The sequence below is a fragment of the Scardinius erythrophthalmus genome, assembly GCF_964197995.2.
Source record: "Scardinius erythrophthalmus genome assembly, chromosome: 7".
NCBI classification, from domain to species: Eukaryota; Metazoa; Chordata; class Actinopteri; order Cypriniformes; family Leuciscidae; genus Scardinius; species Scardinius erythrophthalmus.
In genome coordinates this window covers 10,955,064-11,243,421 of record NC_138227.1, presented here as the reverse complement: position 1 = coordinate 11,243,421, position 288,358 = coordinate 10,955,064, and the positions used below count along the sequence as shown (strand labels likewise).

The window sequence follows — 288,358 nt, the reverse complement described above, 5'->3', positions numbered from 1 at the left end:
ACACTTTGCCGGTAACAGATATATAAACATAGATTCTCTTTTATTCCCGGTTTCTATGTGCCTCTATCAATGTAAAAAAATAATACAATTCTGCCTTAAATTTTTAAGCACAATCAACTTGGATGTTTAAGTCATTTCAACTTAAATTACATTAAACGGATTTAAACAAATGAGCTTGTATAACTTGCTCAACTTATTTTGATGAGCTAAAGCAATGTAAAAACATATGTTGTCCTAACTGATTGACCAAATCATTTTTTACAATGATAAACGTAAGTTATCTGTCATATTGGAAGAGTCAAAGCCTGTCCATGAACACCCGAGAGCGAGTTGACTGCGTCTGCAACCGTAGTTGGATCAATATCTGCAACAGACTTGGTGATTTTCATAGGATTTAGTTTATCAGTAACACAATGCAACAAGATGAAGATGTTAGCCAACACAACATTAAAATGTTAGCATAATTTAAAAACCTGTAGTATTGAGTAAATACATAGAAAAACACAAGCCAACACATTCTCACTTGTGCAAGGGGATCCCATTTGTTAAATCTTGGCGTTTTTTTTAAAAAAAAACAGGCTGTGCAATGTTGTGGCATCTTGGAAAACTCAAAACTTGACGACAGTATCTGACTGAAATGTTGACTGTTCCAAGATGTGTCTGAAGCGGTCGAATGTGGCATCTATGTGTACGGTTACCGTGATTTTGCCAAGCAAGACATGTTCTTGGATCAACATCTTTTGTTGATCCTGGAACAACATTCTTGCCCGAAAATTTAGTCCTAACTCTATCCCTACCCCTACCTATAACGTATCCCCAAAATCATAGGGAAATGATAGGTGAGTAACACTGGTGTAGAAGCACCTCACCCTGGTTTTAAGCCTAAACTTAACATAAAATATAAACTTGTCCCTCAAATCCGATTGGTTGATTGGAATGTTGTTCCAGGACCAACAAAAATGTTTATCCAGAAACATGTTTTTCCTGGATTGGTGGAACAAATTCCACCAATCAGAGAACCTTAAATTGTGCCAAAAGAACACTTCAGTGTTTCCCATATAAAATACTCAATATATTGCTTTTTTATGAAATTTACCCACATTCAATTGAAAAATGAAAAAGAATGCACGATGAAAATTTTGTGAAAATTATAAAAACATGCTGCCGCTGGCTGGCCTTTTTTTTAAAAAGAACGCTGGCAGGGAAGGAGTTAAAGTTTAAAACCAATTTTCTGCAATTTTGTCTGTAATGTTTCGAATGTTACGGAGAAAATGAATGGGAAAAATACTTCCAGAAAGCAAGGTCTCTGAAAAAGTGGGCGGGCACTAATACGCTCTATTGATTTCAGCAGAGACTGATGTTTGCTTGTAGCTAAGCTAACAGCACAATAGTCAAAAAATACATAGCAAACAAGTTTTGCACAGACTTCAAAGACTTCTACATGAAAATGCAAAAACGTAGTTTAATGTAAAAGAGTTTTTGTATTGTTTTTGTTTTTGTAGAATACATCAAAACATAGTTAAGTACAGACATGCCTATTGCAAATCCTAGACGGTCAGACGTTCGGAACAAAGACAACAACACACAGAAATAAAGCCTGTGGACTTCTTTATGCCGAAGTATTATTTTGCTGTAATGAAGTTAAATATGAACCAGATCTTTGTTTAACATCTTTTCATTGGATGAACACAAGCATTCATTATTTGCTCTACGGTAAATTAATCATTAAGCAAACATGGGCTTGGCCTTCACAGATACAAGTGCTCTTTGTGAGACAATGTCAACATCAGTTGAGCCCTCAAAAGAAGTTTCTTTGTTGAAGATGTGAGCCTTTGTGCACTTCGTTTGAAGGCATAATCAAAACTATAGGTGCAGAGCTCATCATTTAGTCTATAGTGACAATGTCGAGCAATATTTAGCATTGTTGTTATGAGGCCGCTAAGGTGTTACTGGGTGGCTGCTAGATTTGCTAAGCGGTTATTTTCCGATTCCACCAAGTCTCTATGACTGAGTTTGAATGGTGAACGTGATTTTACCAAGTACAGCATGTTTCTGGATCAACATCTTAGAACAACATTCCAATCAACCAATCGGATTTGAGGGACAAGTTTCCAGTTTATGTCAAGTTTAGGCTTACAACCAGGATGAGGTGCTTCTACATCAGCCTATTATTCGCCTATCATTTCCCTCTGATTTTAAGGAGAAGTTATCGTTTCGAACTCCTGAAACAAACTCCTGATTTCAAAATGGCGTCATACCATCGTAATTTTTTTAGGCGTTTGCATCAAAACGGAGGAATACTTTGGGCTCTATGGAATATTTTTAACGATTTTATCGAAAAAAAAAAATCTCCTCAACAATCCACACGATTTGAGGAATGATTACAGGATGATTAACATGCTGAAGTTTAATACTTAGGGTTCTTGGTTTTTGAAAGCCATGATGGTTAGCACAAGTTGTGCTTTGGTGCTCATATAGGTTATGCAGGTTCAAGTCCAATCTGCATCATGTCCTGATCCCGTTTCCCAAATCCAAAAAAATTGCATGTGTACAGAAAGAGAAAAAGGAGACAGATATGTGAATGAGCAGAACCCCATAAAGAACCAGCATGAACTTCAGAGTTTGCTCAGAGTTGTACTTCTATCTACACTGTCATGTCTCAGTGCCAGCAAATCTGGCCCAGCTGTGTGTTGTCCTCCTTCCCTTCACCTCCCCCCAAAACCAAAGCGTTTCCCCTCTTATCAGCGGCCCACAGCTGCAGCAAACACAGACAAAGGGCGGCCCTTGAAAAGATCTCACCTGCTGATACTATCACACACTGCGCTCTATGAGCCAATAGACTGCTCTCTTTGATATGTGCGGCTGTTGACTTTAGAGAATGCCACACTGAAACACATGGCCTTGAGTCCGACACAACTGTGGGGCAAGTAGCATAGAGGACTGTGTTGATCTAGATCCCGAAATTCCAAGCAGGTTTCTTATTAAACGCTCCATGAAAGAGAGACCTTTTTTCACTTCATTAGTTGCCAAGCTTGGGGCTTTTAAGCTGGAAGGGTCAAATTTAGCTCTGTTCTGAAACCTAGAGAGTGACCCTGCTGTCTACAACACAGCCAGCATCACAACCAAAATGGAACAACATAAGTGAAAAAAAAAAAAAAAAATTAATGTGAAATGCACAGGACACTCGATTCACAAGTGATTTAAGTAGAGGTTGAGCGGCACAATAATCCAAAAATAGCACACACACTTTTTGTGTAAAATTGTCAAATTGTAAAAAACAATTATTAATAATAATTATTCTTAATAATGAATCATTATCCACTCTTTTGTTATAATAATATTAATAATTATTAATATTTAATAATGTATTATACACTATATATATACAATTTATTACTATTATTATTTATGTTCTATACAATTTTGAACAATTTAACAATACTTTCAATAACAATAATAATACAGTATTTTATACTACTTGTGTATATTTATTATTATTAATGTTATATTATATCTAATTTATAAATGTATATATATATATATATAGAGAGAGAGAGAGAGAGAGAGAGAGAGAGAGAGAGAGAGAGAGAGAGTATCATATAATAGTCCAGTCCAGTATCATATAATATTGTGTAATATACTATAATATACTTATTTATTATTATTGTTATCATTAATGATGATATTAATAATTTGCAATGAATATTTTATTTTAACTATTTAAAAATTACTATTATAACAACTATTATTACAATTATTACTATATAATTACTATTATTACAACTATTATAACTATATATATACTGTATATATATATATATATATACACACACATACATATATAAATATATACATATATATATATATATATATATATATATATATATATATATATATATATACACAGTATTATATACTGTATAATGTACTTGTGTATATTTAAAATTTGTATTATATTGTATTTTATTGAATACTTATTATTAATGATAATAATAATAATTTGCAATTAATATTTTATTTTTACCATTTGAAAGTATTAGTATTATATAGTATTACATGTTGTATAATATATTTGTGTATATTTAATATTTTTATTAAGTATATTATATTATATTGAATACTTGTGTATATTTGTATTATTGTTGTTGTTATTACTACTACTACTTTTACTATAATTTTTTACAAATACTTGAATGCAGCTCACTAGTTTTTCACCTATTCTCATACTGTTATATGAAGTTATTATCTGTTTTTAATCACAGGATTGTCTTTTATGTAGTGCTTCATCAGACTAATCAAATGAGTCCATCAGTGACCCTCAACAAGACACGAGACTCCAAGATGAAAGCCATCGCTAATTATGATCTATGGCCTGAGCCAATGTGAAGTAATCCCCTTCAGGTCAAAATACCAAACCACTCGTTTTCTTTCACACTCTTGCAGCTCAAGCTTTCTTCAATATGTTCAGTGCTTTTCAAGAGGCTCTAAATTCAGTAGCTTTGTGATTGAATCCTAGTAAGAGTTAAATCAGAGGTGTTTCGCAAAAGCAAAAATGCCAGCTTATATTACTCTCACCCATTACCGGCCCAGCAGCCGCCCGGCTCTCATGTGACCCCTTGGTAAATTGGCTTCACATCAGTTCAGATGCTTAGATGGGACAGCTGTGAGGGGCTTTGCCAAATATTTAGAGCTATCCCATGACAAGAAAAGACAGCAGCAGATGAAACACATTAAAGCAGTTAGAGGAACCCATAAAATGCTGTTTTCTTCCTTTCGCTCTCAGGATGGGCCAAGGAGACCAGAGTGTTTCTGGATTTATGGTCTTCTCTAAAGACAGATTTCCTCGTGCAGCTGCGTGTTTGCCCCGGGCCGACGTGGGGGCTATTAAAACCATCAGGCCTTTGAGTTTTCACCACCCTCTGTCAGATAATGCCAGAGGACAGGAACGCTCTGGAGTCTTTTCAGACGTTTGCACGCACAATGGGTCAGAGCAGCTTTGAGTTCCTGCATCAGATTCAGTTCTGGTCCTGAAGTCGAGCTACAGACGTGCAAAGAAACTGCTGATCTTAGCGCATCATAAACAAAGGATAATGTACAGTAACTAAACACCTTCTTCCAAAGTCCAAAAGGAGCATTTAAAAACATTTGTTTTGATATCTGCAGATTTTCAACACGACAACCTACAATTACGTGTTAACTATTTGGCATTCAGACACTTGCTGGGGGGAGGGGGGGATTTATATTTTTATCCAGAGATTTATATTTTTGTTTTTGATAGTTAATTAAACAATTCTCAAAAACCAAAACATATTTTTATTTTCTCTATGAAGCCATTTTTACAATTATTTTTAAATTGTATATTTTATTTTATGTTAAAATTTATGAATGTTTTTAAAAGAAATTCTTACAAATAATTTTCAAAAACAAAGAAATCTTTATTTTTTATTTTTTGTAGAATGCCAATGCTCATTGTTTCATTTTAAATTCCTTTTTTTTAAAGAAAATGTTATTTTATATTTTATTTTATAATTTATGATAGTTATTAAAATAATTCTCAATCGTTTTATTTTCTCTATGATTTTATCTCTATTTTATTCAATTTAATTTAATTTTTTTTATTATTATTTCATTTAATTTAACTTAATTTTATTTTATTTTATTTTATTTTATTTAGTTTTGTTTTTTATTTTTATTTATTTTTATTTATTTTTTATTTAACTTTTTTTTTTTTTTTTTTTTTTTTTTTAACCAAGAAATCATTATCATTTTCTGTATGGAGACAAAACCACAAGTAATTTCTTTCATACTTTTCTATTATGGAAAAACAGTCCTGAAAAAAATGCATTATGATTACATAATAAACCAGAGTTTATCCAGAGAGGAGATTCTTCAGGGTGGAGCCGACCTGTATGCCTATAGGACAGTATCTGGTGAAGGAGTGTTAGTCCTGGCTCAAACTCTGCCCTACAAACCTCCACATGCAGCAGCTGCAAAAATCTCAAACCTCTGGAAGTCACACTTCATTTTATAAGGTAGAAGTTCTCTCCCTGTGTGACTGCCAAAGACACAAGCTTCCGTACAATGGCCCTCACCGGTGGGTAAAACGAGCCCAATTAGAGCCACAGACTGCAGGAGAACAATACACTGCTTTGTGAAACGCTGCGTGTTTAACATACCCATGTGTGTATTTGCGGAAGAGAGCCATGCAGTTTCCAACAGTTACACAGAGACTTGTGTTTATTACCTACGCCTATATGTTCTGACTTGTAAAAAAGGCATTTATTTGATTGTAAAATACTGCTGGATGAATCACCGAGACTGAGTGGATCATCATCTCACAGATTATTATTAATGCAACTGTTAGTATGATGGACCCTTTTAAAGGATTACCCTAAAAAAATCTGTCATCGTGTACTCACCCGGATTATGTTTTTGATTGTTTTTGATTTCATTCTAAGTGAATTTGATTCACCGATAATCTTGCCCTTCACATTAGCTCTCATTTGCATGTTTTCAAACTATGTTATGGGATATGGAATATAAAGCACAAGTCATGTGGAACATTTGTGGTGCTTTCTTGTCCTTTTATGAGGCTCAATGGTCACTTTAATGGTATGGAAAAGAGCAGCTAGGACATTCTGTAAGATATATTATTTCATGTTCCATGGGTTTAGAATGACATGAGAGCAGGATTATTATAGTTAACTAAAACTATAACCATAAAAAATGTTAATTGTTAAAATGTAATAACAGATTAATAATAACTGAAATCAAAATATAACATTTGTAACTTAATTGTAAACTTAAGGCCTGTTCACACCGGGACGAATTTCGCACGTGATATTCGCCAACGTTTAACGCCTAGTAACTAAACAAAGGGCGCCAATGTGAGTGTGCACACCGACGTGGAAAACGCCACGCGTAAAAGCGTAATTTTTTAAAAAACGCCTCGGGTTCGTTTTTTTGGTTTGACGCACCGCGTCAAAAACTATCCGACCAATGAGATTGCCGCTTTTGTTCACGTGTCTGGAGCTTCTGAAGTTACAGTAAAACACAACTGGGGGGCGCTCAAACACAAAACGGTCTTGCCGAGCACACATACGTAACGGTGAAGAAGATATACACCAAGTAGCGTCTACACTGCCGGGAAGAAATAAGGCGAGGAAGATGCAAGGCAAGATGAATGTAGAGCTTCTGGTCTCGTTGGTGTCGGAACATAAAGAACTATATGACAAACGCGACAGCGACTACAAAAATCTTGATAAAAGAGAACTGTTATGGAGTGGTATTAAGCGCCATCTAATGTCAGGGAATGAATTTGCATGTTCACTCGGCTCATCGTCAGCAAGAATCGCTTGGGTGTGAACACAAAAAACGCGTTGAAAAACGCTGGCGAATAACGCGCGCCGATATTCGTCCTGGTGTGTAGGGCCCTTTAAACTTAATCTCATTTTTATTTAGTTTAATTTGATGTGAAAAAAAATTTACTGAGAATAATTGATGACATAATTTTCACTTTTGGATGAAGAAACCTTTTGAAGACATTATCATTGACATTTAAATCAAACTGTGATCTGATGCTGATGTTTTTTTCCTGAGTAAATTAATGCACCGGACATTTTCATCAAGCACTGAAATACCTTCAAAAAAGTTTGTATTTATCATTAATTAATAAATGTGCTTACAGTGCGGTTCATATGGTGGCGGCGGGTCTCCACATGGGATGCACTCCATATCCTGAAATCCACTTAACTTCGTCTTTCTGTAAAATCTGTAAGAATAAAATGCATATTAATTTAGATTAAATAAAAAAATAATGCATTTTATTTATTATTTTTATTATATTATTATATTGCATTAATAATTTTGGAGTTGTAAATCAACTCGTTCCGAGTCATTTTGTTAATTCACTTTTATTTAGCAAAAATACACTATGTTGATTAAAAAAAATAATGCCAGTAAAGCCATTTTTAATGTTACAAAAAGATTTCTATTTCAAATAACTATGGTTTGATCACAGGAATACTGTTTACAAACAGTTATTTTAAACTGTAATAATATTATAAAATATTACTTTTACTGTATTTTTGATTAAATAAATGCAGCCTTTTTGAGCATAAGAGACTTCTTTCAAAAACATAAAACAAAAATCTTACTGATCCGGAATCTATATCAATATTTGCTGAGAAAATCCACCAACTGCATTTAATTCAAAGACATCACATTCATTATTGTTGCAGATTATTAAACAAGTGGATAGACAAAATGTGGCTTTAGAAGTCAAATACAATTTAAAGCAATCCAACTTACAATCGATCTAGGCTTACAGGTCGTTTAGCTTACACAGTTCACACACTCTTGTCTGAGATATTTTTTAGTTGTTGGATTATGTACACATGCTTATGTCTTGCTGTTTTTTAATTGAATGTCTCTGGAAAATCCTTTATTAGAAAACTGGATTAGGGGGCAATAATTACTTGACAGCCCTAATTAATTAATCAACTTTAGAGGAAATCTATCCATTACAATGTCAGAAATATTCCACCATTACAGTAACAGCCCTAAGAATGATGGATGAAGGTAATGTGAAGAGTTGCCTGTAGCATGTCTTACTGTGCCAAAGCACTTAATTATGGGTAATCAAAAGTTATTAAAAACTTATCTGGTGAGAGCAGGATGCTGCTGTGTGGGGAAACTAGTAACTCTTGCAGCGATAGCGAAACGCAGGTCTTCATAAACCTGACATGTTTCAGCTTCTAGGGCATGTCTGGGCACAACCAAAGGCCTTGAGTTGATTTCCCTGACCTGGACTTTAAACTGAGCTTCACTTACTGGGGCTGGAGGGCTAAAGTGTGTGTAACTCATGTCAGTCGAGTTCAAAAAGCTGAGCTCTTTACTCTTTACATACATTACTGCATGTAAATACAGTTTGGGTTTCAGAATGACTGTGTGCTCTCAAAAATAAAGGTTCCTCATAGAGTGTGTTAGTGACCGCCCACTTTTTCAGCAGTGTTGGTTCCGGAAGTATTTGTTCCATTTATTTTTCCCATAGGGATTTTAAAAAAAGTCTTTGCTAAAGCATTATAAGCCGTGAACCAAACCAACCAGCTACAAGGTGAATCACAACATTACAAACTTTTATTTAAAGCAAACATTTTTTTTTGAAAATCTGACAAAAAAAAAAACTGTACTTAAAGGCTATAAGGAAAATAACTACAATCCCATAAAGCACTGCAAATGACATAATGGATTAAAAATTATGGAGAAATATAAAACTATTCATTCAAAGATGATTATATCTTTAGGAACAATATATTTAAAGTTTAGTGAAAAATATGCATAAACAGTATGTATACAAAATCTTTAAGTATTTTGAGAGCGAAGGGTATGGAAGCTTGTTTCCGCCACAGAATAAAACATTTTAAAAGATAATTGCGACTTTTTATCTCACAATTGCGAGTTTACATCTCGCAATTCTGACTATATTTCTCAGATTTGCGAGATATAAAGTCAGAATTCCGTGAAATAAAGTCGCAATTGCGTCTAATAAAGTCAGAATTCTGACTTTTTATCTCGCAATTGCGACTTTATATCACGCAATTCTAACTTTATAATACGCAACTGGGAGATATAAAGTCAGAATTGCATGATATAAAATCGCAATTGTGTGTTATAAAGTCAGAATTGTGAGATATAAACTATTTTGAGGTAAAAAAATAAAAAAAATTCCTTAGAATTGGACTTTATATCTCACAGTTCTGAGAAAAGATGTCAGAATAAAGTCAGAATTGCGTGAAATAAAGTCGCAATTGCGTGTTATAAAGTCAGAATTGCGTGATTTAAAGTCGCAATTGCGAGAAAAAAAGTCAGAATTCTGACTTTATATCACGCAATTCTGACTTTATATCTTGCAATTCTGACTTTATAACACGCAATTGCGACTTTATTTCACGCAATTCTGACTTTATATCTCGCAATTCTGAGAAATGTAAACTCGCAATTGTGAGATAGAAAGTCGCAATTATCTTTTAAAATGTTTTATTCAGTGGCGGAAACAAGCTTCCATAGAAGGGAGACTGACTTTATTACATAATTTGCGGTGCTTCATGGGAGTGAAGAGCCTTGCAGAAATCTTTTGGCACAATTTGCTCCCACAGACTCTGATTGGTGGGGTTTTCCCTACAGCATCATGGGTAATGTAGTTTTTAACAATGGATTCTGCTGTTATACACAATTTTTTTTATAATAAATGGAAAAAATGCAAACAGATGGATTCAACAAAAGCTTACACCATTGATGAACAACATTGGACATCACAGTAAGTCTGTCTTTAAATGTTTATAAGTTATTGTTAAAAAAATTAATTACCTTGAATTGAATTATCGAAACACGACTGTTGCATTTATGGTTTCATGAAGAACCTTTCTGTCCCTCCATTGACAGCTACGCAACTACCACTGTGATGCTTCAAAAAGTTCATAAAGAGATTGTAAAACTAATCCAAATGAATGGAGAGGTTTATTCCAAATTTTCTGAAGAGACAATCGCTTTATATGATGAATAGATTGAATTTAGGCTTTTATTCACATAAACATTGATCAACTCACACGTCAGATATGGTAAACAGAAGCTCAAGCATGTTTGCTTGATGTGAAAGAACAAATGAGGTTCATTCTTGTGTGTTCGAAAGTCTTACAGTTTTAATGACATTAATGACAGAATTAATTTCCTTTATAGTAAAATTTTTCTAATGTTCTTCGCACTAAGGAAATGTATTTACTTGGGGAACCAAAAATGATTCTTCTTTGGCATCATTGCGAAAACCCCTCTGTTGGAACCTTTATTTTTAAGAGTGTATTATAGACCGACTTGGTGTTGGAAAACGCCCATCATTATTTATTCTATATAATTGCGCTCCTATGACTGACTCACCCGGGCAGGCAGTCTCCGCAGACGGCGTTGTTCGTGGTGGAGCAGTTCCCCTTCTGGAAGCGGTTGAGTAGAGAACAATCCAGGCAGGGCTTGCATTTCTGCAGGCTGCGGTCCTCTTTGAAGCGACTGGCTCTGCAGGGCACACACTGGGCATCCTCCCCATAGCCAAAGCCACATTCCTGTGAGGATTAACGGAAGATATCTCACTGCCGAGGAAGGGAAGGGCGAGGGAGAGCCGCGCTAAAGAAAAGCGCCAATGTGGACTAACAAGAAGCCGAGATGAAATAATGATCACAGTGTGTGTGTGTGTGTGTGTGTGTGTGTGTGTGTGTGTGATCCCCCAGCTGAACAAAGGCCAAGCTTCTTTTGAGAGAGTCTATCTTACACAGGCAATAATCTCCCTGACTCTCACGGGATCAATGGACAGCCTTCTGCTCCGGGCCCCCGAAGGGCTCCGCATTTGAATCAGAAAGGCCCACGGGGACGCCCATTGTTGGTTTATTGGGAGTTTATTGCAGAGGTTTTGTCAGGCCTGTCTTCGGCTAAAGTGTGTCTGAGAAATATTGATATTGAGAGGTTTTGGTATGTGGAACGCAGAAAAAGAAAGCCCTTTAAAATAAAAGATTTACAAAGCACAAAGATTTTAATAATACAAACACATGCACAATAAAGTGTTTCTAACCACAGAATCCAATTTTTTTGGGGGGGATTTTTTTTTATGTATTATAAATACATTTTATATATATATATATATATATATATATATATATATATATAAAGAACATAAATGAATGGTATATATGTATATATACCATTCATTTATGTTCTTTAAGCACATTATAATTGCATATTATTTTCTTTTGATTTTGGAGTGAAATATAACCCAGACATGTTCTTGACTGGTTTGATGATATTCACCCAGAAAAGCGATCTGTTTTACGCAAATCCAAACCGCAAAGGAAACTTGAGGAGAGGTCTCAATGTCAAGTTGTGTGGTCGTGGAGAATTCTCAGCGCTCTTGAATTATACGAGACAACACCCTTTGCATTGTTCCCTAAATACAGGCCTATTTAATTTCAATAAAAGATCTAAAACTGTGCAGTTTGTGTAATAATATAAGGCCGATTTCACTGTACTCATGCCGGCCTAAGAAAACATAACAAAGAGACCACAGAGAAAGTGTCTACATGAACAAAATGAGCAAGCTTGCCATTTTAGCCGAATGAATGAGCAATATAACAAAGGAACAAAATACAGTTGCCTTTAGCTTAGCAACTAGTAGCTAGTAACTAAACACCAGAATTTTGCACACAAAAGAGAGAAAATTTAGTTGGGAAGACGTTCTAATGGGTTGGGAACGGTCTTTCCTTGAACGGTGACGAACTACATTTGTTCGGCATGTTTCTGTACAACATGTCGGACTTTGACGGTTTGCCACATTGAGTTTGACATTAAGAAGTGAAATGTAAGCAAACTTTTTTTCCAGGCTCCAGGATCTAAACTGAAATCTTAAGCGCCGCTTAATTAGCATTACTCAGAAGAGTCTTTCCCCCCTCCAGGTCCACCCACTTCAATAAACAATGCCAGAGTCTTTTCAAAACTCTACTGACAGTAATCAATCTGGAATACGCTTGTTTGTTTTTAATCCTTTCCACATTGGTATAATTCTAGGGAATCTTGCAGGGATAGCTTTTACTGAGCCTGATTTCTCAAACCATAATTGAAGCAGAGCTGCATGGAATTCAAATTATGCCTTATGCAGCGATCCAACCCAACAGAAATCATCAATCAAGCCATTTATCAATGGAACCAAGCAGCAATATGACACTAATTTAAAACACACAGTCTTCCTTTGCGCGTTAAGTAGTTCTGACTACAAATCTTATGTCCTTTTTTGATACATGTCAGCTACATGAACAATAGATGACCCAAAAACTAAAATTTTGTCATCGTCAACTCGCCATTTTGCATATTCAAACTTGAAGCATTGCGATTCATTATGAGAAGTACAAGAACCAAAGCAGCATATCTGGAATGAATAGACACAAGATTTTTGGAGAATGACTTAAACTAGAGTTTGTTTTTCATACATAGCAATTCTATGGCATCAGAAGACTTGGAGAAGTCATCTTAACCACTCTTAAGGTACTTTTTATGATCTTATATTTCACAATTTGGTTCAATGTAAATTTTTCAAAACATCTCATTTTGTGTTTCCAAAGAATAAATATAACAGAACATTTACTTTGGGAGGAACTATTGTTGTGGTGTAGATGCCAACTAAAATGACTGGAATATTAATTTCATGTATGTGTTCAACATATTTCTCAAAAGTGCTATTTACTTCTTCATGTGTAAAACGTTTAATTAACAAAAAAAAATGAATAAGTATACCTTTAAAGGGTTAGTTCACCCAAAAATGAAAATGATCCCATAATTTACTCAGCCTCAAGCCAGCCAAACACAATCAGAGTTATATTAAAAAATATCCTGGCTCTTCCTATGCTTTATAATGGGAGTGAATAGTACCCTAGATTTTAAAGCTAAAAAAATCTCATCCATCCAACAAAAAAGTTACCAGAAGCCCATGATTATAGGTTATAAAGTTATCAATATGGATATTTTTCTTGCAAAAATGCATCGCTTTGGTTTGCTTCAGAATTGTGTTTGGCTGAAAGAAAGTCATATACCCCTAGGATGGCTTGAGGGTGAGTAAATAATGGGATAATTTCCATTTTTGGGTGAACTAATCTTTTAAGACTTTTTAAATCAGCACAACTACTTTACAACAAACACACCACCTCTGACAATCACGTTCCTTCCAGTCGCATTCCAGCAGAGGAGCGTAATGCATAGAAAAGTGAGAGGACCTTTGTGGTTTGATATCACCCTGCACCATTGTTTTTTTCCCAGCTGCCCCTTCCCTAGTCAGGTCGCTGTTATTCCACCACACTGAGCTGGATTAGAGAAGAGGCTCATATATCATTAACGTGGAGATCGGCTTCAAACAGGGGCCTTCTTTCTACACCACGATCCAGTTTCCCAGCTCCGGCACACATGGATTACTGGCCTGCGTGAGAGAGCCAATGACAAGAGCTCTCCACAAAGCCTGGCCCCGGTTTCAGCCAATGTTGGAGAAGACTGATTTGGCTCTCTCAACACAGGCCCTCCAAAGTCTGCATATAGGGTGCCTGAACAGAATGACAGCTGTTGTTGCCTGTCCGCAGCCCATATAAGACCTTTCTCTCCAGCAGGGCATGAAGGATTGGGGGGGGACGGTGAATAAAAGAGGTATGGTCACTCCGTTTGAAGGCATGATGCCATTCCTGGAGAGATAATCAACAGCAGAGCAAAGGGGGAACGGGAAATCTAAGGAGCTCTGGAACCCCCTGTGGTTTTTCTGTTGGAGTTTGCTGCTGGAATCCTCCAGCATTTAGAAGCCCAAACAGAAATAAGAACATCATATAAAAGCCAATGAGGCTCCCGAATATGGCTCAGAGCTGTGGCTTAGTAGATATCACTTTGAGCTGTGGTCCTCGTATGGGTTACATGAGTTCGAATCTTGCTAGCAACATTTCCTAATTCTAGCTGGATGCCAGATGGATGTAAATGAGGATTCAGACTCCCAGATATGGCTCAGACTGTGTCTGCATGTCAAAGCCCTGGCTTAGTAGTCATCATATGAGCTGTGGTCCTCATTTTGGCAACAGGAGTTTGAATCTTACTAGCAACATTTCTGAATCTCAGCTGGACACCAGATGAATACAAATAAGGATTCAGGCTCAAAGATATGGCGCAGAATGTGTCTATGTGTCAGAGGTGTGGCTTAGTAGCTATTAATATAGGCTGTGGTGCTCATATGAGCAACAGGAGTTCAAATCTTGCTAGCAACATTTACTAATCCTAAAGGATGCAAGATGGTTACAAATGAGGATTCCCATATATGGCTCAAATTGTGTCTACATGTCAGTCGCTATTACCATGGGCTGTGATCCTCATATGGGCAAGAGGAGTTCGAATCTTGCTAGCAACATTTCCTAATCCTAGCTGGATTCCAGATGAGGATTCAGGCTCCCGGATATGGCTCAGAAAGTGTCTACATGTCAGAGCCATTGCTTAGTTGTTATTACCCTAGGCTGTGGTGTTTATATAGGAGTTGGAATCTTGCTTGCAACATTTCCTAATCTTAGCTGGACACCAGATAAAAGCCTATGAAGATTCAGAATTTGTCTACACTACTGGTCAAAAGTTTGGAATAATTACGTTTTTTTTTTTTTGTTTTTTTTTTTAAAGAAGTCTCTTATGATCACCAAAATAAAATAAAAGTAATGTAGTGAAATATTTTTACAATATAAAATAACTGTTTACTGTTTTAATATATTTTAAAATGCAATGTATTCCCGTCATGTCAAAACTGCCATTACTCCAGTCTTCAGTATCACATGAATCTTCGGAAATCATTGTAATATGTGTCAGATCTTTGGTTTAGCAGTTATCACTGTGTACTGTGGTGGTGCTCAAAAGGGCAATTGGAGTTTGAATCTGGCTCACAACATTTACAAATACAGTTTCCTCCTTCATTTCCTGTTCTCCCTTGTTATCGAAGTCAAATGGTCAAAAGGTGGCAATACACACTTTAAGGCCTTGACAGACATGTTTACAATGATACAGTGATCATTGAGCAGTCATGCTTTTTACATGTTGGGGAACCTCAACGACAGACATGTCAGATAATTACTATAAAATGAGGAGCCATTGATGCAGCAAATCAGCCAACTCTATTCTTTACAAAAGCCTGTTTTCACAGTCCAGAATCATCCAGTAACATTTTGCCTAAAATAACTCACCAAACCAGTACCTGCAAGTACCATTTTTCCACAATCTCCAGATCAAATTTGAGTGAGAATGCCAAGCAAAACAGCAGGATGGATGTGAAAGAGAAGAAAGCTGGATGAATGCGTGTTCAGACACACAAGTGTTTTGAAGTCATCTAATTCAAAAAAACGAAAAACACTAATCAGCTAAATTACCCTGAACTGCTCATTAATACTTCCTATCAAAGCAAACCTTGAACTTCTCACTTAACACAAAAGGTAAGCTTTAAGGGTGAATCTTACGAAACCTGTCAAGAACATGTCTCAGTGATATATTACCCAAAAACCAAAAGAAAGAAATAATTAGAGTTCAGTTATGACAACTTGCCGAGTGGATTATTTCAACCCGCATTTATTGGCATGGGGCATGGAATACACATAGCTTGATTTTGGCGGATGATGATCAAGTCGTATGGGATCATCATACAGGTTTTGAACGACCTGAGGGTGAGCAACTGATGACAGAACTTTCATATTTGGGTGAACTATCCCTTTAACAATTACAAAATGCCTATCAACAAAGCTGTTATCGGCCTTTTCAGGTGAAAGACAGTGTGTAGGTGGGGATTTTACTTGCTGTTTGACTAGTCATGCTTTGAAAAACAGTAAAAGGGCGTCATGTGAACTGTTCTACTCTTACAAAAACAAACCGTCTGGAAGAGCTTCTGAGGTGTTAAACATTAAAACAACAAAAATGTTAAGCTGTTGGTAATGTTATTACAGCTATTCTAAGTTTAAGTGTAATTTCTATAGAAAAAAAAAGAATTTTTTAAAAAACATATTTCCCAAACACACCTACCATCTACCATTGGTCACAACAAACGGAAAGCTACGCCATTGGTCGAGCCATTGTTGCTGTTGTCGGGCAGGTCAGGATGCTCAAACAAACAAAGCAATGTTTTGATAGCGCCACAGAGATAAAGTGTTTATGCTTTTTGGGAGATAAACCTACTAATACTATAGTATCTGCATATTAAACTGGGATAAAAGAAAACATTTTATCATTGAAACTAAGCTAAAGTAACTTAAACACTGTTTTTTTCCACATGATATTGTCCTTGCTCCAAAGAATAGGGTAAACCACGAGTGCTTGAATGGAAAAAGCAGGCAATCATTCACTACCTCCTCAGGCCCCCAAAGCATTAATTGGCCAAAAACATCTGATGCACTGAGGCGTATAACTAATAAGTGTGTGTTCATGTGTACTAACATGAAAGTCATGCGGTTAAATAAAGCTTCTGCACTACATTTGTTTGCATCCAACAGCCTAATGTACATGCATTTCCCCGAGCATGAACTGTGTAATGATTTCCACACTTCAGAAATATCCCAGACCACTGTTTAGATTAGGTGGATTGTACAAAACCACTTAATTTCTTCACACCATGTTTACAAGGCCTTGAAATTCTCAGAGGTGGCAATGACATTAAAAGGCTTGAAAAAAAAAAAAAAAAAAGATTGTGAGCAGGAGAGGATAAGAAGTGTGGGTGTAACTGATTAAAGCGTGGCCAGCGCTCTACAAAGGAGAACAGCAGTTCACCCATTCTCTTCATAAAAAGAAGGAAGCAATAAATAATTGGTCAGGACAAGCTATTCAAAACATTGGCATCCTCTCTCTATTGGTGAACTCTTTGCTTTTGGCCTGTTTGGTCTAGAGGTCTTTCATGAACTCTGTGAAACTGATGGGAACGCGTCTCTCCATCACAGATTTGATCGCATGCATGGATGTAATGGATCTTTTTTATTTTCACAAAACAGCTTGAAGTAGAAGCTAAATATATGTGCACATTAATCTGACTGTGGTAGGTCAACTGAAAGGAAAGAATTCCAGAATAAAGCTCAATGGGAACCAATTCAAAGGAACAGAGTGCTTCGGGTATTATTTCTTGATTTAAGATGTAATCTTTTTAGGAAATTAAAAATACTAGTATATGTGCGCCAATGTTTCCAATTAGGCTGAAAGAAAAAATTAATAATCTATTGCAGAACTGGCAAACCTTAGACAGCTCTTGTCCAGCATCGCACTGCCGACAGGGAATACAGCTCCCAAACTTATCCTTGTATTCCTGTTCCCTGCAATCTCTTCTCTCCTCTGCCATAACTGCAAGCTGTGAGGGACATGAAACCAGCATGGTTAATATTCCATAATGTCATTTGACGTTGTCCAAAGTGGAGTGCACCAAAATGTGGAGATAAATAATGATGATTACACTTGTGTTCTCAAGAACAAACAAATACACTGATGTTCAAAAGTTTGGGGTTAGTGATTTTTAATTTAATTTTTTTTAAAGAAATGAATACTTTTTGTTCAGTAATGATGCATTAAATTGATCAAAAGTGATAGTAAAGACATAATGTTACAAAATATTTCTATTCCAAATAAATGCTGTTCTTTTGAACTTTTTATTCATCAAAAAATCCTGAAAAAATGTTCCACAAAAATATTAGGCAGCACAACTGTTTTCAACATTGATAATAATAAGAAATGTTTTTTTTTTTTTTTTTGAGCAGCAAATCAGCATATGGACCCTTTTCACATTTCAGAAGTGGTTTAGTTAGGTAAACTTCTAAAGCGGTGAATGAGAGACTAGACTACAGCAAACTTAATTTTTGCATTCCCATTTTCTCCGATATCAAAAGATAAAATCCATGATGGTGTTTCCACGACTTTCCAAAAGAGAGGAAAAAATTAGGGAGAATAATTACATCAGTTAGAATGAGTAAGATGTGAAATTTGCCGTCCCTCCCTCAGTGGTTGATTTTGAAACACCCTCAAAGCAACGTTAATTTGCTTTTTGACATTTACTGCCAAGGTAATATATCACACAGTATAGTGTTATGAAAATGAAAATATTAAAAACTTGACTAGATTTGCGATGTTGATAACTGTGGAAACGTCATCAGTCTGTGAAAAGGGTTCATTACAATGATTTCTGAAGGATCATGTGACACTGAAGACTGGAGTAATGATGATGAAAATTCAGCTTTTCCATTACAGGAAATTACAATGCAAATATATTGATATATATACAGTATATATATATATATATATATATCTCAATACAAAAACAGTTCTTTTAAATTGTAATAATATTTCACAATATTATTGTTTTTACTGTATTTTTGATCAAATAAATGCAGCCTTGGTGAGCAAAAGAGACTTTCAAAAAACGAAAAAATCTTACCGACCCCAAACTTCAGTAAGTTATGACAACATATATTTTTACATTGCTTTAACTCATCAAAATAATTAAACTTTTTTTAAATCAGTTTAATGTAATTTAAGTTGAAATGACTTAAACACCCAAGTTGATTGTACTTAAAAAGTTTAGGCAGCAACTTTTTTTACTGAGAGCACATCTCAAGGTAAAAAACAAGCAAGTCAAGTATTCATTTATTACTTCTTAAAGTTTAAGAGTAAGCAAAAGGCTTGATATGAACCAAACGTACCATAACACACAGTGGAAGGACGAGTATCCTGTGAAGAGTGAACGCGGGGAGGATCGGTGCCCGAGGCATTCTGAAAGGTCTTTCCCACATACACTGTGAAAGCAGAAATCCTTTGATGAATGATTAATGGAAGACACTATTTGCCATTATCTCTCAAAACTGTGTGAACGCTAAGCAAACAATGATTATTATAAATCCATACCCTTTTTTATATAAATCTCCAGTCTAGAATACTGTGTGGTAAAATGTTAAAAAAGAATAAAGTCCCACTATCATTACATTAGCTTGTGTATCATTCAAATCAAATAATTAACAACATACAGATACTTATAAATCATACTAAGAGATGTTTTTTTTTTTTTTTTTTACATTGTAAAAATGCATAAAGTTTTCTATGATGGGTGGGTTTAGAGGTATGGAATAGAATATACAGTTTGTACAGTATAAAAATCAATGTCTATGGAAAGTCCCCATAAAACATGAAAACACAATGTGTGTGTGTGTGTGTGTGTGTGTGTGTGTGTGTGTGTGTGTGTGTGTGTGTGTGTGTATGTGTATGTGTGTGTGTGTGTGTGTGTGTGTGTGTGTGTGTGTGTGTGGTTACATGCTGATTAATAACTTTATTTTTAATGGTTGAATCATAAAAAAGTAACACTAAAAGCTCTTAAAAACACTAATATTGCCCAATAATGATTCATTTATATGCTGGTTAGCCTTATAATATAGGTTATTAGGCAATTCCATAGGTAAATCCATATATGAAGATTTCTGTTACTTTTTGTCCTGGCATAGAACAAGATTGTATGCTATACTGAATGAATTAAAAATATGCCTCTTATATAGATAGGCACTATGTGTGTGTTCTGTAGACTAGTTAGTTTTCTGAGGATATTGAATTATGGATTCATATGCGGTCAAAGCAGCTCGGCAAATGTGTGCACAAAAAAAAAAAAAAAAAAAAAGGCTTTCTTACCGATAACGAGTCGCTCGTGAGATCCCGGTGTCCTACGGAAAGCTGTTCAGGATGCGGTCTGAGCTCTGAGCTCGTGAACCCGTCCCAGCACTGGAGTTAAAGTTCAGATCAAACACTGCTGTCTGATGATGCCTGCAATCTGATCTCCCATCAGCATGTACATCAAAGCTTCACACACACGTCCTGGACAAGAAGCGCTTTAATCGAGCCTGTTCACTCACTCACACCCCTCCATAATCCGAATACCTGCAAAAAAGCACAGACTATCTGCATGATCCCGAGGCAGACGTGCAGTGAAAGCGGTCAGCAACAGCGAGTGTGTGATCTGATCTCTCTCTTCTTCAGTCTGCGAGTGTTTGATGCAGAATTCCCTTTCATCTCCGTGACGTCACCTGCCGCGCAGCGATTGGCTGCATTCTCTGCTGAGGAAACTTTTCACACATCGAGTTTGAGTTCTTGAAATCGAATCTTTTGCACTCTTGTGGTTACAAAAAACGTATTTGAAGACTTATGTCACACTTAAATAGGAATGTTATTAAGTTAACAGAATATCAAACCAAGTGTCATTTGTTTAAGAAAAAAGATGAACATTTCACAAAAATAAGTTTGTGTGAAAACGCGGTTACCTTTTGTTTGGATCCGCTGTTCAATTAAACGCTATTGTAATATTTAATGTTCGAAGATGTACAAGTACTGGATGCCTTCTGCTGGTCATTTCAGAGAATTACACTCTCGAATTGTATGCCACTTGTGGCATATGCATGCTCCCTGTTCTCTTAAAGCAACACTAAGGAACATTTTTTACCTTAAAATAATGTTTCCAAAATCGTATCAGTGGTTCATCAAGTCGTAACAGGGTGAAACGCACTTCTGGATTTGCTTTGCAGCCCTATATCTGCTATAACCACACCATGCAAGTTAGCCAAACCGGGTCACGTTTCTGTAGTTCGAATGAGACATAAGAAAACTACAAATTTGACTTGCTTTACGTCAAGCGTTACAATAGTCATTATTTAGTTTTCCTTCGTTTCTGATGTCGCAATACATCATACTTTCATGAAATCATGCAACATACTCTACCTTGTTAGTGGACATCGTTCATTCCAAAGCCGGCGCGTGCGACAGTTGCGGGCGGGGAAATTATTTACGACAGCGGTAATGGACAATTCCGCTTCCAACCTGTGGGGCGACCAAAGAGGAAAAGTTCCTTAGTGTTGCTTTAAATCAAGGGTTTGTAATCTTTTAGATGCAAAGATCCCCCCATGTTTCCTGCAATGTTTTGCAGTATTTTCATTTGGTCACATAAACTGTGTTTTAACAGTCTGTGGAAGGAACATAGTCTATTGACACAAGGAAAGCCTTTGTGCAGCATGTTCATGACAACTAGGCACCACTGGACATTGCTTAAATTGCTTAGTTTTCAAGGTCGCCATGTCTTCATCTGTGCAATGACTCATTGTCTCAGATAGAGGGGCCAGATTAAATTCACAGATCCATGACCAGAACTGTGAATCTGAGAGGCGATTTAACTGCTGTTTAAAAACATGAGAGAGTAAAAATATTGAAATCAAAGGCCATACATTGAGTCATGCACATACCATATGAAAATATGGCTCTTTACTGTCCTCTTTTTCTTGCTGTAGATTCTAATTGTTAAAGGTCTGCACAGCACAACATAATGTGTTCACTTGTAAACACAAAGCTAATGTGGTGCACCAGACCATAATCTCACAAACAAAGTAAATCCTTGGGGTGAACTAGCAGCGCTACCCGAAATGCTCCATGGGACAAAGATTCCCATGGCAGACCTGCCCATGCACTACATCTGAGCTATGAACAGATCTAATGAAAAATCGAATGAAAAGCATTAGCAACCGGGAGTTAATTAGGGAACAGCAGTGATTTGGTTCCTTGGGGCTCAAACCCTCTGATTACTGGCTCTGAGCACAAGACATGCACTCTCATAACATTTCTGTTAATCATTTTAATGTCATTATCATTATTCAACCTCTTCTGAACATCTATTCACATATACACACACAAACATTCTCCAACAGCAAGAAGTTCAGAGCAGAGGCATGCAGTGCAGGATGAGTCCTGCTGTACTTAAGGCACAGTCTGATTTTTTTGTGTGTGTGTCATTAAAATTGCATGATATTTATGTGCATAAAAAATAACTTAAAGTGCTCTGTTTTTTAAAGTGAGTAGCTCACAGTGGAATGCAGTCTGCATGTTTGTCTATTATAGACCTCCTTGGTGTCGTTAATTAATACTGCCCTCTTGTGGATATTAGATGCCAAGGACCCCAAATATGGTCATCCTAGTGCAAGGGACCCCATCCTAAAATTGAAATAGTTTCTTGTATAAAGACCCTGTTTATACTGAATAAAATAATATTATTGAAATATCTTAAATATTATTTGGAAAATATTTAGTTTCTATTAAGTTACATTATTGTGTCTTTTTTGTAATGTACTAATACTGTACTGTTAGATGTATTAATTATTACATTTTATTTTACTAATTTATTTGTTTGTTTTAACTATTTCATACTATTGGACTACAGTGGACAGCTATTCAAAAAGCCATTTCTTTCATATGCATGTGATTGCACAGTTGCACATGTGGACACTAGTGCATCAGACTGCCACCTATTGGCAAGCCCTTGTATGTGAAATGTTATTTTTTCACCAAACCAAGATTGCCGATGGCCAGTCAGAAGTTGCTCTGGAATATCCATCCATTCCTACAATCCCAGGACACTCTTGCAGGTAGAATAAAATGTTGTAACATCAAGTAACATCTAAGGAGTCATATCATTGTTAAATTTTACAAGTATGGATTTTAGATTGGGAGGAAATTCTGATTCATCATCTTTCAAATAAATATCATTCAAAATTCATACTATTACTAATACTGTGACTGTTGTTCTTGAGAATACATAATCTGCAGTAACCTTTTTTGGTAGTAAATAAATATATTTGTGTTATTAGAATGTAATTTACAGTTACGTCAAAAAGTAATCTGACTCCGTAATGCACGTTACTTGAAATTCGTTACTTTACTCGTTGCATCAAAAAAGTAATCTGATTACATAATGCATGTTACTTGTAATGCATTGCTTTGCTTGTCACATCAAAAAAGTAATCTGATTACATAATGCATGTTACTTGTAATGCATTGCTTTACTCGTTATATCAAAAAGTAATCTGATTACACAATACATGTTACTTGTAATGTGTTAATTTACTCATTACATCAAAAGAGTAAGCTGATTATGTAATGCATGTTACTTGTAATGCATTGCTTTACTCGTTACATCAAAAAGTAATCTGATTACATATGTTACTTGTAATGGTTTAATTTAGCCCACCCGTTACATCAAAAAAGTAATCTGATTACATAATGCATGTTACTTGTAATGCATTGCTTTGCTTGTCACATCAAAAAAGTAATCTGATTACATAATGCATGTTACTTGTAATGCATTGCTTTACTCGTTATATCAAAAAGTAATCTGATTACACAATACATGTTACTTGTAATGTGTTAATTTACTCATTACATCAAAAAAAGTAAGCTGATTATGTAATGCATGTTACTTGTAATGCATTGCTTTACTCGTTACATCAAAAAGTAATCTGATTACATATGTTACTTGTAATGGTTTAATCTAGCCCACCCGTTACATCAAAAAAGTAATCTGATTACATAATGCATGTTACTTGTAATGCATTGCTTTACTTGTCACATCAAAAAAGTAATCTGATTACACAATGCATGTTACTAACTTGTAATGCGTTACTTTACTTGTTACATCAAAAAGTAATCTGATTACATAATGCATGTTATTAACTTATACTAACATATACTCTGGACTAGAGGGAGCGTCAGCGTTTTCCACAGAGTTGTATCTTCACCAGATCTTTGTTGGAATCACATCCTCATGTTCTGATAAGAGCAATTAAAAACACATAGGGAAAAAATCCCGACTGAGGTTGTCATAATTCATGCATGAAAGTGTTAATGTCATTTTTACCTTTTTAATCTTATTTTTATTATTTATATAATTTTAATATTTTTGTTTTTCTCTAAACTTATATACATATATTGCATTTCAAACATTTCAAACTAGAAATTTGTTCACAAGCAGTTTAATGTGCTTAAAGACTAATGTAAATAACTAAAAATATTAATAAGGTGTATTAAAACTATATTCCAACTTAACAGTTGAGTGAAAATGTAGACGTGCATCCGGTACTCTTCAGCGTCCAGCTGCTAGACAGCCATGACCTTGGCATTGGTTTTGTTATCCTGCTATAAAAACAGCATGAAGATAAGTGTATGTGACAGAAAGCAGGCAAACAAACCATACAATATTCATGATATGAATGTCCTTCGTATCTGTTTGCTTCACCATGACCACGTCTTTTATTAGCATGAACAAACTTGAAAACAGATATTTTGCCCAATAGACCAAATCATAACCAATAAAAGCATTTAGACCATTATCCATGAAAAAGTAGCTAACTTAAAGTTGACTACTTAAAATGTCTGAAAATGCCCATATGTTGTTTGTTTAGAAATGTATGATATTTTAGCTACTGTTAGTTAAGTGCACATCTCTTTCATCTGTTGTGTACATGGATTTTAATCATTTGTTTTTATTGCTTCCAGGCTGTTTATTCTGTTTTACTGTTTACCAATATGACCAAACATAACAAAATTTGATAAAAGGGATTGTTCTTGGAGTTTTCATGTTTCAGACACTCTAGATCGAGAGAGTGATGAAGATCTGCATTGTATTGCCGGGAATGTCAGTGACTCTACTAGATTACTGTAAGGCCTATTGATGGATAGAGAAGAATGAGTCATCTAGTTACTTGGGTATGTGGAGAGAGAGAGAGAGAGAGAGAGAGAGAGAGAGAGAGAGAGAGAGAGAGAGAGAGAGAGAGAGAGAGAGAGAGAGAGAGAGAGAGAGAGAGAGAGAGAGAGAGAGAGAGAGAGAGAGAGAGAGAGAGAGAGAGTGTGTGTGTGTGTGTGTGTGTGTGTGTGTGTGTGTGTGTGTGTGTGTGTGTGTGTGTGTGTGTGTGTGTGTGTGTGTGTGTGTGTGTGTGTGTGTGCGTGCATTTGCTGAGGGCTTGTGTGGGAGTTGTTTTAGTAATGCCACAAATAACTGCTTTTCAGACTGGGTGAACTTGGTGAGCTTCTGCAGTTGAGTACAAAATAAAATAATTTACATAATTAAATATCTCCATTTTTATTTTATATTCTTAGTTTTCATACTTCAAGACTGAAAGTCTGGAGACATAAAAGTCATTAAAAGTAAGAACAATAAATGATGAGTGCATGATAAAAGTTTCCACAAAAAAAAAAAGAAAGAATGTTAATGGGACCTTAGCCTCAGACGTCATGCCCACAAACCGTTGGCTGAACGTCTGATGCATTTGGCAGTATAAAGACACATTACAATGAATAATAGCTATGAATGGGGGAAAGTGTGCAATGTGCAATATGGCGGAATAAGTCCCACCTTCTAAATAAAAGAGCCAATCACCAATAGGTAAAGTCACTGCGTCATTGCTGCTACTGTTCGAAGCTCCGGTTGCTACACATGTACATTGGATGGTCCAGCCTGAAAAATGCTAGGGGGTTTTGTCATGATTTGAGCGTATAGAAAGTAAATGTCTTAAACAGTTGTCAGTATTAATTGGTGATTTCAAATATGAAATTTAATCATAAGCTTGGTGAACACCTTTGGAGAATTTGATGTTTCCCCATTCAAAGAGATAGGAGCTGTATTGCGTGACTGAAACAGCAGCCCGAGAGGTGTTTCAAAGATGGCCGCCGAGTGAAATGACTTGCCTTAAAGAGACTTTAATATGGCACACAAAATTGGAAACACTTCGGGAGTTTTGAAGTTGTCATCTGACACGTGTGTTGCATTCTTTTATGACACCAAAACCCTTCATGGAAAGCCATTGTGTTTACAACTGTGACAATGAATGAGTGCTTATCATGATTAACTAAACGCTGGATTTGTATGTGAAGCTCACGACTCTTTAAAATACGTCAAAGAGTTTTACAAGTTAGGGACATCGACTTAACATTTTCACGCCCTAAAAGAGATTTAAAATAAATAAATAAATAAAAGTGGGACATATTGTCCGAAGAAATGCCCATAAAGTAGGCTAATGGTCCATGATAATAATTCAAACAGAAACTGTTATAATTTATCCTCTATAGAAATAATAATTTCATACTTATATTTCGGCTATTATGTCTTTATATTGACTGACACTCTTGTGAGCCACTGTTGTTATTGTGGAGCTCAGGGTCACGTGATGCGAATGTGCGCACGTGTAATTGACAGAGCGGCTCATGGAGAGAGAGAAGGCGAGGGAGGGGCGCGCTATCACACCCGGAAACGAGTTTACTAATCCTACTATGGCGAAAACTGGGCTCATGAATATTAATTAGACTGCCTGATTGGGTGCTTTAAGAGCATCGTAAATTAATATTAATGAGTTCGGTTTCGGCCATAGTAGATTGAGTAATTTCGCTACCCGCACAGTGTTAAATCAGATACGAAGCCTACTTACTCTTTGTTCAGCAAGGATTGTATGGGCAGAAATTACAGTGTTGTCTGTGAAAACATTGTTTTAATTATTTGTTTCATCTGAAATGAGCTTGTGTTGGATATGGACGAGAGAACACCGGAAATCCAGTACAATCGCGGCTGGTCTATAGTGACTTTATCATATAGAGGTAAGTACCCTACACTTGTCTAAAATAGCCTACGCCTATTTTTCGTTTCAGTCTTTGTATTTAAGGTTTTGATTTAACTTTATGAACAGACGGCATATATTTAACAGCTTATCATTGATGGTATAGACTACAAGCTTACATTTAAGTATTAAACCAATGAATTGGATGCCAGATCCTTTCACTGGTTTAATTTTCTTTTCACTTACAGCTGAAAAATAGTTTTTTATTACTTATAATTTTGGTTAAAACTATATTGTAGAGCGTTAATTATATTAAGCTTTTGGCGTTTAAACTTTGTCCCCATTTGTCCGTTTATTCAGTAGCCTGTGGATACTCAAAATTAAAGATTTACAGGCTATATGAGCCATATTTTAAAGAACACTAGAGTAGATTTTATCCTGTTTTTCATCTAGGCTACATTTATTTCATCAGGCTACATAGCCTACATTTTATTAAACCAATTTAATCATATCTTGTTTAGCCTATAATTATTTTAATGTAGTAGGCCATTATATACACGTTATTATTTAATTGATCGTTTTTATTGTAGGTAAGTTTATGAAGAATGCCTGGACTTTGTTCTGAAATGGATTTCTGTCAGCTTCGACCGAATTAATTTTATTCATTGTTTCATTACACTACGTTTAATTTTTCCATAATACATGTGGTTGACATATCAGCCATTAAAATTATAGAGTGTGACGGCAGATTTACGATAGGCTACGTGTCCTTTTTAACGTGTCTATGAATGTTTAAGTGAATTGTTACTCTCTGTCTTCAGACGCTCATAACCCCGTGCTCTGGGAATAAACAGCCATGGAAAATAGTTAATGGTCAATTCTGTATTAAACAACTAAGGAAAGCACCGTATTCGTGTTGAACAGTGGAAGTTTAAAACAGCGCCGCTAGGCAGGCATGAGCAGAGCCGATTCTGCAGAAAATGAGGATTGGACGTGAGCTACGTGAGCATCCAGGAGTAGACGTCATGACATGGAGAGACTGGAAAACACGGACCTTTTAAATGCACACGGGCGCGAGAGTATCTGTTCACCGCAAGAGAGAGTCGCCAATGGCTGTTGTGAGTCTCGCGCTGTAAATATAATGGGTCTGAACGCGACCACTGCGGAGGAACTGCTGGCTGGACGTGCGTCTAGATCTGGATCCGGGGTCACGCTTTTGAAGGAGTTAAAGAGTGGGTTGCCTTTATATAATGGTGGAGGAGCGGTGTCCCCTTCACCTACAGCTGAAGGAAGTTATCAAGATGTCCCTGAGCAGAAGCAAAGCGGGTGTTCGCATCCGAATGGACTTGTAGAGACCCCCCATGGGGGCCTCGCTTCTCACGGGGACAGGACTTCAAAAAGACCTTGTTGTGGAGATGTGCGATTCAGACAACTCCAGCACCAGAGGAGAAAAGATGAGGAAAACAGAGACTTCGGGGCCCATAGTGGTTGTCCTGGAACGGGGTCCTCGGAAACGCCCAATGGACCGGACTCTCCTTCACTTGAATGCAAAAGGAGGAGGTTAGAAATTGGCCTTAGAATGGACTCAAGTAAAAGCACACAGGCTGTTGCTCCCCTTGCAGCCAATCATCAGCACAACAACAGCTCCCTGTCATCCCCCAGTTGGGTCCATCACAACGGGCACAAAGCTGTAACGAACCATGCGGCCCCGGGGCAGGCCGCGTTTCGATTGGCGGCACCTGTGGTGGCCACCAGTGCAGGCTGGTCCCCAGAGCACATGGCTCAGCAGTACATAGTTCCCTGCATGAAGTACTACGGCATTTGCGTCAAAGATGCCTTCCTGGGCGATCGACTGGGCGGTAGGGTTCTGGAGGAAGTGGATACACTAAATCACAGCGGAAAGTTCAGAGGCGGCCAGTTAGTCAGCCAAAAGAGCATCCCCTCTAAGAACATCCGTGGAGACCAGATCGCCTGGGTCGAAGGCAACGAGCCGGGCTGCGAGAACATCGGAGTCCTCATGGCTCACATCGATGAGGCCATCATGCGCAGTGCCGCCAGTGGGCAGCTGGGGGATTATGTCATCAATGGCCGCACAAAGGTGAGTGCCCGCACACTTAAAAATGAAAATTCTGTTTGCATCTACTCACCCTCATGTCGTTTCCAAAACTGAATGACTTTATTTCTTCACTCTGTAAAATAGAGGTGCATTATTGGAATGGTTCCATGAATAACTTATAATACATTGAACCTTTCCATCGTACAAAAGATTCTTTGCAGTGGAAAAGTGTTTTTCAGATTATTGAATTATTCTTCACACTTTTTGAGCAATGTTGCTGGGCAATCTTGCCGAGTTATTGTTGCTTGGGCACTTTCCCATTGAAAATGGGGAATACATTTCAATCTGGATCATTTAGACCGGTCGTGGTTGCCCGTTGATGGCAACATTGCCCAAAAAGTTGCCCCGTGTATCATCACCTTAAGAAAACATGGTTCTTTTAAGAACTGTTAATAGAAACGTTATTTGGGGAACTCAAAATGTCTTCAAAAAAGTCTTGGCTGGAAAAAGCCATTTAACTTTGCAATCATTATTATTGCACATGAAAATAAGATACAGTTTATTTACAAAATATTGGGGGTAAGTTGTCACATTTGAACTTGCCATACAGCAAGCTTTTCAGCCACAGCGTGTGACAACTTGCCCCGACCTTACATACTGCTTTGCAAAGACCTCAAAACATCCTTGTTAACATCTAAAAAAATGTCTTGAACAGTGTTGTTTTTATTGTGCTCACAGGTTTACCCAACATCTTCTGTACCAAATTTAAGATGATTGTATAACTGCTTGGATCATCGCAAAATGTAAACTATATTTTTGGCCTTCTCTCAACTATAAGGCATAAAACTAGTGCTGTCAAATCGATAAATTGTGATTAATATACCGTAAAAAATGATATGATCAATAAGTCGACAACATGTGTTTTTACCTTGCTTTAACTCTCCAAAATATGTTAGGTATGTTTATAAGTTATGCAAGATTCAACTAATTTTTAAAGTCAGTTTAATGTAATTTAATTTGAAATGACTTAAACATCCAAGTTGATTGTACTTATTGTATATATTGTATTGTATATATATATATATATATATATATATGTTTGTGTGTGTGTATGTATATATATATATATACATTATATATTTACAAACTTTTATGTTAGATGCGAATCATGCGATTAATTGATTTGTCAGCACTAAAAACATTAACACTATGGTTTTCTGTAAAACTGCTTTGAAACAATGTGTATTGTGAAAAGTGATATTTAAATAAATTTGATTTCAGTTCATTCAAAACCTTAAGGTTCATTCATGAAAAAAAAAAACAGTCATTTCAATAGTCGATACGATCTGCAATTTCGTGCAAGTTCCCCACACAGATTTTTCACGCTAATTTGTCGCGTTGACCAACAGAAAGCTGTTTGATATGAAAGCGACTTCTGTGTGAACGGTTCTTCGTGCACCACTACACTATTGACAAGCTTTTTTTGCTGGATGAAATTTCATTGAAATTCCGCTATGCCTTCATAGTTACTGAAATCTATCAACATCTACGTGTGACAACTTACCCCAGTCTCGCCTTTAATTTTCAATATATACCAGTGTCATTAGATGCTATAGCTTCAAGGTCAAAACTGGCAAGCACTGTCATCCGCAATGCAAACCTGCATTCAGGAAGTTGTGGTCGGGTGTATCAGACAAGATACTCTCTCTCTGTCTGTCTGTTGTGTTTCTCACTGTGTCACTGTTCTCAACTAGCAGCCTGAGAAATGCAGTTTTATCAGATCCCAGATCAGTGTTTCTCTGGCTTTGAAGACTCCTCTGTCAGTCTCTATCTCCAGCCCATATACAAACAACATATTCTTACCGCCACTATTAAGGTGCAGTGCTTGTGTGCGTGCTTGTATACACAGTGTGTTCATTGTGTGCGTGAGACAGTATCTGAGGTTATCAGATGCATTTACATATTTACAGACCCTGGATCTGAAAACGAGGATTTCTTTTATTGTCAAGTTAATCGGAGAGTTTCTGATTGTAAGGAAAATTTGCATTGCTCAGGTCGTGTGTGATTGAACATTGACCCGTATATCTGAGCAGGGTGCCGCATCAGTCCTGTCAGCGCGTCAGAGCTAAACTGCCCATATGACGCAGGTTCGGTTATTTGAGCTTGCCAGGTCAAACCACAGTCCAATGGTATGAGATCTTCCTGCTGTGGCAAGAAAACATGTACACTCCCGTTTTAGAAGCAAGTCTCTTGTCAAAAAGACTGCTTTTATTGGATCAAAAATACAGTACAAACAGTAATATTGTGAAATATGAAAATGTAATTTATTCCTGTGATGTCAAAGCTGAATTTTCACCAACATTACTCCAGTCTTCAGTGTCACATGATCCTTCAGAAATCGTTCTAATATGCTGATTTTCTGCTCAAGAGACATTTTCTAATCATCATCCATGTTGCTTCATAATATTTCTATGGAAAATGTGATACACTACCGTTCAAAAGTTTGGGGTACAGTATAAGATTTACCTTTTTAAATAAATAAGATCAAAAGTTCCAGTGAATAATGATACAAAAGAGAAAACAGAAATGCGGTTCTTTTGAGCTTTCTATTCAATTTAAAATCTGAATAGAAATTCAATTCCATGCAAATCAAATCCTGAAAAAGTCGCAGATTCCACATAATTAAACAGCAAAAACCTTGTTTCCAACACTGATGATAATAATAATAAGAAACATTATTAATAATTGATCTCCATTAATAAATGATAGCAATTAACCAGCAAATCATCATATTAGAATGATTTCTGAAAGATCATGTGACACTGAAGACTGATGCAGGTATAAATTACATTTTAAAATATAATAAAATAGAAAACAGTTACAGTAGTCAACATTTGTGGAAGTGGATCAAGAACTGGTATTGTTCAAAATTCATGCATAACTTTGATGAACGGTTTCAAATGTTGACAACTGTATTTTAAATTGTAATCATTTTTCACGATATTACTGTTTGTACTGTATTTTAATCAAATAAATGCAGCATTGGTGAGACTTCTTTCAAAAAATATTTCAAAATTGTAATTGCTCCAAACTTTTGACCGGTAGTGTACAGGTATATTCTCCATTCTAGCTGAACTTTTTCAAATCATTTAGCTTATTATTAACAATTAAGTCTCGTATGTAGCTTTTTGAACGCACAGTAGTTTTCTTGCTGCTGTAGTGTCATGAATGTAAAGCCAGACTACAGCTCAGAACCATGTGGACATTATTATTGTAATCACAGCCTGTCCATTGCTGTTGTGGTTAGAAACCTGATCTGGATGACCTTTTAGTGAATCTCAGGACAGGACGGTGTACTGCAGTGTGATTGAGTGAGGACAGGCTTCTGTTCGGTGGGTCAGATCGGTTAGACTGCAGTCAATGTCCTCTCGCCATCCTTAATCTGCAGGGAATATTTTTTAATCGGCGGCGATGGGAACACTGGATTAGTCTTGAGCGTTTGCCTCTCATTGCGGCTTTTAAGACTACGTACAATATGTCATATAGGAAACGCCAGTGAAAGGTTGCCGTTTGAGAAGCCAATGTTGACGTGCGACTTTGCACATGTGCACATGTTTACGTCTGAAGGATAAATCTCGTTGCTCAACCCGTGGAATGGGAACGCGAGCACTGCGGCGTTCACATACTTTTGCAAGTGGGTCATGAAAACATCTTGCAGGAACGTTTGAGGCTTGAGATTTAGCGGTGCTGCAACTTCTGATAATCGGTTGATCTTTTGTTTGTTTGTTTGTTTGTTTGTTTGTTCATCTTGTTCAATGCTATCCTTCAAACAATGTTTCAATGTGCAATGACATTTACAGAAATCTTAGCAATGTTTGAGGTCTGTTTGAGGTCCATCTGTTCGATTAGATAAAATAAAGTGGTGGGGGGGAAAAGATTTGTAATGTTTTTGAAAGAAGTCACTTATGCTCACCAAGGCTGCATTTATTTGATAAAAAGTAGTGTAGAAACAGTAACAGTTCTGTGAAATATTACAATTTCTTTTCTATTGTAATATATTTTAAAATGCAATTCATTTCTGTGATGGCAAAGCTGAATTTTCAGCATCATTACTCCAGTCTTCAGTGTCACATGATCCTTCAGAAATCATTCTAATATGATGATTTTCTGCTCAAGAAACATTTATTATGATTATAAATGCAGAAAACAGTTGTGCTGCTTAATATTTTTGTGGTAATCGTGATGCTTATTTATAAATGTTTTTACTGTCATATTAATGTGTCCTTGCTAAATAAAAATATGTTAATTTCTTGGGAAAAAAAAAAAATCTTACTAACACCAAACCTTTGAACGGTGGTGGAAATAAACTAACTTCCATCATTTATCAAAATCATGTTATTCCACAAAGATTTTGTGTACATTTTGTGAAAGTAATGTTTAATATATAAACATTACAATATAAACCCCAAGTACACATACCTGACTAATCAATTAACTGATCTAAAAACTCATTTAGTTACATTATGCTTTGTTATTATAAGATCCATGCTTGGTTATTGTCTCGTATGTTTTATGATTACTGTCTGTCTGCCTGTTTATCTTGTATCCTGATCTCTCAACATAATGTATGGTGTCATTGGGTTCTTGAAAGGTTAATGAATTAATATTAATGAACGTGTTTGCAGTCTTACAGCGTTTATACACAATAACACCATAATGTTTAAGGTCATGAAAATGCCTTAAACAGTGTTTTTTAATCGTGTAAAGCTCACACATACAGTAGCTTTTAGGCCAAAACCATGAATAAAGTCTTAATTCTAGCGGCTAATTCAGTGTGTACATGTATGTTTAGGTTTTGACATCAAAACCGGATATAATATGCATATAAACACAGATTACTTGTATTATGGTGTGTTTATTATGAGCTGATGGTTATCAGCGTGTTGCTGCATATTTGAATGCACTCACAATATGTACATTATCATTATTGATTAGTTGTTGCAGCCCTAATATTTAGGGAATTTTAGAGTGAGAGCACTATTAGGATTTTATTAGAAATCCGTCGAACCAGCTACAGCAAGGTTATGTAAATTTAAAGTGATAAAGCCAGTTGCAGCATTTTCCATTGCATTAGAATAACTCTTATCTCACGTCTCTATTCCTCAGTGGACACACAACTCCCTCCTCTTCTCTCCAGTGCTCTGATTGTCCTTAATCAACCCTCCCATTAGTTATTTTTCCTCTCCGTCTCCTCTCCCGAGCCTTATTAGACTCTTTACCTTTAGTTGGCCAAAATATTTCTCTCGCTGTTGCCCTGGAAACAAGACACGTAGCATGTTAATACTGCAAGAGAGTGAGTGTGGGTGTCCAAGCCCAGCTTTCTTTCTTTCTCTAAACCAGTGCTTTCAGGGAACGACCTTGGTTTAATTCTCGTACGCATAGAAACCATTCGATCTCGGGACAACGTGGCAGAGGATAAAGTGGAGGGAACAGCGTGTTCCAGCCACATGGCATCTCTCATGCCCCTCCCGGAGAGAGTAACGTGTGCTCGTACCAGACAAACACGATATCGCCAGCACAGAGTATTGCCTCTTTTGCATTCATCCACTTTATAGGGTCAGACATTATGGGGAGCTTGAGGCAAAGATGCCACAGCAAGTGAAAGATAGATAGATAGATAGATAGATAGATAGATAGATAGATAGATAGATAGATAGATAGATAGATAGATAGATAGATAGATAGATAGATAGATAGATAGATAGATAGATAGATAGATAGATAGATAGAACGAGCCATAACTTGCATTCATTCATGCTTAACTAATGCACAGTTAATGTATGACTCATGAATAACTAAACCATTCATTAATGATGATTACCTCAACAGCAACTAATAAAGCGTCTGTCAGATTAATAGATTAAGGAATCGCTATTAATTAAATGTGTCATCATGTATTAATTCCTTAACAGTGTTAACTAATAGTGTTAATTAACTCTTTCCCCTCCAGCATTTTTTTTAAAAGTTTCCAGCCAGCGCCAGTATTTTTGATCATTTTCACAAAAATGTAATGGCCCCCAGAGTATTTTGTTGTATGAATATCTGAACATGCAATATATCACAAAAAAAACTTTTTATTCTAGCTTCATGCATTCTTTCATTATCAAAATGAATTGAATGTGAGTAAGTTTCATAAAAAAGGCAACGCTTTGAAGAAAAATCAGTATGTCAACTATAACCATTACCGTAATGACTTACCTATCGATGAGTTATTAGTCATGTGCCTCAACAAGTATGGAGATATTCTTGTGCCAATAAAAATGAACGTAGCTTTTCAAGAAACTAATGAAAATATAAATTGAAACCAGAGGTGGAAAGAGTACTGAAAATTTGTACTCAAGTACAAGTACCGTTACATTGCTGAAATAATACTCAATTACAAGTAAAAGTACTGGTGTCAAAAAAGTACTTAAGTAAAAGTACAAATTACTCTTCTCAAAAACTACTCAGAGTACTAGTTACTTTTTAGCTGGCGATCAAATCACCAAATCATAGATTTATGTAGAAAATAGCTACTTTTAACACGTTTTTACCTTATTGTTGAAGGACATTAATTAGTGGTCATGATACTGGAATTTCTAACATCAATATGACACCTTGAAATATGTCAATATTCAGTAGGCCTAGCCTATAATTTTTAATACCATCAGGAAAACTACCACATACTAAATATTTTAATATCTACATTTTGTCCACCCATTTTGTCAAGGCAATCATTATTTTCAAGCATCGAAAAGCACAACACTAATTGTAACAGTAATCTATTCAATGGAAAAGTTTAATTCAAGTCTTCTGAAGAGACACGTCCACTTTATATGGTGAGATTTTAATTTAGGCTTTTGATTACATATTTAAACATTGGTCTATAACCATTACAATAATCTAACTTAAATATTTACTCACTCAGTGTATTTGTCTTTACAATAGGGTAACGTTAACTGTTGCAATAGCTCACACACAGCACAAGGAAGCTTGATTTCAAACTGATTTTAATTTGCAAAAAAGACTAGATTTTTCATAACTTTTGACAACGTTTAATTCAAGAGCATGGAGAGATTGGAGCTGGACGTCATTTGAGTCTGCAGTGAGAACCACTTGGAGAGATTCGCGATTGCACATGATATGACCAGTGGCGTAACTTTGTTGTGAAAAGTGGGTGGGACGTTTTTTTTTTTTTTTTAAACGGGGGGGGGGGGGGGTTTATGAATGCTAAATCATAAATCGATGTATGTACATAACATTACGATGTCCAGCAATCGATTGAAATAGTGCATGGGTTTAATTTGTCGTTTAATGAGGTTTGATATATGTTGGTGTGGGTAAATTCATTGTAAAATTGTGTATTGAAATGGTCCAGTGGTAGAACTTTGCCAAGCGTGTCAGAGGTTGTGGGTTCTAATCCGCACTCGTATAGGTTTTTTTTTTTTTCTCATTAAAACCGATTATGTTGTGGTTGTATATCAGGCAAGCATACGTTTGTATGTATTTTGTTTTGTAATTTCACCGGAACGAATAGAGTCTCCACAACAGATTGAAGCACGAGTCCGAGTGAAGACACAGTATCCGCGCCTGTGTCTGTATCTGATCGCAGCGGCAACGAGCACTTTGATCACTTGATTTCAAAAACAACACATTTCAGTGCTAGATCGCCTCTTACAAACGAAATAAATGAATGCTCTGCTAGTTAACTGGAGATGTTTTATTTATTTGTATTGGTACATTCGTGCCGCGAGATGTTTCAAAAGTGGTGGGGACAATATCGACCTTAGCAAAAAGTGGTGGGGACATGTCCCACCCGTCCCACCCGCAAATTACGCCTATGGATATGACGCAGTCCTCCTAGAGCGCACACTCAATATCCGAGTCCAGTTCATTCGCATATTTGAGAGCTCGCGTCCAGTTTTCTGCGATTACATGAATGTGCCATCGCGTTATAATATTCTACTCGTGACATTTGACATTAAAATATGCCATAGAAACTTGCAGGTATTAATACAATTATGCGTAATAGGCCTACCTGCAATCCCGCGCTGAGAGGAGGCGGGTGTGTCAAACTCGCTGTCGTTGAGATGAGAGAATGAGAACGCGCAGCTGGTAACGTATCAGTGTATAGGCCTATACTGCAGAAAATGAGTATTGACAGATATTTCGGTATTGATATGTATCAAAATACAGTATAGATATTTTGACAATACTACTATGTAGTTTGCTGTTTCTCCAAACTTTCAGTCCAGCAAGCACTCTGAGCTCCTCGCCTCCTTCACTTATGATCAGCTCTTCAAAACCTGCTGCGACTGCGGCGGCTTTAATTCAGTCCAAATATCAGGGGTTTTATTGGTCCGTTTACGATCGAATATTTTTATTGGCTACCGAAATGCCGGTCAAAGATTTGAATATCAATTCAAATTGTACTCAGTAACGAAATGTGATTTTACAAGTAGCGAAGTAGATTACTTAGCTTAATATGTACTTGAGTACAAGTAAAATTACAGACTTAAAAATATACTCAAAAAAGTACAAGTACCCCAAAAAACGACTTAATTACAGTAACGTGAGTAGTTGTAATTCGTTACTTCCACCTCTGATTGAAACTAAATAAATTATCTCTAAAACTGAAAAAGAATAAATCGCAGGCAAATTTTTTGACTTCGTTTTTAATACACTGCATGTTTTGCTAACTATTTCTCATATTTCAATCGCTGATCTGAACTTACAAATGCGCTTCCAGAGTTTTCATTTACATATCTGAAGTTTTCGTTTACGCTCCCTGAGTTTTCGTTCGCCGTTCTGACACATTTCTCTCGTGGGGGCGGGGCTAGTAGCAGTGTGTTCTCATTGGCTACTGAGCTTTTAAATGATAGCTTCGTGACCTGGAAGTGGAGACGTCAGTGGTGTGTTTATGTGTGGATGTGAGCGTCTGTAATCGCAGCTTTCTATTTCATTTTAGTGTAAGTTATGTTTGTTTTTTAATTTTATCTGTATTTACCTGCTGCTACTACTTAGTTACTACTACTCACAAGAGATCTATTCAGTCTATTCAGGTGTAATTGCACATTAAAGTACTGTCTGTATATAATACTTAAAATATTGTACTGTCCAATGTTTTCGGAGAATATTTGTTTATTCCTGATGATTATTTTGCATGTTAGGCTCTGATTAGGTTCAGCTGTTACAATTTAAAGAGAATATTAGCAAACGTGTGTGATATATTCAGCCGTCAAGAAAGTCAAACTTCAACCAGGTAATCAAGGTTGGAAACCATGGCCATCACCACTACTCATTGTTAGCATGATATACATTTACACCATCAAAATTAATGATCACTTAAATAAGAGGAATTTAAACAATATGAAAATTACAGTCGTGACCTGCTGTCAGATACAGACCTCAAAGGGCATTTCATTACATATGTCACACAAAGAATGTTCTTATTGCCATCTTTTTTAAATTGATAATTATATTTAGTTATTTCATTTAATTAACATTTTCATTTAATTTAAATATATTTTAACAATCATCAACCGTTTCAATCGTGACTTATACAACCAGTTAAATACATGTAATTGAAAATATGAATTCAAATAAATGTACATTCTTTATTGTCACTAAAGCATATACACAAGTATCAGAGTGAAGGTCTTGGATGCAATTATGTTGTGACAGGAAAGACCAGAATCCACAAAACATTAACTGCATAATATACATGTAATACACAGTATTCTCATGATATACATTACTATACAAAATGCACAATTACAAATACAGAATACATTTTAAAAATTCATATACATTTTAAATGTTGCAATGATTCTTTGAGCAGTTCCTGTTGCAGTACAAGTAACAAAGCAGTGACTGGACACAAGCAGTACAAGGATAGTCCACCCAAAACATGAGCATTCTCTCATCATGTACTCACCTTTATACCATCCCAGATATATATGACTTTCTTCTTCACATAAACATAGACAAAGAGTTTTAAGGAAATAATCCATCTCTGTGAGTCCATATAATACAAGTGGATTGTAACCCATGTACGTAAGATTTTTAATAGTTAAAACAGTTTACATTATTAGTATTTCTTTTATCTAGCCTATTGTTTGACTTCAGAAGGCATTGATTCATCCACTGAGGTCGCATGGATTACCGTCACGCTCACTGTGTGTGGTTTTTAAAGCGTCTTTAGGATTCGCAGAGATGGATTACTTTCCTTACAATCTTAATTCGTGTTTATCTGTAGAAAGAAAGTAAAATGCATCTGGGACAGCATGAGGGTGAGTAAAATAAGTGAGAATTGTATTTTGGGTGAACTATCCCCTCAACATTCATATGCTATTGGTATGCTAATCCAAGATTAGCATAGTTTAATAAGAATAAAGTGAAACCTCTTGTGTACTTGTGAACTGTGTTTGTTTTAATCTAGAGGAAATTGAAATATTTTTATATTAAAATAAATCAGGTGTCTGAAGATCAAGATCCCAGTCATTCAAAGGTGATGTGTCTGAACAAAGTAAGATTATTGTCTGAAAGGGACAGTGGATCTCTGGTACTATCACTCCATCCTCTGTGTCAGCATCAGAATTTTGTTTATGGAAAAGTTGCTCCACTCCCTGGAAAATGAGTGAAGTAATGTATTATAATCTAACAATACAAACTGCTTTGAACTCCCCATACAGTAACAATTTGCAGACTTAAAATATTTATTATATATTTAAGGGATTTTACAGTACTAAATATTTACCTCTGAGTCAAGCAGCATTTATCATCTGTAATACTGTTGTGTAACCAGTAGATGGCTGTATAGCCCTATAAACATATGGATGTGTATTCCCTAGTTGCTGAATGTTTTCAGTCATAATTACTTGCATGTTCTAAGTTTTTAATGTGGACATAGGCCTATATTTATTATTAAAGACTATTAAAGATTTAACATTTGTCAAAGAAATGTTCATTTGAAGTGCACTTTTTTTCATTATTATTAGTCAAATATGGACACAGAAAAAGCAATTTGTTACTCATACTAGATACATATAATAGCTTTATCAGTCATCTTTATCACACAAAAGGTAATCAGAATAAATACTGCAACCAGGGCGACACTTCAAAATAATTGAGTGTTTACATATTACGAACAGAGACGTGGTCTGTGGTCAACTCGTGTCTCTCCTCTTTCAAAAACTCTGCATCGCAAATTAATCAGCAATTGAGAAATTCAGGTTTAAATAGCTTTATTGGCATGGTAAAAAAGGCTTTACATTGCCAAAGTTGAATCAGGCAGTGATTGACAGCGCTCTGATCCTATGGCATCGGTCATTGACTGATACAATACAGATAGGCTACTGTACAGTACTCTAGCTCAATGTTGTTTGGGGTGGCTGGGGGCAAATATGATCTAATCGAAGCAAATATGATCTAATCGAAGACTGTAACCGAATGTAGATAAACAAGTCATGTAATGATTGGGCTAACAGTTAAATCAAGACAACACAGCTCAGCTGTATAATGTTATGGGCTCTCACTGAGCTCTAAAATGCCTCTCCACCTGAAAAAAGCCAGTACTGTATTATAAATAGTATTAGTATAGTATAAAAAAAATAAAAAATCAGACTTACCACGAGTAGGCTAACGTTATCCAGTATCCTCCTGATATAGCGACGATGACTAATGATAAATATCATTCGTCTGTACTATTCCTTCTATAAGAGATCATCTCAACAATATAGTGTAGCAGCAAATAAATACAGATATAAACTTAATATCATTAAAATGAAATAGAAAGCTGCGATTACAGACGCTCACATCCACACATAAACACACCACTGACGTCTTCACTTCCAGGTCACGAAGCTATCAATCAAAAGCTCAGTAACCAATGAGAACACACTGCTACTAGCCCCGCCCCCACGAGAGAAATGTGTCAGAACGGCGAACGAAAACTCTGGGAGCGCAAACGAAAACTTCAGAAGTGTAAATGAAAACTCTGGAAGCGCATTTGTAAGTTCAGATCAGCGATTGAAATATGAGAAATAGATAGCAAAACATGCAGTGTATTAAAAACGAAGTCAAAAAATGTGCCTGCGATTTATTCTTTTTCAGTTTTAGAGATAATTTATTTAGTTTCAATTTATATTTTCATTAGTTTCTTGAAAAGCTACGTTCATTTTTATTGGCACAAGAATAGCTCCATAAACAAGTACATTTATAGTATAATGATATATTTGCAAATCGTTTGCTAATGATTAATTAAATCAGACAACTGAAAGTTGAAATGCATATCTTCTACCCATTGTGGTAATTAACACATTCATTTACACTATTAGTTAATAATCTATGTTGTTAATGAATTAATGTTGTAAGCGATTCCATAATTTATTAATCTGATAGACTTTATTAGTTGCTGATGTGGTAATCATCATTAATGCATGGTTTAGTTCTTCATGAGTCATACATTAACTCGTGTTTATCTGTGCATTAATATAATAATAGATCATTCTCGATTCTCTAAGCCAGTCATTATTGCTAAATAAACTGAACACCCACCGAGTAACCATATAGCAATAAGATGAAAACTACTGTGCCTTAACAACCACATAGCAGTGCCCTAGCAACCATCCACAACACTAGAATTGCGGTTGCAAGTCTTGCATGAGCAAACAAACACCAAACAATTTCACCCAAAATGTAAATTCTTTCATTTACTCACCCATCTTACTTCTTTATTCTGTGGAACACAAAAGATTTGATTAACCCTCAGAGAGTCTTCGTTTAGCAGTCACACTCAGTGCCTTCCCGGTCAGAAGTGACCGGACACCTAAAAATGAAACTTCCTCCATCCCAGTAAAAACCAATGCAATTTATTTTTGTTCTATAATATTTATTCTTTTTAAATTAGTATTTTGAGACAATTTGATTGAACTTATTAATATTTATGCAATATTTATAGTCCATTTTTTGCCATTGAAAATAATGTTTTTTTTTTTAATTATTATTATTTTTTATTTTTATTTTTCTATGCGGTATTTTCGGTTAAAATAGAGACTAGGCTTTCAGAAAAAAAAAAATAAAAAAAATAAATCAATTTATTAAACATAAAATTAAATAAATCATGTTATTGCATGGGTTTACCACTAGATGCCTGTAATAGCTCTAAATGGAGATGCTTGTGAATTCTAGTTGTTTTTGGACCAAATTACTTACTTTTAAGATGTGGATTGATTGTATTTTTTTAGAAATTCTCAAATAATACTTTTTGCCAAGGTTTATAACATTTTATTAATTATTATTTTAATAATTTTAATAATTATTATATTAATTATATATATATATATATATATATATATATATTAATTATAATTATTAATTATGTTATATTTTTCACTCTTGATGTTTTAGAGTTTCACCCCTTCATTGCTGAGCACTTTTTTTCTGCATCGTGGCCGATTTGTAGCGAATTTTTGTGTTTTTGTCAATTTCCCATTCATTTACTATGGGGGTCATTTTTGACCGAAGACCATGAGTGTGACTATTTTTTTTACGACCACTTAGCATGCTCGGATCATGACCTCAATTTTTTTCTGTGTTCACATACCTAATGCCAGAAAAGTTTCGTAACATTCCAATGAAGCTGTGATTTTTAAAAATTCAAAACAGATTTTTTGTAATCTGAATTTATTGGTGTGTATGTGTATAAAAGTGTGTTTCTATGTTTGTGTGTGTGTGGGTGGGTGTGAATTTTTTGCACTCTTGATGTTGTAGAGTGTCACCCCTTTACTGCGGTGTACTTTTTTTTAGAATCGTGGCCGATTTGTAGATTGTACAGACAAAAATTCAGAGAATTTTTGTGTTTTTGTAAATTTCCCATTCATTTCCTATGGGTCGGTCATTTTTGACCGAAGGCACTGAGTGTGACTATTTTTTTTACGACCACTTAGCATGCTCGGATCATGACCTCAATTTTTTTTTGCATACACATACCTAATGCCATAAAAGTCACCAAGTATCATAAACTTCCGATGAAGCTGTGATTTTTTAAAATTCAAAACAGAAGATTTTTCGGTCAGAAGTGACCGAAGACTCTCTGAGGGTTAATAGCCAAATGTTTAGTGACATCTGACTTTCATTGTAGGGGCAAAAAAATCTTCTTTTGTTTTCCACTGAAGAAAGAATGTCATGTTTTGAGTACATGATGGCAAGTTTTGGTTGAAATATCGATTTCGATATCGATCACGTTACTGTTTGTATATAATGTATTCATTTCAGTGATTTGATTTAGTTGACCTGTTTGACATAAGTGGACAATACACTTTGCATTTAGATGTTAGAAAAGAAAAACAAAATGTCTGTATGAGGTAAGATTTCCAAACTCTTGTCTAGACTCAAATATGAAATGTTTGCTATTGAGCAATGGACTTATTTCTCATGTTTGTTAAGATACTAATTAGTCTTTGGCTGGGACGATTGCAGTAGAGTAATAGAATATGCAGCGATACAGTGGAGTTCCAATATTTCCTTCCACGCAACACTGGCATAAACTGAAGATGGAAATATTTTGGAAATTTTAGGTACAGATGACACCAATACTCTGGTGATAAATGCATGTATTAGTCAGAATTTGGTAATATTTAGATTATGTAAGTATCATATAAATGCATTAACCCGAATGACACAGCTAGACTAATTCAATATTCTGGTTTCTATAACTGGCATATGACTGCATTCATCAGAATTTTGAACATTAAGTTCATGTAAACATCACAATATCACTAGAACTGCCCTTGCCAAAAAAAAAAAAAAAAAAAGTAATATACTTTTAAAATGTGTACTTTACTGAAATAATATAATTTAAAAGGATATACTTAAGTGTGAATGAATGTGAATTGGAATTAAATGTATTTTTTTTATTTAAATTTATATTAAATGCATAGCTGAACTTTAGAGTGCTTTTAGTCCACACTGAAAAAAATGATTCATTGAATTTAATAAAAAAAATTTATGGTAAGTGGTTGCACACAATTGATTTAAGCTACATTTAAACAAATGCATTAAGTTGAACTTATTCAATTTTAGTTCAACTTAATGCATTTGTTTAAATGTAGCTTAAATCAATTGTGTGCAACCACTTACCATAATTTTTTTTATTAAATTCAATGAATCATTTTTTTTCAGTGCATATTAAATTATGAATGCAATTTTATAATTCCATTGTCCATGAAATACGGTTAAAGTGTACTACTGAATATACTGACAGACATTTATAGTAAAATAGCGTATATTTTAATGTAATTTCTACTGAAACATTTACAATATATTCACTTTAAATGCAATATTTAATAACACACTAAAGTTAAAATTTTAATCAAGTACTTTACATGTGCTTTAGTATTTTAGTCTTAACATCCAAAAAGTGTACTTCTTTAAAGCATGTCAAAAGACTAATAAAACATAATGATTTAAACTGCATTTTAAAGGAAAATTTTTAATTTGTCATCATTAATTAATGTACTTTTAAAAAGTGTACTTAAGTTTGTTGAGAAACAGTCATGAAAGTGCAGTTTGTTTATTTTTTTAAATCTACTTACTCTAAATACACTAAACGTGCACATTCAATACAATCAACTGCTCTTCTTTTACACAAGGGCGAATATTCATTTATACCTGCGCATGCACAGACTGAGAAGGAGATTATATTGAGGATAAGAGTTTTTATAAACATTGGGTTCTAGCAGAATGAATTATGAAAATCATTCATAAATCTTTTTTTTTTTTTGTATACGCGAGCTGATTTTAGTGTCTCGTGACCTACATTGTGCTATTCATCACACTCTTATGTGTTATTGATAAAGATATAAATGATATGAGTTACAAAACAATTAATGTATGGCATAAAATGGCAAGAGAATTGCAGAAAATGCTGAAGGCGAGTTAAGGCTGCTCTGTGCCTGCTCAAAATTCTGTGTAAAGACATAATGCTGCATAAACGACAGACCAAATTAGGCCTGATCTGACCCACCTCAGCCTCTAGTATCAAAGTATACAGTAGAAATGTGTGTGTAAATGCATTTATTCCACCTCTGAGCAGCATTAGACAGTCTGTGTAAAGACACCTATATGCCAGCTCAGAAGCGCTTCTGACACTGCGTCACATTTTCAGTCTAAATTTGGCTCTAGTTTATTGAGAATATGCCAATTACATGGATTACACACAAACATTTCAATCGCTTTTCTTTTATTATTTAGAATATGAACCTGAATTGGATAATGATGTGCATGTAAAACATGGTCAATTAGTTAAAATCCATTTTAATTTCTTCTAGCTTGTATTGTGAATTTGTTGTTGTAGTCCTGATGTCCTAGTGTGTGTGGGGGTTCTGGAGTGTGTGTGTCCTTATCTAACCCCCATGTCCTACTTATCCTCCACCCTCTCATCATCAGGTTTACACTCTTTTATCTCAGCACACTCTGTGCTCAGTATCTACCTGACTATCAAGGCAGGAAAGAACCTTACATGATCAAAACAATATTGTTTTAAAGGAACCGTTGCCTGTTTATCATTAAACAACCAAATAGCTCATAAAATACGACATCATTTAATTTGAAATGTTTCGTTTTAAATCGTCTTGCCTTTAAACTTGACCCTAAGTCTCTTGTGGGAATTGCACATCTTGTTACCTAGAACTTGCGTAACACTGAATGTTTTTTTTTGCATTGCATTGGCATTGACTTATGTGAGTCAGTGAATTGTGAAACAATTTATTTCCATGAACCATCAGAATCAATCATTTGACTCGAATGAATCAGACTTTGTAATGCTAAATAAGCTGAGAGACAGACACTTTAATTGCGTGTGTTTGAATGTTGGCAGTAAAGCTGCTTGCACAATGCACTGCGACACTGATGAGAGTGCTCTAGTGTTTTGGGGCATTTAGCTGTTCCTCTTAATTGGATAATTTGTTTATTTCTCTGCTCTGCACAGTATCTGTTCAATTTGGGTGTCATAGTTGGCTTCCTGTCAACCCTTCGGTCTGCCAGTGGCGGTCGTGTCCTCTACTCTGACTAGATTTTAACTTGGCTTCTCTCATAACAAAGCAGCTCTAGACGGCTATCTGTGGTCATCAAATTTACAAACCATGTGTAACCTGATGATAAGCCTTCTAATCAACATGGCAAGAGTATGATTTTTTTAAACTTCTGTGCTGTTTTAGGCCAAATGTTGCACATTCTTGAAAAGATTCCACACATACACCTTTTTGTCTAATGTATTATGAATGTATCTCTGGAACATAAAATATACTAAAAACTTATTTTTTTAAGTGGGGCCAGTGGAATTTTTTTTTATCAGTGCAAATAAAAATCTAAATTACTGGCCAAAATAGGAAAAAATACTTAAAGCGGTACTTCACCGATTAGCATTAAGCTTTGTATCAGTAGAAATCCGGTAGTATTTTCGACTGACCGTGCTTCCCTCCCTCATGTCCCCCTGAGATGAGAGATTTCTGTATTGTGTGTCTGGAAAAAAACCTCTCATGACACAAAAATCATCATCTGAAACTTTTTTGTCCAGAGGCGAGAGACTCCAGCCAGTAGGATTGTTGTCCGCTTGTTTTCAACTCGCCCATAGGGGGATCTCACGATAAAACGACGTCTTTTCAGTTTCGAGTCGAATATTAGCCTAGTTGTATCATTTCTTCCGATCCTGCCCTCTGTAACCGGTAGGCATGGCTTGCGAGTGGCCTTGTAGGGCAGTGAAGCAAGTGCATTCTGGGAGTTGTTGTCTTTCATCCACATGAGCCAAAAATACATTTTCTGGCTTTTCTCAGTCTAAGGCACCAACTTCTAAAATAATTTCACATTTCTACTACATAAATGACCCAACTTAAATACACATTCATCTTTCCAGCGGAAATGCAATATTTTAAAATATTCTTGGAGCCTATGGGGCAGATGTACTAAACAGGACAAATTAGCGTGAGAGTACAATTCCAAAACAGCGCTGATGGGAGTGTAAAGTTCTGCACGTGATCTACTGACGACGCACAAATTAAAGAACACAGACACAGCGGATCATTTCCATAATGACCAACACAATCTACCAGGTAGCGTCTGGTTTAAGACATGCTTTTTTGGTTGGTAAATAATAGCACAAATACCAGTAAATTGACTAGCGCAAACCCTAGTAAATCACCTTGCCTGATTCATTTAAAAACTCTCCTCACATACATTTTGCATCTGAAATTGAAACTCCTACAAATGCAAATGCAATAAGGTCATCCACAAAAATAACTGTGCCCACGCCTTTTCAGTGCTAATTTTTCACTGTGTCTTTAGTAAATCCTGACAGTAGTTTTTTAATGCCAAAAGAGGGTTTGCGCTGGCACAAGCTGTTAGTAAATCTGGCCCTATATGTTATTGCAAATTTCCACTGCCAATTTAATATTAATTTAGTGTAATCACCAAAAACATTAATAGAAATGAAGTTATTTTTTTTAAGTAAAGGCTAGTTTAAAAATTGCATTGTCATTTATGCCCAAAAAGTCATCATTTACTCACGTCGTTCCCTAACTGTTTGACTTTTCTGTGTAACATAAAATCTTTTTTTTTTCTCAGTCTCAGTACAATGGTCTCCAAAACCAACTTTGGTTACCAACATTCTTCATACTATCTTATTTTGTATTCTGCAGAAGAAAGAAAGTCATACAGGTTTGGAACGACATTAGGGTGAGTAAACACTGACAGAATGATCATTTTGGGTGAACTATCCTTTTCAGAAAAGTGCTCAATCACTATTGTGGATCGTCAAACAAACCTGTTGCCGGAGTGCATACCCCTGAACAAGCCCCTTCTGCCGCCCGTCCACGCGCTCCTGTTTAACCCACGTGACACACATCGTGTTTACAGCTACACTGTGATGCAGTGATAAGGGTCAGGGGGAGGTTTCTCTCTGGGGCTTGATAAAGTGCTGACCATATCAGAGAGCCGGCAGCTAACAGTGCACCCTGATGACTCGCACGCTGAAACCGAGCCGTTACCATCTCCCCCATCATCATCCAGGCCCAGGAATGCCTCGGATCATCCACAGCAGCAGTTGTGCCAAAACTGAGCTCTACAGAAGGCAAACCAGATGCTGTCGGTGGTTTGTTGTCCCTTTTATCAGGCATTAGAGTCAAAAGAGGATGGGAAGTGATTGGGGGTGGGGATCAGGAAATGGTAGAGCCAAATTTCGAACTGCCGTCGTGAAACATTTATTATTATTAATGTTGAAAACAGTTGTGTTGCTCAATTAGGGGCTGAGCCTATTGTGTCTGTTTGTATAATACAAAACCTGTTGGCAAACCCATGCCAGCCCATAGAACTGCTTGTGGGAAAATTGTGAATTTTGGCAAGCAAATAGAGCACAATCTCATCATTAACCACGGCAGTTTTGGAGTCTACAATTCAATCCCACTAGCGCAGCCAACTGTCTAAAGTTACACTACGTTTATGCTAATAACTTTTGAACCGTAAAGACTAGAAACAAAATTAATTTCCCTCTGATTCCTTTGCTCAATTGCATGATTGAGCCTGAAACTTTGACTTTTCCAAAAAACTACTTTCTCAAACTAGAGTGTTCATCAGATTTCACCAAAATCGGCTCAGATCCTCTTCAGACTGTGATGGCAAAAAGCTTTTTCATAAACTCAACTAATCCCGATTAACGCACAGACAGATTTGACGAAGAGCACACCCAAATTGATTCTAGGTTAAATCTCTGCAACACTTTAGCGTATTGAGATGAATCTTGGTACATGTCATCACAAGCACGACCTGAGGCAACATGCAGCGTTTCGGCACAGCTCCAATATTCATTTTTGTGTTTTTACATTCGTTTGTTTTAATGATTGTTTATAATAATTTTTTTAAAGTAATAGGTCTAGACACCAAAAAAGGAGCGTTACATTATTGACCCTAATATAAATATTTATTTTAAGCTGTGTCAACTGTCTGTTATGAAAGAAGCTTATGTATCTTATTTCACCTTACCATAAGTGGTTGGCATGTCATTCATCACCCTGAATTGTGGTCATAAACCCTTATAACCAGCAGTGATAATGGCAGGCTGTGGACGGTGGGTTGCTCTGTGTAGATGTATACCATACTGTGCGTGCTATTTATAAGCATATGTGTGTGTTTGACCTTTGGCAGGTGCCTCAGAACAGCTTCATCATTCCAACACCAAGAACAGTTGTTATTGAGATTACTGGATAAGAGAAATAATTATCACATTTTAGAGATCCTCCGAAACAACTAAGATAATTAATACAAATATATCTATCCAATTGTCTGACCATCTATCTATCTATCTATCTATCTATCTATCTATCTATCTATCTATCTATCTATCTATCTGTCTGTCTGTCTGTCTGTCTGTCTGTCTGTCTGTCTGTCTGTCTGTCTGTCTGTCTGTCTGTCTGTCTGTCTGTCTGTCTGTCTGTCTGTCTGTCTGTCTGTCTGTCTACCTACCTACCTACCTACCTACCTATCTATCTATCTATCTATCTATCTATCTATCTATCTATCTATCTACCTACCTACCTACCTATCTACCTATCTATCTATCTATCTATCTATCTATCTATCTATCTATCTATCTATCTATCTATCTATCTATCTATCTATCTATCTATCTATCTATCTATCTATCTATCTATCTATCTACCTATCTATCTATCTATCTATCTGATATGTGTGCTGTGGTGTGTGCTAAGGTGCTATGGTGAATAACAGCTTGCTTGTCATAGTCAAATTGTATTTTGTATGAAACCTACAGAAGTCAACATTACAGTTAAAATGTTAAAAACAAATGTTATTTATGTGCCTTTTTTATTATTATGTGGTATGTGAGTAGGCGGTCCTTTGCTGTTTTTGCATCAGGACACATTAGCATAGCTTGTCATCATCAAAACCTGAAATGAGTCAAAGTTACAGTTAAAAATAGTTAATATTCATATAGGTATTCATACATTTATATAGGTGTTTATCAGTTACTTGTTCCATTTGCCTAGATAGATTACATGTAATGTGAGTAGGCGGTCCTTTTAGCATTTACACCATGTGGCCATATCCCTTCTGAATGTGTTAAGGGTTAGGGTTAGGGTTATCACAGCACTTTTTCAAAACGCACTGATTTTAGTGTTGTCTGCTTGTGATTGGAGTACCCACAGTGGATTTTAATACCTGGGCCCATGAATAATGCCTCGAAATGTCCTCATTTAACTGTTTGTCACCCCTAAATCTAATGTTTCCTAAATCCCTTCTTCTGTACGACCAGGCCATGGTGGCGTGTTACCCTGGCAACGGAACAGGATATGTTCGACATGTGGACAATCCCAACGGTGACGGACGCTGCATAACCTGCATCTACTATCTGAACAAGGACTGGGATGTGAAGGTATGCTGTGTTTATTCTTACTGTGACTTGATCAGTCAGGAGGAGAGTCTTCTCTTACCCATTTGTTTTCCCAGGTTCATGGAGGTGTATTGCAGATCTACCCCGAGGGTCGTAATGTTGTTGCCAACATCGAGCCTCTCTTTGACCGTCTGCTCATTTTCTGGTCAGATCGCCGGAATCCACATGAGGTGAAACCAGCTTTTGCCACCCGGTGAGTAAACACTGTTTACAGTTAAAACACACACACACAGAGACACTCACTCACACTGATAACACTGGTACAATGACTTGAATACACCTCTTCTGTGATGGTCATATTTTCAGTCTATTAATTAAAAGTATTTTGGGGAATTGAGTCAAAAATGTCAGGGTGGTACAACTGTCGTTATCATAATGTTAATTATGATAAAATAATGAAAATCGAATAATCCTCCGTAGGCTAGACTGTCCCATTAAACAACGTTCGGTCCGACCTTCGTGGCCTTTGAAGGATGCAGCCTCCGGGACACAGCTAAAGTCTACACTTGTTTTATTGCTGGATGAATCAGCATTTTTAACGAATATCTTGAATGACTCACTCATAAAGACTTCACTCGTTTCATTACTGGATAAATCAGCGTTTTTGAACGAATCTCATAAATAAATGATTAATTGACAAATAAACAAGTAATAAAAACTCAGTGAGTGTTTTAGCGCAATTTTCTGACGTCATGGGATCACAACACTAACGCCGCCTTCACACTAGCAGTTGAAATCAGCTCTGATAAGGCAGCGTAACGACCGGAAGTCATTCATTTCCTATGGAGATTCGCAGACCGCATGCGAATGGGTCCGAACCAGGTGCGAACGAGTGCGGTGCGAAAAAAATCGTGTCCGTTGGCCATCCGGATGCGTTAAAAAAATTGAACTCTTGCGAAAGGCTACGGACGGTTTCTATCCGAAAATCCCAACGGAAGTTAGCGTTGCTATGGTACTGATAAACAAACCTGGATTCTTAACTTTTAGTAAAATAAATAATGATTTTATAACGATTAGTTGTCATGTCATTTTTTTATTTTCATGATGTTTTAACGTTATTAGGGCAGTTAATACAATTAAATAATTCAATATTTAAATATACTCGCTTCCGAGGCTTCCGACCACTGATCTATATAATGATATATATATATATATAATGTCATTCTATATAGATCAGTGCTTCCGACGCTTTTCACCGTTGTGTACGACGTCCGCTGGGGGCGTATTGCGTATTACGGAGCTGATTTCAACTGCCAGTGTGAAGGCGGCGTAAGAGATAGTAAATCTTTTCCTGGATTTTTTTTGTGCGTTCCCGAGATTAGACCTTCCTTAACATAATGGCGAAAACCCGAAGTCTCTAGGTGGTCTGGTTGAGGAGTAGATAGAAGTACAAGTTTGGTGCGCACAGACAGAACAGAAATCATGAGTTAACAATCGCAATTTTGTCCGGTGGAAAATTGCGCTAAAAAATGTAACAGTCATTTGTTGCCAGCTACTGGTGTAACAATGTAAGTGATACATACAATCTTTATTTGAAGCGTTGTTACTTTCAAAATGTGATTTGGTCTATTTTGATCACTGTGGTAGACATCGGTGTTTATATATGAAATATAAACTTTTATCCCAGTACTTCTGTGATCATTTTAAATATTGTAAGACAGAAATAATGATACTGTGCTGTTCGAAAGACTGTTTGTGAAGCTGTTTCACACCTAAACATGACAACTGCTCTCTCTGGGACAGCGGCAGTGCCAATGCAGATCTGAATGTTAGCTGAAATCGTACTCGTCAAAGGTTTTATAGACATATAGATAAATCGTTGTCATTTACGAATAAGATCGCATGGGTGTTTGAATCAAGATCGTGATCTTTTCACAATTAATCATGCGGCGCTGGTTCAGGTTGTAAAACGTCATGTGGCAACAACCACAGTCCTAGTTCTTATAACCTCTCATCTATTATACTGTGATCTTTCTCAAAACACGTGCATGCTAGTGCATTCAATTGACCCCGTCCCCTAGTCTTCCACCACCATTGTTCTCCCACCACTACAAACACTACGGTTTGATTTGATCCTGCTCTATAAACACCACACCTGAAACACCACTTCCTCAGGAAGAGGGTTTGTCTTGAAATGAGTTTGATGTAACAAATTAAACGGCATATATTTTTGTGTAGTAAAACAATTGCCCGTTACGTTTTACATTATTCTAGATTTCGGATGTGGGTAGGTGTGTATCGAGCACCATCGCAGCTGGGGGCCGAGGTGGGGCACAGGAAGTACGTGCTTCCTGAGTGTAAGCGGCCGTCGTTTCAGTTTGTGCGCTCGTGCCGGTAGAACAGAGCCAGGAATAAACAAACCAGCCGCTCTACTAGTGTTGACTGAACCCTTTCTGTGCTTTGACCTCAGTTATCCACATGACTCTGCACATATCAAACTCCATATCAGTTTCTAAACAGTCTTGAGTTCATCAGATCAATACACACTAGTCAGACCGTCTGACCCCTCTCAATTGTGGCTGTAATGATCCCTCTCTTCCCACAGCTATGCCATCACCGTCTGGTACTTCGATGCAAAAGAGCGGACTGAAGCTAAGGAGAAGTACAGACTGGGTGAGGTTCATACTTCTCAAAAGAAACTTGTGGCTTAGGCTGTTTTCTCATTACATGTTTTCAGTAGGTTTAGAGTTCAGTAGGTTTGGTTGGTGGGAACACATTTTCTCACGGTGATACTAATGTTAAAGAGAGGAAGCGTACCACGTATCATGAGAAATGAGTACAATGTGAAAGTGACCTGTGAGGGCAGGGAGAGAAATTAATACTTTTATTCAGCAAGAGAATTCTTTTCAATGATATATCAATTTAAAAGGTAAAACCAAATTAGGTAAAGGACTTTCAGCACAGCACAAGGGTTAGAGTATTGCTTTAGTTCTCTGTTATTTGAATTCACCTTCTGTCCATCATTAAATGTCGTCTCTCTTTCTCTTTCTGTCCTTCACAGCTACAGGACAGAAAGGAGTTAAAGTGCCCGTCACACAGAGCAGCAAGACCTGAATTTCAGCCGGTCGAGTGAACACTCAAGTGTGTCCTGTTCATGTGTGCGGCGGCCCGTGCTTCTGCGCGATTTGGACGTTTTCAAGAGGAGACGCAAGAAGCCCAACAATCACGGCTCTTTCTGTGGCCTCAAACATCCGAGAAGTTTGATTTGATTGGATGAACACGGGACTGTTTTTAAATGAACACCGCGGTGTCTAAAACTTGATGGTCACGGCACTGAAGGGCTGGCAGGAATGGCCGGTTTTCCCTCATCCCGTGGAAAGTTAACAACAGAAACATCACGAATGGACTTCAGCTACTAGTATTATGAGTAATTATTGTATTAAATAAGATTTTCAATCTCTAAAACTCAACCCTTGCTTTTCACGACATAACACCCCTGCGTGAAGTGAGATTTTCCAGTGGCCTTTGTCAGTGAATGTGTATCCAGCTTAACACTGATATCTGACTTACTCCAGTGCTCAGCTAGATCATGAAAACTGACATAAAATACCCAACAATCATATTATACATGAATGCTTCAGTTGACAGAATCCCTTAAGATTGAGCCTGAGCCCTAGGAAACATTCAGGGTGAATTCACTCAGAATGAACAGCGCCCTCTGAAGGTGTCAATTTTCACGGCTGGCTTTGCTGCAAGAATTATGCAAATCTGGCAGCAACCAAACATACTGTACTGTGCGGAAAGCAAATTTGAATGCTGTAGTTCCTGAGTTTTCAGGAGACTTTAGGGCCGTTCACATAGGATGTATTCTTGCGGTTTGTCCGCATTGTTTTTTTTAATTGTCTTTGCTGTTGCATCGCGTCTCTGAGACTTTTTTTTTGAATTTCAATCCACAAGAGCCACGTTTTTAAGATGCTGCATCAAGTTAAATGTAATTCAACTTTGATAAACGCATCCAGAACGTGCTCTGTGTGAACAGCCCCAATGTTAATTTCTAATGCTTTTCTGGGACTGTATTGTACTTTGGGATGCACCGATATTAAAAATTCTGGCCGATAATGATAAGCGACAATTAATGTCTAAATATTATTTTATGTTATGTTATAGGCGATTACTGATAAATTGACAATATCAAAATGTGATATTTTGTAATAATACATTTAAAATAAAATACTACATGAAGCGAATTTAAATGCTACATGTTAATTTAGGCACCACATCATAATGTACAGTATGAAAAATAATTACATTTAACAGTGTTATACAATTTTTTGTGTTTTTAAAGTGTTGCAACAGATATAATTAAATGTAAAAGTACAGAAAATGAGCTGCACAAATAAACATTTAATGCCGATACCCGATATGACACCGATGTAGTGTACATTCCAAACTGTGACAATTGAAGAAAACAAATTGCATTAAAAATCCCATCTATTTTGGATTAGTTTTAACGTAAACTAATAAACTTAATGTGATGCATATTTGTGAAACCGGTAAGAAACGGGTAAGATTTCTGTAATCGCACTAATAAACTGAAGGGCTTTAAATACACAATAACCAGGTTTATATATTTATCATTAATGAATCCAACTGATTTCAATCTCATACATTTTAACTAACTGAATGCTGCTTCTTCCACAGCTAGCCATATTTTAACCATGCTTTTTAACTGAATACATTTTATTTTCACAATGAACATTCTAAGATTCTAAGCATTTTGAGAATAGTATTCTTTAAATAAAATCCAATAATAATATATAATATTATAAAATAAATATTATTATAATAAACTATGCCATGATTTTTTATTTTTTGAGTCTTGAAATCTTACCTGCTTTTTAATATGCATAAATGTAAGTTTATTAGTTTGTTTTAAACGGATTGACATTTGATATGCAATTCAAATACATAAATCTTCAATTTAGGCCTAAATATTTTGCAGCATCGCTTCACTACTGAAATCCATTCATCTGAATCAGCTCTTTAAAAAGCTAAACATGCTTGTCTCTGACTGCTATCTCTGGATATTAATGCTCCTCATCAACATTTGATGAAATACTGCCTTTCAAATGTTTTTTTTTTTTTATTAAATTCAGTTCACCTGCTTTCCATAGATGGCAATATAGTGCCATGTGCGTGGCCACATGGTTCATGTATGAAAATGGCAAATTCTACAGCCTCATTGGCATAGAAAGACTGAATGTTTGCCTAGAAAATAATGACAAGGACGTCGTTTTAATGTGCATGGCACAATGGCATACCAGCACATGTACAACATGAATAAATTGGCCTATATGCGCAGCTAGCCGTGTGCTAAAGTAGCCTAAAGTGACGTTTTCAGCTTATAATACACAACCAATTAGAACCAACTCAATTAGCAAAAATGCAGAATGTATGTTCTGTAACAAAAGGTCAAACAGGGTGCTGCTTGCTACCTTTTTTAATATATGTGAGCATTAGGCTAATACTGCTGCATGCTATCTTGTCTTTCTCTAGAGATGCACTTAACCTGAGATCTGACAATCTCCTTCCTGCCTCAGAGAGGCGCTGTACAACACAACAGATCAATATGAGGCTCTCCACAAATGATGGCACCTTATTCTTAACGTAAGAGCGGGCCGTTGTAACTTAAATGCATCCGAGCGGATGTATTCCAGTTATTTTACCTGTACAAAAACTGTCTGTTATGCTTGATAGTGCAAACGGTTACTTGTTATCATATGATTTTAATGTAGTATGGTAATCATGAACACACTGGTTTGTAGCGCTAATTATTTGACCATTTACAGCATTTTGTTATTCTTCCAGTTTCTAACCTATAGCGGCGAATTAATCAGAAGTCTCCGCATGTTCATAGAAAATAGCTTACATGCGCGGCGTTGACATGTAAGGTGGATATGTGACCTGGAAAACACAACAGCCTCATTCTATCAGGTGTCCACTGGTGCACTTCTCCTGCCTTGTGCCTACATTTCCCAGAGGGCATTGCAAATTCATCAGATGCTTATAAGAGGCTAAGTTCAGAATGAAACACTTGTACACTGTAGACTGCTTACTATTTATAAAACAGTATGCAAAGGCAACAGAGGGCTAAATGTTTTCAACAGTAGTATGTTAAACTAATTAGCTCATTATCATGCCAACAAGATAATATATATAAATAAGGAAATATAATAAAAAAATGCATTTTTAATTCAGGTTGTGAAACAATGTCAAGTAAAATGCATTTTAAATATGAATAAATATATATTTTGACATTTGTAAATGTATTAAAATGCACCTGATATAACTTCCTGTTCATTAGGTCAAGTCAAGCACAAAGCATTGTGGGAGCAGTGGTCCATCCAGTGTGCTTTGGTTATATACTACACTACTCATTTTGGCAAATGTTGCATGTCATCCATTTATTCCATGTAAACATTTGCATAGTATGCACAGTATACATGCTATAGAAACAGTACCGTAGTGTGCTATTCTGAACATAGTCTCGGTCAGCACAGAGCAGCAGTTTTCCCAGCATATACTCTGATAGAGGGATTGTAGTTTTGTTCTGCGTTTGAGTGCCAGATAAGTAAAACGGTAAAGCACTTTATCATATGTGTGATGTTTGAATGAGAAGCTACAGAAAGAAAACGCTTTGTGCCGTGTAACAGCATGAAACTTAAATGATCTGAGAACAAAAAGATGTTTGCTTAACCTTTCTGAGTTTGGCAGTATTTTAATTAAAATGTCAGATTTTGTACAGATGACCACTGTGTTCTTTTTTCTCTTTAAAATTGCTTTGGTAAAATACGTACACAATTGTCTATGCAAATAACTGAAATAAAATAAAACTTAAAAATAAAGCTAGATGGAAATATAGCAAAATAACAAGAATCACAAAAGCACATTACAAAATGACTAAAACCTAAACTAAAATAATACTGACTAAAGTACTATAAACTGACGATAGCTAAAGTGATACTGCATTTAAATGATATTAAAATTACATATTTAATTATGAGTACTCTAATCTATTAGGGTCTAATAATCCTTAATAAATTATTATTAATAAAAGTCTTCTTTTTTTACATTTATAGATATACAAATGTATTATAATGTTTATTTTCTATTTCTAAATTATAATGGTGATGTATGAGGACATTAAAAGTGGCTGATATTCTGATTTAAAAAAGTTTTTGCATTACACTGAAAAGTTAAGTTTTTATTTTATTTTTATTTTTTTACAAACTTACATCACTGGGACACAAATGGGACTGTTAACCGAGAAGGATAATTTATTTTTGTCTCTATGTAAATACGAAAAAAAATCAATACATCACGTCTTTGGATACACGTGTGACCTACTAACATTACTATTACTTGAACTTTTAACTAGTAAACAGGCTTGATAACGCTGAGAAGTTGATAAGTATCTGTGTTTTTAAAGAGGAACTGGCCCCAGATCAGTGTCATCTCAGCTGCAGGACAGATATTAGTCCTGGAATGTGTCGACAAACAGGAAGTGTTTTTCCTTATCCGGCCCGGGCTCTGATTGAGTGGAAACCTCCAGTCCTGCTCATTCAACTCTATCATCTGACCCGTGTGTGAGTGTGTGTTCATCAATGCGGCCTTTGCTCTCGGATCTATCTGGGTTAACACGTCTGGAGAGATAACAGGAATTCAACGGAAAAAAAAAGATTAAACAAACACAGGGACACAATGAGGACATATGCCTCCAGACAAGAATAACTGAACATCTACAATTTTTAGAATCATTTTATAATTATAATTAGGTTACACTTTATTTCCAGGTGACGTAGTACTTAGTACTGAGTAATATTAATTAACTACTTACAGTTAGGGTTTGGTTTAGGGCTAGTTACTTGTAATTATGCATAATTTATTGTTATTTGTTATTTATTGTTATTTATGTAAGTAGTACATCATCTTAAAATAAAGTGTTACCTATAATTATTTTACATACGATTTTTTTGTTAATATGTTTTTTTGTAAAAATGTTTGTTTTTTGCTGGCTGTTTGCTTATATATTTTCACACGTCTAGTCATCATTATAACCTAATTGAGTTCAATACAATTAAATATATACATATTATAAACAATGTAATTTAATATAATAATATAAATACCAAAAAGGGCACTTTTTAATGCATAATGGCACAAGTAATACAGCAGATTGAAATCTAGCGTCCATTCACATGTTCATTTGAACAGTTACGGCACATAGACTAAACGTTTTGGGGTCGATATGATTTTTGAAACAAGTAGCCTATTATACAGTAATATTGTGAATTAAATATTATTACAATTTTAAAATAACTTTTTCCTTCATGAATATGCTATGAAATGCAAAAAGAAATGATCATTCCTCCAGTCTTCAGTGTCACATGATCCTTCAGAAATCGTTCTTATATGATGATTTGCTGCTCAAGAAACATGCTGAAAACAGCTGTGCTGCTTCATATTTTTGTGGATTTTTCTTTTTCCAGGATTCTTTGATGAATAGAAAGATCAAAACGAAAATCACTTTTAAAATAGAACATATAATACATGTCTTTTCTGCCACTTTTGATCAATTTAATGTGCCCTTGCTGAAAAAAAGAGTGAAAAAAAGTGTGATGATCCAAACAATTATGTTACTGATGTTACATTTATTAAGCATTTAAAGGTAATTCACCCAAAAATCATCATTTACTCACCCTCAAGTTGTTCCAAACTTGTAAAAAAAAAAAAAATTCTACTGAACACAAAGGAAGATATTTTAAAGAATGTTTGTGTTCAGCAGAACGAGGTTTGGAACATTTTTGGGTGAACTATCCCTTTAATGACTGTACAACAACAACCGTAAAAGTGAGAAAAGCCCTCAAATGAAGAAAATGCAAAGTATAGGCTACGTTATTGAGGAAGATGAAGCATTGAATGCCTTTAGAAGTCAATCAAGTTTTAGCACTAAGGCCATCGATTAGGTAAATGTCAGTCCGTGTGCACATGCACACTTAATGAACATATTAAATTGCCAGCCATAATAAAACATGCCTTGACAAGAAAACGTCTGCAGTCTTCATGAGGAACAGCATCATAGCGTGACAACCTGAGCTTAGTTACTGTTTATATCAAAGGCGGCCCTTTCCTTAAGCCATTCTTCACACACGTACATACAAATACACACACCGTCCCGTCTTTCCTCTGACCCCCCTCCTTCCTCTCTGCGCTCCTCACGCTATATGACCATCAGGTTGTTGAGGCGTGGCGAGCGACGCACGATCCCAGAGGATCACATCAAGACAAAAGGCCTCTGCGCTGGGAGAGAGGAGGCCGGAAGAGGCCACTCAAACACAAGCATACATATGCTATAAACAACAGCAGCACACACTTTAAATGACTTTTCTGATGCTACACTTGTCATCAAATCAGGACAATGCAGTGGCCTTGCTTGGAAAGTATTTTGAATTTTAAAAAGTGTTTTGCCACAACTAAACTTACGCAGCTTATACCATGTTAAAACAGATATTTGAAACATGGTGAGTGGTTAACTAGAGCTAATAAAACACCAATAGGAAAAGACCAACAGGAAAGTTGCAAAATATATCACTGTAAAACAAAAATTGCTGACTTAAATATTTAAGTGCAATTAGCTTGGATGTTTAAGTCATGTCAACTTAAATTACATTAAAAATTGTTGAATCTTGTATAGCCTAACTTATACAAAGTTGATGAGTTAAAGCACTGTAAAAACATATGTCGTCATAACTTATTGATCATCATTTTTTACATTATACAACCTGGATTCTCCAATTTTATACATATTTTAAGTGTGACTTATGTAAGCATCCGAATATTATCATATTAACAGAAATCATTACATTGACAAAACATTTTACAAGACTTTGTTTGCAAAAAAAAAAATCTCTTTAAGTTTCCACCAAAATATAGAGCTGCTGGGTAGTAACTGATTATATGTAATCTAATCATTTGTTATGTAATCTGATTATATGTAATCTAATCAGACGTTAAGAATGTAATCTACATTACTTAATGTAGGCTAGATGTAATATTAAATTATAGATGTAATCTAATCGATAATTTAATATTACATTTACATTAAAAGATGTAATATTAAATTATATTACATCTTTTAAATACTCATAATCAGACCACATGATTACATGATTACTTAATATTAACAATGTGACAGTAAATTAGTCAGAATTTCTTGATTCACTAATTCTTCTTTATTATCTTTTAAATGGTCATTTCTAAAACAGCCTATTGCTTTTTTATGGTCAGAGAGTCTTCCAGTTTTGTGTAAGTACACAAGTTAAAGGCTACACAGCATACAAAATAAAACTTGTTTGTGCTTTGATTGTTTTTATTTTCAGATTTTACATATGATTTAATTAATTATTACACTTTCATCAATTCACGAACCTCCTGCCGTTCCTTCACAAACTCCAGTTAGGGAAACTGGCGATGTATTGTTTAATGCATGCACTTAATTTTGTTGATGACAAATGTTTAACATATTTTTTTTCTCTCTTTGTTTTATCCCATTTCAATCCGGCCTATGTGATAAACAAGTTAAGGCTAAACGTAATCAGATTATATTACCTAAAATGTGTACATTACTAACTACAGTTTTCATCATGTAATTTGTACTTATTTGGCATTTTGGACAACAACTTTACTAGAGTTTGTTACTGGTCCAAATATCATGGAAGCCCATTTCCGCCACATAAGAAAAAGAAAGAAAAAGAAAATCAGAAAGAAAAAAGAAATTCATGCTTTGGTAAATCGTAATTATGAGATAAAAAGGCTAAATTATGATAAAAAAAAAACAAAAAAAAAGTCATAATTATGACATGATATGTCAATGACAGCACAAGATTTGTTGTGTTTTGGCGCCATCTTGTGGACACAACGTCGACTTAATCTTCCTACGATTTTACCTTTAAAAAAACCCTTAAAATTATACATTTTTAAATATAGTACTGCGTAACAAAGAAATGTAACTAAACGCATCAGGGACATTAAATACGGACTCATTATAACACATAAATAACATAATATGTCGAGGAAGTAATGATAGATGGCGCCACTGAATTCCACGCGCACTCCTGCGAGCACGAGGCTTGAGTCTTTACACACACTCACCGGCAGTGTCAGAGTTCAGAGGTTGGGTAAAGGTCGTGTTTTGGGTTTTCACAGTCCATTGTAAACGATGGCTTCCATAAGTTGGTTAACGTGCAGGCGGTTGTCCCGTCTTGTGTGCCCGTTCTCGCAGGTCGCGCGGCGGCCGCTGCTTCAGTACGCGTGGACTCCGGCGCGCGCGCTTCACCGGGGGAGCGCGCGCCGTGCGCTGGAGAAACCCCCGCTGAACAGAACCCGAGCAGTGGAGCAACAGCAACAGTACATCCTCACTGAACTAGATAAAGCCGACGCGCTGGTAAACACTAACACTCACTCCTCCTGATGCTCTCACTCGTTTCATTGATAGTATTACTAATGTATTACTAAAATGTACTGGTGGTACTCTGGTACACTAGTAGTATACAATGATGTTACTATATTAATGCACCATTTTATTCGCATGCTATCCAAAGAATATGGTACTACAATGGCACTCGTATAAAATCGTGTTATTTAACATGATGTCCTGTCCAAAAACCATGGCATTACCTTGGTTTAATGTTACATAATAATACCATATTTTATAAAATGTCTTATCTTTATTGATATAAATACCGAATGATCTGTGTGTAAACTCTTATTTTACTTTATGTTCTAGATGCTGAGGAAGTCTCATGAAACAGGTGAGATCATCTGTTCTGACATGTAGAAAATAATGCCATCATTTACTCACCCTCATGTTTTTTAGTAAATATGACTGTTCTCTTCTGTGGAATTTTTTTGTAGAATATTTTGGCTACTTTTAATGTAGTTGAACTATACTATTAGTGTACTCGGGACTGCTAAGCTCCAAAATAACAGAAAAGTGTGGATAAAGTCTGTATTATACTTAATCTACTGAAGTTGCCTGATAACTTGTTGTGAAGGACAAGTTCCTTTCAATGTCATTTTATGTCCTATTTGTTTTTTTCCTCACACAAAGCTCTAGCTCAATTTATTCCAAGTCTTCTGAAGGCATTTCGACTATTATTACTTGTATGGTATTTTTTGCATCCTTTTTTGAAGCTTGAGATTTTCAATTCATTGTAATTTCATGGAAAAGAGCGACAAGCACATTATTTATATTTTGCATTTTGCATTGAATGGAAGACACAGACAGACATAAGGTTTTGGAATGACATGAGGGTGAGTAAATGATGCAAGAACATTCAGTTTTTGGGTAAACTATTCCTTTACCAACCAAAATTTGTGCTGTTGTTATAAAGTGCAACAGTGACTGACCACTTTTCAGAGACCTTGGTTCTGGAAGTGTTTTTCCCATAGGGATTTTTTAAAAAAAGTCTTCCTTACTTTCTAGTAGCAAGTTAGCAACATTGCAAACATTTATTTGAAGCAATGAAGCAATTCATTCCACAGCATATATGAGTTTTTACTTCTGGAACCTGACTGTTGCTCTCTATTCTCTAATTAAACACAGTTATTTAAAAATAAGTTGAAATAAAGCAATAGAGCTGCACGATTAATCATTAAAAGATTGCAACACCCATGCGATCTGACAATGAATGTTCCTGTGTCAAAACCACACCGGATCATTCAGATCTGCACTGAGCCAGAGAGCAGTTATCATGTTTAGGTGCGAAAAAGTCTTTTCAACAACACAGTATCATTATTATGACAGAAGTACCAGGATAAAAGTTTATAGTTCAGATATAAGTAGAGCTAGTCCCCTTTTGAAAGTAACTTGATGCTTCAAATATGGATTGTATTGATTTTGCCAGTAAGTAGTGACAGACTGTTAAAAAAATGTATTTTTCAGTGAATCAGTCATTAAGAGATTCATTCAAAAACACCAATTCATCCAGTAATGAATCAAGTGTCTTTATGAGTGAGTCATTGGAACATTGATTCAAACTAATTTTTTTAAGTAAATTAAACATTTTTAAATAGACAGCAGCAATTAATATTATGTCAAAAAAAATTGTGATGCTCATTTTGTCCAGAATCGTGCAGCTCTATAATGTGGGTGGATGGTTTCGACAAAAGCAAATACCATTGAAAAAGAACAACCTCATAACTCACAGTAGATCTGTGACCGTCTTTAAAATTTAGGGAGTTTATCTTTAAAAATCTGTTGTTCTGTTGAAAAAAAAAAATGAATGGGAGATTTTTACTTCTAGAACTTGAATGTTTTCACACATTGAATGAATGTTTTAGATATTTAGGAATCATTCACTTTAATATTGATTTATTTTTTGCAGGATTTTTGTCCTGGTTCCGGAATGGTCTCCTGGCAACAGGGATCGGCGTTATTGCGTTTGTGCAGAGCGATGTGGGCCGAGAGGCCGGATATGGTACTACATCTCTTTCTTCTCTGTTTTGTTTTGTTTTTATGCATGCTCTCAGTCTTTTCCCTCTCTGCTCTGTCATGTTTGTGTGTGAGTGTGAGGAAACATCTGACTCAGACCTTTCCTGTTCTGAAAGCTTTGTTCCTTTTGTCCCGCAGCGTTCTTCATCCTGGGCGGAGTGTGTGTGTCGTTCGGTGGAGCGTCATACGTGGTCAGTCTTCTGACTCTGAGGAGGATCATGCTCCTCTCTCTGCCCGCTGTGCTGCTCCAAACGGCTGTGGTGTCCAGCGCTGCCCTCTTCTGGCTGTGCGCCGTATCGCTCTACATCGGCCGCCTGGAGGTGGAGATCATTCACGACGAGGACGAGGATGAGGAAGAGCACGGGGGAGATGAGGGCGGGGAGTGCTCCGAGTGCAGAGCCCGGAGCAAGAGACGAGGTCCTGAAGAAAAAGGCCAAGACAAGTGAGAGAAGAGGAGACTCTGAGTTGAAATGCCTTTTACACTGACCCGGAGCCAGAGTTCTGTATTCATAAACTGCTTTAAGACACAAGGCAACACTGGGTTCAGGTCGGTGTGGAGTTGTGGCTTCGACCAACATTATTGTGCAGTACTCTATTGGGTTGAGTGAGTTTGCTTGAGTTGAGTGAGCTTTTGAACATGAGCCACTGCTTACAACGGGACATAAATTCACATTTTTCCTCTGTAATATTTTTGTTGGTTGTGGGATATGAGTGGTGGAACATTAAAATAAAAGTTCATTGCTTAACTAGCGCTTACCAGACAACTAGTTCAGCATCTTGGTTGTTCAACTGTAATAAACGGGCATGTTCACTATTTTATATAGTGACGTCATTTAGAAATAAAAGTTCTGATATTTGTTTGGTAATACTTTACAACAAGGTTTGACTTTCTATCATTAGTTAATGCATTAAGTAACTGATAATAACAATAAAGCATTCATTATTAAATATACTATTGTTCTTTTAGATGATACATTAGTTCATGCTAATTTATAATGTATAACAATTAGAATTTCTTATAGTTTATATTTTTACATCTATAATTTATATATATATATGTATGTATGTATATCATACATTTTTAAGGCATAATTATATATATATATATATATATAGAGCATATATATATATACACACATTTTTTAAGTCATAATTATATATAAAGAGCATATATATATATATAATTATGACTTAAATGTATTTGTATCTGTATATATATATATATATATAGGTAGATAGATCGTTTACATCTATAATTTAAATATATATATATATATATGTATATTCTCTCTCTCTATATATATATATATATAATTATGACTTAAAAACTGTATTTGTATCTGTAGAAATGAACATTAATCAAGGTTAATAAATGCTGTGACAATATTGTTCAATTTTTGCATTAAATAATGCTATCAAACTGAACCTTACTGTAAAGTCTTCCAGCTTTTATAATATAAGTGCTGTTTTTTTTTTCATGGTACATATCGGTTTTCATCATGCTGCATTTTTCCATTGTATTGAACTTATTCTTTGAGATTTATGTGAAAATGATTACCTCACGTCTCTCACAATTCCCTTCAGATTTCCTGCTCTAGTCTTACTCAATAAAATCACTCCTTGTAGATTTGACAAGAACTTGTAGACTTCATCTTCCAACTCATGGCTTTCTCTCAACAGAGATGATGAAAGCACGACTTTTCTTTTATTATGCATGAATCCAAAGTATAGATATTGTTATTAGCAGTTCCTGTCTTTGGTGGGTCGATAATCCGATGAGGCGAGATGTGTTGTCAAGTGTGTGTGTGTGTGTGTGTGTGTGTGTGTGTGTGTGTGTGTGTGTGTGTGTGGACACTACTGGAGTGGATGTTTATTGTACATTTAATCGGCGCACACTTAGAATCAGTCAACTCTAACTGTTTTTTCCATGTTAAAAGCAAATGTACACATCTTACCTTCAAGGAATAATTCAACAATGTCATCCAAAATGTCCTATTGCAGATTAAATTGTTGTCAATTGCTAATTTTTCTTGTCTGTTATTTTGGATAAACTATTAGTGGTGCTAAAGGAGTGATTCAGGTCAAAACTAGTTAAATTAAAAGTACTGTAAATTGCACTTCTACAGTAATGCATTTACAATAGAAATCTATGGGGCAGTGTTATTTTAGTATTGTTTATAAACTATTATAGTATTTATCATATTTTGAATTAGCTTTTTCATACATACACACACACACACATATATATATATCTTATAAATATATATTTTTTTAGTTTTTTTTAGTAGTTCCATTATGTGGTTTTGTAATTTTTAAATAGTTTGTTTTTAAATCTTTATATTTAACTTAACCTTTCCATTTTCTAGTAGACTTTGCTACTTAAAGGTGAACTAAGTAACTTTTTTACCTTAACTGAACAGCTTCAGAGTCATTGGAATGGTTATATTACTTATTTCGGGTTGAATGGTGGTTGTTTCGCACCCCCCTGGTGCCCGTGAGCGGAAAATTCGCACTTGCAACTTTGAGCCGGCGGGCCGCCGGCAGCCGCGGCAGGAAGTATCGCGTGATATCAGGTCTCGCGATGTAAACAATTGCTTTACGGCCAAAAGAAATCTGCTCAAATACTGTCATTATTGCACTCCCTCACGCTGTCCGAACCCGAAGGAAGAAGACGTTTTAAAGAATGTCCCATCTGCTTTGATGTCGTTGATCTGCTAGCCTCTGGTGTGGTGTCTGAGAATCATCAACGAGTTTTTACAACAGTGTTGTCAAATATCTATTCCGAAGCTGTGGGGGGAGCTCTAGAGAGAAACCTGCGAGCAAAAAGCGAGAATACAGCGAAGAAATCCCGAAGCTACTGAGTGCTGCTTTAAACTTATTTCAGTTAGTTGCCGGAACAGCCTTTGTCTATTTTTTTATTAGTTTTAGAGGCTATTTACACGACACTGTTTTCGACTAAAAACGGGAAACGTTTTTATGTTTTTTGGCCATTCATTTACGCGACAATGGTGTTTTAGGAACCTGAAAACGGAAGCTTTTTAAAACGATAGTCGTCTCTGTGTAAACTACAGAATTTGTGTAAATGATGGTGTCATGCACATGCTCAAATTATAGGCACATAGTGACATCATGCGCATGCGTAATACGTGTTCAGTCTAGCGGCTCGCAGTGTTTCTTTACAAGGTGATATCGCCAACTACTGGCCTGGCAGCAGAATACAGCGTTTATTATAGTGAACGGGATCGTTTTGACAACGTTGTTGTCTGTACATAAAAAAAAAATAATAATAATAATAAAAAAAACCTTTTAATTTTTTGTACATTGTTGTCATGTAAACATACCCTTAATCTCAAAATTTACTAATACATTTTTTAAAAACAAAGATTGTATCTCTTAACATTAATGTATTGTGAACTAACATGAACAGTAATGTAATATTAACCAAAGGTTAATAAATACTGCAAAAATGTATTGCTCATTGTTTGTTCATGTTAGTTAATGCTTAATGTTAACAAATGATACCTTATTGTATAAGTGTTTCCAATATTTATATTTTATTTTATTTCAGCTTTATTTCAATTACCAAAAAAAAAAAAAAAGACTATTAATAGTTGAAGACAACATTAGCAGCTCTAGTGAGGTAAGACACTTCACTGATATATAAACACTAAAATACACAATTGTGACACTGGATCACAAAACCAGTCTTATGTTGCACGGGTATATTTGTGGCAATAGCCAACAAAACATTGTATGGGTCAAAAAGATAGATTTTTCTTTTATGCCAAAAATCCTTAGGATATTAAGTAAAGATCATGTTCCATGAAGATATTTTGTAAATTTCCCACCTTAAATATATAAAACGTTTATTTTTGTGAATGGATGCAGCACTATTGCCAATAGAAATGGACAACTTTAAAGGCGATTTTCTCAATATTTCGGGTTTTTCTGCACCCTCAGATTCCAGATTTGCAATAGTTGTATCTCTGCCAATTATTGTCCTATCCTAACAAACCATACATCAATGGAAAGCTTATTTATTCAGCTTTCAGATGATGTATATCTCAATTTTAAAAAAATTACACATAAGACTGGTTTTGTGGTCCAGGCTCACAATTTTGAAATACAATCGCATAAAACGTAAATATTAATTTTCTAAACAGAATTGTATATTGAATATTAAAGGTCCCATGACATGAAATTTTCACTTTCTGAGGTTTTTTAACATTAATATGAGTTCCCCTAGCCTGTATATGGTCCCCAAGTTTCTAGAAATTTCAATCGGTGTAAATCGAGCTTTTGCTATCTTTCTCTGCCTTTGAGAAAATGGGCGCTCAATCGCGCTGATCTTGAATCTCCTCCTTGTGACGTTATAAGGAGGAATGTTACCTCCCCTGTCTCTGCTTTGCCCGCCCAGAGAATATTTCTCGCCCATGAGAAAATGAGCTAGGAAGGAAGTAGGAACGCGCGCGCGCGATTTTAGTTTGTCCACGAGAGATATCATGGCTTTTGAGCGAGCGAAGCATAACAATTGCTCAATAATTGGATGTACAAATGAACACCGAAGGGTTAATACAGAGCTGGGCTTGCTGAACGTCTGAAACTAAAGTCTGGATCACTCTCTTTGGCTCAGCTACACACCTCGGAACAGTAAGTCAACTAATGATATGTAAGTGTGTTGCTTTACTGTTTATGTTTGCCTTGACTGTTACACGTAGAATGTGGCTGTCACATTAGCTATGCAGTTTATGTGTGTGAATACACAAACTGTAACGCGAGTGTTGTACACTTCTTTGTTATTTGGATAACCGTTTTCTGGTTATATGGCGCGCGCGATATCCGCATTTCAAGATCGCAGAGCTTGATGATGTAATTGTAATAAGATAAATTACAGATGTTACAGATCTCCCGTGAAAAGGCAACAGTAGGTTAGCGTTAGCTACATGATAATAACTGTAAACCATCCGAATAAAGTACCGTATCCAGACATAATATTTTAAACTAACCATTCGGAAACGTCCTGCTGGAGCTGCTGAGTTGCAACTTCTTCATCCGTTGCTTCTCCATCTGGATCAGATTCTGGGTCAAACTGAAATGCTTGAACGACTGCGTGTCTCCGTGCCATTGCAATATATCCAATGTAAACATGCATGGTCTACCGTTGCCGCAGATGGTCAAGGCCACACCCACCCTCCACCTTGCGCCGCCTTTCTCCTCCTCATTAACATTTAAAGCTACAGACTCCGAAACGGCCTGTCTGAAGGAAGCTCATTCTGGGACTGGCTTATAGTGGCTATAATTCTGCACTGAGACTGAATTTTTGAAAAGAGATTTCAGATACAGTACTAGGGACCACTAAGGCCTATATTAAAGCCTACAAAAAATAGCATGTCATGGGACCTTTAAATATTCCATATTGCACAGATAATGAATTTGATATACAGTGTAATGTTTAAGTTTTGTGGTTATTCTTTTCAAACAGTAGCTAACTGTAAAAAAAAAAAAAAAAAATCATGACAACATTACATTAACTAAAATAAGTTAAGTAATTTTCTATTTTTTGAGTCAGTTAGATGTAATTTAAGTTTGAAATGACTTATACATACAATTTGATTGTAGCCTACTTAAAAATGTAAGGCATGGACCTTTTTTTTTTGTAGGCTATGTGTTTAGCCTAATTGTATTGAGCGGTTTGCCCATGGTTTTGCCCCATAGACTTCCATCACGTTAGGGGTTAATTATTACAGCTGTGAAATTGTAATGACAAAAAGTTGTTAAACGGTAAAAAGTTAAAAACAAAACGTGAGTGGAGGCTGTGTGAGATATCAAGGGCAGGTGGCGTCTCAGGAGGAAGGGATTCACGGTAAACAGACAGACGTGTTGATCTGTACGCGTGTGCGGTTTGTTAATGGCGCCGGGGACTCGGAAACATGTGCGCTGTTTCTTTCATTAGTCGTTCCGCTTCTGTTTGTACATCTTCAAAGGAATACGCATTTATTTGATTATATATTTTAATTACTGTCATCCAAAAAGTTTTTTTGTTGTTGTTGATTTCTTGTCACAGTGGCTGCTGTTGTTGTTATCAAAGAAAGACCTTGTATGGGTCCTCAGAGAGATTATGGCACTTATCTGTCGGCATATAAATGCATATAGCCAAAGTATTGTTGCTGCATGCTCGTGTTTTGTAATTTTTGAACACATTTAGGTTTTCGTTTTGTTGAGTTTTTAGTATCAGGCAGATGATTGTCTTTGCTATGTGGCTTTTGAACCTGAAGCCTGATTGGCTGATGTTCATAATTCCACCTCTGTCGAGCTTTTCTGCTGTTTTTTAAATGTATATTTATGTTAATGTGAAATGCAGAACATTCTATAAATGTACACCTTAAAAACCAATGACACTCATTGTATGTTGATTGGGAGTGTTTATCACTGGTTACAGACTATTTGTTTATGCATGACCTTCAGTGCTATTTACAGTACATAATTAGTCTATGAATATGTACATAAACGGGGACTATGCAAGCACATTTGTCTCCTGCAATTTCTGAGAAGGACAGGTTTGATGCTTAAGGTGGCGTGAATTCAGCGCTGCACAAGGTGGAAATGTCATGTTAGTGGCCTTTAGAGGTTAACAAGCTGACAGTGTTGCAGAAGCTTTAGCTTTCCAATCGACACAAGTAGTTTACAGTCCAGCGAAATGAAAACATAAATTTCAGTAAATGTAATTAGTTACACTACTTAAGTATCTTTTTGACTACCTTGTAGTTTTACTGAGTATCCAAGATATTATGAACTTTTACTCTCTACTTGACTACATTTTTAGGATGTCATTAAAGTTCATGTGCATGTAAAGGCATGTCCCGAAACTTTTGGCTAGATAGATAGATGATGATGTGTTTACTGGCGAGAGGGTGGGGCAAACTGTCACTCACATGAGATTGACCAATAGCAAACCACAACCATCTAATCAGTTCCCCATGGACAAAATCAAGTCCCGCCCTACATTTATCTAATTTAAGAAGCCATTTTAATCACATATACGTCACAATAGAGAAGAAAACAATATAAAAACTTCAGTTTCATGCTTGCTTTAATCAAAAAACTGTTTAGAAAACTGCTGAGCTACTAAAAGACTATTAATAAATGCAGTGACACTTGTTGGGTCACTGCATTTAGTGATTTACTCCCCAACATTGAGGACTCAAGAACAAATGAAATATGTCTGATGTTGTCCTTGCATTCCTTGCCTATTCTCCAACTCGTCCTCGTTCTCTGGTGTTTTGGTGCAGTTCGTTAGTTACTGATTCCGTGCGTGTTTCAGTGCAGTTGGCCCGCGGTCTGTCTGTCTCTCCCTCAGCGCACACAGCTCTGCTTCACATTCAGGGCATCTACAGGGGCCGCCACACGGCTAAAGGGCACAGCGCCCAAACACATCCCCACAAGCTAGACTTCACACACCTGCGCTACACGAACTGAGTTCATAATCGCACAGAGCTGCATCTCCATCATGTGGAACCGGTGCGTTAAACCCAACTTCATTTGTTATTGTCTTAATATGTCCATTTGCAACACAAGATCACTGAAAACCGCAACGTTCCCCCATTTATTGCCAAAATGACCCATAAAAGAGAACTAATTCCTGTTTATATGTCGGCCTGCTCTTAAGAGATGGCCGTGGAGGATATTTTAGAGGAGAAACTTGGAGTCACAGTCGAGTTATCGTATGCGCACGCACACGGCCCGGCCATTCGCCTTTTCTTCCCAACAACTCAGCTTCTTTAGTATGCAATTCCTTTAGTCGTCAAGAGGGAATGATCCTCACACTAATGAACTGAGGCCTGCCACTTGAATGTAAAACAGGTTTTAACCCGTCTTCAATGTCAGAGCCCCTCCCTGGGGTTTCTTGAAACAACACAACACCATCGCTAACACCAGCACGCTCCACGTTTCAATCACAGCGTCTGCCTTTGTCTCGACCCTCCGGCCTATTACTCTGACAGCGGGCCGCTCACCGACTCCGCTTCAAAGACACGGAGCCAGAGTTATGAATCTGTACACGGATTATGATGAACGCCAATCAAAATGCTTTATTGTGAGCGGAGCGGAAGAGTTGACAGAGTTGGGTAGCTTACATGTGCTCCCAGAGGGAGCTGTTGTTAAAGCAGCTTATCACATCAATCCGATCCATGTTCTTTCATCTTTCCTTTCTTTTCCTCTTCTTTTGAACTTGTTAACACGGACCGGTGTGGATTACAAAATTTACACAAGATAATAGCCGATTGTTAATCCCTTTTGAATGTTCACTTTTCAAATCCAAAAGCAACCCCCTTCACGTCATTCAAGACAGAGACTTCAAATATTTGAACGTTTCCAAGCATGCAACGGGTGTACTTTTTTGCCATTGTATTTTTCATGCTATTCTTAGGGTGTGTTCACACTGCGTCTAACGCATACAGACTGTGGTCTTTAGTGTCCTTGATAATGCGCCCGCCTCCCATGCCGGAGACACCGGTTCCAGTCCTGCTCGGAGTGGGGCGAGTAGATCCAGAGGGGTTATATTGGTGCCGTGACCCGGATGGGAGTGAGGTTTAGGGGGATGAGTGTAACTAGTGCTGGGCGGTTTGACCAAAAATCAACATCACGGTTTTTTTCTAAATTATACCGGTTTCACGGTTTTTACTGTTTTTTTTTTTTTTTCAAGCATGATGGGTGTTAACCACATTTTCTACTGAGTGAGAGAGGAAATACTGCAGTAGATTTACTTATAATGCCCTATTTTATTGTCATGAGTGAATATTATAGAAAAAATCCACACTAATATTAATAATACAGGTTTGCAAGGCTGTTTACAAAGAGGTGTCAGCAGGACGCGCTTTAGGAGCGGCAGAAACAGTGGTTTCCCCGGTAACGGCTGTACACAAAGCAGCAACGCTCATAAACACTGCTTTATCAGGAAAGATAAAGAAAGATTCAATCGTAATACCAAAGAAACTTTTCTAAAGACCGTCAGTTCACTTCAGATACGTTAATACAGTATAAAAACACGCGCGCCGCGAGAAAAAAGACTCTCACCCCCACACGTCTCGTGCCCATTCTAGTCAATGCTTGTGTTTCAGATCGAAGCTTCCCAGAAGCGGCTCTCCGCGCCGCTTCGCTAAATATAGGCGCCTAGTCTATTTTGATGCACCGCGTGGAGGACGGAATAAAACCTTGTCGCAGCCGTAATGCGCCGCAGACGTGTGTTGTAAATGAGGGGTGAGACTGTGTCGCGCAGCGCCGCGTTCCGATTAAAGCGACATACACCGGTATTGCGGTTTATTAAAAATTCATATCGTAACAAAAATAAACACCGGTATTCGGTATGAACCGGTAAACCGCCCAGCACTAAGTGTAACGTTGGCCACCGAAAGAGCTGTGGAGGTAAACCTCACTCCCCTGATCTCAACAGGTGCGTTAGCAACTGATGCTAGAGACTGTGGTCTTTGGCGTCCTTGTTAGTGGGCCTGCCTCCCATGCCGTAAACGTCAGTTCGAATCCCGCTCGGAGCAGTGCGAGAAGAACCGAAGGGGTTGTATTGATAGGGATGGGAGAAACGATGAAGCTTTTCAAAGCTTTGAGTCAATAAAATCAATTGCTTTTCAAAATGATTCACTGTTTCGAAGCGTTCCAAACACCACAATGCTGGTGACGCCTGCTGGTCAAAACAGTGTAAATGCAACAAAAATTCTGACCAAATATGCATAAAAACAGCTTTTACCAACTAATTGCAAATGTTTTAATAAAAATATAATTTATCAAATGCAATTAACTAATCATCTTATATCATTAAATATAAGCGTCTTTATAATATGTGTTCTTCTTATATAAATTTTCAGGGTTTGTTTTGTTTGTTCCATGGATTGCTTAGCTAAATTGGTCAGTAAAAGACTATTAACTACTATTCTTCCTTTTAATTATCCAAATATCTCATTAAAATGAACAAATGTAAAACTGATCAGAGATCATGTAAAAACCATAGAGTGTTTCAATGGTTCACCACTGGGGGGGCGATCTCAGTGAATCTGCATGATTCATTCGAAATTTCGAAACGTTTCAAACCAGTTATGACAACAAAGCCTTGTTTACTGAAATCTCATGACTCAGGCAGTTTGATACGTTTCGAAACTTCATGGTGTTTCAAAAGCGCCCATCATTACACATTGGTGCCGTGACCCGGATGGGAGTGAGGTTTAGGGGGGTGAGTGTACTGGAGGCCAGTTAGTAAGAGCTGTGCGGGTAAACCTCACTCCGCTGGCCTCGAGAGGCGCCCTTGTCTTTAGTCTTTAGCGTCCTTGTTGATGCGCCCGCTTCCCATGCCGAAAACTCCAGTTCGAATCCCTCTCTGGTGTGCGTTTCCCAAAAGCAACTATGGTCGCAAGTTCCGTCGTTACTAACGGAGATCAATGGAACTTTCGACCATAGTTGGCTAAGAATGCTTTTGGGAAACGCACCGAGTAGAACTGGAGAGGTTACATTTAGTCTGTTGTATTCATATTTCAGTTCAACCGCAGCAGAGTTCATTTGGAATTGGACCAAGGCTCAGATTTCAGCGTTCACGCTTATTCAAATGAACGGCACAGAGTAATCACACCAGAGTTTGTTTTAATTGAACCAAACATGCAACGTGGGAACACGCCCTTAAAAAAGGATATCTCTCTTAGAAAAGAATTCTGGCATCATTTTATGTCGTTCTAAACCTTTCTTTTTTTGAAACACAAAAGCTTACATTTTGAACAGTAAGCTAGTGGAACTTTTTCATTTATTTACAGTGAATAAGGACTTTCAAAGCTTCAAAAAGAATGTAAAAGTACCATGAAAGTGGTCCATGACTAAAGTACTATATTCCCAGTCTTCTGAAGTTATATGGTTGCTTTGTGTGAGAATCAGAGTGAAATTTAAGTTGTGGTTGTTCTCTAAAACTCTTAAAATGCTCCTCCTTGGTGCAAAAATAGTGATTTATGAGTTGTGAATCTGAGTCATATATTTTTTTAATTAATTATTTGATCTGGTTCACAAAACTGGTCTACTGTATGGAACACTTAATGACCTTTGTGGTGCTTTTTTGAAGCTTGGATGTCTTAGTCCCCATTCATTGTAAAAAGAGTGACCAGAATATGGGAATTCATCCATATTTTCCAAACTATGTGCAACCAGTACAAATTTGTCAAAAATGATCCTTTTGTGTAACGAAAACTGAGGTTTGGAACATCAGTAAATAATAACATAATTTTACTTTTTGTTTCAACTGTCATAGTTTATTCACCCTCATGTCGTCCCAAACCCCTTTTCATTTCTTTATTCATGAACCACTGGCATTTGGTGACATTGACATCAAACTTGATGCATCTTGGCGGGTCGAGTTCGAATATGCAGAGAACAAAATGACATGGCACAAAGAAATGCTCCATTATTGGAATAGAGTTTATTATTGTGGATTGGATTATCATAATAATCATTTTTTACAGTGTATCATTTTCATTCAAAGCTCATGGCGCTGTATTTTCACAAACATCTGATCATAAAGAAGTTAAGAGTCACAGTGATGGCAAAGGTTAAAGAAACACCAACTCATGTGCTGATGTTTCACGACTGATTCTCGCTCTCAACTATTTACACATTCATACACAATCACAAATACAAATAAAAACCATCTCATATCATTTAATGCTACTGAAAACCATCATATCTGGAAATACTGCATGGGCAGAGAAACCCGCATACACAAGAAATTGAAAAACCAAGAAAAATGTTCACATGGTGAAGCTTGTATCTGCCCTCTTGTAATTAGTTACGGCTTAAACCACATCCAGTTATCTTCGGTGTGGTTTCATGAGTTACCAGAACTTGATATTGTTTTTGTGGTCCACTTACAACATCCATATTTTTCTTCATAAAACTATTTTAGTGACTGCACTCTGAAAGGAACTGAAATTTATGTCATCTGTCCATCCTTGTGAAAGGTACATATATCTAAGAAAGCTAGCTCTGGATCTTTAGTCACATTTTTGTAGAATTAAACACAGGCATATTATGGGCTTATAAAGTACTAAATTGGTTTAATTCCAGTTTTGTTTTTGTTTTTTATTAGAATATTATAATAATTATGCCTGTAAAGTACATAGACCTTGTTGTTTAGCACCCTGACTCGGTTCCATAATCTAGTGAACTGCCACACCATTGATTCCAGTAATTTGATGTTTGCATGTTGCTAACAGTACTTTAATGGGTACAAAGGATCCACACAGAATATACTGTATGCACAAATATTGCTGCAATGTATTCTGGGATCCACAATGAAATGAGATGCTATCTTAGAATCTGGTCAAAATAAGGTATCTCAGTTTTACTGTCTATGGAACAGCCTCACATCAGGAGCCCGTAAGATGTATTGCAATGCTAGGCACCTCACTAGATTTGGGAACAGAGCTCCTGTGCCTCAGCTTTACATAGAGGGGAAAATCCTACAATGTCCAGGTCACATTTAATCCCAAACTCAAAAGACAAAAAATTAAATTATATTTTGCATGTAGAAAATTAGCATATTTCATTAGGTTTTATTACAAAGCCTATTTTTAGGAACATGTTCCTTGCAGTATTATCCTCTCCATGCATTCTGTGACAAATACTTCCCTCGCGGGTCAAAATGACCCGAAGCCCTAAAATTATACTTTTTTTTTTTTTTTTTTCAGAAAGCTTATTTTATTTGATATTTCTTTCTACTTTTTAATGCATTTTTTGGGGGAGATTTTTTATTTTATCTACCTTAGGCTTTATCAATAAATAATACATTTAAGCACATTCTTCGCATTCTTTCAACTTAAAAAAAACTTCAACCTAAAAAAAACATGCATAAACTCAGATCAGCTCAAAATATCTCACGTTGGGTCAATTTTGGTGTCTTTGCTGACCTCTTGTGGAAAAAAAATATATATAACATGATATTTCATGACTCTTGCCACTAGATGGCCTTATAGCACTATATGGAGCAAATGAGCTATTCCGCTGGGTCCTAAAGTCAGTTTTTGAATTTATCTCTTCAGAATGCTTTCAAATACACATATAGACATTATTACATCATTTTTTGGAACAGTTTTAGCATTTGAAGTATTTTGAGCATTTTTTAGGTTTTTCTATGTATACTGGACCATTCCTCGCATTCTATTCATTCCTAAGGGCTTCGAATTGTCCTGCGAGGGAAGGATTTGTTACTCTTTTTTTATTACAACCACAAACTCCTCGAATCAAGTTAAAAAAAATTGTGTGCATTTGTGGTTCAAGTGTGACAAAGGTTCTAAGGTCTTGGATCCCTCCAATGAACACTCAATTTAAAAAAATAAATAAAATTAAAATGAGTTTGGAGTCAAAATGACCCGAGGGAATGAAAACTGGGTCAAATTTTCAATGTGTAATTCAAATTGGAATTTTAATAGAATTTTTTTATAATTCCCATTATTCTCATTGGTGATTTTCATTAAATTATCATTACTGTAATACTAATTTTAACTGTATTACAGTAAAAAAAGTATACTTTTTTTGCACTACAGTAATGAGAATTTGGAGAGAATATGCTTAATTCACATTAAAATAATGTCACAAAATCATAAGTCAAGCAAAATATAATTTCTTACTTTGGATTTTCGAGTGAAATGTGACTTGGTATTAATAGGGTTCATGATATTCTTCCAATGAGCATTTTATTTTTTCATTACACCTTTATATAACAGGCAATGTTCTACACACTTCGGTTCCCAGAATCTTCCCCACATTTCTGCCACAAAAGCTGTAAACGTAATTCCTGTGGTTTTAGAACTAGAATGTCTGGCCATGGATGAAGTGCTACGTGTATGCAACAATATACTATAAGTGCTTGGACATGATACATGACAAATAGACACACTTAACCACACCCACCCCACCCACAACCCCCCAAAAGCCCCCAAATTTATTATAGGAAGATTAGGCCATGATATTTTCTCATGACTTGTGGGAAAAGAAAAAAAAATCTTTTGGGGCCTTTGCACGTAGGAAGTCTTTCAACTCGGTGTTGTCTATATATGGCTATGACCTTGAATTTATCATTTTTCAAGTGATTCTTTTTTTTTTCAGATGTTTAAAGACAATTCTTTTTTTTACAAAAATGAAAATTCTACACTGTTCAAAAGTTCTAATCTTTATTTTCACTGCGATCCCTCTGTCAGTCAAGGACCTGTGGACTGTGCTTTCTTATGTATTGTTTCCTTAGGAATGTCTTATTTGGGAATTGCCGCCATGCTACTTTTGTCCATACTTGCATATTCCTGTGTGGTTTCTTAAAATCATTGGGACTTGGAAAAAAATATATAGGTGGGCCCATGTCCTGGGGGCCAAGAAGGTTAGTAGTACGCGCAACGCGCTCCTCATCAAAGAGCCTCCTACCCAATGACGGTCCTGTATATTCCCAATGGTTCGGGCCTCAACGACGGCCCCTGTGTAAGTTGCATGATGTCCTTCATATGTTCAGTATGGCTTTGACTGCTTGTCCAGAGAGAGGAAGACACACTAACAAAATAACAGGAAAGTTCGGAGAGGATTCTGGGAAGACTGTTTGACAAACCTCAAGTTCTTCTGTAGTTCCTCTCTCAATGTTGTGCTGTCCTTTACAATCACTTCCGCCTCTCCTTTAGATATTTGTTTCTGTCTTACTCCCTCAATCCTCGTCTGTCCCTGCCGCCCCCCTCAGTCCGTTCATACAGAAGGGCAGAGTTGGAGGAAAGGTGGGTTCGGCTGGAGAAAAGCCGCTAAAAGGAGGCAGAGATGCGATCCTTTGCAGGTGGGGAAAGAAAGCGGGGGTTTTGACCACATGGTCCGAGTGGTGCCCGTCAGCGTGAGCTGTAGGCATCTCAGGTGGGGCGTAGCGGATGGTGCTGGGAGCGTAGAGACTCTGAGGCCCCTGTGGGCCAAGCGCCAGGGGGTGAAAGAGCACACGTCCCGCAGCCCCACTCGCAGTCAGTCTCTGCAGGAGCTCGAAGTCTGGAGCGCGCCCTCCGTGGATGGACCGTTCATCTCTTGGCAGGGACGAGGCTAAGATGGGTGGAGACAGAGTCGGGGACGGGGGGTTGAACAGACCCTTGGATGGAGCTTCTGTTGGGGTGGGGTTTGGAGGTTGGGAAGGTGGACTGCTGCCATTGGTTCCTACACTGCTGTGCTGAGGTTGGCTCCAGCGCCTCCCAGAACCTGCACCTAGAGTTGTGCCTATCACTTCTTGTTCAGTCTTAATATTCGACCCAGAACTGGTCACCACGCTCTTAAGGTGCTGGATCACAGCGCGGCCGTTGTGGATCTTACCTGCTCCGTTGGCCCCATTGCCTTGTTTCAGTGCCCCCTCTTCGCTCTTCACCCGTTTGCTGGTGGGGTTGTGGTCCCACTCGCTCACTCTCTCATCGTCCTCTTCCACCTCGCTGTCGCTGGCTTGGTCCGAGGAGGTACATGGGCTGTCTTCTCTCTGACGAAACACTTCAATCCGCCTCCTCGCCTCGGGAGGACCACTTTCAGGGTCAGACTGGTGCGATCTCTTCCTGGTGCTCTCTGATTGGCTGGCAGCAGTGTGCGAAAAGGGTTCCTTCCCTTTGTGGTCTGTCTCGGACCTGCCTTTCAATGGCTGTGTCGCCGTGGAGCCTGGAGAAAAGATAAGTGTGCTGATTCGGGCTGTTGAGTAGCTTATTACCAGTGTTTATATAGATAATTGTGTGTGGGGCTAAGAGCATACCTTGTGCCTTTGGAGAGGTGTCATGTGGGGAGGAGCTTGCTTGAAGCCGCTCTGCCCTCAGGCTTTCTGGGAGTTGTGATAAGTCCAGAGGCATGTCTGCCAGCTCTGTTCGACTGAAAATACAGATAAAAGAGTGCAAGCAGTTTACCTTAGGGAGCTTTACACATTCGACAGTCTAAATGCTAAACCCTGTGCCACAGGTTAACAGTGATTCTCCAATTATTTAGTCTGGCTGAATCACACAACAGGAGGTTGCACTATATGAGGTACTGATACCTCATCTAGTGCCTGTTCCAAAATTTAGGTTAGCTGCCTACCTAGGCAGCGCTTTAAGGCATCATATAGACACTCGCAACAGCATTAAAGTAGGCATGAAATTATCTTATTGGCAATGATTCACCCATGCACATACATTTAATTTTTTTTTTCCAACTTTAAAATTACTTGTTTGTCAAAAAGACAGAATCTCAAGCATCAACCTCTTACACAGTGTGTTTATATGTTGTTGTTTTTCCTCATCTTAGTGTAGTTTGTTACTGTAGGTCCAGCATTTGTCTTCCTTTTTTGAAATCATCATACAGCACAATTGGTCAACTGTTGTTTTTAATTGTGCTCTATATATAAGGCAGTGATATTGAGAAGAATCCGAAAATGTTTTGCAACAAAATCAGTGAAAAAAAATATCCAAGAAGGCAAACAGATAAATATAAAATAGATGTATTTGACCCAAAATATGTGTTTTATGTATTTTATACTTAAATCATTGTTGGCTTAGCAACATATGCTTATGGAAAAATCTATTGGGATAAATTATAAACATAACCGAGTCTCGTGCTGTGCATGAGAACTTGGTTTTGTGCCAATAAATGACCTTTGCTCACTATGTAGAAAGTTCCAAATCAGTCACAGGTTTCATGACAGTTAGGAAGATTTTTGAACATAGCTATAATAGAGTTTCCTCCTCACAGAGAATAACAGCGTGGAATGAGAGGTACTCACTTGTGATAACGCTTCCAACACACACACACACACACACACACACACACACACACACACACACACACACACACACACACACACACACACACACACACACACACACACACACACACACACACACACACCAGAAAAACCCTTCTGAACATGACTCCAGCAGGGTGCTATAGAAGTTAATTAGCTATCGTAATTACAAAGCTAATTAACTAAAACACCATTCAGCCAGAAAATTTTGACATCCATTTGGTGTAATTATATATCACCAGTCCAATTATCACTGAAATTCAGCCAATTTTTTTCTTGTTTTTGTCTGACTTCTTTGAACGTGTGTGCACTTGTGTGATGAAGATTACTGCAGACAGATGGAGAGGAAGAGCGTTTACAAGTGCCACTGTGGAAACTCTCATCACATTAACATATTTTTTATACTGTAGCGCAACACTCAAAAACACAAACACATAAGGTCACTAGGAAGCTGACCTGAGCACATAGTTGACCCAGATGACGTTACGCTCATGGGGCGCTTTGTGGTTAATGGACACGGTGGCACAGGACTGAATCCACAGATACCCTCCTCTCTTCTGCAGCCACCGATAATACCTAGTCACAACCTGCCCTTTCCGCAGCACTAAGAGAGAAGGAAAATAATTACTGAAGGAGTCAGATTAAATATTAGGTTTGAATATCTGAAAACCGCAATACATTTCTTAAACCTGGAAGTGGAGAAGAGTTACACAATTTGTTTATTTGGCTAGGGGGCGATGTTGTCAAAATGTAATTAGCAGCTTCAGGCTCTTAAAACTGCCCAAACATATACAACTCTTCTTTAAATGTTGACCTGTTCAAACTAACATTATTTTCTTTTTCCATTCATTTTATGCTGCCACCATCACAAAAGATCTTCATATTTCCTTATCTTTCCTACAGTACATTACAGGTAAAGGATAACAGTTTGTTGGTCATTATGACAAGATAAAACCCAAAAGCGTGATCAAGTTCATGACATTAAATGCATACTTACAAATTATAATAAAATAAATATTAAAGAAAATGATGAAAAGAAAAGAAATTTGAGAGGATTTGAGAGAAACCCAGGATTGCAAATATAAATATTTGCTTGATTGGGAGGTGAAAAAAAGCCAGCACAAATCCTGACAGGCTTACAGTCTTCATGGCTCTGCCTGATGGTGTCCAGGTCTTCCGCATGGATAAAGTTGTAGCAGGTTTGGCCAACCACCTCAGCTGGGCTCAGGTCCATATACTCTGAAATCCTACAAAACCCACACAAGGACACATATAAAGGCCAATTCACACTTCACCGACAGACAATACCTCAGTATGTCACTTCTCAGACATTCCACGACCCGACAAGTGACGATTCAACATGTCCAATCAGCGAAAACAAGCTCGGACAGACACCAACAGTTGCTGTCAATGTGAACTGGCCTTAAGAGTGACTCTCTACAACACTTACTTCCATTTATTATGGCAGATTTATTAAATGTTTATTTGGTTGCACCTTATTTTACAGCACGTGTACTTACTCCAAAGTAAGGGTAACTACATGGGTTCAGGTTAGGTTCAGGGTTAGTACCTAGTTATTGCAATTACTATAATAAGTACATAGTATGTACATGGGGAACAGGACTGTAAAATAAAGTGCTATCATTTACTTTAGTAAATGTCAGTTTGCTTCACAGACACTGAAAAAGTTGAATTTTGAGTGCACATAAATTTGAATTTTCAAACGTACTTTCGGCCATGTAGTGCAATTCTATTCCACAGGCTTGGGACACAGTGTTTATGCAATCAAATATGGTACACATTATTATTTACAATAATTAAGGGCAAACACTCTGGCAAAGGTAGCTACTAGCTAGAGATAATGTAATTGAGACTGAAAGGCATGCTGGGAGGTTACCTGTTCTCGCAGTAGCTGATCTGCAGGTCCATGTTGACCCGGAAGACAAACATGTTACTTTCCATGCGCACCTCATTGAGCGTGGAGGGCGGAAGCGTGTGCGCCAGAGCAACCAATCCCATTGGTCGATGCAAGGGGCGGGGGGAGCCTGGCACCAGGGCTGGCCGACACCGAATCCGACCTGTCACATGAATCACCTGAATTCACCGGAATTAAATGAGCAGTTCAGTTTATGAAATCATTCAAACACACATTAAAATTATTAAATGCTAATATTCTAGTCAAACAGTGTTAGTTTTAATCTCTCCTCACATTCAGTTTCGCTTTAAATTTGTTTAGGCTGGGTGTTTATAATACATATTGTTTATAATGAATGCCACTATAATTTTTATTTTATACTTAATATTTTATATTTAATGGTATACAGAACAAGAATAAAAAATATATTCATGGGGTAAGGGGAACTTCAATTTTATAATGTTTGTAAACACAATTTTATTTACCAGTATTTTACATGGATGTAATAATAAAATGTGACTTAAAACACCATTGTGACTTATCTGTACTTTTTTTCTTTTAACAATATGCAATTTTGACCCGGTGCGACTTTATTTATGGAAAATATGGTACAAAAGTAAAGAGACTAAGTCAAAGGCTGTGTCCGAAATTGCCCTCTATAAACTTAAATAGGGCACTATTTGAAGGGACAGCCATTTCTTGTGGTGTTCGAAACCATAGTGGACGTTATCGAGTGCACTCATTTAATCCAACAATGCACCGCAATAACGAGTGTACAACCAATGTACACTCAACAGCTAGAAAATACCCATAATGCACTGTGAGAGTCGTGCGGCGAATGAATTCCCGCATCTGACCAAAAGATGGCGCCGCAGCTGAATCATCCATGCATCCAATTCCTTATTTATTGATTATTAAATTGTTTAATTAAGCTTTATACATAGTTATCATGACAGAGTTTATGATAAATCTTTTCATTACTACTGGAGCTGCCAGTTTGCTAAATTTCAAATGATTAGTCAACAGCAAGCTCAAACTATGCAAAAGCGGTAGCCCTTCCGGCATTCAGTGTCCGAATTCACTCACTCGTTTTCATTCACTCCATCAAGTAGTCTATATTAGTGGAGAAATGTAGGAAATAGTGAATGAGGGTATAAGGGGTGATTTCAGACAGCCATAGTTTTATGCATCAGCAGCAGCTCTGGGCATGTGACCAAAAGCGCAAATCTTATTGGTTGTCCAGTTTTTCCAGTTTCAAAGTGCGATGGAAAAGATATTAGAACGCCTCTTTGTAAAAAAATCCTCTCGCTTTGATGGGATGCGAATGTTCACACCATTCTATTAAAATTAAGATTACACAAAACATTAGTCTTGGAGTGAACAGAAAATCCTTACTTTTGTTGTACATTTTACAATCCTCACACATGTAACAAGTTCCACATGAAGGACTCACTTTATAGCCTGAGGATTTAACATGGAGGCCACGCTTGGTGAGGGTGGATTTCATCCGGATGAAGAAGCCCCTTTCTGAAAACTCTCTGACTGGAGAACAGGGGCTGGATGGAGCTACAGGGGAAAACAAACAACACAAAGATGAACCTTTGAACAATACTTCACAGTCCACAGATCTGATGACAACAAAAGTTAACAGCTGGACAGCCAGCACATTCTCATGGCAAATCCAAACTAGTTTAATTTAGTTTTTTTTTCACATACAAACATTGATCAGCAAACATAAAGAGAAGCTCAACCGAACATGCTTGACGCAAGAGAATGAACCTCATTGGTTCTTGCTGAAGCTCAAACGTGCTGCGTAACACGAGAATGAACCTCATTGGTTCTCGCTGAAGCTCAAACGTGCTGCATAACACCAGAATGAACTTCATTGGTTCTTGCTGAAGCTCAAACGTGCTGCGTAACACGAGAATGAACCTCATTGGTTCTCGCACGTCAAGCAAACATGTTTCCGTTTACTACAACTGATGTGTGAGTTGATGAATATTTATGTGAATAAAAGCCTAAATTAAATCTGTTCATCATATAAAGCAATCAATCCTCTTCAGAAAGAGACTAAACCACTCGATTCATTTGTTAGTTTTACGATCTCTTTAAGAACTTTTTGAAGCGTCAAAGAGGTAGTTGCGTAGCTGTCAATGGAGGGACAGAAATCTCTCAGATTTCATCAAAAAGATCTTCATTTGTGTTCTGAAGATGAACGAAAGTCTAACAGGTTTGGAACAACATGAGGATGAGTAATTAATTACATAATTTTTGGGTGAACTAGGATAACCCTTTAATGTTAGGGATGGACCTTCATGATTTTTTTTTTTTCTTCTATTTAAAAAAATATATATATTTAGTTTTCAAATTCGTCAATTCGTACAAATTTCTATGAATTTGCCAAAACATAAATAGTTATGTTTTTAATGAGTTCGGGTTGGTGAAGCTCAGAACAACCAATGTTGAGAAATATGCAGGAAAGAACTATAATTATTTTTTTTCCTGTGGTCCACTTATAATATTTGTCAAGGTTTTTAGCACCCAAAGCAGTGATATTTTTGTTTTTCACAGTCCTTTTCCACCCTCTCTCTGACCCTTAGAATTAAACAAGTGTTTTTTTGCTGCTGTGCTTTAAGCCTTCTATGCAAATACCCTCTTGACAATGAGAAACAGCACTTTGCTGCAGAACAGCTGGTCTTCTACCCAGGATCAGCACAAGATCTGATGGGTTTTGGTGTGCCAACAGTGAATAGTGTATGTGGGTGATCACGTGTTAAAATGTATGTACTGTCTTATTAACAACAAAAAAGTTACTGCTGCGCATTTTCATTAAAATGATTTGAGTTTTAAAAGTTACAAAATACTTTTAGAGTCTCCATAAGTACCAAGGAAAAATATAAGTTAAATAAAGCTACCTGGTTCTGGAGTGCCAGCCAGTGAGGATGCGGAGGCGGAGCTTGAAGCACTCTCATGGGACGTTTGACAGCCTGCCTCGGCTCGGAGGTGTGGCCTAATGCCAAGACGCTCTGCCATCTCGACATGATCCGCAGGGTGGATGTAATCGAACACGCTACTGCCAGTCAACTCCACCTGAGCAGGCAGATACACACATACATACACATGCACACAGATCAATATAGAGTAACATTCATTTAAGAAACATGACATAGATCACAACATATTGGCTAACAACCAATGAGAGACCTTGAAAAAATAAATAAACAAGATCGTCTATAGCTATTCCTACATATGTAATGCGCAAGTATACACAAGCACACACATATTCCTAAACCCTTACACTGGGGAAGCAAACATCAGAGAGAGATAAAAGCAACGCTACACATAAAACATTAATTATAGTGTACCATGACCTCGAATTAATAGTTTACCTGCTGCATTTTACAAAACGTATAAGAAACTCAAAACAGGCTGGCTTCATAAAACTTAAATCACCAACCATGAATAGACTCAAAAATGTTATAAAAATGAACAAAAGAAAAACCTACAAGTTACTCTTAAAGGAATGGCTGTCATCATTTATTCACCCTCATGTCATTCAAATCAGTTTTCCTCCTCCCGTGGAACACAAAAGCATGTCCAAGCTGCTCTTTACCATACGTTTGTATACCATACCATATGTATAAAAATGATGTTATTTAAGCCAGCGCAAATACCTGTGTTTACATCCTGTTTTCGGTTGTCCAAAGTCCAAAGTAATCGATTGCCGAGTTCACGCGCGTGATCATTGGTAACTAAACCTATGCGCGTGAACTCGGCAATCGACTACTTTGGACTTCAACCGAAAACAGGATGTAAATACAGGTATTTGCGCTGGCTATAATAACATTTTTTTTATACATATCTTTCACATCTACTGCAGTCAGATTCACCCGTGTTCACTCAGAAGGAATCACTCACATTTTCTGTGCACTTGTAATGACACATCAAGCATGTTAAGAGGCTAAAAGCAGGTTTAGTACTTGCCCCATTGAAGTCAACAGGGTGCAAATTTTAAAAATAGAATAACTCGGTGTAGGCAACACCGATTTTTGTCGTTGTTCTCTGTATTGACAGCACTCCAAATGTACAAAAAAATGAGCTCAATGTTAAAATTGACCGGAGTTCTCCTTTAAGGAGATTTGACAGCAAAAAAAAAAGAAAGAAAAATTCTTTAAAATGCATTTTGTATTTTCATATTATTTTGCACATTTATTTTATATTTATGGCTTTAGAAGACTACAGGAATGATCATATGGACTTCTATATTACTTTTAAGGGGAGGGAATGACCTTTCTTTGTTTGAAAAAAGAGCAGCCTGGACATTCTGCAAAACAGATCCTTTTGTGTTGCACAAAAGAAAAAGGCATACAAGACTGGATCCAGAAGATGAGTACATGATAACAGGTTTTTTTTTTTTGGTTTTTTTTTACAATATTCCCATAACACCTTGCTTAACTAGTAAGGGTTAAAAATGGTCTAATTTGCATTTCTGCCACTCCTGGATCTATAAAAAAAAGTAATCTGTGTGGGTCAGATTTCATTCTACAGTATCCTGATAAAAGGCCGGTTTCTCCCTCACACCCTTGTCTGTGGGACACAGCCATTTATTATGGGATTAGATCCATTTACGGAGGGATTTTAAAGGATTTTCCACTGGCCGTCAAGGACACTAATGTGTGTGTGCAAGGCAGGTTGCATGCAAACAGAGGGAAGAGCAGAAAGGAGGCGGTGGATGAAAAGCAGGGCTGTGTAATTGGGGATCAGTTGAGGGATGAATTGAGAAGAGTCTGGGGTTTTAAGCCTGTGTCGGCTAATTGAGAGGTAAAGGTGGAGGTAAATCCAGCAGACAGGTGGTCTGGCTTGGAGAACTTAATCTGATCCACAGTGCCTTGGAGAGGGATGTTAAGCTTGTTGGAGTGGCGCTGATGGGATCTCAGATTTTTGGAAGCAAGTAGACACCAAAGGTGCATGAAGGAGCTTTTGGGAAATCTCAATTAAAAGGATCCACTGGAGGACACTGGGTCTGTAAGAATGAATGTAACTGTGGAAAAAGCATGCACTATAGTATAGATTATAGGGGGACTAGAATAGCATTGGCAAGTCTTATTTACTGCAATGAATCTATTCATTTGGACAATTAGTTTCAACGAGCCAGTTTCAAAAACACTGATTCATTTGAGTCAACACTGTAATAATTTGTCCTGAAATTCTCTTTAATTTAACCTGCAATTTTCCTTTATATATATTTCATTTTATATATAAAAAATATTGTCCATCTAACTGAAATTTGTTTATTTCAAAATGTATCTTTTAATTTTCATTTATTTAAAATGGCCCATGGTCTCCATTTCATTGCATTTTAAGAGGTTATGTCATGTCAAAACAGTGAAACTTTAAAAAGTAAATCTCAAGACACCTGCATTATATTCCATTTTGTTGCTCTCCATCTTGCTGTTTTTGAAAACAAAAACACGTCCTGTGTGAACGGCTCCTTGCTTATTCTGTGCTGTTGCCTGTGTGGTGGCCTGTAGTAGCGTGTCAGGGGCCGTTCACTGGACACGCTCTTGCATTCAAAATCAGCTAGATGCAGTGAAATGGACAAGAATGCATGTGACTTTTAAGCTTAACTGTGTTTATCTTGACACAGTTGTGCTCATGGTTCAACACAGAGATATATAGATATATACATATATATGAAGAGCTCAGATGTAAAAGCCTCTAAGTGCCATCTAAGTGCCACCATTTTTATCAAGCTTGTATATTTAAGTTCAGTAATTTCACTTAAATGACAATTAATAGGTAATTTTCATTGTCAGTTAAGTGAAATTACTGAACTTAAATATATGAGCTTGATAAAAATGATCATTCTAGACAATTTCAGATGGCACTTAGAGGCTTTTGCATCTGATCTCTTTATATACATATACTGTATATACATACATACATACATACATACACATACACTATATATATATATATATATATATACACACACACACACACACACACACATATATATATATATATATATATATATATATATATATATATATATATAACGTCATAGATCTGAAGGGATTGAAGACTGATGCAGAGATGGCTTTTTCTGGTGAACAGGTAAGACATTTCAGTGGCTCAATAGGTAGCTAGATAACTTGCGATGTGTGATCTGATCTGACAGAGCAATTGTTAGATCTAAACATCAGTAAAGTGCTTTATTTTAAAAACGTTTACGTTTTTATTTTTGGCTAGAACAAATGCATGAATTATTTTTTCGGATATATGCCAAGTAGGACACTCTTCTTATGTCATGTCGATGTACTGTACAATGACTAGGGTTGCCAGTCTGCGCAACAAAACTAGCCACAATGGCCAATCAAAAATAGCCCAAAAATCAACCAGCGGCAAGAGTTTAAAAGGAAGCCCAAGAGAAAACTGCAGACTTGGCAACACTGACATATATTGATGCATATAATTCTAATTATTAACTTTTCCCCCACCATTGATGGAAATTTCCATCATTTATGAGACAACGCTTCATACCATTGACAGAATTTTTTGGGTGTTATTAAAAAGAAGAGGCTCTGTATTATATATTGCATATTTTGATATTCATACAACAAAATATTCTGGGGGCCATGAAACTAGTGAAAATTATAAAAAATGCTGGCGCTGACTATAGCAACTTTTTTCAAAAATGCTGGCGGGGGAAAGAGTTAATATAAATATATATATATATAATAATATATATGTGTGTGTGTGTATTTTTTTTTATATAGATCCTTATATTTTATCATTTCATAATTACCTATACAGTATAAAATTAACATCCTAACAACCATAACAAGAACCCAAAAGAACAATTTGTTTGAAAATCAGACATCAGTAGAAAGGCTCTTCAAAGAACCAGAGAGATGTTGAAAGAGGAGTGAGAAATAGAAGAAGTGAGAAAAGGTTGTTGGTAAGTGTTAAGAAGAGAGGGAGAGAGAGAGAGAGAGAGAGCGGGAGAGAGCAAGAGCAAGAGAAAGACATGATATAAATAATAGCTGGGATTTAATATGTATGAGGCGTCCGGGCAGTTGTCCACAACACTCTCCCAGTCTGCTTCTGACTGATGGGAGAGGAGCAAGAGAAGAGGACGAGGAGGAGGAAGAGATGGGGAGGAGGCAAGGTGATGGGTCTGCATACTAATCAGCCAAGGATCAATTTCCCACCCCATACGCCCCTCCATATTTCCCAGATGCTGTGGCTCTGGCCGTGGAGAGGAGACGAGGGGCTAAGCTCCTAGACCTCCATCTAGGCCTGAAGCTTTGGCTTCTGTAGGGCAAGCAGTCTGGAAGCAGGCGTATCATCCCGCTTTCAAGGTTCCTGACCCTGAGTAATCCGCCTAAGGAACCCTACTGTCTTTTCGAGAGGTCACAAGGATTAACCAGAAGGGATGGCTCTATCTACGATGGCGTGTCATGACCTCTGACACAAGGTAACAAGTGGGGTCTTGTGCTTACAGTTAATGTATTTCCTCCCGTGTTGACCTTTAGAGACCCAGACAGAGGCCGGACTGAAGGACCGTGGCCGTGTAAACTCGACCAGACAACAATAGAGAGCTGCAGTGATGGCATATTTTTGTAGACCAACCTGGAAGTTAGCATCACACTGGTTCCCTCGACAGAAACCCAATAGGATTTTTCTATTGGCTTTTGGATTGTCGCAAAAAATAAGCTGTGTGATCAGCAAAAGTTTGATACGTTCTGTCAGTTAAGATAATTTTCGCAAATTAATTCAAAATAATATGTGCACATACAAAAACTTTAGGCAGGTGCATGATCAGATAAAGCACTACGCTAATTAATAAACAAAAATCAGCACTTTGCCACTGCCGTTCCCAAAAATCTATTTAATAAAATATATCCAAATTAAGCCTAAATACAATTGCCAGAAATAAGCCTTAGACTATAAACAAACTACACCACGGTTGCTTGACTTCAACATCACCACCACTAAGCTTCCGACAACTCTTTAAGTCTTTATTTATGTTAAAGCTGCAGTCGGCAAGTCTGACGGATTGAGAAGACTTAGCCAAAATTTTGAATGTTTACAATTCTCGTGTCCCTCCCCCATTACCACCGAGCACCCTCCCATCGAGTTTGTGCTCGTCAGTGCGAATGACGCGCCCATCTCTTCAGCATCGGTCTTTTCTAACTTACATGTGTTTTCTTTTTCTTGGTTGTTTTGGACCTCCTAGCGCTGGTTGTTAACCGAGGAGTTGGAAGCTTGTTAGTAGATTTTCTCTCCGCCATCACGCTTTACAATCCAACACACTGCGAACTTCAGGCATGTGCATGTGATGACGTAGCCTGAGTTTACCCATGATTTTATTCACGCTGCTAGGCAGCCTGGACACCATGGACCAGATTTCCCCCTCAAAAAGGGAACCAATCACAGAACGGGGAGGGAGCAGCAAGACGATGACAACGTCTATGCGACACACCGAAGCAGTTTGTTTATATCTATGGATCCAACATGGCATCAGACGCGAAGTTACCTTTCAATGCAGCCTTAGATAGTGTTCTAAGTAGTTTAGAACGCAAGTTTATTTCGTCTTCTTCCTCGTCGAATTTCTATCGCTCTACATACATCATCTGGTATAACTGAAACGATTGGCTATGAGCTACGTACAGGCGCATTTGATAGACATTCGTAGCGCCCAACTAACGGCTCTGGGCATTCGTAAACCACGCCTCAAATACGAGAAAATGAACATGTGGTTCCCAGACCACGTCTCAATGAGAAAGAGGTCTGACGTTAGCCAGGCTAGTGATGACGTGCATGGGGGGGGGGACATGTGATTGACAGGCAGATTTCACATAGCCCTGCGCTGATTGGACCAGAAGAACCGGGAGCGGTGGATTTTTGCCAAACAAATAACAGGCTCTAGGTGGAGGTAGAAGTGCAGGTTTTTTTCTAAAACTATTTGATATATGTTGTTCTGTCGGAGCATAGTTTCTGTTTCAGTTAATATGATAAAAAAAATCTTGTCGACTCCAGCTTTAAAAAAAAACAAAAACAAAAAAACACATTTTCACTAAAAGTTCGAGATGTAATAGTTTGCAAGAGTGCAGCCTAGTGAGTAGAAGAGTTTACCTGTTCGGCTGATGATGTTTAATGTCTCAAATAACCCCTTTAGTCCCATTAAGCCACTTGTTAGCAACCGCCTTTTTCAAGACATGTAAAAGCACACTTGATGTTTCTTGTGATTCTAAACACCTTTTGACATTAGGCTTATTTTTATTTATTTTTTGAATAAGTTTGAAAACAGCCGTTGCCTTTTACCGTGCAGAATTGGTCAATCTATCAATTAGAGTAACAAATCAACAATTCCTTATCTTATTTTTAGTGCTTAATACACTAAAAGGAGGCTATACTGTACCAACTACCTCAGGGGGGACTAGATGCTGCTAGGTGGAACAAACTGTAATTTGCACTACTGTCTGGTCAAAATAAATGAAAAGAACCCTAGCATTGGATTTGATGCTTTTTCCTGTTTTCCAGAACTCGTATCGAACCGTGACCACAAAAACCGAGGTACGTACCGAAACGTGACTTCTGTGTTCCGTTACACACTTACTATATACATTACTTTTGTCTGCTATGTATTTTTTATGTCTTTTACATCAATAGCAACATGCTAACGTCAAAGAGTTGCATGTCTTGTGCGCTTCACGTAAGTAGCACATTGTAGTATTTTGTGTGGCATGTTTTTTTCCTGTGAACTGTTCCAAAATAAGTCATGTATGAATTCATTTTTTTCAAATGGACGCTACCTAAAGGTGTGAGGCTGAATGTTTTCCCCACGCATATTTCGCAGAAGTTGGTCAGATGAATTCGCTGTGTTAAAAGTGACCTCTGTGTGAGCTGTTGCTTCATACATCGCTACACTATTGACATTAGACAATGGACCTATTTTTGCCTGTGAAATTTCACAAAAAAAATATGCTAATGTGATGCACCTTTAGAAGGTAGTTCCCTGTAAGCAGTGAGCATTGAAAACTTCTTCTGAATATGCCTCCTGCTTGTGCAGGTATTCAGGAATCAGAATTTGTCAATAATGAAACCGCAAGACGCCCATAAAAGGGTTGGCCACTCACAATTCCACTTGTTTTCCTCAACCAACCCAACTCATTCACATCTATTTTCCCTCCTAAACTCACTATCTGTCTTCCCATCCCCCCTCAAACCCATCCGAGAGTGTGTTTGTGTGTGTGTGTATTCTTTTTTGCCACACAATCAATGTGGCTTTTAAGATGTCTATCGATTTGTTCCCGAGACAGACCCCGGCTCGCTGGAGCGATGCTTTGATTGCTGTGCGAGTAATTACTGTTATTATTTATGCATCTGGGTGAAATGGCAGGACTTAACATTCCCTGTACAAGAGGCCACAGGCAATCAACAGAGAGAAAGCACCTGGAGAGGCGAGAGGCTCAAGATGGGAAGAGAGCTGGAGAAATGAGCACAGGGACGCAGGGAAATTCACAATACGCAAAAAACACAACCATAGATGAACACAGATGAAAGTATATCGCTGGGGTTTTATAGCACAAACTAGGACTGTCAATCGATTTCCGATTTCAATAAAATTAGTTACACAATAGTTATAACAATAACTGCATATTTCAATATTTGTCCAAGTTAGATGCATATTGATCTTTCACACAAAAAGCGCTTCATCTATTTTTACCAAAAAACAATACAAAAATGTATTATGTACATGAATTGTACATGAAAGTCTTCCTGCAGTCAATAATTCTATAACTAATCTCCGATAATTAAAATGACATATCTAAACATTCTTTCCTGAGATAATAATTTCTTCATGCCTTAAAATAGCTTGAATGTAATAGTGCATGGATCCATGAATATGCATATTGGTCCCCGCCTCCACTCAAAGCAGCTCAGACTACCTGATCCACTCGGTCTGTTGTACCGACACACAGTGCCAAGTGGAAATATTGGTTTAATTCAGCCGTATACGTTTGAACCAGAAACTGATTCAGAAGAAGAAATGGAAGAGTGAATTATACAGACTCGTCTATAAGTCGATGTATCAGAATGTTAATGTGTTTTATGTATTGCTCTATACGTCAGACACATAACGGTAATTGATATGATTAGCCTTTGGCTTGACTACATTATCAAACAGCTAATAGTGTGTTGCTAATGTAAGTTACCTTCTAAAACTCAGCATCCTTAGAAACACTTTGAACAACTGAATGTCAGTGGAGAAAGGCATACAGTTCATGTTTTGAAAGACGATGTCCTGTAGCTTACTAATGTAAATAAAAAAAAATGTATACAAAAATGTGATGATGTCCGACTCGTTTTATGAAGAAGAAAGCCTTAAGGGACCGTTCGGTATTTATGGAAGGGGCCACCGGAGGAAAATAGGGGAGGGTCATGTCTTTTTATTCTTTGTTGAGGGGAGGGTCATCCAACTTTTTTTAGTCTAGGGGGAGGGTCACCCAACTTTTATATTCATTAAAACAGCAACATTTCAAAGTGGCTTGTTTGGTGCTATTTTTTTCCATTTAGCTCCATGTTGATCTCGTGTTATCAGCCCCCCTTCGATATCAGATGGGTCTGACCCAACAAAAATCCAGTTTGGCGCTGTTTGGCAGTGTGCGCTTCAGTTCGCGCTTAGAAAAAGTGCATCATGTCAGAACAGAATGCCAAAGAAATGTTTACCCGGCAAAGCTTTAAAGCACGAGCAAATAATGAACTTTTGTTTTTAAGTGCACAGTGTCCTGTGAGTGTAACTCTACCGCTGCATTAACATGTGATGTGAACGTACGTCGAGTTTTACAGTATTGGGACTGAGGCGCCAGAACTGCTGATAGAATGTGCGCTGTAGGGCGATACTGCATATTTTAGTTTCCATTCTTATTTTGTTTCCACGATGTGTAAGATGTAGGGCTACCACCAGCCGCGGCGCTACCATTGGGCCCGGGTGGGCATTTAGGTCCGGGTCTACCCATTTTCTATAGCCTATGGTTTTGTACGTTTCTTCATTCGGATCTATTTGCGATGATCGATCCAAATTCTAAACAAAATGTTTACATGCTTCGTCCGATTCATTATTTATTAAGATAATAATTAATAAATGCACGCATAATTATCAGTGAACATGATAAATGTTGCAGATATGTTTTACATGCATGCACAAACAAATGCCTTTCAACTTGTGTGTGCAAAATTCAGAATAAAATGAATGTGCAGCAATTTGCACAAATACAGAGTCTAGGCCTACTGTGTTGTTACCATTAAATAAGCTCATTTAGTTTCATTTTTGTTAAAATATAATAATGTTATTTTTTCATCTATGTTGATTATGAAAAGTGAACCGCACACACGAGTATACGCAATATCGAGAGACATGGAGCGGGTCAGACATGATTTTGACCACTTAATTAAGTTTTGTTTTGCAGAAAACTATTTTTTTAAGTGAATTTCGTTTTGTATAAATTGTATCTTAATTTTCATTTTTTTTTTATCAACAAATTGCCAAATACCAAATATAGCAGACAACACAATCATAGAGGCGCCCGCGTGGTCACTTGCACTGCTCGTAAACAGGAGCGCATCTCATCCTAACTTAACGAAACTCAACATATGCCTCACATACATGAAATATATCTTAAGAAAGCTTGAAATGTCTTTTTAACAATTTAAAACGAAAAGAAATAGGCTACTCTCTGGTTATGTAATGATGTGCATTTCTCTCAATAGGCGTGTTCACTAGCCTACTACGGAGATGGCGATCGTCAACTTCATCTTTACAGCTGTTGTTGCTGTTAATAAACTAAAAATAATAGGCTTATAATTTTATTAAACAACAAATTAAATGAAATTTTTATTGTATTAAAAAAGCAACAAAAAAAATCCTGTTTATCAATATTGTGTGTGTGTGTGTGTGTGTGTGTGTGTGTGTGTGTGTGTATGTGTGTCGAAATAATTTGTCCGCTGCTGCTCAAAAAAAAAAACCGGTCAAAAACCCCACTGTCAGTGTTTTGTAAGGAACAGGTAAATATGTTCAATATAGCAGGAGACATTTTAATTGTTTACTAATGAAACAGTTATTTTTTATGTCAGTGTCGGCTAGACGAAGTTGACGACTCGCGATCTTCGCAGCGCTACCACATCTTTAAATCACTATTAGTAGGCTATTATTTAAGTTAACATAAAATACATAGACCTACACCACAAAAACTAGTTTAGGATAAATTCGTTCAAATTGGGCGATTCCAGTGAATGGACGTGACATTTGCAGTCAAAACTTAAAATAAAAATTCTCAGAAAATGCATTTATTTGAAACGTCTGAAAGGAGTCAAGACATTAGAAAAATATCAGTCTACACATGCGTTTTATATTTAATATGAGGGAAATACACATGTGACGTGACACAAAAAAATCTTTAACTTTTAGGTGGCAAAATATTTTTTAGTAATTCTTTAAATTACACTGTGCAAACCAAAATATACCCACCGGATGAATAAAGATCGGCCTCCACAGAAAATTAAATTTTATATTATTTTTATTTTATTTTTCGTGTTTGCATTTATGTGAAAAAAAAAAAAAAAAGTTACGGGCGTGACAGTTCTCCATTACGCACGGACATGACTGCTCTGAAGCGACTTTAAAAATTGCACAGAGACCTCAAACAGAAAGCACAAAGCCTTTCTTTAAAGTGAATTTCGTTTTTTTATTAATGTTATCTTAATTTTAATCAATGTTTCATCTGGATTTAATAAATAAGAAGTAGTCTAAATATAGTAGAAAATAGATAATCATGACACAGAGGCGCGGGCGAGTGAACTGGACTCTTGTCTCATAAATGAACCGAAACTCAGCGTAAGGTATGCTACTTGCCTCATAGACCTGAGAAATATATAGAAAGCTTGAAATGTCTACTTTTAAACATGCAGAACAATTCAAAACGAAGGAAAACAGACTGCTTTCTCCTTATGAAATGTGCATTTCTCTCTGGCGCGTTCTGAGACGATCGCGACGCATCGTCAACTTCATATTTGCAGTCGACACAGAAAACACTTGTTTATTAAAAACAATTAAAATGTCTAGCTATATTTGACATATTAATAATCATTACTTTTGCCGGTTCTTTGTGACAGCTTAGATGCTTTATTCGCAACGCCACCCACATGTTGAACGCGTCACACCGCATCAGCACCGAAAACATGTTTTTTTTTTTCAAATCTAAAATAAAAAATTGTGATACGAACCGAATCATAGGTTTGGTCTATCGTTACAGCCAGATGAGAAAGCAAGAGTTTATGGTTTAAAAAACAAACAAACAATGGCTATCTGAACATCTTTGCCAAGCCAAACTAGTACAGAATTAGGCTAATCAATAAATTATCGGGGAGGGTCGTGCCTTTTTTCACAATCATTTTGGAGGGTCATAGAAAAAAATATTGCTGGCGAAGGGAGGGTCATGTCTTTTTTGACAACAGATCTCAAAACTCCTCCGGTGGCCCCTTAAATAAATAACGAACAGTCCCTAAGTTTTCAAAAAGCATTAGACTATGACCCACTATTCTGCTTCATAAGTACCATGTGGACAATACGACATGACGTGGTTTAATGTACCTAAACAATGATTACCAAATTTCTCTCTCACATTGCTCTTCATAACCACTGAAAACGGTCCAAAAATCGAACCAAAAGTCAAATTATGGACGTAATCTGACATTAAGCGTTTCTGCTTCAAATTTTCAGCAGAGCAGCGGAGCGGCTGTGGGTTGACTCCACACGGTTCTCATGGGCTTTATATACAAGTCCTAATGTGAAAAAGCTTTACGTGGTTTAATGTACCTAAACAACGATCACCAAATTTCTCTCTCATACTGCTCCTCATAACCACTGAAAACTGTCAAAAAATCTAACCCAAAGTCCAATTATTATGGACGTTAAGTTAAAAGTGGTGGGTAAAAAATGTCTCATGATGAAATCCCCACCGAAATCGACGCCTATGGTTCATCATGACATCGTAATATACATCATATACATAATTCACCCACTATGTTGCTAACTGTACACTATTTTTCCTGTCCCTTCTTAAAGATGTTCTTGTGCTCACTGTGGAAAAGCCCCACTCCGCATGTTGACGAGATTAGTTACATGTTTTTGACAGTAGGAAACAATATTTTTGACACTGTCTTTGGTTCACTTCAGTTTTAAGGAGAAAATACTCAGCAATGGTGTTGACTTATGAATTTGCACATGGTTTGTCTTAAAAGCATTTTTGTTAAAAACATATAAACGACACTGAAGAGTTACCAAAATAGTTAGTTGCACTAAGTTAACACATTTAATTAACACCCTAAGCATAAAGTATGCTACAATGTGTAAGCATTTCCGTCTCACCTGTGAAAGGCCAAGGTAGATGGACACAGTCTCTGAGATATACAGAAATCTGCCTTCTTGACTGACCACGAACACGAATCCATCCAGAGACTGCAAAGAGAAAAACACATCTGTAGCTGAAACTTTACATGTACTTTAGTATGTTACTTAACACATCAAAAGAAGTGTACTTCTTTAAAGCATGACAAAAGATTATTGAAACATTTAAAATGTACTATCAAACTTAATTTGACATTATTGCACTGTGCACTTTTGTGCACTCAAGTGTGTTAAGTCATGAAAATGTACTCTAAGTACACTTAAGTGAACTTATTTCATTAATATTGTATTATCTGCATGTATAGATTTTCCAAAAACAACAACAAATGCTTTTAAGATTTGAAGTCCATGCAATACAATTAAGCATAGTACTTTTTCACAAGGATTGACTGTCCTACCTAAAAGTAAGTTTTGCACAACACTACACAATCACAGCCAGTCAGAATATATCTGATGTTTAATGTCAATATGAAATCAATCGATTGAAATTACTTTCTTCTTCAGCTGATTTCATCAGACCCACCTATTTTCAATTTATTTTATTATTTTTTTCATATAGACACCACTTTTCATGATGTAATGCCTAAAGGATAAAATAATTTTTTTTTCCCTCATTAATTATCATCTTTCACTTAGAAAAGTCACCTTACGGATGTAAAATTGGTTGTGAATGCTGTTTTATACAGCGTCACAGAAATATGAGCGATGCCATTTAACATTTTAGTGGTGAAACACTTCAAACTTAAACTAAAACTAACCAACAAATAAAGCCTGAACCAACAAAATCAATACTGCTGAACAAATCTCAAGATTTTTATGGAATCAAGTCTATGGCTGTAGACATAAGCATCGACTTCAAAGCGAAAACAACATGAGGGAAGAATCAAATTGATTTAGACAGAAACCACAACATCTTCCCCTCACTTTAAAATACACTGGTACACCAGAACAGCGCTTGGCAGATAAAAAGCGTACAGTCACCCAATTACAGGACTCATTTAAAGAATAATATTAATTGTAATAACACACAGGCACGAGTGAAGCAGAGTGGGCACTTTAGTTGAGAACGACTGATGTTGTTGAGGCGGTAATTTATGCAAGTGACGAGTTCACTATGCAAATGAGAGTGGACCGGAATGACAGGAATCTTGGAAATAAAGCGCAATTATGTAGTTATTACTGACAGAAGACGAGACAAAGAATCATAAGGATTTTCAGAAGTTTTAATTTGATTTCTATCAGCGCCGTCCCTCTTTGAATATTTTACTTTTTTTTTCAAGGTAACCCTTCTAATAATAATAAAAAAATTATCTTACAAATTACTCTCCCTTTTTTTTTCCTTTTCTTTTTTTTTTTAAGTCAGACAGCCAAATTCCAGTACTTATGGCATATTACTCATAATTTTAAACAACAAGACATATTTGCAAAAGCGACTTCAAAACAGTTCTGACACAAGACTTTTATTGCATGCATGAATGGAGTTGCATTAGGAAATGCAGCATTAGACTGCATTTATTTGATACTGTAAAAACTGTAATATTGTGAAATTACTGTTTTCTTTTTTAATATGTTTTCAAAGCTGAATTTTCAGCATCATTACTCCAGTCTTCAGTGTCACATGATCCTTCAGAAATCATTCTAATATGCTGATTTGCTGCTCAAGAAACATTTCTTATTATTATTATTATTATCATCAAATGTTACTTTTTTAAAATAAAAAATGTCAGCATTTATTTGAATAGTGTTGTAAACAGTTTCCACAAAAATATTGAGCAGCAAATAATAATTTAATTGTAACAGTCACATACAATAAAAAGATACACATCACATGACTAACATTGATATCTGTAAACGCACATAAATGAAACTCATATTTACATATTTATTTTATTTAAATGAGTCATATTTACCTGCAGTAGATGAGCTCCCATGTGCTGCTCAAATATGTCAGTGACCAACGAATGACTTGTTCTTCGTACTGCATAAAAAAAAAGAAATAAAAAAATGCAATCACATTTCAGAAGCTGTTTAAAGCCAGTCATTTTACTATTTAAATTAAAAGTTGTATTACTGTGATGATACTCTCAAACATATTCATAATAATAATAATTAGAGTTCCAAGCTCTTTAACAAAACAAAGCAGAACAACTGTAATATTCTCAAACATTGACACATCTTGACAGTCACACTCTTTGGTTACTACAGGAGGAAACAGCTGATAATAGCGTTAAGCAGCTGTTAATACACCCTCCCAGTTCTTTACTGGTATTTCAGAGAGACTATCAAAGACAGCGAACGTCAGAGCCGCTGAGGTTTATTGGGCTGATAACACAGACAGAGACATGCTAATTCATCCTCAGCACACAACTGCATCCTGGGCCGCCTGTCATCACAAAACAAACAAATTTACAAATCACACAAATGACATTCGAGGTGCATTTCAAACATGCCTCGCTCTGATCTTCCGCTGTGGAAGCCCAGTTGAAATTCCCTGCACTCACAGCAGGACGTGCGCGCGTGTGCGTGTGTGTGTGGCTGGGATGCTTGTGGCAATCAATAAGTGTTTTGAGAGGATGACAGCGTTTGTCTGAGTTGCTACTAAACGGAAGACGGACTGTGAGCTCACTTCTATAAACCTTTTTCCCGTGGTACTCCTGCCACAATTCAAGTGTTCGCCTGACAAAATACACACCTTCAGAAAAGCGACGTGAACAGACACAGAAATGAAAGGTCTAGTTCTAGCACACCTACAAATGCCATTTATTCACATTCTTGTCAACCCTTGTGAAAAACAAGTACACTTTAACACACTCAGAGAATTAGCCTCTAAGAAAGAGTATTACTACTGAAATGAAATACTATGAAATAATATGAATTATACCATGGTCTGTCTGAATACTCGATTCCGATTGGCAGGAAGGTGTGCAATAAAACAGTTTATACCATGGTCTGGGTGAATACTCAATTCTGATTGGCTGCAGGGTGTCCATTAAAAAGTGATAGAGGACACCTAGTAAATAAACCGTCAGGCGTAACCAGGGAAACCAAGTTATTGTTTGTAAAAACTTTAGATTTCGATTGTAAAACTAATTAAAATATAAACTAATGTTTTAAAAATGTGTTATTTGGCAAGTGACCATGGTATAAGCGGGTTAATGCCATTTGAGGTGTCCATTGTCAGGTATTAATGGACTTCGGCGGAGGCAACCCCGCCATTAATACCTGACAATGGACACCTTGTCGGGCATTAACCCTTACTTAATGCACAGGTAGTTCCAAGTCAGTTTAACTTTCAGTAATAAAAATAGCTTCGCTACATTATATTTCTTAGCAACGAGGGGGTTATATCACTTTGTTTTCTAGCCTAATAGAGAGAGAGATGCTGAACAGATGGATGTATGAATCTCTCTCTCTCTCTTTCTCAATAATTAATTCAAATAAATGTAATCTTACGCACTACTTTATCTCTGTGTCTGATTTAAAGCAGACAGAATGTAACTGTAGAAATCTAACTGTAGCCGTAACTGATGAAAATAACCGTCAATTTTACCCTTCTGGGCAAATATTGAGCTGAAAACATCAATAACAGCTTTAAGTTGTCAATGCTGGCAAATGAACATGGTATAAGTGGGATAATCCACGGCTAGCCGTGCATTAAATGATTTTAATGTACTTCGCGCCATTTGGTTCTATGCCTCCACGTCTTGCATTAAAATCGTTTAGCTAGCCATAGATTATCCCTTACATAATTTATACTGTATATATACAAGGATATACTAAAGTGCGATTAATTTCAGACAATTAACTGCATGTTAAGTGCAATTAAATGACAATGTATTATAGTTTAAATTTATATTAAATGCAGTTAGCTTAACTTTAAAGTGCTTTTTTACTCGCTTAAGTAGGACTTAAGTACATCTTTATATATCATTTAATAATTACTTCTATAATCGTTGAAATGTGTCTACTGTCAAATGCACTGATAAGCATTTATGGTCAACTAAAATAAACTTTAATGTTCTATGCACTTGTAAGTTAATTATTTAAAAATATTTGTAATTACACATTTATAGACCTTATGTGCCAGAGAAACAAACACGCAAAATCCTTAGAATGTTGTGTTTTGATCTTCTGTTTTTTGCAGAAGCTTTGTATGGCATCGCTGTCGAAGAGTAATTAGCTGGTGGATTTACTTATTGTCGAGTTAACAAAGTATTGTTTGATATGTTTGAAGCAGACGTCAAAATAAAATTTAGTAGACCGGGAAGTTTTTAAAACGAGTGGTTCATTCATAAATCCGTAAGATCTTACCTTCATGCTGTGGAAATGCAAACTGCACAGTGCTGAGAAAGGGCGGGGCTAATGTTGCAATTCAGTACATTTACAATAAATTAATTTTGAATTAAATAACACACTATAGATCAAATTAAAATCAAATACTTGTGCTTTACTATGTTAGTCAACACATCAAAATAAGTGGACTTCTGTAAAGCACGACAAAATATTAAAACAATTATTTAAAACGTACTTTAAAGTAAAACTTTGCATTTGACTTTTTAAAACGTAAGTGTGAAGAAACAGTCATGAAAGTGTACTCTCTTAAAGTGGCCTTTAATTTTACAGTTTTTTTTAAATGTACTATTTGAAGTACACTACAAGTGCACATTCAATAAAATTAAGCACACTTCTCTTTCACAAGGGAATCCAAATCTGTATGACTGTCATTATTACTCATTTGATAATCTTCCTCTCTTTTGTAAGTCCTTAATACGCAAAAAACGCAATTTAATATAATTTAATATAGTTGTATGGAGCACTTTTATGATACTTATTATGGTGCTTTTCTGACATTTTTGGAACAGCCCTTGTCCCCTTTTATTTTCATGTGGAAAGGAGCAGCCAGAACATTTCACAAAATAGCTCCTTTTGACTTCCACTGAAGAAAAATTAAATAAAAAAAAACAATTTTTTACAAACATTATCACATTTAAACATTAGAACACACTGAAAATAACACACATAGATGAGTCCCAGCACCCAAACTACACACCCCAAAACTCAGTGGCACTTTAAGAATGGGGTCCCCTCACAGGAATATCAATGAGTCAATCCCATTCAGAGGCCTGAAAAGGGGGTCTGGCGCAGAAAGCGGGATCACCACTCAGTACTTGTGGGTACACAGAGCACTGCTTGTTCGTCTTTGGGGGTCACATGCTTGTTGACGATTGAATAGTCATGCAACTCCCCTCATCCAAACACTGTGGGTCTTCCCACAGGGCTGTGAGTGATGCAGTCGAGCTATAGGGCAGGGCTGACAGGAGCCATACTGCCTGATGGATGGACAATAGTCGGCCCTCATTTCCCAAAGTCAGTCGCAACAGCAGAGGCTAATGCGAAGTCGAACCGGGCCCAATAGGGCAGAGGATGAGAATGATGGTGATGTTCCTCAGACTGAGGGTCCAAAAGATCTATTTGATAAAACAAATCTGTTAGTGTTGGATACTTTAATGATTACAATTATGTCATGACAACTCTCTGAGAGATTGGTATGGTAATAGAGATTGGCATGGTAATGGATGAATGTATTTGGTCTTGGCGGAATAGATCTGTTACGCTGCTGCTGCTGCTGCTGCAGAGCAAGTACAGAGACTTGCTACTGCCAATACATTCACGGACACTGCAGTGAGCATGTAGGACATGCTGCTGCTACTGCACATGTGACATGCATGAATCAACCCCCGTAGCAGATCTATACAGGTGGAGCTGGGGTAGGTGGAGGGTTTCTGAAAGCGCGCTGCAGACTGTTAACAGCAGCACTACCAGTATTTGAATGTTGAGCCGCAGCTCATTTGCCGCTGATGCAACAGCAGCCAATCAGCTGTGCCATGTAGATAATGATGTGATCGCTACCAAATAAGTAGCCTGCGCCATTTAGAGTTTCACTGATGATGCATCCCAGTGCATCCTTAGGATGCATCTTTTAACTAATATAAAAATGTATTTATATTTATTTAAAATATGATATATTTAACTTATGTGTATATAAATATATATATATATATATATATAGAGAGAGAGAGAGAGATATAGATAAAATGTAACATTTGTAATATTGTAATATTTTGTCATATTAATATTGTAATATTTAAATCTTGTCATATATTAATTGCAAGATTTAATTTGTGTGTGTGTATGTGTATATATATATATATATATATATACATACATACATACACACAAATTAAATCTTGCAATTAATATATGTCAGTATTTAAATATTACAATTATAAACAATTACAATTTACATCTTTAGGTAATACTTGTTTTCAAGGCATTTATTGATTTTAAAATTGTGTTACATTAAATATTAAAGATTCTCAATATTTAATTTGAACAAATGTTTTATCATCTTACACAACAATTTCAACATGTAAGAAAACATGGCAAATAATTGTTCTTCTATTTATTCTATTGTGTCAGCTTTCATCTCATTTGGTTTATTTTTTATTTTCCTTATGGAATTTTTAGAGAAACATTTTAGAGCAAGTTTTAAACATGAATCCTAACTGAGAATGAGAAACCTCTGCGTAATAACAGGTTCATGTTGATTCCAGCTTGACTCGCGGGTCAGCTTTGAGGGTCTTTGGGACGTTGAAGCACAATAATGAATGAAATAACTAAAGTCATTTGACTTTCTTCTCCTCCACACTCAGCTCATTTTGACTCTTTCATTTCTTTCCTCTCTTCCTTCTCCCCCTTCTTCAAGCTGACAACCTTTTAACAAAGTTCGAAGGTTACTATGGAAACTGCAAGGTTGGCCTTTCATTGCATGTTCGCTTGCTCAGTCCAGTTGGCTGATGGGAATCGTAGGCCGATCGCCTAGCAACTTGTTTACAGGGCTGTGGATGTAAAGCGGTCTGTGCTCCCCCACCTCTAACCTCACGTATGAGACAGGAGGAATGACTCTCAGACAGACGAAAAGAGGCAGAGAACGCGTCTCCAGTCGCAATGTCCCTCTCCGCTGCAATTATCCTTTCACTCTGCCATCCCTCCCTCTCTTTCTAAGCTGTTACCTCTCTCCTAGCACGGTCGAACATAATTTGAGTGCAATTAACGTCCCTTAAAAGCCCTCAGTGCTTTAAATGCTTGAAAATAGGAGAGATAGACAGACATAGAGAGCTGGCAGGAGGGAGAGTAAGAGAAACAAGTGAAAAGGAGAAAGAGAGAGACAGTGTGAAAGTCAAAAACAAGACTGTGTCACAGAGAGTGCGAAACCTGGACAAAAGGAAATGTGTGCGAGTCAGAACTTAATCAAAATTCCAAAACTGCATGAACATTGCAGCACTGATCTAAGCTGATAACATTTCATCTTCACAGTTACAATAATAGCTGCATTTTTACAGTATCTGAAGACAATGTGATCGGTGCTTGCCAATGCAAAACTCAGCACCACATTATTGAATCATAAAAAAAGCTTTTTCTTTTGTCTGGTTTCACATTAAAAACATCCAAACATCTTTAAAATATGATACGTGTACACGAGAAGCAAAATTGTGTAAGATAATACAACAAAGAATATATCAAAAGAACATACAAATAAAATATCAAAAGATGCTTTCTTCTTTTAATAGTAAACCTCCCTAAATGTATTTAAAACTATATTTATTTTATTTTTTCATTTAAAACAAGAACATTTTAAGTAAATGAATCTTGTTTTAATGATGTTTAGACATTTTTACTGGAAAGCAACTGTGACTGACATGATCATTTTAATTAAAAAACAAATATGTGTAATATAATAATGCTATATGAATTAAGTTTATTTTACTGATCTTGTTTAAAGAATAATATTAAATTGTATTTAAAATATTGTGGTTATGTCCCATCAGCTCGGATTCGAGTCTTGGTGACTTAGTAATCTAAATAATTAAAAAGGATTCGGTTTTGTACTAGTCTGACGAAATCCTCCAGCGTCCGTCCTGTAGTTGTTGTAATCGTAACGATCCACCTCTTTGACTCGGGTTCCACCTTGTATTAAGATGCATTTTGGTCGATCGGATCACAAGTGGAAGACGCTAAATACAGGTGTAAATGGGGTCTAAAAACGTTTTGAGCTTGTCCACTTTCGACCACTTCCAGTGGTAGTCAAAAACGCATTAGACCGGATTGCTTTCGTAGTGTAAACGATCATGTAGTCGAATGTGTTCGAACAGCCACAAAAGACCATCAACTCTCTGCCTGCTGACCTATTGCTTAGACATTATGGGACACGCGGTAGCCAGACGAGATTTAAACTCTGTCAACTGAAGACCCAAGATTGGTTTGAAGACTAAAAATGTATCAAGCACAATGTTCTCTCGCCATTCCTGATTTATAACACACACTCACTGAGTTCGGCTGGTCTTGCGTCTGTCAGAGCAGAAGCCAAAGCATGTGTTTTCCGTCATCTCTAGCCGTGTCAAGGTTATTCCGTCAATTAGATTGAAAGATCTGAAAAAGTCCATACATTTACCCACCCATAGACCCTCCCCTTGAAAAAAATCAGGACAGAAGTGACTGAAAGTGGACAAAAGAGACTTAAACACCAGGTGTAAACGAGAATGTTTCCCTCGTCCACTTGTGATCCAATCGACCAAAACGCATCTTAATACCAGGTGTAAACAGGGTCTTTTGCAGTTTTCCTCTGCACCTTGAACACTCGCTCTTTCCAATCATGATATCCTTTTCCAGTGATCTTTCCCTTTGAAATGTGTGACTGACCAAAGTACGACAGACACAGTTTCGTTTGTACTTTGAGTGGCATTTCTGGTCAAAACTATCTGGATTTCTTCTCCGTCAAGCTCAAATTTATCAATGTTATCAGTTGGCATGATCTTGGTCTTAATGTTTAGTTCTAGTCCCATCTCTGACTTTCCTCAGCAGAAGGTCCATATCTTCCTGTGTTTCAGGCAGTAGTGTCCTGTCTTTGGTATTGTATATCAGTCTTCCACCTATTCCAATGTTATCCCCCTCTTATGCCCGGTACACATTGTAAGATTTTGGGCTGTCCCAGACGAAAGACGATCAATCGTGGCGATTTCTGTGGTCGTGGCTCCTAAACAGTGGTCCTACGTCGTACAGTGAGAGAGGTTCAAAGACGGCTGTTGTCACGGCCCAAAGATGACTAGCCCCTAGCCATGACCGCATCCATATTCTCCTCTTTCGTTTTCCTCCTCTATTTTTCAGCGCACATTAAAAAAAAAACACGACTGCCACAGTGCGATTCATCTTGCTCTATTTGTTTACCACTACAGTAGCTCATGCTGATGACGTTTTATTCCTCTATACTAATGATTCAATAGGTGCCAAGTTTATTAGATCCATGACAAACAGTGTTATTTGTAATGGTCTTATAGGACTGCCGAAATCACAGTCTGTAGCAGGCATTAGGGATGCACCAAAATGGTCTGTCTTCAAGAAGCTGCATGATGCGAGATATCACTCAGGTGACAGAACAGAACAAATGGTTATGGATGAGTTATGCACCAGAGTTTAATACTTAAGGTTGACCCTAAATATGAGCAACAGTAATAATCATGCTTGACTAAGCAAATGCCACTAACTAATAACAAACTGTGCAAAAATAGTTTGGAACTGGAGCTGCTTGTTTTGTACTTGATCTGCTGATCCGCATGCATTGCGGGATAATATATGTGCATGTATCCTTTTAAGGGCCATAGGTCTGACGGTCAGACATAAAAGGTTTAATCACCCCATTATCCATAAAGACTGTCATTCCCCTGCAGAGCCTGTACAACTACACACTCACACGCACATACACACACACACACAAAATGCATACGCACAAGCTCATAAAGAGATAAAATATCACTTTTTTTGTGTCACAGCCATTTTACTTTCCCTCTTGTCCCTCATCGTCCCTCCATTACTCCTCGTCTCGCCCTCCCCGTCTCTTTCGCTCTCTCTTCCTCCCTCTTTCACTCTCGCCCTGTGTGAAGGTCATGCAATTGATTTTCCTCTGTCTATTCATTTTTCAGTCCTGGTTTTGAAACGTGGGAAGCAGACAAAAGCCATACCACCCCCCCACCAGCGCGCACAGCCTCCCCTCCCCCGCTTCACGCCACTCGCACCCGCCGTCAGCGTCCGCCCTGAGAGGAGCCCGACCCGGACTCACATTCCTGCACTGCAGTTTGAGATATGCATCATGGCCGTACCGGCTCAGCTCATTCCAGCAAACGGCGTCACCAGGACACACTCACTGAACAGCTGCCGCTATTTCAGTGTGAAAATCTGCGTCGTACCCTCTAATCACTCGCAATTCATTTTAATCAGGAGCTGAATGTGCTAAAATAGCATTTTGCTATTTTTAATTTACGATATTGTCTTTCTTTTTAGTGCAAATGGCTACGTAAATTAAGTTTATTATTATTGCGGCTTATTTAAAAAATTCTAAGCTGTAAGCATGGAATTAAATGATTAAAGGATTTAAAGTGATTTAAGGGAGTAAAGAGAAAGAAAGTGAACAGTAAAAGAAAAGTAATTCATTTGAACTATAGGCAAATAATATATATTTTTCAAAAAGGTCATGACATGTATTTATTATTTTATTTGAATATGTACCTTGAGGTTCACTTATAATACTAATAAAATAATTAAAAATAAAACAGATACCCTCTTGTCTGAAATGATCAGTTAAAGGCTTGTCAGTAAAAGGCCACTGTTATGATTGGCTAACATCACTGCATAGGAAACAGTATCAAAGCCCACTCGCTATTGCAAGTGTTTTGAAAACATTATCCATATAAAACCACCATTTACAGATTAAGCATTATGAAATCATTTACTATGGATTTTGATGCTAAGATCCAACAGAGCTGACTGCTTCATCTGTCAACAAACATTTCTTTGTGAAGCCTCCGTTACACTGTGCCTCGTTTACTAAATAAAATGCTCCGAAACAAAAATATAATCCTTCAACGCATATTTCACCGTTAAAACCGTTGCACATGAATTTGCGCTGTTTATGTGAACAGTAAAGCCTGCCTTCTTTGGCTTGTCTGGCCATATCAATGGGGGTTATGTGCAACAAACTTCCAAATTCTGTAAAATGGGTTGCATCGCTTACGGTTCAGGTCTTTTGTATGTGCTTCGCTAAATATAGAGCCGTTTTAAAAAGCGAGCAAAGATGAGCATAACGTGTCCATTTGTATAGGGAGATTGATTTCTAAAACTTTTTGTTTTTCTTCCTCTCACTAACATTAAGATATTTATTTAATTATTTTAGTTTAAGGTAATGTGCTTCTGTCATTTTTATTAATTTAGTTTTTTTAATTTCTATTTAGCTTTAATTTATTTTTATAGTAGTTTTAGTCATTTTAGTACTTTAACTTATTTTATTTCAGTTAGTTTGCAAAGTAACATTTCTATTTTTTTTTTTTTTTTTATTAATTTTAATAGTTTTAGTTAACTATAGTAACCCTGCCCTGTACAGTAAATCACCCTGTACAGTTTTTTATTAATACTATATATGTGTGGTGGGTATTCACAAATAACCTTTACACTACAACTGAATGTACGGCATGTAGTTTGTAAAGACATTTATTTCTTTTAAAACAGAACTTTAGTTCCAGATTGTGGGTTAATGTATTTTACTTTTGTCCTTACTTCAGCAATCTGTTGCAGTAGATATTCTCAAGTGTGACGATCATGATGTGAGACTCTCGTCTGTATCCTATCCTTTGGTTTCTCATAGCTGTCTACATTCATCAACTCTCAGGTGGCATTTGAGTCTACACACTACCACACACACCTATATCATAGTCTGGCCCTGTTCACTTCCTCATAGGTATGTTTATCTACTACACAAACACAAATACACACACATCCACACACCTAATTGTGGCCTAGATGTTTCCCCTCAGTAATAATAGCAATTAGACAACCCTTGTAATTACTCTCTCCTCGTTATATAGTTAATTTCTGTAATTACAAATCATACAGATAATTTCGTCTACCCTTTGTGTGTTTTTTCTTTCTATCCTGTTATCCTATGCATTTGATTGAGTGGGTGTGTGAGGGACATTAGCTCTGTTCCAAAATCTACTGAGCTGCCTATCTAGACAGCACTTTAAAGGCATCACACAAACCTCTTGTGAACTCACTGTGCATTTCTCGTGAGGATTGAGCTCTATTTGGGTGTCACATGAGTTGCCGTCTAGACTGAACACAGTGCTGGTGTGAAATGATGCTACATTTTTAGAAAAATCCAGCATAAGGTATGTTTTGCATGCTGGGACCAGCAAAGGATGCTGGTTGCTGGTCTTGCTGGTCACCAGCATGGGAAGTGGGAGTGCTGGTGGACCAGCTGACTAGTTTAGCTGCTCCACCAGCTAAACCAGCTCTAACCAGTATAAACCAGCCTGGACCAACATGGAATTGATGCTGGTTTGGAACACAATAAACAATTCAGTTCCTTCAGCATCTTTTTTTTTTTTTTTTTTGGTGTGTGTGTGTAGTAGGGCTGTCAATCTTCCTCTATAATACCATTCGAATTCCATTCCTTATTTTATTTAATATTCGATTAATATTCGAATATTAAATGCTCAAATTCAACCTATTATTAATATTTACGACATTACACAGTCTTATGGATCGCCAATGCAAATGCGTGATGTTGATCGGTCTCATATCTTCACAGATAAACCGTGTCAGTTTGTCTGTTATCGCCTTTTGGCGGACAGCTGGTAAACGTTTTCGTTTGAAAATGTATATTTTTCTCTCCGTTTTGGCCTTCCGTCCACACTGAGACGGCGTTTTTATTAATGAAAACGAAGCTTTTTTGTAAACGCACTCCAAAGTGGATACATTTGAAAACTCCGTTTTCACGTTGTAGTGTGGACTGGGAATCAAATTGTCAGGAGTGGTGATCTCCGTTTCCGTGGAGACATTGCTCTCCGCGATTTTTGTAATGTTATGATACAGCGTGGATAACGTGCACAATTGTGTTACGATTCAAAAACGTTATTGTTCATCAGACAAAACAAAAGCATTTCATTTTCACATGCGTGTAAGCGAGAAAGATTGCATTTTTTTTTTTAAATATACATAAAGCAATATTCGAATAGGAACTTCAGCATTCGAATAGTATTGATTTTTTAAATATTCGAATTATATTCGAATTTCGGAATTCGTTCCAACAGCCCTAGTGTGTAGCAAAATATGTATTACAAAAATATGCTCCTATATTTATAAAAATTTGGGGTATGTAAGATTTTTTGAAAGAAGTCTCTTCTGCATTTATTTGCTAAAAAATTCTGTAAAAACGGTAATATTGTTAAATATTATTACCATTTAAAATAACTGTTTTCTATTCAAATATATTTTAAAATGTAATTTAATCCTGTGATGGCAAAGCTGCATTTTTTAAATACACTTTAAAAGTGTAATTTACTCCTGTGATCAAGGCTGAATTTTCAGCTTCATTACTCCAGTCTTCAGTGTCACACGATCCTTCAGAAATCATTCAAATATGCTGATTTGCTGCTCAAGAAACATTTCTGTTCATCACCAATGTTGAAAACAGTTTTACTGCTTCTTATTTTTCAAGATTCTTTGATGAACAAAGTTCAAAGAACAGCATTTATTTGAAATATACATATTATGTAACATTACAGATGTCTTTTCTGGCACTTTTGATCTATTTAATACGTCCTTGCTGAATAAAAGTGCTAATTTCTTCCAAATAAATAAATAAAATCTTACTGACCTTTGAACAGCAGTGTACTCATTAATATTAATTAGTCCGTTTGCTAGTTTTGATATTTTAATTATAAATTCATCTGTTATCAGATAACCCTGCTATTAATATATAATCAGATTTTATAGTTTATGTCAGTTACTGGTAATATACATTTCAAAATTCTCCCTTAAAGTGTAATGAACCACATTTTGGTGGTAGTTTACTACATTTCTAAAGGATTGACTGTTGAACGCTGCTAGTAAGTCACAGTAGACAGCAGACAGCAAAGCTTCTCACTAGGCTTTGAAACAGACAAAAACAGCAAGCAGAAAGAGAGACATTCGCCCAGGTATTTTAACAGGACCGAATCGCTTTGATGCGGCAGGTATAATGAGGCTCGCAGGCGGGCTACAAAAGGACCATCTCTCAGAAACAGACTTCCTTGGTCTGGCCACTTGTTAACAAGCTTCAGCTCTGGCTCTGGCTCTTTTGTTCATCCCCGCCGGCTTCCACACAGGCAGCGGCTAATTGGCTGTTAGATCTATTGTTCACTTCACAATTGAGATGAACCTATCAGAGGATGTAATGAATGACTGAGCGTATTTGAGAAGCCAAATGACCCTGCTCTCAAATAAAACTCAAATGACAGAGCGAGCCTCCCTCAAAAAAGAGACAGTATGTATCCCGATGACAGTGGATTTTGCTCCTACAATCCGTGTACAGTCTGTATGCTGCAATAAGTTGGCAGTGAACTAGCAAACGCATTATTTCAGATGAGGCGTGTTTAACTCCGCATGACTGCGAGTGATTACTCTTGTGGCGCAATCTCAATTACTTTTCTGTGTGTGTCTGTGTGTGTGTCGTTCTGTGTGTGCATGTGTAAGCGCTCTCTCTGCTTCTCCGGCAATTTTCGACGTGAGAGTGTCCCAAGTGACGTACACAGGCGACCTATAAGACAATAATAGCCTATTCCATTTAAATTCATAATTTAAATTAATAACGCATTTGTATTCATCGACAGGCCGCCACTGTCATGTTCGAATTGAGTTTTGTTGTGGTTCACTCGAAGTCATCTCCTCTGTTAATGGCACCTCAAACACAAATCGCCGTCAGTGCTGATGCTGTCGATGAAAGCCTCATATAAATCTGCCTCAAAATATGTGAGATGCAGTGAGGATCTCACAATTTCTCACCGCGCATCTTTTTTGTGTACCTGGGGTATCTTGAGACAATCAGAGCCTGCTGTTTCAAATGGAACAAATGTTTCAAGGAAAAAACCCGTTTACGAAGCAATACTGAAAAAAATGACTTTTTGAAATGAAAAAATTAAAAAGTATTTTCCTTAAATTTATGAGAAATGTAAGCCCAATTTAAAAAAAATTATTGTCATACGAGTTTAACAAATACAAACCAACAACTGGTCCCAAACTAGTTGCCATTTCATACACATATACATATATATATATATATATATATATATATATATATATATATATATATATACACACACTGTATATACACATACATATACATATATACATGCACACATACACACACACACACACACACACACACACATATATATTGTTTAACAAATTAAAGAACAATATATGTATGATAAAAAGTATAAAGTTAACTTTTATTTCACATACATTTTCAATATCGCTTAATAAACGAGTGTTTTAATAATACATGTTTAAAATAACACCCGTTTATGAAACAATATTGAAAATGTTGATAATTTATGTGAAATAAAAGTTAACTTTATACTTTTTATCATACAAGTTTAACAACTACAAAAAGTATAACATTGTTACTGTTTTTTTATATTATTATATTAATTTTAAAATCAATATTACATTTAAAAAATAATTACTAATAATTAAAAACATCCTGTCTATTTAATGTTTATACCTATAAAAAAAAACACACATACACACACAAGTTATTAAATATATTTCAACCTATATAAGTCCCAAATTTTGGTAACAGGATTGAAAAACCCGAACCTGTTCGTCCATACTAATTTCTTTGGCATATCAAGTATATTCACATTCACATTCACATTCTCTAGGTGTAATGATCACACTTACCCTTGTTGCAGTTGTTCTCTCCCTCCATTAGAGGGCTCCAGGGTGGGTCTCCCTGGCTGGCAAAGTGTCTCATGTGCAGGTAACTGATGGTGAGGCGGATGATGGAGGCCTTGTCCAGCTGGCTGGTAATCGCCCCGGGGAGGGGAAGCATCTTCGCCAGCTCGAAGAACTCAAAGTTCTCCTTACCCCGCCGAGAACGAGCTGCATTGCGAGACTTCTCCTTCCTCAAATTTTGCAAGCTGGTGAAAAATAAGACAGGACAGAGAGGAAGAGAAGAAGAAAGAAGACAGTGAATACACAAAGATAATGTACAGGGTGGTGAAGGCGAGTTAGTGTTGTTCAACTACAGTATTCATTAATGTTTTATTGCGCATAACATCAAGGGTGCGATATGGTTGCAGGCATTAACCAGAAATAAGAAACTCAGATTTTATAAATGCAATATATAGTGATAAATATTTATTACAATGTTAGATTAGTTTTTAGGTAGACTATCTAAAGCCTCAAAAGCTATCAGTCATCAGCTGAAGGCGCCTCAACCCCTGTGATGTGTGGCAGCAGAGCAAGAGGAGAATTATCAAGTAGACACAGAGCAAGTGTAATACCATAACATTTTCAAGTTCATTAAGGAAGAGAGGGTCATATTTTTAGACAAGATAAAGCAAAATCATCCACGAGGTCCAGTCCAAATATAATAATAAGTAAGAGAGTTTTGATATTCAAATGTTTGTGTGAGTGTATAAGTGTGTCCAAGGCCTAGTCCTTGTTTTGTCTAGATGCGTCCATGGTGTGCACATAACATAATGGAAAGAAGGTACACAAGGGCAGTCTTACACAAGAATAGTCAAAAGTGGAGCCTAAGAAAGAAGAAAATATTCCCATATTATAATAACAATAATACATATGAATGTAATATATAATTTCAAAAAAGATTTAGTATCTACAATCCTCTCCAAAAGACGTCGGTTGATTGATGAAGGCAGATCTGAATGCGAGCTTGCGTTCGAGTGTAAGAAAGGGGTGGAGTTTAAACTCTATCCCAATGATTGGAGAAGTCCAGCATATGTCACCATAAAGATGTCTTTATCTGATGTCACATCTTTTTGACTAACATTACTAACATTCATTTAGAAAATAGATAGGGTGAGTTTTCATTTCATGCCAACTTTATGAAGGCTGAAGATCGACAGTAAGCGACAAGGTGTCACTCTGGATCTTTCCATCAGCCGCACTCCACACTTTTTCCAGGCGCCTCAGAGTGTGATGACTGACCTATGATCAGGTTCACTGCGGCCGGTAGGAGGCCTGATCTTACATCAGAAGTCATGCACCAGCGTCCAGCCCAAATCCAATCGCTGCGTCTCTTTCCCAGGCTCCCTCCTGGGTGGTGAGCCCCAGTCTTGATTGAGGGATCAATGGAGGGAGGGGCTGTCGCGGAGGCAGGCCCAGGTAGCTGTCGCTCTGATTGGATATCGACTCGCTCTCAATGGGGCCTGAGTGGAGGAATTATGTTGTCACGGCGACTCTACAATTTGTGACTGCACTGAAAGACTGAGCCGAACGCGCCTCGCTCGCTCTCTTTCTGTGTCTGTGACATTGATTCTCATTCATCCTGCAGATGCAGGGCAGCATCAGCACGGGAGTGAGGGATGGCGTGGAAAAATGTGTGTGTGTGTGAAGAGGGGGATCCACAGAATAAAAGGGAACTGCCAAAAAGCACACATAAAAGAGTCAGTTCCTCAAATTTAAAAGGCACTAATTTATTTGTTTAGACGGGACTGAGTTGTGTTTTAAGGGAAGGAGTGTGTAAATCAGCAAATTATTACTTATTTGATTCAGCTTTTTAACAATAGTTTATGACCTATATGTGTGTGCGAGGAAACGGCAGAGGGTTTGAGAGTTGATCAAAACTAATAAAAATTATATTCAATGTAACATTAAAATAATGGGGCTGCACGATAATCTCGATAGAACTTAGTGTGATTATCAAATCAAAGGCTGCGATTTAATTAAATAACTGTATAGTCTGATGCGCTGCGTGTTTCAAAGCGAAGGGCGGCATGCAAATAAACGTGATCTGGTTTATTCATCGTCTGAGAGCTTCCCGGCGCAGTAAATGCAGCGAAGTCCATCTCTGCATGTGCATTTAGGAAAGCAAACCTGCTCTAGGTTCACTTTATTTACATATTTGCATAATTCCCAACATATTTGTGGGCAGAAGTTTACAGCTATTCAGCAGTTTTCTGTCGAAAATAAAAGCTCAAGGATTGGAAAAGTTTAAAGCTTGAGTTTGAACTCCCAGTCTACAGAATATCACTATAATGTATGTCATGTTAAGTCAGTCGATCAGTGTTTTGGCCCTGTGAGATTTCTCGGTGTATAAACAGTATTGTTCCAAGTAGAAATTCTCCAAGCTAGAACATCTCATCGTTGTAGTAAGACGACCCTGGAGGGTTCAATCAATACGGAGCCATTGATTCTGTTTAGTTTTATATCCCCCACAGCTGAGCGGACATTAATAATTCTACTAAAATTTAGTTAATCTCATGCTAATGGATCCAAACCAAGGGCTTACATTGAGCCGTGGCAAAAGCAAAAGCTTGAAAGAGAAATTGAATTGTTAGATGTGTGTGAGTGTGTGTTTGTTTATCCTCACCAGGGTAAGGTGGGTGGTTTGGCGAGTAGTCCCTGTAAGAAATCCCACTCCACACTCACACACTTCCCCTCGCTGACGAACGGCATGGCCGCCATCACGCCCCCTATGGGCCGCCACCTCTAACTCAGGCTGTGATTGGCCGAGGCTATGTCAGTCCGAGACCCCCAACAGAAGAGCTGAAAGACAAAAGAACAGTCAAATAAGTATTGAAATAAACTATAATGATGATGACATGATTTGTTTCAGTGTGAAGATATGATAATACTAATGTGTTCTGAGTGTTTTTTAGCATAGTAATCTGGGTGGTTGATAAGTGGTTACCGACTGGATAAAAAAAAACAAAAACAAAACACTTAAAACCACTAATAAATCAGTAATTTTATTTCCATAAATATTATAAATTACTTCTGAGTTTTGTAAAAACACTGTTTATACATTAGAGTATAGGCCTATACTGCATTGACATTTAGTACATTACATAATTACGCAATATCTCATGCAAGAGTGTCATTTCGAATAAGCTTCAGACGATTTTAATATTATAATAACTTACATTTTAAACACAATATTGTCAGTTACTCAAGACTGAAGGCCTCTTCACACAAGCATGTGTTCTTAATGAAAATTTGGTCTGATTTTTGCATGTGATTTGTCTGTTCATACCAATGATGCATAAAAAAAATGTGAACACGTGCCGATTCAAAATGCAAATTCACTCTCTGAGAGTAGGTGGTGCTTAATCGGTATTCCCTGGTTCTTCAGTGAACAAAGCTCTGCGGACATTTCCGTTTCTAACCCCCAACTTGTCATGGAGAATAAAGGAAGTGTTTTCAAACAGCCACTGAGATTTGTGTATTTGCGATGGTTTATAAAATAACCCCAAATATAATAACACTCTTGAGTACAGTCTCAAGAGAGCCATTTCTTTTATATATATGCTTTTTATATAGTTGCATTTTAGCAGATTCGAGCTGGGATATTATATAATTTACATTTTACAACAATACAAGCAATCAGGTAGTTGAGATATGCTATATAGTACATACCGCTTAACGTCAATGACCTGTACTGTATATATTTGGGTAAGGTTGGACATACAATGTTATTAATGTTCCAAAGAGCAGAGCAACAACAACTTTCTCTCTTTAAATCCAACAGGGCTTGTGGCCATACAGCAAAACCCAAACACACACACACACACAATTCCATGAGTTTCCAGGGCTGTTTGGCCGCAGTGCTCGTCCTGGCCCAATCTCTATGACATTTAAAGGGCCAGCTTGCCCTCCAGCAGCGTGATGCCATACCCACAGGCGTGAGATGTGCCTGCTGGCCCGCTCTGAGTAAATCACAACACACTCATACTGGCTACATGCCACAGCCCTACACTTCCCCTCTGACCTGACCTGGCACGGTACACACACTCACACAACTAGCACAACATCAGCGGATTCATCATATGGGTCGATGCCACCTCTGACATGACACGAACTTGTATAAAGCCTCGTTAATTTCAGGTGATCCCATGACAGGCACTAGCAACATCATCATGGCTCACAAAAGCTTAGTCATGAGCTGGCGAGACTGTATGAGATGTGCTATAATGTGCTAATGGCCATCATACATCACTTTGACCATGGTCTGTTGCCCGTAGGAAATAGAAATCACATTTACTAGAGAAAAATGTTTCAGAATAAATCCTACAGTGAAAAACAATTGGTGTAGAAACAATTATCACTCAAAAATTACTAGCAAATGTAATAAACATTTACAAAGAAAGGGAAAGTAGCATCAAATTAAACGTGAAATGTTTAAGTAAAAAGACTAAAATAGTATTTCCTTGTAAAACATTTTCCAACAATGTTTTATTCACCACCTTGAAATTTTTTTTTTATTACAGTGTAGTGTTTTAGATAAGATCACAAGGTCTGAAAATGTGTTCAGATTTGCAAGATACCAAACTCAAACTCAAGCATTTCTCACCAATCTGACCCGAGCATGTTCCACATTTATTTATAGTTCTTAAGAAACATTTTTGAGACAAAGTTGATGCCTAAATGAAGCATGTGAACTCAAAATGGTTGATAAATTGTATGTGATGCATCATTTGCTCAAAATTTGCCACATATAAGAGATCAGAAGTGGACAAACAAAACACGTTTACAAGTGAAAGAATGCAATTAGCATTAGCAACTGTACCACACACATAGTGATTGCTGGTCTTTAGCCTATCATGCTTCATCTAATCGCGTGCGGGATCTCGCTCAGCATCCTCACTATCTCCACACACATAATGGAGGTCCTGTCCACCGTAATTGTTCAATTAACTCCGTAACCTTGATGTGAGGTGTGCTGGCATTCATGCCCTTCACAAACGTACTATGGCATCAGAGAAGGTCACGTTCTGCTCTGAAAGTCAACTATAAAGTAAAGAGCATCACATCTACTAGACTGAGAACGAGTGCCTTGAAAGCTGGTCTAAAACAGTTTCCTATTGCTCAAACAGTACAGCAGTTTTAACAATGCTAGCAACACCAAAGTCATCGCTTTGCTTCTTTGGGAATGCATGAACTGTATAGTATATATGCGTATACGAAGAATGCAATGTATGATGTTACAAACCTATGGGAGCTTCCACGACAGAATAAAAAATAAAAAAGCTAATTGCAATATTTGATTTCGCAATTCTGACTTTTTTTCTCAAAATTGTGACTTTATATCTCACAATTCTAACTTTATAACTCGCAATTGTGTTTATATCTCGAAATTCTGACTTTATAACTTACATACATAAAATCACAATTGCGAGGAAAAAAAGTCAGTATTGCGAGGTAAAAAGTCGCAATTAAGTTTTAATTGTTTTATTCCATGGCGGAAACAAGCTTCCATACAAACCTGTATGACTTACAAAATAAAATTGGATTGCGATTGTGATTTTGGATTGATTTAACTTTGTTTGAAATTTCTGAAAATTTCTATTTAGCTTTAATTTATTTTTGTTTCAGTTTTAGTAATTTTAATACTAAGTTTAAGAAATTCTTTATTGTGAATAGAACATTTTTATTTTATTTAAACTTTATATCAATTACCGATTTGTTAAGTAAATAGTTTTTAATGAATGATAACGATGTTTTGGAATGACATGAGGATGAGTAAAATGACAAAATTTTCATTTTTGAATACTAATGTTGTTCCAATAGCAACAATGACGTGGATCCTAACTGCATGTATGCGGTGGGATTTGGCTCAGGCCGGGGTGTGGGAGCAAACCAAGCCTGGGTGTGTGTTTGGCGGAGCCTGTGGCTGTTTGTTTTCAGATGGGATCGTTAATTAGGGCCTCCAGCTGTCAGAGGTTCGTTAGTGCACTCCGCCCCTCCCTATGGAGCTGCCAAATGAGGAAAATGAGCACATTTAAGCCAATCTGCACGGAGACAATACACCACGTCTATTACCAACTCTCTTTCATGCACACACAAACTCCCTCTCTTTTCTCTCGCACAACATTTATTGGTCCCACATTTCCAGGCCAGATATAACGCTGCCATTCCGTTTTAAATGTCACATGCAGTGGTATGAGGATGCTTGAAGGACCTCTGGAACATTCTGGATTATTCATTTTTTGTAATGCAGGGTGACTCTGGTGACTGACCTTTGAATGCCTTTGACAGAAGAAGAAAACAATTCCTGTATGTGGCCATCGGGCACTTTCTCTCTCACTTTCCTGGCACCCGTTTCCTTCCCCTCTTTTTCTCTTAATAAATCTAAACAGCAAACAGCTGTGGTGGGCCGGTCACGTCACACAGATTTCCAGACTTTAATCGGACACTAAGGGATTGACAATTGATGTTAAAATTTCAAAGTACTAGCACTACCTAAAACTGACAGTTCGGTCATTACTTACCCTCACGAGTAAATTAATTAATTTCTACCGCAGAACACAAAAGGAGAAATTATGAATAATGGACTGGTCGTTCTTTTCCATGCAATTACGATGAACGGTGACTGAAGCTTTCATGCTTCAAAAAAGCACAATAAATTGATCAAAATAAATAATAATAATCCAGACAACTTGTGCCTTAAGTCAAAAAAGTCTCAAGCCATATGACAGCTTTTATGTGAGAATCATTTGTCGAATGGCTTCAGAAGACTTGCGTCTTTATTCAAAGTTGGAAAACTTTCATCCATTTCAAACATCTCATTTTATTGTAAATGCATGGAAAACTATTCACAAAATCTTCAAAATTTCTGCTTTTATGTTTCTCAGTAGAAAGAAAGTGATACGGCTTGTAATGATCTGAAGGTGATGAGAAAATGTTAATTATTTAAAGTACATTTCAGTAATTTTTACTTTAGCTATGTAGTCGTTTAAAGTTGCAATTATTGATTTGATATTACTTTAACAATATGTTCATGTCCATTTTGTGCACCAATAGCTTTACTTACCATTCCTGGTCAAAAAAGTCTGATAAACGCAGTAGCTGGTGAACAGCCGTTTCATAGCATAGCAGTTCAGTTAGCATAGCAGTTTCATCCAGAGACTAAAGTAACCATTTTTTAGTGTTGTTTTTAAACTTAGAATATTCATTTTCAATTGTTTTCTAATATTGTTTTTGCTCATATGCCATCTTCCTGTCCTTTGAGTGCATCTAGGATGCATTTTATTCTACAAAAGTTATATGGAAAGAGAATTGATACCCGTGACCCAAACATCCAATTTCACTTCTTTAAATAGTTCAATGTGTTGGTTTTCAGTGCGATTCTAAAGGTCCAGTTTGTTCTCTAGTAAAAACTGTTTATTTTCCGGTGAACTTGGGCTTAATTAGTGGCAAATTTGCAGCAATCTTCACCAGACATTTGCCAGAACACTTTAGTTCTGGAAGGGTTGCAAAAGTTGCAAAGACAGCGTCAGCCATGGGTCACTAAAATACATCTGAGAACAAAAGTCGACTTTAAAAGATCAACCTGGAGTCAAGCATAAAAGAAAATGTCCATAATTTACCTCCTCCCTGTCTTTGATGCACATATAAAGAGCATTTCAAATTACCGTTTAATAGGGATAACTGCAGAAATGATGTTGTAGCATGTAACATGCAATTATATTTGCTTTCAGAATTATTAATCCAACATCTTTGAAGTGCTGTCTATACCGCAACATCTATACTGCATGTAGTTTTCCATCAATATATAGAGCTGTTTCAGCAGAATACTAATTTCTCTTCACATCTCTCTGCATTTGAAGTCCAGCATTAGGAAGTCAGATGTTGTCTCGTTTTCTTTGAACGCTGATAAATCAGCTCTGGTCAACAGCATTTCTCTCTCCATATCTCATTTAACTGGACCTCTCTTGCTCTGCACTCTAGCGGTTTGCCGCTGACCTTGGTGGCTTCCCATCACTCCCAGTCCAAGGTTCTTCTCAAATCCTCAGAGCTGGAGGCTGCATCTTCATCTTCACCCAGCCCATTAATTATCAAATGGAATCAATACTCCATTTGATTAGATCAAACTGACCCTACCCGCCCCTGACCTGCAACGGTAAAACGGAAAGCGTAAAGGATGCTGGACTGGCCCCTGAGATCTTGCATCTCGCATGAAGAGAAATGTTGCGTTTTGTTTTTAAATGCCATTTTAAAATGGACAAATAGTGACTATAAGGGATTAAAAGATTGAGAGCAAAACATCAAAAATGGTTTTGCTTTTCTCAATGACCAACTAAGCAATCATTCAACAGTGACAAAAGACTCCAGTAATCATCACGTGTCTCTTCCAGAGTTTCTACACAATAACTGTGTCTCAAATTCAGATATGCCAGCATTTGTCGAGAGATTTCAATAAGAACCTGACTAAATAATCTAGATTTGGTTGACTCGGGATGGATGTGCACAGTTCTATAACTTTTCAAATGCATGGGAAAAAAATGCATTTCAGAATATTAAACACTTGTACAACTGAATACTGCAAAAACATAAAATAAATAAAATACACAATGTTTATCTGAAACGCACAGTATTCGGCTCTCAGGCAGGAACAGGTCCTGAAAACACACAGGGTCAAATAGCAAAAGAGAGATTGTCAGAGAGAAGTCTAGAGTCTACATGCAGACATGCAGCCACATCAGAGCATTTAAACGTCCCATTTCATTGGCAAAGTGCAACACCATTTGCGCACTAGTAAGAATTAGAGGATTTTGCACTATGAAAGATATATATAATGATATGTATATATAAAATGTATATAGTCTATGCATGTTTCTTGCTCACGGACAACTACAGGATATGAGTGCGAATCGCATAAAACCTTTCATAAACATGTCTGGGTCATATTTCATCCTAAAATTAAAAGGAAATTATATTCTCTTTATTATAAGATACAATTATTGAATTGATGTAATATTTTAACTGCAATTAAATCATATTTCCCCAAGGTTACTGTAATGCAAATATAAAATAAATATATATAATTGTGTATACATGATTTGTTGTGCTTTAATTACTGTAAAAAACACTTTTTTACACCATTTTAAATGTGTGGGGAAAATAATCTTAATCACATTTCCCCAAATCTATTGTAGAAGTTTAATATTAATTATTCTTATTTTATTCCTATTTATTTTGAGGTGAAAAATGGCCTAAAAGTGTTTTCATGAGATTCGCCCATCTAGTTTCAAATATATATCGAAAATACTTCACTGTCGTAAGACAATCTCTGACACTTGAGTGATGCTTATGTGTAGATCATGGATGATAAGAGAAAATTTTAAGGATGCAGAAGGTCAAAATCAGTGAATAAGTTCATATCTCTCTGACTGCAGGAGGGGTCTGTATATCGACTGGGGCTCTTGTTTGTTTGTTTGTGTGTGTGTGTGTTTATAAGGGCATATTGATGTGTGTGTGTCTGTATGTTGAGTATATAAATATCCGAGCGCGTCCCTGCAGAGCTGGGTGTGAGTGGCAGGAAGTGGTTATGTAAGGAGTCACAACGGGCTGCAGTGGACAGCCTGACCACAGATCAGGTCAACCAAGTGTGACACCAACAGCTTCTCACTGACACCTTCCTGACACTGTCTGTCACCAGGCCTGTCTGTCCCGCTCTGAGAGTGTGTGTGTGTGTGTGTTTGTGTGTGACGGCTTTTATGGTCCTATTGCTCTCTTGTACATACCTGCATAACTTCTATCAATTCTCAATTCACGCTCATTTCCAAGATGCCCCTGATGTCTTTCGCATATGCGGATATAGCCTTTGGATGTGCATGCTTTACTAACAGGGCGGCTCGCTTTCAATAAAATTGCCATTTTTGTGTCTTTGATTAATACTATAACACGGACTGTTAAATTATACTAAAACTGTAACGTAACGTGTTCTTCAGAAAACACTAAACAACAACAAATTTATCATCGTCAGGATAAGCAATAATGAAAAATAAAAATGTCTCAGGTTACCAAATTGTAGTAACATCTAATTAAACTACTTTTATTTACGTGAAAAATATAATATGGCTGAATCACTCTGACTATTACATTGCACCAATGAAAGTATTTTTAAACAGGCAGGTCAGGTAGACCTAAAGCTGCTTAAAGCTTCAACAACTGCTCATTTTCACTCGTGTTCAAACAAATATATTTAATGAGCAACAGGTAGATTTCCAGACTAATATGAAGCTATCGATTCGAAAACACTCAACCAAAGCAAAACGATGAGAAGAAAATGTCAAACAAACTTCCACCACCTCTTAAAACTAAAGTGCCAGGAAAGTTTTTCACTCACTTTTTGTTTTTCTTCCTGGTAATGGCTGCCATAGTAAGTGTGAAAGTGTCAAAATATTCCTGTCCTATAATTCCGATTGTCCAGCAGCGCCATAATTCAAACTAACAGTATGAACTTTCCATTCATGAAGGAATCTAGCTGAATAACACAAAAATAAAAAAATAAACATATTTAAAGTGAAATTATTTTGTGGCGTTACTAGAAAACACACTTTGTAGCACATGCAATATGTGTAACATTAATGTAATGTTGCCAATATCAACAGAATCCAACTACATTTTCTAGGATGCGCGACAAATTAGGAATCATTTTGTGACAAATCGTTATTAAAATGATCATTATATAATAACATTTGTCGTTACAATATTAATTATACACTTTTTAAAAATCATTTTTTTTCTCCGCAAACATTTAATTAAAAAAACTAGCAGAACTGAATTAAAACGCATTACAATAGCAATTTCGTTTCTTTAATAATCCCCATGCTAAGCCCAAACTGACTGATGAAGGAAAAGGTTAATATTTACCCACCCCTTTCATTTCTAATACAAATCCAGTCATTTAGAAGAAGCTGTTAAATCCAAAGACATCAGATAACAGAAGACAAGCGCCTCGCCGCTACCATTCACTACCTTCCACAGAACACGGCGTCAATGCAAAGCGCACTAATCTTGTAAAATCCACTAATTAAGTGAGAGATGATGTTTGAGAAGGAGCCAAGGTGGTCCGCACAATTAACCCCAGCGTTCCCTCCCTCCGCTCCCGGTACCTCCGTCATTAAGGGGGAGAGAACGAGTGTACTTGTGAGCAAAGTGTCTTTCCCAAAAAGTTTCCCAGGAAGCCAAGCCTTCCGGCATGAAGCCATCAACAAGTTTGAGGAGAAAGGGGAAACCCTCCGCTCGGATCTTAAAACTGTCAGACATGTGACAGTCTGACATGTGTGTGTCAAGAGCAGTTGCGTGACTCACCTGATGTGCATGTCCACCTCTGAGCAGCTGTTTCGAGGGCAGATGTATCCCTCCTCTTCTTCTTCTTCTTCTTCTTCAGTTGTCTCGGACCCGTCCGAACCGTGACCCTCCCCTCCGCTCAGTCCACGTTCCAGGACCCCTCGCACTCCCACACACACATACAAACACTCACACGGGGGGGTGACAAGGGGGTCAGACGGGGCCAAGAACAATCCCAGCTGCTGGCACAAAAGAGTAGGCGAACACACAGCGGTCTGCTGCCGCAAGAGCGTGTTTGTGTGTGTGTGTGTGTGTGTGTTTGTGGGAGCACGGCGGCAGCGACCGTGCTCTCGCTCTCTCTCCTCCCTCACTTTTCGACCGGGATCGTCTCAGATATGACTGGAGTTAGAGGATGCGAGTCTGTTTCCTTCTCTGGCGTGCTCCCCGCTTTGGCTCTCTCTCTTTCCTCGTTGAGCTTCTTTTCTTTTCATTTCCTCTTGGGAAAGCTGCACGCACCGGTCGTCTCTTCACTCGCTCCCCCTCTCTCTCTCTCTCTCTCTCTCTCCTCAATCGCTGGTAAATATAAAAGAAATGCTTGTACGGCCCCTACCTCTCTCTCTCTCTCTTTCACACACTCTCTCTCTCTCTCGTTTCTTTCTCGTTTACACTCCCTCCTCCCCGCTGCCCTCACTTTTCTTTCTCACTGTCAAAGCTGCCTTTCAAATGCTGATTAGCACACAGAGTAAAAAAAGAGAGAGGGAGAGTGGAGTTATGGCTAGCGTTCGGCTAAGATTCCGTCACATTCGACTTGAACACCACTTCTCTCAGACAAACACACACTTGAGTTTCCGTCCTCAAGGTAACTGCTCTACCGATATCATCTCGCCCCAACGGGCTCTCGCACTAACAAACACTGAGCGGATAAACCTGCTCGGACTGTTTCGCGCACCCGCGCCCCTCTCCCACCCCTTCCCGGTTCGTTCTTCTTGCCCTCAAACACCACTCAGAATATTGATACATCACCCCCTCCTCCTTTCTTTCCTCCGTTTCTCTCTCTCCATCACTCACTTTCTCTGCTGAATACTGATAGGCTGTCTAGTCCGTGGTCTGGGTTTCAAATTCTCATTCTCTCTCGCTTTCCTCCGTGCGCTCGCACAAAAGCTCTCCGTAACATAAAGGCAAAAACGGCAGAAGTTAATGCACTGAGCACAACATAAATTCACTTAAGCACCATTTCAGATTATGTCAAGCCAGAAATTGGCGTAAGTGCTCCGGAAGGAGGAGAAAAGAATGTGTGCGGCTGTAAACGCAGAAACTGACGCGGAGGCGACAGGATAATAAGAAAACAAAGAAGTGCGTGATAAATGCGAAAGAGAACTCTTACTTTTGCTATTGTCAGTGAGAGGGACAGAGAAAGACAGCGAGCGAGGGAGAGAAATAAAGGACAGCAGGACAGTCCAGATCATTGAAGGTCTCCACCAAAGTTTAAACAGCTGACTGAAAAGTTGGCGAACACACATCCAGTCACACAAACACACACATTTGGCCAGCTGTCTGAATGAGGACAGACCATAGACTAGTAATGCTCAAATGGTGGGTCAGAAGACTAGTCTGTTGTGAAATCTTAAAAGAAAAAGAAAAGTTGCAAAAGTTTTTTTTTTTTTTTCAGGGATGCATTAGATTAGAAGAACCTTGTCTTTTTGGTCCCCCAAAGAACTTTCCAGTGAACAGTTCTTAAAAGAACACACAAGAAGGATTGTGTGTCCTAAAAACAGTACTAAATGCAAATAATACAATGCTACTAACCTAACAAGCGACCTAGACCTTTGTAGTAAATGATTGGCTCGAAACTATCAAAATTACATTTTATTTGATACATTTTTTTGCATCACTCACCACCAGTTGGGAATCCGTTAGATCATAAGGGTAAATTTCATTAAAACATGTTCATATTTCACCCCAAAATCTAAATAAATAAGAAATATTTTTTATACCCCAATCTCATGGCTTCTGGAACGTTTTCTTTTGAGTTTTTTTGTAATTCTCATTGTTATCATTAGATTGTCACTATTTTTGTACCCCAAAAGTATTGTTCTTAAGAAATATGTTTAATTGTCATGAAAATTATATCAAATGTCAACAAATAATCGTAATTTTCTTATTAGCTAAATATAATTTTATTTAATTTTTTTAAGTCCCCGTCATCAATAATTTTATCCCTTAAAACTCATCTTTGATCACCAAAATTCAATCACACCAGCTCAGAATACCTGATCCATTCAGTCAACTTTACTGTAGTAAACGCTAGCAAGTGGAAATATTGGTTTAATTCAGCCGTATATGTTTGAACCAGAAACTGATTCAGAAGAAGAGAAGGAAGAGTGAATTATACAGGCTCGCCTACAAGTCGATATCAGAATGTTGATGCGTTTTGTACAATGTTTGACACATAACGGTAATTGATAAGATTAGCCTTTGGCTTGACTACATAATCAAACAGCTAATAGTGTGTTGCTAATGTTACACAAACCATGTTCCCGTTCGCCATCTCATATAGTTCATCATAACATCCTAATATGCATCATATACATAATTCACCCGCAATATTGCTAAATATACCAGATTTTTCATATCAACATTTACCGGGATAACCTGGCTTCTCTTGAGACTCCCTTCGCAGCATAGTAATGACAATATGCTAAGCCTAATTTTTTGTGCAGTTTTAGAATATATATATATATATATATATATATATATATATATATATATATATATATATATATATATATATATATATAAAATACTGACCAACTTTAATCTTACTTAATTTTTTCTCTTTGAGGACATCCCTAAAGAGAAATTTTGTGAAGTGTAGCTAAGAACATATACAAAAGACAACAAAACTCCATTGACTCCAGTGATTATTATAAGAAAAACAAAAGGAGAGAATGAAAAATGATATGAGCAGAAAACTGTAGCCAATAGTGTAAAAGAGAAAGTCTACAGCAGTGTTAAGGAGTTAGTTGCTGAAACCACTGTCCAGTGTCCTTGAAGCAAAGATTCGGACAGTGTTATAACGCAGAGAGTGTTATTGTCTGTGTGATTTCACACACAAACCCACACACAGTGCAGTGTCCTCTCCTGATGTCCTCACCTGGACCATTTCAGTCCTGGCACAGGCCCAGTATTCACTCACTGTATTAGCATCGGCTTCTGCTATAGAACAACCGTGCGTCACCATTACTGATCCATGATAAATGACCTGGACAGAAAAAATTCGACATATAAAAATTATTATATTTAAAAATTATATATATATATATATATATATATATATATATATATATATATATATATATATATATCATGGTATCTGTAGTTTCTGTAACCTTACCCCAAAATGCCACAAATTCTATATTTTTGATAACTGTGGTGGATTGTGCCAACTTACTAACTAGTTTGGGACTGCTATTTAATAGCCTTATAGTGTTAGTGAAATTCTTACACTTTATGTGAATGTTAAGTAAAGTGGGACAGACGTGTGTTAATCATTTTAGAGAAACACATTTGCTTGGTTCAAAAATGCCTAAAAATTTGGGTTGTGGCTTAATGACCATGGGAAATAGTGGGTCCGATGGCCAAACCAGTTGAGAATCACAGTCCTATTAGAGGACCAACAGGTGTAGTTAATGCAAGTTTTACACAGTTTACCCCAGTTCTGCCCTGAAAGACTGAGATGAAAAGATTAAGTTAGAATGTTTTTTTTTTTCTGATGTGAAGCTGCTTTATATCTTGAACATTAAATCTTCTATTTTTTTCAAATGTGGAGCATCAGATGAACAAGCCTTTGAATTCTCGGACTCAAAGCCATTCATTTATAGTTGCTGTGGGTACTAGAGATGAACTGATAAGGCATTAAATGCTTGAGGAGGGTAAGACGTCTAGGCATCAGCATGACAGAAATCATCTGTATTCCCCCCACATGAATACTGTATATCTGATGTAGTTCAAGATGGTTTTCAAACTCCTGATCAACATCAATCAGCTACCAGCAGCACTATATCCAGCACAAAAATACCTCATGATGCAAGTGTTTAAATGCCATGAAATTATGAAATACTAAATTCCCCAGTGCTCAAAAATGCTGCATCCATTAAAATGTCTGAATGGTGTAAAGGTGTCAAAACAGTGGCAAGAATTCCTTCATTACGCACATGTTACCTCCGTTAAGCTACAAAAAGATGCAGTTCTGACACCTGTACTGAACTGTAATGGGCTAAGTAGCTCCAATGATGAGAGGAACTGCATTTTTAGGGTTGCATCATGTCCTGTCAGGACCACTACCGTCAAATACGATTGACAATTGGCATACAGTTTGGATTGACGGTATGGTACCGCTCTGGGCGAGAACAGCAATAACCCCCGTCAGGGTAAAAAGAACAGAACCAACATGAATGTTTGCAAATATATTTAATTCAAGATTACAGATCACTCTTAATTGAAATGTAGACATGCATTTTCTGTAAAGCTGCTTTGTAGGGCTGCACAAAATATTAAAATCATCGAAATATTGCAAATGTATATATCGCAACATGCATATCGCAACAGCTTGCAATAACTGGGGTAATGAATAAAAGACAAAGAGAAAATCACTCACTGCTCTTGGCTGAATAACTTTTGTAGCTTTAATAAGAATCAGTATACATTTAATTCATACAGTGAAATCCAAGCAGTGTTTATTTTTACATTTGATTATTCAGTTTCTGTTGTTAAATAAACCTAATATAGGCCTTCCTGAAACCCTAAACCCCATGGTTTACACTGATGTTCAAGTAACACTTCTTATGCTACAGTAAAACACTGCTGCAAAAAGAATGTGAAACACATCTGTAGGTTATTTCATTTAAAATATATTTTAAAGATAATTTAAGTTTATTTTACAAACTGTAAGCATTATCATATCGCATATCGAATATCACATTATTTAATGAGTTATCACATATCGCACTTTTCTTCAGTATCGTGCAGCCCTACTGCTTTAAAACATACGTATTGTGAAAAGCGCTATACAAATAAATGTGAATTGCATTGAAATTAATTATTAAAATCTTATCTCACAATTCTGACTTCTTTTCTCAGAATTGCGAGTTATAAAGTCCAATTCTGAAAGGGGAAAAGACTGACTTTTAATCTCAGAATTGCACGTTTATATCACGCAATTCTGACTTTCTAACTCGCAATTGCGAATTTATATTACGCAATTGCGAGAAAAAAAGTCAGAATTGTGAGATAAAAAGCCACAATTACTTTTTTTATTTTTCATTCTGTGGCGGAAACAAGCTTCCATAAGAAACTAACTACAGGAGTCAGAAGAGAGAAGTTAAATTGACCATCATTCCCTCAGCTGTTGTATTAGAAACATTCTCCGTTTTTTTTTTTTTTTTTTTTTTTTATTTAATGCCAAGGTCATATAACAAAAAGTATAGTGTTATATATGTGTACTTCCATTTTTCAAAAATGAAAATATATATATTTTTTAAAGTGAGATTTAAAACGTTATTTACTCTTGAAGCTGTAAAAACCGCCTATAACATTTAACCAATGTGATTTGGATAGTATTTTATTCTTATCAACTCTACCTGACCTGTCCATCAGCTTGTCCATCTGTCTCTCTCTCTCTCATTCTCTATTCAGCAGTGAGCCACAGCTGTCTTATACAGCATCTCTCAACCTTTCTCAGCTCTGACAGCACAAAATTACCTCTCTAATTTACCTTGTCCACTTATAGAACATGTCTCTGTCTGTGTGTGTGTGTGTGTGTGTGTGTTAGTAACCGTGTCAGCAAAAATGTCACTGTGTAAATGTGTGTGTGGAAACACTCTTTTGTGGGTGGAATATGAGAATGCATTAACGTGTGTTTGTATTTGCATTTAAATGTGCGTTCATGTGGAATGCAATGTGTTTGTCTGAATGTAGCCTCCCCTTGGTCCAATTACTTCCATCCTCCCTTCCTCATCCTCCAACCCTCTTCAGCTTTCACTCATCCCCAAATCCCTCTCTCCCATGTGGGACGCCCTGCTGTACCTCTCCCTGACCAGCCAGACCTCCTCTACCCTTCCCCTCCCCCCAATCCTCGTCCCAGGTGAGCTGACGACATCAGGAGTGCTTAATGATACCGGAATATTAATTAGCTGTTTAGAATAATAATAATATGAGCAATTCAATGCGGTGGAAAAATGCATGAATGTCTGATCCCGTCTAAAACATGGACAGCCTCAATGTGACAGACTTGATTGAGCAACTGTATTTTGGACTCTTAAAAAAAGAACAAAACATTTAGCTTATGTAAAAAAAGGAAAATTGTTTAAGAATTGGAGCAAATTATTCAATGTTTCAACTACTTAGGTACTTCTGTGTCAGGGGTTGATTTTATTAAAATCAAAAAAAAAATTTGAATACCGGAACATTTTTACTTTTCAAATGGCTTTTATTTATAGATTTTATTCCTAGACCCACATTTTGAATCTGAAAATAACCTAAAATACTGTAATCTTTCAAGCTTTTTATCTTTGAGTGAAATAAACTTTTAAACCATTTCAATATTTATTTGCATCTTCTTCTTTTTTTAGAACGACACACAACATATAATTATACCCTTAATATAGTTGCAGTGCTCTTGTTTTACCTTTATGAAAAATCTAGATAAATATTAATTACTAATTTAATTAATTACAAAATTAATACTATTTAATTGCTTAGTTATGAACATTAATTCATAATATAATATTCATTATGAATATGAACACAATATTTCAACAGTGCATAATTTCCAATTCAAATGTAATTGTTAAATTATTTTATTTAGTGTGAATTATGATTTAGTAATGTGTGTTACCTGCACCCAGATATCATGTTGGCAACATCCAACAGATGTTTGACAGCTCCTGGGCTTTTGTTAAAACTACACTCTAAAAATGCTGGGTTGTTTCAACACATTTTTGGGTCAAATATGGGCAAACCCAACCTTTGAATTACATTTTTTAATTACTGTACATTTCTAAACCCAACGGTTTGGTTTGTCCATATTTGACCCAAACATGTGTTGAAACAACCCAGCATTTTTTGGAGTGTACATATCAAACTTCCGCAATGGACAGTCGGATCAACAGAGAGGCGCCTACATCAAAAGTGCATTATGGGTGTTGATGTTTTTATCATCTTGCCAGCGGTGAATACCCCTTTAAGAAAGTTTACTTTCTAAAAGTGCACAAGGCCAAAATGGCCATAGTTGAAGAAACACCCAATTACATTTTGATGAAACCATATTTTTGGGAATTAACGCCTAGACGAACGATGGACAATAAGACCAGAAGTGAGTATGAATGAGTAAACAGGGTCCATTTGGACTTTAAAGTTGACATTGCCTTTTCTGCAATGGCTCCCCTCTCCTGTTGATCAAATTCTTGTTTTCTTTTTATCTGTTCTGCCATGATTGGAGTCCTCTACTTCTCCTGTCCTCCACCTCCCTTTCCCTTCCCCAGTCTCTATCTCTCTCTTCCTAGCGCTCACTCTCTCTCTCTTCCCTGCTCACCTACTCGATATTCCAGCCTTGTTTCCCTGCAGTCTCCAGCACAACTTTCTGACCCACTTCCCATTTCCTCCCTGGCCCTGTGATCAAAGCCTGCAGGACGGCATTGCCTTGGGCAGCAGAGAGCGGGAGAGAGGGATGAGGGGATTGAGGAGAAGGGCTAGAGGAAGAGATGGATAAACGGGGAGTGGGGCACTCGGGTGGAAATGGAAAGATCACAGAACGAGGGAAGGGAGTTCGCACAAGTGATCTCTCAGTCCAAGGACAAAAAGATGGCAAGATCAGGTCAGCAAGCTATGGTCATCCAAACATGTTCCCTGAAAAATGTCCACCTACAGTGGGTCTTCATTTTCACTCTCCACTAAGAAATACTTGTTCGTATAATTACTTAAAGTGCCCCTATTATGGATTTTTGAAAATGACCTTTAATGTAGTGTGTAACATAGCTCTAAGTGAATGAAAACATCCTGCAAAGTTTTAAATCTTTCAAAAGTAAGAGTCGACTCTGAGTCAATGAAATAATAGTTTTTCAAACGAGTCATAAGCCGTTTCGTTGTGGCATTGAAACATTAGCATATTGCCCGCCCACTTATTGCACGCACAGACACCAAGGAAAACTTGAACCTCAAACCTGCAGCTGATTCCTGTGGATACTGGATAACATCATGTCGAGAAGACGCTGTGCTCTGCAATGTGAAGGTAAAGCCAGTTTTTTTTTACTGCCCAATGATGAGCATGTGAAGAATCAGTGGTCAAAATTCATCTTTACCACGATACCACAGCAGTATAATCCTAACCTTTTGCTGTGTACCCTTTATTTCACTGACGACTGCATGCTTCTCAAATCTCTGAGTTAAATGCAGGATTCGTAAACCGCTTGCTCTTCAAAGATGGTGTTCAAAATACTTAGTTTTGAGTTATATATTGTGTAGGTCTCCTGCTAACTGGCTAACTCACATTATTACTGCCTTACTAAAATACTTCTGCTAATCAGTTGTGGGCCACTATTACCTATAACTGTGTCTATTAATGCAGATTGTCCGTCGTTCTCACTACTTTGAGTAAAGATTGAATAACTAGTAGTTCTTCCAATGTTTCATCATCTGACTCACACTAGGATTGATATGGTAAAATCGACGTCATTGTTAGTTACTGTCTTTAGTTTACGGTGTAGGAAGCCTCAGGGTAAACAGAGCTGACGTTTTTTTGGCAATGGGCGTTTTTGTTTTCGACGCGCTGTACGCGGTAAACCAATCACAACAGACTGAGCTGTCTGGCCAATCAGAGCAAAGTAGCTCGCGGAAAGGAGGGATTTAAAAAGACTGATTAATCTGACGAGTCTTTGAGAATCATTGAAAATGTGGTGATGTGCAAATGTATATTATGGGAAAATTAAACAGTTTTTTTACCTTTGATGCATGTAAACCTGTTGTAGGAGACTCCAAAACAATATTAGGAAACTTTAAAATAGCATAATAGGGGCACTTTAAAGCACTAGGTTACACAGAAATGAAAATTGTCATTATTCATTATTTAAAACTCGTTTTCATGTTTTCATGCCATTAAATATGAATACAGACTAAAACTTTTAAGCTTCAAAAAAGGCACCATAATGTATCATGAAAGTGGCGAATCGTGCTATATTAAAGGTGCTGTATGTAACTTTTTTTATAAAATGAATCCTTTTTTTATTGCCCGTCTGTGAAGGGGTTGTAATCACACATTACATTGATCCACTTTTCGTGTTTTGCTATTACCTCTGAAGGCCAGTATTCCTATTTTTATGTGAAGTCTCCGGGTCGGATTTTCTGCGAAATCCACCGGATGTGACGTGCATGCGCGCTCCCGAGCCTACAGTCTATTGCAACTGCACTGCAGCTAACGACATGGAGTCTGATAACACCAAAAAACGACCTGCCTCCAGCACAACACAGACTCCAACACAAACTCCAAAAAAAAAAAAAAAAATATATATATATATATATATATCTGCTGAAGCTCGTCAGGCCAAACGTCAATCGGATCGACTCAGGACGAAAACACGGATCAACATCGGCAGAGCGTTTGAATTGTGGAGAGACCTCCGTTTTGAAATAGCAAGGTAAAATATAACATACATAAGACATGAAATGAATACAAAAGACTGTTCCATGATAACAAAAAGCAGGTGCTTTAGGATGTAACTTTTATTTTATGTTCTAGATCTACTGTCTAACGTCACTCATCCCACTACTATCATATTGTTTATAATACACATTTCCAGACATGTTCAGTACAGTAATATTACTTACTGTCTTATTGTTACACTGAAATTGTCCAGTCTAGTTGACTAACCGTTTTCGTTTTCATTCATTGACCTTATATTGATATTGCTGATTGTGAAAGATACACAAATAGTTAGTAAAATAATGCTAGATAACACCACATGTCGGCAAAATACAGTCAATGTAACGTTATCATGGTACGAGCATGGAGCATTAGTTCTACGTCAAGCTGATAAAAGTAGCCTATTATGGTAATGTTGCAGTGGGAGTTTACATGAGTTTCCAGCATGTTGTGTGATGCTTTCTCCGTTGTGTTGAAAAGTGTGGCCGCCGGTAGTGAGTTCGCGCTCTTGAGTTTGAGCACGCGCACGAGCACTGTTGTTGCAATCTGAAACATCACCGCTAGAGGCCGCTGGATCCTACATACAGCACCTTTAAGACTTTTGCAATTTGTGTGATCACTGATCAGAGCAAAATTTCAATCTTATCAAAATCTGCCTTAGCTTTCTCCAACACATTCATGAGAGTTCATTAAAAATGGCTAATTAATAAATAAAGCATCCTTTTGAGTCAAAAATCTCTTCAATAAATTCCGTTTTCACATTTACTGACTGTAGGATTTGCATCTCTTTGATTTTATTTAAATTATAATATTTTTAAAATGTCTTTATTTTAATTCCCTAGATTCCCCATAAATCTGTTAATTGTGAAAACAATTCAATTCAGTTATTAAAGTATGAACATGGTTCAAATCTGAATAGTTGTGGAACAAGCAAGAATTAATTAGTTAAAATGTATATGATTGGTTTACATATAATACATTTGACTTATTGATGATACATATACACCTGGTTATTGTGCATTAAAAACACATTTGGTTTATTAGTACAACTACATAAATCTCATTCTTACAAATTTGCATCACATCAAAATTGAGTTTATGTTAATCTAAATGGATAGAAATTTTATATGCAATTAAAATACATAATTCTTAAATATAGGCCTTTTTTGGGAGCATTATTCACAGCAGTCAACAGCTTTCTGGAGGAGACCTGAACTTGTCACTCAAAGCTATCGTTTGACCTGAGAAGACTTGTAATATAGTGTATGGACCACTTATATTACACCTTCATTAAGGTTTTGCATCTTTTTGGAAGCTTGAATGATCCAGTCTCAAATTCTACATGCACAGAAAAGTCACCAAAACTGCATTTTTTTTTCTTTTTGTCCTTTTCAGCTGGGCAGATTTTTGGTCACTATCTACTCTCATGGAAAAATCATACAGATTACCTACATACAACATGAGGGTGAGTAAATAATGATCATTTTTTATTTGACAATGTGTATATTACAATACTTCCTTTGGTAGGTATTTAGATGTTTTTTGTTTGAATGAGTCTCTGACTTTCTTTATATGGCTAATGATGAAGAGTTTAAAAGAGGAACAAAGATGTGGATAGAGAGAGAAAGATGTGGATAGAGAGAGAGACAGAGATAGAGAGAGAGGGGAAGACACTGGCCCATTTGTACCCAGACCAGAGCATCTTGTACTTTAACATTCTCCCTGCATTCTGACAAAGAGCACTAATTATAAATAAATTAGGGACACGACACGGTGAGCCACAGAGGGACAGGGAGAGGCGCAAGAGAATGAATGAGAGAGAGGGAGAGAGATTGAGGGAAAAGGTGGGGGTGAAAGGAAAACGGGGGAAGAAAAGAAAACAGATAAGAGGAGACAGGGATGAGCAAGGAGACACGGGCCGAGAGAAACGAAGAGAGAGACATGGGTAAACAAGACTGGAATTACTAATAAATGTCTTTTGTGTGGATTGCAAAGGAGAATCATAAAAATTCAACAAAATATTTTAATTAAATAAGCAGTAGAGACAGAATTGGTACTTTCCACATTTTCCAAAGAAACAGTAACTAGTACATTTTAAAACATTTGTCTGGTGAGATGAGAAACACCAAAACAATCATATCACAGTTCAAAATTCATGCAATTTTATAAGCATTAAAGTGGTTTCAAAATGAGCTGCCTCATTTTACTCCTGAGTCCTGAGACAGTTGCCTATTAAGGCGGAAACCTACCTCAAAAGGAGTCACCATAAACCGGAAGTAGCAACAAATCTTTTCTTAAATGGTAAATGGACTGCATTTATATAGCGCTTTCACAGACCTATGGCCACCAAAGCGCTTTACATAGCCTCTCATTCACCCATTCACTCACTCATTCATACACCGACGGCGGTGTCAGCCATGCAAGGTGCATTGCATTGCATACCTTAGGTGTCTTGCTCATGGACACCTCGACACTTGATCAGATGGAACCGGGGATTGAACCACCAACCTTCCAGTTATTAGACAACCTACATGAACCACTGAGCCACTGCCGCCCCATATTATGTATTTTTATGTAGATCTGAGTTAACAAATTATCAAAAAGGAAAGAAAAAAATTGTACGGCGGGGACTTCTATTCATCGATTGTTGATTGGTAGATCTGAGCGTGAGTTTGCAGTCGATTGAAAGAAAGGGGTGGGGTTTAAGTGAACTAAATGATTGGAGAAGTCGTTTCACCGCAAGATCGTGTTATGACATTTAAATTATGAGATTAATTACATTTTTTTCAAATGAAAATTATACAAGGACAAAATCAATAACATGCATCTAGAAAATAGACTGACTGTAAGTGGCTGATTTGACTTGTCCTCTTGTTGGGGCGTTACTCTCAGTAGCTTTTAAAAAAGCAGCTTTAATTTGTGCCCTAAAACGCTACTCCCGTTCTGAAAAATAAAGTATATAATTTGATAATTATACATAATAAGTACACATATACACATAAGTTGCAATAGGTAGAAACTTTATCATTCTTAGTAGTTAGGTAATCTGTGGTTGTATTATAAAGTTGAAAAACTCGACTCAATATTGATTCCAATCCATGTTTTCACTGTTAACCAGCCGCAACAGCAGCACATTGCAAAATTATTTATTTACATTCTTTGCAGAACACACAGTCCTTGCTCCTCCCCAATCAGTTCCTCCTCCATATATTTTTTTTTTTTGATAAAGTCTCAGTCTCAGGCACGCATGATCTAGCGTTAATTCCTTATCACTTCTTGTGTGATTGGTTGTGAAACGTAGTTTGCGGACCAGACAGTTGTCTGCGATTCTTCCTATTGTACAGTGATGCGGTGTTATAACAACAATTTGCCTCCGATTTCGGGCATTTGTCTGTGATTTCACAAAAACCTGTCAGCGAGTGAAAATCGGACCTAAAATCGTGCACTGTGAACTCGGCATAAGTCAGTCACTTGTTTCATTCCTGAATGAATCAAGTGAATGCTTCAGTGACTCACTCATAAAAAAAATATTTTTTTGGTTTCTGATTGATTCAGTGTTTTAAAAAAAATTGGTTGAGTAAATTATTCAATGACTCATTCTTAAAGTTGGTCACCTGTTTAAATCCTGAAAGAATCAGCTTTTTTGAACAAATCGGTTTGACTAAATGATTCAAATATTTCATCTATATAGTCACTTGCCACCAATAATGTAACTAGCAGAAAGAGTCACTAAAAATACCTTCCATTAATGCACAGTCTGTCTGGAACAAACAGACAGGAGAAGTGATGCAAACAGTAAAAAGTGCCACTACTCAACCAGACTGAATCTGATATATCTAATATATTCAAATAATAATATAATATACATATTATACAAACAACATTGTGAACTGCCTACCTAGACATCATTTTGGAATTAAGCTATACACTTTTTTTTTTGCACATCTAAACATTTAAATGGCAATAGAATGGTTTTTAACCAAGGCCACTGTAAACATTAAATATTAACTTACTGTCATTCAAGCTTATCAGCCCTGACTTTCAGACGAAGGAAAGAAAAGGTCAAGTTATCTAAATAGATCACACTTCAACCCTTTTTGGCCCTGCAGTCATTTCTGTATACAGCATTGACCAAAGAGCCAGAGATGCTGGACCCGAAAGGCCTGGATCAGTTTTTATACAGCATATACTGAAGATGATTGACAATATCTCATTCATTTATTTTGTGCGATCACATTAGAGGTAAGATATATAATAGTCCGTAACTCCAGTGGGAAGGGAGAGGTTGATGCGCGACGTTAGAGGTGAATGGCAGTAACACAGACGGCAAAGGTCACAAAGGTCAACCACGTCTGCCCCTCGCTGACCTTCTTTGGGCAACAAGGCTATAACCATGGCAACTGACTCACAAACATATGTGATGTCATCTATTATAAGAGGGTGTTGCTAGGGGGAGGGGATGGTCACACACCAACACACACACACACACACACTGTGCTGTATGTGCCAGTGACCGAGTCATCAGCGCCTATGCCATATCCAGTGATCGCTTCAACTTCCCAGACAGCCATAAAAAAATGGAAGCCGAATCAAAATAATTAGCATTCCCGTAACGCAGGGACTGTCTGCGTGCCCCCTGGCAGCGGTGAGAGGGGCTTTCTGTCTTTCTCTCTCTTTTCCCCTCTTCTTTCTCCCTTTCCAGCTCTCTGTCATTTCAGCAGAGCAGCTCTGGGTGAATGAGGTGGCATTATGGAGGATGATGACGACGACAAATTACAAGCAAACCTAAGATTGCTGTCAGACACAGCAATATAAAGACAAATGTACAGCATGGTCCAAAAGTCAGAGAGCACTTGTAAAGATTGTGATATGATAACATTAATAGTTGTTAAAATATTATTTTTCTAATCAATAGTAATAAGTAGGGTTGTAACAATATATCGCAATACAAAAATGCAACAAAATCTATCGTGTTCAGGGACAATATGTATGGCTTAAAATTTCTGTGTGAGGAATAAATTCATGTTTTCAGAGTTTTAGTGTCAGTCCTACATTAAAACACTATATATAAAGTTGAATATAATGTATAATAATGCAATGGGGGAATATTTGTGGGTCCTGATAATGCCAAATGTCTTACTGTATGTTACCAGTTAGAAGTGGCCTACATTATTTTAAATGTATCTAGTCAGTGAGAGAGTGCAAGCATATTTGTCTAAAATAATTCTGTATTTTTAGCTTCAGAATCATGAATATTTTTTTCTGGTGTCACCTTTGTTATGTGCATTGTCCAAGTCCAAGCCTATTAATTTACTTTACCTTTCTATTCAATGTAATACCAAATTTAGCATTTTTATCAACAGTAAATTTTTTGTTAACCTTTTACTATATGTCTTGGAATATCGCAATAATATCGTATCGTGAGTTCAGTATCGTGATATGTATCGAATTGTGACATGAGGGTATCGTTACACCCCTAGTAATAAGACTGTCAAACTACTGTCAACGTCTCAATCATGTGTTTGTGAATTTATGCCCTACAAAAAAAAAAAACATTCCAAATAAATTAAAATAAAATTGGAAATTAAAAACATGCTCATCATAGAATGTGTATTCAAGACATTGTATGACATTGTTAATGTGTTTTAGACTTTTTAACTTCTTGACCGCTTCAGTCCTCATAATTTATTTTATTGTTCCACAGAAGAAAAAAATAAAGGGATAGTTCACTCCAAACCCATTATTTGCAGTATTGTTCCATGGAACACAAAACATCTTATGGGTTTGGAGTGAACTTTCCCTTTAAGGGTGGAAGATAAGCAACTGGTTGAGTCACCAGTGATCAACTGATCTTAAAAGCACATCTAGAAACACAAAAGCATGTATGGAAAGAAACACGCACATAGATCTCAGATCAGGATGTCCCAAAGTCATCTACAATCAGTGATTTGCTGTGAATTAATGACTCTATCCTAAAACCACACTCCGTCCTACACACATGGAAAGGCCCTTTCTAATTGGACATTGATTGTCAAGGCCCTCCAATCTCGTTTGAATATCTAGAGCATGTTAATTGAAGAATGGGATTGGGTGTATCTTCACGCTTAAGGGGAGGAGAGTGACATAGACAAATGAATGTACTCTCACAGACACAATTACAAGAGCTCACCCATGAGCAAACTTACACACCACAGCATAAACATGAGCTCACGGGGACTTCATCAAGACTTCATCCTTTTCCATTTAAAAAAAAAAAAACCCTCACACAGAAAACTCACAGATAATTTCATGAAGAGCTCAGAGCTGTCTGACTGTAAAACATCAAACTTTCAGGTAATCCAAATGGTTTAAAACAACAAAAGACTGTTATTGGAGGAATTTACAGCAAGATTTTCAACATTTTCTGAAGTATTTGGCAGTTTTTTTGCCTGTTTTATCATCCACCAGGTGAAAAACATACGTTTTTTTTTTTATATTATAATTATTCATTTGGGGTAAAAACGTTAGGGTGATTCAATTATGTATCAAATGAAGACATAAAAGAATGAAATTAAGGAAAAACAGTAGTATGACAGTTTTATTTTAACTCAAAAAGTCTGTTAAAATTCATGACAAGACAAAGATATATTTATAAATTAATTCATGATATTCATCAAATTGTGTACACAAATGTGTTCAAAAACAATAGGTTTTACTTATAATTTTCATTTATTTTTTACTCAGAATTTTTACTTTTCATTTTAGATACAATTCAGTCAGGTTTTAGATCTCTACATAGCACTAAATATGCATTGTTAAAGGTAAATAATTAAATGTTTCTTTTCTTGGATTCAGGCTCATGTTGTTTTAGTTTTATTAGATCTCAGCTGCACATTCCCCACCATTAATCACAAAATTATTTTAGATTGTCTGCAGTGTATGGTTGGCATTCAGGACACGACCCTCCAGCGGTCTGCCTCCTGTCTAAAAGATAGGACATTTTCAGTTAATCAAGGAATATTTTTCCTCTACATCGGCTCCTTGATTATGTGGGGTCACTCAAGGGTCGATTTTAGGACCCTTACTTTTCTCTGTGTACATGCTTCCACTGGGCTCAATCATTCAGAGATATGGCATGTGTTATTGTAATGCTGACAATTTTATTTTCCAGTATGCTTGGAGAAAATTGCTTTGCTGACATGAGGTATTGGCTAGCAGACAACTTCTTAAAGTTAAATGAGAGCAAAACTGAAGTTTTGATTTTCGGTTTTCCTTTACCTGGACTAGTTGATCAACTAGGCCATTGTTGGAAGATAAATGTACAAGATCATGTAAGGAGCTTTGGAGTGATTTTAGACTCATCACTGCTTTTGCTCATCAGTGCTGTTGTCAAAATCATAATTGGTCCTCTTTAAACGAGTTTTCCTTCTCTTTATCATAGACTCTTATTTGCCATTGACCCACCATTTTTTACAAAACACTCTTAGGCTGAATACTTAGAGGAGTTTTGAAAAAGCCCTAACCTTAGATATGAGCAACAGTAATAGTGATGCTGGCTTGAGCAAACACTACTAATCAATGCCACAACCATCGGCACATCAGAGTAAACAACTTAACCTGCCAGAAACGCCATTAAACACCTCAGTTCTTTTCATCTCTCTCTCTCTCCACATGCACATCAATCACAGCGCCACAGCATCATCAGAAAGAGTACATCTGAAATCATGATGGATGACAACTTCCCCCAGATTTCCCCTCCTGTGCCAAAGCCATTAAACTAAAGGCATCAAAATGCTCGGACGAATAAGAATCTCCTCAGTCTCGTGTCTGTCCCACCATACCGAAACCAGAGATGCTTTCGTAGTTTGACTGCGTGTGCGTGCTCACCATCATAATCCAAAAATTATTTTTGTTACAAACCCTTACAACTTACTTTCTTCTGTGAAACACAAATAGAGATTTTTTTTTTTTTAATCTTGGCTGCTTTTTCATAAAGTGTTTAATAAAGGTCAATGGGGGTGGGTCTGTGAAACTCCATAATGACAAAAATTAAGTATCATACAAGTATTTTAAAGTGGCCTATATTAGTCATGCACAATATTCCAAACGTTCTGAAGCCAAACAACATCTTAGTTTGAGAAATAGACATTTAAGTTGTTATTCACTCAAAATATTGATTTCATGAAAAAAGTCAATAATGTCTAACACTCTCTCATGGAAATTTGCAATCATTTAAAGTTTTGGTGGCGAGTTCCTACAATCTCATTTGTACAAAACCTTCATTCTTTCTTTATTTTCTAAAAAGCATGTTTACAAAACAAATCTAATGAATACGCCACCAAAATAGTTGCTTGTCTTATGAAATTGAGTTTTAATGTCTGATTCATGATCAAATGGCTCTTTTGAGTGAATTTCAGAAGCTTTTTTTTTTTTGCAAATTCAGAATGATTCAATTTAAATCATAATAGAATTTCCTAAGATTTGAATAATGAATGTAAATGCAATTAAAGATTTTTTAAAATACATTTTCTAATGTGTCTTAAGCAAGAAAAAACAAAAATTACATTTAAAATCATTAATAATTAAAAATCTTGTTCATTTAAATTTGCACATAACACACAGAGCGCATTGGACACACAGACATACACACACACACACCAGTGTTTCCTCTATGTTGATTAGTTAATGGCGGCCCGCCACGGCAAAATTTTTGCCGCCACGGTAACGTTAGGGCTCTACAGTGCGACCATTTCACTCGCATTTGCACCTAAATATGTCTGTGTGCGACCATGAAAAGATATTTAGGCGCACTTGTGCGACTGACCCGATCAAAGATTTTTTTTGGCGGCCGTCAAAGCGAATTTTTGTCCCGCCAAAGTCTTATTTGACCGGTGTGTAATGTAGATAAACTGCTGCGCTTGTGACAGCTGGGTGCATGTTTGAAAGAACGAGAGAGAGAGAGAGCGCGCACCCTCTGGTCGCGTGCGCGCGACCACTCTCTTTGCGAAGCAAGGTTCCACGTTGAATGGTTAACGACTGATCTTTCCAACACTGACCTCACGAGACGTCTGAATCGGTGTATAACAGATCGGTAACACTTTACAATAAGGTTCCATTCATTAAACTCTAGTTATAACTACATTAGTTAACATTAACTTTTAATAAACTGCACTTCTACAGAATGTATTAATCTTTGCTAATGTTCATTTCAACATTTAATAGCCTACATTATTGAAATCAAAAGTTGTATTTGTTAACATTTAGTTAATGCACTGTGAACTAATGAACAAACAATAAACAGCTGTATTTTTAGTAAGAGATGAATACATTCAGAATCATGTATTGCTCATGGTCAATGTTAGTAATAAACTAATGTTAAATCAAACCATATTGTAAAGTGTTTCAAAAAAATAATTTACAGAACACCTTAAAATAAGACCGTAAGGTGTGCTTACCCCCTTTAGTACAGCCTATATGGTTAGCAAGATTTAGCCTTAATAAACTACAGCATTTACAACTGAATGGTAGCCTATTCAATTGTAGATGGTAGAAAATAAGACTATTAGTTAAAATAAACTTTTTAATGCTACTTTTTCTCCCTGCTTTTTTATATTGATATGATTATATACCAAAATAATCTATTAAAGAAGGATTTTATCTTATAAAGCTATGAAATCCAGAGGTAAAATCACAGCTTTTTTTTTTTTTTTTAAGTGTTGGCCAGCGAAGACCATTTTTGACGTCAGGTAAAACCCTGCAGGGCCAATGTTTGTGCGCGGACATTCACACTTCAAGCAAAAATCACTAGTGAGGCACGAAATGTATGAATGTTTTTTTTTTTAATGCAATTTTTTTTATGACAGCCAGTGTAATTGTTTTTCTAAAACTGAAAATATTTAATGTTCATAAGGTAAACTTTTGTCACACAATGTGGCACAATAATATTGTGTCATTAAAGGAAAAAAAAAAACCCTTTCAATTGTATGTGCTCCTAAATTTTTTTGGGGGGTGGGGGGTGGGGGGTGGGGGGTGGTTGTTCGGACAGACCTGCCCCCACTGCTAAAAAAAATCCTAAAGGAAACACTGCACACATATTGATACTCCAAAGCATACAAAATGTATACTCAGTCTTTCCAGGCTCATATTTTCTGCCATAAACACATGCTATCAGGCCAAATGGCATGGGGCACAGGACGCAGCTCAAGTCATTATTAGCGGTGCCCTCCGTATTGTGTTGGGAATGAGCTGTGATTGCCAGTTATGTGTAATATGCTGTGAATGTGCATTGACATGGCTGACTGCTCAGCAATATACAAGGCAATTAACTTGATTGCCCTATCTCAGACTAACGCTACCAGCCCGAGTGAGAGAATGAAGACACAAAGAAATACGGCATCAGACGCTCTGCTAAAGCTAAAGCTATGAGTGCCGGAAAGAACATTTAGCAGGAGACAAATGCTGGCCAGTCAATTTTGCTGTGCTTTGTGTCAATCTGTAAGGCAGGAAATGCCTGGACGGTTTGAAGCACTGAAATGAATGTGTGGACTAATAATTAAAGTGTCTTTTTAAGTTGGCATTATCAGAACCGAACTGCAACAAAAAATAGATTTCTGAAGAAAATATGAGTGCTATTTCCTGTGTGTTTCCTTGCTGGCATGATGCTATGGTGTCGTGGGTGTTTGCCAGGGCATCACTGTGCATCTACTTCACGGACAAAAATGTGCTGTAGGATTTACTTTGAAACAATTTTCATTCAGAAATGGTTTCAAATAATACAAGGAATAAAATAATTACAAGGAAATGGCAAGCAACACATTGAATTACACATGAAAGTAGAAAGACTGACTTAGTATGTTCTTGTAAAATGTACTAAAATACTTAAACATTTACAAACACACAGCATCCTTTTTTTGAAGAGTGTGTGAATGTGCTCTTATACCCCAGGGAACCCCGGAGTATAAGTGGAAACCCACGATTGAATCAGCTGTAAATAAAGCAAAACAAAAATAGATAAGTAGTCCTCGGATGCAATTTTTGTTATTTACAGCAATTATCTTAACATTATTTCGATCTCACACTGATTAATAAGAAGAAGTTATTAGTTCACCAACTGCATGAGGTCAATAATGACGTGTGAATGAATGTGGTTTGATTGACGTATGCAACAAAGTTATCACGTTTCAGGAAACAGTCATGACTAGCTTGTTAATTTCTCCAATGATGCATCATGTAAAAAAAATGCAAAAACAAATGCAATGGTTAAAGCCTGTTAATCTGTTAATGGCATCGGTTTTGTTTTTCTTACCAGTTCATTAGGTTTTTATGTAACAACTTAAGTTATTAAATTAATGTTTATTGGATGATTTTAGTATTATGTATGGTATCATGATGGTGTTTGTGCACCTTCTAAATACTGTATCATTTACAGTGGAAAAGCAACTTGTGATTAAAGGTACAATATGTAAGATTTTTGTAATCAAATATTCAAAAACCACTTTCACAGTGTGATATATTTAATGCAGATGTGTACTTACATTATCCCTAAAGTTCCCAAGGATTTGTAAATCCAGAGAAATTCAAGTTAAATAATGGCTCGTCCCTTGTCATTGTTGCATTTCAATGACGTAATATCCATATATATTTACCATAGATAAATACATAGATCCACATTAACATCCGTTTCAATACGTAAGCCGCCAATGAGCTATCTATGTACACACATCTATGATACAATGTCTTGCACGCCGCTGTTGTCTCGTTCAGTCATCATGGTTCACGATTATTGATTGGCGTTGGGGAGTACAGAAAATCCCCCCAAAAAACATAACAAACATCAACTGAGGCAAGCAGGCTTTGGGACAACCGGAGAAATAAAACAAGGATCAATATCGGCGTGGCATTTCCGAGATGGAGACAAACTTGGACTTGACAGATACTCTACTCTTGCATGTGTTTTAATAGACATGTAAGCAAATATATATTATTTATTGTACACAGTTAAGGTCCTTTCACACTGGACGCGATTTTGACGCACGAATAATTCGCGCGATGGTTTTATTTTTTGATCAGCTGTTTGTCTAATGAGCGCTTCCACACCGAACGCGAATGTGCTGTGGCGAAAAAACGACTTTTATTTTTTTCGCTTCGATGTCGATTTTTTTTTTTACTTTTGTGGCGACAGAAAAGGCTTCAGCCAATCGCATACTACAAGGACAATGATTGTGTGGCGTAGCATTGCCAACCAACTCGGTTATCACGACTGTGAGTATGTTGTGTGATAGTTTTCGGCGTTGTATAGTCCTGTGCTGTGTTGGCTAGAAGGCTAAACTACATTTGAGATAGAAAGCTAATCGTCAAAGATAGAGATAGAGACCGTGTTTACGCAGCTCATGTGATGGGTTTTGACGCGAACTATTCGCACACGAACTATTCGCTTTTTCGTTACGCATCCGGTGTGAAAGGGCCTTTATACTTCAGTAACGCTTTTTATCAAGTATGATGACCAAGTCTATGGCAGTGAAATTAAATACAGTATTTGTTGCACAAAAATATTTAGCCATTACTTGCAAATACTGTGGGTTTGTTCAAACATACTTTTAGTAAGATTTTTTTTAAACATGTAAAACTGCGCAGCATTAACCCACCAAATAATCTGACAAATAGTCACATATTGGAAACAGGATAATAGCATTACATTTCACGTTCCTTGCAGCTAATTCATTACGATGGCATAAAATAGTTTGATCAAACGTACAGGTAATACAAAAACTCATTTATTAGCTGATATATACTGTAATTTATATGATTCGTAAATTCCATACATCTCTGGATGGTGTAAACGACATCTCTCATCGTTCCACTCTCCTTCATAGCGTCATCAAGCTACGTCTTTATTATTGTTTTGAAAATACGACATCTGACGGCGAAAAAATTACAGATTTAACCTTTAACTTTGATTCATCGTGTTTTTGGTGGTTGTCAGTGTATTATAAAGGTACAAAATAAATTTTAGCACTTCAGTTTTATACGTTTCTACATTTTTTTTTAACTGTCAATTTAAGTTAAATCTGTAAAATCAAAAATGTTGCTACTGTATTTTTATTTTTTTTTAACTTATGTTCTGGCAACCACAGCTGCCAGTTTTTACCATATTTTTTTTGAAGTGTATGGAAAACGCACCCATGGTTGCGTATAGGTGGTTGCTTGGTTAAAATAGTTGTTGCCGAGTTATAGATTTAGATTTTCGCTTCCAAACCAAAAAACTCTAATATACACTTCTGCCCAAACTCCCATGTCTTCCAATGTTCTATAAAAAGGTTACCACATAGGCATTCACTCTTCAATTGGCTTACGTTATCTATGCATTTTTCATTTGTTATCATCTAAAAAAAACTACAGACTTTAAATGACACTATGTTTAGGGAAATGGATGAAAAACAATCTCCGCAGTGGAGCTTTGAGCCCACACTATCACATATCTGGCCAAGAAACAGACACAACCCACAGTTGTTTTGTTGAATGAAAGCCTGAGAAAATATGCCATGCCGGGAGCCAACAATTACATGCAAAACACATTGCTAGATAGGGATGAGGCCGACAAACAAACGGTGAACAAACAGGAGATGGGAGCGAACAGAACATCCCGAGGGATGAAACCTGCCGCGTGCGCTTTCTGACTCACCCACCAAGCTCATGACTTTGGCTAGTTGACTGAAAACCACATTTCAAATGTGGGAAAAAATTATTCTATATCTATTTGATTGGGTACAAATGGCAGAGATTTGAAATTCGTTTTGCAGATTGCCAGCTGAACTTAATACAACATTCAGTGACATTCCTACTTGTACATAGTAGGAAAAAGTCGTAATTACCGCAAATACAAGATTCCAACTTTGTGTAATCCCTGAATTTTCTGAGAGCTCCAACTTTTACCACCCGCTGCAATGTCATGTGGAAGCACTATGTAGTTAAGCAGTTGTTTTGTAATATTTCAGTTTAATAATTTCTATAATTGACTTTTGTTAATGCCTTAATAATGCAAGAATAATACGAAAGACATTCAATACAGATTATTGTGCCTAGAACAATGTTCTAATGTTCTGCTAAATAACAATTGTTTATTAATAAGGCATTTGCATAACAATTGATACTTGTTATATAGTGGTTTTGCCTATTGATTACTCAAATTATACAGATTAAAGTTCTGGCATAGAAACGCACAATTCCAAGTCCGAGGATGTGAACAGCTCAGAGAACATAATGGGTTTACGCTAATTCCCACTATAGCGCCCCTTGTGTCAACGCTGACATTGCAACACATACGTAATGAATTGTATTCTGACTAATTTAAGAATGCAATTAATGTGTGAAATCGAGCTTGGAATGGATTGTACGTTCACGTTCTTGGGAGAAATGCGCTTCGGGCCTTTCAATCTTTTTTGTCAATAACCAGTTCATTCTTTGACTCTGTCCCACCCTATGTGTGTGTATTTGCAGGTCTCTCTCTTCATGTACGTTTCAGGTTACAGTGTCAACGCTCCCTAGTGGCTCTCATTGGCTGCTGTGATGGTGTCAGTTGCCCCGGGGTTTGCCCTCTCACTGATCAGTCTCTAATCCTCACTGATGGGGGTCTGCTTGGGTCTAGCGCTGGGATTAGGGGGGCACGGGACCACATCTCTGGGGCAGCTGGCCGTTCCCTCCAGAGAGAGGAAGCTCAGAAATATATGCTGAGACAGGAATTCTGAGAAGTTGACTGAAAGGATATGCAGGCAAGACATTATTAACGGTACTCGTTAACGCAAACATCACAATTATTATTGTTCACTTGAACAAACTCTGAACCTTAAGTATTAAACTTTGGCACGTAACTCATTCAACACTGTTTGCGATTGATACATTTAGCTTTTTGGTGAGGAGAGTAGTTCAATAGTTGGAAAATATTTTTCCTTTGATGGCCATTCAAAAGTAGTGTGTTCTCATCTCCCCGTTTTGCAAGAAAATGTACACGACTGTTCAAAAGTTTGGGGTCAGTAAGATTTTTTTATAAAAAAAATAAAAATAATACTCATAAAAGATGTTTTTAACTGCTCAAAATTGACAGTTATTATGTGTATAATGTTAGACATTATAAATTTTAAAATATTTATAATGCTAGATTTCCATTTCAAATAAATGCTGTTCTTTTGAACTTTCTATTCATCAAAAATCCTGAAAAACGTATCATGGTTTCCTCATATTTAGCAGCACAACTGTTCATAATAATAATAAGAAATGTTTTTAAGCAGCAAATCAGCAGATGTGAATGATTTCTGAAGGATCATGTGACACTGAAGACTTGAGTAATGTTTTACATCACAGAAATCATTTTAAAATATATTCACATAGAAAATAGTTATTTTAAATTGTAATATTTCACTATTTTACTGCATTTTTTAAATAAATCTTACTGTCCCCAAACTTGTAATATTTCACTATTTTACTGCATTTTTAAAATAAATCTTACTGTCCCCAAACTTGTGCATGTATATAGCAAAAAAATGCATACATGTATAAATATGCATGTAATTTAAAAATGCTATGGTGAGGTTTTACTTGTTTATAAAATACACACACATATACACATACACACACACACACGTATATCCGTATGGGGGTGTGTGTTTAGTTTACAACACCACTACAAACCAGAAGACAAAACATTCTTTTTGTACATTCTTCTGTCAAAAACATTTTTTCTGTATATATAATTAATATTTGGGCCGCAATGCTTGCATCACACATCAAGACTGTGTGTTACTTGTGTTGTGTTGTGTTGACTGTCGAAATGAAACGAAACAGACTGCACAATCAGACAGAACAGCCCAGCTCAGCTCTTAACACAGAGAAGGCGGGCAACTGGAGGATTTAAGCGCTCTCCTCCCCCTCTCTCTCCTCACCCCCTTTCATGAATTAAAAGAACAGTCTGCAGGGGGAAGCATAATTAATTCTGATCAGATCTCTCTCTCCCTCCACTTCCCCTGGCGTCTCTCTCGGCCTGACAGACATAGATGGGATCTGACAGTAAACAGCCGAGCGGATGCCTTGCGCGTGATTGACACGCAGGCAGGTCGCCGCGCGCCCGCCCAGCACCTAATCCTGCCCTGTCAGGTTTAATTGGAGAGGTGGAGCCCCGTGTCACCGGGGCAACTGATTGGCAGGACCCCGGCTTTGCATAGATATGAGCCGTAGATGAGGGGTGCAGTCCTACTTCACTGCTAATAGAGATATGGAGACTGATATAAACAGACACGCAAACATTTATGCATATTTTACACACAAATGCACATTTACTTCCCATACTGGACGAGTTATAAAAATATACTGACCACATATGCACACTATTAAATGCACAACGTACTATGATGGGCCGCACTATGGTGGCCTGTTAGAGGTATACGGTGAGTTAATTTAGCAGTGTGAAAGTGTTTCTGGCCCTGTTTACACCTGGTTTTAAGATGATGACACTAAATACAGGTGTAAACAGGGTTTAAAACGTTTTGAGCTTGTCCACTTTCTACCACTTCCAGAGGTAGTCGAAAACGCATTCGACCGGATTGCGTATTATTCTATTCTATTCTATTGACGTATTATTCTAATATCTAGTAATATTGCTTGTACAGGGCATATACATTATTACAAGGGTCACAATTATTTTTGTAAAATGAAATGTATACATACTATGACTCAAATACACCTCTTCTATGATCATGTTCATTTTGATATCTTTGGGGGAATAAAATAAAAAATGTCAGGGTGATACAACTGCACTAATGTGATAGAAAATTATATATATATATATATATATATCATTTTCTATATATATCACAAATTGTATATCTTCTCAAGGGAAAATACTATTGAAATGAAACTGCTTGTATAGCGGTATATATTTACTGTCCTCTGAAAATAACTCAACACACAGCCATTACTGTCAAATTAGCTGGAAACAAGAGTGGGTACACCCTAAGTGATAATAGCTGTGTGTCTTTTAACCATGCAAAGCCACATGTCCTATTCATTATGTTAATGTTTTTGTCTGCTTGACAGGACCATACAAATGTGTGTATCTTGCATTAGAGCAGTTCAAATTTGTGCTTTGAGTACAATTCTCTCATACTGACCACTGGATGTTCAACATGGCACCTCATGGCAAAGAACTGACTGTCTTCAAAAAACAGACGCATGAGCGCTGCCAGCATTGCTTTAGACGTTGCAGAAGCGGAAGGTCAGCTTGTCAGTGCTCAGACCATACACCACACACTGCAACAAGTCGGTTTGCATGGCCGTCATCCCAGAAGGAAGCCAGATGGACAGATGAAACAAAAAAAGAGCTTTTTGGCAGCAAACACTTAATATGGGTTTGGTTCATACAGGGATAAAAACATACCCCATGTGTAAAATGAAATACTCTGCTGTATCTTTAATGCTATGGGCCTAATTTTCAGCCAGAGGTCCTGGACATCTTGTTAGATACATGGCATCACGGATTCAATCAAATACCAACAGATAAAAAATCTAAACTTGACGGCCTCTGCTAGAAATCTTATAACGGGCCATGTTTGGATCTTCCAACAGGACAGTGATCCAAAAACAAACATCAAAATCAAAACAAAAATGGGTCACCGAGCACAAAACCAAGCATCTGCAATGGCCATCCCAGTCCCAGTCCCTGAACCCTATAGAAAATGAGTGGGCTGAACTGAAGAGAAGAAGCGCCAACATGGATCTGGGAATGTGAAGGAACTGGAGAGATTCTGTATGGAGGAATGGTCTCTGATCTCTCGTCAGGAGTTCTCCAAACTCATCAGGCATTATAGGAGAAGACTCAGAGCTGTTATCTTGGGAAAAGGAGGTTGCAAAAAGTATTTCATAAAAGGGGGCAAATAATTGTTCCAAATGTGTTTTGGAGAAAAACATTTATTTCATAATTTGATTTTCCCCCCACTTTCAATTATTTTACTTCAATAAAAGGTTAGATTAGATTTTTGCATTTTTTTAAATAAAATATTAAAAGGATAAACAATGCAGATTTATTTTTTACAGCCATCTTTGATCATATTTACCAAGGGGGCAAATAATTCTGACCAGCACTGTATACATATATATATATATATATATATATATATATATATATATATATATATATATATATATATATATATATATATATATATATATATATATATATATATATATATCGTTTGGTTAAAAATCTTTTGGTTTGGTTTATATATATATATATATATATATATATATATATATATATACATATATATTTAAAAAAAATAACAAAACTGCTTCTCTGCTATTTAATATTTGAAAAACATTTGTCTGCCAAATCAAAGTAAAGTGGTGCAACAAACATGCAGAGAGAAAAAAAAAAACTATGAGTCAAGATCATCAAGTCTCTTAAAATATAAGCTAAATTGACCTTTTTATCACAAGGCAAGATTAGTCCCGGTTATAAACTGTCATATGATGTGACTCTCCAAAAATGATGACTTAATATATGCTAATTAATAAAATGTATTAATTGCATTTACATTTTTATCCAAAGCGACTTACATTGCATTTGAGGTATACATTTTTATCAGTTCTTGCTTTCCATGTGAATCGAACCCATGGCCTTGGCGTTGTTAGTGTTGTTGTGCATTACTGTTTGAGCTACATTAAATAATGTCAAATTGCTTAAAGGAGAACTCCGGTCAATTTTAACATTGAGCTAATTTTTTTGTAAATTTGGAGTGCTGTCAGTACAGAGAACAATGACAAAAATCGATTGTCCATCGAAGTCCACAGTAGTCGATTGTCGAGTTCACGTGCGTGATCATAGGTACTAAACCAATGCGCGTGAACTCGACAATCGATTACTGTGGACTTCGACCGAAAACAGGATGTAAATACAGGTATGAGCGCTGGCTAAATAAATATCATTTTTATTCATATCTTTCACATCTACTGAAGTCAGATTCACCCGTGTTCACTCCGAAGGAATCACTCACATTAGCTGTGCACTTGTAATGACACATCAAGGATGTTAAGAGGCTAAAAGCAGGTTTAAAACTTGCCCCATTGAAGTCAACCGGGTGCAAATTTTAAAAAGAGGATAACATGGTGTAGGCAACACCGATTTTTGTCGTTGTTCTCTGTACTGACAGCACTCCAAATGTACAAAAAAATTAGCTCAATGTTAAAATTGACCGGAGTTCTCCTTTAATTGTGAACTAATTGTATGATATTTGTAAAACAAATAATAATAACCTTGAAAAATCTAATAATTTGCACTATTTACAAAAAGACGTTTATGTAGCCTACTCATCAGGTCCATAAAGATTTTGTCCCAGATCCTGTGACATCAAGTGATGGCCTTGTAGTTGTGTCAAATGGTTAATGTGCTTAAGTGCTTATCATTAGCATTTTTTGTTCATGTTTTGTATGTGTTTTTTTTTTTAAATGATTATTATTCATCAAATCATTAGGTGCGTGTTTGTTATTTTCATCTGCAGGTGTACGTTGCCTCCAGAGTTTAAATCTAAGGGTGTTTGTTGCATGACCCCACCGTTACACGTGTGTCTGCTGTGGAGTGATTGACAGCTGCCACTGACCTGTAGCAGTCAGAAAGCCATGGTAGAGGTCACCGGGTCAGACAGAGCAGCGTTGCTCTAGACACGACCTCAGCCCCTCATCTGCATACAAGCCTTCATTAGTAGCACCACGCCGCCTGCATAACAGCACCATAAATTAATAAGGAAGCTATAGGAGAGGGTGCGGTAGAGAGCACACTTAATTAGGGCAAGGTACAGTCACAGGGGCCAAATTTAAGTGAATACAAATATTGTAGATATTCCGGAAACAAATGTGTTTGTTTAGTACAACAGATGCTTTAATGATAAGCTTATCTAAACTCAGTTAAAATAAAATCAGAGAAACAGTCTACCTAAGTGTGAACTGTACAAGTCTTGATGGTTCTTATGGAGGCTTTGGTCAGCTGATGAACACCCAAAAAAAGAAGTTTGGAAACAATATTGTCAACTAAGTCAAAGTCATGTGGTGCAACCACCATGCAGAAACATGTAGAGAAAAAAAGGAAATGATATCATAAAGAGACCTTGCAGACCCTCATGACTGTGTGTAAAGGTCAATAAGTCTCTTAAAATATCGTAATAATTTAGCCTTTTTGTGACATGCCAAGGTTAGTTCAGGTGATAAAAGTCATGCGGTGTGACTCCTAAATATGTAATATTCATTAATTACTAATTTATGATATTTTTTAAAACATACTTTTTTGAAAATAATGATTAAGATGTGAAGATTCACATACAACACCTATCAACTCTTTTCTATTTGAATACATATTTATATATTTTATAAACAAGCAAAAACTAACCATAGCTTTATTTAAATTCCATGCATGTTTATCCACGTACACTAATATCCAAAGGTTTGGATACAGTGAGATTTTTGTTCATATTTTTGAAGTCATTTGTGCTCATTATTTAATCAAAAATACAGTAAAACAGTAATATTGTAAAATATTATTACAATTTAAAAAAACTTTTCTATTGTGATATATTTTAAAATGTGATGAAGAAACATTTTTTTATTATAATCAATGTTGATTTTGTTTTACTGTGATTGTTTTACTGTTTAGTATTTTTGTGAAAAACATTTTTTTCAAGATTCTTTGGTGAATGTAAAGTTCCAAAGAAAAGCATTTAGTTGAAACAGACATCTTTTTTCTTTTTTTTTTCAATATTAATTTTTATTGGTTTTATGACAACGAAACAGACATCTTTTGTAACATTTTAAATATCTTTACTGTCAATGATAAATTTAAAGGGTTAGTTCACCCAAAAAGGAAAATTCTGTCATTAATTTCTTCCCTTCATGTCGTTCCAAACCTGTAAGACTTTCGTTCATCTTTAAAACACAAATGAAGATCTTTTTAATGGAATCTGAGAGATTTTTGTCCCTCCATTGACAGTTACGCAACTTCTACTTTAATGCTTCAAACAGATCATAAAGAGATTGTAAAACTAATCCATAAGAATTGAGCGGTTTAGTCCAAATATTCTGAAGAGACTCGATTGCTTTATATGATGAAGAGATTTAATTTAGGCTTTTATTCACATATAAACATTCATCAACTCACACATCAGTTGTGGTAAATGGAAACACAAGCATGTTTGAGAACCAATGAGGTTCATTCTCGTGTTACGCAGCACATTTGAGCTTCTGTAAGAACCAATGAGGTTAATTCTGGTGTTACGCAGCACGTTTGAGCTTCAGCAAGAACCAATGAGGTTCATTCTCGTGTTACGCAGCACGTTTGAGCTTCAGCAAGAACCAATGAGGTTCATTCTCGTGTTACGCAGCACGTTTGAGCTTCAGCGAGAACCAATGAGGTTCATTCTCGTGTTACGCAGCACGTTTGAGCTTCAGCGAGAACCAATGAGGTTCATTCTCGTGTTACGCAGCACGTGTGAGCTTCAGCGAGAACCAATGAGGTTCATTCTCGTGTTACGCAGCACGTTTGAGCTTCAGCGAGAACCAATGAGGTTCATTCTCGTGTTACGCAGCACGTTTGAGCTTCAGCGAGAACCAATGAGGTTCATTCTCGTGTTACGCAGCACGTTTGAGCTTCTGCAAGAACCAATGAGGTTCATTCTCGTGTTACACATCACGTTTGAGCTTCTGCAAGAACCAATGAGGTTCATTCTCGTTTTACGCAGCACGTTTGAGCTTCAGCAAGAACCAATGAGGTTCATTCTCGTGTTACGCAGCACGTTTGAGCTTCTAAAGAACCAATGAGGTTCATTCTCGTGTTACGCAGCACGTTTGAGCTTCAGCAAGAACCAATGAGGTTCATTCTCGTGTTACGCAGCACGTTTGAGCTTCTGCAAGAACCAATGAGGTTCATTCTCGTGTTACGCAGCACGTTTGAGCTTCTGCAAGAACCAATGAGGTTCATTCTCGTGTTACGCATCACGTTTGAGCTTCAGCAAGAACCAATGAGGTTCATTTGTCGTGTTACGCAACACGTTTGAGCTTCACCAAGAACCAATGAGGTTCATTCTCGTGTTACGCAACACGTTTGAGCTTCTGCAAGAACCAATGAGGTTCATTCTCGTGTTACGCAGCACGTTTGAGCTTCAGCAAGAACCAATGAGGTTCATTCTCGTGTTACGCAGCACGTTTGAGCTTCAGCAAGAACCAATGAGGTTCATTCTCGTGTTACGCAACACGTTTGAGCTTCAGCAAGAACCAATGAGGTTCATTTGTCGTGTTACGCAACACGTTTGAGCTTCACCAAGAACCAATGAGGTTCATTCTCGTGTTACGCAACACGTTTGAGCTTCTGCAAGAACCAATGAGGTTCATTCTCGTGTTACGCAGCACGTTTGAGCTTCTGCAAGAACCAATGAGGTTCATTCTCGTGTTACGCAACACGTTTGAGCTTCTGCAAGAACCAATGAGGTTCATTCTCGTGTTACGCAGCACGTTTGAGCTTCTAAAGAACCAATGAGGTTCATTCTCGTGTTACACATCACGTTTGAGCTTCTGCAAGAACCAATGAGGTTCATTCTCGTGTTACGCAGCACGTTTGAGCTTCTAAAGAACCAATGAGGTTCATTCTCGTGTTACGCAGCACGTTTGAGCTTCAGCAAGAACCAATGAGGTTCATTCTCGTGTTACGCAACACGTTTGAGCTTCTGCAAGAACCAATGAGGTTCATTCTCGTGTTACACATCACGTTTGAGCTTCAGCAAGAACCAATGAGGTTCATTCTCGTGTTACGCAGCACGTTTGAGCTTCAGCAAGAACCAATGAGGTTCATTCTCGTGTTACACATCACGTTTGAGCTTCTGCAAGAACCAATGAGGTTCATTCTCGTGTTACGCAGCACGTTTGAGCTTCTAAAGAACCAATGAGGTTCATTCTCGTGTTACGCAGCACGTTTGAGCTTCAGCAAGAACCAATGAGGTTCATTCTCGTGTTACGCAGCACGTTTGAGCTTCTGCAAGAACCAATGAGGTTCATTCTCGTGTTACGCAGCACGTTTGAGCTTCAGCAAGAACCAATGAGGTTCATTTGTCGTGTTACGCAACACGTTTGAGCTTCACCAAGAACCAATGAGGTTCATTCTCGTGTTACGCAACACGTTTGAGCTTCTGCAAGAACCAATGAGGTTCATTCTCGTGTTACGCAGCACGTTTGAGCTTCAGCAAGAACCAATGAGGTTCATTCTCGTGTTACGCAGCACGTTTGAGCTTCAGCAAGAACCAATGAGGTTCATTCTCGTGTTACGCAACACGTTTGAGCTTCTGCAAGAACCAATGAGGTTCATTCTCGTGTTACGCAGCACGTTTGAGCTTCAGCAAGAACCAATGAGGTTCATTTGTCGTGTTACGCAACACGTTTGAGCTTCACCAAGAACCAATGAGGTTCATTCTCGTGTTACGCAACACGTTTGAGCTTCTGCAAGAACCAATGAGGTTCATTCTCGTGTTACGCAGCACGTTTGAGCTTCTGCAAGAACCAATGAGGTTCATTCTCGTGTTACGCAACACGTTTGAGCTTCTGCAAGAACCAATGAGGTTCATTTGTCGTGTTACGCAACACGTTTGAGCTTCACCAAGAACCAATGAGGTTCATTCTCGTGTTACGCAGCACGTTTGAGCTTCTGCAAGAACCAATGAGGTTCATTCTCGTGTTACGCAGCACGTTTGAGCTTCTGCAAGAACCAATGAGGTTCATTCTCGTGTTACGCAGCACGTTTGAGCTTCTGCAAGAACCAATGAGGTTCATTCTCGTGTTACGCAGCACGTTTGAGCTTCAGCAAGAACCAATGAGGTTCATTCTCGTGTTACGCAGGACGTTTGAGCTTCAGCAAGAACCAATGAGGTTCATTCTCGTGTTACGCAGCACGTTTGAGCTTCTGCAAGAACCAATGAGGTTCATTCTCGTGTTACGCAGGACGTTTGAGCTTCTGCAAGAACCAATGAGGTTCATTCTCGTGTTACACAGCACGTTTGAGCTTCAGCAAGAACCAATGAGGTTCATTCTCGTGTTACACAGCACGTTTGAGCTTCAGCAAGAACCAATGAGGTTCATTCTCGTGTTACGCAGCTCGTTTGAGCTTCAGCAAGAACCAATGAGGTTCATTCTCGTGTTACGCAGGACGTTTGAGCTTCTGCAAGAACCAATGAGGTTCATTCTCGTGTTACGCAGCGTGTTTGAGCTTCAGCAAGAACCAATGAGGTTCATTCTCGTGTTACACAGGACGTTTGAGCTTCTGCAAGAACCAATGAGGTTCATTCTCGTGTTACGCAGCACGTTTGAGCTTCTAAAGAACCAATGAGGTTCATTCTCGTGTTACGCAGCACGTTTGAGCTTCAGCAAGAACCAATGAGGTTCATTCTCGTGTTACGCAGGACGTTTGAGCTTCTGCAAGAACCAATGAGGTTCATTCTCGTGTTACGCAGCACGTTTGAGCTTCAGCAAGAACCAATGAGGTTCATTCTCGTGTTACGCATCACGTTTGAGCTTCACCAAGAACCAATGAGCTTCATTCTCGTGTTACGCAGCACATTTGAGTTTCCTCAAGAACCAATGAGGTTCATTCTCGTGTTACGCAGGACGTTTGAGCTTCTGCAAGAACCAATGAGGTTCATTCTCGTGTTACGCAGCACGTTTGAGCTTCAGCAAGAACCAATGAGGTTCATTCTCGTGTTACGCATCACGTTTGAGCTTCACCAAGAACCAATGAGGTTCATTCTCGTGTTACGCATCACGTTTGAGCTTCTAAAGAACCAATGAGGTTCATTCTCGTGTTACGCAGGACGTTTGAGCTTCTGCAAGAACCAATGAGGTTCATTCTCGTGTTACGCAGCACGTTTGAGCTTCAGCAAGAACCAATGAGGTTCATTCTCGTGTTACGCAGCACGTTTGAGCTTCTGCAAGAACCAATGAGGTTCATTCTCGTGTTACGCAGCACGTTTGAGCTTCAACAAGAAGTTTGTTCCTGCACACCAAAAAGGTTTGGTCGAGCTTCTGTTTTATGTTCGCTAATAAACATTTATATGTGAATAAAAGCCTAAATTAAATCTCTTCATCATATAAAGCGATCAAGTCTCTTCAGAAAATTTGGACCAAACCACTCAATTCATGTTAGTTTTACGATCTCTTTATGAACTTTTTGAAGCATCAAAGTGTCAGTTGCGTAGCTGTCAATGGAGGGACAGAAATCGCTCAGATTTCATTAAAAAGATCTTCATGTGTGTTCCAAAGATTAATGAAAGTCTTGCGGGTTTAAAACAACATGTGAGTGAGAAATTAGGGGTGAACTTACCCTTTAATGCTACCTTGCTGAATAAAGGTATTAGGCTAATTTCTTTCCAAAAAAAAGAGTCTTGCTACTCCAAACTTTTGACCGGTAGTATATGTAAGGAAAACATTTTTACTTACACCACATGACATCTTTTGACTTTTGCGAAAATTCTATAAAGTTTTTTTTTTTTACATTAGAAAACCAACATGAACATGAATATAACATTTCCACATGCATTTTTTTTTTTAAATCCTTTTCTTTAATAGACACTTACTCGCCATCATCTCGAGGAGACCCATGACATGCTGATTTCTAATGATCACATTATCCTGTTTCCTCTTTAACATCTGAAAAGAGAGGAAATTAGCTCAGTTGTCACAGGAAGTAAGACTCTGCCGGTGAAGATGGACAGAGTGTGAGAGGAGGCTGACTGGGCCGCAGTGGGGCTGGAGCACTGGGATGCCCGCTGTGCTCCGGAGGAAATTCTCAGGGCAATCGATGGTAGGAATTAAGGCTGGGTTTTGGGCTCAAAGGCCTGGATCTCGGCGTTATCCTCTAGGGGAACGTTGGGAGCGCAAGTGGAGAGGCGAGGAGCTAACCTGGAACTGTCAAGTGCGCATGAAGGGCTTCTGAAAGCCAGGCAGGAAGATTCGCAGGGGCCGCTTCAATGCACGGAGCCGCTCGCGCGTGCTCACCATGCCATGCTAACCTTATTCAATATTCTATGGAAGAGGGAGCTACTCAAAGTTTGAACTTGGAGAAGAAGAAAAAAGCAGCCTCTGAGAAGACTGCATGTGCTTAACTCACTTCTCTCTACTTGCTATAGCATCATGCCAGGCATCCATATTGATTCTGAATGGTCAATGCAATCATCTTCACTCCGCGCTCCCCGGGGTGAAACCGAACTCGACGCTTGAATTCACGACTCATTACAAAACGAGACTGGAAAAAACACATGCGCACAAGAAGACCATGGGGAAATTACAGGAGAGCTATGGTGAATCTCAGAATTAAACAGCATAATTAATCATAGCGGAAAAAAGACAGCAAGAGAGGGGGGAAAACAACCACATTGCTAATAAACTTAATAATAATTGCATTTCTTTTCCACATCAGAAAATGTAATCAGTTCAACCATGAACTGACTAGCTAATCTGCATCAGCCGTCTGCCTGGCCTTCAGTGCCAAAAACCAGTGACCTTAACACATGCCGTGAGCACTAAATCTATCAGAGAAAGTTGATTTCATCTGATATACCAAGGGATAAAAAATATATAAGTTGTCTTATTTTTCCCAATCGGAACAGGAACCAAATGACACAATTTACAGTGGTCACAAAAAGTATTTGAACGGATAAAACATTAGCTACACCACCATTCAAATGCTTTGGATCAGTAAGGAAAAGAAATTAATACTTTAAAAAGTGGTGGTAAAGACATTTATAATGTTACAAAAGTTTTCCGTTTTCAAATTCAATTTGCGTTCTATTCATCAAAGAATCCAGAGTAAAAATGTATCACAGTTTCAGAGATGAAACGGTTTCATATCACAAATATGGTGACCAAAATGATAATGGTTATCAGTATTATCACATGTTATTCAAATATGCTGGAAATGTTTAAAAAATAGCCTACTGATACACACACTAAAATAATTTTACCAAGTTTTATATCAAAACCCAATGAACAACAAATAAAACTAGCAGCACTGGACTTTTTTTGTTTGCCAAACGAAGCTTAAAAGTTCAAAATCAGTAATGTCACTTTTATTAGCTTTTCTTGCAATGACTTTAAACCAAATGGTTTCAAGGTTAGTTTTAATGGATAAATGATGTTCTCCTCAAGTTCAGAGTAACCACAGGTGTAACTTAGGCTACCTAGTTCTTCACATTAACTTTGAACGTTTTCCACACACATTTAACATCCACAAAGTGTACCAATGACATTTTATTATTTAAAAGTATTTTTTTTGACATTTTTTTTTTTTTACTTGACTAGTAGGCCTACATTTACTGTTTACTTCATTCTTTCAAATAAATGCTATTATCTCATGTAATGTTAGCATCGGTTCTAAGTTACCGATACCATAGACGCTAATAAGCATATTTGTCTCAGTTTTTACTTATGATAGTGAGTTATAGACAGTAGCCTACTAGTGAGTTATAGAGAGTGTAGTAAATAATTATCTTACCTGTACATTAAAAAGAAGCATCGTGGTCATTCAAACACAGCATTTTCTCTGTCATCAGTTCTTTCAACCTACATTCATACCGATGTTTTAACGCTCGTTTTCTGTGTTCGTCGGTTTTACTTTCTGTGTTCTTGCTTTACTTGCTGCTTCTTCGGACGTACAGGTGCAGATTCTGCCGTTGTCTCCTCGGCTGAAGCATAAAAGTGTGTTTCGTTTGTCTAATTTTCACACTTCATCAAAAAACACTTCGCTACTTGCGCGCCTAAAAGACTAAAGAGGCAGCAGCCAATCAGCTTTAGGATCCTCTCTGACGTGTAGTAAAACGCCGCGCGCGGCTCACGTACTTACAAGTTTAAAAAAAAAAAAACTTAATTACAAGTTTCAACATGGCGAAATAAGGACCGAGTAATAAAAAAAACACCTTTTTATAGGAAAGCTCATTTATGAGCTCATTTAACACGAGTATTAAAGTGCTAAGGCTAAATAAAGGTGACTTGACTTATACAGTCTTCATCTCTTCTAAAGGCTGCCATTCAGATGACTCTTCTCAAAAACAAAATATAGCCTATGCTAGGCCTATTCCTAAGTATGTAAAACTTTTTTTAAATTAGCTCTAAACTGTTGAATAACGTAAAGTGACCAAATAGGCCAACATTTTGGGGGCAGTGAAAATACTTAGGCTACAATTAATAACAATTCCACAAATGCCAAATGAAAGTTTGTGTGCTTGTAAGAAGAAGGAAAAAAAGAGACTAAAATCTAAGCAAAAAAATAATAAAAAAGTAATTATATGCAGTAACAGGAAAGCAAAATAGGAAAACTTCTCCAAGTCTTGGGTGTTGCTAGCTGAATTTGACTGTTTTCAGCTGATATTCCAGCACCATTTACAGCGGCATTCATCAATTTGACCATCAGATGATCAATAGCAGCATCCTTACTCCCAGCACTGCCATCAATCGAGGAATCAGAATCGAAACACCCACAGTGACCCGGACAATCGATGTGTAGTCTAAGGACAAACATGGACCTGAGGAATCACTTATCCTGGCTGTTCTGGAAATAAGAGAGATAGCCAGGGGTTAGTTGTCACACATTATTCATTAATTACTGTTGGCCAAAACAATGTTTTGATATTGTATATGTATTGTTTCAGAATTGTTTAGCTAATTAAATTATGAAACAGAATAATTCAAACAGAAAACAAATCAAATGGCAATATATAAAACTGCAACATTTAAACAACTGGACATTTTATATGTAGGCTATGATGAACAATGTTTTGTGTCCCATGGACACGTTAAACCTTTCAGATAAAATCCACCTTGACTATTAAAGATGATTTTCGAATGTATTAGAAATATGGAGAATTAAAATCACAGTATTCAAAATTAGGCTAAGACTTAACATTGATGTTTACAACCATAAGATAAATCCAAATAAGCATTTATTTATTTTGTATCTAATCAAAACGTTATTGTTTGCCGTAGTACGGATGAAGTGAGAATTAGGATGCTGGTTACAGGTGTGTTTGTGGTGCTGGTGTGTCGATATCGATGCTCCACCTGTGGCGGTGTATGAATCGTTTGGATTCGGACGCATCTGAATTCAACACTCGGAAAGACACGGATGAGCAGCGATACGTGCCTCGACTGATCATAAGACGAACCGGACATATTTACTTTCAGACTTTTGAAACTTTCCGGGAAGTTGCAGGCGAGAATTCTGATCTACCGAGACAAAAGAATAATCAAACAATGAATCTTGCGATATACTAAAAATGAGCACGCCTATATCACGTAAGGGCGTTTAAATGAAGTGTTTAGTAATTGCATGTATTATTTCTACACAGCATGGGTGTTCATAGCATTTATTCTTTTAAAAACTCAAAAATGAGCTGGAACATTAAAGGATGAATATGTATCTCTGATGAAAATAACTCCTCAGCGTTTACAGGTGTTGCTGTGAGTCAGAGATATCCGAATGATTCATATGGACAGATTGTCAAAGGTCCAGTGTTGAAAGTTCAACAAGCGAGACACCTAGTGGCCAGTTTTTGTCATTGCATCTGAAACTCCACACTGCTGCTCAACATGACGATGTAAATTAGAAAAAATAATTAAAAAAGCTGTTAAAACCATCCGTTTATTGAATACATTTAAGATTTTGTGAAATATCAAAGCCTTTTATTGTTTGTTTGGTTTATTATTTAGTTTAGTTTTTACACACTTTCTTGTATTTTATATTTTTGTATCCTTAAACCCTGGCATTTTTGTGTGTGTGTGTGTGTGTGTGTGTGTGTGTGTGTGTGTGTGTGTGTGTGTGTGTGTGTGTGTGTGTGTGTGTGTGTGTTGTTTCTTGTTTTGTAATTGTTGTTCAAGCAATAAAAAAAAAAGTATTACAGAATAAATATTACAAGTTTATTGCAAAAAAATGACATAAAAATAATCAATAACCCTAACTTGTAATAATTATGGTGACTAAAAAGATCAGAACAATCCACTGTGTCTGTGAAGAAATCGCATAGGTGTTTTTGCGCAGTTGGTCTTCACGTGAAAGAATATCGTCATCAATTGGAACAACATGTTTTTATTAGTCTATTAGAGGGGGGAAATGTCACTGCTTATTGTGAGAGATCATATTTGAAGAGTTCAGATGCAAAAGCCTCTAAGTGTCATCTGAAATTTTCTTCTAGAATGATCATTTTTATCAAGCTCTTATATTTAAGTTCAGTAATTTCACTTAAATGACAATTAATAGGTAATTTGCATTGCCATTTAAGTGAAATTATTGAACTTAAATATACGAGCTTGATAAAAATGATCATTCTAGAAGAAAATTTCAGATGGCACTTTTGCATCTGAACTCCTCATTTATTAAATAAACTATTATCTAACATAAAAATTAACCTAGGATGAAAAGTAGCTAGATTTAAACAGCAAATAGGCCCGTTTGGACAGAAATCCTTTAACTTTATGATTTTGACACTTCTTTTCAACTAATAGGCTATTGCATTCATTCATTTTGGAAACGTTTAAAGATTTAACTTATCTTATTATTGTAAAAGAAGAAAAGGCTCAAAAGAGTTGGAATAGCCTCAAAGATAAACTATTTCAACTGTCTGATAAACACACTCTTTAAAGCTTACCCTGAAATAATACACACTCTTCTTGGGGAACTCATTATTTACAGCTCAGATTCCCCAATGAGCATTTGTAGAATTGACCATATTGTTCTGAAATGAGACGTTGATCAGCATACTCGGGAAAGAAAGTAGTCAATAGGGCTGTAACTGGGTGTTATCAGTGTCCAGCTAAACAAGATTTCATCTAAAACCATTTAAAAAGATTTTATTATTCTTCCTCAAATGCAGCAACATCAAGAATATACGTAACTTGGAGTGCAATTTAAATCTGGACAGCTATTCAGACTGTAAATTACACATTAAGGATTTTGAATTAATTGCATGAGTTAACGTAGGCATCCCTGATATTTATATATATTTGACAACCTATTTGATCAATTTAATGCATTCTTGCGGAATAAAGTTTCTCTCTTTGTAGACATTAGTGAAAGCATTGTGTGCATGCACTAACTTCTGGTGTATAGATCATTATAGTATGAGTAAGTTTTGCGACCAAAAAGCACAGATGCAATGGAATTTATGCACATTCAGCAACTATTAAATAAAGACATGAGACAGATTGTACAAGATTGATTTATTAACTATAATACAGGTCACAGAAGGCCTTTACTGTTTATACACCATTCCCATTGAGACCAATTACCAACTCCTTGGCAAATAATGACTTTTTTTTGTTTGTTTGTTGTTGATGTAACTTCATTTATTTCATTATTTTTTCCATTCTATTTTTATTTTTTTTCTTTGTTCGTTTTTTTCTTCCTTTTATAATACTGAGAGTGGTAGAGCCCTCTCCCTGACCTGGTCTTGAATCATGCACTACATCATTGTGGCCTTTACACCATTCACAAAAAAACTGTTAAAAAATGTTTTGCCTCATTTTTTAATTATTAAAAGAAAACATAAAAAGAAAACCTTTTCTATCACCATTGACTATAGGGCAAAGTGTCAGACCCCCTAACGTACAAATAAACCATTCTGAATATAGTTTTGCTCCTTTCTCCTTTAACTTAACAGACAATCTGTCACCATTGTTGAAAAAAAAATAAAACGAAACAAAAAATAAAGTGATGCAGCCAAATCTGATTGCTGAACCAATATCACATTTTTAATACACGTTTGTCATGTCGCTTTTCGATTTTCAGGTCTCCCCTGCCCTTTTTTATTCATCTTTTTTTTTCCTTTTCTTTCTTTTTTGTTTTTTGCAGTCTTTGGCCGCGACGGACAATTGCCTCTGAAAGAATATACATTGAAAATACACAGAGAATGCAGCATTCATACACAAAGTACCAGGGGCGTATAGGCCACACAGCTCCCGATTTCCCAAAATATACCGTTACTTCTGCTCTCTGAGGGCAAAAGATGTAGTGTTTAAGCACAGTTGCTCATCACAGCCAATCAGAAGACAGCGTAGATGTCGACTGACAAGTTAAAAGGGGTCAGGGCAGTTGTGGTTCACTCACTGGTGGTGAGAGTTAACATGTATTACAGGGAGAGATATGCACACAAATTAAATCTGTAGTGGGATACATTCGTTTATCTCCATAAACGTGACTGATTCACAGTTTCACAATGTCTGTTCCACTTGAAAACGGTGTTCAAATCAACACAAAAGTCATAGAAAATGATCTAATTTGGAGCGAGTAAGCAAGGTATAAGTGCAGAGGAATATTGTTATAACCCATTCCTTGAATGGCAACTGATTTCTGCTTTTTTTTTTTTAGTCTTTCTTTTGCTACATAGTGAATCTGTGACTTTAAATGCATCCAGCATTTTCTAGTAAAACAAACAAAAATGTAGCATTAGAGCGAAAACGAGCTGAGATTTAACATGCAATACCTGCTTTGTCCACTGGGTGGTAGTGTTGTGCTCCGAGAGCCGACAAAGGGACAAGTCTAGTCACAACCTCCCGCGTTAACTTTCCTGTTTCCATGCCCACGTTTTCTTCCGCTAATCTTTCTTTTTAAAACTTTGGGGATTTTATAAACAATGTCATCCTTCTGAGGTCAACTCTGAAGTACAGATATTTAGCTAGTCTTACCAAAAGCCACTAACTGCAAGCTCATATTCAGCATAAAATCGGCCTCTCTGATATCAAACACTAAAGACTTTATCTATCCTGAAAGCCATTATTTCCATCCAGCTATCCCACTATCGTCTCTATCTTCCTCCTCTAGGCTTCCAGTTCACTGATTCACTGCCATCTGAATAGGTACATATAGACAGCGTCTCCTTCAAGTGCAAACTTCCTTTACCTTCCAGAACTCGCATCGTGAGGTAACTCTTGATTTAGTGCATACCTCCCCTCCAAATGCAGGTGGACCACAACCTAACCCATCCTTAAAAGTCACCTCTCAATTCATTAGCACAAAAAGTAGTCCACAAATCTAACACGAGCTAGAAGAGAGGGACTTCCTGCAAACGTGTAATAAGAAAAATAACACAGCTCCCAAATGAACAGACAATGAACAAAGTCTAAGACCCTCGTGGAACAGGAAATCGAGGGTTGTGTGGTTGTGAGGACATTCTCCGATAAAAGAAGCATTAGTCTTCCAGCATGTTCTGGAGGCTCGTGTGACAAGAGATACAGGCGAGGAAAAGACTTCAACTCCCAGAATGCTGTGCAAAAGCATTCCACACACATCCATCCCGGCAAAACTAGATCCAGTTAGTCAAGTTCTAGTTTTGTCTTTTGATTTGTGTCCCTCTGTAAAAGGCTGTTACAAGCGAAACAAGATAAATAAGGGCTAGGAATGTGGTTGTGTTGCTGCGTCAGACAAAAAAAGCATTTCTATTTCGTAATTTGATAGTAACAATGGTCGGAAGCTGAATGAATATATAGGCCACCCTGTTGGCCCGCTTAACCTTAATCATACTAGGTTGCGTACAGTGGTCACCCGAATATGAGGTGGGGTTCAGCCTGTTTGTTCATGCAACCCATTGGCTGACAAAGACAACGCTGAACCAGCAAGAGTGCGCCATCTACGTCACATGGACCCATAAGAAATCTGAGTTTGGGGGTACCACACTTAATGTGCAGTTATACGTGTGTGTGAGGAGCATAAAGGGACAGAGCGCCGCTGCAATTTATGGAGAAGCATGATGCAGAAAGAGGGCTAGGAAGTGTGGTTGACGCAGCTCATGGACTCTAGACCTCTTACTTTCTCCGTCCTCTTAAGTCAGGCACAGCCGTGCAATCATTTCTTGCATTCAATTAATCTCATTCAGTGCTCCCAAAGTTCTCCTCCTCGTCTGCGAGGTTCACAGCGTGTGTTGTTCCGTAGGGGTGTGATGAGGGTGGAGTGGAGGGAGCAGGCTCTGGATTGGGGATTGAGGGGTATGGGGTGGGGAATGAGGCGGGGACTGTTGGCCGTGGCTGAAGGGTGGAGCCATGGCGTGAAGTGGGGCGTAACAGGCGGAGTAGGCAGAGCTTGGTATGGAGGAGGCAGAAGACAAGGTGGCGCTAGGAGAGGCGGGCTGTCCGGGGAGGCCGCTGGGTGTGTCGGCCAAGGGTTGATTGTAGAAGAAGAAAGCACACTGGTGGATAAAGGTCTCGATGATTGTCTGGTAGGTGCGTGTGGCCGTCAGCGCATCCATGGTGGTGAAGTCGGGTCGCATTAGCGTCGGCCAGAAGCAGATGGACAAATTCTCGCTGGTCATCAGGTTCAGCCGGTTGTTTTGACTCACCCTGTAAGACAGAGAGAAACGGTGAGAATGGAAAACATTTGTGCGAGCGAGTTTGATCTGTGTGCTGCCCTGGGGATGGCTCCCATTCTCACTTGTTCAGGTGAGTGATGACGTATTTGAAGACGTCGTAGTTTTCTCGAGGGAATCTGCGAAGCACGTCCTTCATGGTGTGGAGACGATGCTCTCGATCATTGATTTCTGCAGGGGGCCGAGAGGGAACACGGAATGAGACACAAACACATTTATTTTCTTCATGCTTCACAGGTGTTCACTTGTCCCGCAGCACACAAACAGTTAGAGGGCGACAAGACACACACACATGAAAGGCCATCAAGACCAGAACAGTCTGTTTAATGTTCTTACATCGCAAACATCATCTTCCTTTTCGTTTCTGTAAAGCAATAAAGGCACAAATCCCATGTTTTTTTAGAGAAAGAATGAGTAGATATGTTTTGAATTATTAACAACTGACCATAAACATATCTAGCCATGTCACACACTAACGATTTCATCCCGGTTTCCATAATATTTCCACTAATGAAGCTTTTTGTTTCATTACATTTTATACATTTTTGGAATCAACAATAAGACCCTTATTTAATTTTCTCAAAATTTTACACAAATTGTAGATTTCACAGCATTCGCCAAGCTGAACCTTCAACCCTGTTACCCAAGTCATGATCAAGGTTACAACTAAGCTAAGGCTAATAGAAGTTCATCAATAACTTTAAAGCAACATTTGGTTTGTTTGACGGACAGCTCAATTCAGGATAAATTTGCAAGCCTGTAATTGTGGTATATTTACAGTATATTTTATTAGAACCATAAAAAAAAAAAAGTTTAATATTTACTACTGCAAAATAATGAAGTCAAACACACCAGAGTTTTAAACTCCTAGAGTTTAAAACCTCAATGTTTTTTAACAGTTGATTCACCTCCAGTCTCCTGAGGTGAACAAACATTTTTTTGAAGTTTAAACAGCTTTGTTGCAATAAGTAAATAAATGAATAGACTATTTTCAAATAATTATATGCCAGATTGTGTATGCAGGACTAGGAGTGACACTTAAAAAGAAAATTAAGAATGATGAGCTCAAACATAAAAATGGTAATAAAAAAAATACTTTTTAAATGGACAAATTAATAGATAATAAAAGTGTTATTTTAATTCATGTTTTAAAATGTAGTTATATAAAACAAAGCAATAAATGATTCTATTTTAAATTCAATTAAATTGTATTTTTCAAATTTAAAACAGTTAAATTCAAGGTTTAAATATTTAAATAAAAGTATAAAACTAGTTAAATAAAATAAAATAGTAAATAGTCAAATGCTAGATACTAATTGAGACTTTGATTGAATGTGTGTGTGTGCAGAAATGTAATCACTCCAGTTGCTCGAGATGAAATCAGTGTGTGGGGGGGGGGCTCTTTCCTAAAACACTGTCTACATTTGGCTTTGAGACCTCAGATTGCTTAGAAGCAATGCTTGAGGAAGTAATTCAGGAATAATGAGTTCTAATATGCACAAAGGAAGCAGCATGCTCCACCTAAATCAATAAACAACAACTCTAGGGAGGAGTAACAGTGAAAAGGTGTGTGTGTGTATTTGTGTGTGTGTGTGTTTGTGTGTGTGCTAGACTTCCCATCAGTCTCATCTGGGGTGAAAGAGGGATTGTTCAATGAAGCACAGTGTGTCACACACACAAACAGTACATGTACAGAAATAATTGTGTAGTGTGTGCAGTCACACACACACACACACACCGTGGGTGCAGCGAGCTTGATGGTTGCGGTGAGTCAGAACGGCTTACATCAGCCCTTAACGCTGTGAGCCCTGTGTTAGAACATGTGACCACTACGGCAGATGTGTTCCTCCCTGGTCACACACACACACACACACACTCTGATGTAAGCATCACACACTCTCACACACTGACATCAGCATTATGCATTGTGGCCCCAGATGCAGAATTACTGCAGTAACTACAAGGAAAATGTGCAAAACCACCATGATGCCAGAGCGTTGCTATATAGTTGCTAATAAGGATGCACGATATTGAAAAAAAATATATATAATTCACTCGATGTTTTGAATAGCTCTATTTTGGAAAGAATTAATAATTCTAGAATAGATTCTAAACAGAACAGAATTTTCAAAAAATTATGAAAACAAGCTTTAAAATTATATTTACTCAAGACTTTTTTGTGAATGCAAATTAGGGCAGCATGATTATGACAATCATAATTGTTGAATTAGGGCTGCACGATTATGACAATCATAATTGTCGATTATTTCCCTTGATATTATAATTGTGATTACTAATGTTGATTAATAAGATTTACATACAAATGCTCTTTTATATATAGACTATACATCCCAACCTGTTCATAGAGGTCACCACAAAAAAGAAGTAAAACTGTCGGACAAAATGCGTCTTTGGTCACTTAAATGCATACTTACATTTTTATAAATGCATGTATTCTGTTTGCTCAGTTCATGCATGCGCCTTGAATTATTATGCATTAATTAGTTGGTCCACAATGTAGACCGATTATTCAGAATGATATCTGTTGATGCCGCTAGTTTGATTTTCTTAAGAAAGAAAATCTCTCCCAACTAATGCTGTAGACTATACAGAGAAGCATCTCATTTGGTACATTATGATAATATTAACAACAGAGCCCAAACTATTCAATTCAACTGCTATTTATTGTTCAGATATAATAATTACACTCAAATAATAACTCAAATGTTTGAAAAAACTCAGTTGCACATAGATAAGGTAGTTTTCATAAACACTTGTCTTCATGACAAATTTATACAAAGATACATTTATAATTAACAGTAAACAAGCTCCTCTCAATAGTTTTTTTATAGGTAACGAACAAACACTGGAAAACTTTCCTGAGGTAAATGCAACGTTAAGTGACATCTTTATTGCCGTCTTTCCGCAGCTGAAACACAGATTGAGCGATTACATGAGACATGATCCTTTTCAGCAAGTTGTACTGTATCTTTCAACATACCTATTAATAACTTTTAGAGTTCATGCATGTTTTTTCATGCTATAACGTAGTGAAGTGGAAGAAAAGACTCGCTCCACACTGCCACTTGAACTGAGGCCCTACAGCACTCTGTCAAGTCGCATTTAAGAGCGTCAAAACGCCATTTATTGTTTGAATTTAGTGATAAAAAAATGGACAGAATTTGGAAGCTAAGATTGTTTCTTATCAGAAGTAAAGCACAACGCTCTTTGCGATAAGTAGATGGGAGGCGTTCTACAAATAATGGAACTACGGGTGATTCATAGGATTAAATAGAGCCTGCTTTAACGTCACTATTTTTAGTTAATTTTGCTTTAACTTTGACAGCACTAAATTCAACACAAGAGACATTTTCTTCACACAGTATGAGTTGAAGTTTTTTTTTTCATGATCAATGGCTGTTTTTAAACAATAAATGGTGAAAATAATTGCTTTTATCAGCCGATACATCGGTGCATACCTACTATGCTTTTGGCTGTACGCATATGCTAAGTGGTCCCATCAAAGCTGAAGTAGCCTTTGGGCTTAATACTCAGCATTAGGTATTTGAACGAAACCTTGACCTCAAGTATTAGCAGTAGTAAAGTGATGTCGAAACATCAGTGTTAAAACCTACCCAGATGTTGTTGATTTGAGACTGAATATGCAAATATAATCTAATCAATCAGAATAAATAACTGAAGCCACTGGCAATCAAAAAAAGCATTAATCTAAATATCCCGTCGAGACGTCTAATGGATGGCAGATCAACAAAGCTAAAGAATATTCAGAAGGCATTAAAGCAGTGCAGGTGCTTGCTGTGCTTTCAGAGACTAAAACAGAACAAGCCTGTTGGGCTGTTGCCACGGCGTCCAGTGACAGACGGACGAGAGTAAAGCCCCGCCCACCACCTGTGGAGAGTGACACGGCAGTCAGGTGACCTGCCGTCTGTCCTCTCCCTCCTCATTCTTACCCTCAATGGGCTTCTGTAATGTTCCTGAATCTTCTAGTTAGGGCTTAAACTACTTATAAGCAGTTTTGCTAAGGAAAGCATCACTATTACTGTATATTGCAAGTATTTATTGCATGTTTAGGAGTTTGTTCAAATCCATGACCCACTGAACGAACTTCATTTGCTCACCCTCATCTTCTGCAGAACATAAAAGATGGTATTTTGAAGAAAAAGTTTTGGTTACCATTTTCTTCCACTGTATGGACAAAACAAACCATGACATTTTTAATTTTGGGTTGAACTATCCCTTTAATCTTTGGCATTTAACATGTCCAGCACATCAAAAACCACTTAGAGCACATTAGCAATCAAACAGCAATGTTTAGGCAACCATCCACAACACTCCATAGCATTATGGCATTATCCCCTCACATTTTCATCAGAAAACATACAAATAAAAAAAAAATATTTTGAAAACGCAAGTATAATTTTAGTCTGATTATGTTGGCATTTGATAGATTCAATGCAAACACACACACAAAGCAACTGACTATGATTATATTCTATGTATACCAAAATTTCTAAACCAATTTTTTAATTATATACCAAAATTATATCACTTGCAAATTGAGTGACGCGACATCATGATTGGATACTAAATAACTGAATCAATCAAAGCCCCTCTTGTGTTCTCCACTACACCAGTGCAGGTTTGGGTGGTGCGATTAGTTTTCTGCTGAATCAGGCCTGCCGTTTGTGAAACTATTTGAAGCATGGTAGTACTTGAGAGGGCTTGTTTATTGAGAAACAGTCTGGAGTGTAGGACTGACGGCAATCTTAGGCTTAAGTCTCATCACTTTGGGTTGGAGCAATGCCCGGAGTAGACAATGCTGAACTTCACACTGAGAGAGTGAGTGTGTTTGTGTGTTAAAGAAAGAAGTCTATAATGCCGCAACAGGAAAACGCACTCAGTCCATTTCTGCCAGCATGTTTCTTAGAGTAGATCCTATTCTACCCACTGATTTATCCCTTGTTTTTCTTTTTCTCCCTCTAACAAGAGCTCTCTACTCACAGCGGGTTCACCAGAGGAGATCTCCAGAGCGCACTAACCTCCGAGGACTACAACCAAGCATATTGCTTTCTGACAGTAAACATCTGGCCGTGGAAAATCTTCCCTGTATCAGTGTTTGTATTGATTGTGAGAGTCTTCATAGGTCTACATGTACAGACCTATGATTTGGGAAGTCGTGGCCTAATGGTTAGAAAGCTGGAGACTGGTGAGCCGAAGGTTGAGGGTTCGATTCTCAATAGCGGACGGAAATGACTGAGGTGACCTTGAGCAAGGCACCTAACCCCCAATCGCTCCCCGGGCGCCTCAGTAAAATGCTGTCCACTGGTCTCGTGTGTTCACTACTCTCTACTCCTAATGTGTGTGCGCTAACTTGGATGGGTTAAATGCAGAGGACAAATTCCAAGCATGGGTTACCATACTTGGCCTTAATGTCATGTCACTTTCACTTTTATCTGCTCTCTCTCTCGTGTTGATACTCACTGAAGGCCTCCACCAGCTCCACCTGCATACTGTAGGGTACCAGAGGATCGGGCAGCTCCGAGAAGAAGCTCTTCATTGCTCCAGCCACTGTGTTCACAGACAAGTCCTTCTCGATCAGGTCAATGTTAGGATCTATAATGTAGAGAAACAATGAGAGACTTTGGTTAGACTTTCAAATGGAACTTTGTGAATCACTGCAGCTTCTCAAGTTACTTGCAATTTAAATTACAGTCAAGCTAAAAAAAAGTACACCCTGATCATTCTCAGGGTGTGACCAGCTAAGTGAACATTATCTCTCATATGGGTGTTTCTTTTTTTATGTGCCAGGGGTTGATTTATATTAAAACTAACAGATTTCAGCGTTTTTTTCTTTTCAGTGTGTTATATGATTACATTAAACAGATCTTATTACCTATTCATAAAAGGTACGTGAATTTTTTTTTTTTTTTTTACTTTTCATACTTCACACAGATTTTATTGTTTTATCCTTGTCCCAAACATTCAGGCAAAAACTGTGCAAATTATTTAAACAGACACAAATTATTAAACTATGATAATCTAAAGAAAAAGTGTAATAAACCAATCATTTCAATATTTACTGTGTGATTTACACTACCATTCAAAAGCTACCAATCACATATGTATTTTGAAAGAAGTATCATATGCATTTATTTGATCAAACATACAGTAAAAACAGTAATAATGTGAAATATTATTGCAATTTAAAATAAATGTTTTCTACATTTCAAAATGTAATTTATTCCTGTTTTCAAAGCTGAATTTTCAGCATCATTAGTCCAGTCTTCAATGTCATATGATCCTTCAGAAATCATTTACATCTGCTGATTTGCTATTCAAGAAACGTTTCTGAGTATCATCAATGTTGAAAACAGTATTTTTGTGGAAACAGTGATATTTTGATGATTTTGATCAAGATTCTTTGATGAAAAGAAGGAATCATCACTTTTGATTAATTTAATGTATCCTTGCTAAATAAAAGTATTACGGAAAAAAAACTGCATGTGTATAATATGTATAAATGTGTATTGGTTTATCAGGTAAAACAGTTTGTAAACTTGGTTTATTTGCCTACCAAGGAGAAAAACAGCATCAGTGAACAGCTTGAGATGAATATTAGCAATCGAGATGAATATCATTGGTGCAGAATGTTGTGCATCGTTTCCAATTAAGCTGTTTTTTTTCCAAGTTATGCAAAAAATGTGAATGTTTTTAATTGTGTTTATTTATAATTAAATGCTAGACATTAAATTAGCTGTAACAAGAAAAAGGAGTCATTTTATTCCAAAAATTATAATGGCATTTCAATCACAGAATGCTTTTTAAACAATTGATTTGGATTTTATTACTTTCAAAAAACAAATTACTAATTATTAAACTTGTGAAAATGGGAAAACTTCTAACAAAAAAGTTCTCAGGGCCAAAAGTGCCAATATTTGAAGAAACACACATATATTTGTAGATGTGACCAGCACCATCATTTTGAGTCACTTTGACCCTGAGATACATTATGGACTGAAAGTCCCGGGAATCAATCCCACCTTTTCCAACTCTAGCGAAGCCCATGCGTTCCAGCCAAGTAAGTACCATTGAGATGAATGTAAAGGCAAATGGACACATTTCTGTAGGTATTATAAAAGTACTTGATCTGAATTAAACGTAAACGGTCTGTTTCTTAAAATCAGAGGGATTAAGGACACAGGACCAAATGAACATCTTGTACAGTCAGCTTCTTCCAAAATGCAGCTCCTTCATTCATTCATGGTCTTCCTGAAATCTTCAGTCCCTAAAATCAAACCTGCCCACTCCTGCTGTCCGGAAGCATCTTTTAATCTCTCGGCTGATCCAGCGAAATGTGTATCTAAATGGAGAATGTGTGCTTAGCGTGCGGGCGCGAAATTGGTGCATGGGAGAGGGTGAGAGGTCATGATTCAAACAAAACAAGCGATGATTAAAACAACAAAACAATTTTGATCTCAGGTTCTGACAATATGATTAAGGGATAAAGCTCTAAAACATTGCGCGATACTATTGTAATCTTTCAGTCTAGCGTGTTAAATCCAGTTGACCCCAGATCAGTTCCTCTATACATCCTGATTCTATTTTATCAGAGATCGATAATGGCTGTGTAGCACCTGATTGTGAATCGTCTGACATTTCTCCACCTGCTCACTGGAGTTGTCTGAGATGCTGTCGAGCACATACCTGCACAGTAATTTCCGCCGTAATTGTATTGTCACCTGGCTGTGCGGGGTTCTGATCGATCAGACACGAGCCTTCGCCTTCTATTAGCTCATGCCGATCCGAACCGGGCCCGGCCAGATCAGTGGAGCGTGTGCGCTCGCGGTTCATTACCCAAACCAATCTGCTGGTAATTAACTGACCTTCTCTTCCGGCGCAAACACACACACACAAAAACACACACACACAAAAACACACACACACACACACACACACACACACACACACACACACACACACACACACACACACACACACACACACACACACACACACACACACACACACACACACACACACACACACACACACACACACACACACACACACACACACACAGGATGGCCTGTAGTGACACACATACACACAGACATGCATCCAATCAAAATTAGAGATTTGTCCATGTCTATTAGCTTTTTTCAAATAAATAACTTTCTAAAACTAAAGTATTTATAAAAACTAATAATATTTATAAAATAGTTATTTAAATGAATATATTATATCCACATATATTGTAAATATAATATATACTATAATATTATATATATATATATATATACTGTTTTCTATTGTAAAAGCTACATTTTAAAATATTATTTTAAAATCTATTACAATATTTTAAAATGTAATTTACTTTTATGATGCAAAGCTGAATTTTCAGCATCATTACTCCAGTCTTCAGTGTCACGTGATCTTTCAGAAATCATTGTAATATACTGATTTGCTGTCCAAAAAACATTGATGATCATTAAATATCAAATAAATGTTGAAAACAGTTGTGCCGATTAATATTTTTCAGGATCATTTGATGAATAGAAAGTTCAAAAGAACAGCATTTATTTGAAATCGAAATCTTTTGTAACATTATAAGATTATAACATTAAAAGTATTAGGTAACCCTTTAGTTAAGGGTTCAATTGTCACTATAACTAGTTGCTTATTAGCATGCATAATACTAGGATATTGGCTGTTTATTAGTGCTTATAAAGCACATATCAATCCCTTATTCTGCATGAACATTCTACATCCCTTAAACCTACCTAATACCTAAACTTAATTACTACCTTACTAACTATTAATATGCAGTAATTAGTAGTTTATTGAGGCAAAAGTCATAGTTAATAGTGAGAATTGGACCCTAAACTAAAGTGTGACCAAGTATTATTTATAATCACTGACTGTACTTTATATTGTACACGACATTACATTATGTTCTATTACAGAATATTATACACACATACAAGTCTTGACTTTATATTTCACGACTTAACAAGCAAAAACAGACGCTGTGCTGCCTCTTCTCAAGTATGCACATAATACAAGCATACTCTATGCGCTCTGACATTATGCTTTCGTAATGGCCCTCGGTGGGCACTGCAGGATCAATAGCTGTGGATCAGTCCTGGTTAATTGAGCTTATCTGCTCTACAATGCGCTCATTGACGGAAATGTGATCCATGCACCGAGGAATAGCAGCCATTTCTTTGAAAGCAGCGAGGTCAGTCTGGTCTACAGTGACTGGTCCCACTCAAACTTTTCCCCAAGGCAAATATGAGTAACAGAGTTCTGCGTGTACTATGATATCCATGAGATGTCTTTAGATTATGCTGCTACAACAGCAGGGTAATGTGAGAGTGTGGAAGTTAATGGGGGCCAGACAAGCAGAAAAAGAGAGAGAAAGAGAGAAGGAAGGTGGAGGGTGTCATTGATTATATTTTGGTAATGTTCTTAGCTTCACTAGATTTAAGTTAGGGAAGCAATTTTGAGTCATTTGAGCACTTTCTTTGCAGTAACAATGAAAGTATCAAACAGCACCATGATGGTATTACAATGTTTTATGGACATGTACCATATTATTTTGATGTGCTGTGTAAATCATACATATTATGATGTAATATCACATTATACATCAAAGAAACATAGCATTACCCTCTAGTATTACACAATTAGTTGTGTTATAAAACTCGAAAAGACTTTATGTGGAACTGAGTGCCCATGAGATGGTAACCAAGCAACAGATTTTCTCAGAATTGTGTGATATAAACTCACACATGCAAGTTATAAAAGTACAGATTGTGAGATATAAACACTAAATTTAGAGAAAAAAAGTCAGAATTGTGAGACAAAAAGTCTTATTAGATTAGTATAGTGGAGAGTGGACAGGAATCCAGATCAGAAAGGACCATGAGCCGAGATTCGAACTGCTATAAATGTCAAAGTCTAGCACATTTTGTTCTTAGCCTCGATGATATGTAGCACTGCAAGTTAGGATAGTTTGTATCTTAGACCTCCTTTTTGCTCTTTTAATCACATAACTTCTATGTCTACATTCCACTTCTGTTATCACGAAACCCACGGCATACAACAAAAACACAACTCCGAAAACACACACTGTATAGTTGGTACTACATTTGGTTTGAAACTTGCTCCGTGACCATTTTTTTAAAAAAAAAAGGTGTATTTTACAGTATACACTATGAATGAAATTCGCAATGACTACATTCGTTATGTTTTCACTGTCATGTGACCAACGGCATCAGTTGTGTCGCTTTGCTATTCACAACGCCTCTCCACATAGTAAAGAGTTCATCGAATGCTTACTTCAAAATTCTGACATACTCCTCTCACAAACTGTTTTTCACCTACTATATAGTATGGAAGTAGACATTCTTCTTTTTTCTGTTTTATGGCGGGTATCAACCAGCATTAAGGTACAAAACTGCCACCTACTGTATTGGAGTTTCACCACATAGTTACTGATTCTGGATTATTTACGATGTTATCGCATACAGTATCAACTCTTTCCCCCGCCATTGACGGATATTTGCGGCTTTCTGTGTTTTCACTGTTATACGATAGGGAATGCTATAACACATCTTCTGAAAGAGTACCGAATCTCCTGATTAAAAGTCAGGAAAAGAAGCATAAACAAGCAAAAACATATGTAAGCAGATGCATATGAAAAATGGGAGCAAAAATGTGCAAAAGCCCAAACACAGACAGTTAACAGCAGACTAAAACTGTTACAGTACAATTGGCTTATGCGTATTTATATAACGCCGGTAAAACTAAACAAAATTTATAGCAACATACCAGATACTTGTTTTAAATGTAACAGTGCAAAAGGCACATTAATTCATTGTATGTTGGAATGTGATAAAATAAAAGAGTTTTGGAAATAAATTAATAATATGATATGGTATATAGTCTCAGTGGGCAGGCTTTTCATTATTGGTATTCATCCAGATAACTGGAAAATTAAAAAGGACACTCAAGTATTGATAGATATGTATTCTACATGCCAAACGGCTCATCGTCATTTATTGGAAAAAGACAGAACTATAACTCAATGGTTAAGAGAAATATCTTCATGCATTGCAATGGAAAAGATAACCTATATTCTTAAGGGTAAACAAAACTGTCTAATGTTACTGAATGAAATGTCGACCCAGGACGAGCTATAGGACTGTGAAGCTTTGAGGGTGTTGATGGACTCGATCTACTCCATCTATGTTTTGATCATCGTTCTGAATCCCATCCAGACGTAGTCTTTGACAAAAACGTGTTTTTCTCAGCTTTTTGCGTAAAATGTTTTTTATGAAACCTGCCCACATTCAAGTATTGATAAAACAAGAATGCAATAAGCTAAAATCAAATGTTTTTTTTGCTGTTGTTGTGTAAAAGCAGAGGGTCTGTTCTTTCTTTTGATATTATGCATATTCAGATATTCATACAAAATATTCTGGGGGCCCATGACATTTTTGTGAAAATTATCAAAATTGCTGGAGGTGGTTGGCAACTTTTTTAAAAGAAAATAATCAAGTTTTGTGCTATTTATATATATTTGTCATGCCAACAAAGCACACTAAACAGAAACTGAAAAAAGAGAGATTAAAAGAAAACGAAAGTTAAAGAGACTAGTCATGTGACTCACCCTGGTCAAACTGCCGCTGCATGCTTTCCATCTCCGCCTTATTTCCACTCACCCTGTAGATTCCCTCTGTGCTCAACCCTGAGAGAGAGAGAGAGAGAGTTGACATTAATAAATGAGTTTAGCACTCCATTCAATTTACACAGTCTCAGAGTTTGATAAGAACCACAATGGCGTTATCTCCAGCTCAGAATGTACAATGAATTTCAAATATTTAATTTAGATCTGAGGTTGCTAATTGTGCAACCACACTCCGACTGTCAGATCTTCACTCTTTGACTTATCAGTCATACATAAAGAATGAGCGCTGCCACGGGCAGAGAGGAGCTTGTGTGTTGTGCCCCGCAGATGCAGACGGAGGAAAGAGCCAGAGGACGGCTCAGCTTGGCCCATCTCACAAAAGCAGAGAGAAAACAAGTACATCGATAAAGAGTAAGACAGCGCGAGACGCAGAGAGACACTCTCGGAAATGAGTCGGCGCGTTGCCGAGGCAGACCGCATTGATTGCCTCACCTCTCCCGATCAATTATCCATAAAAGCTTTTCTGTAGAGCTGCAAGAAGGGAAATGTGTGTAAAGAGGGAAGGGTGTGTTTACGGTGGAATGTGAGAACATGAGGGGAAAAAAGGCGAGAAAAGGGCTGTAAAACTCATGAAAGATCAACTTTCATACTATGTTATAGATATTTGCTGATCACAAAATTCTACTTTTGACATCTAAGAATGCCACAATACACCTGGGATGGGTTGCACAGCAAGTAGCCTAGTTTTGACGAAAATGGGCACTAAGTTAACTAATAAATATTGCACCGTTTTTTGCACCATTAAACTTAGCTGAAGCATACTACGTATAAACTAAATATTTACAAAAGCTTCCGATCAGGAGTAACGGTTGGAATAAAATAGCAGACTGACTGAACTGCATCAATAAGCTCTTGTTTTACCCTCAATAATTTAGACATGTATGATAATGCTGCTGACATTTACACTCGCTTAAATTTTAAGAATATATTACTTTGTTAGTGGCTCTTCAACACAAACCCGTCTAAACAGAGCGCCGCTGTGTGCATTTGTCCGTGTTGTGCTTGTCAAATAAAAACAAAATAAATAAGTGTAATTTCTTATGTTTTGTATCAGGATTTAATATTTATTGATCCTTATTAATTTCAAATACAGTTTCTGTATGAAATTTATATACAAAAATATCAAATATGAAAATTCTGATTAGGTAGCATTGTATTTAATGGAAACTTATTTTTTACTTATGTGAGGCAAAAGTAGTTGAAGTAGAATGAAGGATAAACTGAAATTCACGGGCATTTCAACATAACTTCAAGGCTGCTATTGGGTAGCTAAGGGTAAACGTCATATGCAACTACACATTACTTTACTTAGAGTTAACTATCTACTAGGGCTGTCAAAAGATTAATCGCGATTAATCGCATCCAAAATAAAAGTTTGTGTTTACATAATATATGTGTGTGTACTCTGTATAATTATTTTGTATATATAAATACACACACATGCATGTATATATTTAAGAAATATTTGCATACATATACTGTATATATAATTTATATTATATATAAATATAATTTTTTTATATATAAATTGCACATTTTTCTTAAATATATAAAAGCATGTGTGTGTATTTATATACACAAATTTAATTATACACAGTACACACACATATATTATTTAAACACAAACTTTTATTTTGGATGCGATTAATCGCGATTAATCTTTTGACAGCCCTACTATCTACAGTACTAGCTACGCTCTGCATTAAGAACAAATGGTGCAATCGAATAAAGTACAAAGTACAGTTATTTACAACCTAGATAGAAGTTACTAAGCCTCTAGGGTGTGGACTCTACGTTCCAATTTAAGAAAAGTGGCTAGTGAAACCCACTGCTGGTCTACCAATCATTCCAAAGCCTATTTAAGGAAAATATTTGTTTTGTGATATAGGCCTACAACTAAAATCAAAATAAATCAAGAGAGACTGTTACAACAACAGTTAAACATGAGAGAAAACCATTCACAAGGCATAAAGCACAAGTACAAGATCAACAAATGTTAAATTTAGTGACATAAAAGTGGCCCATTAATGGCAAGTGACAGTTTCATCAGCTGGTCTGAAATTCTCTAACCTTATTGAAAAGCCCTAAATGTGCTTTTTATTACCAGTAGGGCTAGTGTATTTATGTGCTTCACAACTTGCAAGTATAGAAACTCGCATGTTTTGATGCTCATTTTAAGGGCAAGTTTATCAAAATGACCAAACTACATTCAAATTAGCTTTCCAATTGCTAAAAAAGTATCCATTCATAACTTAGGCTAACTACTAATCACAAACTAAAGACTTCTAGAAATAAAGTCAAGCATAACAGAAGCCACAGGAATATTAGAGGGAGAAAGGAAACATCCTCTGAAGGACAGTCAAGGACAATACAAGGAAGTCACCATATTTCCATTTATTATATAATTTTTCTCATGCCTTTAAATGTCCATCCCTCTCAATCTTTAGGCCTTCATACTGAACATCCAGTCCATTAGCAAACGTCAAGAGAGCATCGTGTTAAGACATTTTAAGAAACGGAGAGCACTTTGAGCCTCATGGGTTTCTCTAACTGAGACTCACCATGACCTTTTTGCTTAAAGCCCTACTAATGCACCGCTAACCCCGCAACATGTCCAAACAAACTCCTGCCGCTTCCTGCCATCATCTTCAGCATATCCTCCGGGGGCCAGTTTCAGCCAATTCAGCATTTCTCCTCCTCCAACGGCTGTCACATTCCCTCTCTATAACTACAACTATTTATACTGTACATTTCATAATGAGAATTATATTAAAATAGAGTCTTCTAAGTTACCTGTGGGCTGAGACTATATACTGTATTTCCTGTTCCCATACTCCATCTGGACTAATTCTGGAACGGGTGCTGTCAACACTTAGGTGAGTGTGGTAAACCTCATGGCCCTAAAACACCCAACACTCATTTCGCATACCATCCGATTGCAAAAGTGAGAAAAGGACTGACAGATAAGAGAAGGATAGAAGAGATAAAGAGGAAAAATAAGTTAAATGTTGAGATGTAAGTGGGAGACAGATTTACCTAGAAGAATGAACAGGAAATGAGAGGAACAATAGAGGAATGCAAGTATTTTTGGTCTAGAGGGCAGAACGGAAAGGACAGAAATTGGATCCCTATAGAAACTATATAAAAGTGAGGTTACGTAACAGGCTGTGACTGTGCTTTCATTTCTGCCCCATCAAACACAAGAAGAAATAGGAGAAAATGATGTGAATCCTTCACCAGAAATAAATAAAAAAATTAATAACTTGGTCATTTTAGAACTTGACAACCCAGCCGTTCACTTTATTATACTGAAAAGAGTGGGTTGGATATCCTTCAAAACTCCCCTTTGTTACAAAGAATGAAAAATGGGTTTGAAACGATATGAGGGTGTATAAATAATGCAGAATTATTGGATGGTTTTTGGATGAACTACGCTTTAAAAAATTAAGTGATTTAGACTAGGCATGCACTAGTTTTTCCAAAGACATTATTTCTTTTATTTAGCAAGGATGCACTGAATTAATCAAAAATGACAGTAAAAACATAGATATTAAAACATTCCATATAAAATAAATGCTGTTCTTTTGTACTTTCTATTTATCAAAGAATCCTGAAAAAGAGTATCAACGTTTCCACAAAAAAATATTAAGCAGCACAACTGTTGTCAACATTGATAATAAGAATAAATGTTTCTTGAGCAGCAAATCAGCATATTAGAATAATTTCTGAAGGATCATGTGACACTGAAGACTGGAGTAAAGATGCTTGAAATTCAGCTTTGATAACAGGAATAAATAACATTTTAAAATGTATTAAAGGGGTGGTTGATTATGATTTCACTTTTCTAACTTTAGTTACTGTGTAATGTTGCTGTTTGAGCATAAACAACATCTGCAAAGTTAAAATACTCAAAGTTCAAAGCAAAGGGAGATATTTTATTTTAAAGAAATTGCTTTTTAAGGACTACAACAAACAGCTGGGACTACACGACATTCCTCCCGGGTTAGTGACATCACAAACCCTAAAATTTACATAAACCCGCCCCCAGGAAGGCGATTTATTGATTATCAAGACAGAATATGCTAATCAATGACTAGAAAACTATAGATCAGCTATGTAAATTCATCAACTAACCATTCAGAAATGTCCTGTTGCATTCTACATGTTGTCACTTCTTAAGTCTCTCCATCTTTGTCTGACTCCGGTTTGAACATAAAAGGCTAAAAGTTTTTTAAATGTTCAGTGCATGTCTGTGTGAGGTAAAAGGACACAAACTGTTGTAGCTCCGCCCACTGCGCCGGGAGCAGTAGCTCATTTGCTTTTAAAGGAACAGACACAAAACGGTGCATTTTTGCTCACCCTTAAAAGGTGACATTTTTAACATGCTATATAAAAATATATGTGGGGTATTTTGAGCTAAAACTTGGCATACACACTCTGGGGACATCAAAGACTTATTTTACATCTTGTGAAAAGGGCATTATATCACCCCTTTTAACAGAGTTATTTAAAATTTTGATTAAATAAATGCAGCCTTGGTGAGCATAAGAGACAGCCAAACCCAAAATTCTGAAAAGTGTACTTTGACAATTGGTTAGTCAACATTGGTTTGAACAACTAATCGTTCTTAAAGGGATAGTTCACCCAAAAATGAAAAATGTGTCATCATTTACTCATCCTCAAGTTGTTCCAAAATTGTATGTTCCAGCCTGTCTATATACTTACCGGTACTTTCTTCTGCTGAACACAAAATAAGATATTTTGAAGAATGCCAGTAATTAACCGAACAGTTATGGGGCACCATTGATTTTTTTTTTTTCAATACTATGGAAGTCAATGGTGCACCACAACAGTTTAGTTACAAACATTCTTCAAAATATCTTATTTTGTGTAATTTTAGAATTTACGAGGCAGTGAAAGACACAGTGTTGCTATATGTACAAGACTGAGCTGGCATGACTAAGCACATCTTAACCGTTGCTGTTAGCAGGGACTTGCTTGACATGTCAAACTGACATTTTTCTACAAAGATTTTTGTAAAAGCAATTCAGTGTAATTCTGATAAGGTTGTGAGGTTGTATTGTTTTGATGGGTAAGGCACTTTGAATGAGCGAGTGCATATTCTCTAGTGTTCACACTGAGAGTACTATCAGCAAATCACGCTGTAAGCTGTTGTAGAAGGCAGTTCCACCCACAGAGCATGAAAAAAGAGCTGAGCCTGAAAGATTGTTCACCATTTCTGCTATGTGATATCGATCTCAATGAGGGAGTTATCAGGCAGAAAATTACCGCAAGGGGCTTGGCAACTTACACACATACACAACAGAACATGAAAAAGGTGGGAGAGGGGCGGGGAGAAAGGAAATGAGGAACAAAGATCAGGAGCTGACTTGAGAAAACTATAAATGACAGATCCCTTGACTCCACTCTGCCCCTAGTGGTTCACACACATGATCCAAAGGGTGGGGTCGAGTGCTCTCTTCAAGGGTCAGGGCTCTGAAATGCATACACTTCAAGTAGTATGCATGTAATAGTACATAAGTGCATGTAGTGGATTCTTTAGCTATGATTTTTTTTTTCTTTTGGGCTGCCACAGAGAATGATAGGGAACACATTTTTGTCGCGGTTTCTAGGTTGCGCAGTGTTGAGTTTATCTAAACTACAGATGGACTGATGCATCCCAGAGGGAATACTGATGTGTTCTCCAACACTCAGCATTACAGAAAACACCGGCCGGAGCACATGCACTTGCTCTCAGTTGATGAGCTTAATCCCTGGAAGCTAATGGCGCTAATGCTACAGACCCAAATCACAGCTGCGTAGATACGCGCTTAACAAGCGCACATATCTCCATACATGCATTGCATTACTAATGCTAGATATAAGAGGCTCTTATTCGCATAGTAAGCTCTATGGGATCATTTAATATGTTAAAATTAATTCATTTTAACATACAGGTTAGGTATACACCCTGTTGATAAAGACATCAAACCAGCCTAAGGTTGGTCTTAGTAGGTCTCCCAGTCTGGCCAGACTGGTTTGGTTTGCTGGTTTTAGAGGGGTTTCTGGTCAAGCTGGGAGACCTAAAGAGCTAAAATTTCTACTTACACTGCTCAGAGTTGGATTTAACTTCAGCCTCTAGCATCAGTTACTAGCACACCTCTTGAGGAAAGGGGAGTGATGTTTACTCACATATCTCATACTAGTTTGCCTTAATTACACTCAACTCAGTAAACCTCACTCCCATACAGGTCATGGCACCATTGAAACTGTGCTATTAGGATCACTTGCATTGGTGCCTTGACCCGGATGCCGAGTGGGATATGAACCAGCGTCAACAGGCATGGGAGGCAGGCACACTAACAAGCAGGCTAAAGACCACAGCCACTAGCTTCAGAAATGTACATATACTTTGTTTGTTACCATTACTCTTCAGCAGGTTTATCTATCTGTACACATTTTGTGCAAACGTAAAATGTATGTACTCCACTGTTAATGGGAAAGCACATTATATTGAGTTGAAGCCAGTTCACCAGCTGCAGGTTCACAACTACCATTTCATAAAAAGGGGTCACACTGTTTATGTTTGCATGCAAGTGTTAGCATCTAGCTAATTCCAATACCTCACTCCGATGTAAAGATAAAACATCAAAATATTGCTTATTGCTTATATGTGCCACTTACCTGTAATCTCAATGTAACGGATACACTTTTCAATGAAGAGTGGAATGGGCCGCTCAGCCGAGACAACGTTGGCCAAGGGAACTCCAAAGTAGTTACTCTCAGGAGGTTTGGACAATGATGACTGACGACCCTTTGGCCGCGTTTTCTGCAAGACAGGAGAGGAACACATTTTGTTTTGTGGTAAAATGACAAGAGCTACAGTAAGTTAGGTGCAATGCACGCATACTTGAGCCACATGTAATTGCATACAAAAGGATATCAACAGGCTTTGAAAAACAATAGTTATATATTGTTCAAAGATAAAATGTATTTTAACATCTTAACATGGTTGTCAAATATTAGTGGAACATGTTCAGAGTTCATAGAACTACACGTAGTTACTCTGAACTTGAGGAGAACTGACTTCATATATACGCTAAAATCACCTTGATACCAGTTCATTAAAGTGAAATTACTAGTTTTGAGAAAAGGTCTACCATCATTAGTTGCCACTTGGTTTTATATTTTGTATCTCATGCAATGAAATTCATTTGTTTTTAAGTGCCATACAAGTGTCCAAATATTTACTGGGGACCAACCTAGACAAATCATTCACGTTATTCCAGCAATGTGACATTGTATATTGAGGTACATTGAATTTGACTTTTGAGTTTAGAGTTCTGCAGGAGAACACACTGCTCATTCCTCCCTCCCAGACCCCTGCCTTCCCATAATTCTCTGCAGCAGGGCATCATGGCTCGTTGGCCAATGTGTCTGAGGTACTGTCAGACAAGAGAAAAAGCCATGACAATTATTAAGCCCAAGTCTGTCTGCTCCATAGCTAAAAGGCATCCCAGCTTCCTGGTACATCCGCAGGTCAAAGCTCTGCTTTTCACACATTCAGGAACCATGCCACATTTGCCTCCCTCTCTCTTTTTTTTTTTTTTTTTTACATCTCCTTACATTCCCCACTCCTCTCCTCATTTTCAGATTTCACCTAAATCCCTACTGGCTCCTCTCAATAGACGTTTACATAATTACCACCCTCCCCTCTCCAAGCTCTCTGTAAAGAATCTGTGCTCCAATTACAGTTCACAGAGAGTATTACTGGGATGGCAATGTTATGCAAAAGTAATGCGTTCACCCTGCAATGCAGGTCACACAGCAACCCAGACTAAGGCGCACAAAGCAAACCAGTTACATCATGTTAATAACTGCTACTCCACCCATTTGCAACTTCAGACATGACAGGATACTTTAGTGTTACAATTTGAATGAATACAATGTTTAGCTATGTTTTATGCCTCACTAACCTGAGCACAAAGTACTCAGTTTTGGGAAACTTCTCATTGCAACCAGTCCCCTGGTAACTCTACCATGTAACCATTCGCTTTGCAGATGCTGGTGCAAAGTCACGGGGGCATTAGAAATGGAACTAGGTGACGCTGGAATTTAAAACATTCCACTTGTTGGGTGAGGAGATTTTAAAAGGCTGAGTTAACATTTCCGGCCTTGCAGTCAAACATACTAAGAAAGAGAGAGAAAGTGCGGATGGGATAGTAGACAAAAACAGGAAAGGCTTATTCTAACTCCTTTTAACATAAAAAAAGGGACAGTCTTTGTTGAACAGAGCTTAAACCAGTACAGATCCCTGGGGCTACTAGGCTGCTGCTTTTTTATGGGTTACTTTATGGATCAGTCCCATAAGGCAATTAATGCAAGCAAGGTGATTTAACCCAATGGCCTCATTCTAACCCTACCGAAATAATAAACACTGCTGTTCAATGAGAAGAACTGGTGGCTCAATGATTTCATATGCCCTTAGGCTGTCACATGCTCAAAGAGAACAGCAGTCACTAAAATTTCTGCTTGTGTGAATACAGTGTATTATGGGAGTGACAGCTTAGTATTCCAAGAAAAAAAAATTGTTAAGGCCATGCTGTAGAAGGAACTATCAAGTGAACAGCACTCAACCGCCATTAAAAAAAATGTCTTTGTAGTACTTAAACTCTTTAAAAGAAACCACTATTTAATGGACATGCACCACAGCATAACCAAAAATCAACCTTGACCAAAGCTTGGCACACCATGAAACATTAAATAAAACAACCGGGTCTTCTCTCTGTGGATAACTTTTCAACAAGAAAAGAAACCAGGCATACCACCATACCTCAAAATTGTTTAGACAAAAGACAATTTCTGTAAAATAATCTTTCAAATTGACTACATCTTACCTGAACAATGAATTTAAAGGGTTGTGAACACAAAAATGCATTTCTAGAGTTAAAGTATGGGATGTGAGTTCATTTTAATTTCATATGGAAGTATCTGGATTTGGGCCATTTTCTTCTGGGTTCAAAATCAAGTGAACGTCACAAAGATGTGACAAAGATAGGTCAGATTTACATATTTGAACTCTGTGTCAGCTGTCTCTCACATGCGACTGGTGCTTTTTTAAAGACATTGATTTTGTATATTTAAGCTGAAATCAAGGTGTAAAATTTTCTGTTCATCTAAAGTAAATAGCCACTGTGTTTTTACATTTAAACACAATCTAAAAACACACGGTTTCTACTAAATAAGTGGAAAAACAATCACTGAAATAAGGTGAAGTTAAAAATACCAATCGCTATGATATCACTCACAATACTTGAGTTCACATCCAGTGTAAAGTGAAGTTGGGCCTAAACTGACTTTTTAATATATGATGTATTTAATAAACAGATAGATCTTAAAGTATAAAGTTAGCCTGTAAATGTGATCTTTACAATATATGAGACCATGAAGCATAATTCCAAAATATATATGTTTTAAAATAATAATATAAAATGTACCTTTGTAGTTCTTCTACCAAGACTTCTCAAGATATTCCTCCTCTTTGGGTCCTCGCCTTCTTCATTTAAGGAACTGTCCCCTTTCTGTGCACCAAGCTCATCCTCTTTAGTCTTGGGGAGACCTCCAAGCTCATCATCACTGCCAATAAAGCTTGTGCGGAAGCTGCTAAACTTTCCAAGTCGTTTGGAGCGATCACGATACAGCCTAGGTTTAACTCCAAGAGCAGACAGCTTTCGTCTACGCTCTAATGAACTGCTATCAGCCTCGCTGTCTGATCCATTTCCTGCACCGTTAGAATGACTCTTGTTTGCATTGCGAATAGTGATGATCTTGCCCTGTGTGCTGTCATGCGGTACAGAATAAATATTCTCCTCCTCTGTGGGACGAGGCTTTGATACTGCATCCATGGGCTCAGCATAGTCAGATGGATCATAACCACCTTCAGTTCCTGGTGGCCAGGTGACTAATGAGCGCCTGTTAGGTCCATGTAGGCTCAGGTCCATGTATGAACTGATGGTTTGGGGTTTGGGAATGTCAAAGGTGACATTGGGCTTTGGTCGCACCTGAGGTGGGACTTTGTTGTTAAGCTTGTTTTCAAAAGTGTTTATGTCAGAGATGAGCGAGAAGGCATCGCCCTCCAAATCAGGGAGCTTGAAACCTCCACCATGGGTCAAGGTGCCATCATCCCGTAATGTGGGATAAGGTGGGGAGGGCTCAATGTCATCCTCTGAATCCAGCAACGTGGTGCTTGGAGAGCCACATCGAGGTGAAGATACATTTTCAGTGGTGACATTCTCTGCAACATTGTCATACATATGTGTTGCCTCTACAATGGTTTTTTTCTCCAATACCTCCTTAAAGAATGGCTGGAAGTGGTCTATCCGATGCAAGCCTCCCACCACACCACCAGGTCCACAGATCACAGAGCTGAAACGTGCATCAATTTCATGGGCCAGTTCCTCCCCTTGGGCAAGCTGCTCTCGGACAACCTCAGAGTCTGCGAGTTCCGATTGAGTCTCTGCAACAGCAAGTAACTGCACTGGAATAATGTCTTGGACCTCACAAAGGAAGGCACAAAGGGTTTCCATGGAAGCCTTCCTTTTGGCCGAGTACACTGCTATGAAACCATGCACCAATCCGCTTTTACGCAAGGAAAAAGATGAGTGGTAAGATAGAACAGCAAGATCAATGCTTTGCCTTTGGCCACCAATAGATAAATCCAACAAAACTGATGTTCCACTGGATAAATTGGAAGAGGGCCGACAGTGCTGGGGCAGCAAGAATGGGGAAAGAAGCTGGTCAACATCATAAGGATCTCCACACATTAGACACATTACAATTCGTAAGTCCTCAGTGCTCTGCTGAGAGTCTCTGAAACTTGCAAGTGCAGGCAACAAGGGTGGAGAGCTACTGCCAAGACTAACTGACGGTCTTCGTGTGTCTAACAGACCTTTGAGGATCTGGTTTAAATGTTTTTCATTTATATTGCGACCATAGCCCACACCTGGGGAAGCAGGATCTAAATAACTGCACTGAAATTTGCTAGCCACTTGTTGACCGTGTTGGATGAGGCTTTGTGCTGTTTCACCCCCAATATCAGAAATTGAACCAACGCCTCTTTTGGTGACCAACAGGAGAGACAAGGGAAGCTGACCTAGATTCGTGTCCCTTCTACCTATGGTTGATTCTCGTAATTTTTCAATACTGTCAACAACATAGGATAAGGATTCCTTTGAGTTGTAGAGGCAGATGCAACCATGTGGGGTGAAAGTGGGGGTATGGAAGGAGTTTACTGGAAGGCGTACATTTCCTTCTATAGGTCGAAGAGCCAGTTCATATGTCCTTCCATCTAGAATGTACCGTTCATCATTGGTGCACAGTGCTCTGATCTCATTAGCTAACTCTCTTGCAAGTCCATCTTTGCCAAGAATTACAAGATTAATTCTATCTACCTTTCCCTCACCAAACTGTGATTTTGAGCTCCCATCAAAGGAATATCGAGTGGGAAAACGAAGGGCTAAGTGTTGCTCAATTTTGCCATCCACACAATGTGGACTACAAGGACAGGTTTCCTTAGTTGGGTGGTATACAAAATGGATGTGCTTGAGCACCAGGGCATCTCTCTCAGCCTGAAGCTTTTGGAGGGCCTTGAACCTCTGCTCCTCTCCAAGAACCTCTTGGATGGCACCCATTTTTTCTTTACTGGGCTTAGCATCAACTTCAAGCTCATAGAACAATTCAGAGTACTCCAGTAAAAGTTCTTGAAAGTCCTCTTTGGCTTGGTCAATAATAATCTTCTGGTATTTGTTATAGATGTCAAGGTACTCTGGCTCCTCCAGCCACTGATAAAACTCCTCGTTCATGATAAAGCTACGAGCTTCCTCCCAGGGTTTGCCAGGTGTAACAAATGGCGAAGACGCAAGTTTCTCTTTGAACTCCCAACGCATTTCTGCTCTCTTTCGCTCATTGCGCAGGTGTTCTAAGTGACTCTCATAGATTGCCTCTGCTGCAGGGGTTTCTAAAAGGTCCTGGGGAATGCGTTCATCCTCCATGTTGTCAATGTGTGGTGTTGTTTCCCATGGTGTGTCATCCAATACAACAAACCAGTGGGAGAATTCCCGCTTATTCTCGAGAACTTTCTGTACTCCTGACCAGCTTAGGTGATCAATCTCTTCCAGGCATGGAACCAATGAGTTGAGAGCCTGTGGGAGTGTGCTAAGATACATTTTACGCCGCTTTTCTATGTGCTCTTGCTTGAGTCTGTGTACATGTTGCTGGAATAGTTTCTTGGCCTTGGAAGTACCCTCAAGGAAAACATACTCTTTGTATTCAGGTGATGTCTGCATTCTACGATTAGTGTTGGGCCATGTTTCATTATGGTTCTTCACAATGCGGCTAACCAGCCACTCATAGCGGTCCTTAGCAGATGCTATTTGCTGACTCTGCTGCTTGAGGGCTTCAAAGTAAGGAATGATCTTGGGCTTCCCTCTACTCTTATCTATCAACTGCACCAAGGTAAGGAAAGCAAGGTCAACATTGACATTAGAGCGTGCTGAAGTCTCAACAACCTGCAAATTCTTCTTGGCCAAGGCAAAGGTGTGAGAGTCTTTAATGTACCGCTCAACCCCTTCATCACACTTGCTCAACACAAGTACAACTGGCTTCTTGGTCTTAGCTAGCTGGTTATATAGATTGGTGACAAACTTCATCTGGTCATCAAAGTTTCGGTTCATACCCCTGCTCACATCTACACAGAGTAAGAATCCATCCACTAAAAGCTTGCCTTCAGGCATTTGCTTTTGCTCAAAGTCTTGCTCTAGTCCAAGCTGATCTGTGCAGAAATACATAAGCTTCTCAGCAGAGGCCAGTTTGTTGGAAGCTGCCCGCTTGATATAGGGCTGTAAGGCAGTACTTCGATGTGGCTGGAACGTTTGGTCATCAATAAACTCTGTCTGTTCCACCACATGCATTCGACACTCAGCGCCCTCCTCCAACATTCGTACCGCCTCGCCCCAAAACAGGAAGTGGTCATTGTTTACCACTCTACCACCAAAGTCACTTGTGCTTAAAACAGATGTGTGGTCCAAATAAAAGTCATCAGCACTGGGGCGAACAAAGCGATTACAAAGGCAGGACTTGCCTACCCCACATTGCCCCTTCTCCTTTTCAGTTCCGGACAAACCTACCACAACAAGGTTGTAGGTTGGTGCCCGGGCATCTTGTTTTTTTGCCATCATCATCGAATGAAAGCGCTCATCTTGCCATTCCCAGAAGCTCTAGTTTGAAAGCTGCTGGGCTGAGGTTCCATCCAAATGATTTCAGGCCTGGAAAATAATTTATTTCTAACGATCCTGAAAGTTGCTTTAGGGTTTTTTTTCCATGTAGGGTCAGTATGTCCAATCCCCTTGATCAAATTATAAATCCACAGTCATCTGGCCATTCATGATTTTGGCAGAGGCTTGGGGTTTGAGGGTGGGGGAGAGGAGTCCCTTTGGACTTAGGCGGGTGTGCTGCAGGTGGAAATATTCCAGCCCATCTCCTTTCTTCAGGGGCACTTTGACACAGAAATATTGTAGGTTTCAGGTTTGCCCAGCCTTGATCTGACCCTGCAAAAAATAAAACAGACATTACAATTAGATTTTGAAAAAATAAACAAATAAATAACTACAAGAGATTCTGCTAAATGAATAAATGTATTTGTAAATGTATATGCTCTTGCATCAAAATGAATGACTTCATTTGGCTGTTGAAGCTGAAATTTACTACAGTACAGTAAGCGATGTGAGACTGCAAAAGTTACAAAGTATTTGATTAATATGACACAACCCGTCCCCATTTCATTTCATAAGTTGCCCAGGGTTGTTTATGTGTAACCTAAAGGTATCAGTTCCAAGGAATAAGAGAGGCTGGTATCATATCAAAGTCAAAATTTTTGTATTGATTCAACCCTATAAGGCACCACATTCTAATCCCTAAACATATACACACACAGATGAAAGCTGTGGTAAGTGCTTCAGAGATACAGTTTTAATTAGGCAACCAGGGAAACACAAATCGCCCTTAAAGAGTTAGTTCAACCAAAAATGCGGAAAAACAAACAAAAATAATGACTTTATTCAACTATTCATTTTCTTCTGTCTGGGCCTCTGAGTGAGTTCACGTAGTGTAACAGTGCAGCGCTTCTGGGTTTGACTATTTTAAACATTGTCTTTACTAACTTTCTGGGCCGGCAAGTTTCAATAACAGAGAAGCCTACGGAGGAGTGAGACAGCTCTAAGATTTAATCAAAAATATCTTAATTTGTGTTCCGAAGATGAACAAAAGTCTTAAAGGGTTGAAACAACATGAGGGTGAGTTATTACTGACAGAATTTTCATTTTTGGGTGAACTAACCCTTTAATAGGAGGCGCTGGATATTGGCCGCTTTACAAAAACCCTCTCAAAAAGTCTCAAAAATAATTCTCAAAAAGACTAACAACTCTGTTAACATTAACAGGGTGAAACCTTGTGGATACCAAAACAAATTAAGTCAAGGCCTGTAGAAGTCTACGAAAGAGAACAGAACCCTCTGGACAATAGATGACAAGAGCTCACAGGAGCACTTACACTGTTCTTGAAATTCAGAGCCCCAATAACCTGCCAAATGCAGAGACAAACCAAAAAGGACGTGGCTATAATGGAATGGAACTCCATAAAATGGAGTTAAGTGTAAAAAGTATCCTCAACCTGTTAATAGTTCTTTTTCTTTTTGTTTAGGAAATACAATCATTATTTATACATAGTTATACATTTGTCTTTTTAGATCAAGGCACTTCAGTTGGGACATAACCGGATTGTCATAGTGGGAGTCATCTAAACAGAAAGAATTGTTTGGGTCTACGCCAAGGACAGGCACTACAGAAGAGGTGCCACAGACCTCCATCTCCCAGATCAACAGCAGCACCTGGGAGGCAAGACTAGGTAAGTGTGCTGACGACAGCTCTTCAAGCCCTACATCTAGCAATCACAAGCGACACATGATTGCAGTTGCAGATGTCACTGTCACAGTCTGGGCCAAATGTAATGATTCTGCTGTGGTGAATTTGCTCTGGCGAAATAGCTTCTGTATACTGGCCCAGCATTCTTGAAATCACAAAACATGTAAAAGTTACAACACTGCATTTGAATTTATGACATTTCATATCAGAGTCGAAAAATGTATCACAGTTTGAGCCTTAGCATGTCATTCAATGTAGGATTGGTGATAAGACCAGTGGAATCATGATCATATCACTCTCTCAGAAACATTTTCAGCTTTTGCTGCAGTACGATTAGCCAGCAATCAATAGACACTTGCAACAGAGCAAACACAAAAATGAGGTATGCTGGCTTACAGAAAAAGGTCTGAAATGTCAAGAATGGATTTGTCATTGTACTCCACTAGGACCACCACTACAGTAAAAACAAGGTGGAGAGCCACCGAGCAATGTAGTGCTGCGGGTGTGGCAGTGTAACATTTGTTTAAACATTGACCAGCTCCCCTAACACAACAGCTCGGAAACAACATCTCAAAATTTTTTTTTTGTATAAATAAAAATAAAATTACATTAATACAAATACATTACATTGTATCTCACAGAGGAAAACCCAAGAATCTCAACAAACCCCAGAAGATCATTCAAGACCATAATTAATTGAAAATATTTTACTAAAAAATTATATATTTTATAAAATACATAATATCATTATCCTTACTGTTGGGCAGAAACCTTGTATCTTCATATTTCCTATTTTATTTTATAAATCATTACTTCTTGTCACCCTTTGCATCTGTCTGTGGGTTTTGAAATATATATTATATTGAACAAATATAAAATGATTAAAAAAGAGAGTTTGTGACTAAACATAATAAGTCATAGCCAGTGTCATAAATAGCCTGTGCATACACTTCATCTTTTATAACATACAATTTTTGAGCACCCACATAGCTACAATAAACTTTATAACCTGTAAGATGATGAAAATGTTAGGCGATGCACTTACTGCCTCAAATACAACCGTTTTAAATGACAGAGAAAATATGTCTGAAATCGACTGGTCAAAAACCTCTTAACTCCATTTAAGCTTGATTTTGGTTAAATGTTAATATAGTAATGACACACACAAGTGTCTGACCATATATAAAAGCCACAATTTCAACTTTTACAACAGTGTTTAATTACTAAAAATATAGCTTTATCCATTTTCTGAAAACAATCTTATACTGCAATTAAAATATGATAACTTACATTAAAATAGTGTTATGATGTAGGCTATAATAGTAAAAAAAAAAAAAATACACTGCAGTACAAACATGGACAGTGTATACTGTATAATCTTTAGATTTTAGTCATATTCATCCAATGCAATGAGAATTCAATTGTTCTATTTTTTGCAGTTTTCTGTAGCCAATCACAATCATGAGGACATCGCTGAGACCATCAGATGTAGTTATCAGTTAGTAAGCTATGAGGGAGTAATTATATCATAATTATATCATCCATGCTGATAGAGGGCAGGTAATCATGTAATCATGCTCAAGAACAGTTTGCCATAAGTGGGACGCATGGTAATACTTTCCATATTAAATATCCAAGATGTAACAACGAGGAAGATACGAGAATGCATTTTGTGGCTTGAAAATTAATTTTACCAGAAGAACACTTGAGAGCTCTCAAGTACAAAACAATTACAGCTGCCTGGATACAGATCAGCAATGACCCATGTGTCATTGACAGACACACATACACATGCACAACCAGGTGGTGACTCCTGGCTTCTGGGACCAAAAGAAAAAAGTGCATCTATTCTGTTGGGTCACCAACATGACAAGTGATGCCATGCTTGCTGGTTCAAGACCAATTGTAAAAGTCATTAGTCTAATCAAGGAAGTGCTCATTATTCCTCAGCTCTTCAGAACCTGGCTCTCTGTAACACTCACTTTGCCGTCAGCACAAGAGCCACATCTGATCTGTCCCAGCTGTGTAATTCTGTGCATTGCTTTGTCTTTCCATGTTCAGCATGCTATTAGTGCTATGAACGAGATAAAATTACAACAACTAAAGATGAGAGCCAAATCAGCCTGTGTTTTTCCACTGATGGGCTAATGCAGCAACAAACAAATCATAGACATCACAAACATGAAAACAGATGGCTAGTAATGTTGATACAAAATCAACTAATAAAAATTCAAGCACTTTAAGCAGACATTCAAGCACTAAATAACTGTTCCTGTTAATGCACAGTTGTCGAACAATTGCTCTGGTCTTCAAATTTGCCAATAAATTACAATTTAGAATAGAAAGGAAACCTAAGTGAAAATGTTCACATGCAAGTTGGATTTGGCTAACATAGCAATAAAAATGTGATAATGCTCCTGCTACTTGCGTCGTGGAAAAAGTCTTCTTTACAAGAAAGTCACTCGAGTCACGGAGTTCCAGATGCCAAAGCTTAGACTTTATTGGTGGAGACAACAAAGATGCATTCAGAGCATCTAACCTTCTGGTTCAAAATTCTCATTCAATATTCAACTCATTCAAGCATTTCTTAAACATTCATTGGCTTATCTTTCATTTGTATTAACCCATCCTCCTTTGTCTGGTTTAATTAATTCCTTATCTTTTTTGGCTTCTTTTTAATAGGAGGTGTGCCACCAAGTTGGTCTATTTTTATAAAGAAACATTTTATCATTATGCAGGTGCAAGCTCATGGCAAGAGTGTGAATCCCAGAGGCCTAATATCATGGTTTCACTCATATCATTGTGCAGGCTATTCTACAAACATATCTTAAATGTCTAATAAAAATGTACTTGTGCCTTCTTGGTACTTCTTGCACCTTTACTCACTATGAGTCTGCATCAGTGTGAATTCAAAAAAGTGTGCATCGAGGGCACATAGTGGCTAGAGGGCCTTCTTAAAAAAAAAAAAAAAAAAAAATTGGAAGGAACACCCAACAATCTTATAGACAACCATAGCAAGTCTGCATAAAATTGGGCATCACTATGCTAAAGTATCATCTAGCAAAAGGCAAAGACAGATGTTCCAGAATCCACCCCTCAGAGGTTAGATACAATCATATCCATTGCCATGTTTGGATAAGACATGATATGGTCCATCAAGCCAAAGGTTGGCTAGCATGTAGCCTGCAGGCTTGAGGACTTCTCCCTATATTTCATGTTGGGATACAGTCACTAATAGATGAGGATATGCCTGGACTTGTCCTCAAACATGGCCTATAAAAGAGTAGAGGTGTGAAAAAGGGAGAAGGGGGTCCGGCTGGCAGGCGTAAGAAAGATCATCCGAGAGATGGTCGTTAACTAAACAAAAAAAACAGCATGTAGGGTGAAAAGGGTGCGAAGCTCGCACTTGCTCTTAACGGTAGGTTGCCGCTAACTAAATAACAGGGGGCAACAATAAGGGATCAGGGCATTCCAAAGCTTGTTTAAAGAGTAGTTTAGTCTTTTAAGGGACAGTTAAGGATTAAACCCCACAAGTTTTCTGAGATTTAGGCTACTGTTAAAAATAGATCACATTCCTCTGGCCTTGGGTCTGACCTGCACATAAGCTAAGAATCCTGTTAAAATGGCGGGAGCCAAACTGATCACAGGGAGGAATCCATTCAATACGGTCTTATAGATGTACTGTAAAGCTTTGCATGACTGTTTCTTTCTGATCTTAAGGTTATGGTTGCATCAGATAAGAACACGCTGTTTTAAGAGAAGCGAAAATACATTTTTTAGTACACCTTTTTGATATTTTTGAGTGCCCCTGACTTTTGATATGTAGCAAGACTAAAAAGACAATGAAAATACAGGCTAGAGAGTAGGATGAAGCCAGAACATCTCTTTATGGAAAAAAAAGCCCATTGTTAACTGATTGTTTAAGTCCCATCAGCCTCCAGTAATGAAAAACTCCATAGTCTACACAATCAAACTCGAGAACAATACAGCCCTTCTGAATGTGTATCAGGACAGTAAAATGCAGCAGACAAAAGCCATTTCAAAGACTATAATTAATAGCAACAGAAATGAAAACTACAATTTGTTTCCTGTCAAACTACTTTGAAGAAGCCTGTCTAAACAGACAGTCACACACATAATCAGGCCGACAAGCTGTAAACATCCACTTACACACACTCACAGATCAAATGGCTTTTTATATTCCCTTCAAAAGAAAGCAAAGATTGAAAACGTTGCTGAACATCAGTAAATCAGAGATATGTATTGTTTGAGTATTGAAGACATGGTTATTGTTGAGAGAGTTTTACCATGCAAAATAATGTGCTGGTGTTTGTATTATTCCTAATGACGTACCACAGCGCTACATTTATGTGAGGAAATATTGGTCCAGCATCAGATTTATATGAAAAAGCATTCCACTTCTCTTGCGTGTTATCTTTACTGTAGCCACGCAGCATAGAAAATAAGAGGTCATTCATACGGTATCCCACGGGGCTGGTGCCCAGGCCATTTCCATTTCCGGCATGTCCTCGTCAATGCCACATTTCATAAAAGAATTATAGCCGACATTATAGTGACAAAGCAAGGCAAGAGCAGAGCAAACACAGTTTAGTTTGACTGATGCACCTCGCAAACTCATTCCTCCAACCGAATCGCCACTAATATGGTCGTAAGAGCAGATAGTCTACTCATCCATCCCCCCCACCCTGATCCCTCTCGAGACCTGGACTCCATTAGACCACTGCCTAGGGCGCAGAGGAACAGAGCCTTTGCACGGACAACACTTCCTGCTTGGGGAGAGAGTCTAATGCTGCTGTGGAGAGAGCAAGAGAGAGATTCGTACAAGGGTGGGAGGATGAACAAAGGGGAATGAAGATGTGTAAAATATTAAGCTATAATGGCCAGGGAGAGGGAGAGACTGTATTCTCCATATCCAGAACAGAGAGGCTAAAATAAATGTTGCTCTGCTGCTATAAAATAGGTGATCCAATAGGCATAACGCACACCAATCAGGATGTCAGAAAGCTAAAGACATGTCATACATATGATTCCCGTTAAACGTAAATGTACCAGCTTCAATCACATACACAGTGCATTCGTTACACCAATCAGGCAATTTAATACTTGATAATTTTCCAACCTTAATCAAACACGTTAGAACCAGATATTCAAGGTCTTTGGGATTATTTGAAAACGACGACCAGGTGTGTTGGAGCAGAGCTAGATCTGAAGTCTGCAGGAAGGTAGGCCTCCAGGAGCAGGGTTAGCTAGCCCTGGTCTAAACCAGGGATTTCAAACCTAGAGGCTCCACAGCATTTACTTTGTTGGACACACGTAGCTCAGGTCATGGATACTCTACTAATCAGCAGATGAGCTAATTCAGATGGTTAAATAAGGGGGACATCCAAAACGTGCAGTGCGGAGGAGGCTCAAGGGGCAGCTTGAAAACCTCTTGTCTGAACTACACCGACTTTGTTGATTAACAAAAGTGGCAGTTCACAGGGCTCCAGACTGCGACCTAAATTTGAGAGTGTACGACTGAATTTTACACCCAGTCGCACATGTGCGACCAGTAATTATTTTTTTTTTTTTCACGTTAAACGTGGAAGGGGCGCGTCAATGAATCTGGAATGTGTGGCAGGCCAATGAGTGTGAGAAGAATAGGGAATGGCCACTGTAACTGGCTAATGTGTGGAGGGGGAGGGTCCTAGAGATAATCGAGCGCGCGTAAACGTCCGTGGGAAGGAGACGGAGACAAATATCAATGTCACGGACAGACACAGTCGGATGATGATGATTCAGAGTCAGAGGTTTGTAAGGTGATAAAGGCCTGAACCCACTATTTTCGGGAAGACTGGCTACGAGAATTCAGCTGGTTGAGGTACTGTAAGGAGATGAACTCCATGAGCTGCAAATGTTGCAGTCGCTACCCCAGAACTGCGGGGAAAACGAAGTTTGCAGACAGTGCAGGCACTTCGCAGTTTAAACACTCAATCTCAGCCTCAAGCATAGAGTATGCCGTGACATGTTAATAAATAAAAACAAAATGAAAGTGGAAAAAAACTGCGCTACTCAGTACTCATTCTGCTTCACAGACCGTTTAATAGTTCGAACCAATAATAGACAGCGCAGAGCTTCTCTCGCCAGTCGCGGGCCGATCGCGATCACGCGAAACAGTTAGGCTACATCGTGGAGATCCAGTGAAGAAATCCATTGAGTTCGCGACAGAATTAATAACATTGCTGCGAGATCCAGTAAGAAACATTCAGATTTGACACAGAATTCTCTGTTATAAACCATATCAGATCAAACAGCCCTGACGTGGAAACCAGGAGAAACATGTGCGATGAGCGAACAAGTTATAGAAGGCTTTAGGTCCACAGATCAGAAACATTCACCTTGGATTTACTGTAGTAACACTAACTGTAACTATGGTATACTGTGGTTATAACAGTAGCCTACACATATTTTTCCAGCACTTCAAAACTATATTGTCATATTTAAATGTTATTTTTAATGTGTTGACCAAAACTTTTTTTGTTCATCCTTTAAAGATTGTACCTATTTATAAAACTAAAAGTTTCAAGAAGTAGGAAAACTCACACTTATTTAAAAAAAAAAAAAAAAAAAAGATAAAGATTAAATTACTATTGTAAACATAGCTGCAGAGGACGCTTACTGGCTATTTTCACTCCCTAATATCTATTTTGTAACTCATTTTGCTTTTGAATTAATATTAAGACATTATGAATGATAATAATTAAAGTTAACTTTATCTATACACCTCAAATTAAGATCAGTGCTTTGTCATCCCACAGTGCTACCAAATACTTTCTGTAGAACTTAGTGCCGCTGCCCTCAAATGTTAGTCTGGAGCCCTGTGAACTTAAAATAAAACTGCACATTGTAATTTCTGTACATTAAGGCTATTTATTATCAAAGCATTTGTCAGTAATACAGTTATTTGGGGGAAAATGTGAATAATTGCATTGCAAGGTGATTTAAGGTGTGTGCCCCTAAATTTTCTGCTTGCGCTCCTAAAATTTTATGTCAGGGGCTACAGCGCTCCTAATAAAAAAAGTTAGTCTGGAGCCCTGGTTCACCTTTGTGTCAGTACTTGTCAGTTGACCACTACTGTAGTAACAGAAAGACAGATAAGCCCATGACTCAAAGCTCGTACATCATAAACAGCCAGGCCACTACCCATGATTATAATCTCATCGTGGCTGGTAAGGGTTTGGCTGCAAAGCACACTGGATTACTCTGGATTAATAAAGCACTCTTTGCATCTTCACATTTCCATGATCGCCAGCTTTTCAGGCATGATATAATGCAGTTAACCACATCCACATATATACACACAAAAAGCAACCATTGAAACCATAAAACCCGTGACCTAGATCCTATCACTGCCTGGTTTCGCTGTCAGAATTCGTTATTGACATCAAATCACATCAAATATCATCATCCTCTGCTCAACTTAAAAAAAAAAAAGGCCTTTTGGCTGCAGAGTTTTGCTTGTGCTAGAATCTTATAATGGCAAGGTGAGCAGGGGATTTCTTATTGAAGCTAGATTGTGATCATGTCCAATGACAGCTTTCCTAAGTAGGGAGAAGAAAGAAATAAAGAAAGAATGTGTCTGAGTGTCAGAAAGGAAGGGTTGAAGAGAAAGGAAAACAACAAAAAATGGAAAAAGTGTGGGGTTAGCTGCTGTAACTCTTTTTTAACACCATGACTCTCTCACGATAAAGACTAAATATTTCTCATCAGGGAGCCGCGCGTGATGACAGCTATTAATTCCTCACACCAGCAGGCATGGTGGCAGGTTTGACAGCGATAGGGGCTCCCTCTTTTCAGCCACACACAAACACTGCAGTCCACGCCAACCTCCACAGTCCACAACACCTACGGTGCAGAATTTGCAAAAACAGACGACCTTCATTTTGAAAGTCCCTCATGGAGTCACTCTTCTAAATATGATTTTACTCTTGCCTTCTCTTCCTGAATTTTGGGACAGTTGACAACAGGCCTAAAAACTCTGGCAAGAACTTGAGGATACTGTAGCAGGTGTTTAAAATGGACGGTGTTGGTTGGGGACTGGTTATTTTGGGTATATTTGTGTGGCTTCCCTCACTTGAGAGGGAACATGAAACCTTGGAACATGTCACCAGCTCTCAAAAGAAAATGAATGAATTCCAGTCACTTGTATTACCGTTGGCAGTGTGAATGCCCTCTTAAGGCCAGGAGTAATCAATCTGCAGAATCTCCAATCTTTATTAAACATACCTGAACCAGCTAATAGAGGTCTTCAGGATTACTAAAAACTAACTTCCAGGTGTATTAAAGCAGGTTGCAGCTGAAGTGTACAGAAAGGTGACCCTCCAGGAGCAGGATTTAATACCCCAAGACTAATAAAATATATACACTATACTGTATCCATTCAAACACTAAAATGTGTACAGACACACCCTCATCACTCGCATAAACAGGCAGGTGCAAATGTACACAACGCTACCAAACAAAGAGGCAATTGTAATTACACAATGCCTCCTTTCCTTCAGGGCTGAACACTCCCTTCCCAGCTGCCAATCTATCCCACTAACAGCAGAGATTTACAGGCTAATTGGCTAGTTAATTGTGCTAAGGGGCTGGTGCTACAAAAAGAGGCAGCCAAGCCTTGAAAGTCCTTAGATCACTCTCAAACCATGAACCAAAGACAGATACTTTGCTAGAGTGAAAATAGTTTTGTTAAAAATCTAATGTTGCATAACTAGAGACTAGATAAAATCTCTGTCAAACCTGAATCCATGTTGTAGTTCACACTTTGACTAATGAATTTCCTTGACTTCTCCATGACCTTTCCAAGTTGTTCGTGGTTACTGGATAAGGATTTTAAGAATCATTCCAATTGAGAGTGATTAGCTGAATCTGGTCTGATTTGTCAACCGGTTTGACTGATTCATTTAAATGTCTACAGAGTTTCCATGACTTCCAATACTCTAAGAAATTAATTTCATGACTTTTCCAGGCCTTGAAAGTCCCTGATATTTTCAGGTTTTCCATAACCATGGGGAACCCTGTTGGTTCATGTGTAATGATATATTGTATATGTGTTATGCAAGCATGTGTTATATTTAAACACCATAACCTATGGGACACCAGCACAGAAGGGTTACTCTATTTCAAACAGATGGTTCTTACACACATACGCTACACTTATAATGTACCATCTGCTCTTGCAATGATAGTGAGTGTCAAAGTCTCATATACACACACACACACACATATGCACTCACTCATTAACCAGTCTGGGCTCTTCAAATGAATCTATAACATTAAAACACTTTCTTCTTTGATGTAGTGAGAAATATGTTCTTGCGCTGCTGGATTATGACACCAATTAAAACAAATGACAAGACCGCTGTGTGAGAGCTTCAAGTGTGAAATCCTACATTTCTATGGCTACATTCACAGCCAGTAGCTACATTTACATGGTCCGCTTTTGTTTCAATCGGAATGAATTCATTCTGATTGATGAATCCGAACATAGTGTTTACATGAACGCTAAATAAAGTGATCGGGATGATGTGCATGTCACAAGCTTTAAATCGGATTTGACTTTTTGGCATGCGCATAATGCACGCACTAATGCACAAGTATACAGTTTCCCGCTGTTTGCGCATACTGACCATTCTCCTACATTGCTTCTTATCTTTGTTTTAAAGAGGAGACATAATATTAATCTATATCGGGTCCTAAGCCAAAATCAATATTAATCTATTTCGGGAGCACATGAAGCTTTGTGCCGTGCTGCTTATATTAATCAAGCAGCAAAATGCCCCTTTCTATGGATGAGTCTCCGAAACAAGGATTGGTGGGACGTTGTCCTGCATGCTCCACTTCACAGACGACAAGTGGAAGAAGAATTTTAGACCGACACGTCAGTCATTTATCACACTTCATTCAAAAACAACAAGCTTGTTCCACGCGTCATTACACCATTACGACATTTCTACATCATTGCACATGCACAGTGCTTTCCAGTTTCAGTTTTCAATCCGATCAAGTGTTTACATGTCCTCTCAATCAGATTAGAAAAGGTTTAAATCACCCCTTACAATCCAAATGATAATTTTTATTTTGACTGTGCTACTAGTCCGATTACAATCGGATTATTGGGGTCCATGTAAATGCAGCTAGTGTTTGGGACTTGCAACTGTATTTAATAACAGGTGTGACTCTAATATAACATCTTATGGGAACAGAATATAATCTGTATGAATGAATAACCAAGGTCAAGCATTTCTTCTATTCTCACGATAGTCATGAATAATGCCTGTAACCTTGATGACTAACTAAAGTTAATAAACATGGCAAATGGATAGTCTTATAACTAACCCACAGGTTTATATTGCAAACAGCAGCATTTGGGTTACGCACCGACCACAAAATTGAGCAGCTTTGGCTGACGACATTAACTGGATCTAAAACCTTTGGATGACATACAGCTAATATTGCCATTTTGTGTGTGTGTGTGAAATATTTCTTTAAAAATTATTCCTGACCAAAAAATAAATGGTTTTCTTGTTATTTCCTTGACTGGCATGGCCTGTTTAAGCACACTATCAGCCACATATTCAAGCCACAGTTTTAGTTTGTACTTCCTGTCAGTTGGCAGTTCTGCTGATAACCAGAGAGAGAGAGAGAAGCCTTAAATATTGTAATCTACATTTGAATGGCATTGCAATAAACCTATAAATTCCAATCCTGATACAACCAACGTGAACCAACAAGACAAAGTAAGAGAGAAAGGACTATACAGAAGAACAATACAATGATCTGACAGGGACTTAACTGGGCTTGGTAGCAACAGTGGCTCACTCATGGGGCATGTTCACTTAAAGAGCATTGTAAAATTCTCATATAAGCCCAGACATGCTCCTAAAGCAGGAGATGATGGTGCACTTTCCCCTTCTGATTAATTACACTGTGGAAAACATGGGGCGGAAGTTCTCCATGAGAAAGAGAGGACAGAAAAAATCATTCAAAACTAACAAACAACTCAAGGCAAGAGGATAAGAGTGTAAGTAGAAGGGAGAGAGAAGGAAACCAAATGCTAAGCGAACACAAGACATCTGCCCCTCAGTCTCTAGAGAGTGAAAGCAAACTATGAAAACACCTGAACCTGCCATGGTGTCAATTAGAGATAATGACTTTTTACTTGTTGCCACAGTAACTAGCGCCTGCAGCAGTGGCGGATGGATGTGAACATTTTTATTTTTCTTCAGAAAAGGCAACTCAAAAAAGACCAAAAGAATCAAATACTTTCAGCCTCTTTAAAAGGATTAGTTCACTCTAAAATGAAAATGTTTCTCATGTTTCTTCAAATTCCATATGACTGACTTTCCTTTGTGGAACAAAAAAGGAAAAATACTGAAGAATGTACTGGTTATTGTTTTACATCAGTTACAAGGCTACTGAGGATTTCAAGCTCCAAAAGCTGATGTGCAACAAAGTCTTCTGAAGCTATATGTCAGCATTGTGTGATTGAAACAAGTTGTGATGAAAACGAAATAGCGACAGATATTTTCTTCAGTACTGCGACGTTCATCCAAGTGGAGCGGATTATAGAAATAAAAATTAGGGTGGGGACTTGGTTCTCTGCATCAGTTGTTGAACGGTTAGAGGTAGATCTGAATGCGAGCTTGCAGTCGAAGAGAAGTTCGGAGTTTAAGAAGACTTAATGATTGGAGAAGTCCGGCATATGTCACCAGATAGAAGTCTGTTGTTTCATTGGAAGATTGGGTTATGCATTTTGATTACAAATTACAAGGTCAAAATAACAACTTAAAGGGTTAGTCCACCCAAAATTGAAACATCTGTCATTAATAGTGTCAGTCTCTGACGCTGTTCACGTGGTGCAACAATGAGCCCGCGTTCAGAGCATCAGAGACTGACACAGAAGATAATAAATTGTTTAAATTGTTGAATAAAGTCGTTATTTCTGCACACAAAAAGTATTCTCGTCGCTTCATAACATTCAGGTTGAACCACTGTAGTCACATAGCCTGGGTTTCCCCATACTGCCTTGCTCGCAGTGCGATTTTATTCACGCTGCTAGGCAGTCTGGACACCATGGACCAAATTTTCCCCTGAAAAAGGGAACCAATCACAGAACGGGGAGGGAGCAGCAAGACGATGACGACACCAAAGCAGTTTGTTTATATCTATGGATCCAACATGGCATCAGACTCGACGTTACCTTCTACCCTCATGTTTATCTTGCACAAACGGTAATATTCGCTAAACGCCATCGTGTACAAATAAATCTTTGACCCATCGTCTTTTTCCTCGTCGAATTTCTGTCACTCTACATACGTCATCTGGTATAATTGAAGCGATTGGCTATGAGCTACATACAGGCGCATTTGATAGACATTCATAGCACCCAAACGGCTCTGGGCATTCGTAAACCACGCCTCAAATACGAGAAAATGAACATGTGGTTCCCAGACCAAGTCTCAAATGAGACTTGGTCTGACTCTGACGTTAGCCAGGCTAGTAGTCACATGGACTATTTTAACGATGTCTTTACTTCCTTTCTGGGCCTTGAAAGTGGTAATAACATTTCAGTCTATGGAGGGGTCAGAAAGATTTCATCAAAAATATCTTAATTTGTGTTCCCGAAGAGGAACGAAGGTCTTAGGGGTTTGGAACGACATGAGGGTGAGTAATTAATGACAGAATTTTCATTTTTGGGTGAACTATCCCTTTAAGTTTCAGTCTATTAATCAAAAACCTATTGTACGACTTCAGTAGATTTCCAATGATAATTTTTTGCATCCTTTCTGAAGCTTGAAAGCTTTGGTCCGAATTTATTATTGCACTGAAAAGAAAGAGCAGCACAGTGTTTAAAAGTTATCCTTTTGTGTTACACAGAAGAAAGAAATTCACACGTTTGAAACATGATTTTTTTTTTTCATTCATTTCTGTAATACATCACTTTCTGTTTTGCCAAAACCAGACACCCAAGGAAACAGTTAATTGCCAAAAAAGACACAGAGAGAGAGAGAGAGAGAGAGAGAGAGAGAGAGAGAGAGAGAGAGAGAGAGAGAGAGAGAGAGAGAGAGAGAGAGAGAGAGAGAGAGAGAGAGAGAGAGAGAGAGAGAGAGAGAGAGAGAGAGAGAGAGATTGCTTGCACAAACAAGAGAGGGAATATGTGTGTGTTTTTCTTCCTTGGTCAGACTCGCCTCTGGCTTTGGCAGTTGCAAAAACAGCCCTGAGGCAGCCAGAGGTTGGAGGGTTTTGTGCTTGCTCGTCCATTTTAAATGGGCATTCAGACGGGGAATGCCATTAGCCCCATCCTGCCTGCACTGACTCAGCCATGGGCGGCAGTAACCTCAGACTCTTCAGAACAGCAGATCAGCAGATGTCCAACCTTGCACTTGATGTGAAGGGCCTATCGGATATACCTGAAGAACCAAACGCCTATTCACACCAACACATTTAAATTTAGAGTGCCGCTAGCAACACTGAACACGTGGCTATCTGTTAGCATTCCCAGGGATCTTAAGAGTCGTTCCTCTGAAATCCATCATTTTCGCATTAAGTATCACAGAACTACTAAAATATTCACAGCCAATTACATGAGCTGAAAATATAATTTAGCACTGACAAGTTGTTCAATTTGGTTCTGATGACACTATGCAGATTTAGGGAACAGTTTCCCCCCAAAAAAAGAACAAAAAAAAGGAAATGGTAGATTTTAAGTTGCAAAAGGAAAAGTGCCATAAAACAACATACAAATACTAAACTTTACCCCCTTTAAGCTGATAATCATCTGATATAGGGAGTTGTTAAAAGTGTTAGCTGCTTGACACACAAGAATAAACCTCATTGGTTTTAATAGATGATCAAATGTGCTTGTGTGACACGCAAAAAGAAAACCTCATTGGTTAAACAAATGAACTAGGCCTAAATATTATGGGTTTGAATTGACATGTGGGTGATTAGCCTAAATGATGACAGCATTTTCATATTTTGGTGAACTAGCCTATACCTTTAATCATTGAGTCAGTTGAATTCATTTTAAAAGATTTGACTAAAAAAAATGGATCATTCGTGAATCGTTCATCGCATCGCAAAGGAGATCTAAGGTGGATGTCGAGATTTTCAGTGGGTTAAATGAGTGACAAGAGCTGAAGTGTTTACATGACCATCAGGTGTCAAAACCCACTAGAGTTCAATTTAAGACACTCAGCAAGAAACCAAAGCACCCCACGATCCCTCATCTACCCTCAGAAGGTAGTGGACTATCACCATCCGATTCACTGCAGGCGGTGGGGACACGGCCACATGTCTCCAATGTTCTGTTCCAGTCCCAAACAGCGTGAAAGCAGCAGAATAAACTATCTGTACGCAAGAAAACCTCACACATTCACAGCACAGTGGTACCCTCTGCCAACAGTGCGGCCAAGCAGAAGAATAAACAGCAGCTTGAAGGGCTACGGAGGCTGAAAGTGTTAATGCGGGCTCCGCTGGCCAGATTGTGAAGGGACCTCGGAGGCGTCTGCCAGAGTAGTTCTACGAGGAGTCAAACATATGACTTAGTTCGAAAAAGGTGAATGAAAACCTTTAGCTTGTGTTAATGTGATGCCCTCCTGTTTGGATTTCTTCGCTCTGCTTCAGCATGCTCCTGATCTCCTCCGCTTTCATCTTCACCCCCACACAATGTGCATTTTCACAACCTCATGACTGCCACTGCCTCTCGCTGCCACCACTTTTTCCCAGGCCCTCTCAGGCTCGAGCTTGACCACATCTCCCGCCACTTTACAACCAAATCTTCATTCAACGGGCAATTGAGACACTGTGACTTATCTTTTCCGCCCTTTGCACAGAGGATCACTCACTACACCAGGGCTCCAGACTGCGACCACATGGTCACATTTGCAACCTTCTTCCTTGCCGGTACGACTACATTTTGTTAGAGGTCGCACTGGCGCAACTGATAGGGCTGTCATATGAAAAACATCAAAACTACAAACTAGGGAGATCCACTGAGAAAGCGTTTGTATTAATATCATCCCTGCAAGATCTAGTGAGAAGCATTCAAATTCAGTGCAGAATTCTCTGTTATATAGATAACAGAAGGCTTTTCAGTCTACAAATCACCAACATTCACCACCGATTTAATGTAGTAACGCAAATTATAACAAAGCTATTGTAGCAGAAATAGTTGAATGTTTTTACATATGATTCATTTCAGGTTTCTTTCAAGCACTTTAAGGACTTTCAAGTGTTTCGCACTTTTTCCAGCACTTCAAAGATCTCTATTATCCAGTTTAAATGTTATTTTTAATGTTATGACAAAAAAAAAAGGTAAATAATAAAATATTTAAATTATTCCCTATAAAAATTAGGGTTTTACTTGTTACTGTTGTCAATAAAAGTTAATTTGATCTGCATCTTAACTCAAGCTCAGTGATTTACTGTCAAATGTGCATTTCAAAGAATTTAACATGTAATAATATTAGTTACTGCTCTTATTAATGCAAAACAATAGTAATTTTTTGATTAACTAAATCATAAATCATTTTATGAAGAGTGTAGGCTACCGACTTTGAGCTGTAGTCCACTGTAAATATAGTAGCAGAAGAACCGAATCAGATACCCGAACGTTGTGGTCACTTAGGTCAAGCAAGCCACAATGAAAATATTATTATTTTCTTCTTCTTATTATTATTATTATTATTATTATTATAGTTTGCTTATTACAAAAATTACAGTAATTTCACTGAAAAACAGACACCGCGTTTCATCCAATACTGCTGTTAGATACCTGCAAAAACTTCAAGAACTATTTACTTTATTTGTATCTTACTCTTTGCCCTGTATTTTATTACAGAGTGTTTACTTGTCTTAAGTAATCACCTGAAAGCTTTACTTTAATTTAACTTTGTTGTATGGTTTATAAACTTTTTTAATATTAAAATTTATAATACTTGATCTATTGCTTGCAATTCGTTTCTTTTCTCATTGTTTTTTACACACTGAAGGCTTCAAGCAATTGATTTAATTTCATTTGTTGTATGATAAAAGTATTAAAAAATATTTTTTTTACATTTATATTATTTTAATAACTTTTTCATCTTGATCTATTGCTTGCAATTTATTTATTTGCTCTTTATTACTGACTGCAGGTTACAAGCCATTGTTTTAACTACATAGTTTTGTTGTATGATTTTTTTTTTACTTTTTTAATATGTATAATATTTAACTTTCTAAAATACATATTTGTTTATTTGATCTATTGTTTGTATTTTGCATGTTTGTTCTTTATTCCTGACTGAAAGCTACATTGATTTAAATTAATAATAAAAAAAAGCATTTAAAATTAAAATAAAAAAATTAAATTAACTTTTTACATTTACAATTAATTTGTTTAAGTGTGTTCAATAGTATACTAGTTTCGGCTGTGGCATGGAAACAGATATAGAGAATTGAGAAAAATGTCTTTGGCATCGAGACCATTAAAATTTCAGTGTCAAGACAGCCCAACATTGTTGTTGGATAACACCTTATAATCCTCATATCTATTAATCTGGTTTCATTTGTTAACCAACACTACCCCGTCTTCCTCTCCCTCAGCCCGCCTAGCATCCATTGATTCCCACATGTGATCTGTTGACTGATTGAGCTGAGTTTTTTCATCATGGAGATATATTTGAGTGCTATATAAGCATTTAACACAAGCTTTGACAAGAGGCAAAAGGGGCGACTTGACAGATCTTGGATTTTCCTGCGAGATAACGTAAATTACACTCAAGCTCTTGAGACTCTGGAAGGCAAGCTGACTAAAACGACCTTCAACTGGGTTAATTCATAATGCCCAGTACACCAGAGAGGAATGGAGTGGACTTGGATAAAAATCAACTCTCAGACAAGGGGGAAAAAAGTAAGGGCTGGAGAGAAAGGAATAAACGAATTAGGCCAGATAACCCACCGCTCCGACTGCACTTTGTGAGCAAACGCCATGTCAGAAATGGCTAGAGAACAAGAGCAGCAGAGCCCTAAGTGCACTTTCATCCATTACTGCATCCAGCTGCACAAATGAGGAACTTTAGAGAAACGGCACAACAATAATGTGAAGGTTAAAGGAAATGGACAAAATGTAGGCTTGCACAGAGAGGAATTTCTCAGAACCCAAATGTACAGTTCAATATATGTTGAGTCAGAAATTGTTCTCAGCGGTTCGATCCAGGAGTCTCAAATTCAGAAAAACCACTAGCTTGAGTCAGGTTTTTAAAAGAGCATAAGATCAATAAGCTACACTGGAAGAATAATAAAAAAAAAACAGAAAAAGACTACAAGATGTAGTGAATGTATGACGTTTTCTCAGACCCATGAAGTATGTATGAAGAAAAACCCTAATTATGATCAATGAGTGATTTTTTTTTTTTATGAGGGATTTATAACTGACAATATTTCTCTCATAGCCAGGCACACTGTAAAAAAAATATATTTTTTCAAAGTTGTAACATTATTGGAGTGCATTTTACAAGAAAATACAAATTTAGTCTCTCTACTTCCCAAATTTCTTTGTAATTATTTGCGAAATTTACTAGCAATTTCTGAGTGAAAATTCAATGTAAATCCTACATCAGTTTTTTCCAGTGTATTTTACCCATAATTAATCAGACAAACATAAAACTTCACTATATTCAATTTACCAAAAGAAAATGTGAGTAGTGCTTGGCTGCGCAAAATACGCAAAGTGTTTCCGGTGGGCTATGCAGTTACTAAGGTCTTTACCAGGGGTTAATACAGTTATTCAATATTGTTTTATCGCCTGGTCACAAGTATCATCACACCTCTTTTCAACAAGCCGGATGACTTGATGTATTAATAGCGCGAACTATGTGGGACGAGTTACGCTCCAAAGATTACTACTTAAGATTAAGGGCTTTGAGGAAATGAATGATGTTTGCATTTATAAAGCAGTACTAAATACGCAGCACTTGATGTTTAGACATCTCTTTGAGCTAAATGCCCATCTATCCCCTATGAGCTTGTCCAATTTATCCACTCAAACGCTCTATGAATATAGCAGCAGACTCAATCCTGATTAACAATTCTACTCCTCCACATACTCTAATATGCTTCTTTTTGCTTCTCAAGCAAACTGCAATTACTCTATTCAACATCACTTTACTTAATAAAAAATAAAAACTCTGGTGGTCTGAAAAGACTGCACACTGACTCATGCCATAAAACTACAGTAAAGCGGAAGAAGCGTTTTCCATCACCCTGGCCTGTAGCATTTCAGGGTACAAGCCAAGGACATTTTCACACAGGTTTTACAAATGCAATTAAATCATGAATGCCTCACCTATCATTTATAGCTCTGCTTGGTAGGTAAGACACTTTCTACTGAGGAATACAGTCAAAGGTTAAATGAAAGGAAACAGACACAAGACATAAGCCCACACTTTTGATGTGCTGTTCTTGAAAGTAGGCAACCATCTTATGCTGCCTTTTAGGATAAATTGTTTGGCCAAAATAATACGGTTCATATCCAAATAATGCATTATAATGAGCTCATATATAAAAAATAAAAAAAAAACAAGATGGAGGAAGATGTTAAAGACAGATTATAAATATATGCATAACTCATGTACAAATGTATTGATTAAAATAAGCTGCCTTTTCTGCTAAAATATTTGTGTCCTTGTATATTCATTGTTTTGTAAAAATATATTTTACCATCTGTATTTTAATTTGCATTGTTAAACTGAAGGATTAGCGACTTAAAATTAATCTGCTATACACCATTTATGACCATTCCGTCAACAGCTGTGCATTTTTAACGTGAAGAAATTTAAATTTTTATATTTTTAATTTTTAATTTCATTGCACCATGTCTAGCTTTTTTTTTTTGAAGACAAGAACACATCACAAGTTTGGGATCAGTTAGATTTATTTTCTTTTTTAAGACAAATTAATATTTTTATTTAGCAGGGATGCATTAAATTGATCAAAAGTAACAGTAAAGACTTACATTGTTACAAAAGTTATGCTGTTTTTATCTTGGAAAAGTGTCATGATTTCCACAAAAATATGAAGCAGCACAACTGTTTTCAACATTGATAATAATAATAATAAACAATGTTTCTTGAGCAGCAAATCAGCATATTTAGAACGATTTCTGAAGGATCATGTGACACTGAAGCCTGTGAGTAATGATGCTGAAAATTCAGCTTTACCATCACAGGAATAAATTACATTTTAAAATATACACAATATTACTGTTTTTACTGTATTTTTGATCAATTAAATGAACATGAAGACCATTCCTACACAACGGTAGTGTATGTGAACACACCCTAAAAACGAGTCTGATCACGATAAGGTCAACCTAAAAACAGTCTGATTATACAGGACGCCCTTAAGGCCGATTAGTCAACTAGTCGTTCATACAACTCGCCGACTAGACAGTTTTGAAAATAGGTACTGAAACTTTAGTAGGCGGCATGCAGCGAGACGGCTAACTAGAAGGTGCCACGGTCCAGAATTCATACATCGCAATAAAAAAACGTGACTGCATGTTCGCTGTTATTTTTCTTTACGAATCAGTAAATTCACATTACAGGTTCTGCAGCTCCTGTGCAAGCTTAATCTGACTCAGGTGACCCTATCGTGCCCCAAGAACACACCCTATTACTCAGCTAATTGTGTGAGACAGACAACAGCATCCGCCGAAATATTCCTCTTAAACGTCCGCCAATCGTTTATCATTATCAGTGTTCTGCAGTGTTTGTGGTTTAGTGAAGCTGAACTAGAGGATTCAGTGAAGAGTCTCTCTGTTTGTAAGGCTAAAGCACAAGCATTGCTGTGTTCCTGCGAGATGTAAGGAATACCTCAGGGGCTTCTCCATTTTCATACAGCTGATCCTGTTCGACCGCTCAACTCAAATGTGCGTGTACATACCTGCTCCTATTTCGCCATCATGGCGGTTGTTGGCACATATCAATCTTAAGCTACACATGTAAACAGGTCCGAACAATATGGATTTTTTGAGAGCTACTATATCAATTACAATATTATGGTGAAAACACAGCGTCTTCTGAAATCCTGAGTTAAATATTACCTTTCCAGGGTGAATTACACCACAACCTATATTTTCAAGATATAAACTTTCAAAACACATTTTGTACTAATAACAACAAATTTAAAGCATTTTCACTGTGTTTGCCAAGGAAAGCATCACTGTTACAACACTGTTGCTCATACTTTAATCTTTAAGACGTCAGTTAAGTATAAAACTTTGCAACATAGGCTAAATGATCATTAAAATCATGCAGTTTGTTGAGGACAGATTTGCTATTACTTTTCTAAGTGATAAGACTTTTGTCTGTCAGTCAAAAAAATTAATAAAATACAATAAAATATGTTGGCGCCGATAGCCTCGTGAGCAGCGTGCCGACATATAGCACTGTTGTGCTTAAGGCGACCCGAGTTTTAGTCCTGGCTCGTGGACCTTTCCTGATCACACAATTTGAAATGCATTCTTTTAAAATATATTTTAAAATATGATTTATTCAAGTGATATCAAAGCTGAATTTTCAGCATCATTACTCCAGTCTTCAGTGTCACATGATCTTTCAGAAATCATTTTAATATGCTGATTACTCATAAAACGTTCCTTATTATTATCAATATAGAAAACCGTTATGCTGCTTAATATTTTTGTGAAAACCGTGATACTTTTTTCAGGATTCTTTGATAAATAGAAAGTTGTTCAAATGAACAGCATTTATTTGAAATATTGGGGATATTTTATTTAATTTAATTAATCAATCAACAATACTATTGATCAGCATTACCAAACGTGGACGTTTTCCACTAGAAACAAACATTGATGTATTATTTTAATTTAATACTGTGAAGCTGCTTTGATACAACCTGTGTTGTGAAAAGCGCTAGGCTATATAAATAACCTTGACTTGACTTGAAATGGAAATGTAACATTATACGGTTAACGTCACTTTTCTTATAAATTTAATAGACCCTTGCTGAATAAAAGTATTATTTAAATACTGAAAATGAAAATGAATGAAATGAACTCTGAACTTTTGCACTGTATGCTATCTATTTATACACACATAAAAAAAACATTATTTTTGATTAAAACTGACGAGAGAGTGAAACAATTCAAAGGCTCACTACAGTTCATGTTGTGTCAGAATTACCATAATCATAAAATGACAGATTGGAGATTCTACTGAGCTGATCACGTCCTTAGACTCAGAATTTTTTTTGTTTCTATAGCAACGCTCATAACACCAAATAGATCCATCTGCAGCTTTGTTGTTGGTCACAGCAAAACACTTAATCTTTACATTAAGAATAAAGATAATTCAGCAAAATCTTCAATAATTCAGCAAAATCTTGCAACAGCAAAATTATTTATTGACCCACTTTTTTCTCCATAAAGTAAAACAAGCATTCAGCAAGTACTTGCGTTAACATGCAAAACTCACATCTTGAAAACGAGACAAGACTCAAAATAATTACAGATTCATAACCCCGTCCAAAGATCATCACAAAAATCACGAAGTGGAACAAGCGCGCCGAACAATACAGGCAGACAATATGTTTCATGCTTTGTGAACAACTGAGCCCTCACATCTCAATGTTGTGTGAAGAAAGAAAAGCGAGGGAAGTGGAGGAAGGAAAAACTTTCACAGGCAAATGAACCTTACGTCTTATCTGATCGAACGAAATGTGGCTACAGGCGTTAGCGATGGAGGATGGGATGATTGCTCTATCTAAACGGTCTTGCCCAGGCAAAAATAAACAAGACGTGCAGAGGAAAACACAAACACACACACACACACACACACAAGGCGTTCTGGGCGTCTGGCTTTGTGTGAGGTGCGGACGCTACACGCCGAGCACAAAAGAACTCAAACCTGACTGCAGTGACAACACAGCCGCGGCATTTATCAGCCATGGCATGTCGTCCTGACAGCACCTCCCTCCTCACACACAGACATTAATGCTTTTCTATCCGCCTGAGTGTGTGTGTGTGTGCGCGCACGAGAGAGAGAGAGAGAGAGAGAGAGAGAGAGAGAGAGAGAGAGAGAGAGAGAGAGAGAGAGAGAGAGAGAGAGAGAGAGAGAGAGAGAGAGAGAGGGGAAGTGAGCGGAGCGGACACTGAATATATATTCATTTGCATGCAGGCACATGAACGAAGTGTCTCTGGTGAGGAAGATAAGGGCTTCTTTCTTTCAACTATGTGTATGTGAGTGACAGAAAAAGAGACAGAATGAGAGAAGAGAGATGCGTTTCGGGCATAGCAAAGGACGCGTCGCTGTAGGCAATCATTGGACGTGTGTGTGTATGTGCGTCAGGAGCTAGGATGTACAAAGCAGTTCTGCGACTGACGCCAACAAAAGCTAAGCAGCATAAGTATCAAAGCTGTGCTCTGCGGCTAAGTGACCAAAGCAAATGCCAGACAAACGTTTTCTTGAAGAACGCAAGTTCTCGACGCAGCCGTTCACAAATTGCGCTCAAAGAAATCAAAATTGTAGCTCTGTGACATTCAGTCCTTGTCTGATAGTTTGAAAACATCCATATGCTATAGGTATACATCTAAAAGTTGACAAAATTAGCATTTAGCAACTAAACGCTTTTTTCTTTCATGAAAACATTGAAGACAAATATTGAAGACTCATTCTGCACTGCACAAATATTTATCCAATCAAATGCTCTCTAGATTGAAGAAGCCCCTCCTGGTAATTCCTGACTAGAATGTAACCAATTATAAGGCTGTGATGCATCATGGCAAGATCGTATCTCACTTTTTCAATGCCTGATAAAAAACATAGTACACTATTGTGATATCTTGCTCTATCAAATCAAAAGAGCTTTTCCTAGTTGCCACTATGTTAAAGGTGGTATCAGCGATTTCAGGCCCAAACATAAATTATCACATTCATCTAATATTTCGCTAACCCCATAAGCATGCTGTCAAAAAAACGCGTCTCTCTAGGTAGCCTAGGCTCTGAGATCGGCACACAAAAACAGTTGGTATCAACATCACTCAAACCAAAATAAATAGTGTTCCAACCAATCATCGACAGGGGCGGGTGTTGTGAGGTTTTGCGCTCGTGCACGGCTGCCTATGACGGCTGCACGCGAAAACCTCACAACACCCGCCCCTGTCGGTGATTGGTTGGAACACTATTTGTTTGGGTTTTGATTATTTGGCCAAACAGACTGAAAACAGCTGTTTTTGTGTGCGGATCTCAGAGCCTAGGCTACCTAGAGAGACGCGGTTTTTTGACAGCATGCTTATGGGGCGTGCAGCTAGCGAAATATTAGATGAATGTGATCATTTATGTTTGGGCCTGAAATCGCTGATACCACCTTTAAGCTAGAAGGCAGAGCTGTTAGCTTAGCTGAAGGCTAATTGACAACACTAATAAAAAGAAATGTTTAATTTTAACATTATAATGTAATATGTCATTTAAAAAGCTTGTTCTAGCTAATCAAAAGATCTTTGCTTAGCCAAATACCACTATGCTAAACCGGTAGGCTAAGCTGTAAGCTTGCTAACCGAAGACCAATTGAAAATACAAAAGGCAAATGTTTAAATTGACCATTAGGCTTTGGTAATATAATGTGACATTTAATTTTCTAGCTAATCAAAAGAGCTTTTTAGAAACTGTTAACACTATGTTATGCTAGTAGTCTAAGCTGTTAGCCTGCTAATCAAAGGCCAACTGAAAACAAAAAGGGAACCGTATAATAAGACCATTTAGCTTTGGTAATATAATGTAATGTTTTCTAGATAGTCAAATGAGCTTTCCTGAAGCAGTTAATGCTATAAGCTAGTAGACTAGAGGGGGGAAAAGAAAATGGAACATGTTTAATTGGACCATTTTAGCTTTTGGTTATGAAATGTATTTTTTTGTCATAAAAAAAAAAATCTTGTTCTACTTAATAAAAAGAGCTTTTCTAAACCAGTTAACGCAATGCTAGTCCACTTAATCCAAGGCAAATCTTTAATTTGACCATTTTAGCTATAGTAATATAATGTTGTGTACATAACTAAAGCCTATTAGCTATTTAAAACAAAAAAAAACTAATTTCAACAGGAAATGAACTGCACAGAAAACTGCAAAAGAGAGTGCAAGGGATCCTTAAAGCTACCGTATGTAATTGTTTTCGCCGTTGGGGGTCGCTAACCTCTTACAATAACAAAGGCGTAGGTTGATTATGCTAAGCGGAATTATGGAACTTGTTTAAGCAGGTCGCGATTGCTAATGAGACACAGATATCAGCACCACACACGATTACCGTGTATATAAAGGAATAAGGACTTTTCATTCTACCGAACTGTTACCTGCAAGTGCTGAATTACTACTCACACAGGTCAGTTTATTTGACGAATTAAACGTGCGAGGTAACGCAGCGCAGTTTCACTTGGTTGTGTTACATTATCACACTAAACTGCATTTGAGTGTGTTGAAAGTTATGATGTTATTCTAGGTGTTAGTTTGTTAGCTGTATTGTTGACATATTCTAACATTTCATCATGTTGAGCTATATAACACTGATTCGTTTTATGTACATTTGCTCACCTGTCTAATAAAGTACATGCAAGAGCGGCGTCTTTGTCAAGTCGAAGTTAGTCGCGGACGTGGAGCTCTCGGCATCTTGAAAACGCCACGCTGATATTGATCCTCGTTTTATTTCCCCTTTTGTCCCAAAGTCTGCTTGCCATGGTCCATAATGTTTGAACGAAACAACAATAGCGTGAGCGTGCCGCTAGACGTAACGCAGTTGTCCACGTCTGTCGCCATGAAACCAGGGATAACGCGGATATTACGTCATTGACAGGCGACAAGGGACGAGCCATTATTTAAAATTAGAATTTCTCTGAAATTAAAAATCTTTGGGAACTTATATATTGAACCTTTAAGGAACAGCGCTAATGCACTATGTCTGACTTTCACTGTCATCCATAATCAAAATTGGGTACGGTTTCTCCTGCCAAGTCTGCTGCTAGAGCAAACAGTTATTGAGAGTAGCAGGGACAAAACAGCAATTCATCGTATCGTTCTCAGCAACGATGAACGGCAGCACCATTCAGTTTCTGGGACAGAGCTGCAGATCTAGGGAGGATAGAGGAGGAGTACAGACTGAGAGGCCACGCTGATCTTGGCTGAGTTCAGGGAAGGTTCTGTGGGGCAAAAACAATCTAGACACGGTAAGTACAGCTTAGCAGAGCTAGTGGGATTTGTAGTGGTCTTTAAGTGAGTCTGGGCGAGGGACGGTAATCCAGGGGATGATGGGATACGTTAAGGAAGAATTGAAGAAGAGGTAGAGGAGCTAGCAGTGCCTCTAGGCCAAGGGAAGCTCAAAAATGAGTCATTTTGCATACTTTGGGCCTACAAAACTTCGGTAGATCTGTCCTTTCTGATACAGCGTCTGAATGCTGGTCATAAAACGTTCATTGTCCAGGTCCAGAAACATTGATTTAGGAGGGAAAAATATGGATTTAAACATTGTAAAATTGATTAAAAATGTAGCAGAATATGCTACACTCTCATTGGAAACTTGAAGCCCAATCAGATGAGCCACAAATTGTAGTAAATGAACACACAGGGAAACGATGCGCAGAACTTCTTGAGCGCTGGGCATTCTGAGGGTGCAGTCAAACTGTTTTTTCTATGTAAACATGCACTAGACTGACGTGTTTGACTGTTGCTGTTCAAAAGCACTTTTTAGAGTCTTTACACCTTGCGTTTCTTCCATTCCACTCAAGTTTGTTTCTTGTAGCATCCTTGGTTTCTGAATCCCACTGCCCTAGATGTCGTGTTGTTGCACTTCCAATGCTTACGACGGTAAGCATTGACTCGTAACCAATTCCATTGTTTTCTAAGTAAGCATGCTACTCTAGATGGTCGTGTTTGACCCTTGCGCTCATGTCTTGTGTCTTATCTCGGGGGGTGACATGCCGTTCTAAAAGTGTGCCGCCTCTACACCTTGTGTTTGCATCTTTTGTAGCATCTCAGGAGTGACACAGCATTTTCAAAAGTGCAGCGTCCATTCCACTGCATTTCCATAGTTTTCAATGCAAGCATGCTCTAGGTGGACATGTTCGACCACTTTCCTTGTCTCGCTTCTTCTGTAGCGTCTCAGAATTGACACAGCATTTTAAAAGCGAAGCATCTCTGTTTAAAAAAAAAAAAGTCACTGCCCTGCGTCTTGCGTCGCTGCATTACATTGCACTGCTTTTGCATTGTTTTTCTATGTAAGCATGCTCTAGATCAGGGGTGTCCAATCCTGATCCTGGAGATCTACCTTCCTGCTCCAACCCTGATCAAACACAACTGAACCAGCTATTTAAGATCTACAGGAGCACTTGATAATTAAAAGACAGGCGTGTTGGATCAGGATTGGATTTGAACTGCACATAGATATGTTTCCAGGAACAAAATTGAACATATGGTTTATATGGTCGTGTTTGACCATTGCACTCATGTCTTTTGCATTTATTTTGTCTCAAGCTTGACACGCGTTCAAAAAACCCAGTGGAGATGAAAGTGCACTAGCATGTGAGCTCCAATGTTGCACAAAGTTTGCTCTGAGAAAATTTGAACAAATTGGTCAAGGCCACACACACATGCGGGTAGATCCAGCTAATACATATTAACTAATCCAGATAATACATATTAACCTGAGCAGGCGGTCAGAGCGGCAAGTAAACATGTTGTAATTCTGATTAAACAGGGCATTCAGGGTCATGAACAGCGCTGAGAGACGACTGGACTCTAATCGCAATCGAAAAAACATTTGATATTAATACTTCAAAAACTGCACAGTACACACACGGTACAACTCCTCCGGCATAATAAGACTGTAACGTTTGAGGAATTCTTTATGAGAAAAACCATAAAACCATTCAAAAAGGAATGGTTCAAAACCTTTTCCTAGCTTTTGATCATTTTTTTTTTAGAAACATACTTGCTACACAATTTTCTTTTTATTTTGAACCATGGTGCTCTGTTTCTGGATGATACGGTTTCAGCGTTTGGAAATTCAGCTCATTCCTCAAGCTCTGTGAGACAAGACAAGAGGTCACTTTCTCCAAGCTCTCTTTGAACCACGACTCTTCCCAAGCCCGCGGTCCATTCGGCGGCCAAAAAAAACAGCCCTGAGCACTCTGGAGTCTAATCAACAACTTCCACCCAGCCACCACACTTCCAGACTCCCTGCAGGACAGGCACAAAGAAACTTTGGGTAGGAAAGAGAAGAAACAGGTTGAAGAGACAGACAGGCTTGCAAACCAAAGCTTCAGGTGAGAAAGAGCACAACAGAAAGCAGACACACCGTTAAAGAGAGCGAAGCTGGTGATTTGAGGTTTCAGGAAAAGGAAGGAAGTAGCGGGAGAGAGAGGAGCCATTAACATTAAGAGCTCGTTTTACCTTTAGCAAACACTTTGCCCGAGCACGACCCTGATGTAACAACCAAACGGATGGCTGCAATTAACCAAGGCCACTTACGTTCTGAATTAAGGCATCATCTAACCTACAGCGGCCTATCGATTAAACGGCAGTACAATGCCTGCCTCGCTGAACCACCCAGGGTTGCAATAACACAAGAACTTTGAGCATCGCTGATTGCTTAGACCATTTCTTTGTCTTTTGCTTCTACTAAATTAGCCTGTGAAACTTGAGGGAGATGAACTTGATAACAGAGGAGTTGTAAGATAATTAAACAACGCAGTGCAGGGATTAACATGGCACAACGTAATTGTGGTGCATGTAATTATCCATTACTTAAAAGCAAAGCAGTGTAATGACGCATCATGAATATGTTTATGACTGTGACGAATGCCTGTTTTATCATCCAATCAGACAAAAGTTTTGTGGGTCAATGGTAAATAAGAGTGTCTACAATAAAGAATAATAAATATCTTAATCTAGAAAAAGTGGCAATTTATAACTTTTACACTATTTTCAAGAAATGTTTATATAATAATACAAAATGTCAAGTGGTGTAACCAAGAAAAAGAAAAAAAATGTTTAATTTACCTTGAATACATGTTAGTGTACACATCTTCATTTAGATTACAAGGATAGTGAGCCCAAAAATAAAAATTCTGTCATCACTTACTCGCCCTCGTGTCATTCTAAACCTATAAGAATGTTGGGTAACACTTTATGGTAACACTTCATTATACAGTGTCCTTGTTACATATGTACTTACCATAGTAATAACAATACCTTATGGATAATGACATGCAACTAACCCTCAACCAAATCCTAATCCTACCCTAACCCTATAATAAGTACATGTAGTTGCTTAATATTACCCAGAACTTAAATATATAATTACACTGTAACAATGACACCTTAAAATAAAGTGTAATCCACTTTATTTTAGTGCATGTTACATGTAGTTACTATAGTAATTACTTAAAATTGTCCATAGTTACTTGCAACTAATCCTAAACCTAACCCTATGTAGTTAATTATTATTACTCGGTACTTAAATGTATAACAATCACACTGTAACATGGTCACCTTAAAATAAAGTGTAACCGAATTTTGTTCATCTTTGGAACACAAAAGGTGTGTATATTTTTGATGTAACTGCTGTCTTATTTTTGTCTATCTGCTGAAAGTCCACGCAATTTCACGCGTAAAGAAGTACAAAAACACATTGTGAACCATTTTTAGCTTAACAATCCCTTCAAGTTTCAAAATAAAGTTTATATTTAATGACTACATTAAAAAGTGAAAAGTTATATATTTTCCTTGCAACTTCAATACATTTGAGTGTACAAATCTAAATCATTAATATTACTTGTAATATAACTTGTATTACATGAAATTTATTCATGGTATAAAACATGAAATATGCAGAAACATCATTAAGCTTTTGGGTAAATCAGATTGTCTGATATTTTAAGAGATTTACTGAGAGCCATCGTGAGCCCAGTCTATAATGATATAATTTCCTTTTTTATGTTTTTTTTTTTTTTTGGTTGTACCACATGACCTTGATTTAGCGATTTGATTTAAGAATTTAAAAAAAATTATTCTTCATTATAAAATCTGAAAAGCTGTTTTACTCTGACATGTTTTATTTTATACCACCAAAAATAAAGCAAATTGAATTTTAATTGAGAAATTAAAAACTTGTCATCATATTCAAATCCATATGTATGAGCAATAGCAGTAGTGACTAAATACGGGTGTTCGCAAAGGCGTGAGGCAATGAAGAATCAGGATTCACACTATAACACTTTCTAAGTGTTCTGGAGAGTATTTGATAGGCCTGGTGAATGTCATTACATGAGACTGAGCATTCCAGAAGCACAAAAATCACCCTGGGGTCTCAGGGGTGGAACATCTACACATATATACACACACACCCCAATGCTCAGTGAGCGAGCAAGCACATAGTCTAGGGTTATGCACATACAAGGGCACTGGGATGGCTCCAGGCTGCAGGAACTGAGGAATGTGGGTAAAATTCAGGGGGGATGGGTCAACTGCAGCTAACTGGAGCAATAGTGTGTCAGCGAAAGAGGAAAATAGAGAGGGAGAGATACGAACAGGCAAAGTAGGAATAGAAAGCACAATAGGAAACCAAGAAGGGAATCTGGTGGAACAGATACTGGCCGCGGTTCATGCAGAGGTCGTTGAGAAAAACATCTATTCACTGTGATCAGCAACTTAAAGGTGGTGTGAAAGGTTCAGCGGATTAACAGATAGGCTACTTGTTTATCAGTATTTCAGTAAATGTTTATTAGCAGTTTATTCAGTAAAAGACGAAGCTCTTGAAGCACTTACAGAACACTTGCTGCAGGGAAAACTTTCCGGATAGAAAATTGCGGCTAGAAATTGACTGACATTGCTTTATTCAGGACCAATGCCGATACTGATGATTAATTTTCCAATGAACAATGCGGACAACTTTTTTTCTTCTTCTGCTTTCTGACAAGTTTGGGGTCAGTAAGATTTTCTTTTTAAAAGACTATACTTTTATTAAGCAATGTATGTTTATGTATATAATTTATTATTATTATTAATATTAATGCCATGTCAGTCCTAAAAGGGCCGTTTTATGTTTTTTTTTTATGTAAACAGTGCTTTCAAGTTCAGTGACACAAAAAAACTGAGCAAGTAAGAGAAGAATTTTTTTTTTATTAAGATGATGCTTGCAAGTAATTATGAAATTAAAATAAAACAAAATATCAATTAAAGAAATTTCAAATAAAACTTAATAAGAATGCTATTGTTTAATGTTTTATTTTATTTAATTGTTTAATTTAGAAATTAATTCTAATCTTTATTTTAAGATACCTCACTGGCGCATTTTTTAAGACAAATATAAATTAAATGGACATTTTCTTTAGACGTCACAGTCCTTTTGTTGGTCCAACACTCTCAGTAGATGACAGCTGATTTTCCAAATGCCAGTAACTAGCATTTTAAGGGTTAAAATTTGTCTTCTCACACACAAATTGTTTATATGCATGCAAAGCCCTGGTGGAGTGTCTGGGAAAACATGGCCCTCTGCCCTGCCATTGCCATACAGTCCCGCACTGTGAAAGCTAGCGAACCGCTAATGCCTTCCAAAACGAGGAGAAATCGCAGGCCTCCTACACTCCTCTCTGAAACAAAGCTCAAAAACCTCCTAATTTTCTGCACTTCACCCACATGCTCCGTTCACTCTGCCCATCCTCTCCAATCGGGCAGACACTCTCAAGACTGTCCATCTATCGCTTCCATCATCATCCAATTCCACGCAGTGAAATAGTGGGATGTGATTTGGGCGCTTAACTTCATTAGCTACGCCTCAGTCTGGGGCCCGTAGATTATGACTAATTAATCAGCTTACAGTGGCTTAAACACCACTACACAGAAAGGATGAGCCTTATCTGTCAACACGCTAAAAAGATTTCATTCTCGTCATCTTTTCTTCCCTTAACGCGCACGACACAAATTCCTCCTCTCCGCATCCTTTGTTGCCCAAAGATTAGCTTGACACACGCAAGCGGCAGCAACACAACCAAGCTGGAATGGACGCTGCAACTTGGCTGAACGCTTGTGCCTCCGAGGCGGAGACGTGAGCCGTATTGTGTGCCGGAGGTTCTCTTGTATGCTATGATATGCTGTGTTAAGAAAGAAAGAGAACAAGGAATCAAGCCGCTTGGCTGAGAGACTAGTAGGGACCTGTGAAATCTGTTTTGCTTTTTTCCCCAAACTCCATGTTGAATTTTTCTGGATTCCATTTTACCATTTATTTCTAATTTAATCTAATATATTGAATTACATTTATAAAATTTAACAAATACGATACATTTATCTAGTTTCTTCCCCCAAATTCCATTTTATGGTTCACCAATTTCAGTGTGTTCCAGGGCGGTAATATTTCCTCTGGAAGTTTTAAAAAGCGTATTATTATTACTTAGAAAAGCATATTCTACTGTACAATAGTTGTAGATTTAAAGGGTTTATTCATGCAAAAATTAAAATTCTGTCAATTACTCACCCTCATGTCATTATAAACCCGTAAGACTTTCGTTCATCTTCAAAACACAAATGAAGATCTTTTTGATGAAATCTGAGATTTCAGTCCCTCAATTGACAGCTTTGACGCTTCAAAAAGTCCACTTTAAAGTCAATGCAAAGACTTTTTACAATGTTCAATTTGTACAATGAATATGTGATCTTAATTTTAAACTCTCAAAATGCACCAGATTGATAGTTTTATCAAATTAAATGCTGGTGAAGTGACTCAGCATTACACAGTAATACCATTTTTATGACTGGATTCCAAAATATGTCTGTGTTTTCTGCATTGCGGAAATCATAGAGCCCTGGAGTCCGTGAGCCGCACGGCAATTTCAGTATTGAATGAAGTTAACATATCAAAGACGTCACTGAGCACTAATGGTAACGCTAGACTGAGGTGGTATTTACACACAACAACAGGTGAATTCAAAAGACCCGAGGCAGAGTAGGTCTGTAATTAGATCAATTAAATGGGAGGCAGTAAAAGGTGCACCTTGCGACAGCAGAGGTGGGAAAGCGTGGGCTGTCTCTTACGCCGGTTGTCATAGTTTAACCCAGACGCATAATCATGGCGTTTTTATGCCTCGGCTGATGTTCATTGACAGTGCTTCGTCATCGGTTTGGAGTCCGTTTGCAGCGCTAGGTGAGATTCCTCGCTCTGAGGCGGGGCAAGGCGAGGCGAGGCATGCAGAGACCCCCCCAAATGCAAAACCCATAGTGTTTCACAGTTGGACGATAACTGATCACCCAGCCCTGCTGAAACCAGGAGTAGCTGCTTCCTGTAAACCGGTCTGTCCGGTTCATCCACAAATAATTAGAAAGACTTCCTATACACAGTATTCTCTCTGTTTTCCCCATTTAATCTGATGGCGAGCCACAGTGAGAGCTAAAATGAGCTAAAAACATTTTCAAGTTAACGCCATACAAGAGTGCCCATGATAAAGAAAAGTATTAAACTATTTCAAATCTTTAGTTCTTAAAAAATGTTTATGTTGGTTTTAATAGGGTTTTTAAAGGGATGGTTGATTGTGATTTCACTTTTCTAACTTTAGTTAGTGTGTAATGTTGCTGTTTGAGCATAAACAACATCTGCAAAGTTACAATGCTCAAAGTGTAAAGCAAAGGGAGATATTTTATTTTAAAGAAATTGCTTTTTAAGGACTACAACAAACGGCTGGTAGGGACTACACGACATTCCTCCCGGGTTAGTGACATTACTAACCCTAAAATTTGCATAAACCCCGCTCCCTGAACACGATTGATTTATAGATTATCAAGACAGAATATGCTAATCAATGACTAGAAGATAACTACACATCAGCAACATAAATCCATCAACTAACCATTCAGAAATGTCCTGTTGCATTCTACATGTTGTCACTTCTTCTTGAGTCTCTCCATCTTTGTCTGACTCCGGTTTGCACATAAAAGTTTTTGAAATGTTCAGTGCATGTCTGTGTGAGGCAAAAGGACACAAACTGTTGAAGCTCTGCCCACTGTGCCGGGAGCAGTAGCTCATTTGCATTTAAAGGGACACAAAAACGGTGTTTTTGCTCACCCTCAAAAAGTGAAAATTTTAACATGTTATATAAAAATATCTGTGGGGTATTTTGAGCTAAAACTTCACATACACACTCATTTAGACTTATTTTATATCTTGTGAAAAGGGCATTATACCACCCCTTTAAAGACAATTTCAAGAAAATTAAAAATTGAATGGCTCATTAAATGTCATGTGGTGAAAACATTTATATACAGCATACACACGAAAAACATGTTTGTAATTTTTACAGAAAAACTGTAAATAATGTTGTATAATTTACTGTATAATTATTAGTCACAGCGTGAAAAATCACATACGATTATATTTTATCTGAATAATTGTGTTTCTTCTCATTTTTGTAATCAGAAATGTATATTACTGTTTTTTTCTTACATTTTCTGTTATTGAGCTCATGTTTATTGCATTATTTTAGTGTAGTGTGTGTCACCATGTTCTCTTTTTGTGGGTATGACTGCACCGCCTGCGTCTATATAACAAGTATTGCCCATAACAATGGACACGTCCAATATCAAAATCACCTGATATTTTAAAAAGACCGTTAACCTTGACACAGTCAGGAGGGCCTGCAGGGTTCCCTTCTATGATGTCCATATTCCATATTGGTCACACCACATGACTTTGGAAGACAAATATTATTAATTATTATTAATGTTAACTTATTCTTCATTATGATATCAGGAAAGTCATATCACACTAGTCTCGCATAGCCAGACCTTCAGACTGACGGAAGGGTCTGGACTCCATCGCAGCTTTCAGTGGCCAAAGACCACCCAAGAGGATGTCTGACTGACATATAAAACAACCATCACATGTTTAGGGGCCTGAAAATGTAAATTCGATGTCCCTACTATAACAGACCGGTGTGCAGCTAATAAATGATTCATTTGAGAATGTCGTGCGTGTTTACCGCAACAATGGCGTTGTTTACTGCAATAACAAAAGTGTTTCTTTTAAAAAAAAAAAAATCCAGCGTTTAGTTGATACTGATTAAGCACACATTGTCACAGTTTAAAGCACAATGGCTTTCTTCTTCAATTGGGGGGGTTTGGCTGAACAAAGACTTTGTTTCCAGGTGGACCATTAAAGAACGCGGCACACGTCTCCCAGAAATCCTGTAGAATCCAACTAAGATCACGACTTAGAAAATCTCAAAGTGTTTCCCATTTTGTGTGCATCAGACGTTCATCCAACATTCCGAGAGCACACCTGAGGCTAAAACTAACACCACCCTGACATTTCATTCAGAAATGAAAAACATGACTGAATCAAACAGGTTACCTCTGAATCATCTATCTGAATCATTCAAACAGCTCACTCACAAGAGTGAATCATTTGGAGATGTTTGTGAACAACTCTGTACTGAACGCATTTTATGTATTTTTGAATAAATTAGCTTAATTTCATTGACTCCCTCAACAAATCACAAGACATCAGGGGTCTCATTTATAAAACTGTGTGTAGGATCCTTACTAAAAGTGTACGTTCACTCGAAAGCCAAAAATGGCGTATGCCAAAAAATATTCAGACTTATAAAACCGTACGTATGCCAGAACCTGCGCAAAATTCCCTTTATAAATCCCAGTCAGCGAAATATTGTGCGCTCATGCATCTCCTCCTCATCTGACGTTAGATAAGCGTCGGTTTCACTAAATGGAATATATAATAAGGCGGACATTTAAGAATGGATGGATGTTTGCTTCATGTGATGGGCTTGGTGAGTGAAATTATATTTATATTATCTTTCTGTATATGTATAATTTTCTTAAAATATTCTGTGTAAAAGTGACCAAAAAGACATTTAACTCCAGCTCACCATCGGTGTCGCCAAACTGCTCCGTCTCCAAAATGTTCGTACGCATGGGTCAGAGTTTGCGTGCAGGTGCGCAAATTTTCCCATCGAGTTTGTTTTTATAAATCAATCACAACTTATGTGTCAGAAGTGGCGTACGCCTCTTTCAGGGCCTGTTTTGTGCGTACGCAACGGTTATAAATGAGGCCCCAGATACTGAGCAAACAAGTGTTTGAGATGATGGACGAGTAGGAATAGATTGAGGAAGGGAGGGGAGAAGAGAAAGCAAACAGGATCTGTAATAATTTGCACATCCATGCATCAGGGCTTATGCCAATTTGTCAGATCACTGGATGGACGCGGAGCTCATCAACCTCGCCCTATGCCAATGAAGACACAGCTCGCAGCGCCAAGCAAGACCGTCATAGACTCGCACACTCCGCCAGGCCTTTAGTCAACCTGTTCAAAAAAGCAGCACATCTGAAAAATACCGCACTGACGACACGAGAACCAAACAGAAGGAGAGAGAGAACATCAGATAAGAGGGGATTTGTCCTACCCTGCAACAGTAATTTACCAAACCGATTCTCCTGAAGCCCATCAGTCCAGATCTGTGCGAGATTAGACGAGTCAGACAGTGCCTGGCTTTTACACGGCCAATCACAGGCCGCCTCTCTGCGCTGACTCTAGGCTACCTCTTCTATTCAAACTCGAGACAGAAAGGAAAAATAAAAAACGATGAGATTAAACTGAACACCATTATTCTCGCGTTCCCTCCAGGAAAGCACCAAACTGTTGAGTGTGTGTGATCTGCTGTTTGTAATCGCTTGCGCTCGCACCTCTTCCTCTTTTGATCCCGTTTACGTTCGTTGCTTTGTTTGGTTTCCTTGTTCCACCCTGCAGGTAGTCAAGTACCCATCATGCCAGTCAAAACTTCACAATCCTCTCTGCGTGCAGGATTTCTGTCTCGCTGCATACATGAGATTACCTCTCTTTTTTTCCCCCAGTCAATGTCAAATTCTTCCTGAGGCAGAGAGACGCTCATTGACAAACAGATCTGGACATGTCGTTTCAAAAAAAAAAAAAAAACGACCAGAAACCAGGCCTTTGGATATATTCTCGTGAAACTAGATTTTGACATTTTCTGAAGTAAATGTGAGTGGCGCTTGCACATGCAGCTCAGTGCCATGATGCTACAGTGTTATGTGATTGCTAGCGTGTTGCTAAACTGCTAGCTAGTAGTGTTAGACGATAGCATTGCTGCAAAATTTGAAGCTAGTAGTTTATTACATTAATAAATAGCAAGATGTTAGCTCTGCTAGTTTTCAAATGATGCAGTTTTTCAGGTTTTTAATGATTAAAGTCGTGATATAACAAGTACCAACCAATCCATATTTTGATGTACATCTGAGTAAATGATTATTGAAAAAAAAAAAAAAGGGACTTGGTTCCATTCATTGGCTGTTGATTGGATGGAAGAATATCTAAAGTAGAGATAAATAAAAAAGAGGCAGAATTTAATCAGACTCTCAATATGTTAGTGATTGCGTCTGAATCATCAAACAGCTCAATCACAAAGTATTATAACTAGCAGATTCTGTTATCCCTTTTATAGAATTTTTTTAATTTATAAAATTTTATTTATGTTGATGCATGGCATCGATGTTATTTCCTCAACTTGTGCCGTTAAAGGGATAGTTCACTCAAAAATGAAAATTCTGTCAGTAATTACTCACCCTCATGTTGTTCCAACCCCGTAAGACCTTCGTTCATCTTCGGAACACAAATTAAGATATTTTTTATTAAATCTGAGAGCTGTCTCACTCCTCCATAGACTTCTAAGGGACTGAAACTTGCTGGCCCAGAAAAGTTATTAAAGAGATCGTTAATATAGTCCAAGTGACCACAGTGGCTTAATCCTAAGTTTATCAAGCGACGAGAATACTTTTTGCGCGCTAAAAACAAAACAAAAATAACGACTTTATTCCACTATTCATTTCCTTCTCTCTGGGCCTCGAGTGAGTTAACGTAGTGTTTTTGCGCAGCGCGTCAGTGTTGCACGTCACCACGTAGGCTCACTATTGGCCGACGCTGGTCATGTGTGTGACGCGCTGCGCAAAAACACTACGTTAACTCACTCGAGGCCCAGAGAGAAGGAAATGAATAGTGGAATAAAGTCGTTATTTTTGTTTTGTTTTTAGCGCGCAAAAAGTGTTCTCGTCGCTTGATAAACTTAAGATTAAGCCACTGTAGTCACTTGGACTATATTAACGATCTCTTTAATAACTTTTCTGGGCCAGCAAGTTTCAGTCCCTTAGAGGTCTATGGAGGAGTGAGACAGCGCTCAGAATCAGATTTAATCAAAAATATCTTAATTTGTGTTCCGAAGATGAACGAAGGTCTTACGGGGTTGGAACAACATGAGGGTGAGTAATTACTGACAGAATTTTCATTTTTGGGTGAACTATCCCTTTAATAATGCCCGTTTCTCCTCCCAATCTCCACAATATTGCTTTAAAATACAGCATTCTGTGCAGAATTCAGATGGGTGCGATACGGTTTGTGGTCTACGCCGACTCACGCATATGATCCGCTCTGCGCTATCGTGTCTCGCTACGGCGGTTTTCGGCGGACTTCATTCGCCCCAATGGAAAGCATATTTACACTGTCTAAATCATTCTCTATCCCCTAGTGCACTATGTGCTATTCACAACAACAAAAAAATAGTAAATTTGTGAATAAGTGACTGATTTTAGCTGCAGCTTCAGCGTCTATTTATAATGTAGGGGGTGGGACGCTTCAGATTTCAGATTTGATTGGACAGAAAATCTGATGAGAAGCTCATGAATCATTGATTCAAATTGGCAAAAGTGAGAGACTTATATCTTCACTTAGCGTTATGAAAACATATGGGCAATAGAAACAGAGATGCTTGCCTTAGCAAACACCACTAATAATTGGCAAAGTGGGATGTAGAGCAGCTGCACGGCCAGAGGAACAGAGCGATGACATCACAGGGCGGTGATTTCCAGAACTGGCATGACGGCTACAGTCGACATTCCAAAGGTCAAGGCATCGCAGCAAAGCCAAAGGTACATTTTTGCAAGCTTTGCCCACACCAAAGGGAATGATTAACAAACAAAAGCGTCACGCTCCCCCCAGGGCCCAGACAGGATCTCAAAAGCAAAACCGCAGAGATCCTGCATCTGTCTTTTTAAAATAAAATAACAAACAAAAACACAACACCAGGGCCAGTTTCCTCCTGGACTGCAAATAACCCAATGCAGACTCAATTCTCCCAAGGACCCCTCACTCACTGAGGGCCAGATCAGGGTTCCTCTCACCCCTGACCTTATGGAGAGGGAGAGAGAGAGAGAGAGAGAGAGAGACGGGGTCTTGGATTTGCTTGGGTAGATTTGCACAAAGCCTGCTCCATGGGACACTGCAGGAAATGCGTGATTACAGTGTGTTTGTGCTCTCTCTCTCTGAAACTTCCTGGTTTATTTGGCTTACATGGAGGCTAGTTACAAACGTAATGAGGAGAAATGCATGTTGACAACATGTCTCATCCGATCTGGATCGGTTATGTCAACAGAAAAAGCAGGCGTCCCTCTTCTGCAGTGCCCTCGTATTTCAGCTCTCATATCAAACATGCAGCGTAGAAAAACAACAAGAGCAGGGCAGTACCGGACCAGCAGCATTCCTCCACTAATGCGCTTTAACCTGACATGGTACCTGCATTTCCCTGAAATTTTAGATAGTGCCTCTTGACAACAGCATAACCAAACTAGTATGTTGCTCCACAAACCCTGACCATATTTTCAGTTCTAGGGTTAATGATTGTCAAAGATTAGAAATCTAACTTACAACACAGGCATTCATGTTGGATTCATATGGTTTAAAAAAAAAACTATTTTCATTCATCAGTTTCAATTAAATTACTATTAACGCCATGTGAAGTAACCGCCAGTTTAAAAAAAATACAACTAAAACCATTAAATATCGTTTTCATTAATTGTGATAAAGCTGAAATAAAAATAGATCATGAAATAAAATAACTAGTCTAAATGGCTTGGCAACTAACAAATAAAATAAGTTAAATTACTATACTAAAACTGAAATAAATATAAATTAAAACCAAATAAAGTAATAAAATTTTCCTTACGCTTTGAAAACAAGTGTATCATTTAAAAAAAAATTTTTTTTTTGCAAATATCATCAAATATTCATTCATAAATATCATTATGCTTCTAGGGAGTTGCACCACATGACATTTTAAAACCTGAATAAACTTTGCCTTGCCATAAAAAGAGCAAATTATGTGATATTTTAAGAGACTTATTGACACACACCCTACATGTTTTTTTTTTATGGTATAATTTCCTATTATACCTTTGTTCCTATTTTTAGGTTGTCAGGTTGTTTTTTTCCATTCAGGCCGTTTGTATCATCCTGAATTTTTTTAGCTTATGCCCCTCCAAAAATAAATGTTACATTACAAGAAGTAATCATAGAAAATGTGTATTAAAATCAATGTATATTTCGAATAAACATTAGCTCAGGATGTCAAATCATTAACCCTCATATTGGATTTCACTGAAACAGGTTCTTGCCTTGGGGCAATTATTTGGTTTATAGACACTCATTTCCCCCTGAACCGTTTTTAATTTTGCTCGCACTTCAGTTGATTCTCGAGATAAAGACCAATCCCTACAAGCCAACATAAAACAAGGCCCTAAAAATTGATTCAAGTTACATATAGATTTACAAAAGGTGCAATAACTCTCTCGTCACATGTCTTAAAGTTAATAACTATTATTACAGTGGGAGTGAGGTTGAGAGTGCTCCTGACATTTGAAGTAATTGTTCTTCGAGCTCTAGTAGTCCCTGAAGCAAAGGTCGTGACGTTCCTGTGCGTCGCCTTGGATCCTGACAAGCCATCTGCTTGACACCGAGGCCGACTACGATCGTTTTTTAAATGCTATACGTGGAGCAAGAGATAAAAGTATCAGGGACGGATCCCCAAAGAGGCAACAAATCAACCTTTTGCTGTACAAAAGCATTTAACATTTCAAAAAAACTATGCTGGTGTAATGATACGACAGCTCTGGAGGGTTTCATTTATAGCCAGATTGCACAGATGACCATTTAGCAACTGGAAGTAGAACTAAATAAACACAAATCTATTTCCTCTTGTGAGAAGCCATATGGAAGTGCTGAAATAAAGCGAGCCTGAGAAGCACTTGACTCGCTGTCTCATATGAATGTCATCCATCTTCCCAGCCATGACGCTGCTTGTTTTATAGCTCCTTTCCCGCTTGCCGGCGATAGCACGGGCATCATTAGCTAAGTGTGACCAAGATGACAAGCTGTTGCAGGGGCGCTCGATAACACCGGGCCCAGCACCTTTAAGCATTGCAGCACTTACTCATGAGCGAGCGGCCGGCACCGTTGCCAGATAAGGAAAGAGCTGGCCAGATAAAATAAGGTCCCAGATGGTTCTCTTATCACATGATGTAAGGTGATGTGTTTGTCATTACGCAGCAAGACACGCCTCAAACAGGAATGTCCAATGTTAGTGACCAAAGCTAGTAACACTTTGCCACACTGTTGTCATGCCATTTGACTAGTGTTGCTAATATATTATATATATATATATATATATATATATATATATATATATATATATATATATATATATATATATATATATATATATATATATATATATATATATATATATATATATTATATATATATATATATATATATATATATATTATATACACACATATATATATATATATATATATATATATATATATATATATATATATATATATATATATATATATATATATATATATATATATATATATATAATATTATATACACATATATACATTAGGGCTGTGTATCACCAACAATGTCACGATACGATACGCATCACGATACTAAAGCCACGATACGATACGTATCAGGATATGAAAAGTAAAAACAATTTTTGTAAAAAGTAGCGCAAATAAATACAATAGAATAAAGATAGCCTACCAGTAAAGAGAAAACTTTTTGAATAGATCTAGAAATACTAGAAACTGAATAAAGTAATCAAATGTAAAATAACACTGGGTAGTATTTTAGTCCTGACTAAATTAAATACATAGGCTATTAATCCAGATTCCTTCAAATGAAAACTATCTTTTGTTGTTTTGACAACAATATTAATGACCGACACATATGGCTTCTGTCCCTTTAGAGCTAGTGCACGGATCCTGATTTCATTATACTGTCCCATCATGCGTTTTATGCTGAAGACATAACTGACTGTGTTTAGAGGATACTCAACAAGACCGAAATGTTTGACATAATTTTTCATGTTTTTGTTTGTAAAGTGATATAATCCGCGAAAAATAACTGTTTGTGAGCACGTCGAGTATAAATGCCTCGTCCGTTTGGGGAGGTGCGCGTGCAGGCAGCGGGGCCTCGCGCTGCGGAGCCAGGCGAAAGTATAAACAAGGCTTCTTCAAGCTCTTTGTGAAATTGCGTCTCGCAGAAAGTTTTAAAATGACTGATCTGATTGTATAGTCTGTGTGGATTAATTTACTCATACAATCTACATGCTAAAGTGCAGGAATAATTAAAATTATGCGCAATACCCGCGCCGAAATTCAAGCCCTGAATAGGCTGTATGCCTTTCTCAAGTTTGCTCTGTGGCGTTGTACTGCACATCCTTACAATTCTTCGCACATCATTGATTGTAAATTTGGGCAACTCCAGCAAACACCGAGTAAAATTCGTCGACTCTGCCATAATCGTGTTTTTCTCCGCTTCAAACCTCTCCAACCGAAAACGGAAGAGCAGCCTTGCGTCAAACGCGGAAGTACGCGTGCATAGAGCCTATTGGCTACATAAGCACAACAGTATCGATACGGCAGCTGCTGTATCGATACGCGCATCGTCAGGAGTTCATGACGATGTATCGATATTTTGAGCACAGCCCTAATTTACACACACATATATATATATACACACATACATACATACATACACATACACACACACATATATACATATATACACACACACACATATATACATTATATATATATATATATTATATATATACATACACACACACATAATTATAGAAATGTTATAGTACATTGTTAGATAGAAATGTTATTTTTGGGTGAACTATTTCTTTATTGCACCATAGCTGAAGCCAGTATTGTAACAAATTAACCAATTATTTTCAATTTCCATAGGTCTTCATTGATTTGTGAGGAATATAATAGTTCTACACACAGTAAAATACAGTTTATAATCCGACACCAGTGTTGTTACTGGTAACTTGCGTGTGCAACAGTTGTGTCTGCCATTTCTCTTTCCAGCCCTAATTCCATTCAAACACTGTCTGCCTCCGAGGTCATTTCAAGACGGCCAATTGCTTCACTCCACCCTTGTGGTGACTGAATTCGCTCAGTAAGCGCTGGGCAGTGTTAAAGGCCACTGCCGTGGTAACGAAGTTTCTGCGAGCGGACAGCCTCATCTAACAGCTTCTGACAAGGTGCTGGCCTTCGGCACCCTGGGCGCCTGCCGATGTTTAAGCACAGACGTAAAGAGGTGGAAAGAGGGGAGTGAGATTAGAGGGCCAGTGCAAGAACTCATGATAGCATCATGCCTTCACTCGTTCACACATTTGGGCATTTTTAAACCCCCTTCTCTCATGACTGCTCATCTTCCAGTGATTAAACCTGCTATATCTAATTATACGTTACACTGCAACGACTCTCTCCCTCCATTTCTGCCTGGCAGGTGGAATAATTGAAGATATAAAAGAGTTTCCAAACGGCAAATGTAATGTAATTTCTTTTTATCTGATGAAGTCATAATCAGGAAAGGTTCACTTGCGAGCACCTGCTGTGCTGTTTGGAGCACTACTAGCACACATTCATGAGGATCGATGAAGCACTAGAGGAAAAATCGTTTCAAAATATCTTAAGTTTAAATCTCTTACATTTAAGTTAAATGTAATCTTAGTATTAATGTTCGTTGTTTTTGAGAGAATGCAATAAGATTTTCCTTACACCTGGAATACATGTACATGTAAATGTACTCATCTAAACGTGTGTGTGTGTGTGTGTGTGTGTGTGTGTGTGTGTGTGTGTGTGTGTGTGTGTGTGTGTGTGTGTGTGTGTGTTACAGAAAGAACAGTATTGTTCAAAAGTTTAGGGTTAGTAAGTTTTTTTTGTTTATGAAAGATAGGTTAGATATATTTTTTTCATCAAAGCTGCATTTATTTGATCAACAATACAGTAAATACTGTAAAATTGTGAGATAATAATCATGTAAAATATCAGTTCTTTATGGGACTATATTTTAAAATGTAATTTATTCTTGCAACGCAAATCTGAATTTTCAGCATCATTACTCCAGTCTTCAGTGTCACATGATCCTTCAGAAATCATTATATTATGCTGATTTGATGCTCAAGAAACATTTATTATTCTTTGTTATCAATGTTGAAAACAGTTGTGCTGCGTAATATTTTAGTGGAAATGGTGATAAACGTTTGGGGATTCTTTGCTGAATAGAAAGTTCAAAAGAAACAGCAATCTTTTGTAAGATTATAAATGTCTTTACTGTCACTTTTGATCAATTTAATACATTCGTGTTGAAAAAAAAAGTATTATTTTTTTCCATAATAAAACTGACCCTAGACTTTTGAACATTCTGAACTTTGTGTATACTTTAAATATATGTTTCGAGGCAAGTAGTATTTTTTACTATTTTCTTTTATATTCTATATTTTTTCTGCATGTTGGTTGGACCACATGACTTTGTTGGTCACACCAAATGACTCAGATTTTGCAGGTAAGGTTTTTTTTTTAAAGATTTATAAAACATTAAGCCAAACTACTTTTGGTACTTTGGTAAAGGTGTCCTTCAAGATTATATTCTTTTGTTGACACTGTTCAGTTGTATCACAATGACTTTGATTTTATTAAATACAATATAGGCTATTAATAACTACGACATGGTCATCATTTAAGTCCCACATCTTTAAGTTATTGCATGTGTGAATCGCATTTTTAATATATTTTTGAATAAATTAATAGATCCGACAAACATCACGTCGCTGACCCATGAAAGGATGTCCAAAAGAAGCACACGTTTTTAATTTTGATGATCCAATGACCGGTAGCAAATTGAAGCTGAAGGAATGGTGGTATGTAATAATGTTCATCCCCCACAGAGAGGCCTGACATCCAGCTAAGCCCTTTCATACGGCAGTCTACTAGCCGTTCTCTCCTTGTTTTTTCAACTACCCCCTACCAGGGGCATCTCTGGTAGACATCCTGTAGGAAACGGAGCGCCCCTGAAGGAAAGCGGGGAATCCCAACAATCGCAATGTAGCGACAAAAAACTGCAAGGGCAACTCTAGAGGAAACTGAAAAATGATCAAACAATGGAGGGAGAATGAAGGGGAGGTCTTCTTTTGGAAATCATATGCCGAGCTGTTTTCTTCCCAATAATACCAACGGCAAACACTACAGACACCAAAACATGTCATAAAGCAAAAACTGAGGCGAGTGGGAGGAGGCCGTGGCGGCGATCCACTCGTATTTCTCTGCCTCGGTGTGAAGGAAAACTACCAAACGCTCACATACCCAAAGCCCAGAAATACAGACGCAAGGAGAAATAGCTTCAGTTTGGCGGGAGTCTGCCATGTCTGTGGGAGGTGAAATTCCTGAATGTTACAGAAAGTTCTTCCTGTGGGCCATCTTTGCTCGGTTTCTGTTCATCTCTCTCGTTTCCCAGATGCTCTCATCTGTAGGTAAAACGCTGAGTCACTGAGAGCTGCACTCAAGGCCACAGGAGTGGCTGGAGACCGCAGAGAGACCGATTATTGACAGACTGTACAATGCTGATCTGCACGAGCCAATGCAGTTTCTGGGAACAGGCACCGGGGGAAAGGGTTGGGAGGCTCCTTTATGAATGTATAATGCTACTAGACAATTTCCTGAGAGCTTCTGTACATTTGCAGCACACTTTTGATGCCTAGAAGCAGAACTGCGGATAGCAAAGCAAGGCTCAACAATAACGACCGTTCGACGACCCGGGGTCAGCGTGAAAGACGCTCACGATCGGGCAATTGCTGCATCGTCATGAAAGTGTATCATTTGCACTTGTTTTTAAGCCTTGCAAATTTTAAAATTCAAGTAATTTTAAACCATTCAAGTGCATGAAGATGCAAAAGAGAACTCTATTCGGTACACGTGTCTGACACGGTTTTCTTTTCGCGCACACAGAAAGCCATATCTCATAGAGCGTCAGTACCAAATTGAGTTCTCTTTCACGTCTTCTTACACTCAAATGGACAAATACAGACAAAATTATGTTAATTATAGGCTATACCCTCATGAACAGTCGGTTATGTAAACAGTTGAGAAAGAAAACGCATGTGTCAGTGTATTAGATCTGTGCATTTGCTCTTAAAGTGACAGCAGCCTAATAAACCTGCGGCTGACTGTCATTAATGATAATCAAACAAAAGACAATCTCACTGCTCTTGACTTAATGAGTTTTGTAACTTTCATTATGATTAATCTATACGACTGTGCAGTGTTATTTTATATTTAATTACTTTATTACAATTATGTACCTGAATACTACTGTTAGACCTGAAAAACTATTTAATTTGTGTCTTTGTTCTACTGTATTTATCAGCGCTTTCTTGTAATTTGACTATTTGTTCTCATTTGTTCGGACTGTTTACTTGTCTTTAATAATGTTTTAAACTTTATATTAGTTAGGCTAGTAATTTTTGGTGTGGTACTATGAACTGTGAAATTCCACTGGTATCTAAAATTGTGGTTTCATAACCTTGTTTGTTATAATACAAAGTTGCATGGGTGAAAAACAATAAAATCTATTTTAGTTTAATTATTTATTACTTTTTAGTGGTGGGGCCAGTAAAAAGTTTGGCCTGGCAAGTAAATATTTGAACTGGGCCGGTAGAAACAATCCTTAGTGTTCAACCCTGCAAAGGTCATGCCATAAAAAAAACATTCAGGAACTTCATCGCCATGGACACTATTCTTTAAAACAACGTGACGGGCCATTGTTGCAAAGTCTTATAGCAGGCGATTCAAAACTCTCTGACAATAGATAGTTGCCCATTGTAGAAGCGAGGGTCCCCACCCCCTCAAAACCCACGAGAATGTGTTCATTTCGCAAATGGAGCTTCCAATGCGAGTCATTTTCTTATCAATTCCAGCACATCTAGACTCAACTGGGGTTTTCTGGGTAAGAAAACTCCCTAGTTTTTTCCCACTATCAAATGCCTCATGTTGGGAAAAATAACAAAGGGGGGGAGTGTTAGGAGCAGATTTCCTCATGAAAATTCAGATACTCATTAGAAAATGCCAGTTTCCTGTCCTTGTAATCCAGCCTCAAACAAGGCAGCAATTCAGAGCAGAAGTGGTGTAATCTAGAGAATGCATGCTAAACCAGCTAAAATTAGCTCTTTACTTTATCAAACACAATTCAATTCATGCTCACTTTCCCCCCCACATCAAACAAAGAACTACTCAAAAGCATTTAATTCTTGCCGAGCCCTGCAAATCGCCTCAAAACAACGACTGTCTGCGTTAATATGACTTTTAAGTCGTTCTGGGAAACATAATACTGTGGAAGCTAAGACTGTGTCACAGTGCCACAGGTAGTCAATGCTTGTAGCAACAACATTTAAGCCATCCGCTTGTTTTTCCATACAAACACAAAGACTCTGCAGACTAAATAAAGCTCAGATTCCTCTGTAAGACAGCAGATGACTGATCCGAACGCCGGTTACGATAAACAATTTAAGAATATAAGTAACACAAGGACAATGGCATTATGACTAGGCCTACATATTTACATTACAAAGCGGCACTTGACCATGCAAAACTTACCACCACCATGCTAGGGTGTTGCAGTAGGCTCTCATGTAGTAAACGTAAAGCAAACAAAATGTAATTTTCTGTTTCGACCTAAACAGTTTTGAGGGCCTAAATCATTGACCGACTTGACTGTGTCAGTGTCTACACACAAAATTGATAAAGTACAACCAGTATAAATGTCAGCTGTGTGGACGCACTTCACCACGACCAAAAATAACTAGCTATACAGAAGATTTTTGAGTTAAGAAATTTACTACGGCTGATTTATCACTTGTGAACACGACAACCTGAACATCATACTGTATTCAATTACCTAATACTGTGTTATTTTTTTCAGTTTTCAGATCAATAAAAGTTATTTTAGTGCATCACTATCACCAAGCTGTTGCTATTCGATTACAAAGTAGCTGGTTACCAAAAAAAAGCCTAATTTAAACTACTTTATGTTGTTCATAAATGTAAAATCATTTGATATTGTTGAAAAGAACTAACTGAAAGAACCCAAAATGATTAATCATGCTCGAATCCCACTATTTTGTTCTAATTATAAACAGCTTGATTTTGGAAAAAACTGTTGGAGAAAATGAGTTTGTCAATGCTATCGCACTACTTAATTATTAAAATAGGGTTTCTACTAAAAACCTGCATTCTTTCAAAACGAATGATGCAACTACCGAGAAATGTAGCTTCGCTATTTGTAGCAACGCTACACACCCAACACGGTTTCAGGGTGGTTGCTAAGGCTAGAGGTTTGTTTAAATCCCAACCCTAAGTATGAGCAATATTGATAGTGATGCTTGCCTTAGCAAGCACAACTAATTATTCAGTCATGACATGCTGAATTCAAGTAGAAAATGGAACTGGGAAAATAAATGAAAAGGATTAAATTACCAATCACCCTTTTCTGCAACGTTTGGCAAGTGGACGGGTCTTACGGGCCAGACACTTGGCAGATGAACAGTGGCTAGCGCTGAAGGCACAGCGAAAGGGCTTAGATGGATCACAGGCGCCTCTGTTCGTGCAAATCACACTTATATTAGCAAAGGTGGAAAGCATTTAAAGGTGTGCTTGTCCAGCAAATGTCCCTATTAATACTAATGTCAACTACAAATGTCTAAATATCATGCTTATAAAGGCCCAAATAGCACATTAGGTGTATGGTCTCAGAACTGGACTGCATACATGGTGACTGGATCACATCAGCTGAAATATATATGCGAGATAACGTGAACAGGGCTGAGGAATGAGAGATTAAACTCTCATAAGCCCACTACGTTTATCTAGCGTTTCCATCGGCCGGCTCAAAATGTTTGTGAATTTCGGGGAAAGCAAAGCCGCTCCTTCAACAGATTGCAATCACAGCATCTCCCCCGAGTTCTGTCTACCTGTTCAACATTACGGAGACAAGACAAGACAACAAATCACAGTTTTTTCTGCTCTGAATTCCAAAGCAGTCACACTGAAAACTCATTTACACACACTCATGTTGTTTTAAATATTCTTGTGTGGTGCGTAAAAGCAGCTATCTAGCAGAATGTCCAAGCTGCTCTTAACCGTAAAAGGAAAGCATGTAGTCATACAGGTTTGGAAGAGAGTCATGAGGGTGAGAAAATTATGACAGATGAGTCATTTATGGGAGATCCACCCTTTTAAAAACACTCACTTGTGAAACCATGCACAACCTCAACTGTTAACCTTCACTCAGAGCACATGCTACAGAGGAAAGGAGAAACATGGCAGTTGTGCTCCAAGCCAAAAGAGTTTGATTACATTGAATCCTCCTGCATTCTTCACATTTCAGCTAAGGGGCTCGGAGGGGTCGCGGGGTCTGCGTTCAGAAATGAAAGATCACAGGAAGGAACGCATGTTTCACTCACTTGAACAATTTAGAGTCTGTAAAGTTCAGACTCTGTATAACAGGTATGAGCTTTAAGCATTTACAGTACCAGTGTTGCTAGGACAAGACAAGCAGGCAACAGTTGTCCGAATGATCAGGCAAATGATCAGAAAGTCTCATTCACTTACTATTTGTACAAATCGTTTGGCACAATCCTCTTAGGGCCAGATTTACTACTAACAGCTTGCTCCAGTGCAAACCCTCTATTGGTGTTAAAAAAAACTACTGTCAGGATTTACTAAAGACACAGAGTTCAAAATTGGCACTGAAAAGGTGTGGACACAGTTATTTTTGCGGATGACCTTATTTGTAGGAGTTTCCATTTCAGAAGCAAAATGTATGTGTTTTTAAATTAATCACACAAGGTGATTTACTAAGGTTTGCACTAGTCAATTTACTGGTATTTGCGCCACTATTCACCGCCCCAAAAAAGCATGTCTTAAACCAGACGCTAATTTGCGCTGCTCTTGGTAGAAATCTAGATGAAATCTAATTTTATTTTGCAGCCAGTGTCGTCTAGCAACTCTCCGTTGGCTTGCGAGCTGGAAAAACCAAACTCTAGTCAGGCCAATCATATCGTGAATAGAGTCGGCGGGTGGGCTTAACATAATGACGACAGAGTTGCGACGGTTCCCTGCTACTTGAAAACAAAGAAGATGGCGGCTGCTCCTGGCGAACAGCGGTCTTTCGAATCGGCTTTGGCCGCGACTCTGGAGGACTTGGAGTTAAGCTTTCCTTTGAGAAAAGAACAAAAAACTGCACTGAAGTCATTCTTAAAAAAGGAAGATGTGTTTGGAGTTTTGCTGACCAGATACGGCAAAAGTTGAATCTATCAACTAACGTTAGCTCCGCTGTTGGGAATACGCGCTGGTTGATTGTAGCGCTATCCTATTGCGTGCAGAGGGAATTGGAATCCCGCCCCTCGGATTGAGCCCTGCCAATGTGTGTTCCCAGACCCAACATCTTGATGTGGGTCTGGCTTGTCAGGCTAAGATCGTGTTGGTCATTATGGAAACGTGTTCTTTAATGTGCGCGTCGTCACTAGGATCACGTGCAGAACTTTACACTGCCATCAGCGCTTTTTTGGAATTGCGCTCTCGCGCTTATTCGCCCCGTTTAATAAATCCGGTTCTTAAAGGGATATTTCACCCAAAAATAAATAGGCCTATTCCGTCATTTACTCACTTTTAAGTCATTCTAAACCTGTATGACTGACTTTCTTCTGCAAAACACATAAAGATGCTATTTTATAGAGCACTGGGGTCAAAACAATTTAGGATACAATTGGCTTTCATTGTACAGACAATACATATTTTTTTTTTTTTTTTTTTTTTATGAGCCATACTATTTTAATACGGAAACGGATGTTTTTTAGAAAAAAAAGAATGACTGTCCACTCTTGAACCTGTTAGCGAGGCACTACCAGATCATATGATTTCACACGAATTATCCACTAATTTGCCAAATTAGCAGTGAACTGCCATTAGTGTGCTAAAATATATTCTGTTGTGTTCCAGAGAAGGTTTGGAATGACACGAGCACGAGTAAATGATGACAGATTTTTAATTTTAGAGTGAACTATCCCTTTAAACATCTTGTTAAAGTGCAGAATAATAAATGAAACAAGCCTTTCTGCTACTCCAATGGGAAACGGCCTCAGAGCTTGACTGAACAGACATTCCAACCCTTATCGTTCATTCCTGATTTGATGAACTTTCATCTGCATGACTTTATCTGAGGAACACCGACACATTTTTACTCAATCAAGCATCGTCGTCAAATTCCTCACCGTCTGACTTGCGCACTCGCTGATGTTCTTTCTTGTGCATCTACATCATGTCTTCCCTGAAGAAATAACAATCTGATTCAACTGATATTACATTGTCAAGGGGGCTTAAAAATGATGCCCCTGAATGCAAGAAGGCAACACATAACTAAAGGCTTTCCAGCTAGGGGCCACAGATTAATCTATTACATGTGCGACAGTTGAGCAGTAGAACAAATACACACCATCATCACGCACACAAACACCAATCTGGAATATTTCACATAATGTGGACTGTACCTGATAAAGTCTAGGCGGGGGAATTTACTCAAGTTAGATGAAGAGCAATCTTAAAATAAGTTAATCATGAGTACTGACAGTTCAGTATATCAGCCAGGCCAATTTATTAAAAAAAATAGTAATTATGAAATCTGCATTTTCCAAAAACTGTTACAACAGAACTGATGTTATGCAACTGAACGACAGCAGCATTATTTCAGACAATACAAACTCAAAATCACTAAAATAAAAACTTTATTAAGTATTAAATATGATTGGTTCTGTTATAATAATCTAAAAGCAATAGATTTTGACCGATTAATGCCTAACAATTTGCTAGTTCCTATGACAAAACACAAACATCTGGGGTCTGAAACCCCAGGGGTCTGACAGGGTTATATCACACTCAATTTGCTGTAACTTCAGCAGATATAGAAGATAAATGAATATAACAGATTCACACTGTTATGTAAACTTCAGTATGTATTTAGCTACCCTTGTCATACTGAACTACCATGCAATAGGTCACAGGGTCGGACCTCTACCAGTTCCCCAGCCTGGTCAATACCAGCTGTTTTTGGAGCGTCACCAAGAGGCTTATTCAACCAAACTCAAATATTCCTAATCAAACAGTATATTTCACAAAATATCATTTAGAACCAGCACTTGCAAAAAAGACAATGTTAAAATGACAGAACATCTATACTGCCTTATGTCCAAAAAAAAAGTGCATATTTTAATTAAGCATTTTTCTGAAATGGGTTCGTATAATGCAATCATGTGCATTCTTTAATAAAAACACTGGACATTCCATTCGTTCCATTAATTCTACTTCCTTAACAATAAAAAAACGTATTGTTGCAAAATATAAATTGGAAAGGTTTAAACTGTCTGTATCTGACATCACCCGAAATTATATTTTTGTGGGCATGTGAGGAATTAAATAATTTATAAACGTATGTTGGATATTCTGGATAGGTGTTTTGAAGAAAAAAAAAACAAAATTTTGGCTTAATCCATATATTCATGCTTAATGTTTATATGACTCTTACATAATCAGAATATGACCAAACTCTGTTATCATGAAATCAGAATATTGTTGTATATCAGATCTGAAAGCCAAACAGTCGTTCACCCATTTCCATCTGGATTTAACTTACATAAAACCCAGCAACGATTATGATGTTATTGGCTTTGTCATAACCCGGATCCATCATAACGTGGATTTTAAATGTACTAAAAATTATTTTAAAAGATGTAAAACATACGCCACACATACTGTCTTGACAGCTCTGAGCACTGATATGAGAACATGTTCAAAGGAAAAGATGTAACAAACTCCGGATCGATCACACAATATCACCGTTTTAGTTGAAAAGAAAAATCTACATACAGCCCTCTAGTTTCCCCTATACACATTAAATCAGCCCAATAGAGTTTTTATAGCCACAAACCAGTTTGCTTACAGGATCCCTTGGAATTAGGAAATCTAGATGAAGGAAAAGAAAAGGACTGGCGCATACATACCACAGCATGCCTCCCTCTCTCTTCTCTTTCACTCCTTTATCTGCAGCAGCAGAAACCGGCTCAGAAATTCATCAAGATGAGGAATAACAATAAAAATAGTCCAGCAGTAGTCCCATAAACATCGGCGTTTCCCTTCTTCAGCTGTCCGACCGCAGCACAATCTCTTCGTTCAATGACTGGTCGTATTCTGAAAGTTTTCAACAATCTGATTTGCGTCCCTCTTCCCAAATGCAGCACAAAAAGACAAGAAAAAGCATCGAGGAAAAACCAGACTGAAACATCAGATCACTGTTTCTTGTTGGAAAGGATGGGGGCGTTGAAGGAGAGGGAGAGAGAGTTATAGAGAGGGGGAAAAACAGCTTTGTATCGTTGAGTCTTCCCTTGGGTTCACCACGTTGTTTTTGAGCACTTATAATTTCCTTTGTTGTGTCCAAAACATCTCGAGTTGTCCATGTTTATCACACCTTTCAGTCGTCAACACGCGGTCTGTGGAGAACAGCGCAGGTCTCCAGCGGAAAAAAGCACTTCTCGCAACATAAAGGCGAAATTCAGTGACGGTGCGTGTGTGAATGTGTGTGTTAATGTGTTTTTTCAGCTTCCCAATAATGGCGGCCCTTCTCCCGTTCTCGGTCTCTCCTCCCTCCTCTGTAGTCTCGCGCATGGACACAATTACCGAGGACGCGCGCGCGCGCGCGCTCACACACACTATTATAACGCGCAGCACAGATAATCTGGGTGCTTTTGTCCAGTGCAATTATGAATGATGTTATTACTGCTTTTTTTTTTCATTTTAAACAAATAATATTCTAGTTAGTAACACATTTTCTCGCTATATAGGAATATATATAAGAGTACGGGGAGAGTTGTCAAAAGGGCTCAATTTCAGCAGATATAAAACTTTGAATCCAAATACAAATACAAAAATATGCGGTTTGTTTGGTTATATGTTGGTTTATAAAAAATAAATAAAATAAAACTGATTCGAATCAAAATATTCAACAATATTCAAATAAAAAATTTGAAAAAAATAAAAAATAAACTTTTATTTTATATATCATAAAAAATCCACTGTTTTTGTAATATATGTAGAGTACATAAATGAACATATGTATACAAGAATATGTCGGCCGCCTTATGAAGGTTGAACTATGTTGCCAGGACAAAAGTATTTTTCATAAAAGTCGAGCATGTTGTCACCAAGGTTATTATTGTCGATTTGAGCTACAAATACAACTTTTAAAACATTTTTGTTGATTGAAATAATGCTGAAATAAAAAAAAAAGATTAAATATTAGATGAACAACATAGAAAATACCAACAAAAAAAAATTAATGTTGGCTCCGTAACTTACTGAAATAAGTTTAAGTTAAAACACTGCAATTAAAACTAAAACTAAAATAAAATAAATAAAAACTAAAATTTAACCCTGAAAATTAAACCTAAAAAGAAATATTTTAAAAAGACAACAAAATCTAATAAAAGTATAACAAAAAATATAACAAAATTTGTGTAAAAACTGTATTAATAAATAATGCTGAAATAACATTGATTGTCACGTGTGTTTTTACACTGTAAATAGTCATTATTATCACCATCATTATTCATATTATTGATTATGTGAGTCCAATTAGAGAGAGTCACTTAGAAAGTTAAATAAAAAGAGCTCATGCTTTCTGTTGTTAATAAATACAAAATGAAATGTGGTTCTAAAACGACAGAAACAGAAGCTAAATCCAGTTTTTTTGGAGTTCATAATGGTATATTTATCATGACACAGTTCATTAGTTTAAAAAAAAAACAGCAGCCTTTCACAACAAACTGTTTTTGGTGAAGTGAAGAAACTGCGAAAGGTCTCTGCTCCCACCTCTAGACTGCAGCTAAAATATTTCTAAGTCCCAAGGGCCGCCGCATTCCTCGCTCTCACAGTTGTGCAATCTCTGAACAATCAGAGCCCCAACCCCCCTCTGAATATGTGCAGAGACCCCGTCCAAGTCTTCTGGACAATGTTCTGTAGTAGACAAACTTACTATCCTTAACAAGCTGAAGCACAGAACACAAGTGTGGTGATGTAACATGAAATATGATCCTCCATTTTTAAAGATGTATCCAAAAAATAAGGCAAGAAACGAGTAATGAGAAATGAGTTCACACTGCATGGGGCCATTGTCCAGATGCTATTGTTTTTCATGTAAGACTCCCACAAAAAAGTAAAAGCCAAATATTTCTATAAAAGTAATTTCTTTTGAAAACAGAAATGCAGAAAAAAATACAGAAATATGTTGTTTATATATATATATATATATATATATATATATATATATATATATATATATATATACTGCACTACACTAAAAATATTTGAATCGATGTCTTTCCGTCTGTCTGTCTATCTATCTATGCTTATTGAAGCGAATCAATCATAACTAACCTTAGCTGGAAAATAACTTTACTAAAGAACCGCTATAAAGCCAAAACAATCTCTGTTACCATAAATTATACGTTTATCTCTGTAAAGCTGCTTTGAAACAATCTACATTGTTAAAAGCGCTATATAAATGAAGATGACTTGACTTGACTTGACTTACTAAATCTATCAATATGGTCTGATCTAGATGAACGATTTCTTCTTGAATGTTCTTCTGGAACCTTTTCTTTTATCTCACATGAACAATTCTTATTCTATAGTCTATTATCTCTATCAAAAATGAGTAGGCTATATATAATGACTACATATTCTAGAATATTTGGCTATGGTCAAAGGTATGGGAAAGTCCTGTGGGGGTCCATGAATAGATTCATAAAAACATATAGCCTAGCATTAAAAATAATAATAATGAAAAACAGAAATGTTTGATGTCAAATGTGAAAATGTGTGTAGTTTAGCCTACATTCATAATAGGTAGCCTAGCCTACACACTTTTAAAGAAAATGTCGTTTTATGTTGGGTTTTCCTTTTTTCTGTTGGCTAAAGTTTGAACCCCACTGGATTAATGTTCATAAAAGCTGTCATTAACATTATTTCACGCTATTAGCCTATTATTCACACGCGCCCTGGGGTTTATTTGGTAACTAATCCCAAAGCAAAAGTCCTACCAAACATCTATAATGGTTTAAATTGTACCTTTAAGTCATGTGCTATCATCGACAGTTCAACCCCGGTGTACGATTGTAATTGTAGTATAAAAAGCACATTCTCTTGATATCGATGTATGTTTACAGCCAACTGACAAAACTACATTACCCATCATTCCTAGCGCCAACGGCCCTCTGCTCGCATCCTGTCCAGTGAAGATAGCGGGCGGCTACAGAACCTAACCCAAGCTGAGGCTGCTTTATTTCGTAATTAAATCAATTAAACATTGATTAAAATTACTAAGGCCACGGTGAACGACAAATACAGATCACAATGGTAAGTGCAGATGCCTATTTTGTGCTTGTTCGAATCATTATTTTGAGTAATTTGAGTGTCTGTTCTTCTCGGCTAACATGCTAACGTTAGTATATATGCCGATTATAACAACACGACCAAGGTCATAAATCATATTATATAGACATAATATATGGACTATAATATCCAAGAGACAAACATAACCAGCCTTTCATTACTCTAATCCGAGTCAGAATAGAAATAATGCCGAATGAATGAAGCGAAATGCTCCTGCCTAGTTTTTTTTATGCAAACTCTGTATAACCTGTCTAGTATGTTATATGTTATCTCATTTAAATGATATAATCCATTATACGTTTATAATGGCGGCTCATGCGTCTTAAGCTATTACAATTCTTAAATGCACTGTCATTACACCTACAAACATACTAACAAGCATTATGTATGTCAGATTCATGACTCATTCAGCTTTATTGAATGATATTGGATGATTTGTGAGAATTAGGTCTAAACTTTTCTCCTGTTCTTCTTCTGCAGATCCGCTTTATCCTCATCCAGAATCGAGCAGGGAAGACCAGGCTGGCCAAGTGGTACATGCAGTTCGATGATGATGAGAAGCAGAAGCTGATTGAAGAGGTTCACGCCGTAGTGACAGTCCGTGATGCCAAACACACCAACTTTGTTGAGGTACAACACTTACTTTTAACATTTTTACACTAGATGAGTTACTGCCCATCACAGTTACATCATTAGCACACTTTGAGACTATATTTATTGTGAAAAGATCTGTAAAAATAAATTAAGTAAAATGTTTCTCAGGTAGAAATGTAAATATTTTCTAGTTAATATTTCTTATTGAGTCTCTTGGATTTGGTAAAATGACAGCATAAAAGCCAATTATTTGTTTTAGCAAATATTATGCCTTTATAATATCATGCTTACTAGGTTTCTATATTTCTATGTATAGTTAGGCTACATTTATGCTTTAGAAAGGAACTTCTTCACAAGGGGATTGTCATTTTTAGGGGCATCAAAAAGTATTCAGTTTCAAAAATGATTTTTCGCCAGGAAATGTTCAAATCATCAAAAATGGTTTATATGTTGGCCTTCGTTGTAATGCGTTGTTTCCCTCCGCAGTTCAGAAACTTCAAGATCATTTACAGGCGGTACGCCGGCCTGTACTTCTGCATCTGTGTGGATGTGACAGACAATAACCTGGCTTACCTGGAAGCTATTCACAACTTTGTTGAGGTAAATCGCACTGAAGATCATTTTAATGTCTGTGTATAGTAGTGGCCAAAAGTGATGTTGGGCCTAGAAAAATTCCACTCTTAATTTAAACATTATTAAAAATGTGTTAAAGATTTTGTAAGCATATTGCGTAGGTTTGCTTGGAGTCAATTGTTTTATTTGTGATAACGGAATGATACATGACAAATTGTGGACATCATTTTTGGCCAGGCTGTCATACAAAGACATTATGAACAACAAGAGAGAACCAATGAAATATTGGATTATGTAAATAAAAAATCATGTTGTAGTAGTCAATGTATGGCTTTTCCTGGGAGCTTTTTGGTTTTCTATGCATTTTTTGGCATAGTAAAATAAAACCTGTAGCTGTAGTTTGCCTTTTTTGACAAACAATTTTGTCAAATAAACACCGTAACCAAGTTTAGTGCTTTGTTCTTCCCTCATATTAAAAGTGTTTAAAAAATAAAATATCCTACAAGTTTGATTAAACCATCAAAATATAAAAAAAAAAGATTTTATATATATATATATATATATATATATATATATATATATATATATATTCATATATATATATATATATATTCATATATATATATATATATTCATATTTTGATGGTTTAATCAAACTTGTAGTATCATTAAAGACAAATATCCCCTTCGGACATACATTTTTTTGGCCTCTATTGTATATAATGATCCTTTTCGCCTCCCACTAAATGAAATGTAAAATCATTATCTATGTGTTCCGCATTCAATTGAGCATCTAAATGGTGTAATCAGCACATTTCCTGAGCATTAAACTGATTATGCTCATATGCGGTGCAGAATTTATAATTAAAAATCTCTCTTATATGCACTTTTATGAAGCTTAAATCGAAATGAGATCTGCAGGAAGTTTTGAAGTTTGAAACGTCAGGAGATTAACTTTAATGAAGGTCCTTAATGTGCAGCATGATAAATGTAGCTTTTCATTCATGTTTAAGAGTGATTGCCTGCTTGTTCTTCCTCAAGCTTCTAGTCTTTAGGGTATTATGTTTTCCACACAGTTTTTTTACTAATTGGAAATGATAATCATTTTATCTATGTGGCCAAATACGTCATAAACACAGAAGTGGTATTATTTAACAAAGATTTCAAAGCATTTAAAATGCTAGTGCTGACACACATCATGGTTTGAGTTTGGTAGTTTTTGCAGCTGATATTTATATCAGAAAAAAATCTCAACACTCATAATTGCAAGTTGGTGACAAATAAGTGGGCATGAAACTGAACTGTTTGCAGATATTTAGGAAACATGCTTAAGTTCACATACTTGTTTCTCTGAAAAACAATGCTACAGCCAGTTATTCTACTTTGAAATGTGCTTTCCGTGTCAGAATGTCTGTTTTTGTTTTGGTCCGTGTGATTCGCCCACTGTCAATTCACCCAATAGCATTTCGACACCCCGAGTTGCCAGTTGGCGAAAAATAAAAGCGTATTGCAGTCATGGAAGCAAGCAAACAAACTAAGTCAGAGATCGCAGACAAGACAAGCTTTATCAATAAAAAAATTGCAAATGTATTAGATTAGCTGATCAACTTCGCTTTCAGTTGTCAGCTGCACTCGTTCCTGTTGCGTGTCCTCAATCTGGTAACCAGCGTGGGGTTTGAGGAGGCGGGGGATCAAAACTCTACAATATTTTGAATTTGGACTACAGTACCCATTTCAACTGCTATCTGTCAATATTACATACTGCAACTTTAAAAAGCACATTAAAAACATTGGTACTATGTAATTTTATATAGTCAACATAATGATATTCAATATTGTTAACCTCTACCGTAAACATTTCCAATCTAAATAAAATTTCATGTAACGCATATAATTAGACTAAACACAAATGCGCTTTAGCGAGACCTCTCACCAGGTAAATAAAGGAGCACTGGAGCAGCACTTCTGTGGGTGTAATTTTCCATGTCTGAGAGACAAACGGAATGTGTCCGTGAGGGAAACCAGCGGCCAGGAGTTCAAGAACATTGTGACATGGAATTCTAGGACTTCCTCTGACCCTCACTGTAAACAACTCCCCCAACATTATCCCCACATCACTTCTGCCCAAACCAGCCCACTTTGCTGAATAAAACTGGATTAAGAACAAACAAACGGCTGGGTCACCAACCTAAAACAGTCAACAGCTTCTCTAGCATGGGTTTTGCTGCTACTTATTGAGGTGAACGAGAGACTACTGTGGTTAAGCGATTATATGAAATCAACCCAAACAAATACAATCAAACGCCCCTCCCTTCATTGATCCGCCCCCAAAAACAAACACGCAATGCAAGAGTGGATGTCACTATATCATAGCTGAAGTGAAGCAAATAATGCTTCACGAAAAATAAAGAGAAGATGGCGAATGAACGACAAGGAGGAACAAGAAATGAATATACAGTACACAAGAGTATATACAAGCAAGAGTTGGTTGTTAGTCGTCAGCAGCTCCAGACAAACAATGAACTCAAAACTGTCCTGTTACTATACAGTAGCTAACATTACAACAACAGCATATCTTTGATCAGTGAAACAGCAAAACCAATGTTACTCACGTATGGAGAAGAAACAACTCGACCTGTACGTCTGTTTTCAGGCCTTACCGCTTCAGTCTCTCCAGCGCTGGAAAGCTTTTCTAATATTAACACGGGTCCTAAAGCTCTTGCCTGATCATATCTCTTCTTTTTCCAGTGATATTCCTCTGACCTTTTCTCTTTTATAATGGCTCTCAGCCATCTCCCTTTCTACAGTCTTTCTTCAACTCTCTCTCTCTCTCTCTCTCTCTCTCTCTCTCTCTCTCTCTCTCTCTCTCTCTCTCTCTCTCTCTCTCTCTCTCTCTCTCTCTCTCTCTCTCTCTCTCTCTCTCTCTCTCACAATCATGAGTGGACACGCCCCCTACTACTGATTGGCTGCAAGTGTGTTGTGCTGCCCAGTCCTATTGACTTTCAACAGCGTTTCTCAGAAATCACTTGTTGTATCCTAGGTATATTCTGGATTGGAACTGATCAGTATTTCTCTTCCTCCACAGGTTTTGAATGAGTATTTCCACAATGTGTGTGAATTAGACCTGGTCTTCAATTTCTACAAGGTAAGTGTAGGATTAAACTAATATTCCAATACTACACTAATACGGCTAAAAATGAAGAAGAAATTGTAAACAATCCATCTTAAATACAGAGTTATATATGCGTTTATTCACTACTGTTCAAAAGTTTGCTTTTTTAATGTTTTTGAAAGTCTCTAATTCTCACCAAGGCTGCATTTATTTGAGCAAAAATAGAAATAATGTGAAATATTATTACAATTTAAAAGAAATGTTTACTATTTTAAAATGTAATTTATTCCTGTGATGCAAAGCTGAATTTTCAGCATCATTACTTCAGTCAATGTCACATGATCCTTCAGAAATCATTCTTATATGCTAATTTGCCACTCAAAAAATATTTAATATTGTTATCAATGTTGAAAACAGTTGTGCTGCTGCTTATTTTTCTGAAAAGCGTCATCGATTTTTGGATGAATAGAAAGTTCAAAAGAACCGCATTATTTGAAATAGAAATATTTTGTAACATTGTAAATGTCTTAGTCACTTTTGATCAATTGAATGCATCCTTGGTGAATCAAAGTATTAATTTCTTTCAAAAACGTTTGACTGACATGATGCAGCAGGACTTGCCTTAACAAATCAGAGGCCTTATTGTTAAGGTAAACACTTGGTTACATCTATCCATGGAGTGTTTCTTTAAGAGGACGATTTAGAGAAGCTTCACTGGCAGAAAAACAGCCCAAGCAGGGAAAAAAACTAGTGTGAGAAAAATATGTAATTAGCTCTCCGTTTCAGCAGCAATGCAGATCCATGGCAACAGTTATCTGATGCATAATTACAAGAGTCATACAATTAAGAACATCCACATCCATTCAGCATAGGTAGAAGTAATTATTTAAAAAAAAAATTTGCCTTAGATAATTGCATTTGATTTCCGCAGAGCTAATTATCTGATGTATTTTTAATTCCACCTACTGCATGAACGGTTTGACCCACACTAAAGGCACGCTCATGAGATTTTAAACCATGTAAAGCCTGACGTATGAAATAATAGTGAGAAATATCAGGAATGGAACAATATGACTCAATTTTATGGCTCATATAGGAGAATATGGAGCCTCATTTTTATTCATAGGCCCAATCTGAGCAAGAATATGCAATTTGCTGCAGTTGCTGATGTATATGGCCAAACAGTGAAATTCAAGATGAAATTCTGAATCTGATTTGCTTGTAATGTAAATCAATGAGATCTTATAACATTTAAAATTACTTGCATGAAATGCATCTAAATTTCAGCTGTCACTCTTTATCTCCCAATAGTTTGTCTTAAGCCCTATTCGCACTGGATTAGCATTACCTGGTGACCTCTAGTTATTTGTAATAATTGCGGAGGTTGTCTGTGATCTTAATCCCGTGCGAATCGGCCATGTCTGTAATTTGTAAAGTAAAAATTCCCCCGCAAATGACCTACCGTATTCTGCCGAACACAGAGGTCCTGTGGTGATATTAGTCCCGTGCGAATCGGCATCTCTGTGATTTGGCGGGGTCGTATATAATTTTTTCAAGATTTTTGTTTCCTGTGTGCCTTTTTATCCATCTTTCGCGAAGAATGGAGGCTGCGTTGGAGTGATTTGATAGTAATTTGGGTGCTGGGTCATATCGGAATATTCTTCTGTTTATGATTTATCATACAGCTAGACCTATAATAACGACAAGAAGACATTTCCAAGCAATAGCATATTGACATCATATCCGGGAGGTAAGTCAGTAAATTCGAGTAAAATCACAGGCTTCGCTTATCCCGTGCGAATGCGCCATATGAAATTCAGATGTGGGGGGTGATTTCTAAATCACACAAGGTCCCCAGATAATACCAATACAGTGCGAATAGGGCTTTAGGGTACATTTACACGTCAATGATGTACTAAAAATTGAAGTTTCGCATACAGATGACAACGTTGTCAAAACGATCCCCGATTACACGGATCTGTATAGACTGAACATGTAATACGATAACGGTATAATTTTCAAAAACGCCATTGTCGTGTAATAAAATGGCCAAAACACTTAAAAGGTTTTCTGTTTTTAGTTGTTGAAAGCTGCGTCATGTAAACAGCCCCTTAGTAAGATGATTTTCATAATCAAAGCTCTGTAGAGCAAAACATATCATGCAATGCAATACAATACAATACAGTAATAAACGTTCCTCAAAAGCCTGATGGATCATATTTGATACTCCCATTTGAACAATTTTACTCAAAATGGAAAAAAAAAACACGGAAAAGTGTTCATCTTGAAATATTTCTAACAATATAAAAGTTAATCTTACATTTACAGCATGAGCTAGTGCTAAACAAATAGAGCAAGATGAATCGTACTTTGACAATTGTGGTTTTTATGAGCGCTGAAGCAAAAGTGGAGAATATGGCTAGGGAAAAGAGACCAACTTGGCATGCCAATTTTGTAAATGGAGCTCGAGGAAATGGTTTTAAGTTTTAGCACCATGTCACGTTGATCAATACGCTATTTCATGATGCCGTTTTATTGGCTAGTTAGTAGACGTAGGTCGTAGCATCTATCTATCTATATCTATCTATCGTCCGTAATTTTTTCCTCTCGTGATAAGTCATTCCAAAAATCATGGTGACGGATGTTGGCAGGTTTACGTATATCCCAGCCACTGCACTGCCCATTATTATTAATCGAAGGAGACGTAGTCATGTTATCCAGTCATTAATGGTAAGGAAAGACCCTTATACTTGGTTTCTGGGTGTTTCTCACTCATTTCTGCTTCGAGGTCTTTGAGGATCTTTGAGGTTTAGAATCCAGTATTCCTGTAATTCTTTTGTCCTTTATGAATTTAATAAAGACCTCTGTCTCGTATTCTGTCCAAACATACCGCGTCATCTACGTCAGGTGACCTGTAAACGCGCAAAAACTGTTTCCATTGCAGTTTTGCGAAATATTTCTTTTTCGAATTTCCTGAAAAACCACCTCATGCGAGCGCAAAAACTTTTTTTTTTTTTCGAAATTGACGTGTTTCTATTGGGTGTATTTTCAACTTGCAATTTCAGTTTGCGCAATTTGAAGGGTAATGGACAACGGCCGTCTTTTCACTGTACAACAGGAATCGCCACGATTGGTCATCTTTCGTCTGGGACAGCCCAAAATCGTTCAATGTGTACCGGGCATTAAGAGGGTTAGGATTACATTTCTGAATGACTAAATATTGACTAAATGCTGTTGTGTTTCAGGTCTACACGGTGGTGGACGAGATGTTTCTGGCAGGAGAGATCCGAGAGACCAGCCAGACGAAGGTGCTGAAGCAGCTGCTCATGCTGCAGTCTCTGGAGTAAAGACCTCACTCATCGCCCAAGCCATATTATCTGTCTCAACATTTCACATCTTCTTTAAATCTCACATCCACGATGAAGGATGTGGCCATTCTGTTCTAGAACTTTTAAAGCAACTATGCATTTGTAAAAACCTCCCTGGTTATTGACCTAATTATTCTTTGGCATAGTCAGAATTGAATACTTCAGCAATTTTCTAGCACAGTAGACCTCAGTGTGTCCGACTGGAAACCCCTCCAAGCCCGTTCATTAACACTAACACAAATAATCACGTTGGCCAAAAACTGCCGAGGCACGGAAGCGTCGCTTCTGTAATTGCAAGATCCCATGGGCTGCACTACTAACGATGATAAAACTCGATTTTATCAAACAAACCCTCTCCAAACATTAATGAAATGTCCTGTGTATCAAGTCAAAATCTGTGAAGGTTGTTTGTATTGTGTACATATACATTATATATGCATCTATTTTAAGTGTAATTGTATGAATTAACCCATCATTCCAGGCATCTTAAGTCTCAGTCGCCGCTCTTTGTAATTGCATTGAAGTGTTTTGGTTTTGTGGGAACCCGAGCCAGCGATTAGCGAACGAGGCTGAGTGGAAGCTCTGGGGAAATGACAAAAGATGGTCTACTTTTAATTTCCCCTTTTGTGGCGCCAAGAGCTCTATGGCAACTGCTCAGCCTTGAAACGTCCCATTACAGTTGGGGAATCGTCTTTTATTTTGTACTTGTTTTATATTGTCTTTCTTTGATCGTCCCTTCTGCTTTAGTCCAAAGTGTTCTAGATCTGCCGATTTGTCCCTGTGAGATTGCCGAGTGAAAAGCTGATAGTTGGTGTTACTCTCACGTGTGTGTTTCTGTCAGTGTATATATCCATGAAGGGGAAATAAAGCAACTGAAATGACTTCAAATGTGTGTATTGCATGTAGTGAGACTGCTTTTGCATGTACTATACTGCCACCTATCGGATACTGACGACTATGCAAATATTTGACGAGGTCATCATCGCTCATCACTGATAACAGAAGTGGTGCATTTCTGCCTCAAGCGAACTGACGTTCAGTTCTTGCATGAATATGTGCAGGTAATATAAATATAATGCAATAAATGATAAAGGTAGCATAGTTATGAGCATTGGTCACTGATTAACGCGTGCTCAAACCTGCGTATGTTGGTAAGAAAAGTGAGCTTGACGTGTCACGTGTCCAATCCTTCCGGTTGAGATGAAGGGCAGAACTGGTAACTCTTTACAATAAGGTCCCATTAGTTAACGTTAGTTAATGCATTAACTTACAATGAACAATGCATTTGTTATTATCTATTACTTAAAGTTAGTTAATAAAAATACAACTGTTCATTGTTAGTTCATGTTAACTCAGGTCCATTAAATAATCGGCCTTTTTAACAGATAGAAATGTTGATTTTACGATTAATAAATAGTTTAGACGTAACCTGTTGTGCAGTGTTAGTTAATGTTGTTAACTCATGTTGACAAATGGAAGCATTTTGCAAATTAGGTTCAATGAGATCAAACCCTAGAATATAAATAAAATTATGTCGATGATTTAATATAATTTATAAATATAATATATCCTATAATTATACAATTAGTAATAATGAATATATTATTTTTAATTTATATGCAGCAATTTGTTAAAATAATGCATTTTGAATGATTAAATTATTTCCTTAATTTATCCCTTTTTTATGTCTCCATTAAATACAGGTGATTTGTGAGATTGATAAATGACAAATTGTAAATAATGTGTAAACTTTAAATGTGTCCACAGTTAATACAGTTAAGTGTTTAATTTTAATAGTTCTGTGTGATTTCTATAATGGATTATTCGTACACAAGATCATGGGAAGTAACTAGTCACGCTATTTAATCATTTCCATTCATTAAAAGAGAAAATGAATGCACCTTAGAATGGGAGAACTGTAAAATCAATATGGAATTGTTGATTTAATAATGCTAACATTTAAAAAACAAGATAAATCAAGAATGTAATAAAATAATAATTATGAGACCATTTATTATTTTATCTACTGATTTGTAATGTACAACAAATATATATATATATATATATATATATATATATATATATATATATATATATATATATATATATATATATATATATATATATATATATATATATATATATATATATATATATATATATTTAAGTATGATAGAAATAATTCACTACATTAAATAGTGAGGGTCATTTTTCAGCTTACTCTTAAATTTGATCAAAGCTAGATTGTGGACCAGGGGCCGTATTCACAAAGCATTTTATCTTACCACTAGGAGTACTCCTAAATCGCACTAAAAGATTTTAGCTAGGAGTTTTCTCTTAAAAGTTATTCACAACGCCTTTCAGACCTACTTTTAGTAAAGAAAAATGACAACTCCTAAACTAAGAGTGATGATGAGTCTTCGTTGCTATGGATGACGTCATTACTCATGCACGAGCTTGACTGAAGTGTCCGCCTTGATTGGCTGATGATTGTAACGCGGGAATGATTCCAAACACCTCCCCTACGATGATGAGTGACAGGTGAAGTTGCGTGCGCTACACAAGTAGTGCGAAGGACGGAAGATGATGAATAACTGAATAAATAGCCTAAATGAATAAAGAGTAAGGCAAAACAAATAGCCTAGTAGCATAATGAACCATATGGATTGATGCAATATCTTTGCAACATTATTGAATTAATCTGTCACTATATGCCTCTGCCTACGTTTGCAAAGAGAAGAACATTTTAATTTGATTCACAATAAAACGTTACAATTAGTTTACATGCAATGAGTAGCCTAGTTTTGGTTGTTGTTGGTGGCATTATTGCATCCCTAGTTATGCCTACAATGCAAAATTGTTCCCTTGCGATTGGAAGCTCCTGCAGCCGCCGCATACGCATTTCAAAACATCGCAACGTGAAATGCCACAAAAAGCGGTTTGTGAATAGGTCTTAGTGAGTTAGGAGTCCTCTCGACTTCTTTTAAGCTGTCCCAGGCTTAGGTGCTACTTTTAGGGCTAAAATGCTTCGTGAATTACTCTTAGTCAAAAAAATTAGGAGTCCTAAAGTTACGAGTGACACGCCCATTATTTTTAGGAGTTGCTCCTAAATTCGCCAGTTAGGAGCTACTTTTAGCCTTAAAATTCTTTGTGAATACGGCCCCAGATGTTTACTAGTCTTTAATGCTCTAAATCAGATTTTGATTGATGAACTGCATTTTTTCTTCTTCTTTTTTTAAAGAACCTTTTAGGCCAAAAAAGGTTCTTTATGAGGAGAAATGTTTTAAATGATTGCATAAAGTTGAATGGGCTATTTCAGATTTTACTTTAGTGATAAAGTTTTTTTTTTTTTTTTTTTTACAAGCTGCTTAATTTATATATATAAAAAAATATATTAAAATGAAATATAAAAAATGAATTAAAATTAAATTGAAAACTATAAGTCCATAAAATGTTCCCATGATGGGAATCCCTAAAAGTATAAAGCACCTGAAATAACCCTTATGTCTAAATATAAACTTTTCTTCTAAGAGTGCACTCTTATGGCAATTTATAATTTGGATTGGTAATTTCATATGTATTTGTAAGATTTTACAAGTTACTGACTGTTAGGTCGAAATCAACTCATAAAATGATTAAATTTTCTTAAAAGATCAGATTGGAGGTATTTTATTTCCCTTTGAATGTCACTTTTTATGCATCTGTCACCTTAAAAATAGAGATAATTTGAACAAACAACTTGCTCATTGTCACACACTCCCACACAAAACAGAGACAATAGAAAAAACTCACACAACATAAAAAAACAAGCTAACTTTAATTATAATCTTAATCTTTAAAACCAACAAGCACCCCTCCCCCCAAACACTCCGATAGACAAATTCAATCTTATTTACAGCATACATGATCCAGATATACAGTATTTATGAATGAACAAATCACACTAGTTACTAAGCAACAACTGGTTATATTCAGTACTTTGAGCTACTCTTCAAATGCACTCCATAATGATATTTGGTTACAAAAATGCAACCAAATTCCAATATATAAGCCATCGAATATCATCTGGCTCAGACAATGAAGTTGTTCTAAAGGTGAGTAACATTAGTGAAATTTTGGTGGAATTTTGTGGGCAAAAAAAAAAAAAAAAAAAACCCCGGTCTTTTGTCAATAGTCTTAAACCAAGTCACTTTCACGCCGAATTCACATGATAGACTTGAACCCAAATCTACATGGGGAAATCTTTAGCCCTGACAATAAAAATCGCATAGATTCCGATTGAAATGACTGGATTTTGCTTGCAAAACTTTGCTGAACATTAGTAAACATGACCACACCTTAACGATCACATTTGCATATGCTTGACAAATTTTCTCTGGCAAAATTCAGTCATTTCAATAGGAATTTGCACAGTCTGGAATTTTGTGTGAGGGTGAAAACGTTTGCCACGCTATGAAAGCTTTCCGCCAAAGAAACAATTTAAAAGATAATTCCGACACATTTTTCATCTCACAATTTGACTTTTTTCCTTGCAAATTTTTTTTAAAACATCAGAACTGCAAGTTTATATCTCGCAATTTTCACTATATAACTCGCGATTGCAAGGTTATATCACGAAAATTTGAGGGAAAAAGCCGAAATTGCGAGATGGATATACAAATGTGAGGAGAAAAAAAGTCGTGAGATAAAAAGTCGCAATTACCTTTTTTATTTTTGATTCAGTGGCGGAAACAAGCTTCCGTAGTACCGCGCAGATTTTGATCGTTCAATTTGGTCAAAAAAATGAGTCACAATGACCAACAGAGTTGCTTAAAAGGTACAGTCACATTAGCAAAATTTAGCAGTTAAAAATGTACGTGATCGATTTGAAAACGTTGCAAAACTTTGAAGCGTGTAGCGACTTTTGAAGCACAGCTCACGCAGAAGTCGCTTGGTTTCTGTTAGTCAATGCATCAAGCTTGAACACGAGCGAAATCTGCGCGAGGAACTTTTTCACCCCTACGTGAAACGCCCGCGAAATTTCACAGAGTAATTGTGATCGCCTCTTCTTAACACCATGTACTACATTTCAATGGGACCATACTATTACAAAGCATGCAAATTTTCAAGGGAACAGTCTGGGACTCCCTAATATCAGCGCCATATTAACATGAATATTCCAGGTTAAATAAGTTGTTTAACTCAATGGACAGCATCAAAATACCGTGTTCCGTGTTGATTATCACATTTTACAAACCGAATCGAAGTAAATTTCTGTAACTCTTAACTTGTATCTGTGAATATATCTTTACTTTGAGTCAATTTTGTTGAATATAAGTGGTTTAAATCAGACAAAACATTCAGTAAAAGTGGACGTAACAGAATAAGTGCATTTTAAAGAGCTTGGACAATTATGAGAGCGAGACGGCCATGATCAAACATGTCAGTGAAGTCTGTGTTTGTACTAGATATGATGACCCACTCCACATTTACAACTAAAAGCATGTTCTTATCCACAGCTGATGACTCCTTGCCGCTGAAATGGGGTCGGACAAGTCTCAGTTGTTCTTAAGTAAGGAATGATCACTCCTCAAACAATATTCTCTCATTTAATATCATTAAATTACTATAAATTTTACAATTCTATAGGTACAGTATATAAACAGTCAAAAAAAGTGCACTTGCAGAGGGAAAAAGAAAACACATCACATAGACAGTTCTTAAAACACAGATCAAAACAGGTCTGTCTGTGGTGCATAATGATGATGTCACTGAGGGAACGGGGGCACCGTGCCGGTCATCACCTCTAGATCTCCCTGTCATGGGTAACCAGAGCAAACAGCGAACCCAAAATATGTACACGAGTGTAAGATGAATTATGTTGCTGAAATATTCTTCCGTTTTAATAATATACCTTGTTTCACTTATTACGCGACTCTAACGCAACAGTAAAAGGGTTGAATCTCACAAAGAAATGCTTGGGTTTCATTCGGAAAAAAATCACAAGAAATTAATTTTTTTTGTTTGTTTTTTATGCATTGTAACATTTATATCTGAAAATTAAGCATTAAAAATCATATTCACATTACTATAAAATATTTTTTCAGGTTTAAAATCAGCATATTTTATTTTATAATTTAATAATATATTTTTTCACATTATAGTAAGGAAACTTAATTGACACGCACAAAAATTTCTAATTGATTTCTTTTTGCTTCAAGGTGAAATGCGACATACCCGTTCTTTGGGAGATTCACCCATACAGACTCCAAAATGTTCATTTTAATGATTGATATTTGTACGCATTTTTTGGAGAAACCCTGATTGAGTCGTAGTCCTACATTTCAATAAACGATTTAGCCATTAGCGGCCCGTGCAAATGACGGGTGAGGTTAAGGTAGACGATGACCTCCAACCCAAGCCAGAGCGGGGTGTGGCGGTAAGCATCTGATATGCGCCAGATAGTGTTGAGCGAATTACAAGATCTGAACAGATGTTTCACCTTCTTTGAGCTTTCAGAAGCTCTTTAAATGCATGGTCAATGTAACCAGGTAAATATCTGAGTGCATAAAGGGTTTTATGAGCTTCTCACAGAAGACCAATTTTTGGCTCTTAAGTATTATAGAAATCTTCATTATTATTATTTTTTAATCAGGTAAAAATGCAGACTAACATGCATGGACCAATCATATGGTCATTTCTCATTTTTGGGAACATGGAAAGTAAACCAAAAAGGGGACATTCAATTGAACCAATCCAACAAAGGTCTGATATGTCACAATGTATAAAATGATTCAGCGATATCTAGTTTAAGACCTAGGGATGTTACTTCTGTTGTTGATTGGTTTATCCCAGTCTAGTGAAGTCTAGATGATGGCTGTTTGACTTCACAAGAAGGAAGTGTGTGTGTAAGAATCACAGGAGGAGTCACACACACACACACACACACACACACGCGCACAGTCGGATTCACCTCTACTGCCCGTGGCCCTCGCTAGGCAGCCGGGGAGATCTGTCCTAGGTGAACAGCTTTCTGAGGTCAGAGGTCAAAGGTTGCAGATGAATGATCCAGATGTGTCTGGGTGTGTAAGGGTCACATTTGGGAGTGGGGGGCGTACAGACCCAGAGACACCCGGAGCTGAAAGGAGGAGTCAAGCAACGTTTAAAAACAGCACAATCCACACTGATTATTACATTTGAACAGAACTTAAGCTCTAGTGATGTATGGTCAATTACCCCAGACTATCATTTGAATGAAATATTACGGTATTTCTTTTTTAAAGAAATTAATACTTTTATTTAGCAGTGACAAAAAAAGGATTAAAAAAAATTATAACAAAGAAATGTATAAATTACTAAATTACAAATAAATCCTGGAAAAGTTCACATTTTCCACAAAAATATTTAGCAGCACGACTGTTTAAATCATTGATGAGAAGAAGAAACTTTTTTTGATCAGCAAATTAGAATGATTTCTGAAGGATCATGTGACACGGAAGACTGGAGTAATGATGCTGAAAATTCTGTTTTGATCACGGGAATAAGTTCAATTTTCATTTTTAATTTAAATTGTAATAATATTTCACAGTATAACGTTTTTTAGTGTATTTTTTAATTAAATTAGGGCTGACTTCTAATAGTCGAGGATTCGACGATTCGATTCGGAGAGGTCTGATTCGACTATGAACCTCATAGTCGAATACATGGGCGTCAGCTTGGTTTGAAATGTGCTGGGGACAGAGACGCATTCGCATTTTCAGAAGGGCTGGGTACCATTTTTATTTTATTTTTTTCAGGTCATGTTTTGAAAGACGATGTCCTGTAGCTTACTAATGTAAATAAATAAAAATGTATTCAAAAATCTGCTTCACATTTTCAGCAGGGCTGCGGAGCGGCTGTGAGTTGACTCCACACGGTTCTCATGTGCGTTAAAAAGCTTTACGTTGTTTAATGTACCTAAACAATGATTACTAAATTCCCCTCTCATGTTGCTCCACATAACCACTTAAAATGATAAAAAAAATCGAACCCAGAGTCCAATTATTCTGGACGTTATCTGATATTAAGCGTTTCTGCTTCACATTTTCAGCAGGGCTGCGGAGCGGCTGTGAGTTGACTCCACACGGTTCTCATGTGCGTTAAAAAGCTGACTCCACACGGTTCTCATGTGCGTTAAAAAGCTTTACGTTGTTTAATGTACCTAAACAACGATTACCAAATTTCCCTCTCATATTGCTCCTCATAACCACTGAAAATGGTCAAAAAATCGAACCCAGAGTCCAATTATTATGGACGTTATCTGATATTAAGCGTTTCTGCTTCACATTTTCAGCAGGGCAGCGGAGCGGCTGTGAGTTGACTCCACGCGGTTCTCATGGGCGTGAAAAGCTTTACGTGGTTTAATGTAGGCTACCTAAACAACCATCACCAAATTTCTCTCTCATATTGCTCCTCATGTTTATGAAATGTTATGATATATGTGTGATATATATGTGTTTTTTAGCTCTTTTGTTTGAAATGGAAAAAATCTAGCTGCTATCTAAAAAAAAAAGAAAAAGAAAAAAAAAGGTTCGACTATCAGTCGACTACGGAAAAATCTAACGAATCAGATTCGACTATGAAAATCCTTAGTCGAAAACAGCCCTAAATTAAATAAATGCAACCTTGGTGAGAAAAAGAGACTTAAAAAAATCTTACTGACCCCAAACATTTGAACGGTGGTGTATTATATATAACGTTCATAGTATTATAATCTATACTTTTGTTATATTCTATTATATTATAGTCCTTTTTAACTGTAAGTCAGCTGTCTAAGGTGTATGATCTTGATGAACATGTATAATGTTTAAATCTTGAAAGAATAATTCATAACAGTGTGTATTTTAACATTTATCCTGGTGTAATGTATTGCTCTAAAGACTTCCATTGTAAGTGCATTGCTGTTCATTTGATTACTGCATGTGAGAACAATCCCAGAAGCCCTGAACTGACCTGAGGGGGAGGTTGAGTGTGTACGGTCTGATGACAGGTATCGGTCAGGGTGTCCAGGCCCCTAACAGTTACACTGCTGCTTGGTCTGTGCGGCAGAGCCCCGGGGCTGTCTGAGCTGCCGCAGGGACGCGTCACCGTACTGGATCCCAGAACCCATCCGCTCCGGGTCCAACTCGCCTGTACGGGCACAAGCACAACATTTAACCCTATAGAGCCTACTGTGTCATATTTGATACTCACATTTCTAAGGCTTCCCAATTATAAACAAGACCAAAAACCGAGTACATGCCTTCTGACATCTGATTCATTAAAACTATTTTTAAGGCCTTTAAATATACGGTAATTCTGAAGCCACCCATCTTCAGGTCTTTTTGCTGTGAAATCTTCACTGATTTATATGAAGTAAATGTAATAACTTTTATATTGTTAGTAATATTTCAAGATAAACAGAAACACTTGCAGCACTGAAGCAACTTGGTTAATTATCCATACTGAATTTTTTGGAATAATCATTTTAAAATAGATCAAATATAATACATTAGGCCTTTGAGGAACTTTTATCTGTTCATCTCTCAGTCATCATTGTATTGCATTGCATTATGTTGCAAAGCAACATATGGGTGGGATAATCCCTTTTAAAAAAAAAGTTTTTACGCTCGCTTGATGTGGTTTTTGACGAAAAAACAAAAAACAATAACGCCAATAATAAAAGATAGAAACGCATTTGCCGAATAATTTCTGCCGTAGCGAACATTAAACTCAAGCGACTACCGGTAATCTGCGATTTCCACTGATGGTGTTTTATTTACTGTTGGTTACTAGGTTACCAATACGACATTCATCTGCTCAAACAACATGATGGAAACATGCTTAATTCGTGTTTTTTTTTTTTTTTTTACAAACTTTAAAAAGATTCACTTGAAACCCAGCTATTGATTTACATTACAATCTATCAGAATTTACTTTTTTGTCATATAAATATCACCAACTACACCAAAATGCATATTTTTGTTTAGTCTGGGTCTCTGAATAAAACTACTTAAGTTGTTGTGCTGTTGATTCACATAATTTCTTGATTATTATGCAGAGTGATTGGATGCTTTTTAAATAATTGCACAAATCTTCATTGGCCAACTATCACAAAAACCCAAATTTCACTGTTTTTGGCCCTGGCACAAAATGACCAGCTGGCATCATTTCACTAATCATTTCATCAGCACATGGGAACGTGTGAACAAGTACTAGTCAAGTGAAATAACTCAATCTATAAAATATAAATCATTCTGATTGATTGCTATTCTGATTGGATTATAAGCGCAGACTGATTGCTATAAAAGGAGTGAAGAAGAGCTTCCAATCATTGAGTTGTGTTAGCAAGAGTAGCCATCATCGCTTTGCATCAAAACGGCTCACATGCAAGGAAATTGCTGCAAAGAATATTGCACCTGAAAGAACCATTTACTGGATTATCAAGAACTTCAAGGAGAGAGGTTCAACTGCAGTGCACACACACACTTGCAATTTAAAAAATATATATATTATGACTGATTATTAGGGGTGTGCGATATGACGATTTTTGATCGTGGACGATTAAAATGTCTCCACGATCTGCTTTTGTAGAAATATCGTAGAATCGAGCATTAGCCTATCTGTTCTGGCGCCTCTGTCCCAACATACTGAACAACGCGACGTATATTCACATAAAATGTTAACACAGCGGAACGGGACACTGCAGTTCACAAAAGTTCATAATTTGCATGTGCTTTAATGCCTTGTCGGTTAAACATTTAATTAGCGTGCTGATGCGCTGTTCTAACGCATGCATTTCTCAGCGCGTAGCCTACATGTGAAGCTCACACACATGCACAACGCCTGTCTACCAGCGCCTGGATACTGGACTAGTTAAGTTATCTTTCGACACTTATTGTGCTTATACTGTTAAATACACACAAAGGTTTACATAAACAAAGTCGGTTATGTCTAAACTGAAAGTAAACTTGAGAAAACTGAGAGAAAATCTGCTTGTCAAATGCGTGTATATTAAACGCGTCGCGCGCAACTCTTAAAGAGACAGTAGTAATAGTAAACAGACACGCTGCCGCTTGTCTTTAAAGGGATAGTTCACCCAAAAATATCTCATCATTTACGCACTCTAATGTTGTTCCAAACCTGTATTAATTTCCTTCTAATATATTCTAATATTTTTCTAATATTCATATTTTGAAGAATGTGGCTATCCAAACAGTAGCTGGTCCCCATTGACTTCCATAGGAGAAAAATATACTATGGAAGTCACTGGGGTACATCAACTGTTTGGTTACCCACATTCTTCAAAAATAACTTTTATTTTCAACAGAAGAAAGAAACTTATTCGAGTTTAAAAAAACTTGAGAGAGTAAATTATGATAATTTGATATGATTATGATAACTATCCCTTTAATGTTAATAAAACAACAAAATGCAAAGAGAAAATCACTCACTGCTCTTGACTGATAACTTTAATAGTAGCTTTAATAAGTATCAATGTATAATTTATATAGTGAAATCTGTTCTGTTTTATTTTCATATTTGTTCATTTACTTTCTGCAATGCTACTGTTAAATACACCTACTGTAGCTGAAAACATAAAGCACTGTTAGCCTATTTAATTTTTATATTAAGTTGTTTATGTGTAATGTGTATCTTTAATCTTAATATTTAATAAAGAAAATAATGACAAATATTTTTATCTTTGCCCCTGTCCACCATTTTTTTTTTTTTTTTTTTTTGTTACCTAAGGCATTTTTTTTTAGAATATGGACATTAGATTGGCTGTAATGCTCAATCACAAAATAGAACAACCAACATAAAAAGAATCGTGATAAAATCGTTAATCGTGATTTTCCTGAAAAAAATCGTGATATTATATTTTTGCCATATCGCCCACCCCTACTGATTATTATTTCATATGTCAAGCTTTGCAGAGTTAAACTTTATTTCTCTCACCATGACTACTAAAGCTTCACAAAAGCATTTAGGCTGCGTCCGTCAGTAAATGAATAGCAGATTTAACTCTTACCTGACTCAATCTTGTTGAGGATGTTGCGAGCACATTTGAGAAAGGCTTCCTCTACGTTCTCCCCGGTCAAAGCGCTCGTCTCCAAAAACATCAGCTCTGGGTTGGAGGACACAGTCAGATGAACATCAAAATCAACCCTCTGATCATGCGGCAAAAGCTTTAGTGCTGTAAAGGTCCATTTTGATAGCTGTTATCAGGCTTGCTAAGCATCAGTTTCATTAGTGTAAACAGCATCATCAGCAAGAACCAACTTATGGTCTTTAGACATCTCTACGGCACTCCTGTGACCAATACATAAGGGCTTGTAAATGAGCCGCTCATAAAAATCCTGCTGTTTGAACACTCACCAACAGAGAGGAAGAGAAGTGCACTCTCTGTAACGGCACACATCTGTTTGGACAATTATGAATACAAAGTCTAGATACATGACAGACACGAGCCAGAAGCAAGTAAAAAAACTGATGTCGTGTCACACTGTGAGGCACAAACAGCCAAGGAAATATGAATACTTTCAGACCCTAGTTACAAAAGTGGTACGCATGAAGAGCAGCTCTAACCGTTCTCCTGGGCAAAACGAGACGCCTCGAGGAAGGTGACCTCGCGGTCCGCATCCAGATCCTTCTTATTCCCGCACAGGATGATGACGATGTTGGGGCTGGCCAGCGTCCGTGCGTCCGTCAGCCAGTTAGTCAGAGCATTGTAGGTCTCCCGACTAGAAGACAGATAAAGACAAAGTCAAAATCATGTAGCGCTTTTGATGATACGCACTGTCAAAGCAGCTTTACAGAAAATCATGATATCAATGTTAATGTAGAAAGTCTTAATATCTTCATGCCTTATAGCAGATTAGAGCGGAGCAATAATGCCCTACACTAGTATACTGTATGTATGAAGATACTTGTACATCCAACATTACATAAAGCGCTGGGCAATAAATGAGTTATTATTTCTGCAACAATATAAACAGACGAAATTTGCTATGTACTATATGTATAGCTTTAAGTAAGTATAATGTATGTATGCATGTAAAGTAGTATATACTATATATATCTAACTTTTAATAATTTTTTTGACAATACAACAATTCAGCAATTGAGATTTTCAGAAACACTTTATTTCACAGTGTCCTTGTTACATATGTTACATGTATTTACCATAGCAATAACAGTAAATTATGTATAATTACATGCAACTAACCCTAAACCAAACCCTAATCCTACCCTAACCCTATAGTAAGTACATGTATAGTTGCGTAATATTACTCAGTACTGTGACAATGACACCTTAAAATAAAGTGTAACCAGATTGTCTATATAGTTCATAACGTTTAATGAGTGTACTGTATATCCAGGTAATGTTTGATTTACTTGTAGTAGTGTAGGATGAATTATTATTAGTTAATAATTTGTTACTTCATTCGAGTTACTTAGCACCGCTGCAACAAAGATTATGTTATTTTGGTTATAGCCAAGCCAACCAATAAAAAATATCTAGTTCCCAATAAGTTCCCAATAAAATAAGTCACAAAATCTATAGTCTTGAAAGTAGAGCTGCACAATTAATCATTAAAAGATTGCAATCTCAATTTTTTTGTTATATTAAACAAATCTTATTCCTAAATGATAACGATTCGCCCGCGTCTATTAAATCTTTGACAAAAATCACGCTGCGTTGGCAGATTTAATAAGGTGGATAGTGAAAAAGTGGGCAATTTAAATCAGAACGTAGTCAGATCTAATTACCAACAACACGTGACGTTCACTTGGTACAAGTTGGAGCTCTTTGAAAATTCCCAGTTTACAAAGCTGTTATTATGAGTTTTTACAAGTTGGAATCTACAGTAATTACGACTTGGCGTGAACGCGCTTAAGTTTGCAGTGGATTGTTGTGGGGCTGCGCTAATTGTATCCAAATGGTGGTGCTTTGCTTTCAAATGTATAGATTTTTTGCTATTTTTGCCATAATCTTTATTATATTACCAGGCATTAAATCACTGATAACCTTTGGCAACATTTCAGAAATTAACTATAACCTACAAAAGTAACCTAAAACAATGCTTAAATAGCTATTGATGAACATTAACCAATAGCATGTGCAGCTTGAAGTCCAATGAAAAGGAAATTGGTTTCAGAGGTACATTTTAATAACGATTATGAACACAAATATTTATATCCTGCACAGATAATTTGAGGACATACCAGGAAATATGTTGGCTTTGAGAGAATGGCCAGGTCTGTTACTAATTCAATATTTGCCCTGCTTTCCACCATTTATAATCAGTCCCACAGAAACTGCCTTTGTGAGTGAATAACAGCGAACATTGATTTAACGTACTTCACTGTACTTCAACTCCGCTTCTCAGAAGTCAATGCCTGTGACTTTTGAGTGCTTTGAGAAACGATGAGACAATACATGACTCATAATGCCCTCCAGATTTCTTTACTGTGCGTTCGTCACGCTTTCAGGGAATCTAGTTGTTTGAGTCACTGGTCTCCAGGGCAACCATTAACCTGTGGCCACAGCGACGGGCGAAAGAGAGCGTGTTAAATGTGTTTGAGTGTAAAGCAGTTTAAGAGTCTCCGGTCTGCAGCTGCAGTGATGGCAGTTCAGTGCTGAAGGATGACCCTCATCAAACACACAATCCATCACTGTGTTCATCTCTCTCTCACTGCGCACACACTCCATCAAATTGACTCGCCAGAAGATGACATTTTATTACAGTGCTGTCAGTGTTTATTATTACTCCATTGTCTTTGTCTCTATTACCATGACAGCTGCATAGCAACCTGGAGATGATCCAATTCAACGCCATAGTCAATCTCTCCATCTGCCTCTGTTTTTAGAAATCCGTTTTATTTTTAACCAAATTTTTTTATTTTTTTCCCCCGCATTTACATTTTTCTGGATAATTTTTTTTTTGCCGTTTTTATGTTTTTGTTTATTTTAAGTTTCAGACATTTAAATACACCTATGTACCAGCAAAAAATTGTTTGTTAAAAACACACTGATCTCTAAGTAAGTGGCAATAATAATCCTTTCAATTAAAATTTGATGCTGCGTTTAATTCATATCAGATACTGTGATATGTATAGGTAAATATACATTTTAATCTATTCTTCTCCCAGTTGACCGGCCAATTACTTTCAAGTGTTTCGGGAGAAGTGGATGAATTTACGTGCTGTGAATCTGACAGATCCGCAAACTAACATGGCGCAGCCCATCGCTCATTATTAATTAACTTTTTTTAAAAACACATTCACTTTTTCATTTGACAATTGGAATATATCAGATGGTTCATGACAAAGAACAACAACAGTGTTTTAACAAAAATAAAATTAGGGCCCTAAATAAACAAAAACTCCCCCCTCAAATTTCCCTTTATTTTCCCCAAATTTTGTGTTTTTCATTTTACTTTTCTGGATTCTATTTCAATGGTTTAACTGATTTTAAATAGTCAAAAAGCATGTCTAGTCAATTGAATTCATAAAACTTTAAAAGCTTAATTTGATTAAATTACGGCCCTATACTTTTTTCCCCAAAGAAATTCTGTATTGTGTTTTCTTTTTTCTGGATTGATGATTTAATACAAATTTGTTAAAAATTGTGGTAATCAAAGGAAGACATAACGCATCAACAATTTATTTAATCTTAAATATTATATAATCAAATGAAAATGTAACAACCTTTTATTTTTTCAGCAATCAAAGTGCTGCACAACAGAGGTTTATTGTTCAATTTAAAACATGGAAATAAAAATGTGATTATTTTTTAAAAATGTATTAGTACCAGTATTAATACTTTGATAAGTACATTCTACTGTACAATAGTACTATATTTCTGTCTTATATTTTGAGTTTCTGTGTGTAGATGACATGACAATAGTTTTTCTCAAATGAAACAAATCAAATTCTCAAATCAGGAAAACATCACAAGCATCACGTGTGCTTGAGTATGTGAAATAAGAGGAAACCACACCATTCGTTCACACTGAGACTTAACATGCAGACTTAATATTCACAGACATATTCCATATTGCGATTTGAATAAGTGTACATCCCTACTTGTGATTTATTCTCCCAAAATTCTGTGATATTCCGTCTTATACAGTAAACTCCATTTGTATGACTGGATTCTTTGATTCTGCATCGCAGAAATCCTCATAGTTCATTTCCTATAGCAAAAAATATTAATTTCATTCCATTACAAAATGTGTCTTTGCGGTCGGGTGACCCCGCTTCGACGGCCTTACCTTGTGATGTCATATACGAGAAGAGCCCCTGCTGCACCACGGTAGTAACTGCGGGTCACTGACCTGTAAGACACAAGCAGTGAATGACTTCCACCAATCAGAGTCAGCATACAGCAGTATGGTTATCCTAACAAACCAATCACAGGCAAGTACCTGAAGCGCTCCTGCCCAGCCGTGTCCCAGATCTGCAGTTTGACCGTTTTTCCGCCAACGTTGACAACCCTGGAGCCAAACTCAACGCCAATGGTGTGGTTAGAGTCCTGTTTGACTGTGACAGAAGATGCTCAGTAAGAAGCAGATCTGACGGACCGCTTAAAAAGGTTGTTTCATACAGTTTGACTTTGATGCCTTTTTTTGTGCTAGAATTAAAATTTTCATGACCATCTTCTCTGAGAGAAGTGCACTGTTTTCTGCCATGCTTTTAAGACTTTAAAGTCAATGCCCTCCTTGCATGTGCGATAAGATACAGCACTTTCCTGCTCTTACTCACGGGCTGTGGGTTTGCTCTGCTGTCAGATCAAATATAGTTTAAGCGCCCACATCCTTCATTAACAGCCTCTTTGAAAAGAATCCTGTTTTACATTTTGTTAACAAAACAATCCATGCTGAAATGAGCTGTACTAATATAATTAGACTAATTAGAATAAATTATGTCATAAAAATAAAATCTCACTGGTGTATTTTTTTTATTGTTATCGTAATCATTATGTGACAAATATATTAAAGTCGATAAATAATGTATTATTTCCTTCAGCTGAGCACTGTTCACCATGATGGTTTTGAATTGCTTGAAATATGATTAGAATCACTTCAAACGGGAAAATAAAGTTAAGTGCAATGTGATGCACAGGTCTGTCATATAGGCTACACAAAATTATAATGAGAACAATATAATTGTGTGCTTGGGACATGGGGACATTTAATGGGGAGACTTTTGTTTTTGTAATCAGGCTCTCAAATTACAGTACCAGTCAAAAGTTTGGAAACATTACTATTTTTAATGTTTTTGAAAGAAGTCTCTTATGCTCATCAAGCCTGCAGTAAAAAAAAAAAAAAAAAAAAAAAAAAAAAAAAAAACAGTAATATTATGAAATATTATTACAATTTAAAATAATGGTTCTCTTTTTTTAATAAATTTTAAAATGTAATTTATTTTTGCGATGCAAAGCTGAATTTTCATCAGCAAGTACTCCAGTCTTTGGTGTCTTATGATCCTTCAGAAATCATTCTAATATGATGATTTGATACTCAGTTATTATCAATGATGGAAACAGTTGTGCTGTTTAATATATTTTTTTGGAATACTTTTTTCAGGATTCATTGAGGAGTAAAACGTTAACAGCATTTATTCATAAAAACAGCATTTATTCAAAATAAAAACATTTCTAACAATATAAATCGGTACCATCACCTTTTATCAATTTAACGCATCCTTGTTGAATTAAAGTACTAATTTCTTAAAAAAAAAAAATAGTTATTGTTCCCAAACTTTTGAACGGTAGTGTATATTGTTACAAAAGATTTCTATTCTAAATAAATACAGTTCTTTTTAACTTTTTATTCATCAAATAATCCTGAAAAAAGTATCTCAGGTTATAAAAAAAATATTAAGCAGCACAACTGTTTCCAACATTAATCATAAATCAGCATATTAGAATGATTTCTGAAGGATCATAAGACACCAACGACTGGAGTACTTGCTGATGAAAATTCAGCTTTGCATCACAAAAATAAATTACATTTTAAAGTATATTAAAAAAGAGAACCATTATTTTAAATTGTAATAATATTTCATAATATTAATGTTTTTTTTTTTTTTTTTTAACTGCAGGCTTGATGAGCATAAGAGACTTCTTTCAAAAACATTAAAAATAGTAACGTTTCCAAACTTTTGACTGGTACTGTATATAAAACTTTGGATTTAGATTTATCAGCCAATATATCGGTTATCGCCTTGCAAATATAAAGAATTATCGGTTATCGATATCGGACAAAATTTTCATAGCAGTGCATCCCTACTTGCGTGCATCGATGACTCCATCGAAGCTCATGAATTGATGAAATGATACAATCAAAATAAAAACTACAACTCCCAAAATGCATCTAAACCCCGGAATTGTTACGCTTCATACTGCAATTGGCTGCAAGATCATAACATATAGTTATCACACAAATATATATTTAAAACAATCTCATAACATTATACAACTGTAGTGTAGATGCATTCATGCCACTTCTGAGCTACATTAAACAATCCATGTAAATATACCTAAATGCCACTGCAGATGCAGTACTAAGATGGCTTTTGATGATACTGATTGTGTCTTATTATTCTAATTTAATTTGTGGATTTAATCAAATTTAGCAACAATGAAGAGGGATCCAAAAGTTCCCATCGCCACTAGTGTTGCTAGATCCCTCTTCATTGTTGCTCTGTTTATTTTTTTCCATGCACTTTGTGATTGGGTAAAGTTGCATTAGAATAAATAAAGAGAATAAACATACACAAATAAACATCCAAAATCTACAAAAACTGATAAATAATGAAAAGATTTGAGCTCTGAAACGTCGAGTGTTTTCATTGCAAAATTAGATTTACTTTAAAATATCAAGTAAAATTTGATTTGATTGATGACAATCCCTGTAGACTTCCTAAAGTCAATGCATATTTCATTTTCATATTATAACACATTCTGTTTCTGTCTTGGAAAACAACTTAAAGGCAGTGTCATTCATAATTCATTCAATGTCAAAGACACCATTTCCAGCCTCTTTTTTTCATTTACTATGTAAATTAAGATTGGCATTGGATATTTTAAGCTTACTGACATGATTTTCATTCATTGCTTAACATGCCCACATTTCAAATGCGTGTCAAGTTACTCTGGTTTCCAAAGAATTAACATTCAAGGCCCCCTTTTCTCTCTGCTGAATGCTTTGCGAATTAAAGGTCATGTTTTAATTCAAGTCTTTGTGAGAGGGAGACATTAATATGGGCTTACACTTGTTCTCTATGAACTGGTGAAGGAGGCATGATTTCCCAGTCCCAGCGCTGCCAATCACCAGGAACTTAAACAGAAAATCTGAAATCAAGAGGGAGAGAAAAAGAAAGAGAATCAATATCACTGATGTGTTGCACTGAGAACATGTTTAAAAGGCCGTTTTGGATGTTGTCAGAGCGCTGGGCCATCCTGATATCCTTAATTCTTATGTCCGTCCAATTGAGGCGTGTATTCTTCAAACAATTAAACCCATCTTGAAATGTAATGTTCATCGGTAGTGTATTTTTAGACCAATATTTGGCTGGCTTGAGATTACCTGCATCCGATAAAAAGTCGTCTTAACTTCAGAAAGCAAGATTTAGCCTAAAACATTAGCATTTTAAACAAATTCACTCTCAATGTGACAATATGTGCTCTCATGTCAAACAGGCATGTTAAAAAGGCCAAATATTGGCCAATGAGTCATTTTTGCAGATGTATTGATCCCCACCGTGATCTCTAGAAATTGGATTGGCATTGACTATTAAAAAAACACATCAGTTGACCTCATAAATAATTTATAATTAGCCTACATGAGATATACCGCAATTATATTGGACATTGACAAGACTATATTTCCTAGCGTTAATCCCACTCATTTGCAGGGTCTGCTTCATTGGAATTATCCGCACACACAAACCCTGAATTTGCCACAGGTTTTATGCCTCACACTCGCATTTGGCACTTACACTCACTCACACACCTACGGCAATTTGGCAATCCACCAAACCTCTATGTCTTTGGACTGTGTGGGGGAAACCAGAGACCCACGCTTACACAGGGACATTCAAACTCCACACAGAAAAGTCTCGAACTAGCCTGGTCCAACCAGACTCTCGTACATTTCATTTGTACAGAGAGTCTGGTCACTCTCCATTGAAAAGTGTTAACTTCCTTGTACTCTGTTGAAGTTTAAAACTATTGGATCTGCCCAGAGCCACTCTGGATCTGCCATAACCAATCACTAACGTTTGCTTGTGACGTAACCCTACAACTCAAAACTAACGCACAACATCAACGTCACCGTTCTCAGCCACTCCCTCTGTTCGCTGATTGGACCGCCAAAAAATTGGCCGGAGAAAACCCAATATTATACCGCAAACCCAGATGGAGTACTGAAGAAAAATGAAAATTGAGCGGAAGTACGTAGGAGGGTGGAGCCAGGAGGCTAGTCTCGAACTGGGGACCAGGCGACAGGACAACGCTCTATAGATATTGACATCGGCCACTGAACAACATACTGGTTGACCACTTCTCCTACACAATCACTTTATATCTAATATCAATTCTCATCCAACATTACATAATAGGCTTTTATAGGCTACTCATCAATTCAATACAATGTCAAGTGTCAACTAAATTGCAAAGAAATGCATGCAAATCCTTACTGAAGACACAATGACATGATAGCAATAGGTATAGTCACCTTTTTGTTTTGAAGAAAAACACATGGACTGCAATTACCACAACAACAAAAAAACACATTATTTCCATGAGTGTTGTCGCGATTTCAGAGTTAATTACTTACAATTTATCATCGTGCAAAAAAACTGAAAGCACAAGCTTTTGTGTCAGGTTATGTTGCAGTGCTAAATAATGGTAGAATTGTTTGTTACGACCCATCGGGACCCAATGTGAGATCCACCGATCAGAGAGGTCCCCAAATCTGAATAGATTTTTTGAATGGTTAAAATGAATGGAGAGAATGTGCGGAGAGGGTGTGTGTGGTGCCGAAGTTCAGCGAGGTCAGAGTGGGTCACGACCCCGGCCGCAGGGTTCAGCAGCTGATCAGCGTGAGACAGGAACAGTCCTAAAAGCTCTTTGTGATGGAAGAGGACACAGAAAGAACTATTTGCATGTGTGGGTATGACATGCACACAGCCATAACAGCTGGAACAGAGGAGGGTTTCAGAGGGGGATTCAGTGTTACATGAGGAGGATGTATGGAAATGTCTATGAATCATAACCGAACAGCATGAATATTCTCACTGATGATATTCTCACAAGCATGTCAGAGCTGTCGACAAAGGCAGCATCACAATAGAAAATTGATTTCTACATAAGACATCTACAGTCAACAAAACTCTGCATGCAACACATGTACATTAAAAATACTCAGCACACAAATCTGAAGCAAAATAGCCACTTTTTAAAAAGTACATTTAACTCTTTCCCTGCCATTGCTGTTTCCTGCTGTTTGCGCATAATAACTATTCTCCTACATTGGTTCTTTATTCGCTTTGAACAGCAGACTTAATATTTATCCATTTCTGCTCATAATTTGGAGACAATGAGCATATGAACCGTTGTGCCGTTCTGCTCATATTTATCATGCAGTACAAATGGCCAGAACCAGACATAGGATGAGAATCTGAAACAAGGACTGGTGGGACGTTGTCCTGCTCCATTTCACAGACGCAGTGAAAGGAGAATTTTAGGATGACGAGACACTTATATAACACTTTATTAAACAGGAAGAACAGCTCGTTCAGCGCCTCATTACGCTATTTCTACGTCACTGAATATGTGCAGTCCTTTCAGAGTCAGTTTTCAATCGGATCAAGTGTTTACATGTTCTCTTGATCGGATTAGAAAATGAATAAACCAACCCTTTCAATCCGATCAAAATTTCGTTCGGATCGAGCTCAATTGACGGATTGAGCCGTCAATTTGATTACTAACGGATTATTTGGTAAAATTCTGTTTAGATACTAGGACAGCAAGGTTTTGGAACAGATCTATAATGAATATTCAGTCATAATGGAAAAGGGTAAACCATGCAAGGACCTTGAATGGATAAATGACTTCTGCAATCACTACGCATAATAAATCATATTAAATGAAGTGGCCCGGACTCCAGACTCAGACAGTCAGCTAATGGGTGCTATTTCTGGTGCGAGTGTGTGTACTCTGACAACATGACCTTGAGCTGGTCTTCATGGAAAAGCAATTGGCGAAATGTTCACAGCCGGTCTGTACAGATACTAGCAGTAGCACCTTAAAAAACTAAAAAAAACAACATCAGATTTTTGACACTTTTGAATGTTTACGATGAAATTACTAGGGCGTCATGTGCAAGATGTATCAGTTCCCTTTAATGAACTTTAAGGGAAGTGAAAGGGTTTTGAAAAGTGATGTCAAATATTAAAGAGGACTGATTAGCAGGTCCAAATTTACCAATACAAATATGAATAGCCAGTTTAGATGCAGAACTGCACTAGTATGAAATCCAGGCCAAAGGTACAGCAACAAGGCAAACAACGTCAAAGAAGATAATCTGGTTAACAAATGACTCATTTCACTTCCTGTAAGAGAGTTTGTTGAAATAATGAAACAACATCATAGACCACAATGTATGTAGGGCTGCATATTAATCTAAATAAAACTGAAATCATGATATGGCTGCAATTTAATTAATATATTCACGGTGCGGCGTTCTTAAAACACAAGCAGCTCATCCGTCGGTTGAATGCGCATTTGGGAACACAACCATCTTTCCACACTTGTAATGAGAAACAAAAGAGAAGCTTTAAGGACGCCTTGTGGTTTTGATGGTTGGGCAAAATTAAATTAACATTAGTAAAAAAAATTATATCAGTAAAATTATGATGTTCTTAAATACAGGGAGTAGCACACTACTTTTTTTGCATGTTTTTTTGTTGTTGCGTAACACACACCGTGTCAGATGTTATCTAAAAAACAATGATAGGCAAAAACGTCAATATTCTATGAAATATAAGAGATCATTTCAGTGGTTTTGGGCCTTGATCTGTTACAGTGGGACAGCTTAGTCATACTAGGTCTGATGCCAAATGCTACAGTGAAGTCACTAGTATTCTAGTAGAGATCTCTGCATATTGTCTCCTGAGCGAGCAATGGATTGTCATTAAGTGTGGCCCTCGAGATTGGCTAAGGATATCAATATGCCACAGAAGAGCAATTACAGTGCCAGGGCAAGATGCTCCTCCTTTATTGGCATGGAAAGGTGATTTGTAGGCCAAGTACAATGAAGCAGACTCGGTTTCACAGGGGATTAATGGGGGTGTTGGAGGAGAGAAAGGAGAGATGTGAGTGAGGGGGAGATTTCTGCAACATAAAACTACTATCCACATTAAACTACATGAATATTTTATGATCTACAGCACAAAAACATCAGTCGATTATCAGATAAAAGACATCTCTGATTCAACTAGTGATTTAAAGGATCCACACATGCTTTATGGCTACATTCGCAATAAAGTATAAATGTACCTCTTATTGTATACCGCATGGTATACACAATAATGTCCTATCTTCATGTTGAGAAAGAGATATTAAAAGTCTTCTGGTGTATTCATTACACTGGAAATAGAAAATCAAGTGGAACACACTGCATTCTGGGATAAAGAAGTATTCATTGCAGTATGCTCCATTGTACACTGTACATTTTGGCAAATGTAGTACTATGTCATACTGCTATCATTTCATCTGTACAGAATATTTGCATAATATAGGCCTATACTGTAGATAAAAGAAAGTACACTATGCTATTCAAAACAGACTTTAGGGCACTGAAAAGTCAACGGGAAACTGCTTTCGGAAAACATTTTACTTGTGTTAGGCATTTCTAAGTGAAAGTATTCAATAAAAGGGCGACACTTGATTTTATCCACCGACTGGTTCGTAAAAAGTGGTCATTCTGTGACAGATGGTGCGACAAGCTTGATGGCTTTTAGGTGTATAGAAATGGAAAAAGATATTAGGCCTTCCTATTGATTATGAAGATAAAAACGTGTTTTCTTTGGAAGAACATGCACTGATAAATCATTAAAGGGATAGTTCGCTCAAAAAATTTTAAATTATGTCATAATTTACTCACCCTCATGTCATTTCAAACCTCTATGACTTACATTCGTCTGTAGGAAATAGCTTAAAAGATGATATTTTGAAGAATGTTGGTACCAAATAATTTTGGTTACATTGACTTAGGCTATACTGTATGGACAAAAAACACCAAAACATTTTTCAAAATAGGCTATCTTCTTTTCACAGAAGCACGAAAATCATACAGGTTTGGAAAAACATGAGGCTGAGTAAATAAATGATGACCCATTTTTGGGCGAACAATTCCCTAAGAAGAGGAGCATGCATGTGTATTAAGAAGGTATATAAGCAAAACATTTGTATAAATCAAATAATCAGCATTAGTGGAGTGACACTCTAGGATTTAAAGAAGACAAATACATCTACTGTAGTAAACATTCCCATTTTCAATGGATCAATGCTAACCACAGCAAGGACAAGTGGAGCTTGTTTGAATACGTGACGTTCTATCAGTGTGTAAAAATGAAACAGGACTAAACACAGTTCGTGCAGAGCAATGATGCATGATGTTGATAAAGGAAGTCAGCACAGCACAGATTGAAACTATCCTTAAACCACAGATGTCAAGTTTTGATTTCAGCCATTTTGCTCACTTCCACCAGGCAAAGTCAGCAACTCAACCACACACTCTTCAAAAACCTATCTGACCTCCTTAAGATATCTGTATATAACATATAAAATCTATAAAGTGAGGGACAAGCTTACAGTTTATGTCAAGTTTAGGCTTACAACAAGGGTTAGGTGCTTCTACATCAGTGTTATTCACCTATCATTTCCCTATGATTTTAGGGATAACTTATGAGTAGGGTTAGGTTTAGGGGTTGGGATATGGTTGTTTAAATTTTCGGACAGGAATGTTGTTCCAGAATCAACCAAATATGTAGATATAATTCGCAAAATCAGACGTGCCACACCCTTACTGGTGTTTACAGGGACCAAGACAGTCAAACACAGGTGTTTTTTCTCTAGAATATCTGTCAGGTTGTAAGGATGTTATTTATGTAGTATTGTGTGGTTTTCCCCAAAAAATAGCTTACAGAACTTCTAAGTAATTTTACTGCAATGTGTAACTTATGTTGTTTTGTTGGGATTATCAACAATTATCCAATCAGTTTGTCAGCTTTTACACACACACTATTTTCAACCTCAAGCGTGCTGCTGATCTGACAGGCCCATCTGACAGTGTGTACATTTACTAATAAACACATATTTTTACACACAGCCTGACCACGCCAGAACTACAGTTGCGAGTCTTAGGTTATACTACGATAATACTACGTACCAGTGAATATTGGCGTAAAAAATTAAAGGTTTGGAGTCAGAAACTGTTTCCTTTATGATGATGTTGATAACACACACACACACACACACACACACACACATGCACGGGCCAGCACTCGTTAGCTCTAAGCACTAACAACAACAACAACAACAACAACAACACAATTGAACTGTCATTACCGTACGTCTCTGACATGTCGGTCCCACCGATAAAACCAATAAACCGGGCAGACGATACTCTTTATTCCCTTCTTCAGATAAATGCTTTGCTGTGTTTCAGTTTCTGTGTGTATGGGTAGTAGCCAACAGGCTAAATGCTAACGCCTCTCACCGTTTCCTGTTTAACAACACACAAACCTGCGCGTGCACAACGTGCTCGCGACACTGACGTGATGTCATGACGCGAACTTGTCATATAAAACCGTGTTTCACCACATGACCAAAATAAATAAATATTCAATTAATTGTTAAATAGCGTTTTAGTTAAGCACTCAGTTTTATAATGGAAATAGCCTATTATTTAAAATTGTAGGTGTCATAGTAAGTTAGTGTAGGCTACTCGAACCTGGACAAGTTGAGTGCCCTGAACAACGGTCAAAATTAACATTTTATAAAGATTTTTGGCGAGTTAAAGCATATGGTCATACAACAACATGCTTTCATCTAATATGTATCAATATATTTACATATAATAATAATAATAAGTTATCGCTCTCCTACGATTGCCGCAAAATCATGTCTGCTTTCGTTCAACAGAGCAATAACCAGGTGGTAAATTATACTTTACACAACAATTCTGTCTTACAGCCTACATATTCTTATTGCTAGGTATCTGAAAACGTGATAGATTCTAGTCAAAATATACCCTAAATAGAATTCATAGTATGAACACACGGTGGCAGTCAAACTCCAGTCAGAAGTAGGCTATGCTATGTTGTTTGAGCTAGCATTGTATGTAGGGATGATCTATGGTGTAGTGTGGCTTGCTATAGCCTACTTTATCTAAAGCTATGTTAAACATTGGGTTTCACTTTATTTCGATGGTCCACTTTAGACATTCTACTAACTATAAGAAACTAACTCTCTAGTAGACTGTAGTAGACTGTTAGGTTAGGTTTTGGGTTAGTATAATCAACCCGTAAGTTGGCATGTAGTCGTAAATGTATACATGTGGAAAAACCCATTTATCACACCACCAGACTGTTTAATGGACCTGCACAAAAGCTAAAATGTGATTATAAATGGTGATTTTTTTTAAAAAATGGTGCTTAAAATACACTGGCCGACCAAAAATAAGTCAATGTTTGGATTTAAATATAGGCAAATGCTTAAAAGTCTATATGATTGGTTCATTATTGCAGTGATTATTATGTTTCTAGCATGTTATATGTTTGGCATCAGTTCTTCTAATCCTAATTGATGAAGTGTGTGGCTTTTCATTTCTTAAACAACCATGTAGAAGACACATCATGACCATATTCCAGCATGACAATGTCAAGATTCATCAGGCTCAAACTGTGAAAGAATGGCTGGGAGGAGCATGAAGAATCATTTTCACACATGAATTAGCACCTCTGAGTCCAGACCTTAAATTCATTGAAAGTCTTTGGGATGTGCTGGAGGAGACTTTACAGAGTGCTGGACTCTTGCATTGTCAATACCAAAGAGCTTGACCAACAATCGATGCACCTCTTGATGGAAATAAATGTTGTGATGTTATAACATGCTAGAAAATTAACAATAACTGCAATCATAGACTCTTAAGCATTTGCCTATTTAAATCCAAACTGCGACTTTATTATTATTTTTGGCCGGGCGGTGTATATACTTTAATTTATGCATATAAGATTGCATAAGTCAAGCAAGGATATGATTGTGTCACTTTTGTATTAAGAGTTTCCTCGGATGAAAACTTCATAAAAGTGTAGGTTGCAAGTCTTTGGCTTTATTGATAACATTCTTTTTGAAGCACAAGCGACTGTCATCTCCTGTTCTCTTCTGTCCACACATTCCTTCATGCACACTCTGAGGGGCCCGGTGCACACGTCTTCAAAGCCCTTGTCATGCCAGACCGCCCAGGGCCCACAGGTGATAAATTACAGATCCCTCTGCCACTATCTATGATTTCCTCCCTGCCTTTGTTCTCTCATGACAGATTCCCCAGTATGTTTTCTGAAAGGTCTTTCTCGCTCAGAGATTAAAGGGAGGAGGGAGAGCCTGCCGTATGGAGCACGGATGTTTTCCTAATATTGTCTAAACTTTGAATGAAAGAGGCAAAAAAAGGGGGTGCTTTTTTCAGACCCCCAATGCTTCATGGTCTGAAGGCTCTGCCATACTCGTACTAGGCCGTAACACCATAACACTTTCATTGTTTAGACTACGAGTTCTCCATGTTTGTGACCTTGGACAAACCTGTTAGTAGTACAAGATTAGGACCAGGTCAGTCAGCCTGTTCTGGCGTTTGAGTGCGTTCATAAAGAGACATGTCAGGACATGTGCGGGAGGGTGAAACCTGCAGACATAAATTAGGCATATAGCTGCAAGCGGCAATAAGCAGAGCCTAAATGTAGTACTTCTCAGGTTTAAGAGTCAGGTTCAGGTTTTCTGAAGTGAAATTGCTTTCTCGGTTTTAATTATGTTGTTAAAAAACAGCAGGGTGCTTTTCCTTGTTTGATGGAATAATTGGGTTAATAATATTCAAAAAGTGTCTCTGAACATTATAAAGGCTTTTATGGCGTACACAGACACATAATCTGTCTACATTTTTGAGGACACAGAGCTTTAGAGGCAGCTGACCAGTTTTTAGTATGAGGCCTAGAAGCTGTACATCTCTGCAGAGACAGATTTGCTAACCCTATATTTACCCTGTACTGTCATGCTTGCAGAATATATATTTTCATATTAAAATGTATTTGTTATCTGAAAACAAGGTGATGGACATTTTGTTCTGCTATATGTTTGCTATACTCCAGTACTGAAATGCTTATTTCTAATAATTTAATGATATTGCGTTGTTTGTGATGTTATGTTGCAAATCTTTGAGCTTTTTTATTGAGTTTTGCAAGACTCATATGCAAGCGCTGTGCATCGCAAGTGCAGTGCTGTATCAAGTGAGCTACTGAGCAAGTTTATGTTTATGCATGCACTATGGTAAAAGTGTTTATTTGTAGGATTGTGGACTGTAGGATGTGAAAAAGTATTTCAACTATTTAAA

The 288,358-nt window shown here is 37.3% G+C and overlaps 7 protein-coding genes across 7 annotated transcripts in view; 3 read left to right on the top strand and 4 right to left on the bottom strand.

Annotated features, from left to right (window-relative positions):
- The window catches only part of tnfrsf19 (tumor necrosis factor receptor superfamily, member 19), a 30,088-nt gene extending 9,477 nt beyond the window's left edge, over nt 1-20,611 (bottom strand). Inside the window, exons 1-5 of the mRNA XM_081369788.1 lie at nt 20,230-20,611; nt 19,257-19,349; nt 17,804-17,914; nt 10,933-11,111; nt 7,686-7,771 (exon numbers count right to left, since the gene is read on the bottom strand). Coding sequence (XP_081225914.1) covers nt 7,686-7,771; nt 10,933-11,111; nt 17,804-17,914; nt 19,257-19,346 — 466 coding nt within the window. The 5' untranslated portion in view covers nt 19,347-19,349; nt 20,230-20,611. The remainder of the gene's footprint in view (nt 1-7,685; nt 7,772-10,932; nt 11,112-17,803; nt 17,915-19,256; nt 19,350-20,229) is intronic.
- A 6,159-nt stretch (nt 20,612-26,770) lies between these two features.
- egln2 (egl-9 family hypoxia-inducible factor 2) lies at nt 26,771-55,064 on the top strand. Its single transcript, XM_081370722.1, has 6 exons — nt 26,771-26,997; nt 27,779-29,055; nt 50,375-50,494; nt 50,569-50,705; nt 53,058-53,125; nt 53,514-55,064. The coding sequence occupies exons 2-6, from the start codon at nt 27,988-27,990 to the stop codon at nt 53,564-53,566; spliced, it is 1,446 nt and encodes a 481-aa protein (XP_081226848.1). The 5' UTR covers nt 26,771-26,997; nt 27,779-27,987; the 3' UTR covers nt 53,567-55,064.
- A 6,535-nt stretch (nt 55,065-61,599) lies between these two features.
- Nucleotides 61,600-64,990, top strand: tmem160 (transmembrane protein 160). Its single transcript, XM_081370259.1, has 4 exons — nt 61,600-61,955; nt 62,298-62,322; nt 63,898-63,990; nt 64,143-64,990. Exons 1-4 carry the CDS (start codon nt 61,731-61,733, stop codon nt 64,448-64,450), a joined length of 651 nt encoding a protein of 216 aa, XP_081226385.1. The 5' UTR covers nt 61,600-61,730; the 3' UTR covers nt 64,451-64,990.
- Nucleotides 64,991-78,146: 13,156 nt separating this feature from the next.
- On the bottom strand, nt 78,147-116,861 carry npas1 (neuronal PAS domain protein 1). The gene is made up of 11 exons (XM_081369811.1): nt 116,686-116,861; nt 114,030-114,268; nt 100,109-100,176; nt 98,160-98,249; nt 85,639-85,813; nt 84,177-84,289; nt 82,706-82,902; nt 81,949-82,055; nt 81,265-81,412; nt 79,789-79,901; nt 78,147-79,697 (listed from the first exon to the last, which is right to left on the bottom strand). Exons 1-11 carry the CDS (start codon nt 116,778-116,780, stop codon nt 78,730-78,732), a joined length of 2,313 nt encoding a protein of 770 aa, XP_081225937.1. The 5' UTR covers nt 116,781-116,861; the 3' UTR covers nt 78,147-78,729.
- A 49,460-nt stretch (nt 116,862-166,321) lies between these two features.
- arhgap35a (Rho GTPase activating protein 35a) lies at nt 166,322-249,233 on the bottom strand. The gene is made up of 7 exons (XM_081369831.1): nt 248,591-249,233; nt 190,746-194,852; nt 187,933-188,077; nt 181,171-181,248; nt 174,978-175,109; nt 169,541-169,646; nt 166,322-169,449 (listed from the first exon to the last, which is right to left on the bottom strand). The coding sequence occupies exons 2-7, from the start codon at nt 194,484-194,486 to the stop codon at nt 169,023-169,025; spliced, it is 4,629 nt and encodes a 1,542-aa protein (XP_081225957.1). The 5' UTR covers nt 194,487-194,852; nt 248,591-249,233; the 3' UTR covers nt 166,322-169,022.
- Nucleotides 225,689-260,782, top strand: ap2s1 (adaptor related protein complex 2 subunit sigma 1). Its single transcript, XM_081369832.1, has 6 exons — nt 225,689-225,985; nt 251,845-251,999; nt 252,516-252,665; nt 253,116-253,229; nt 256,288-256,347; nt 259,560-260,782. Exons 2-6 carry the CDS (start codon nt 251,997-251,999, stop codon nt 259,659-259,661), a joined length of 429 nt encoding a protein of 142 aa, XP_081225958.1. The 5' UTR covers nt 225,689-225,985; nt 251,845-251,996; the 3' UTR covers nt 259,662-260,782.
- A 4,474-nt stretch (nt 260,783-265,256) lies between these two features.
- Nucleotides 265,257-285,535, bottom strand: rab4b (RAB4B, member RAS oncogene family). The gene is made up of 8 exons (XM_081369830.1): nt 285,325-285,535; nt 278,962-279,042; nt 276,113-276,227; nt 275,960-276,022; nt 272,268-272,422; nt 271,711-271,806; nt 268,653-268,829; nt 265,257-266,799 (listed from the first exon to the last, which is right to left on the bottom strand). Exons 1-7 carry the CDS (start codon nt 285,338-285,340, stop codon nt 268,714-268,716), a joined length of 642 nt encoding a protein of 213 aa, XP_081225956.1. The 5' UTR covers nt 285,341-285,535; the 3' UTR covers nt 265,257-266,799; nt 268,653-268,713.
- Nucleotides 285,536-288,358: the final 2,823 nt, after the last annotated feature.

Bases quoted from the DNA above. Each gene is read 5' to 3' on its own strand.
- npas1 (XM_081369811.1), bottom strand. From the start codon at position 116,780: ATGGCGGCCATGCCGTTCGTCAGCGAGGGGAAGTGTGTGAGTGTGGAG. The intron at 100,177-114,029 runs GTAAGTGTGATC...TTTTTTATGCAG, and splicing joins AGAGAACAACTGCAACAAGG to TACGAAGAACAAGTCATTCG. The intron at 79,698-79,788 runs GTATGCTCTTAG...TCTTTTCTCCAG, and splicing joins CACCTCTCCAAAGGCACAAG to GCTCCACGGCGACACAGCCA.
- egln2 (XM_081370722.1), top strand. From the start codon at position 27,988: ATGGAGAGACTGGAAAACACGGACCTTTTAAATGCACACGGGCGCGAG. The intron at 29,056-50,374 runs GTGAGTGCCCGC...CTGTACGACCAG, and splicing joins TCATCAATGGCCGCACAAAG to GCCATGGTGGCGTGTTACCC. The intron at 50,495-50,568 runs GTATGCTGTGTT...TTGTTTTCCCAG, and splicing joins ACAAGGACTGGGATGTGAAG to GTTCATGGAGGTGTATTGCA.
- tmem160 (XM_081370259.1), top strand. From the start codon at position 61,731: ATGGCTTCCATAAGTTGGTTAACGTGCAGGCGGTTGTCCCGTCTTGTG. The intron at 62,323-63,897 runs GTGAGATCATCT...TATTTTTTGCAG, and splicing joins GAGGAAGTCTCATGAAACAG to GATTTTTGTCCTGGTTCCGG. The intron at 63,991-64,142 runs GTACTACATCTC...TTTGTCCCGCAG, and splicing joins GGGCCGAGAGGCCGGATATG to CGTTCTTCATCCTGGGCGGA.
- rab4b (XM_081369830.1), bottom strand. The intron at 276,228-278,961 runs GTAAGCCCATAT...CTTCTGTCACAG, and splicing joins CCAGTTCATAGAGAACAAGT to TCAAACAGGACTCTAACCAC. The intron at 271,807-272,267 runs GTTAGAGCTGCT...CCTCCAACCCAG, and splicing joins TCGTTTTGCCCAGGAGAACG to AGCTGATGTTTTTGGAGACG.
- arhgap35a (XM_081369831.1), bottom strand. From the start codon at position 194,486: ATGATGATGGCAAAAAAACAAGATGCCCGGGCACCAACCTACAACCTT. The intron at 188,078-190,745 runs GTACATTTTATA...CCTGTCTTGCAG, and splicing joins TTGGTAGAAGAACTACAAAG to AAAACGCGGCCAAAGGGTCG. The intron at 169,450-169,540 runs GTGAGAATGGGA...TCTGTCTTACAG, and splicing joins GTCATCACTCACCTGAACAA to GGTGAGTCAAAACAACCGGC.
- ap2s1 (XM_081369832.1), top strand. The intron at 252,666-253,115 runs GTACAACACTTA...TTCCCTCCGCAG, and splicing joins AACACACCAACTTTGTTGAG to TTCAGAAACTTCAAGATCAT. The intron at 253,230-256,287 runs GTAAATCGCACT...CTTCCTCCACAG, and splicing joins CTATTCACAACTTTGTTGAG to GTTTTGAATGAGTATTTCCA.